Below are 239,731 nucleotides of genomic sequence, written 5' to 3' on the forward strand. Positions count from 1 at the left end.
GGTTGGGGCGGGGGGGGTTTAGGTTTGGTTGATATCAGCACTTCGGTCATCAACAATTGCATCATCAGAGAAATGGACATTGAAACAGTGTAGGTCTGACTTCGTAGGATATGTACAGCGAGCAGTGAAATGACCATAACTCCTCCTCTGTTGAACATATGGATAAAGTAAGAACATGATTTGGCGGCTTTCTGTGACTCTTTTTGCGACGTAACTCAAATATTCCTATTTTCTACCGTTTGTCCCTTTCGGGGTTGCGGGGGGTGCTGGAGCCTATCCCAGCTGCATTCGGGCGGAAGGCGTAGTACACCCTGGACAAGTCGCCACCTCATCGCAGGGCCAACACAGATAAACAGACAACATTCACATTCACATTCACACACGACTAGGGCAAATTTTAGTGTTGCCAATCAACCTATCCCCAGGTGCATGTTTTTGGAGGTAGGAGGAAGCCGGAGTACCCGGAGGGAACCCACGCAGTCACGGGGAGAACATGCAAACTTAAAGTTAAAAGTTAAAGTACCAATGATTGTCACACACACACACACTAGGTGTGGTGAAATTTGTCCTCTGCATTTGATCCATCCCCTTGTTCACCCCCTGGGAGGTGAGGGGAGCAGTGGGTGCCATGCCCGAGAATCATTTTTGGTGATTTAACCCCCAACTCCAACCCTTGATGCTGAGTGCCAAGCAGTGAGGTAATGGGTCCCATTTTTACAGTCTTTGGTATGACTCGGCCGGGGTTTGAACTCACAACCTACCAATCTCAGGGCGGACACTCTAACCACTAGGCCACTGAGTAGGTGTATATGTATGTATATGTATATGTATATATATATATATATATATATATATATATATATATATATATATATATATATATATATATATATATATATATATATATATATATATATGTATATATATATATATATATATATATATATATATATATATATATATATATATATACATATATACACATACATACATATACACCTACTCAGTGGCCTAGTGGTTATATATATTTATATATATATATATATATATATATATATATTTATATATATATATATATATATATATATATATATATATATATATATATATATATATATATATATATATATATATATATATATATATATATATATATATATATACATATATACACATACATACATATACACCTACTCAGTGGCCTAGTGGTTAGAGTGTCCGCCCTGAGATTGGACTGGACGGTAAATAATAAACAGTTTCTCTTTCAAGCATATTTACCGTCCAGACCTGTCATCCCTCAACAAGCGCAGCGAAATTGTAACAACATGCCGCCATAGACGGAAACACCTCCTAGGTAACACATGAGCCAATCACCACGCCCCTAGGCCAGCCTGTACCCACCCACTCTGTGCCCTATATAAACCATGGTATGTGAATGCTCCCATTAAAATCTCCTGATGATTGAGGGTACCCCCCCTCATGAAACAGGCCTGTAGAGATGAAATAGTCTTGTGATTTATTTTCCCACACATACATATATTGCGCTCTACTACGGTATCGAGCACTATTTTTTGGATAACCTTATTAAGACATATATATATATATATATATATATATATATATATATATATATATATATATATATATATATATATATATATATATATATATATATATATATATTAGGGCTGTCAAAATTCACAAATTAACTCATGTGATTAATCACAAAAAAAATATCAAATTAATCATTCAATTTATTTTGACCGTACAATCTCTTTTACCTTCTCACTAATCAAAGTTTATTTGTAAAGCCCTTAATCACAAATGCGTCAAAGGGCTGCACAAACCCCAACGATCAGGGCAAGAAAAAACTCAACCCAATGAGACAACAACAAACCTTGGAAGGCACCGCAGATTGGGGTCGAGAGGAAATGTTTAATACTGCTAGAGTCCAGTCCATCGGGAGGCCAGCCGGGGATCCTCTTGTATATATCATCAATTGATGCACAGAGGAGTGGTCCATCCCAAGTTCCAACTTAGAACAGCTAGTGCCTTCTCTGTGGAAACTGATCCATGGCCACCTTATAACCTCTCCACGCAGGAGAGGGGGGCAGAGCAGAAAAGAGAGACGGCAGATCAACTGGTCTGAAAAGGGATCTAATCAAAGGCTAGGGTGTATAAATGAGTTTAAAGATGGGACTTAAATGCTTTTACTGAGGTAGCATCTCTAACTGTTACCAGGAGGGCATTCCAGAGTACTGGAGCCCGAATAGAAAACGCTCTTTGGCCAGCAGACTTTTTTTGGTCTCTGGGAATCACTAATAAACCGGAGTTCTTAGAACGCAGATTTCTGACCAGGACATATGGTACAATACAATCAGCAAGATAGGATCAGAGCCGGCCCAAGGCATAAGCGTACTAAGCGCTTGCTTAGGGCCCCGCAGCCACCCCAAAAGCAATTAACAAAAAATTCTTATTTTTTATTTTTTGCATGTACTAGTCTGACTGATGATTTCTAAATGATCAAAGATATATTATTGTACAAAAACACAATTTTAGGTCAACAGAGTGCTGCTGCTGATCTAGGCCTAGTGATGCTTCCTGCCTCTCTTTTAATGTAAAGCTGCCTCTGCTGCACCTGTGACGTTTGCCGCCTGCCGTGCAATGCCAGTGCGCACTGGGCATCAAAAGCGCAGATAGAGGCAAAACAATGTCACAAAAAAGGACATATCCTTCAGGTGCAGAAAAAAGGAAGAAGAAGAAAGTGGAAGAGGAGAAAAAATGCCATGATATGTTTGCATGACTTGGCAATAAAAAGTTTATCAAAGAGATTTGTAGCTGTAATTAGCTTTAGCTAGGTGACGTTAGCTAGCTAGCGCGGTGCTAGCAATATGTTTTTAGCATCAGGTTACTGGTGAGATATGTTGTTTGCACAAATTGTTTGCAGCAGAGCACGGTAATTTATGTGAGTAAAATAAACATAATTTTTTACATCAACTCATAAGTTATGTGAAACTTCCCCAGGAGAATGGTTAAAATACTTTGGAGGCACAGAATCAGCCCAGAGCCAGTCCACATCCTCAGGCTCAACTTTTCCTCACCTGAATCAGGTGAGGAAAAGACTGTCACCATACAGTATACATTTAATTTCTTAGTATAAACATTACACCTGAAGGGAAATTAATATAGTCAAAGTATCTCATTAATATGTGTGCCTATATGTATGTATGTATGTATTTCATCTTAGGTCCATCTCCATCCTCTACAGTGCTCTCTCACACACCTCCATCCTCTGTGCCCACTGTCCCCTCCATGTCTGAAACCACAGCTGATTTATCTAGTAAGTTAACTGCAAAACACCCTTTATAATTGCTCATTGTACTGCAGAACATTCTGAGATTAATAATTATGTCCAACAGTGCAATTTAATGACCTTATAGGTCCTTCTTTTTTAGTCATTGTCTTTCTTTGGTCACTTCCTCAGCAACTTCCACCACAACGTCCCCTTCACACCATGGACCATCATCAGCTCCGCCAGTTGACCCAGTTGTGTGGCCTTCTTTCCTCTCAGATTCAGACAGGACTGAGCAGGTGATCAGAGGACCACTGTCTATTAAGGAGACCTTTTCATTCCCCAAACGGCATAATGGCCGAAGTTTTCATTATCATTATACCTACAGACAGCTAGTCAATGGGGAAAAAGTCAAGCGTAGCTGGCTGACTTATTCAAGAAGTAAAGATGCAGTCTATTGCTTTTGCCGCAAATTATTTTCCAAAAAGTCCTTAAAACTGGCAGCCGAGGGACAGCGGGATTGGGTCAACATAGGTACACTGCTGAAACAGCATGAATACAGTGAAGATCATTGTAGCAACATGGTGAAATGGAAGGAATTTGCCTTGCGTCTTTCAAAGGGGAAAACTATTGATGAATTTAACTTCAGTAGACTGCGCTCTCTTTGTACAAAGTAAACATTAAATATGAACAATTAACTAAAAATATAAACTAGTAATTAAAGACTAATATGTACAAGACTGATGAGACAAGATGACACTTTTACTGTAAATACAAAGCTTTATCACTTGGACTGTTCAACCCCAGGCCACTCTTGTAGCTGAATGTTTTCTACATTTTAAAATTAGGAACCATATGTGGCACTCTGGACATCATTCGTTCATTCATTGGTATTATTTATGTTCTTAACTGGGCCACCCTCATATCTTTATAAATGACATGTCATTTGTAAAGACATGCCAGGCTGACAATAGGATAATGTAAACAACACTGCCAGAGCCGCAATGAGTTTATAGTAGGTGTGTGAATGATCAACAATCAATATTATTGGCAGAAATAGAGGGCCCCAAAATCAAATTTTGCTTAGGGCCCCATGGAGGCTTGGGCCGGCACTGGATAGGATGGAGCTAGACCGTGTAGTATTTTATACGAAAGTAGTAAAACCTTAAAGTTGCATCTTAAGTGCACAGGAAGCCAGTGCAGGTGAGCCAGTATAGGCATTGTATGATCAAACTTTCTTGTTCTTGTCAAAAGTCTAGCAGCCGTATTTTGTACCAACTGTAATCTTTTAATGCTAGACATAGGGAGACCCGAAAATAATACGTTACAGTAACCGAGATGAGACGTAACTAACTTATGAATAATGATCTCAGCGTAGGTGGTGGACAAAATGGGACGAATTTTAGCGATATTTCGGAGATGAAAGAAGGCTGCTCTAGTAACACTCTTAATGTGTGACTCAAATGAGAGAGTTGGGTCAAAGATAATACAGAGATTCTTTACCGCGTCACTTTGTGTAATTGTTTTGTTGTCAAATGTTAAGGTGGTATTACTTATCCGCTATATACAGTCAGTGATCAGATCAATGCATACGTCAGTACAAAAATGAGTGAGTAGACTCTGACCGATGGGCTCGCTGGCAAATTTCATTACAAAATACAGCCTGAAATAATTTTAGGTAAAACTGTTACTAAGTTTTGTGCAAATAAATGACAACGTTCCTGTATGACTGAAAATTGTGAAAGTCAAATTGCATTGCTATAAAGATATTGGGGTCTTTTCTTAAGCACATTTTTATTATGAAAGTGAGTAATCACATATATAGTATACATACATACATATAAAGTGTATATACTTTATATGTACATGTATGCATGTATATATACTTTAAATGTATATGTATATATATATATATATACAGTACAGGCCAAAAGTTTGGACACACCTTCTCGTTCAATGCGTTTTCTTTATTTTCATGAGTATTTTCATTGTAGATTGTCACTGAAGGCATCAGAACTATGAATGAACACAAACAAAAAAAGGTGAAATGAACGAAAACAGGTTTTGTATTCTAGTTTCTTCAAAATAGCCACCCTTTGCTCTGATTACTTTTTCGCACACTCTTGGCATTCTCTCGATGAGCTTCAAGAGGTAGTCAACTGAAATGGTTTTCACTTCACAGGTGTGCTTGAAACTCATCGAGAGAATGCCAAGAGTGTGCAAAGCAGTAATCAGAGCAAAGGGTGGCTATTTTGAAGAAACTAGAATATAAAACATGTTTTCAGTTATTTCACTTTTTTTTAAAGTACATAACTCTACATGTGTTCATTCATAGTTTTGATGCCTTCAGTGACAATCTACAATGTAAATAGTCATGAAAATAAAGAAAATGCATTGAATGAGGAGGTGTGTCCAAAATGTTGGCCCGTACTGTATATACTGTACATATACATACATACATACATACATATATATATATATATATATATATATATATATATATATATATATATATATATATATATATATATATATATACACTATATTGCCAAAAGTATTTGGTCACCTGCCTTTACTCACATATGAACTTGAAGTGCCACCCCATGGATTGCCCAAAATGTTTTGGTATCCTGGAGCATTCAAAGTTCCTTTCACTGGAACTAAGGGGCCAAGCCCAACTCTTGAAAAACCAGTACCACACCATAAATCCTCCTCCACCAAATTTCACACTCGGCACAATGCAGTCCGAAATGTAGCGTTCTCCTGGCAACCTCCAAACCCAGACTGGTCCATCAGATTGCCAGATGGAAAAGCGTGACTCATCAGTCCAGAGAAGGCGTCTCCACTGCTCTAGAGTCTAGTGGCGATGTGCTTTACACCACTGCATCCCACACTTTGCATTGATGATGTATGGCTTAGATGCAGCTGCTCGGCCATGGAAACCCATTCCATGAAGCTCTTGGCGTACTGTTCGTGGGCTAATTGAAGGTCACATGACGTTTGGAGCTCTGTAGCAACTGACTGTGCAGAAAGTCTTAGGACTATGCGCTTCAGCATCCGCCGACCCCTCTCTGTCAGTTTACGTGGCCTACCACTTGGTGGCTGACTTGCCACTCTTCACTTTTCTTATAATAAAGTTGACTTTGGAATATTTAGGAGCAAGGAAATTTCACGACTGGATTTGTTGCACAGGTGGCATGCTATGACAGTTCCACGCTGGAAATCACTGAGAGCGGCCCATTCTTTCAGAAATGTTTGTAGAAACAGTCCCCATGCCTGAGTGCTTGATTTTATACACCGGGCCAAGTGATTAGGACACCTGATTCTCCTTATTTGGATGGGTGGCCAAATACTTTTGGCATTATAGTATATATATATATATATATATATATGTAAGTATATATATATATATATATATATATATATATATATATATATATATATATATGTATATATGTGAGTATATATAGATATATGTGTGTGAGTATACAAATATATACATATATATATATATATATATATATATATATATATATATATGCACACTCAAGTATGGAGGAGCATAGCTGATGACGTCAGAGCAACATGATTGAGTGCTTGATCGCGCTGCGTTTAGGGCTGCTGGGAAATCGGAACATTTTGAGCTTACTGACTGTGAAGGCCTCTCCCTTAAGTGTTTCATTCTAAAGCAGGGGTTATTTATTGGGGTTCCATGGAGGTAATGCATGGTTTATGAGACTTTTTTGAAATACATTTTATACATCCCTTGCAATTTTTCCACAAATGTATATGCCTTCAAAATAGACATTAACACGATTAATTCACCTGGCTCTACGACAAGAACGACCCGCCCCTATGATGCTGTGCCAATCAATCACATAATCAAAACTGTATCGTTTTGCAACAGGACAAAAAAAGAAGCTCCCAGGCAGATACCTTCAGGACAAGTTTCATTTAAAGGTGACCTTGGCCTGGAAAACACCTGTTCCAAGGTCCATGTTTAAAAAAAAAACATAGCTGAAAACACCATTTACTTGCATTTGTATTGTTTGTCAATATAAAACACAAAACAAAATCATCAGTCATCACAGTGTCTCAGTGTTATTTTAGAAGTACAGTACACAAAAAACAATCAAAATGGCTGACCAACGATGACGTTTAAGAAGAACGACACTCTGAGCTAGTCATGCCCAACAATCTATGACACAAACGAGTCTTCCATTCCAATTGTTGCTCTCCTTGTATATACATTAACGTTATTCCGCTTCTGCATTTCGTTTACAGAATAAAATAAGTTTACCGTGTGGGTACAAACAACAAAAGCCAGCCAGCCAGGTACAAGTAACGTAAGACTGAAGGTCATTGGTGCAGAAAGTCACATGACGAGGGACTTCTATTTGACTCCGCCCCCTTCAGGCCTTGCTGGGAGTGCGTTGCCAGGGTGGATGTTTATCGATGATCAATTCTACTATGAATACAAATAAAATGCACTAAACAACCCTCTGATAAACGGCCTGCTCAAAAACACATAATTGGATAATTAGATACTCCTGGACATTTCATTGAGATGCAATTCGGGATTGAATAAAAACAACACTGTCACAGAGGTATTAATTAAACAACACGTTTATCATTGGCATTTATTGTTTTCATACTTCCTTTAACTACAACAGAGGGACAGAAAACGAAATACATTTTTTTTTATTGCTAACGAATCTTACGAATCATTTACCTGAGCAAAGAGCAGGACGATATGAAAGCATCATTGACATCTGGCAACCAGGCACCAGGCGGCAGCTAGTGTCAGGTGTCTCCGAGTTTCCTCAATAATCCACGGAAGTTCATACAGGTAAGACAACTCTTGGAGCTACGCCATAAAAAAACATACCAAATTAATACTTTGTAATCAAATTTGTGCTTAAATAGTTATATACTATTGTAAATGTATTAGTGTTTGTGTGCTAGCTTTTGCGGTGGTGCTCACGACAAACCAGCGCGCCTGCTTCGTTGAAGCTGAGCTCAGAAATTAATGATCAAATTTAGTAGTTTGTGGATTAACATGACATTTTAAACTTTTTCAACTGTTTGTCGTCACTTTTTCTATCCAACCACTTTGTCATGCACCTGTAAATTATGTATTAGTTATATATATATATATATATATATATATATATATATATATATATATATATATATATATATATATATATATATACACACACACATACACATATATACATACACATATATACACTTATATATATATATATATACACACACACATACACATATATACATACACATATATACACTTATATATATATATATATATACACACACACATACACATATATACACTTATATATATATATATGTGTGTGTGTGTGTGTGTGTGTGTGTGTGTGTGTGTGTGTGTGTGTGTGTGTGTGTGTGTGTGTGTGTGTGTGCGTGCGTGCGTGCGTGAAAGGTTTGGTTAATCCAAGCAGGCTTCTCCAGTTCTACCCAAATGTCTTCAAGCCAACCTTTCAATATACTTTCCATTGTTTTCTAATCTTGAGCTTCACTGTTACACATTAAAGAGTGCACATTCCTTATGGACTCACTCTGGATCTGCATTTAAAAGTGGTGTGGTTTGTATTAATGTAATGTGATATAAAGTATGTTTTTTCTTAAATAATGCAATGTCATAAGAGTTGAATGTCACCATATTAATTTTGTCATCCAAAAAAGAACTGAGGCTTCCCAGTGGCGAGCACTCCCTTTTTGATGCGTCATAAACTGTGATCATAATGACTTCACACAAGGTCCATTGTGTGGACACGCCCCATCTTCTCATTTCTTTTTATAATTTCAGTTATTCTAACAGGAAACAAAAAACCTAATTTATCCTGCTATCATTTTTGGATTGCTTGTGGCTCAATACAACAACCCAGTGACTTCACCCCTGCAATGTCCTGATGACATGTTACAATTCGAACACAGGTGATCTATATTTACACACTTAATAAAAACAATTAGGTGTGTCAGTGGACAGTGAGTGTAAAATCATAGTATGTTCATTCACATTGGCAAGAGTGCAAGCGAGATAAATGTTTGTTTAAATTCGTAAGTCCAAAGTCCACACAGTAGGTCGACATCTTAATGATTATGTAAGCGAGCCCGAATGAGACAATCAGTGCCTGGCGGTGGATATTGCACACAAGCGATAAAACACTTATACCGCTTTGCTTTGTTTACATAGGATTTAACATGACTGGCGAATTGCCACTCCCTATATCGGAACCTCAATGGCAGAAGAACAGTGTTCAAACTTTGAATTGTTAATAGTAAGACATTTTTTACATTAGGAAATAATGACAACATAAAACCTTTAGTAACTTTACAGTCAAGTCACATTTGTACATTCCTCACTGTCATGTAAGTGTAAGAAGAAGGTAACCACTCAGTAATGAGAACATTCATACCCGCCTGTTGACGATGACACACAAGAAGTGCAAACAAAAGGGAAGTTTCGTTATTCTTTTTTTCATGAGTGTCATGGTAGCTATATATATATATCAGCCTGGGCCGAGATGCAACAACAAAGTCTTCATAAACGTCAATTTTGTGGTCCTGTTCTTTTTCTTTTATTATTGTACTTGCACAGTCAAGAAAGAAAAGAAAAAAAGACAACACACATTCAGAGTTAATGCTCTTGATATTTAAAATTGTACATCCTTCAGGGCCTTCTATTTTTGAGATTCCACTGTTGTTGTGTGGTAGAGATTCGATCACTAAAGCATCCACATGCTGTCTTTTCTTGGTATAAAGTGTGTTACGGAGTGCAGCTAGAAGATCATCCAATTAAAAAAACACAATTTCACAACCCAACATCCATTTGATACAGTTTTAGAGAGACATTTCTTGTAAATGATGATTTGTAGGGCGCCATGTGAACACCAGCAGTGGGATTTCTTGCCAGAACCACTCTACTAAACACAGAAAAGGTAATGGAGGGTTATATTATGGCCTGGTCAGACTAAAGCTAAATAGAAACAGTGTTTTGAGCCCCGCGGTTCTGAGTTATCCACAGAGTACATGCACCAATCTTCCAAAAATAACAGCTTAGATGTTTGTTGTTTTTTTCCAGCATGCAATCAAGTCGGCACCGGAGTGCAAGTTAGAACTCGTACAATTACAGAACGCAATATTCAAAATAACACTCGGTAAGCCTGTTCCGAGTTCTGCAGCACAAAACCACTGCAAAAATGTTGTAGTGACGTGCTCTGACTGTGTTTTTGTTCCGTAGGAATTGAGGAAGCTGCAACCATGGAACCCTCTCCGTTCACTCGACAGACGTGGGAGTCGCAGTCGTTGCGTGTCACTGCGAAGGAGTTGTCACTGGTCAGTCAGCGAGGGAGGAACAACGCCATTGCCGAGCGCTTCTCCAAGTGAGTCAAAAGAATTCTTGCACAAAATAAAATGACTTCTGCAAACTCTAATATGAAGAATCAGGCTTGAGGAACATGTCTAAGTGTGATATGAATGTAAGTACCACAAATGGTTAATTCATAAGCCCATTCATTTCTGTGACTAAATGATAGTTTAAAATAATGTGTATTGAGCTAAGGCTAACAAAAATCTCTTATTATTTAGGTTAGTTATGTGCATTGCAATACCTAGTGGAATATTATTATATTGTTATGTCATTATGTGTTACTGATATAGATAGATGAACAAACATTTTTGTAGTAAATTCATACTTTTCCAACCACTAGTAAAGTAATATTGGATAGTGTCACTTAATGATCTCCCACAACACATTAATGTAACGCGGCACAGGGGTTGGGATTCGTTGTTTTAGATAACGTCCGCTCATGTTTGTGTTGTTTCTGCCTTTTTGTTAAGGTACCAGAGAGCTGCCGATGAGGTAAATTCAGAGAAGAAAAAAAGGGTAAGTACTGCAACACTTCAACAAAATGCTACTCCACCTATTGAACTTTAATTAATCCATTTCACAAGGTCAACCTCTAATTAAAAAAAAAAAATCTAAAATATAACAAGTCAGTTCCAGTAAAAGCTGTATTTGCTGTATGACTATTGTTGTAAGTACAAATACTAGCATAGGAGTGAAAATGTTATGTACGTTATTGGCTTGATCTTTTTTTTATTATTATTATTGTCAACTTGGGTCACCCATTTTTGTACTTAGTAGTCTGGACAGTGAAGCATGGCCAATTTCTAAATGAGAACAGACAAACTCTGTGTTGTGTTCAACTTAGGGACCAGAGGCTACTTCGTTGGTCTGCAACCCAGTCTTTCTAATAACCAGCATTGTTGTACTGAGCAACCTGGGCAGTGGTGTAGGAAATATGTTCTTACACCACGCGTCTAATTCTGGTTCATCAATATATTTTTAAAGTTTGCGGTGGCAGTAAAAAAAGAAAACAGTTGTAACAAAGTATTTTCTATATATTTAATTATTTGTCGTGGCCTGCCACAAATAAATTGGGACCGCCACTAATATATTTACATGTTTTCCCAAGCTCATAGACACATTATACAGGGGTCGTACGGTCTTGAAAAACCTGGAAAAGTTATGCATTTATAAAATGCAATTTCCAGGCCCTGGAAAAGTTATGGAAAATACAATATTTTTTGGAAATTGTGGAAAAGTCTTGGGAATATATATTTAAGATTTATCAATCCAAAAAAAATTGGTGTGTCTTTATGAAATATAAATTGTATGGACTGTCATGATATTTTGGTGGTGTGAAAAATGTATTTAGTCTATACTGTGTGTGTATGCGGCATGCAAGCGCCTATGAACTGCAGACACATCCACTAGCTAGTTACTTCTGCTAGCGAACTGACAATGCTGAAAAAATGCCAGCGAAGTATATCTTATGTTTTCGGACAGCCGGATCGTAGCATTGTGTACCTGTGGTAAGAACAAGTGTGCCTATGTGGTTTTAGGCTCAGAATCTTACTCAGAGGTGGTCCTGGCTAGATATACGCATTGGGCGAAACAACTACCCTATAGAGCATGACATACAACGGTGGCGACTGTTGAAGTATCTGACTTGTCATATTGGCCAGTGGGTGCTCTCGGTCCAAAATACACTATATTGCCAAAAGTATTTGGCTACTCATCCAAATGATCAGAATCAGGTGTCCTAATCACAGGTGTATAAAATCAAGCACTTAGGCATGGAGACTGTTTCTACAAACATTAGTGAAAGAATGGGCCTCTCTCAGGAAGTCAGTGATTTCCAGCGTAGAATTGTCACAGGATACCACCTGTGCAACAAATCCAGTCGTGAAATTTCCTCGCTCCTAAATATTCCAAAGTCAACTGTCTGCTTTTATATAAGAAAATGGAAGAGTTTGGGAACAACAGAAACTCAGCCACAAAGTGGTAGGCCACGTAAACTGACAGAGGGGTCAGCGGTTGCTGAAGCGCATAGTGCAAAGAGGTCGCCGACGTTCTGCACATTCAGTTGCTACAGAGCTCCAAACTCCATGTGACCTTCCAATTAACCCACGTACAGTACACAGAGAGCTTAATGAGAGCTGCATCTAAGCCATGCATCACCAAGTCTAATGCAAAGCGTCGGATCCAGTGGTGTAAAGCACTTCGCCACTGGACTCTAGAGCAGTGGAGACACGTTCTCTGGAGTGATGAATCACGCTTTTCCATCTGGCAATCTGATTGAAGAGTCTGAATTTGGAGGTTGCCAGGAAAACGGTACATTTCGGACTACATTGTGAAATTTGGTGGAGGGGGAGTTATGGTGTGGGGTTGTTTTTCAGGAGTTGGGCTTGGCCCCTTAGTTCCAGTGAAAGGAACGTTGAATGCTCAATGATACCAAAACATTTTGGACAATCCATGAAATGGCACTTCAAGTTCATATGTGAGTAAAGGCAGGTGGCCAAAACATTTTGGACAATTCCATGCTCCCAACCTTGTGGGAACAGTTTGGAGCGGGCCATTTTCTCTTCCAACATGACTGCACCAGTGCACAAAGCAAGGTCCATTGGGACATGACACCTTTGGGATGAATTAGAACGGAGACTGAGAGCCAGGCCTTCTCGACCAACATCATGATATGTGTGACTTCACCAATGCGCTTTTGGAAGAATGGTCGAAAATTTCTATAAACACACTCCGCAACCTTGTGGACAGCTTTCCCAGAAGAGTTGAAGCTGTAATAGCTGCAAAAGGTGGACCAACATGATATTGAACCCTATAGGTTATGAATGGGATGGCACTTCAAGTTCATATGTGAATTAAGGCAGGTGGCCAAATACTTTTGGCAATATAGTGTATTTCAGAAGTGCCCCTGAATGTACAGTTGAGATAAAATACATAAGTTAGATTCCATTTGCATCAATTACTCAATAAAAATGACCATAATGCTAATTTTATTAACATTTAACATCCTATTAATTAAGCTTAACACACTACAAATTATTTAAAAGCTATATCACATGTTGCTTATAAAATGCCATGTCAATGTATATTAGAAGTTATTTAACTTGGCATTTAGCAAAACAAAATTCCACAGTCAGGACGTTTGTGTGAACTTCCACAAATTGCACGTGTTGTGTTGCAAACGCAAACTAGACTCGTTTGCCTATGGGTGACGTTAGTTGCAAGACATGATGCCGTCATTCTTAAAGTTGCTTGCTCACCAAAACTACAAACCAAATACAGTCGTCTTCTGTGGCTAATAGCAACATATTAGCGAGAGGATAATTAATAGCCTATAGCCTACTATCACTCACGCCACTCATGGAAATCTGCATACCTTTATCTTGTGACTGTTTCTCATCTTCTTCTTTTCTCCTTTTTCTAAACTGGACACTTGATGCCATTTTTGGTCTTTTACTTTGATCCATGATGACGATGAAGACTCAACATTAAATTTTTCATTACATTTTGCCAACAACGCCCATTCGCCCGTCAATCAACCGGAGTCATGTGAGTCACGTCGATGACTGCACAGACTTTTTTTTCTCCTTCATTTTTCACATAACCCATTTATTTACATGTAGGTATATGGGTCTATTTTAATTTTAGGAATTTAATATGATTTATTTGGAAGTAGTTTGTGTTGTGTGACCTCACTGGCCTGGGATCAGTCTATCCCTTGTGCGCCTTGCCTCTCCTGACACACACAATTTGTATCACTCTCAGCAGCAAGTTGAGGTGTCAGTAGTCGTTTTTATGCAGAGCACTAAGCTCCCGATTTGCCCGTCCTTTTGGCAGCTTAGTCATCGTTTTTATATAGAAGGTGGAAAATTGGGGGTCTGTTTTTTCCTCTTCGGAGGTTACACTTATTTCCGCCTCGAGTTCTGTATAAAGTCGAGGCGTAAATGTGCCGGCCCGTGGGTTAGATGGGCAGGGGTGGTATTGGCCTCCACCAGAAGCGTAATTTGGAAAAGGAGGAATATTACGCCTCCGTTTTCAGGCCAGCAAATTGCCGCATTTACTCTGGAGAAAATGTGCCCGCTTCTTTCTATAAAAGGGCCACTAATACAAATGAGCGGTGGTAGTCTGGAAAACTGTCAGTTTTTTCTGGGGGTTGCCCACTTTCCTACACATTTTTACAGCATTGGAAAACATTAGTAAAACGGAGGCTTCCCAGAGGGTGACATTACTGGAAATTACTGGCTTACAATGGCCAAAGGTATAGATGTGTGTCCAAGTTAAAGGAAACGGCAGGCTGTCTTCTTGTAGTGGATATATTACAATCTTTGCAAGCTGGGTAACGTTTGCTGTGGTCTATAACAGCACAGAAACAACTATCAGAAATGCAGCCAATATTATATACAGATAATGTGTCATGAGACATGCAAATATAAATTAAATACACAGAGGACATAAATAAAGGAAATTATATAAACTCAAATAAACGAGACATAGTGGTTCAATATTTATACAGCTAGCCTAAATAGCATGTTAGCATCGATTAGCTTGCAGTCATGCAGTGACCAAATATGCCTGATTAGCACTCCAACAAGTCAATAACATCAACAAAGCTCACCTTTTGTGCATTCATGTACAGCATAAAATGTTTGGTGGACAAAATGAGACCAAGAAGGAGTGGCATAAAACATGTCTTTCTTGGGCAGCGTTGGAGAAAGTTATAGTTGAAAACAAACGGTGAGTTCAAGGACCGCCGAAATTAGTAGGACAAAACGGTGCTCGCCAAATACTTAGGAAGGTTTGTGTCATGTTTGTCAACCTACAGAAACCATATTGAAACAAAAAAAAAAAATGTCCCTTATCTTTTTACATTTTCATACATTTTTGAAAAGGCTCCAGGGAGCCACTCGGGTGGCACTAAAGATGTGGCTCTAGACCCCCGGCCTAAACCACCGCTTGGACTATATGTGATATACCTCATACACCCCTGGTCTACTGGAGAATAAGAAGAAGTAACAGGAGGGATCAGTGTTAGAATCTTTGTTGCTAAATTTAGCGAGTATTCGGAACTCGCTGGATCAGGGGTGCCCAAAGTGGGGACCGGGGGGAAATTATGGTCCGCCGAGTCATTTCAAAGGGTGGCTTACCAGAAATGTAATACTCTTTTTAAAAAAAAATATTTTTACATTTTTTTAACCTCACTCAATCATTGATGAAATGTCCATCAAGGCTAACAAGTTGCCTAACGTGATTATCTCCACTACCTTAAATAATGGCAGTATAAGATTAAACTATTTATTTATTGTGCAGCTGTACGCCTAAAACCGCTGTGTTTGGCCCATGGCCCATTGGCATCTTTTCGCTTTGGCCCTTTGAAGCAAAAAGTTTGGGGAATTCCTGCTGTTGATTATCTTTTTCAAAAAGCGACTTGCAACAAATCTAGTAACTATTCTAATCTTATTGGACACTTCTGAACTCTTACATGAAAGCAGCCAGCACAAGCACAAAAAGAAGCTATGAAAGAAAGTTAGTTTGTATTTCTTAACATATTTGTTTTGCTTTACATGTTTTTTGCTCACTTTTTGTCTCTCGCTTAGCAACCATAACAATGACATGCACATGCATCATGGTCAGTCGTGCAAATCAGGCTTTGCCTTTTGATTTGACTTCATTTTTGTGTGACATCTTAAGCATTTTAAGACTCCCTTGAGAGTTGTCTATAGATGTCTGAGCGGAAACAGAAAGGCTATATTTTCAAATTGTGTAGTTTATTGGTACCATATTCCACATCATGGCATCAACTGGTCTTTGAAAATGCTATTGGTCTCGCTGACCACTCATTGGCCACTTGCTGCAATGGGCAGGCTATCAAACCTATAATCCTTCCTCAGTCAGTGTAATCCCCTTGCAATGGTCTTTGGGGTTGTGACTGCACATTAGGCGCTTTGTCTGAATGAAAGAGCGACTAAACAAGCTCGGACTCGTAATTATTGAAGGATAACTGACCAGCCACTATCATGAAAAAAAAAAGCAAGGTAACGTGGCTGTTTGTTTTTTGCTTTCTTGAAGTTTATGTAGAGAAATACAACTTACTGTATCTGTTCAGTTCACTTGTTCTTAGAATTGCTTAATTTTGTTAACCAAGTAAAAAAAAAACTAACATATAAAGATCTTATGGGTGCAACATTGTTACAACGTTGCGTCCTGAGGTAATTGTGGCTAATTTAAATAAGCAGTGTAAAAAGACCATCTGCCGTTGGGTGGGTGGGTCTGTGTGCACTCAAGTCCTCAACAAACTTCAAGGATACACTGTTGCTAGGGTTTGTTTGAATGGACACCAAAGGTGAAGTTTACACGCCCGTGCCACGTTTTTGTCATGTAAAATCCTTTCATGCAAGTCAGAAAAGACCCTGAAATCCCTTCTTGGTCAAATAAAGTAAAGAAAATTTGCTCAGTTGATTGAAGTGTGACCACCCTTTTACTCAATTCAGTCCAGCTCATTATATACATGCTTTCCTGATGTTTTATTCATCACAAAGCAAAAGCTGCTGTCACAAAGACGAATAAAAGTCATAATAGGTACCTTAATAGTTCAAAGGTGTAAGTTTGTTACAACCAGTGGTTGGCAAGTTATTAGTCAGATATGCAGTACCGTGGTCCACAATGAAGACTATCCTTAACAAATTTAGAAAATATGGCACATCAGGGGCATTACCGACACCGGCAGATCTCTTCAAAATTGGTGTAAAGTCAAGAAGAAATGTGATCAGGGAGGCTGCCAAGAAACCTACTGCAACATTAAAGGAGCTATGCGGATTTTTGGCAAGTATTTTGAAGTTCTATTTGTGTACAACATGCGACACAAAGTTCTTGTTTGTCTTTATATGTGAAGGGTAAAACATGTATTGAATCTTCCTTGTTATGTTAAACCGCCCAAGGTGATGATTTGATATTGTTGACTGTGGTTGCCGTGGAGATGTACTGGTGAAACTGTGGCAGTGTGTCAGTTTAGTGGGATCTAATTATACTACTAGAGCAGGTATGTTACAATCCTTGTCTCTGTGTCTGTATGAGAGTGTACTAGGGCAGTGGTGCCCAACCATCGGTCCGGGGACCGGTACCGGTCCATGACACATTTGCTACCCAGCCGCACAGAAACAATAATTTATAAACTATCGCATTTTCTGCGACTTAAACTTTCGCCTGCACCACTAAATACACCACTACGCTTGTTAATAGATGTATATTACAACTCCTTTGTACATGGGACAATGCAAATTAATGGACATATAAAATAAAAGGCACATTTTTCATGTTCATTCTTTTGCTGTTGCCGTTAAAATAATGCATACATTAAACATGTCCCTGTTGGAAAAAAGGTTGGGGAACCCTGTACTAGGGATTTACCTAAAAAGTAACAAGCTGTAGAAAATGGATTAGAAAGGACAGATTAAAAAAAATAAAAAATATACATATATATATATATATTTTTTAAACTTGGGACTTCCCGCGGGCCAGATTTTGGACGCTGGCGGGCCGTAGTTTGGGGACCCCTGGTTTAAACAGTCTTACGTTTTCAAAAGATAAATGATGACAGTTTTGGAGAGGTTGGGGTGCCATTCCATTTGCAATCTGGGAACGCCTCCAGAATTGAACATCTTAGCGGGTTATGAAAGTGACTGGAGCAAAATTTACAATAAAGTATATCCGATACGTACTATCTGGACTACAAGGAAGTATTTTAAATGTAGATTAAAATAGTTACCCTTTAACTTTTTGAGCTACGCTGCTATTAACCAAGTAAACGATCGCAGCTTTTGTCTTGGACAATGGTAAAACAATGGAGACAGCACAGTATCTTGTGATTAAAGTAACTAACGTAATTACTGAAGTTAAGAAAGTGAGTTAAGTATCTTATTAAATCTCATTTAATGCTTTATTTGATTAGGTTACGCAACTCATTTTTGTAACCCTCCTAACTAGCCATTGCTTGCACATTTGTGACTCAGGCCAGAGACATAAGTAGAATGGGTGATAACTGATATTTTAAACCTTCGTCAGTTTGGCAGATTCCTCTTCCGCGACCCCGAAGGGAATAAGTGGTAGAAAATGGATGGATGGATGTTTTCAAATATTTTATACTCTTAACAGCTGTTGCGGTAATTACCTAACGTCTTGACTACAATGACAATAAATCTACTGTACATGTGCAAATCTTCTTGTGGCTAATAATCATCTTATTAATTGTTGTGATAAAAGCCAGTACTGACATATGCTTTATTTTGAAGCTTACTTTGCTGTGAAAAGGAAGTCACCATGTGCATGTTGTAATGCCATGTGTCCAGACAGTCAATCAATCAATGTTTACTTATATAGCCCTAAATCACGAGTGTCTCAAAGGGCTGCACAAGCCACAACATCAGGGCAAGAAAAAACTCAACCCAAAGGGATGACAATGAGAAACCTTGGAGGGGACCGCAGATGTGGGCTGCTTCTCCAGAGTAGATTCATCTTATTGTCAAGCAGGTCAGTTGGTTAGTGGTTAATCAATTATGTATGTATGTCAGACGACCTTTAATTTTAAATATAGTACAGAGCTACCTTAACTTAAGAGTGTTTTGAGACAGGAGTTGTCTCTTGACTAAATGTTAGCTTTACGTTACAATCAAAAATGTGAGTTATAAGCATCCCCGCCATTAGTTGGCTTAGCAAAATGTCAGTGTACTCCGTAAGATCAGACCAAAACATCTGGTTTTACTGGCTAGCATTAACTTTCAGCTAACACTGAAAGTTACATCACTGCTTGTCTTCATCATATGGAAGCAGAATGAGTAAATCACGCCAGCCAAGGTTGTTAAAATAATATATAAATAGCGGACATTTATCCATGAAAATATGCAGAAGCTGCTGATGGTGTTTTTGACGGAGAAGCAGCTTCAAGGAGATTCCGTACTGTTTTCAAAGATAAATGCTGCACATTATTATTACTTTAAAAAAAATAATTAAATACTGTAGTTAGTAGTACATTCTATTATATTGTTTTTATACATTATTTCTAATCTAAAAGTAGTTATTTCTTTTAAAAGGTGGTTTCATGTTAAAATGCTGCTGTTTTGGGGGGAGCAAGCTTCAATTGATTTAAATTAATTTCAATGGGTGACATTGACTAAGTGTTTTGAGTTAATAGCGTTGACACAGAACCAATTTAGCTTGTAATTGAGGTAGTACTGTAGTTTTAAATGTGTGACAATGACTCCACATACCACACTTTTAGCTGTACATTATTATTACTTTTAAAAAATGTTTAAATACTGTAGTTAGTAGTACATTCTATTGTATAGTTTTTTATGCATTATTTCTAATCTAAAAGTAGTTATTTCTTTTAAAAGGTTGTTTCATGTTAAAATGGTGCTGTTTTGGGGGGAGCAAGCTTCAATTGATTTAAATTAATTTCAATGGGTGACATTGACTGAGTGTTTTGAGTTAATAGCGTTGACTCTGAACCAATTTAGCTTGTAATTGAGGTAGTACTGTAGTTTTAAATTTGTGACAATGACTCCACATACCACACTTTTAGCAACACTCATTTCTATCTGGTTCCATTGCGTTTTTGCATGCAACAGACTGCTGTTGTTCCAAGCACAAAACAATGAGTCATGTCAGACTAAGTTATGCAGTCATTCATTTAAAGCAGTTATGTGAAACCAAGACCAGGTTTTAACGCAGCAGTCTGGCGTTTCTGCCGGTTTGGAATAAAGTGGTTTCTGTAAGTTGCACAGTAAACAAAGAGTTAACTTTCCTTTCTGAATGTGCATTCATTTCCTGCGCTTTAGTTTGCTGGGCTTTCTGCCACTCTTGTCTGGTGTCAAAGGGGTTGGACCATAGTCCTCGGGAGCATATTTAGTCTGGTGGCTAACATCTGGCGGACTTCCACCTCTCATTGATGTGCAGAAGGACAAAGCGGAGGACACTCTCATATCTTCCTGCCTGTTTTGGTTTTACTTCTCGCTGGCTCACCATACCCACAGGTTTATTCTCTTTTCCCTTAAAATTGCATTTTTGCGTTTCTTGAATTTTGGTCTTGCCACATGCTGATTTGTCTTATGAGGTACTTTTGGACTGAAAGTCAGAAATATCATGAAATTGTAGTAAGTAATGTGATGATGGTGTTTAAATGCCTACAAAAGTAGTAGACATTGTTGAGCGCTTATTATGAGTGTGATTTATGACTATGCTCAGATCCTCTTTAACATGTCATTCCTCTTTCACAATTCAGGAAGTTTGCGACGGTCACACAAAGCCTCCTGTTGCTGTTGTGTGAGCAAGCCTCGTTTTTTCTTCTTCTTTTTTTTGCATTAATGGTGAACACAGCCTTCCTCAGTCATTTTTAAGTAAAGGTGAAATTGTTGAATGTCGGGAATGGAATGCGCCGCCGGCATGCTCAACCCTGTTAGCTCTGTCTTGAGAAAGCTGTTGCCTCAAGTTGTCTCAGCAAAGAGGTTGTCAGTATTCCCTAGCTTGTTAAAACAGCTGTCCTTCTAATGTGCCAGTAGTTGAAGGAGTTGGTCGGGCATTTCCTTTTACAGAATATCCCTGCCAAGGTCTTAGCACTGTGTCTTGTTACATGTGGCATTTAACCTTCTAAAAACGCTGATAGTAATGGCTAAACAACACTTATATATCAAAAAACACAGTGGAACCTGTTTATGTTGACTCCTCAATGACTGACCAGAAATGGGCCATTGTTTTACACAGTAAAACAGCTAAAATAGATGCCTCATCTATCGATTAATTGGATAAAACACACTTTATTGCCCTGATGCCTATGTTAGGGAAAATAGTTGTAAAATGTTCTGCTTTCATTCTTTATTTATAATAAATGCACGTCATCATTAATTTGAAAAAAATAATAAAACTTTGCTTTAGCCGCCAAACAAATCATAGCACCCACACACCATTACTCTCGTGCGCTTTTTTACAGCGGCCGTGTGGAAACTGTGTCCGCGTATATCAACTGTATTAGTTACTTTATTAGTTTATTGTTAGCCATTGGAGGAACATTTGTGCATGTACTGTATGAATGTTATTCACTGTAGTCAAGATATAGAACAAAGTTGCCTACAGCTGATATGATTAAAGGTGAACATTATCACAATTTCAGAAGGGTTAAAACCATTAAAAATCAGTTCCCAGTGGCTTATTTTATTTTTCGAAGTTTTTTTCAAAATTTTACTCATCACGCAATATCCCTAAAATAAGCTTCAAAGTGCCTGATTTTTTCCTGTGACGTCACATAGTGATGCCGATACAAACAAACATGGCGGATAGAACAGCAAGGAATAGCGACATTAGCTCGGATTCAGACTCGTATTTCAGCGGCTTAGGCGATTTAACAGATTACGCATGTGTTGAAACGGATGGTTGTAGTGTGGAGGCAGGTAGCGAAAACGAAATTGAAGAAGAAACTGAAGCTATTGAGCCATATCGGTTTGAACCGTATGCAAGCGAAACCGACGAAAACGACACGACAGCCAGCGACACGGGAGAAAGCGAGGACGAATTCGGCGATCGCCTTCTAACCAACGATTGGTATGTGTTTGTTTGGCATTAAAGGAAACTAACAACTATGAACTAGGTTTACAGCATATGAAATACATTTGGCAACAACATGCACGTTGAGAGTGCAGACAGCCCAGTTTTCATCAATTAATATATTCTGTAGACATACCCTCATCCGCTCGCAGATTTCTTTGACTTTATCGTTGGAAATGCATCTGCTTTGAGTGTCGCAGGATATCCACACATTCTTGCCATCTCTGTCGTAGCATAGCTTTCGTTGATTCATTTCGATTCATTTAATTAGAAAAAGTTTTGATTTATTTTCTGTTGCTTCGATTAATTGTTTAATGAATGGAAAAAAAAGGAATATGTGCATTTTGTTTGTTGTGGTGATAGAATCTAGGAAAATGCTGTTTTTTTTTTAAGTTGACTTTGTACTGAACAGGAAGTCTCCGTGTGCAAGTTTTATTGTTGTGTAACTAGACAGTGAGTGGACCAGAACTTGGTAAATTGGGCAATATGAGCTATGTTCACATTGCATGTCAATTATGTTTTTTTGCCCATATGTGACATGTATCTGATTGTTTCATGTGAAAAGTAAAATTCAGTTTTTTTTGTGTTTTTTTTCAAATCCGCTCAAGGCCTCTTTCGTATGTGGATATAAATCCGATATGTATCCCATGCAACTGCAGTCTAACTGCAATCATACATCATCGAAAATCAACAAATGGCATCATTCTTTGCTAAACCAGACGATTGCAAAATAAAAAGGTGGACGAATGGGCAGAAAACAGTCAAGAAAAACATGATTCAGAACTCCCGTCAATGTCCAAACACTCCTGACTCCAACTCTACTCACAGGCTTCTCGAAACAGACATCGTAGCAAATGTGCCACAAACCGCAAGAGCCAACATTTTTGCCCTTCTCCTTCCTTATCTTCATACATGTAATAATTCAGTTGGGAAAATGTTGACTCCGGTTGCGCACAAGCACTATACAGTATATACAATTCTTTTTTTGTAATGTGAATGACTACATAAAAAGATCGGATTTAACAGAAAATCCAAATTGGGCATCACAACCTGCAATGTGAATGTAGCCATAGACCGTGCTAAATTAATCGCGTACCAATTTCAAAACCACAAGCACTTAATCAATATTAGTCACAAACAGTGTGAGATCAGCATATGGTCAAAAATAATTTCATATAACAAAAGACTAATGAGGGCAGCACGGTGGAACAGGGGTTAGTGCATGTGCCTCACAATACGAAGGTCCTGAGTCCCGAGCGGTATAGCTCGGTTGGTAGAGTGGCCGTGCCAGCAACTTCGGGGTTGCAGGTTCGATCCCCGCTTCTGCCATCCTAGTCAATGCTGTTGTGTCCTTGGGCAAGACACCAGCTCCCAGTGCCACCCACACTGGTTTAAATGTAACTTAGACATTGGGTTTCACTATGTAAAGCGCTTTGAGTCACTTGAGGAAAAAGCGCTATATAAATATAATTCACTTCTGTGTGGAGTTTGCATGTTCTCCCCGTGACTGCTTGGGTTCCCTTCGGGTACTCCGGCTTCTTCCCACCTCCAAAGACATGCACCTGGGGATAGGTTGATTGGCAACACTAAATGGGCCCTAGTGTGTGAATGTGAGTGTGAATGTGGTCTGTATCTGTGTTGGCCCTGTGATGAGGTGGCGACTTGTCCAAGGTGTACCCCGCCTTCCGCCCGAATGCAGCTGAGATAGGCTCCAGCACCCCCGCGACCCAGAACGGGACAAGTGGTAGAAAATGGATGGATGGATGGAAAAGACTAATGAAAGATACTTTTTAAAGCTAATATTTAGTCATTTCAACGGCACAAGTATCATTCCTTGAGTACTGCACTGCTAACTCACTAAATGAGCATCTTTGTTTATACTCTTATGCAGTAGCAAACCTATTGTATGTGAAATATGTCTCATCAAAGTCAAAATCTCCTCTTTACTTTGGTACAAAGATCATCCATGTAGACCAGGGCTATATACAGTAACTAAATTGTTTTAGGGGCCACCGAGGGGCCGGACTTCTCTTTTCACTGTTATTCTTATTTTGTATATTCTTAAGAACCAGCGTCCAATGCACAGGATATTTTATTTTTGAATATTTATTTTTACAGAGTTACTAAATTTTAATAAAATAGCCCAGTCTATAAGAAGGATTTGCTGTTTTTAGGGATTTTCTGAAAAAAATGCTAGTCAAAGATCATCTATATCAGGGATTCTTAACCTTTTTGACCTTGAGGCCCAACTTTTCTGCTGCAGAGGGGTTCAAGGCCTACTCAAATATTAACACTGAATTGGTAATCTTACTCTTGATTTTAATTGTATTTAAAAGGTATATCTAACCTACTTACAGTTTACAGCCTAAACTTTGTCAAATGATATAAAACTATTTGTTAATCACAAAGATTATTAAGGCTTAGGTCAGTCCGATTACAAAAATATCTAATCAAATATATTGCAAAAGAAGGTACTCATAAAAACAGAGGAACATGATTTTACATGCAATTACACAGTGCAAAAATAAATACATTCTAACTAAATTTAATAAGAATAAAAATAAACTGTCCATAAAAGTGCAAATGAAAATACCGCTTCACCACTTGAGTCATAATTTTTGCGCTTTAGAAACTTCTCTATGACTTAAGCTCCAGACTTTTTCTGTTTGATATTGCCATTACTGTCACCAGTGGTGGATCAATGTATTACAACTGAGTACCACTGCGACCCATACAGACCACAGCTGAGAAACAGATATTTTTTGGCGGTCCTCTGGTAAACACTAATCTATACGACAGTGCTTGAGTGTTTTTTTTTTTAATCTGCTGCAAAAATGTTAGTCTTCCAAGTTTTTTTGGGCCTCGTGTCATTCCAGGCCTGATTTGGCCCACAGGACGCCAGTTGAATAGCGGAAAAAAATAATGTATTTTTCTCGCAAAATGGCTTTTTAAAACATTTCTGCGTTGTCTTGCAGGGCTTTGAAAGTGCCTCCTCCCTTCGCTCAAATAACTTGAGTGCTTTGAAGAAACGCTGGGAACAAGCTGGGAACATTGGTTCCCAAGACAAGGCTCCATTCATCTCCTCACCTATACTATCTCACGGCGCACCGCACATCCCAGTCCGGGCAGGTCCTGGGAGTGAGCAGCCCCCTCATCCTCCTCCACCACCACCTCTTTCTCCTCCTCCTCCTCCAAAAAACCTAGTGTACCACCAGCCTTCTCAGGAAGAGCCACAAAGTCCGACCACTACGACCTTTACACTCTCTGCTGCTCTACAAAGAGCCGAAAAAAAAGAACAAGAAGAAGAAGAGAGGGGGATGGACAAAGATCACCTGACAGACTTCAAGACACCAGAAGAGCTTGAAGAGCAAGTTCCAGCTAGTCCACGTGGTCCCTGTGAAAAACCAAGTTTGCTATTAAACAATCTGAAGATGAGGTTTGAGAGGACAGCGGACGCCCCAGAAAAGGTGACCATCTGGTTTGGTGATGTCTCTGCATACATCTTCAATTAATGACACTTGTGAAATCAGCAAACAAAAGTACAGTTGATCCCTGCATATTCGCAAATTTAGTTTTTCTGCTATAAAGTGTAAAAATTAGTTTTTTGTTTTTTTAATGGTAACCTGTATGAAAATGGTTTGATGGCGCTATCTGGCAGAGGGTGCTATCTCACAAGTAAATGTACTCAACATTTTGCAGCAGTAAGACGCTTTGACAAGACACGTGTAAACACATTTTGTATACAAAGTGGTCCCTCGGGATATATAGTTAATATATATAGCATATTGTTTCCTCAACGTAGCTCTACCTTGAAAAACTTGTATTACGAAACAGCGTTGCCCATTCAAATAAAATAAAATAACTTTTTGATCAGTGCTTGGTCCCCCCAAAACAGTAAAATGTTAAGATATAACATCCCTTTCAAAAGAAAATGTAACTTTTAGTTACATTTTATTATTAGTTAATAAAGGGACGGCGTGGCGCAGTGGAAGAATGGCCGTGCGCGACCCGAGGGTCCCTGGTTCAATCCCCACCTAGTACCAACCTCGTCATGTCCGTTGTGTCCTGAGCAAGACACTTCACCCTTGCTCCTGATGGGTGCTGGTTAGCGCCTTGCATGGCAGCTCCCTCCATCAGTGTGTGAATGTGTGTGTGAATGGGTAAATGTGGAAGTAGTGTCAAAGCGCTTTGAGTACCTTGAAGGTAGAAAAGCGCTATACAAGTACAACCCATAATAGAAATTGTAGGGATGCACGATAATGGAAATTTGAACCGATACCGATAATTTCCAGACCTTTACAACTGATAGATAACTGATATTTGTATCTATTTACACAATATTTGGTGAGAAAAAATTATCGTGCATGCTTTTGCTCAAAATGTAGACACACTACCAAAAAATACACACATCTAGTTAAGGGAATAGGATAAAGTCAACTGGTATTGTTCGACCTCATTAATAATAATGTGAGCACAAATACCCTGCCTACTATAATTCTAACAAATAGAATCATTGCATAGAGCAAGAAGAAGATGGAATTTATTGATATTTCAACTTTTCAATTATGTTATTGATAGACAACAAGAAACTCAAACATTCTGAATATAATTTTTTTAAAGGAAAAATACAGATCTCTCCAACACAACATACATCAGCCAATAAGATTATGCATTAAAGTTAGACCGAAACAATTGATTGGCAAAAATGAAATCAAATACAACTATTTTTCCCTGACAGTAATAAAATAATGCAATAAGTGCTTGCCTCATAGAAAGGCAACATTCAATTGTATAACAAAGAAAGCACAGTTCAAATATAAAGTGCATTTTCTTCCACTAAGAAATCATAGTTAACTAAGTGTTGTCCATCCATCCATTGGCTACCGCTTGTCCCGTTGTCTGTGCCTCCAGATTAACCATGATGTTAAACATAAACAACTCATTTTGTCAAATTAGATTTTTCCCTAAGGTATTTTCTTAAATTGTTGCTTTTTATCAAACGCTTTCTCATCAGTTCTCTGGCTTTACATTTGCTGCGGTCGCCGATGCTAGGTCTTGGCTTAGCGGCAAAGGCGGCTTTTTCTGACACGGTAAAGAAAGCCTACAAAAAAATCTTACACCAGTGACAGTGGTTGCTTTTCTCTACACAACAGGCCACGCGTGCAGTATTATGACATCACAAATGTGCGACTATATTGGAAAGTCCAAAGACAAACACAAAAATAAGCCTTAATTACCGGCTCATTCTATCAGTTAATTTTTTCGGTATCGGAATTATAGATGTGACGTCATAATTGCCATTATCTGTTGATAATTATCGGCCTCTGATATTACCGTGCATCCCTAAGAATTGGATGAAAAACAATACAATAGAATGTAATACAAATAACTACAGTTGTTTCAGGAATAATGGAATAATAATATACAGTATTTACCTTGGAGAATATCCAGAAAGTTTTTGGTATCTCATTTGAGCTGCTTTTCCATATTTTCATGGATAAATGTTCCCCGTTTAGATACTGTTTTAACATCCTTGACAGGCGTTACTTGCTCATTCTGCTTCAGTATGTGGCAGACTAGCAGAGCTATGCTCGGTCATGTTTTTGATCATTTATTTAAGTCAATGCTTATCAAGTTCTTCTCAGCACTGTCCCTCACACTCACTTTTCTAGCGTCCAATGATTGAAAAAAACAGTTATCAATTTCAGCTAACAGCTAATACTAGTAAAACTCTACATTTTTGTTTAAAGCATAAAAATGATCCCAGAGAGAGCTTGTATCCCGAAAAACTCTTTAATGAGGCACTTGTATTCCGAGGTACCCCTGTACAATACTGTACACTGTTTGCTTGTAATTGTTAATGTATAAAACTGATTATAAAATGCATTTTAGTCACAGTTAAGACATTTTTCCCTAAAAAAGTAATTGTTTCTAGCTTTTTATAGTCTTGTCCATTGTTTGTGTTTTTTACCATTCGTTGGTGGTCTTGTAAGACAAGTAGTGGGGATCAACTGTATAACTATGAACAGTCATATATTTGCAGATAACTTGCACAGAAAACTCTGCAAGTGATTGCTTGAAAACTACTAATTAGTCAATCAGCAAACCGGTTTCGCAGTTTGTTCAGTCACAAATTGAAGTGCAGTTAAGCTAAAAAAAAATCCTTGCCCTGCCCCAGTTTTGGGTGAAAATTATTTCTTGTTATTACAATAAAGTGATAAGAGCTCAACAAATTCAACCTCCCTTTGATCGCACATACAGTCACAATGTAGCCAACTCCTCTACTCCTGAACTGTGGCACACTTTTGAAAATGTCAACAATCAGCTCAACTGTGTTGCCTGTGCTATTATTTTTCCAACAAATATACCACATGACGGCGCTGCCAAGTTTGACTTGAAATTTCTCACACGGCTCAATGCATTTTACAAAACACCCGCTAACTTTTGGGTGTTTGGCCGAATCATAGCGTAATTTGTCATTGACAATTTTAGCATGATTGGTTAAAAAACATGGACACTAAAAAAACAACTAATTGTCCTTAAGCATTTTCAGCACAACCCGTAAATTAGTCCTAAACACCGGTTGCTAATTTGAGCTGTTTCATGCACAATATGAGCAGAAGTATTGCATTTTCCTTGATGGCTTTCATTCAGCGTATCCGTTCTTTGACACTTGCTGTCACACTGCTTAAAAAAAATCCTTTTAAGTCCTTACCTTGGCCAGTAACATTCCTGACCTAAGGCTGTTTCATCCTTCAGACTTGCGTTATCTCAGACTAGACTCCACGTTTTTTCCAAAATTGCTTTCACTGGATCATATCTACGTAAAGCATTTTAGCTAAAACTCTAATCAGCGCCTTAACTCCATGGGAACATGACATTTACTGTATGGTCCTGGTGAAAGGCAGGAAGGCAGCATAATTTGGTGGAAGGGGCCTGTTGATAATGATAAGATCATAAACAAATGCACTGATTGAATGATGTTAAGGGAGGAAGCTGTTCTATAAACATCTACCATTATTGCTGTATTTACCCTCATTGTTGTATAACTTTTACCCTAATTGGTGTATAAACATCGACCATCATTGGTGCATTAACATCTACCCTCGTATGAACATTTACCATCAATGTTTCCTCCATCCAGGCTGGCAGACCCTTTCTAAAAAGTGCCTCGTCAGAAGATATGGACCAAACCTCTGGTGAGATTTATTGAACATTAATGTGAGCTGGCGGCTAAAATGAATCCACCTAATTGTGGTCCATCAGTGTGTGACCGCCTGCTGGAGAAGTCATCGCTGAGGGAGAAGCTGGCCAAATACACTGCTGCTGTTTCCAAACAAAGCAACTCTAAAACTGTGAGTTGAAGACGCATGTCTGAATATAGAAACTGTAATTAAAATGATATTTTTGCCTTTCTTTTTTTATAAAGTACTAGTGTACAGTTAAGCTTAAAATTGTTCATAACCCCTGGCAAACTAACCTTTTTTCAAATGTCAATGAAAGCCGAAAAAAAAAATCACAGGATGTTTTAATTTTAGCAATTTTTTTAATTTTATTTGTGACATTAGTGTTAATGTTTTTTTAATATATACAGTACAGGCCAAAAGTTTGGACACACCTTCTCATTCAATGCGATTTCTTTATTTTTATGACTATTTACATTGTAGATTGTCACTGAAGGCATCCAAACTATGAATGGACACATGTGGAGTTAAGTACTTAACAAAAAAAGGTGAAGTAACTGAAAACATGTTTTATATTCTAGTTTCTTCAAAATAGCCACCCTTTGCTCTGATTACTGCTTTGCACACTCTTGGCATTCTCTCGATGAGCTTCAAGAGGTAGTCACCTCAAAGGGTTTTCACTTCACAGGTGTCATAGTTCTGATGCCTTCAGTGACAATGTACAATGTAAATTAAAGTTAAAAAGTTAAAGTACCCATGATTGTCTCACACACACACTAGCTGTGGCGAAATTATTCTCTGTATTTGACCCATCACCTTGGATCACCCCCTGGGAGGTGAGGGGAGCAGTGAGCAGCATTGGTGGCCGCGCCCAGGAATCATTTTTGGTGATTTAATCCCCAATTCCAACCCTTGATGCTGAGTGTCAAGCAGGGAGGTAATGGGTCCCATTTTTATAGTCTTTGGTATGACTCGGCCGGGGTTTGAACTCACGACCTACCGATCTCAGGGCGGACACTCTAACCACTAGGGCACTGAGCAGTAAATAGTCATAAAAAAAAACCGCATTGAAATGAGAAAGTGTGTCCAAACTTTTGGCCTGTACAGTATTTAATCTTTTGGAAAACGCCTAATCATGAAAAAACTTGAATAAAAGCAACCTGAAGTCAAACTATGAACTATTTTGGGCTTTACAGTATATGTTGCAATTGTAAATGATTACTGACCTATATAGAGCACTTTAACTAATCTGTCACAAATCTGTTACCAAGTAATTAAAGTTGAATTTGCAAAATTTACCATTTTGTGGCCAATTCAAGAAGGCTTAGAGAAAATGTTATGTTTAAAGACAATTGTTTGTGTTATTGTTATTATCAACATTTCCAGTTACCCCTGTTACATTATTGCCCTGTTGCTTTTTTAATCTATAGATTCTATATCATTTCTACAATGTGGCATAGAAAGAACTGCGGCCTATAAATTGATAAGTTATGCTTACATTATAATGGAGGCACTATTGTGATTCTTTATCTGCGTATTGACTGATCTCTGCCTCCATTGTCAAATATCAACCACTGGACAACAATGTAACGCCATTCTGTTTTTCTTCCTTGGCTTCTGTGTGTCCTCCAGTCTGTCTCCACAGATGTGCTTCCCTCCAAAATATCCATACCTGCAATCCGGAAAGTCAAAGGTTTACCTGAGTGCAATGGTGAGTCCTTGGCTGGCTGTACGCTACCTAATGTTTTTCTTTGTCATGTAGTTCAGTTCACACACGTCATAAAGTGACACCTTTTGTTTGAAATAGTAATCCCCGAATCGTACAAAAACTTCAATTTTTCCCACATGAAGTAATGTAAATCTAATTCATTATTTCCAGACACCCAACAATATTAACTAGATGAGGCAATTCCTGTGTGAATGCTGCAATGAAGTTGAACTGAAATCCTGGAATTTTTTTAGAATTGTTGAAGTAGAGCACACAATTTAAACAAGCTGAATATTTTGAAGTTGGAACAGTTTGAATCAGATGAAAATTGTGGGAGAACTATGTTGTGAACCATTTGAAAGATTCCAACACCAACCCTTTCAACTCATTCAGACCATTCAAGTTTTTTAGCATTATCAAAAAAATTCCCGCTTTTCTAAAAATTCCCAAATTTTTGGAATTGATTTAAATTCCCATTTAAATCAATTGATTTAAATTCCCATTTAAATCAATTCCAAAGAATTTGGGAATTTTTGGAAAAGCGGGAATTTTTTTGAAAATGGTAAAAAACTTTTTTCCAGAAATTCCCAATTTTTTTGAATTGATTTAGATTCCCATTTAAATCAATTCCAAAAAAATTGGGAATTTCTGGAAAAGCGGGAATTTTTTTGAAAATGGTAAAAAACTTGAATGGTCTGAATGAGTTGAAAGGGTTGGTGTTGGAATCTTTCAAAAGTGTCGAGAAATGTTGAAGTAGTAACATGTTGAATTGAGAAATGGTTTTACGGAATTTCTACCATTAAAAAAACAACTTAGTTTTTTGTCTTAATTAAGAGGAATGTTTTGACGGTTAAACGGTTGAAAAATGTGGGAGGAGTAGTCGCCAGAAAAAAAGACGGAAATAAGGCTTTGGAAATCCAGGAATTCTGGAAAATCCTGGAATTTTTTTTAAACTTAGAGAAAGAGTAGTTTGAATTTCAAAGTTGGTGGAATGTGTTGAAGCTGAATAGGTTGAAAAATGTGGAAATGGTGAAAGTTTGAAAAATGGCCAATTCATTTGGAATGGGAAAAATGTCCCGTAAAACCTGAAAATTCTGGGAAATCTGGTAATTTTTGGAAATTTTCAAGGGAAAGCCCGCGATTCCCGAATAGGCTGAACAGTTTGAAGTTGGAACGGTTTGAATCAGATGAAAATTGTGGGAGAACTTTGTTGTGAACCATTGATTTAAATGGGAATTTAAATCAATTCCAAAAAATTTGGAAATTTCTGGAAAAGCGGGAATTTTTTTGAAAATGGTAAAAAACTTGAATGGTGTGAATGTGTTGAAATGGTTGGTGTTGGAATTTTTCAAATGTGTCGAGAAATGTGGAAGTAGTAACATGCTGAATTGAGAAATGGTATTACAGAATTCCTGGAATTTTGGGAATTTTTCCAGTAAAAAAAACACTTTGTTTTTTGTCCTAATAAGAGGAATGCTGTGACGGTTGAACGGTTGAAATGGGTTGCAAAATGTGGGAGAAGTAGTCGCCAGAAAAAAGGGTGGAAATAAGGCTTTGGAAAACCAGGAATTCTGGAAAATCCTGGAATGTTTTTAATTTTGAAAGAGTAGTTTGAATTTCCAAGATGGTGGATTGTGTTGAAGGTGGAATGGTTTGAATAGGTTGAAAAATGTGGAAATGGTGAAAGTTTGAAAAATGGCCAATTCATTTTGAATGGGGAAAAATGTCCTGGGAAATCTGGGAATTTTGGAATTTGTCAAGGGAAAGCCCGCGATTCCCGAATAGGCTGAACAGTTTGAAGTTGGAACGGTTTGAATCAGATGAAAATTGTGGGAGAACTTTGTTGTGAACCATTGATTTAAATAGGAATTTAAATCAATTCCAAAAAATTTCGAAATTTCTGGAAAAGCGGGAATTTTTTTGAAAATGTTTAAAAACTTGAATGGTCTGAATGAGTTGAAATGGTTGGTGTTTGAATTTTTCAAATGTGTCGAGAAATGTTGAAGTAGTAACATGCTGAATTGAGAAATGGTATTACAGAATACCTGGAATTTCGGGAATTTTTCCAGTAAAAAAAACAACTTAGTTTTTTGTCCTAATTAAGAGGAATGCTGTGACGGTTGAACGGTTGAAATGGGTTGCAAAATGTGGGAGGAGTAGTCACCAGAAAAAAGGGCGGAAATAAGGCTTTGGAAAACCAGGAATTCTGGAAAATCCTGGAATTTTTTTTAAACTTAGAGAAAGAGTAGTTTGAATTTCCAAGATGGTGAAATGTGTTGAAGGTGGAATGGTTGGAATAGGTTGAAAAATGTGGAAATGGTGAAAGTTTGAAAAATGCCCAATTCATTTTGAATGGGGAAAAATGTCCCGGAAAACCTGAAAATTCTGGGAATTTTTGGAATTTGTCAAGGGAAAGCCCGCGATTCCCGAATAGGTTGAACAGTTTGAAGTTGGAACGGTTTGAATCGGGTGAAAAATGTGGAAAATCTGGAGAATAATAATAATAATAATAAGTTGAATAAATAGATGAATTTTGGTGTAGAAAGCCTCATTGTGTGAATGCTGCAAAGCATTCACACAATGAGGCTTTATCATGCAATACCAGCTGTTCTTACCTATTGGTCATCGCACACATTATGTACCACATGGAGCCACAAAGTGTAACACAAGTTGTGTGTTTCAGGGAGCAGCAGCAATGACGCCCCCAGAGTAACCAGGGTGAGTCCGGCAGCACATCCATCACGTCTGAACCCACACTTGCGTTTGCAGCTGTGTTTGTTGACCGAGTGCGTCGCCATCTTGTGTGTTTAGAAGTTCTGCCCTCCGGTCAAGGAGACGTGCGTCGCTTGTCAGAAGACGGTGTACCCTCTGGAGAGGCTGGCGGCCCTTCAGCACGTCTACCACAAAAGCTGCTTCCGCTGTGTTCACTGCAGCACAAAACTCAGGTTGCTCCTTTCGTTCTTACCACACACAGCAGCAAATTACTGCATTCAAAGTCCAAATCCACTTCATTTTCACAGGGAGGTTCCACAATAGTGTATTCAACATGTATCGGACAAAATGTAGCCTTAGCGCTGGAACTTAATAAGATTGTTTAAAAGCACCACACGTTGCTTTGCAGCTTTAATGCTAATGAGCTGTGGTCTACACGTACCTCTGCACGTGTCCGATGCGTACTTGCCAACCCTCCCGATTTTCCCGGGAGACTCCCGAATTTCAGTGCCCCTCCCGAAAATCTCCCGGGACAACCGAATTTCTCCCGATTTCCACCCGGACATCAATATTGGGGGCGTGCCTTAAAGGCCTACTGAAATGTGATTTTCTTATTTAAACGGGGATAGCAGGTCCATTCTATGTGACATACTTGATCATTTCGCGATATTGCCATATTTTTGCTGAAAGGATTTAGTAGAGAACATCGACGATAAAGTTCGCAACTTTTGGTCGCTGATAAAAAAGCCTTGCCTGTACCGGAAGTAGCAGACGAGTAGCGTGACGTCACAGGTTGTGGAGCTCCTCACATCCGCACATTGTTTACAATCATGGCCACCAGCAGCGAGAGCGATTCGGACCGAGAAAGCGACGATTTCCCCATTAATTTGAGCGAGGATGAAAGATTCGTGGATGAGGAAAGTGAGACTGAAGGACTAGAGGGCAGTGGGAGCGATTCAGATAGGGAAGATGCTGTGAGAGGCGGGTGGGACCTGATATTCAGCTGGGAATGACTAAAACAGTAAATAAACACAAGACAGCCACAACACAACCAGGCTTATATTTAATATGCCACAAATTAATCCCGCATAACAAACACCTCCCCCCTCCCGTCCATATAACCCGCCAATACAACTGAAACACCTGCACAACACACTCAGTCCCACAGCCCAAAGTACCGTTCACCTCCCCAAAGTTCATACAGCACATATATTTCCCCAAAGTTACGTACGTGACATGCACATAGCGGCACGCACGTACGGGCAAGCGATCAAATGTTTGGAAGCCGCAGCTGCATGCGTACTCACGGTACCGCGTCTGCGCATCCAACTCAAAGTCCTCCTGGTAAGAGTCTCTGTTGTCCCAGTTCTCCACAGGCCAATGGTAAAGCTTGACTGTCATCTTTCGGGAATGTAAACAATGAAACACCGGCTGTGTTTGTGTTGCTGCAGCCGCCCGCAATACACCGCTTCCCACCTATAGCTTTCTTCTTTGCTGTCTCCATTGTTCATTGAACAAATTGCAAAAGATTGTCCAGAATGCTGTGGAATTTTGCGATGAAAACAGACGACTTAATAGCTGGCCACCATGCTGTCCCAAAATGTCCTCTACAATCTGTGACGTCACGTGCAGGCGTCATCATACCGAGACTTTTTAGCAGGATATTTCGCGCAAAATTTAAAATTGCACTTTAGTAAGCTAACCCGGCCGTATTGGCATGTGTTGCAATGTTAAGATTTCATCATTGATATATAAACTATCAGACTGCGTGGTTGGTAGTAGTGGGTTTCAGTAGGCCTTTAAAGACACTGCCTTTAGCGTCCTCTACAGCATGTCATCACGTCCGCTTTTTCTCCATACAAACAGCGTGCCGGCCCAGACACAAAATATATGCGGCTTTTACACACACACATAAGTGAATGCCATGCATACTTGGTCAACAGCCACAGGTCACACTGAGGGGTGGCCGTATAAACAACTTTAACACTGTTACAAATATGCGCCACACTGTGAACCCACACCAAACAAGAATGACAAACAAATTTCGGGAGAGCATCCGCACCGTAACACAACATAAACACAACAGAACAAATACCCAGAATCCCCTGCAGCACTAACTCTTCCGGGACGTTGCAATATACACCCCCGCTACAACCAAACCTCCCCCACCCCCATCTCCAGAATTCGGAGGTCTCAAGGTTGGCAAGTAGGAACACATGTTTTGTCTGAAAGTCCCTTTTTCAAAGAGGATTTGACTTGAGCAGGGTCTTCTCCTTTTCAGCCTGGGCAACTTTGCCTCCCTTCACGGCAACGTGTACTGCAAGCCCCACTTCAGCCAGCTCTTCAAAGCCAAGGGAAACTACGACGAGGGATTCGGCCATCGGCCTCACAAGGAGCTGTGGAAGCCTCGCAAAGACGGCGACGAAGACGAGGAGGAGGAGGCGGCGGCGAAGCCCAAAGAACAAGCTGCGCCGGCGAGGAGGCCGTCGGTGGAGAGTCTGTCAGACGGACCGCGGACGCCCTCCGTAGAAGCGCCGGCGCAGGTCAAAGTCACCGACATCACCGCCCACATGGAGACAAGGATGCAAACACTCTCCAGCGCTGCGGAAAAGCCGGCCGAGACCCGCCGGTTGAGGATCGCGTGGCCGCCCCCAGCTGGCGAGGCTCACTCTGGCACGGGAATACGCAGCCCGTCCGCCGAGGGGGTCGCTTCCGGGCGAACTTGGAGAGCCAAGTGGCCTCCAGAGGACGATTCGCCATCATCTTCATCAGCGGCGGCATCGTCGCAAAGCGCCGAGCGTGCTGAGCTGAAGAGCCTGAGGAGGAGCTCCTCCCTAAAGGAGCGCATTCGACCCTTCACCATGGTCGCCATGTCCGGCCCAGAAGCCAACCTGAGTCACAGGGAGCCGCGACGCCCTCTCAAAGCCCTGCTGGAGTGGAGAACATCACTGGAGGAAAGATCCAGAGAGAAAGTGCAGCTGCAAAGGAAGGCAGAAGAGGAGGGCAAGGCCGCGGAGGAGGCAGCAAGCGCCTTTCAAAGCAGCCCGGAGGAGGCGGAGCCTCAGCACGAAGAACGCCAACATGCGCAGGAAGAACGCCAACACGCGCAGGAAGAACGCCAACACGCGCAGGAAGAAATTCCGCCCGCAGACGGCTCGCTGAAGAGCATCTCTCCGGACGTCTCTGCTTCCCCCTCGCCGCCCACGCTGCCCAAACAGAACCGCGCCTCGCAGGACGTCGGCTTTTGGGATGAGGACAAGCAGGAGAGCGACGGCGACGAGCTGACTGTGGAGGACTTCATCAAAAGGAACCGTCACTACGACGACGACGACGAGGAGGAGTCTGAATGAGACCAGCATCTTGTGGTGACGTTGCAATATTATTACATTTTTGGTTGAACTGATGACATTCCTACGCTGCAAACATTCTTCAGATTGGGACTTTTTCTCAGGTGTACAAAAATGTTAAGCCTTAAAGGGGAACTCTACTTTTTTGGAACATTGCCTGTAGGGCTGCAACTAACGATTCATTTGATAATCGATTAATCTGTGGATTATTACTTCGATTAATAATCGGATAAAAGAGACAAACTACATTTCTATCCTTTCCAGTATTTTATTGGGGGAAAAAACTGCATACTGGCACCATACTTATTTTGATTATTGTTTCTCAGCTGTTTGTACATGTTGGAGTTTATAAATAAAGGTTTATAAAAAAATAAATTAAAAAAATTGCCTCTGCGCATGCGCATAGTATAGATCCAACGAATCGATGACTAAATTAATCACCAACTATTTTTAAAATCGATTGAATCTATTAGTTGTTGCAGCCCTAATTGCCTGTCATTCACACTCATGTGTTGTTCTGCATTCTCCTAAGTGGACTAACAATGCAGCTAGTAGGAGTATTCTATGGTGCTCATAAAGCCCTCCAGAAAAACGTTCAGAATCATCCAACAAGACCCCCATTCCACGTCATGACCTGCATATGAACCATTAGACATTTTGTTATTGTAAGCGCTAACACGGACAATTAGCCACGCCATGATCACAGTCTTGACATACTGAGCTGGTGAAAGTGAATTGTCGATTATAAATCATGCATCTCACCTGGATAGTTCGTGGTCATAAACCGAGAAGTTGGTCAACTGCGACATTCAATTTAGAGCCGGAGATGGCGAGAAATACACAAAACAACTTTTGTGAGGATTTTGATTTAATTGATGTTAACATCCCATCACTCGGCATCTCAGTGAGAGCAGACATTGTACAGTAAGTGGTTGTTTTATTATGTTGTTTGTATTTCTTGTTTAGCGCTTAGCAACAATGCTACATGATGCTTAGTGTTTCACTGCTTATTACTTGTAGCTCATCCTCCTTATATTCAGGCCCAAAGATAGAAGGTTCTGTATCATTTGTCTAAAAGTGACGGTTGACAATCATGAAGTCCGCACGAGTTGTTGTCGAAGGGAAAAGTGAACGTTGCGATTCGTCTGTGAAATGACGTAAATATTATGAATGTGCCTGTTGTATTACATATATACTTACAGCATGTATATCAAATGTTGATGGAGGTTTACAGCGACTCCCACTAACTCCATTAGCGGACTTTTGCCAACTCAAAAAAAAAAGAAAAAAAAAAGATGTGCTCGTCCTACGTAGGGCTAAAGAATGTTCCAAAAGAAGTGAAGCTCCCCTTTTAACAGTCCCAATGACAAGTGAATGGACACAAATGTTGCCAACTTATTGTTCACATACCAATGTTCTGCCACACTAATCCTGATTAACTCCTCACTTTCTAATGTTCGCTTTTTTGTATAAATTCCCCCCAAATGTTTTTGTATGTAAAAAGTTGCCACTGATGAATATTTTCTTTTATCGTTTTTAAATCACAGTCCAGTAGTACCTTTTTTTTTTTCTTTTTTTTTTTTTAAAGTGGGCAAAGCACAATAAAATGTATAATTGCTAAAAGACAATTACATGCCTTGTTGTTTGTGTTCATTTAAAACTACCAAGCACCACCCTGCAAGCTTTATGGTGCAGAGTGATCTTTTTCAACAGGGAATCACGCATGTTCACATAATTAGTTTTGATATCTGTGTGCCGAGCGAGAGTAGGTCAGGTGACCTGGTGAGCCATCTTTGAACTGGAAGCACACTGGATCTTTTTTTCCAAGTCATCCCGCCTTAAAACATACAAATAAATTACATTTTAGATGAAAAGTTGACATGGAAAGCTCATATATTGCATGTGAAAAATAAGGTATCTTAAAAGCGTATTTATTTTGAACAAGGTTAAATACAGTTTCCCGTATAATACAAAGAGAATGTTATATTGCTCAATTATTCTACCTTATTTTAATTATTGTGCTGAAATATGGGGAAATACATATCACAGCAACATAATGCCTTTATTTCTTTCATAGAAAAGAGCAATTCGTATCATTTTTACAGTAGCATATAGAGACCATACAAATCCATTCTTCATTAGGTCAGGATTATTAAAACTAAAAGACATTGTAGAATTGCATACTCTATTAGTGATGTTCAAAGCTAGAAATAAAGTTTTTCCGAAGGACTTACAAAAGTTATTTGTGTTCATGTCTGAAGGTGAGAACCACAGAAGGCCCTATGACTTTAAACATCCAAGAGTGCGAACAAATTTGAAGCAAATGTGCTTGTCTGTTGCTGGTGTGAAAGCATGGAATTCTCTAGACCAGGGGTTGGCAACCCAAAATGTTGAAAGAGCCATAGTGAACCAAAAATACAACAACAAATCTATCTGGAGCCGCTAAAAAATAAAAGCCATATTACATACAGATAGTGTGTCATGAGATATAAATTGAATTAAGAGGACTTAAAGGAAACTAAATGACTACAAATGAGGCATAATGATGCAATATGTACATATAGCTAGCCTAAATAGCATGTTAGCATCGATTAGCTTGCAGTCATGCAGTGACCAAATATGTCTGATTAGCACTCCACACAAGTCAATAACATCAACAAAACTCACCTTTCATGCACAACCTTAAAAGTTTGGTAAACAAAATGAGACAGAAAAAGAAGTGGCATAAAACACGTCCTAGAAAGTCGGAGAAAGTTATACATGTAAACAAACTGTGAGTTCAAGGACCGCCAAAATTAGTAGGACAAAATGGCGCTCGCCAAATACTCGAATCAGTGAAGCATGTTTAATATAAACAATAACAGTAACAATTAGGGAGGTTTGTGTCATGTTGTCCTCCCACAGGAACCATATTAAAACAAAAAATATCTTCTCCCCCCCGCCCCCCCTCATCTTTTTTCATTTTTCATACATTTTTGAAAAAGCTCCAGAGAGCCACTAGGGCGGCGCTAAAGAGCCGCATGCGGCTCTAGAGCCGCGGGTTGCCGACCCCCGCTCTAGACAAAGACTTAAAAAGTTGCAAGAATATCTTTGAATTTAAAGAGAGTTACAAAAAGAGACAACTGGAATTATATCAAACTGATTTTTGATTTTGATCGGACGTGTCATTTTGAAAATGCTTAAACGAAAATTAAAAAAGTATGTTGGTGGAGGGAACAGATAAAGTCATCTAAAATAATTTGTGTTAAAAAGGGGGCAGATAAAATATAAGAATATTATTCTTCCATCTGCTCCTTTCTGATCATGGAAATGTATAAGAAAGAAAAAAAAACTGAACAATGTCAACTGTATATGGCTTGTATAAATGCATTTTCATGAAAGGAGTAAAAAGAAATGATGATGAGGAACCACTCCAAGAACAGATTGAGGCGACACCCCATAAAAAAAGGTAGGAAAAATGTTGAACTGGGGGAGAAGAGGAGAAAAAAGCAAGTCCAAAACTTAAGCACATATACAGTCAAGAAAATAAGTATTTGAACACCCTGCTATTTTGCAAGTTCTCCCACTTAGAAATCATGGAGGGGTCTGAAATGTTCACGGGAGGTGCATGTCCACTGTATGAAAGATAACCTAAAAAGAAAAATCCAGAAATCACTATGATTTTTTAACAATTTATTTGTGTGATACAGTTGAAAATAAGTATTTGAACACCTGTCTATCAGCTAGAACAGTGGTTCTCAACCTTTTTTCCGTGATGTACCCCCTGTGAACATTGTTTTAATTCAAGTACCCCCTAATCAGAGCAAAGCATTTTTGGTTGAAAAAAAGAGATAAAGAAGTAAAATACAGCACTATGTCATCCGTTTCTGATTTATTAAATTGTATAACAGTGCAAAATATTGCTCATTTGTAGTGGTCTTTCTTGAACTATTTGGAAAAAAAGATATAAAAATAACTAAAAACTTGTTGAAAAATAAACAAGTGATTCAATTATAAATAAAGATTTCTACACATAGAAGTAATCATCGACTTGAAGTGCACTCTTTGGGGATTGTAATAGAGATCCATCTGGATTCATGAACTTAATTCTAAACATTTCTTTACAAAAAAATAAATTTTTAACATCAATATTTATGGAACATGTCCACAAAAAATCTAGCTGTCAACACTGAATATTGCATTTCTTTTCACAGTTCTTTTTGACAGACATTTTAGTGAGGGTCAAACCATCATGGCATGGGGGAAACTCTGGGTTTATGGTAATGAATGGAATAGCCTACCTGATTTGATGTTCAGTTTATGAACTTACATTCATATTTTGTTGAAGTATTATTCAATAAATATATTTATAAAGGATTTTTGATTGTTGCTATTTTTAGAATATTTAAAAAAAATCTCACGTACCCCTTGGCATACCTTCAAGTACCCTCAGGGGTACGCGTACCCCCATTTGAGAACCACTGAGCTAGAATTCTGACCCCCAAAGACCTGTTAGTCCGCATTTAAAAGTCCTCCACTCCACTGTATTATCCCGAATCAGACGCACCTGTGTGAGGTCGTTAGCTGCATAAAGACACCTGTCCACCCCATACAATCAGTAAGACCCAAACATTCAGCATGGCTAAGAGCAAAGAGCTGTCCAAAGACACCAGAGACAAAATTGTACAACTCCACAAGGATGGAAAGGGCTACGGAGAAATTGCCAAGCAGCTTGGTGAAAAAAGGTCCACTGTTGGAGCAATCATTAGAAAATGGAAGAAGCTAAACATGACAGTCAGTCTCAATGGGAGTGGAGCCCCATGCAAGATATCACCTCGTGGAGTCTCAATGATGCTAAGAAAGGTGAGGAATCAGCCCAGGACTACACAGCAGGACTTGGTCAATGACCTGAAAAGAGCTGGGACCACTGTTTCCATGGTCACTGTTGGTAATACACTAAGACGTCATGCTTTGAAATCATGCATGGCACGGAAGGTTCCCCTGCTTACACCAGCACATGTTAAGGCCCGTCTTAAGTTTGCCAATGACCATTTGGATGATCCAGAGGAGTCATGGGAGAAAGTTTTGTGGATAGATGAGACCAAAATTGACCTTTTTGGTCATAATTCCACTATGTGTGTTTGGAGGAAGAAGAATGATACGTACCATCCCAAGAACACCACCCCTACTGTAAAGCATGGGGGTGGTAGCATCATGCTTTGGGGGTGTTTTTCTGCTCGTGGGACAGGATGACTGTACTGTATTAAGGAGAGGATGACTGCAGTCATGTATTGTGAGATTTTGGCCAAAAACCTCCTTCCCTCAGTCAGATCATTGAAGATGAGTCGTGGCTGGATCTTCCAACATGACAATGACTCAAAGCACACAGCCAGGAAAACCAAGAAGTGGCTTCGTAAGAACCATATCAAGGTTCTGGAGTGGCCTTGCCAGTCTCCAGACCTAAATCCAATTGAAAATCTTTGGAGGGAGCTGAGTCTGTTACTCAGCGACAGCCCAGAAACCTGACTGATCTAGAGAAGATCTGTGTGGAGGAGGGGGCGGAAAGCCCTCCTACAGTCTGTGCAAACCTGGTGAAGAACTACAGGAAACGTTTGACCTCTGTAATTGCAAACAAAGACTACTCTACCAAATATTAATGTTGGTGTTCAAATACTTATTTTCAGCTTTATCACACAAATACATTGTTAAAAAATCAGATTGTGATTTCTGGATTTTTCTTTTTAGGTTATCTCTCATACAGTGGAAATGCACCTACCATGAACATTTTAGACCCCTCCATGATTTCTAAGTGGGAGAACTTGCAAAATAGCAGGGTGTTCAAATACTTATTTTATTGACTGTAGATAAGACAGAGAAGCAGGCAGGGGAGACCAGGCAGAGGGGAAGGGGAAGCGTCCGCCTTGGATGAGTGCCTGAGAGAAAATGGATTGTATAGAAACTACTAGTGATGGGTCAAACGATACGGAAGCATTGATGCAAAAAAAAGGTCATAAAACATACAATTGTAAAACCTAAACAGGTAGATCTGAAATTTAATCTGGATTTTTAAGTGTTTAAAGTGAAAACAATTATATATGACACCACTTTCATGAGTGGGGCCTGTTTGTGGGGAAAAAAAAGATGACAGATTCAAATCAATGTTTTTAGCAATTATTGACCTATTTTAATACTCCAATTACTTGACATCAAATATTGAGGGAAGATACTGTATAGTTTCTGGTTTTGCCGTTAATTACAATGGGTTTTCTTGGACAAAAAGGCCATAGAACATTGAATTAAAAAAATTTAATTACATCGATGGATAGACTTTTAAGTTTTTTACACATTTAAGCGTTAAAAAGACCTTGTAACTTTTAACATTCACAATTGGGGGATCCCTAATGGTTTTAAGAAAAAGCTGCTGTGAATGTCAGGCACCGCTTTTGTCCGACTGACATCTGTTACAGGAAAAAGTCGGAATGGTGTGACACCTTTGTGTGCCAGTTTTCGTCGCCATCATCAATCTAAATCAGTGGTTCTTAACCTGGGTTCGATCGAACCCTAGGGGTTCGGTGAGTCGGGCTCAGGGGTTCGGTGGAGGTCAAAACACACCCGACTCATCGTGTGAATAAAAACTTCTCCCTATCGGCGTTTTACGGATACGGCAACAGCAGAAGTCAGACTGATTTGCAGGTGTGTAATTTGTTGTGAGTTTATGCACTGTGTTGGTTTTGTTGTTTGAACAAGGTGATGTTCATGCACGGTTCATTTTGTGCACCAGTTAAAAAAACATGGTAACACTTTAGTATCAAATCAAATCAAATCAACTTTATTTATAGAGCACATTTAAAATTTACCACAGGGGTAGCCAAAGTGCTGTACAATGAGCAGGTTAAAAGATAAAACGAGTACCGAGCAAACACAACACAACACAAACAGAACATGATAAAAAATAAATAATTAAAATAGAATTAATAATAATAATAGTATGGGGAACTTATTCACTATTAATTAGTTTCTTAACATGCAAATTGGTAACATATTGGCTCTTAAATAGTCATTATTAAGTACTTATTAATGCCTTATTTGACATGGCCTTATCATAACTCTAAAGTCTTTATTACTTAGGATATATTCCCCTAGTGTCCAAATAACTCTAAATTAAGTCTTTTTTACTTAGAATATGTTCCTCACACTAAAATGTTACCAAAAACATATAACTTTGTCTTGAATTTAAAAAGAAAAACATTTTATTTTTCACTAAAGAAGGGTTCGGTGAATGCGCATATGAAACTGGTGGGGTTCGGTACCTCCAAAAAGGTTAAGAACCACTGGTCTAAATGGAGCTAAAAAAAAAAGAAACATTCAAAAATGCAAGATCATTTTGATCTTATAGGACCAAATAAGGTAAATGTTCATTGGCTAATTGACCAGAGTTTTGCACCTTTCATATTCCTTTCTGCAGCTATTAAAACAATTTTAGTTGCAGGTCAAATGTAGACTATTTTTTATTTAATCCAGCAGATGGTGCTATAAAGAAACACCAACACAGTATGCAGTGCACACACACACACACACTCGAGGCATCTAGAAACCCCCCCCCACAAAAAACGGTTTACACAAGAAAATATGCATGTACCTTTATTGTGTGTACAAATATGTCCTACTAATCTTGGCATGTAAGCAGCAGACAAAATAGACAAGATGCCTGAGGAGGACTTTAAAGCCGTCACACATCAATTGAAAATGTGCAGAATAGACACTTCTATATACAGCAGTGTGATAAACACATTACAGTAAACATGAAGGCACTTTGGTCATTGGGGTCACCGTACAGCTTAAGCACAACTAAGGTGAGCTGCTGGGGAAAAATGACAAGCTGTTTCCAGACAAAGAAGCTTGCACTCCTATGATGATCCATACATTCAAGCAGTCCACCACACTGGATTACACTTTATACTCATATATTGCATTCATTCTTCATTGCATGTTTTTCTAATTTGCAGAAAGCTAATAAAAACAAAGCTGCGCACCAGCAGTTTGTAGCTGGAGCCTATCCCAGCATAGTGCTAGACAAGCATGTTTTCAAACCGTAGGAGACGACAAAAGTGCGGCGTTTGAACCCACCACCGCCTTTCTGTGAGGAATTGCTGCCGAAACTTCAAATCGGATAAGAACAAAAAACAAATTAATATATTTTAACTATTGATTCCGCACCAAAGCCAAGAAACAAAATGAGCAAAGTGACTTAAATGAAGAAGTCACCTCTAATATATTAAATATACCTGAGAGCAGAAAATGTTTTTATGGCTTTGTTGGTTTTTTTGGTCACTAATTCCTATTAAAATGATTGATTCCCTTTTTTGTTCTAGAACACCCGGTGTATTTTCCCCATAAAGACTCAAATTCAAAATATATGTTTTTATATTCTTGACTATGCCTTCAAAATTCTTATTTTCCAATGATGGATCATTAGTAGATTTAAACGCCACAATGACTGCACTACTGCACTCTGGCCACTAGATGTCAGTATTTCAGCACTCATGTGCACAATGTACACAATTCCAACTAAATGAACAGGCGGACCTCTGCTCAGCTTCAAAAAGGATGGCACGTGATGATGGCACAACATAATTGGCGTCCTTTTAGTGTAAAACATACAAACTTGCAGCAGCTTGTTCATGATGAGGTAAAGTGGAGTCCCGCCTTCATCCACTGAGAGGGTGCAGCTCCACTCGGACTTTCTCCCCAATGCTCATCATGCCGATGGTGGGGTAGAAGCCCCCTGCGGGTAAGGCCACCTTCCTGCGGCCCACCACCTTCCCGTTCCGGGTGAAGAACACCTGCTCGGCCACAAGAGGGCAGCAGAGAGACAGCGTAGTCGTGAGTCGGGGTAGCTCGGGAGGACTTCCTGTCTGTGTGCATTTTGGCGGCGCCTCACCGTGACCGTCTCTCCGTCCAAGTCTTCGCCCTCGCCGCCATCGTCGCCCGCATACAAGTCGTTCTGGACTCGGCTGAGCTGCGGACACACCTCCAGGTCCCAGTCGTCATCTAAAAGACGTCGGGGTGAGGAAGAAGGCGTGACAAGGCAAGAAATCTGCGTTCAAAGAACTCCGGCTTATTAGTGATTCCCAGAGCCCCAAAAAAATCTGCGGGCTATAGAGCGTTTTCTATTCGGGCTCCAGTACTATGGAATGTCCTCCCGGTAACAGTTAGAGATGCTACCTCAGTAGAAGCATTGAAGTCCCATCTTAAAACTCATTTGTATACTCTAGCCTTTAAATAGACCCCCTTGTTAGACCAGTTAATCTGCCGTCTCTTTTCTTTTCTCCTCTGCCCCCCTGTCCCTTGTGGAGGGGGGTTGTGGGGGGGCACAGGTCCGTTGGCCATGGATGAAGTGCTGGCTGTCCAGAGTCGGGACCTGGGGTGGACCGCTCGCCTGTGCATCGGTTGGGGACATCCCTGCGCTGCTGACCCGTCTCCGCTCGAGATGGTTTCCTGCTGGCCCCACTATGCACTGGACTCTTACTATTATGTTAGATCCACTATGGACTGGACTCTCACTATTATGTTAGATCCACTATGGACTGGACTCTCACTATTATGTTAGATCCACTATGGACTAGACTCTCACTATTATGTTAGATCTACTATGGACTGGACTCTCACTATTATGTTAGATCCACTATGGACTGGACTCTCACTATTATGTTAGATCCACTATGGACTGGACTCTCACTATTATGTTAGATCCACTATGGACTAGACTCTCACTATTATGTTAGATCCACTATGGACTGGACTCTCACTATTATGTTAGATCCACTATGGACTGGACTCTCACTATTATGTTAGATCCACTATGGACTGGACTCTCACTATTATGTTAGATCCACTATGGACTGGACTCTCACTATTATGTTAGATCCACTATGGACTGGACTCTCACTATTATGTTGGATCCACTATGGACTGGACTCTCACTATTATGTTAGATCCACTATGGACTGGACTCTCACTATTATGTTAGATCCACTATGGACTAGACTCTCACTATTATGTTAGATCTACTATGGACTGGACTCTCACTATTATGTTCGATCCACTATGGACTGGACTCTCACTATTATGTTAGATCCACTATGGACTGGACTCTCACTATTATGTTAGATCCACTATGGACTAGACTCTCACTATTATGTTAGATCCACTATGGACTGGACTCTCACTATTATGTTAGATCCACTATGGACTGGACTCTCACTATTATGTTAGATCCACTATGGACTGGACTCTCACTATTATATTAGATCCACTATGGACTGGACTCTCACTCTAATGTTAGATCCACTATGGACTGGACTCTCACTCTTATGTTAGATCCACTATGGACTGGACTCTCACTATTATGTTGGATCCACTATGGACTGGGCTCTCACTATTATGTTAGATCCACTATGGACTGGACTCTCACTATTATGTTAGATCCACTATGGACTGGACTCTCACTATTATGTTAGATCCACTATGGACTGGACTCTCACTATTATGTTAGATCCACTATGGACTGGACTCTCACTATTATGTTAGATCCACTATGGACTGGACTCTCACTATTATGTTGGATCCACTATGGACTGGACTCTCACTATTATGTTAGATCCACTATGGACTGGACTCTCACTATTATGTTAGATCCACTATGGACTGGACTCTCACTATTATGTTAGATCCACTATAGACTGGACTCTCACTATTATGTTAGATCCACTATGGACTGGACTCTCACTATTATGTTAGATCCACTATGGACTGGACTCTCACTATTATGTTAGATCCACTATGGACTGGACTCTCACTATTATGTTAGATCCACTATGGACTGGACTCTCACTATTATGTTAGATCCACTATGGACTGGACTCTCACTATTATGTTAGATCCACTATGGACTGGACTCTCACTATTATGTTAGATCCACTATGGACTGGACTCTCACTATTATGTTAGATCCACTATGGACTGGACTCTCACTATTATGTTAGATCCACTATGGACTGGACTCTCACTATTATGTTAGATCCACTATGGACTGGACTATCACTATAATGTTAGATCCACTATGGACTGGACTCTCACTATTATGTTAGATCCACTATGGACTGGACTCTCACTATTATGTTAGATCCACTATGGACTGGACTCTCACTATTATGTTAGATCCACTATGGACTGGACTCTCACTATTATGTTAGATCCACTATGGACTGGACTCTCACTATTATGTTAGATCCACTATGGACTGGACTCTCACTATTATGTTAGATCCACTATGGACTGGACTCTCACTATTATGTTAGATCCACCATGGACTGGACTCTCACTATTATGTTAGATCCACTATGGACTGGACTCTCACTATTATGTTGGATCCACTATGGACTGGACTCTCACTATTATGTTGGATCCACTATGGACTGGACTCTCACTATTATGTTAGATCCACGATGGACTGGACTCTCACTATTATGTTAGATCCGCTATGGACTGGACTCTCACTATAATGTTAGATCCACTATGGACTGGACTCTCACTATTATGTTGGATCCACTATGGACTGGGCTCTCACTATTATGTTAGATCCACTATGGACTGGGCTCTCACTATTATGTTAGATCCACTATGGACTGGACTCTCACTATTATGTTAGATCCACTATGGATTGGACTCTCACTATTATGTTAGATCCACTATGGACTGGACTCTCACTATTATGTTAGATCCACTATGGACTGGACTCTCACTATAATGTTAGATCCACTATGGACTGGACTCTCACTATTATGTTAGATCCACTATGGACTGGACTCTCACTATTATGTTAGATCCACTATGGACTGGACTCTCACTATTATGTTAGATCCACTATGGACTGGACTCTCACTATTATGTTAGATCCACTATGGACTGGACTCTCACTATTATGTTAGATCCACTATGGACTGGACTCTCACTATTGTGTTAGATCCACCATGGACTGGACTGTCACTATTATGTTAGATCCACTATGGACTGGACTCTCACTATTATGTTGGATACACTATGGACTGGGCTCTCACTATTATGTTAGATCCACTATGGACTGGACTCTCACTATTATGTTAGATCCACTATGGACTGGACTCTCACTATTATGTTAGATCCACTATGGATTGGACTCTCACTATTATGTTAGATCCACTATGGACTGGACTCTCACTATTATGTTAGATCCACTATGGACTGGACTCTCACTATAATGTTAGATCCACTATGGACTGGACTCTCACTATTATGTTAGATCCACTATGGACTGGACTCTCACTATTATGTTAGATCCACTATGGACTGGACTCTCACTATTATGTTAGATCCACTATGGACTGGACTCTCACTATTATGTTAGATCCACTATAGACTGGACTCTCACTATTATGTTAGATCCACTATAGACTGGACTCTCACTATTATGTTAGATCCACTATGGACTGGACTCTCACTATTATGTTAGATCCACTATGGACTGGACTCTCACTATTATGTTAGATCCACTATGGATTGGACTCTCACTATTATGTTAGATCCACTATGGACTGGACTCTCACTATTATGTTAGATCCACTATGGACTGGACTCTCACTATAATGTTAGATCCACTATGGACTGGACTCTCACTATTATGTTAGATCCACTATGGACTGGACTCTCACTATTATGTTAGATCCACTATGGACTGGACTCTCACTATTATGTTAGATCCACTATGGACTGGACTCTCACTATTATGTTAGATCCACTATGGACTGGACTCTCACTATTATGTTAGATCCACTATGGACTGGACTCTCACTATTATGTTAGATCCACTATGGACTGGACTCTCACTATTGTGTTAGATCCACCATGGACTGGACTGTCACTATTATGTTAGATCCACTATGGACTGGACTCTCACTATTATGTTGGATCCACTATGGACTGGACTCTCACTATTATGTTGGATCCACTATGGACTGGACTTTCACAATATTATGCTTGACCAGGGGTCGGCAACCCGCGGCTCTAGAGCCGCATGCGGCTCTTTAGCGCCGCCCTAGTGGCTCTCTGGAGTTTTTTAAAAAATTTATGAAAAATGGAAAAAGATGAGGGGAAAAAAATATATTTTTTGTCTTAATATAGTTTCTGTAGGAGGACAAACATGACACAAACCTTCCTAATTGTTATAAAGCACACTGCCAGCTTCACGGATTCGAGTATTTGGCGAGCACCGTTTTGTCCTACTAATTTTGGCGGTCCTTGAACTCACCGTAGTGTGTTTACATGTATAACTTTCTCCGACTTTCTAGGACGTGTTTTATGCCACTTCTTTTTCTGTCTCATTTTGTCCACCAAACTTTTAATGTTGTGCGTGACTGCACAAAGGTGAGTTTTGTTGATGTTATTGACTTGTGTGGAGTGCTAATCGGGCATATTTGGTCACTTTTGGGTTGCCGACCCCTGTGCTAGACCCACTCGATGTCCGTTGCATCCGGTCTCCCCTAGAAGGGCTTGTGAGAAGTGTCTCAAAGGGCTTGTGCAGCCCTTTGAGACACTTGTGATTTAGGACTATATAAATAAACATTGATTGATTGACAATTGCGGGGTTTTGAGTTGATGGCGTGTTAGCAGACTCACCTCCGCCGCCGTGGCTATAGTCACGTGGAAACATGATCCCGCAGCCCATGACGTCTCCTGCAAAGCAGCGTGGTCCGAAGGCCTCCCCGACACCGCTGCCCTGGAACAATTTGCCGTCATCTACAAAACGAACACGGGTTCGCTTTAAGTGCACTACAGTCAAATCTCTTAACGCGTAGCCATTACATTTCAGCTTCGCCAAAAAAAAAAAAAAAAGACCACTAGTCGTGGCTGTAGGCAACATCTTGATGTCATTTTTGTTAACGCCACAAAATGGCAGTAGTTGCATGTGAAATATCAAGCAGCTTTACCCTTGTCTGAATGAGCTTTAAAATGTTGGCTGCTGCTGTTGTGAAAATCACGCAGAAACAAATCTCATTAGAAGCAATAACAGTTCGCGGCTAGGGCTGGGCGATATGGCCTTTTTTTTTTTAAATATCTCCATATTTTTAGGCCATGTCACGATACACGATATATATCTCGATATTTTGCCTTAGCCTTGAATTAACACTTGATGCATATAATCACAGCAGTATGATGATTCTATGTGTCTACATTAAAACATTCTTCTTCATACTGTATTAATATATGCTACTTTCACAACTAAGTCAATTTAGCAAAACTGTATTTATTAAACAGTTGTTAAGCAGTGGCACAAACATTCATGTCATTTCCAAAACAGAAAGTGCAAGATTGTCAGAGACATTTTAAAACAAGCTATTAGTGCTCTTTTGTGCATGATGTCACTAAGATGACTTATCAAAACAACACTAAATTAAAGTGCACTTTTTGTACAGAACGCCACTACAATAGTTTAAAACAAATAAAGTGCACTTTTGTGCATGATGTCACACAAGATATTTCAATAACTGTCAAATAAAAATGAGCTGCATAATAGGAAATCAAATAGTGTATGTCCTTCGCTATGTGGTAGGTTCCTGCGGACGTTATCTCTTTCTGTTGTTGACTATTTTTTTCATACGGTGTTGATGTGGAAATGGTTGCCTCGGCATTTTGTTGGTGTGGCACCGAACGGAGATGTTGACATGCAGAGTTTCAAGCACTCTTCATTCTCTAGCGGATGACTTTTCAAATGATGCAACATATTAGCAGTAATGCTACTTTTTGTAGCAACGCTTTTGCCGCACACTTGACAAATTACGGTTGTCTGTTCGACATATTCCAACTTGAAGCCAAACCACCGCCAGACGATGGACCCCGAGCTGTTTTTCTTGGGAATTAATTCTTCCTTCATTTGTTACAAGATTCGCACCTTCTTTCTCTCGTATTACCACTCGCACCACAGCTAACTTTACCCATGCCGCTACCTCTCTGCTCCGCGAGAGCGTATGATGTATGTAAGAAGGTGCGCTTGTTTATGTCTCTGTGAGAAGGAGAGACAGGAAAGAGTGGGAAGAGCCTGTAGTGTAATGCCTGCAGCTAAAAGCAACTGTGTGAGAACGTATACTCAAATATCACGATATAGTCATTTCCTGTATCGCACAGAGACAAACCCACGATATATGGAGTATATCGATATATCGCCCATCCCTAGTTGCGGCTGTAGGCAACCTCTTGCATGTGCTTTAAAACGCTGCTACTCCGCTGTTAGTGTTAGTTGTAACCAGAGGTGGGTAGAGTAGCCAGAAATTGTACTCAAGTAAGAGTACTGTTACTTTAGAGATTTATTACTCAAGTAAAAGTAAGGAGTAGTCACCCAAATATTTACTTGAGTAAAAGTAAAAAGTATGTTGTGAAAAAACTACTCAAGTACTGAGTAACTGATGAGTAACATACACACACACACATATATATATATATATATATATATATATATATATATATATATACACACACACACACACATATATATATATATATACATTGATATAGACAGTATACAATTTATATTTATTTATTTTGCCGTTTTTGTTTACATGTTAAAGGTGTTTTAATGAATATACATGCATGTTTAACACATATAGATTCCTTTCTTTCATGAAGACAAGAATATAAGTTGGTGTATTACCTGATTCTGATGACTTGCATTGATTGTAATCAGACAGTAGTGATGATAACGTCCTCGTTTTCAAATGGAGGAGAAAAAAAGTTCCTCCTTTCTGTCTAATACCACATGAAATTGGTTGGTTTTTGGCATCTTACTTGTCCAGCTTCCATATTCGTTTTTATACACTTCACAATAAATACATTGGCGGCAAACTCCGTAGCTTGCTAGCTTGTTTGCGCTGGCTTTCGGAAACTCTTATTTTGAAAGCGCAGGCGCGATGGAGCGGCACTTTTATTGTGAAGACAGGAACTGTGCAGTCAGTCTTTAGGCCCTTGACAGGATGTACGGTTGAAATAAAAAAGGGTCTTTTTTCCTTCACACTTTTGATTGATTGTTTGGAACTTGTATTAGTAGATTGCACAGTACAGTACATATTCCGTACAATTGACCACTAAATGGTAACACCCGAATACGTTTTTCAACTTGTTTAAGTCAGGTCATGTGACCACCTGGCTCTGTTTGATTGGTCCAACGTCACCAGTGACTGCATCTGATTGGTGGAATGTAGTGAACGTCACCAGTGACTGTATTTGTTGAAACGCATGCACTATGGAGGTCTGTCTGACAGACCAAAACAAACAAGCGTGCATTAACAGATCGATAAAAATTAGTAGCGAGTAGCGAGCTGAATGTAGATAAAAGTAGCGGAGTAAAAGTAGCGTTTCTTCTCTATAAATATACTCAAGTAAAAGTAAAAGTATGCTGCATTAAAACTACTCTTAGAAGTACAATTTATCACAAAAGTTACTCAAGTAGATGTAACGGAGTAAATGTAGCGCGTTACTACCCACCTCTGGTTGTAACCTCATGTCATATTGTTATAGTATATATTATTTTATATTATATTTTTATACAATATATACAATATATAACAAATCTCAATTAATCTTGGGAATCTTCTAGGTTATCTCCTCTTGATATTCCTGTCACTATTGTCCCCCTTCTATTTTTTCTCTTACTATCTTATTACACAACTTTTGCTATGTCATTGCTTTGTTCATTTGCTCTCTATTTTTGCATTTTATCAATAGACTTTCCGTCCCTTAGCACTTTTGCCGTTTCCACTTCTCCAATGTCTATCTTTAAACCCTCAACTTTTGTCATAAAGCTAACCTCATTCATGTCTGTTTGATTGAAATGCCAATATAATCTTGTGCTTCTCCATCAAGTTTTCCCTTCCTTCATCTTCTTTATATGCTCTTTTACTAGCACTCAATTTTCCACCATTCCTTCCTCGTCCCTTTTTCCCTTTCTCCGTTTGCGTGTCTTCCCCATATATCCCGCCACTATCCCCTCCATATCGATGCTGTCACAAGTCAGAGTATGCCTTACCGCCAAAAGATTCAAACGGATCGTAGCAATGACAGCGTTTCCTCCGCAAGACCCGCTTTACGTTGCTTCTCATTTGTTTGTATTGCGTGTTACCTTCCGCGGTTGGTTGAACGGAGGCACACAGGACTGATGGATTGGTTATCTCAGCAGCTTTGGTCCTTAGTGTGATTTAATGCTGACTGAGCAGTTTGTTCCTCACTGCTTTCACAACATTGGTTGTATTGCTGCTGTGTTGTGTTGTTAAAAATGACCACGTGGTTAAATGGATACCATATCCTTTCCCCTTTCTCATGCACTCCAAATCATTATTGAAGTTTATAAAAATTAAGAGCTTCTATCGCTTGCTTCCAATTAACTGTCCTCTTTGTGCTTTGGGTTAACAAACATACTGGCTGTAATTGAGAGCATTTAAGCTATTGAAAAAACATTGCAAGTAATTTTTACTTAAACTACATTGAGTTTGCAGTTGTAGTTTGTAGTACACGCAGAGGTCACATGGACAATGTGTTGTCAAATGTTGCTAAGTAGATGTAGAAGAGCAAAACGTACCAGCGTGATAAGCGATGGACCCTCTGCTCCAACCTGGATGGCTGTTTTTAGGATAATCCTGTGGGGCACAAGCAGTACATTCAGTGCTTTTAAATGATTGTAACAATCACATGTATTGTTCTCTTCAGCCACCTTTTCTCTAGGCACTCACAAATAATCATAATAGGTCAATAAACAAATCATATATATATATATAGATTTTTTTTTTCCAAAACAAGATCAGACTGCCATGTGCATGTTGTCTGCTCAGAAGACTAACAAGGCAACCACAGCCAAATGTTTTTCCTTTTTCTTCTTAAATGTATGTTTTAAATAGGGATGTCAAAAATAAGTTAGAAATCATACTGATTCGTACTTTTAATCAGGTATAGTTGTAGATTAATCACAAAATATATTTACTGTATATATTGATGTTACCTGAAAGCCTGCATGGGTTGTTATCAGCATTATTATAATAAATGTTCTTGAATGACATTCTGACAACAAAATTGCATTTGTGTCAAGATATGGGTGTCTTTTTTTTTTTTTAGTTTATTTTAAATTATGTAGGCAAAAAATGTACTCTTTAATCCAAATTCAAAAGTGTGATTAATCAGATTTAAATAAAATAATTTGACAGCACTAATGTAAATACTAGGGCTGTCAAAAATAATGAGTTAACTCATGTGATTTATCACATTAATCATGTATACGCGCAGATTAATCACACATTTTTTTTGTGCTCCTTTAACTTAACCGTGGATGTTACCTGACAGGCATACGGTCAGTGATCAGTTCATTGCATATGTCAGAGCAAAGTGAGTGAGGAGACTCTGACTGGTGTACTCGCTGAAAATTTTCACTTTAAAATTTAACCTGATTGGACTTCATATAAAACTGTGTGCAAGTTTTTGAACAAAAAAACGTAGTGCATTCAAGTAAAACACTTATAACAGTGGTTCTCAACCTTTTTTCAGTGATGTACCCCCTGTGAATTTTTTTTAAATTCAAGTACCCCCTAATTAGAGCAAAGCATTTTTGGTTGAAAAAAAGAGATAAAGAAGTAAAATACAGCCCTTTGTCATCAGTTTCTGATTTATTAAATTGTATAACAGTGCAAAATATTGCTCATTTGTTGTGGTCTTTCTTGAACTATTTGGGAAAAAAAGATATAAAAATAACTAAAAACCTGTTGAAAAATAAACAAGTGATTCAATTATAAATAAAGATTTCTACACATAGAAGTAATCATCAACTTAAAGTGCCCTCTTTGGGGATTGTAATAGAGATCCATCTGGATTCATGAACTTAATTCTAAACATTTCTTCATAAAAAAATAAATCTTTAACATCAATATTTATGGAACATGTCCACAAAAAATCTAGCTGTCAACACTGAATATTGCATTGTTGCATTTCTTTTCACAGTTCTTTTTGACAGACATTTAAAAAAAATCTCACGTACCCCTTGGCATACCTTTAAGTACCCCCATTTGAGAACCACTGACTTATAAAATGTTTCGGTATGACATTCCGGCTATAAAATTGCATTTGTGTACAAATATTGTTACGTTAATTCAAATGATGCAAGCGAGAAATAACCTGTGATTAACCATGATTAATCCAAATTTAAAAGTGTGATTAATCTGATTTAAAAACAACAGAACTATTTTAAACATATATACATATACAATATACTGTAATACATCAAATAATTTACATATTTTCATTTCTCTTTACATGTTCATAAAGGGGTAGGAGGAAGCGAGGCTTATTTAATACTGTTTCCAATTCATAGCAATTACAAACAATTGTTTACATCCTGGAACACAATTTACACCAATAAATTCTAAATACAACCGTTCTCATAAATAATTACGTCAGTTATGATTCACTTAATGAGATGAATAATATCTAATTTTCAACAAAGTTCAAGATGTTATTCAAAATTCATCTTCTCTGTACTTTGCAAACACTTGTAGCTTGAAAAGACTCTTAAACTGGACCACATTAGTACATACCATATTTTTCGGAATATAAGTCGCACCGGAGTATAAGTCGCACCTGCCGAAAATGCATAATAAAGTCGCATTTTTTGGGGAAATGTATTTGATAAAACCCAACACCAAGAATAGACATTTGAAAGGCAATTTAAAATAAATAAAGAATAGCGAACAACAGGCTGAATAAGTGTACGTTATATGAGGCATAAATAACCAACTGAGAACGTGCCTGGTATGTTAACGTAACATATTATGGTAAGAGTCATTCAAATAACTATAACATATAGAACATGCTATACGTTTACCAAACAATCTAATCGCTAAATCCCATGAAATCTTATACGTCTAGTCTCTTACGTGAATGAGCTAAATAATATTATTTGATATTTTACGGTAATGTGTTATTAATTTCACACATAAGTCGCTCCTGAGTATAAGTCGCACCCCCGGCCAAACTATGAAAAAAACTGCGACTTATAGTCCGAAAAATACGGTAGTTTATTAATCCATTCCATAATTTTATTCCACATACTGGTGTGCTAAAGGTCTTAAGTGTTGTACGTGCTTACAAATGTTTACATTTTTCTCTAAGGTTATATAGCTCTTCTTTTGTTGGGAAGAATTGTTGTACATTATTGGGTAGCAGGTTATAGTTTGCTTTGTGCATAATCTTAGTTGGTTTCAAATGCACCAAATCAAGGAATTGAAATATTTTGGGGCCTCAGTTTTACTAAAGCTTCGACAAAAACCTTCGTCTGCATGTGGATGGAAGGCCAAAAGGCAGAGAAAAATATGCCCTTTTAAAATATTCAAGGTCATGTGGACATTACCTAACATCATTCCTAGTCAGGAGCCTAGTGGTGGAATGATTGAGCAAATAACTGTGAAACATGTGTCTGCCTGACTTTGTTTTGATTTTTAAGCAAAGAACTTTACTGCTTGACTGCTTGGCAGACTAGAAAAAAAAAAAGCTTAATAAAAAACACAGACCCACAGTGAAAATATCATTCCAGAAAAAACAATCAGGAAAATGACAGCTCTATTCTCCGATGCCATCTGACCTGAGGGCGCAACACGGCCACGCACATCAACGCCAGCAGGAGATTAGAGAGGGCGCGACAAAAAGATCCGCCGCCTCCTAGGCGGCGAGTGCAGTTGCACACAGCTGGCATTAAGGGGAGTGTGCGTCAGTTAGCCGCCGCAAAGAGAAAACAATGAGCGCATAGCAGAACATCTCCAAATCTGAGGCCCGGCTTCTTCTGTTATTTCAATGACACAATGCTCCTATAATGCGTAAACATTCGGCGGCTCTTCTTTCAGACGCGGCCCGTTTCCACAACGTGAATCATTTGCAATCAAACAACACCTACAGCCAGTTTCCTCATCTCTGACTTCGATTTCTTTGCTAATGTGGCAGATTAGCATCTAAGTGGAACAACCTGCGTCGGACGGAAAGGCAGATGTGAAGGTATAAGGAGACATCATTTATTCTGTTCTTCGCTTTTTCCTCCCTCATCCATCATCAGAGCAATGGTCCACTTTGAAGGGACGTGAACGCAGTGTTTCCCCTAACACTGGGAATTCCAAAGTGCGGCCCAATGGCAATTGTTTCTCCCTGCAGCTCATTTTTAATTGGCCTTGAGCATATTTTTACAAGTAAAATGTACTCATTATTTATTATATGTCTTATTAGTATGGCTTTCAAAAATAACTTAACTCATGTGAAAAATCTAGGAATGGAAAAATATTAAAATTTCATATCGCAGTTGTGACCAACATTATCACAAAAGAGTGCTAAATGTACTTATACACACACTGAAATATTTTTACCAAGTTTTATTCCAAATAAATAAGCAACACACACAAATGTACTTTCCATGGCAGAAAAAGATTAATTACATTAACACTAATTAACAGTTAAAGTTACAGTCCCAACGTTAGTCACACACACACTAGGTGTGGTGAAATTATACTCTGCATTTGACCCATCCCCTTGTTCACCCCCTGGGAGGTGAGGGGAGCAGTGAGCAGCAGCGGTGGCTGTGCTCGGGAATAATTTTTATGTATTTATATCAATTACATTAATATTGTTATATTACTATTAGAGCTGTCAAGGTCAACGCATGTGATTAATAAATATATATTGCGTTACCTTCAAGTTTTCAAGTTTCAAGTTTCAAGTTTATTCACAATACCATATAACAATTACAATAGTAGTGAATATCATCATTTAAAGATGTTGGTACGTGAAAGGGTCCCCCAAATAAGCTAGAAGAAGCTTTTGACAGGGGTCCAGAGGACAGTATATACATGGAATGATGAAACATGGTAGCAAGCACAACAAAAAAAAAACACAAAAACAAAAACAACGCTATATGATTAACACAAGATAATAGTACTAAAGCAAGCATACACATACATACATACATTCATTCAACCATGCAAAACCCAACAGTAGTCTACCCCACACGAGGCATTAAAAATAGATGGTTAATAGGTAAGTTTTCAGTTTCTTTTTGAAGTTGGAGAATGGATACAGCATCTTGAGGCTCTCATTAAGCCGGTTCCAAATCTTTGGTCCCCTGCATACAACACTTCGAGCGGTACAAGCCAGTAAACGATGTTTACCTGATATCAGATCTAAGTTACGAGTGTTGTGGGCATGCTGGGGATGGTAGATAGGAACCAAGCTACAGAGCCTAAGATTCAGCCTGTAAATGACTTGATAGGTTAAACAAGCATTTTGATAAATATTGAACTCTGTCAGTCTTAAAAGATGATAATTATGGAATAGATGTTGAGTGGGGGCATTAAACTTGGACCATGACAGGGCCCGTATGATTTTCTTTTGCATGGATTCTAATTTGTGAAGGTAGGTAGGGAAGGTGTTACACCAGATGACATTACAGTAGTTTAGATGTGGTTCAAAGAGAGTTTTATATAGGGTAAGTAGAGCATAAAGAGGAAGATAATGGCGAAGGTGAAAGAACAGGCCAATATATTTGGATAATTTGTTTAACAGATGGCTAATGTGACATTTGAAATTGAGGTATTCGTCAATGATGACCCCCAGGAATTTTGTGGAGTACACTCTCTGTATTTCCTGCCCATTGATGTTGATATGGCAGTGCTCAGTATTTGTCCGGTTTTTATTAGAACGAAATAGAATAACATTTGTTTTAGTTACATTAAGTGAGAGCTTATTGCATTTGAACCAGGAATCCACTTTCACAAGCTCTGAATTGACAATTACTTGTAGATCGTGTAGGCTCCTGTGTGAGGTAAACACATTTGTATAGTCAGCAAAAATTATTTTATGAAAAGTTTCGGTACCTTGACTGCCAGGCCCAGGGCGATGTAACACTTTTTGCCGGCGTCTGTGATCTCCAGCTCGTAGTAGTGGAAGCGTGTGTTGAGCGGGCGAAGGGCCTGAGCCAAGCCCACGTCCACGATGCACTTTCCTTTCCCCACGTACTCCAGCAGCTGAGGGAATCACATATTCACAAGTTGGCACTTCAAATATATACAGGCTGAAATTAAGTATGAATTAAGTTTGGGGCGCCCCATATGAATTGTTGTCAAAATGCTCTAGAAGACTAACTTCTATAATCATTAGACAAATGGCTAATGACTTATAAACAATTAGTTGCATGCCCCTGCATAAATGTTCTGCTTCATAGCGGCCATGTTTTTTAACCAATCTTGCTCAAATGTGCTCGTCGGTCCCTTAAAGTGGTCACTCCTTTTATGTATTTGGGATCCCCAGCCGAAAGTTTCAATCCCAACAACGGAGGCAATGCCGATATATAAGAGGTCAATTTGGCCTACTGATAACTTTATTAACAAGGTTCGTCAATAAAAGCCTGAAAGATACAGTACAATTGTTTGTACCTGACAAGTTTCGGCTACCTTGCCTCTGCAGCCTTGTTGGCTGCAGTGTCCCCCCTTCCGTTTATTTCGAAAATTCTCGAAAAAATTGTTGCACAGCAGCTAAATGAACACTTAATGTCTAACAATCTCTGTGAACCTTTTCAATCCGGTTTCAGGGCAAATCACTCTACAGAGACAGCCCTTGCAAAAATGACTAATGATCTATTGCTAACGATGGATTCTGACGCGTCATCTATGTTGCTGCTCCTTGATCTTAGCGCCGCTTTCGATACCGTCGATCATAATATTTTATTAGAGCGTATCAAAACATGTGTTGGTATGTCGGACTTAGCCTTGTCTTGGTTTAAATCGCAATGCGTCTCCCATAACAATGTGACCTTGGACTATGTTAAGGTAACGTGCGGAGTTCCCCAGGGTTCGGTTCTTGGCCCAGCACTCTTTAGCATGTACATGCTGCCGCTAGGCGACATCATACGCAAATATGGTGTTAGCTTTCACTTTTATGCCGATGACACCCAACTCTACATGCCCCTAAAGCTGACCAACACGTTGGATTGTAGTCAGCTGGAGACGTGTCTTAATGAAATTAAACAATGGATGTCCGCTAACTTTTTGCAACTCAACGCTAAGAAAACGGAAATGCTGATTATCGGTCCTGTTAGACACCGACATTTATTTAATAATACCACCTTAACATTTGACAACCAAACAATTACACAAGACTCGGTAAACAATCTGAGTATTATCTTCGACCCAACTCTCTCGTTTGAGTCACACATTAAGAGTGTTACTAAAACGGCCTTCTTTCATCGCCGTAATATCGCTAAAATTCGTTCCATTTTGTCCACTAGCGACGCTGAGATCATTATTCATGCGTTCGTTACGTCTCGTCTCGATTACTGTAACGTATTATTTTCGGGTCTCCCTATGTCTAGCATTAAAAGATTACAATTGGTACAAAATGCGGCTGCTAGACTTTGGCAAGAACAAGAAAGTTTGATCATATTACGTCTATACTGGCTCACCTGCACTGGCTTCCTGTGCACTTAAGATGTGACTTTAAGGTTTTACTACTTACGTATAAAATACTACACGGTCTAGCTCCATCCTATCTTGTCGATTGTATTGTACCATATGTCCCGGCAAGAAATCTGCGTTCAAAGAACTCCGGCTTATTAGTGATTCCCAGAGCCCAAAAAAAGTCTGCGGGCTATAGAGCGTTTTCTATTCGGGCTCCAGTACTATGGAATGCCCTCCCGGTAACAGTTAGAGATGCTACCTCAGTAGAAGCATTTAAGTCCCATCTTAAAACTCATTTGTATACTCTAGCCTTTAAATAGACCCCCTTTTTAGACCAGTTGATCTGCCGTTTCTTTTCTTTTCTCCTCTGCTCCCCTCTCCCTTGTGGAGGGGGAGTTACACAGGTCCGGTGGTCATGGATGAAGTACTGGCTGTCCAGAGTCGGGACCTGGGGTGGACCGCTAGCCTGTGAATCGGTTGGGGACATCTTTGCGCTGCTGACCCGTCTCCACCCGGGACGGTTTCCTGCTGGCCCCACTATGGACTGGACTCTCACTATTATGTTGGATTCACTATGGGCTGGACTTTCACTGATATGTTGGATCCACTATGGACTGGACTTTCACAATAATATGTCAGACCCACTCGACATCCATTGCTTTCGGTCTCCCCTAGAGGCTTGCGGCCCTCTCCAAGGTTTCTCATAGTCATTCACATCGACGTCCCACTTGGGTGAGTTTTTCCTTGCCCTTATGTGGGCTCTGTACCGAGGATGTCGTTGTGGCTTGTGCAGCCCTTTGAGACACTTGTGATTCAGGGCTATATAAATAAACATTGATTGATTGATTGATTGTTCAGCCGTCGGCTGTGATGAGTTATATGCGTTGTGCCATCCCACCTGAAGAAGGCTGCAGAGGCAAGGTAGCCGAAAATTGTCAGGTACAAACAATTTGACCTTACAGGCTTTTTTAGACGAACCTTGTTTATTATATTTATAAAACAATTACGTCCTGTCCTAATTGAGCCTTTTGAGATTTGCCATTATTTGTGACCTAGGCTAACCTGACTCTCGCCAGATCCTTGTAGTTCGTTTTGTTTTTAAAATGTTAAAAATAGCCTTTTAATGTATTCTGAAACTGTTTAAAATAATCAGAGAACTGACTAACACTGACCCTACACAACTATGTTGCACAATTAAGTCTTTTTTTTTTTTTTTATTAAAGCGAAAGAGGTAATTTCAACAGGTACAGCATCCTATGTCATATCTACATGTAATAAGATTTGTAACAAGGAAAACCGTTAGGAAATTGGTCGAAAATCGAGCAAGTTATGGTAATTTAATTAGTACATGTACCATTGACATCAATGTAATGATTGAGGCTAGCTGTCCGAGGTAAGATGGCTACAACGTTGCTACGCTGGAGAATGATTGGTCATATGAAAAATGCTCAGCGCCAATCAGAAAGAAGGGGCCGTCTAAGTATACCCGCCCCCAAAGTGTCAAAAAGAAACATGACAGCGCGAGGAGAGATGCCAGGAGTAATCAGAGAGCGCACAGACCGAGACGGCGCGCGCGCAGAAAGGCACCGCGCGCGCGCAAAAGGGTGTCGCGCGCGCAATAAGTGGAGAATCAGCGCGCGATAACAGTTTTCATGCGCTCGGATTTTTGGCACTAATGTGACGCCATAAGCTCCACACAAGGATCTGGGCTCGAGGGCAATGCAAACACCTTCAAGATAGCAAAAAATAATGAACCAATCAGGATCGCCGGGTGGGATTTCAATGATGTGACGTCGCGCCAAAGCGACTGTTTGATTCAAATAATAATGGCGAAACGCAGTGAGGAGTCGTGTGCTGACATTGATTCTGCTATTGCTATTTGTAGTTCCAACGAAAATATGTCCACAGAGTTACAAACTGTACTATAATCTCGTTATATGCAAATATAATGACAGTAAAGTTCATTCTATTCTATTCTATTTTGTCGAATATATCGAATATTAATTCTTTAAAAGATGAACAGAGAACGGTTTTGAAGGCATTTATTAACTTTTCGCTCTGTCATTATCCGATATGTCGGCTTTTCTGTTTTGGATTTCCCAGCATCTCTCTCATCAGCGTCACGGGTTGATTTCGATGTGAGTGGTTGAAGTATCACGTCATTCAAGATAACGGACAAGTCCATCCATCCATCCATCTTCAACCGCTTATCCGGAATCGGGTCGCGGGGACAACAGCTCCAGCAGAGACCCCCAGACTTCCCTCTCCAGAGCAACATTAGCAACTTCCTCCTGGGGAATCCCGAAGCGTTCCCAGGCCAGAGAGGAGATGTAATCCCCCCCATCTGGTCCTTGGCCTTCCACGGGGTCTCCTCCCAGTAGGACGTGCAACGAGGACCTCCCTAGGGAGACGCTCGTGAGGCATCCGCACGAGATGCCCAAACCACCTAAGCTGGCTACTTTCCAAGCGAAGGAGCAGCGGCTCTACTCAGAGTCTCTCTCGGGTGACTGAACTTCTCACCCTATCTCTAAGGGAGATGCCAGCCACCCTTCTGAGGAAACTCATTTCGGCCGCTTGTATCAGCGATCTTATTCTTTCGGTCATTATGGTCATGAAGTGTAACGGACAAGTGGTTTATCCAATCACATACAATGATTTTTTTTTATACAAGGCCTCGCCTTCTGAAATACATCTCCTATTGAGAAGTCCCAGTCTGGCGAGAGTCAGGTTAGACATAGTTACTTTGTTACGTCAGCGGGTATCTCCAAAGATAGTTAATATTTGGCAGGCGCCATCCTGGGCGGGGCGGTGCGATGCCATGGGGGGCTCATGCGATCCCGGAGAACAGGCTTTATCAGGGTCATACTTCAAACCCCACTTCAAAAAGCTGAGCCGTTAATCCTAACTTTCTCATTTTGATAGAGAGAAAATAAGCAAAAAAGATTGATTAATTTTTGTTTTGTGTTTTATATATTGTGCTCCTAGGTTAATGTTGCTGATCAATTTGAATTTATTATTTATTGAGGTCCTGAAATTGCAGTTTTCAGTATCAAATGGTCAAAGTCAGTCAAAAATGTTTTCATAGTTTAAATAACAATTTTTTAAATGTTTTATTTCAGCCAAATAGATGCACTTTAAATCCGTTCTGTTACAGCCTAAAAAACAGTGTTAGTTATTCTTTGTTGAAAGTTGATATACATTTATTTTTTGTTTTCTTTAATGTTATTAAGGATACAATGTTATGCAGAGGTCGGTATACTTATAACTATTTTATAGACAAATGATGCTATTTGTAGTCGTGGCGGAGCTTGGGGTGGGATGCGTGAAATGTTTTTTTCTTTCTGCGGGGGTGTAACAGAAAATAATTGAGATGCACTGTGTGAGCATAGCACGGTTTGTAGTTCCAACGAAAATATGTCCACAGAGTTAAAAACTGTACTATAACTGCTTTACCAACCTCCACCAACAATATACAGAAGGAATTTCCCAAGAAGAAAATGTTAATGGCGGGTCCAGTGCCTACTATTTATGGCAACAGTGGAGACAATGAAATTGTACGTCCAATAACAGTATGTTGACAAATTGTAATGATATTAGAGGGTTATTTCAAATAACGATACACAGTGTATTATAATAACATATCTTTATGGTACTGAAAGGCTAATAAACCTCTGAAATGCTTTGATTTCAAGCCTCACTTGAGACGCTTCCTCTTTTTCGCTTTCCTTTTGTTCTTTGTCAGACTCTGGCTCAATCATGTATTACGGTTGGATGCTAAAATCCTCCGCTGTTGCCATTTCTAATAAAAAACAAGTAGTTTATAATTTTAACACATTTTTTGGTACCTAGCTAGAAGCGCACCTCGTAAACGACAAAAAATGGCTGACGGGGCACTAAAGCACTCTTAGTGAGCTAGAAGGGAAGAGGCGAGGTGGGGTTTATTTGCATCTTAAAAGATCGCTCTCAAAAAATTCGATAGCAAAATGTATGCAAAATTTTAACCAAAGCTTGCAATCTAATACGACCTCTTCAAAAGGTGCGTGTCAAATACTGTGGTGATTTAACTAAACTTTTAAATTGCTTTGAAGTGAAGTGAAGGGAAGTGAATTACATTACCGTATATATAGCGCTTTTTCTCAAGTGACTCAAAGCGCTTTACATTGTGAAACCCAATATCTAAGTTACATTTAAACCAGTGTGGGTGGCACTGGGAGCAGGTGGGTAAAGTGTCTTGCCCAAGGACACAACGGCAGTGACTAGGATGGCGGAAGCGGGGATCGAACCCGCAACCCTCAAGTTGCTGGCACGTCCACTCTACCAACCGAGCTATACCGCCCCAATGTAGAGCAGCAATTGAGCGGTGTGAGAAATGTCAAGTCAAGTCGACTTACGGGTTAAAGATGGTGTTCAATGACAGGGCGACCATGTGGTGTATGAAAGGAAAAATCTATTTTTTTACCTGATGGTACCGGTTTTTGTATATTTGGGATCTGCATAAGTCCTGAAAATTTTAAATCAAACTATGGAGGCAGAGCAGATATATTTATAAAACAATCTTGCCTGCCTTCATACTTCCTCCAAACAAGCCGTTTGGAATTTGCCCAACTTTTGACGTTTTTCCAAAGTATGACGTCAGCGAGTATCTCCATGAATGGCAGAAATGTATCTAAAAAACTATTTTTGTAGCTCTTTTCGTAGTCCGACGTTGTAAACAACAATAATCTTCTTTTGCTCTATCCTCTTGTTGTGGGGCAGACTGGCTCGTACATGCACATGTATGCTCTGCTGCTGCCATTTTTAATACAAAGTAACATAGTTCTAACTTATATTTGTCAGTATTTTCGATGTGGAAGCGCTAAAAAATACAACATGGCTGACAAGGAGAAGACAGAGTCGAACTGGAGGCACGTAAATAAAACCGCCCACAAAACGGCACATCCTGAAGAGACGGTCATTAAGTGGCTTGAAGATGGTCTGTAAAACATAATCTATGCATAATTTAGACCATAGAACCACCATTACATGTTATGTAGACCAGAAAAAAGTGTTACAAATGTAGAAAAAAAAATCTTAATAGTGACCCCTTCAATCAAAACAATAATAGCACAGGCAACACTATAGTGATATAAATGTTATATTACAATAATAATACAGCAGTAGCTCAGCCTGTTAGCCGACAGAGACGATTAAGACTAACACAGAGAGGCTGTTACCTTTTATTGTATTTATTTTTTTACTCCTAACAGTCCTCCAAAACATTGAGCAATGGAATTAATCTTGCCCGGGGTGTAAAGCTCCACACAAATTATAGGGACTAATTGTAGAAGTGACGGATGAATAATTGGCGCGGGAGACATGCAGGTTATTTGATGGTGCCCGAGGGTTATTCAGTCAGGGAACGTCAGCGTCTGAGTCAGACCCAAAAACTGCAGTCTGACCGTCTCCAAAATGGGTGGTGATCGTAAAAGTGAGGAGAGGTCGACGACCTCTTTGGAACACATTTTGTTCTATGATTGATCATTAAGTGCTTGTGGACAGTTACTTCTGTATAAGTGAGCTGTGATTCATAACCTTACAGTGTAGTCTTCCCTAACATATTTGGGGGATGGCCCTCAAATCCCAATAAAGGTGAAGTTAATTCAATTCTAATTCCAGTTTTGTACAGCACCAGATCCCAACAGAGTCGATTTAAAGATACCATACCTATAATTGATTTTCTATTTTTTATATAAACGACAGCACGTCATTGCTCCCTTTCTGTATCATGTGCGGAGAATCGATCACATTAATTAAATGACATGTTTTTATATAGATTTTGAAGACAAATTTTGAGTCTTTTTATAATTAACAAATAAATAACACAACATACCTGTATATAGGGATGATGTTTGATAAGAAATTATCGAGTTCGAGCCTATTATCGAATCCTCTTATCTAACCGATTCCTTATCGATTCTCTTATCGAGTCCAGATAAGTTGTTGTATATGGAAAAAACACACAATATTTGGTTTAACAAAAGCTCACTTTTATCATATAAGAAAAAAATAAAATCTAATAAATAAATAAATATTGACTGTTACCCCCCTAAAAAATAAAATAAAATAAATAAATATTGACTGCGGTTACCCAAAGTATATTAAGTGGGATTTTTAAGAAAAACAAATATATACATCCATCCATCCATCCATTTTCTACCGCTTATTCCCTTTGGGGTCGCGAGGGGCGCTGGAGCCTATCTCAGCTACAATCGGGCGGAAGGCGGTGTACACCCTGGACAAGTCGCCACCTCATCACAGGACCAACACATATAGACAGACAACATTCACACTCACATCCACACACTAGGGCCAATTTTAGTGTTGCCAATCAACCTATCCCCAGGTGCATGTCTTTGGAGGTGGGAGGAAGCTGGAGTAGCCGGAGGGAACCCACGCAGTCACGGGGAGGACATGTAAACTCCACACAGAAAGATCCCGAGACCGGGATTGAACCCCCCAGGTGCATGTCTTTGGAGGTGGGAGGAAGCTGGAGTACCCAGAGGGAACCCACGCAGTCACGGGGAGGACATGCAAACTCCACACAGAAAGATCCCAAGCCCGGGATTGAACCCAAGACTACTCAGGACCTTCGTATTGTGAGGCAGATGCACTAACCCCTCTTCCACCGTGCTGCCCCAAATATATACAGTAACACAAAAACAACCTGTCTCTGTGATCACTATAAGTATATAAATAATACTATAGTGTTAAAAAAAATCAGTCCCTTGGGCAAAAAACTGAAAATAATACAGTTCTCCAAAAAGTGCACTTCTGCTGCTATTTGACATAACTGTTTGTTATGATGCTTTGACATTTTTGCACTTTATTTCTTTATGGAAAGAAAATTCTATGAAGAGAAAAGTTGTTTGCAAATGTGGTTACAATGCTAAAAAAAATGAAAAGTTAAAGCTAAAAAAATAAATATACTTTATTGAGTTAACATTATTTCTTTATAGGGGGAAAGATGTGATGTTATGAGCTAGGAATATAACAACTACACTACCCAGCATGCAACGGGAGTGACGAGCATGCGCGGTAGCCCCAAAAAGTGTTGTTGCATGTCACCACCCGGCAGCTAAGAATGAGGTTATGAGCACGCTGTGAAAGTAAACGTCAAGAACTCAGCCAACACGCCTCGTCTGCATTATTTATACCGTATTTTTCGGACTATAAGTCGCTCCGGAGTATACGTTGCACCGGCCGAAAATGCACAATAAAGAAGAAAAAAAACATATATACGTCGCACTGGAGTATAAGTCGCATTTTTGGGGGAAATTTATTTGATAAAATCCAACACCAAGAATAGACATTAGAAAGGCAATTTAAAATAAATAAAGAATAGTGAACAACAGGCTGAATAAGTGTACGTTATATGAGGCATAAATAACCAACTGAGAACGTGCCTGGTATGTTAACGCAACACATCATGGCAAGAGTCATTCAAATAACTATAACATATAGAACATGCTAAACGTTTACCAAACAATCTGTCACTCTTGATCGCTAAATCCGATGAAATCTTCCTCCACGGTGTCGCTCCTGGTATGCGCCGCTAGCGTCCATTCTTTCTGCTGCTCGATCGCCGTTTTCTGGTGCATATTTCACTACGTCCAGCTTGTAATCTGCAGTATATGATTTCCTTTTCGGTGCCATTTTAGTTCAGTCCTTCTCAGCTTTTATAAGTTACCGCCAATGTTGCTGTGATATATTTTAATAGCTCCGGCAATAGCGTATAGCATATAGCAGTTAGCATTCCAAAACCCACAATGCACTTCTGCCATGACCCGCCCCCACCGAATTCTTATTGGTTGGCGTGTGAATGACGATTGCTGACGTGTGTGTGTGACGATTGCGGACATTTTCTTCGTCGCTCACGCGAATGAGATAAATAATATTATTTGATATTTTACGGTAATATGTTAATAACTAACTTCACACATAAGTCGCTCCGGAGTATACGTCGCACCCATGGCCAAACTATGAAAAAAACCTCGACTTATAGTCCGAAAAAAACGGTAATTAGACAGACAACACATATACAGTGTGATTTTGTTTTGTTTACAAGGAAAGAAAAACAAAAGTTAAAAAAAGGGAGATGTCATATATGTATGTGCTGCGGTTGCTTTAAGAACGTTGCGACAGCTGCCGTAAAGGAGGTGCGTTGCTAGCCTTGTTGCTATGTTTCCGTTTGGTTGTAAAAGTGTTCAACATGTGTTTGTACCCTGCTCAAATCTCTCAGTAAAGTTATTAATTGGATTATACCTTTTGTTTTGAACTTTATTACACCTTGGAGCGCTTTTTCCGTCTCACGGGGCATTTCTGGTCGGGACGGGATTGGTCCCAGGGATTCGAATAAAGAACCAACTCTTTTTCTTTACTATAGTGGTCTCGATAACGGGTACTGGTTCTCAAAAAGGGATTCCAGTCCGAGCACTTGGTTCTTTTCTTATCGCACAACCGGGAAAACCGGTTTTGAGTATCATCCCTACCTGTATACCCTATTATGAAAGTTAGTGAAAAACTACAGAGGAGGAGCAATTTCACACAAACACCAAATGTAACTGTGGAGAAGTGTGCGCATGCGCGTTCGTTGCTCCCCGCCCCTGTTAACCTAATTGAAATAGTGCCTCGTATAAAATTCTGGAACTTTCTAGTAATAACTTCTTACTGTGTCAGACACTCTAATGTCATGGAGGCGGCCCCAGTCGTCTTCATGGCTGTCTACTATCATCAGTCCATCCTCCTCCTCCATTGCCCATTGAGCATTAAGGTCCAGTAGCACTTCCTCCCCCAGAGAGTGCATTCCCACCGCAGGGTAGAGAGCTTCAGATGCTTCCATGTCTACTCTGCCGACCTGGGCACATTCATATGATCAAGAAGCAAAAAAACAAAGCAAAAAATATGTTGACAAAACAAGGATGAATCAATTACGTGATTAAGAAGTTAACAGTGCAAAATTGAGGCTGAAATACAGTGGAACCTTGATTTACGAACCATTCTTTTTGTGAACTTTTCCATTTACAAACCTTTGGATCGAGCCTAATGTGCCTCTGTGTGCAAACCATGTACAAACGTTTCATTCATTTCTTTAGTGTGCCGCTGGAAGCCTTAGAGGACGGCCATTTCAGAGATGTCACTTCCTGTGTAATGTAGTATACACAAGGCACTGACATTTTGGAAAGACGGAGCCTCCTACATCACATCCTGTTTACGCAGTCCATTACTCAATCGCCACTTCTCCGTGCTTCAGCATGTGCTTCTTTTCTCAACATTCAACAAGTTCTTTCTATTTTTCTTACTCAACATGTGTTCAAGAAAGCCAACAAAGCAGCCTGGAAACAAGGAGGAAATTGCTGTGGACTTAGACTTAGAGAAGAGAGGGAACCCACACATACTGCTTGTCCTCCCTGGCCCCTCCTCTCTCTGACTTTCCTCCCTTCTTTGCCTAAGGGATTTGCCGTCATCTGTTGTTCGCTGACATAAAGGTAAAAATTATTTCATTTTTTAAACTTTTTTTAATTATTATTGTAGCAACATGGTTGTTAACGTTTTCGAGAGCACCAAAGGGACTTTTGGCGCACATTGACAGTTTAGATTGCCGTTGTTGCTATTTTAATAAAAAGATAGTTGATCCATTACCTCTTCTTTGATTATATGTACATATATATATACAAATATATACTGCGCACACGCACACACACACGTCTGCAAAGTGTGCATTATTTTATTAAAATAGCAACTTTTCAATTCACGAACCATGTTCAAGAATCAATCGAGGTTCCACTGTAGACTGCACAACAATGGCACCATTGATTCAGTCTCAACTATTTTAATTTGCTGTCCCAACGGGTCTTTAACATTTTCCAGGCCATGGACCCCCAAACTGACTGGAGAGATGATGCGGGGGCACCCAACATATACATTCTGTATGAAATTGTGTTTGACCTGCAGTTTATCAGGTGTAGGGCACAGTAGGCTTATCTCTCTTATGTTTGTCTTTTTTGGTTGTGTTATCATCCAAACACTTAAACCAAATGTAGCTGCTAGTTGAGAATGGCCTTCCATCTCTAACATTTAAAAAAATAACAGTTCATATTATAGTCAAAACTTGGTTTTCGTACACCCCACTATTTGGATGATTTGGTTGTTGAAAAAAAATTCGCCAAAATGTATCTCGGTTTCATATATCATCTAGGTTATTTTAGAACCAAACGTTGCACTTGACAAACTTGTGTTTGCCCATGTATCGTTCCGCAGAATCTATTGCAGAATCTAGTGCCAATGGCATCCCATGTGTTGGTGACTCAGTGCGACTGCTAAATAAGCCAATGTGTCCAAAGAAAGTTGCAAGTACAAGCACTTTGACAAAGAAAGTTAGAACCTCTATTGAACTTGTAGCAAAGTAGGAAAGTGCGTCAGTGTGGAACACAACCCAAATATTGTCTGCATTTTGATATGGTTAATTCGGAATCAAGAAATATTAAACATTTCTCAGAGAGATCAAAGAAGCTAAACATTGCCAGTTAGGATATTCAGGAATCCCTCCTTTATCACTGTTAATTGGTTGTGGACATGGCTGTGATAAATGATTTTCCACAAAGTAGGAACTATTAACAATAAATGGAAAATGTTCATAGCCAGAGTATAAAAACTGTTTACTACCTTTTAAATAAATGCCTTCTAGACATGAAAAAACACCCTTTAGTCCCCTTTAAACTCTTTTAATCCTATATACTAATGCTGCCTGAGGCTGAGCTATCTCGTGGCCACTCTGATTGGTTTGGTCTTTTTTAGTGGCCAATACTACTGTATTCTTGATATTTTAGTTGAACTGCTTAATTTAGGGCAAAAATGTTATAAAGTTTGGATGAGAATCAGCACCTCCAAGTCCGAGTCCATGGTTCTCGCCCGGAAAAGGGTGGAGTGCCATCTCCGGGTTGGGGAGGGGACCCTGCCCCAAGTGGAGGAGTTCAAGTACCTCGGAGTCTTGTTCACGAGTGAGGGAAGAGTGGATCGTGAGATCGACAGGCGGATCGGTGCGGCGTCTTCAGTAATGCGGACGCTGTATCGATCCGTTGTGGTGAAGAAGGAGCTGAGCCGGAAGGCAAAGCTCTCAATTTACCGGTCGATCTACGTTCCCATCCTCACCCATGGTGATGAGCTTTGGGTTATGACCGAAAGGACAAGATCACGGGTACAGGCGGCCGAAATGAGTTTCCTCCGCCGGGTGGCGGGGCTCTCCCTTAGAGATAGGGTGAGAAGCTCTGCTATCCGGGGGGAGCTCAAAGTAAAGCCACTGCTCCTCCACATCGAGAAGAGCCAGATGAGGTGGTTCGGGCATCTGGTCAGGATGCCACCCGAACGCCTCCCTAGGGAGGTGTTTAGGGCACGTCCGACCGGTAGGAGGCCGCGGGGAAGACCCAGGACACGTTGGGAAGACTATGTCTCCCGGCTGGCCTGGGAACGCCTCGGGATCCCCCGGGAGAAGCTGGACGAAGTGGCTGGGGAGAGGAAAGTCTGGGCTTCCCTGCTTAGGCTGCTGCCCCCGCGACCCAACCTCGGATACGCGGAAGAAGATGGATGGATGGATGGTATAAAATAAAAGCCATGTGGTGAAGCCGTAATAATTGAACCGCTATGTGGCGGTAGATGGCTGTACAGCACATGGTAAATGTTAGTTTATCCATTTAATTCGTCATTTAAATGCATTTTGCATCGTTTTCAGCATTTAAAACAATAATCATTCTCTACAAAACGTGTTTTGTGTTAATATTTTGGGTGTCTGGAATGGACTAATTGAATTTACATTATCTCTAATGGCAAAAATTGCGTCTGTACGATTAGGTTTTTGTCTGGCTTTTTGGAAGAGATTACTGACGAAAACCGAGGTTTGACTATATAGTCGTTCAGGAAAGTTAATCAAATAATCCTCCCGGTAGAAAAGCATGTAAGTACTTACTTCTTTACCATTCTTGGTAAAAAACACCGTCAACTGTCCATCATCGGCATCCAATGATATTCCACAGCCAATTCGGTCACCTCTGCTGCATTTTGGACCAAATTGTTGTCCTTGAGTGTTGCCGTTGTAGAGCCTGCAGAAATATAAATACATTTACAGAATTCAACTAACAGAGCTTAAGGTGCAACACATATTTATCAGACAAAACAGAAGTACAGATAATAAGGATTTAAAGTTAAAGTTAAAAGTTAAAGTACCAATGATTGTCACACACACACACTAGGTGTGGCGAAATTATTCTCTGCATTTGACCCATCACCCTTGATCACCCCCTGGGAGGTGAGGGGAGCAGTGGGCAGCAGCGGTGGCCGCGCTCGGGAATCATTTTTTGGTGATTTAACCCCCAATTCCAACACTTGATGCTGAGTGCCAAGCAGGGAGGTAATGGGTCCCATTTTTATAGTCTTTGGTATGACTCGGCCGGGGTTTTGAACTCACAACCTACCGATCTCAGGGCGGACACTCTAACCACTAGGCCACTGAGTAGGTATTATAGGATTTATACTACGGCTAAACGTTTCAACAATCTAAAATGAACTTTGTTTAATGTTGGTGCTTATTCTAAAAAAAGACTTTAAGTTGCTGTATGTTGATACAACTTATATGGATGCTTGTCAGACATTGTGCCTGCTGATTCTCAGTCCTCACCACTATGAGACTTTTTAAGAGGAAGTGTGACCGTCAAGCATAGAACTTGCATTATTTTACAACTCATGCAAAAAAAAAACATACTAAGATGTGGTAAAATAGATTATACAGTATGTGCAGATTTATCAATACTGTTCTTTAAATGTCAGTTGAACAAAGCTAAATTGCAGCAATTTCGTCTCAACTGCAAGTCCGATGTTGTTAGTCCTTTAACATGACCACAACATATTCACTCATACCATTGGGAAAAAAATATTGTCACACATACTTGCCATCATCTGCATGCAAAGCCACAGAATCCGGGAGCCAGCCCGGCTGGTGGTCCAACTTGTAGAGCTGAGGGACTAAACCGACAGCGATCATTCCCCGCACCCCTGTATCAATGATGGTCACCTATGTGAAGCAACAGTAACACATACACATTAATTGAAGTAATACTTGTATTGAAATGTACAAAGTAGCATGACACATGAGCAAACCGGAAGAACACAAGTAGCTGGGGATGTCTAATATTGACCAATAGTGACAGAAAAATGGTATTGGATTATATCGGTATTATTTTTTTTCTGCTGATAATGATTATCACTTATGTTGTATATTCCAGAGAACCAGCGTTCTCTACAATAGACATGTGATTTTGGCCTATTTATTTTGTCAGAGTTACAGGAGTGTTCTGTTGTTTTTAAGAATCTGCTGTGAAAATGTGAGTCATTTTTTTTAACTGAACTCTCGGCCCACTAGTTGAATAGCCCGAATGGTGAAAAAGAGAGGAGCTAAAATGCAACCATGAGGAACACTACCACTGTAGTATGACTAAATAAGTTGAACAAATGACTACTGACTGCAGCTAAAGTGACAAACTGCAGCAACACCTTAGTTACATAAATCATATTCCGAAAAAAATGTGCAACCAGTGTTTATGATTGAGGGTGAACAGGTAGCGCCAAATTTGTATTGTATTTGTGTCAGACCGCTACATATAAACAATGCATGGCAAACACTAACTGATACAGGCATAAGCCAGAAGGTCCAAATTGTGTTTTTGATGACTATACCTTGATTTGGAATTGGAAAAAAAAAAGTTGCATGTCTCAAACGTTTTCAGAATATTTGTCATATTCTGGTTAAAACAGGAATATTAAGCGCACATAAAAATACAGACAGTTTAATCATTAATATTAACGCTGGCTGAGCAGTTTGCTCCTTACCGCTAACATTGGTTCTGTCTCTGCTGCGTTGTGAAATACACTTAGTAATACATGACCATGTGATATCATGTTTAACTGTTACTTTTTTAATGCACTTCAAATCATTATTAAAGGGGAACATTATCACCAGACCTATGTAAGCGTCAATATATACCTTGATGTTGCAGAAAAAAGACCATATATTTTTTTAACCGATTTCCGAACTCTAAATGGGTGAATTTTGGCGAATTAAACGCCTTTCTAATATTCGCTCTCGGAGCGATGACGTCAAGCAATCCGCCATTTTCTCAAACACCGAGTCAAATCAGCTCTGTTATTTTCCGTTTTTTCGACTGTTTTCCGTACCTTGGAGACATCATGCCTCGTCGGTGTGTTGTCGGAGGGTGTAACAACACGAACAGGGACGGATTCAAGTTGCACCAGTGGCCCAAAGATGCGAAAGTGGCAAGAAATTGGACGTTTGTTCCGCACACTTTACCGACGAAAGCTATGCTACGACAGAGATGGCAAGAATGTGTGGATATCCTGCGACACTCAAAGCAGATGCATTTCCAACGATAAAGTCAAAGAAATCTGCCGCCAGACCCCCATTGAATCTGCCGGAGTGTGTGAGCAATTCAGGGACAAAGGATCTCGGTAGCACGGCAAGCAATGGCGGCAGTTCGTTCCCGCAGACGAGCGAGCTAAACCCCCTGGATGTCTTGGCTCACATCGACCCTAGCTACCCTGGCCTGCTGACATCAACTCCAAAACTGGACAGATCAGCTTTCAGGAAAAGAGCGCGGATAAGGGTATGTCTACAGAATATATTAATTGATGAAAATTGGGCTGTCTGCACTCTCAAAGTGCATGTTGTTGCCAAATGTATTTCATATGCTGTAAACCTAGTTCATAGTTGTTAGTTTCCTTTAATGCCAAACAAACACATACCAATCGTTGGTTAGAAGGCGATCGCCGAATTCGTCCTCGCTTTCTCCCGTGTCGCTGGCTGTCGTGTCGTTTTCGTCGGTTTCGCTTGCATACCGTTCAAACCAATATGGCTCAATAGCTTCAGTTTCTTCTTCAATTTCGTTTTCGCTACCTGCCTCCACACTACAACCATCCGTTTCAATACATTCGTAATCTGTTGAATCGCTTAAGCCGCTGAAATCCGAGTTTGAATCCGAGCTAATGTCGCTATAGCTTGCTGTTCTTTCCGCCATGTTTGTTTGTGTTGGCTTCACTATGTGACGTCACAGGAAAATGGACGGGTGTTTATAACGATGGTTAAAATCAGGCACTTTGAAGCTTTTTTTAGGGATATTGCGTGCTGAGTAAAATTTTGAAAAAAACTTCGAAAAATATAATAAGCCACTGGGAACTGATTTTTAATGGTTTTAACCATTCTGAAATTGTGATAATGTTCCCCTTTAAAGTTTAAAAACTTAAGTTAGTGAGTTTTCAAATTAAGGGAATAGTCTATATCCAATAGCTGCCGGCTCGTCTGCTTTGCGGATGAGGTAAATAACCGTTTCTACTATATTTATTATTGAAGATGATGGGTTGCTTAATTGAGGAAAGTCAAACCAGCCTGACTAGCAGTAACATCTATTTGGCGTTTTTTCCAGCTTGTAGGATGTCCAACTGAAACTACTGAGTCAGAGTCAAGCATGTACAAGAAACTGGCCTGTGCCGTTGTTATCACAACTAAATACCGAGCATGTAATACAATTCCTGGGAAGCCCTAAATGGAAGCACACAAGTCAGAGCACTGCTGGCAGTAGCAGCGCAAGCAAAAGAGGAAACTTCAAGTTCTTTCCCATGACCTCAACAGATCCCTCCTAAATCCCTTGAAGGGGATAAATCCTTTTTTTCCAAAACTGTCAGACGGCCTATAATACCTGACATCAGTGCTACAAGGAGGCAGCGTTGCTGATTAGCCCCCATCTCCATTGACGCAGATGACTAGCTCCCTCCCTCCTCCTCTGTGCCTCCCACAGAGTGAGTCATAAGAAAGAAGCACACGCAAGTCGAAAGGTTGAAAGGTTTGGTTACAGTATCACAACACGGCAAGTCAGGCCAGGGTGGGTGGGCTCAGCAAGTTTGAACACAGTTCCCTGTCACTGTCCCATGCAGGAGCGCACTTACATTATAATGAAATGTCAGGGAACCTCCAAAGTCGAAAAAGCCCCAAAAGTTGTATAATTTGGAGTGTAACGAAATTGAATTCCCGCAAAAACATGCTTTAAAAGTCAAACAAAACTTTACAGCACACGTGTCAAACTCAAGGCCCACATCATTTTATGTGGCCCGTGAAAGCCTGCAAATAATATGTGTCAATAAAGTACTTTTTCTATCTACAGTACATCCGGAAAATATTTACAGCGCTTCACTTTTTCCACATTTTGCTATGTTACAGATTTATTCAAAAATGTAATGAAATCATTGTTGTCCTCAAAATTCGACAGACAATACCCGATAAAGACAATGTGAAAAAAGTGATTTTTTTTTGCAAATTTGCTAAAAAAGAACATAAGTACATAAGTGTTCAAAGCCTTTGCTCAATACTTTGATGATGCACCTTTTGCAGCAATTACCGTCTTTTTTAATACAATGTAATGCTGTAACTTAACAAAATGTAGAAAAAGTGAAGCACCATGCATATTTTCCGGATGCACTGTATCCCCATTTTGAAAAAAAAAAAAAACATATACTGCAATTTCATATCTTTTAAACTTTAATATCTAACAATGCAACAAATATACTATGATACATTCATAACATTTTATTTTTGTTCAAACAAAAATAAATACTTAAATATCTGATAGACTTGAGTTTAAAGCAAGTTATCCATCAAATTGTACACTGTAAAAATTATAGCAAAATTTTTAAAAAGAAAACTGGAGAATTTTACTGTAAAAACAGTGGTCAAGTTTTTCCATTACAGTAATATGCTGTAAAAACTACCGCACATTTTACGGTAAAATTCCAGCAACTAAGCTTAGTTTTCTTTTTTTTACAATGTACGTAAAAAATATATATAATAATCATCAAATGCATAACAATATCATGAGGTGAATCATTACTCCTTCTGAGGGCAGACATAACTGGGATGTGGCCTACAATGAAAGTGAGTTTGACAGGTATAGTAAATATTATTTTGTGAAGTCATCCTAGAAGGTACCACTGATGCCAAAGAACAATTAAAATGACAAAGGGATGATCACCATAGAATTGGAAAAGGAACATATTGTCACATTTAGTGGGGGAAATGAGTGTTTGATCCTCTGCCAACTAGCAATAATTCTCACCCTCTGACGTTTCCATGAAGCATACAAATTAGTCCTGTCCCTTTAAAAAAAAAAAAAAAATGAATCGCAACTTGTAATGTGGATAAAAGACACCTGTCACAAACGGCCTATTTTATTCAAATCTCTCCACCACCATGGTAAAGACCAAACAGCTGTCAAAGAGACCTCAGGGACTGAACTGGACTCCAACATCATCGACAAGAATCTTGGTGAGAAAGAGACCAGTAATGGTATAATATTTCAGAAATGTAAGAAATAAAAGGGAGGGAAAAAAACTTGGAGAACTGTTTGATGACAGGTCAACAAACACATTAAGAAGTACATGCGCACACCCCAAATGGTAAATAATCGTAGCCAACAACTACACATCTGACATTGCACATATTGATAGTCAGACACAATGTGTTTTGCTTTATGAAGAAATATTGTTATTTTCTCATGAAAATGCTGCTATGACAACAATTATCGCACACTGAAAAAGCAGACATATCTCTCCTGACACATACCTGTAAGCATACACAGGCTCTCACTCATTTTTCCGTGCCTTCCTCACCCTCATCCATTTACCAGTCAGGATACATTCACTGTCTCACATAGTCGGAAATTATAGAATTATTGAGATCAAAAAATTCCTTCTGGTGTTAAGAAAATGTTCTTTATTAAGAACCGCTAAAATAGACCATAAATTCATGAATTTCTTGAGTTTCCCCATTTCAGTACTAAAAAAAAGTTAGTTATATTCTATATCAGTGTAGAGGAGGCTGCTTATTAGCTGCAGGCTTACATCTGTTATATGCCTCGTCAATTATTACGAAAGCTAAGGTAGTTTTTTGTTTACATCTTACCAGTAGCTAACTTTTTTTTAAACTCATTAATAAAGTTTTAATAATGAGATACGTTACCCACTAATGCATTAAATCCTTGTCAAGAGTGATAAACTATTAACTTTAATATTAAGGTTGTTAGGGTTGCAATGATTGATTAAATTGATGAGAAAAAAGCTTAGATTTATATGCTGTTTTTTCGATCAATCGTTTAATGATTGATCGAAAAAATTTGATATAATCCGGACTGCATAATAGAAAGATAAAAGAAAGTAGAACAAGTCATATCGAAGGTAGAAAATGGTAAAAAGAAAGTAGAAGTTAAAAAGAAGGTAAAAAAACGTAAGAAAATGTAAAACAAGGTAAAATAAGTTAAATTGTAAAAGTAGGTAAAGTAATAGAAGGTCAAACAAGGTAAATAGATAAGAAAAGAAAGGTAAATAGAAGGTAATGATGGTTATCACAAGCAGAAAAATCGTTGTTTCTTTCAATTGTTTTCCTTAAAATACGAATTGAAGTTGTAAAGTGAGTTTTAGCTGATTACTCCGTTATTCGAACAAACTAACTAGATTACTCGATTACTAACATAATGGATAGCTGCAGGCCTTAAAGTACCAGTAGTGGAAAAACAAGTTGACATTTTAGTCTTAATTGTGTCATTGTATCCATTAAACTATATCCAACTGTACATACAATCCACAAAGTATGTGAAAATACCGTCTAAACATCACAAAATGCCACAAATTCAGTCAGTCATTTTGTATATTCCGCTCCAAATACCTTCGGCTATTTCCGGAGATTGACGTCACCGGAAGAACGCTTCTGTACTCTGACCATGTTATCAGATCAGTCATACTGGAGATACGCAAAAATTAGAAAGACATGTACTGTCGTGGTCAAAAGTTTACATACACTTTAAAGAACATAATGTGGATAGTTTATTATTCTTCGTTTAATGGTCAACAAAATAAACAAACAGTTGTACATTCATAGATTGAAAATGAAAATGTTGCAGACCGAAAGGGTTTAGGCTGAAGTTGAACACTTATTGCGCCTAACCCTATAAACAATGTCATGGCTCTCTTGAGTTTCCAATAATTTCTGCAATTCTTATTTTTTTGTGATAGAGTGATTGGAGCACATACTTGTTTGTCACAAAAAACATTCATGAATTTTGGTTATTTTATGAATTTATTATGGGTCTACTGAAAATGTGACCAAATCTGCTGGGTCAAAAGTATACATACAGCAATGTTAATATTTGGTTACATGTCCCTTGGCAAGTTTCACTGCAATAAGGCGCTTTTGGTAGCCATCCACAAGCTTCTGGCAAGCTTCTGGTTGAATTTTTGACCACTCCTCTTGACAAAATTGGTGCAGTTCACCTAAATGTATTGGTTTTCTGACATGGACTTGTTTCTTCAGCATTGTCCACACGTTTAAATCAGGACTTTGGGAAAGCCATTCTAAAACCTTAATTCTAGCCTGATTTAGCCATTCCTTTACCACTTTTGACGTGTGTTTGGTGTCATTGTCCTGTTGGAACATCCAACTGCGCCCAAGACCCAACCTCCGAGCTGATGATTTTAGGTTGTCCTGAAGAATTTGGAGGTAATCCTCCTTTTTCATTGTCCCATTTACTCTCTGTAAAGCACCAGTTCCATTGGCAGCACAACAGGCCCAGAGCATAATACTACCACCACCATGCTTGACGGTGGGCAAGGTGTTCCTGGGATTAAAGGCCTCACCTTTTCTCCTCCAAACATATTGCTGGGTATTGTGGCCAAACAGCTCAATTTTTGTTTCATCTGACATCACATGGAAAAAGATAAGACCTTCTGGAGGAAAGTTCTGTGGTCAGATGAAACAAAACTATGAAATAAAACTGTTGCATGTATGCAAAGGTCGTGTCCCCAAGATGCAGAATGAACAGCAAGTAGCAGCTTGAAGGTGAGAATTATGTTTGTTCCAGTCATGAAGAAACAATCTAAAGATAGTGTGCCACAGGCGAAGAGTAGAAACAGACGCTAAATTAGCGTAGCATAGAATGAAAACGCAAACAAACAGTCGTCAATGGCGAACAAGAAACCCAGACTGAGTGGATTGCAAAGCATGTATAAATAAGGGGCGTGATTACTTCCACAGAAATGAAAGCACTAATCACAAAGTAAATGCTGGTGTGTGCTCTTAGCAACCCTGGCAACGAAACATAAACAAAAGAAACTAAGTGGCGTTGGGAACAGAACTAGATTTAACATAAACATGAACCAAGACATGACCCGTTGACCAAACACAAAGACACAAAATAATCCAAAAAGTCAAACCCACGCTCACTTACCCGTGACTACATTTTGTGTGCATAATAAAGACGGGTCATTTAATTAACATAGTAGAAACAGTAGAGATATGTCTGTAAATAATCCATATTATCAGAGAAGCCAGAAGGAGGAGGGAGAATCGTACCAAAGTCCAGCACGGTACAAATGACCTAGTGTGTGTACGGCACTGTACGCTCTAAGTGTGGTTAACTTATTTGTATACTTTTATACGTGATGGGCAGTAACAAGTTACATGTAGCTAAGCTACGTAGCTTAACTACATTTCCAAGTAGCTTGGCGGTAGCTTAGCTACTTTTTGAACGAGTAGCTTTTCCTGTAGCGTAGCTATTTTTAGACCTATGTAACTAGGTAGCTTTACATCAAAGCTACAAGCTACAAAGAGAGAAAATGGACTGCGAATCCAGGCCAAAAAAAAATACGAAGAAAATATAATGACCTGGATGAATGAGAACATCCATATATACAGAGAAAATCCATGATGCATGGCAGGTGTTCGTAGTATGATGAATCATAATTGGCTAAGGTTAGGGCAAAACATTACGGACTGGCCAATCAGAGGCAAGATAAGGTGGGTCATCGAAACCAGGAAGCAAAATCATAACACACTTATGTTACATGACGACAAGGCAGTCATAGACAGAGGGACGACTCAAAGAAAATAAAAAATAAAAAACATACCGTATTTTCCGCACTATAAGGCGCACCAGATTATAAGGCGCACCTTCAATGAATGTCCTATTTTAAAACTGTGTTCATATATAAGGCGCACCGCATTATAAGGCGCATAGAATAGACGCTACAGTAGAGTCTGGGGTTACGTTATGCATCCCGTAGTTGCGAGACCTGTTGTGGCTCAATATTGGTTCATATATAAGGCGCACCGGATCATAAGGCGCACAGAAAATTGGAGGTTTTTAAGTGCGCCTTATAGTGCGGAAAATACGGTAATTGAAAATGGCAGAGGGATTCTCTACCAGATATAAGAATGTTCCTTTAGTGATGAAGACGACATCCAGGAAACCCACAATAATGCAAGTCCTTGGCCATATTTAGACAAATATATGCGTTTAGCGAAAACAATGCCCTTAACAATTAAAACCTTAATTTTTAATTAAAAACCTTAATTTTTTATTGTTTAAACCAAACCATAACATACAACTAAACTGCTCTCTCAATCTAAGACGTCCAACCCAAATTTAGGAACACACATTAAGGTGAGTTGAGTTCATGAAAGGTTTTACTGCACATAACCCATAACCATTACCAACTGTTCCCAAACACACATGTCAGATGCAGTTTTTTTTTACTGTAGGCAAAGAAAATGAATAACATTATATGGGTGGGCCAAAGAAAAGGCAAACTAAAATAAAGAAATACATCGGGGTGCAGGGACCCCTACAGGTAGTTGTAGGGTATCCCCCAGCTAAATCACAGACAGTTAATAGTAATGGACCCTTATTGGGTCCATTTGTACACTCTCAGTTACATTAACATTGATGTTATACTTGTGGGCCCATACATATGAATGCCGTTAAATATAGCTTTAATGTCATGTCGCTTGCTACAATTCTCTGGGGATAGCTTACCCTGTAGCTTAGCTACACTTAATCGAGAGTGAGTTGTAGCTTAGCTTACTACATTTTCCAAGTAGCTTGCCCATCACTGCTTTTATAGTTAAAACTAGGGATGTGCGGATCGATTGGCCACCGATTAGTATCGGACGATTTACATGAATAAGGAAGTGATAACAATTTCCATGTAATGCCGGTCACAAAGCCCGAGCCCCTCTGGCTGACACTCTATATATGTCTAGTCCCCCAGCTGACAAGCGAGCAGCTAATTTTTCATATCCATACACAGTGTGGAGCAGCTCCCCTAAAATAATAATTATCACATCCATTGCAGAAAATAAACTACATTTCTTATTATCTTGAGTATTATTATCACTGGATGACAAGGCTAAAATGTTACACACCGAGAGCAAGCCAGGAGGCATTAGCAGACATGCTAATAGTTAAGCTAACTGCTAAGCTTGCTTGAAACAACACCCAAGAAAGAAATGCACAGTTAAGTTTAAGAAGTGTAGATGGAACTGCGTTAAAGCAGAAAGTAAGCAGCTAAGAGTCTAGAGCAGGGGTGTTAAACGTACAGCCCGCGGGACTGAACAGGTTTAGTCCGGCTTGAGGTCCGCAAGATCAGTTTGCTAATATGCTGCATGTTTTTAATGAGATAAACTGCTGTTCTAAATATGTCCACTGAATGTCGAAATAGCAAATCAAATGTAACCTACGTCACACATGACAGTGTTTAAAGACGACGTGTCGGCTGACTTTAAGTGCCCTCTGGATTGGCTGTCATACCAAAGACTATAAAAATGGGACCCATTACCTCCCTGCTTGGCACTCAGCATCAAGGGTTGGAATTGGGGGTTAAATCACCAAAAATGATTCCCGGGCGCGGCCACCGCTGCTGCCCACTGCTCCCCTCACCTCCCAGGGGGTGATCAAGGGTGATGGGTCAAATGCAGAGAATAATCTCGCCACACCTAGTGTGTGTGTGACAATCATTGGTACTTTAACTTTTTTACTTTACTCCAATCAGCGCAGGTGCAAGCAATCAGCTGCTCCTGTTGCGGCTGGCAGCAGATGGCAGCCTTACCTTCTTTCATTGTAAATGATCCACTCAACAGATAAAATAACCAAACGGTAAGATGCAAAGACTTGCATTAAATTGACCATCATCTTTTTAGTTTGAGTTCAATGCAGCGCTCGCAATTGGTTAAATGCGCTACACGCACTCTGAACTCAATTGTAAAAATGAGTGTTCCTACATTTGTTGTGTTTTCCATTTTATTTTATGCTTAAATCTAGCATTGTTTAAGTTTGTAGTTATGTTACCTTGATTTCGGCCATGGTGTCATTTTGACAATTGTTGTCTTTATATTATAATTGTAATATATGAATGATGATAAATTAATGTGTTGTGGCAGTTGCAGATGTCAGCAATGCAGTGGTTTGAGGATACACTCGATTGCTTCTCCAAACGCCTTAAATGGTGAACTGCCAACATGAGAATCCTAAATAGGAAATGCTTAAAGTTTAATGGCTTTGACACCAAGTCAAAGTCTAAGTTCATCGTGTTCTTCATTGTGTTTTTGAAACTACACCAAATTTTTCCTCAGAATTTTTAACTGACTTGAAGTGTTTTGTCAAAATAATTTTTTTCTAAAATGTACATTTTCAGCATGTGCTTGTCTTATTTTTGGTCAAAGTAAGACAAAGAAAAAAATCTGAAGTTGTCTTAATTTTTAAGTTTAAATGCCATGATTTTACCTGTCCTGCTCACGTGGGAATAGATTTTCCTCCATACGGCCACTGAGCTAAAATGAGTTTGACACCCATTGTCTAGAGCAGGCCTGGGCAATTATTTTGCCTCGGGGGCCAAATTTAGAGACAAAAATGTGTCTGGGGGCCGATATATCTATTTTTAGGAATACTAATACAAAACCTTTCAATAATGTCTGAATGCTAAAAATGTAATGACAGACCGCCCAAAAAAACGGAATGGAACTGAATGAAACACCCAGAATGTACATGAAAATAAAGAATGTGGCATTTACAATATTAACTATGAAGGATAAAACACTGAATATTGACAACATATGAACGTCACCCCCCGCTCCATCCACATATTTTACAATCAAGCAAAACGCAACAAAAAGGCAACAAACACAGCAAAAAATTAACGCGTAGGGTAAAAAAACCCACCCACAATTTTATACATCTGATATATCACTAAGCTTTAGAACTTTGTTGTAAAAATCTCCTTCCGCGTCTGTCCCTGACACCCACATTTCAGGTTCTGGAAACACTCTGTGGAAACGCTTCCCACCCACACTGCTTGGTGCTTCGTCTGGGCTGCTGTGACTTAGATTACCATAGTAACTAATTAGATTACCATAGTAACTAGTATATCATGCAGATTCCAACCATTGAAATAGTTGAAGACTTACGGTCATTTGAAAACATCACTGCACATCATAATGGCAGCTACACTTTCCATCTTAAAGATCTAAAAACATTATTTGGGAATGTCCGGCGGGCCAGATTGAAAAGCTGAAAGGGGCGCATGTGGCCCCCGGGCCTTAATTTGCCCAGGTCTGGTCTAGAGAGAGGATAATATAACAACAACTGCTGGGGTGTCAGAATTGTCTCAGTCAGTACACAGCATGTAAGAGGGTGTTTTGATCCATAATTTGGTGGTGTCGATATTAGGGCTGCAACTAACAACTAATTTGATAATCGATTAATCTGTCGATTATTACTTCGATTAATAATTGGATAAAAAAGACAAACTACATTTCTATCCTTTCCAGTATTTTATTGAAAAAAAAAAACAGCATACTGTCACCATACTTATTTTGATTATTGTTTCTCAGCTGTTTGTAAATGTTGCAGTTTATAAATAAAGGTTTATAAAAATAAAAAAATAAAAAAGTAGCCTCTGCGCATGCGCATAGCATAGATCCAACGAATAGATGACTAAATTAATCGCCAACTATTTTTATAATCGATTTAATCGATTTTAATCAATTAGTTGTTGAAGCCCTAGTCGATATCAAGGGTAGAATCAGTATTTGACCGATACTAGGGTGATTAGATCAATAGTTCTGTTTTCCTAAAATATTGTTTTTTGTTCATCTTTACAAATTCCAAGGGAGTAAGTAGATGGTAGTTTTCAATTTGGTTTAGTTATTGTGTTCTGGTGACTTTGTTATGATCTATCAATTGTATGAACTGTTAATAGCACTCATAAGTACATTTACAGTTAATACGTGGCAACTTGTCCAGGGTGTACCCTGCCTTCCGCCCGAATGCAGCTGAGATAGGCTCCAGCACCCCCCGCGATCCCAAAAAGGGACAAGCAGTAACAGATGAATGGATGGATGGACATGTGATCGGTATTGGCAGATCTCAATGATGGATGATAGTATCGGATTCGGCAGCGTAAAACCCTGATCTGAACATCCCTGCTTAAAACCCTTATCCATATAGTTGATGAGGTATTCCTAAGGGTGAAATGTTGATTTTGGTAGTAATTATTTCTCATTTAATTGTTTACTATAGGATAATTTGTTTCTAAACACAAACCAAATGGAATTGAATCAGCTCTGGTTCAACCCTCGGTGTTCTACTGCAGTGTTTCTTCACCATAGGGCCGGATCCCATTGTCGGGCCTCCAAAAATATCTCTTTCTCAGCTGTGGTTTGTATGGGCCGCAGCGGTACTCAGTTGTAATACGCTTTTCCACCACTTGTGGCAGTAATTACAATAATCAAAAGTCAGAGATTTCCATCCATCCATTTATTTTCTACCGCTTGTCCCTTTTGGGATCGTGGGGGGTGCTGGAGTCTATCCCAGCTGCATTCGGGCGGAAGGCGAGGTACACCCTAAGCGCAAAAATTATGACTGAAGTGGTGAAGCTTTTTTTTCATTTGCACTTAAATTTCACTTACAGCTTATTTAGGAAACATATATTATTAGTTATTATTTAGTTAGAATTTATTTATTTTAGCACTGCTTAACTGTATGTAAATGTATTTATTATTTTTTTATGAGTGCCTTCTTTTGCAGTATATTGGTTTAGTATTTATTTTTGTAATTAGCCTGACATAAGCCTTGTGAATAACCCATTGTTTCATACCATTAGACAAGGTTTATCTTGTAAGTAGTTAGATATAATTATTGAAAATGATTAATATCAAGAGCAAAATTACTAATTCAGTGTTAGGGTTAATAACCCTTGTTATACTGGATTGTTGTGAATCCAGAAGTTTGTAAGATTAGTTGGAGTTAGAGATGTCCGATAATATTGGACTGCCGATATTATCGGCCGATAAATGCTTTAAAATGTAATATCAGAAATGATCGGTATCGGTTTCAAAAAGTAAAATGTATGACTTTTTAAAACACCGCTGTACCGAGTGGTACACGGACGTAGGGAGAAGTACAGAGCAGTTGCGTCTCCCAGTCATACTTGCCAACCCTCCCGATTTTCCCGGGAGACTCCCGAATTCCACCCACACAAAAATATTGGGGGCGTGCCTTAAAGGCACTGCCTTTGCGTGCCGGCTCAATCACATATTATCTACGGCTTTTCACACAATCGAATGCAAGGCATACTTGGTCAACAGCCATACAGGTCACACTGAGGGTGGCCGTATAAACAACTTTAACACTGTTACAAATATGCGCCACATTGTGAACCCACACCAAAAAAGAATGACAAACACATTTCGGGAGAACATCCACACCGTAACACAACATAAACACAACAGAACAAATACCCAGAACCCCTTGCAGCACTAACTCTTCCGGGACGCTACAATATACACCCCCCGCTACCCTCTACCCCACCTCAACCCTGCCCCCCCCCAACCCCCCAAACCTGTCCACCTCAACCTCCTCATGCTCTCTCAGGGAGAGCATGTCCCAAATTCCAAGCTGCTGTTTTGAGGCATGTTAAAAAAAATAATGCACTTTGTGACTTCAATCATAAATATGGCAGTGCCATGTTGGCATTTTTTTCCATAACTTGAGTTGATTTATTTTGGAAAACCTTGTTACATTGTTTAATGCATCCAGCGGGGCATCACAACAAAATTAGGCATAATAATGTGTTAATTCCACGACTGTATATATCGGCATCGGTTGATATTGGAATCGGTAATTAAAAGTTGGACAATATCGGAATATCGGATATAGGCAAAAAAGCCATTATCGGACATCTCTAGTTCTAGTAAGGTGTATTGTTTATTTTATTATTGTTATGACTCATGACAATAGAGACAACCTATATCTGAAGCCTGTTATGTTTCATTCAACATACATTACGACCATGTTTTGAATCTACACAATTTGCAGATGACAGCCATTTAATATTTCCTATTGATGTACTCTACTGCATGTAGACTATGAAGGGGAAAAACGTCTTGACGGTAAAGAACACCCACCCATTCATGTAATTCATGGAAAAAATAAAGACTTAATTTAAGACAATTCCAGACAGGTCATTGTTTAACAAAAGTGCATCATTTGATGACTTATCTAATGTGTGTAGGTGTAGACGGGGAAAATGGGAAAGGTTTGCACTTGGGAAACACAATACAGGGAGTCCATGTGGCAATTCCAGTTATATCTCAACGGCCCAGACTGATTCACTGACAGCACTTCCTTGATCGAGACTGGAAATCACGGGACTTCCAGTGCTGATGGATTAGCCTTAAGGCCAGCAACCTTACAAAACAGTAAGCGGTTTCTACTGAAACACACCCCAGAGACAGTAATTATGGGCCTAACACACCACTGCAAATGCAGGCAATTGTTTTGTCAGAAGTGCACTGTAAACACACCCCATTACATACCTACACAGGGTAGTGGTGTCATGAGCCCATCATTATGACTTCATATTATTACTGTACAAAAGCAACTTGGAAAACATATACAAACCCCGTTTCCATATGAGTTGAGAAATTGTGTTAGATGAATACAATGATTTGCAAATCATTTTTAACCCATATTCAGTTGAATATGCTACAAAGACCACATATTTGATGGTCAAACTGATAAACATTTTTTTTTGCAAATAATTATTAACTTTAGAATTTGATGCCAGCAACACGTGACAAACAAGTTGGGAAAGGTGGCAATAAATACTGATGAAGCTGAGGAATGCTCATCAAACACTTAGTTGGAACATCCCACAGGTGTGCAGGCTAATTGGGAACAGGTGGGTGCCATGATTGGGTATAAAAACAGCTTCCCAAAAAATACTCAGTCTTTCACAAGAAAGGATGGGGCGAGATACACCACTTTGTCCACAACTGCATGAGCAAATAGTCAAACAGTTTAAGAACAATGTTTCTCAAAGTGCAATTGCAAGACATTTAGGGATTTCAACATCTACGGTCCATAATATCATCAAAAGGTTCAGAGAATCTGGAGAAATCACTCCACGTAAGCGGCATGGCCGGAAACCAACATTGAATGACCGGGACCTTCGATCCCTCAGACAGCACTGTATCAAAAAGCGACATCAATCTCTAAAGGATATCACCACATGGGCTCAGGAACACTTCAGAAAACCACTTACCGGGTATATGGAAACGAGGTTTGTAGAAGCATCCGGAAAGTTGAACAAATACAATTTGACATTTGTAGTACATAATATTCTTAGCGGAAGTTTTGCCAAGTAAATGATTTGAGATTAGGTGTCACAATTCATGTCACTTTTGTATTGTATTTATTCTATTTATAATAAAAAATATATTATCTATTTTACACTGTATGCTGTGTTGTCATGTAAAGCAGTGGTCTCCATAATTGCTCGCTATTCAATAAGCTAGCAAAATGAGTTGCCATGAAACAATGACAGGTATCCCACTGATTTTGTATTAAGGTGAGTTTATTTTGGTATAATAATACTGTAGGAATTAGGGTGTTACGTGTAAACTGTAATAGTTTTTCCCCCTTTATTTATATTATACCATTAATATAATCAGTAGTTATTTTAGTTATACCACAGGCACTATGGCTCCCCCTCTGCTAGTAAACAACTACTTGTCAATTTACTGTTACACTTGTATGACAAAATAATGTTTAAAATCAGAGGCTGGGTGGTTTTACATTATTGTACTTTTATTGTTATAGTTTAGTTGTTATAGTTTTTTTTACACTTGAATTACAACTAATGGCTTATTTAATGATGGCAACAGTTTGATGCACAGTAATTCAATAGATTTCATTATTTTCTATGGGAATAAAAGTTAACACCTAATTAGTGTTAAATCTAGCAGCGGGTGGACACATACAGCATCCACATTATTTTCCCCAAAAAGTGTTTTTAGGTTGTTTAACTGACCTTAGTCGTTTTATTCCTATACCAATATTATATGTTTAACATTAGTTTAATATTATATGTTTAACAACTTTTTTTTTAATTTTTTTTTTACTTATGATACAATACCGATATTGGAGCTTTGAGCATTGGCAAATATCAATATTGATCCGATACGATATCATCATGAATCATACATCAAGTGAAATTACTAAAAAAAAGAGAACATTGATAGGTACGGCTGCACGATTAATCAAAATTAAATCCACATTGAAGTTTTAATTAATGCGGTAAATAACCGCAAGAGGCTGAGGTGTTATTTTTTCCTTCGCCGTCATCGACATTTCAATGACAGCCATGTTCGCCTATCAGAATTTGTCTCTCACTTCAAACAGGAATAAAGACATCTGACTGTGAATCGCTTTCAGCACCTAAGCGGGTTTGTTTAACTGTGGAATTAACTGAACAGGGTGATCGCTCTTTTCAGTCATTCACAATCTTTGTCTCAGCGAAGACGAGAGCGGGGCGCCCCTGCCAACACACTTACAGTACAGAGAGCCTCGCTACTCGCCAGTGAAAAGTGCTACAAAGCAACACAAATTAGGAGGAAAAACATAAGATTACAGAGCCCGACGGCCCGTTGTGGTAATATTTCAGCTTCAAATTGGATGGGCGAAATGACGAAAATGCCGTCCCAATCACGTTGTAGCAATAAACAAAAAGACTTCTCCCTCATTTTTTCAACTGGAAAAAAATGCACTCAAAGATGTTAATATTTTTTTTATTTAGGTTAAAGTTTTGCTTATAGAAATTAGTGCATTTTATTTTTGTTTTTTTAATTCATTAATTATTATAACAATATTATTTACCCTTCAATTACAGTACAATGGTAAACAATTCTACTGAGAAATAAAGGTATATATCCTTTTAAATTGTTGCTTGCATTATTATCGTATATGGTTACATTACATTATAAACACTGTATAGTTTTTTTTATGTTTTTTTCTTTAGTTTAAGAGCATGATGTAGACAAAAGCTCTGAGTCTGCAGAAAGCCAAATATATTTTTAAATAAATTATTGCATATTCTTTAAATGTGTGGCACCTTGGGACAAGAATATGCTGACAGTCTAAAAGTAACATGTCTTCCTACAAGTTATTTTCACAGTTGTATGCAGTTGTATGTGTAAAATATCAAAAATCGCAATTTGAGAGAAGAATCACAATTAAGTTTTTACTCAAAATCACGCAGCCCTAATGGTAGGTATGTAAAACAATAATATATTTCATGTTAACCATCAGGAATGCTTTGTTTAAGTTCAAGTGGAGTGGTAATTGTCTGTTTGACGACAACTAGTCGACAAAATAACTTATTAAGTTAAGCTCATGATGCAGTATATTAAATGATGGGGATACGTTTGTATTTAGAAACTTTCTGATACTCTTCTGCCTTGGACACTTGTATCTGTAGGTAATATGCAACTGATTATTTAATATTTGTTTATATTGACAAATGTAGCGTTTTAAACTGCAACACTGTTCAATGAAGGACACCTATCAGTACAATGGTAAACAATTCTACTGAGAAATAAAGGTATATATCCTTTTAAATTGTTGCTTGCATTATTATCGTATATGGTTACATTACATTATAAACACTGTATAGTTTTTTTAATGTTTTTTTCTTTAGTTTAAGAGCATGATGTAGACAAAAGCTCTGAGTCTGCAGAAAGCCAAATATATTTTTAAATAAATTATTGCATATTCTTCTAATGTGTGGCACCTTGGGACAAGAATATGCTGACAGTCTAAAAGTAACATGTCTTCCTACACATGTTATTTTCACAGTTGTATGCAGTTGTATGTGTAAAATATCAAAAATCGCAATTTGAGAGAAGAATCGCAATCAAGTTTTTACTCAAAATCACGCAGCCCTAATGGTAGGTATGTAAAACAATAATATATTTTATGTTAACCATCAGGAATGCTTTGTTTAAGTTCAAGTGGAGTGGTAATTGTCTGTTTGACGACAACTAGTCGACAAAATAACTTATTAAGTTAAGCTCATGATGCAGTATATTAAATGATGGGGATAGGTTTGTCTTTACCCACCTGCTCCCAGTGCCACCCACACTGGTTAAAATGTAACTTAGATATTGGGTTTCACTATGTAAAGTGCTTTGAGTCACTTGAGAAAAAGCGCTATATAAATATAATTCACTTCACTTTATTTAGAAACTTTCTGATACTCTTCTGCCTTGGACACTTGTATCTGTAGGTAATAAGCAACTGGTTATTTAATATTTCTTTATATTGACAAATGGAGCGTTTTAAACTGCAACACTGTTCAATGAAGGACACTTATCACATACTGTATGTCTATCTCGGGTGCTATTATGTGCTTATCTGTTGTATAGCTGGTAGCTCCTAGTAGCCATTAGTCAACCATGCTTACCTTTTGTAAATTACTTGACTAAAATAGACGAAGATACTAACCATGTGTGCTTATTGGGGGACATTTAGGCGTTAACTGGCTGTCCAGCTTTGCACAAGTGAATGCGGTGCAGGACTGCTTCAATCGAAGTTTTTAGAGATTTTCGATGCAAGCCAATACAATCCCATAATTGTTTTTTGATGAAATTGGACCGATATCAATATCTGATTTGAACACCCCTTTTAGAACAACCGTGATATTTTACAACTTTTCTTTTCTACTATGTGTCTTAAATTCTTACTTCAAAATAGCGATTTCTCTTCGACAAAGGCCTGGCCGCGACAAAACAGCCAACTTCATCCGAGTTCCCTTGGTACCTGCAATGAGATTATAGAAATAAAACACAAAGAGCATTTGACAACTTGAACGTGCAGGAAATTAGAGCAACTAAAGCCATGTCTACACAAACACGGATTCTTTAAAAACTCATACTTTTCAATGCATTTTGGCTTCTTCTCCAAATGCAAACGCACACTTTTGAAAACGCTGGCCAGGGTGAAGCATTCCAAAACTGTGTCCTCTGCGTGTGTGTGTAGACTGTTTAAACGGAGAGTTATGGCTTGCACGGATCAGATGACGTCACATTTGTGCGCCATCATTTCCATAGCACAAAGGTAAACAACACCGGCTTGCGGGCTTTAAACACACTAAAAGTATGTTTGTAGTTTTAAACGTAAACATTGTGCTACTTTCACACTACATTGCTTGAAAGACACTGCTACTACACTACTCTCCCACTATGCTGCGACACTCGCGTCGGCGCCAATGACAGTCAGCTGTTTTGGATATAATCCCAATCAGACCTCCAGTTGATGGGACAACTTTGACATGCAAGACTTTTTGCTTTGTGTCATAAAAAAGATGTGACATTATCTCATGTTTTTAACCCTTATTTAACAACAGACCATGAAATTATGTACTTATGTGTGTTGTTTTCATTTGTGCAGCACTTCAACTATTGCCTTGCATGTGCTTCATAACCTGCTTGGACGACTAATAAAACAAACATGATGTATCCTGGGCTCCTTGTTAGTGTGTGCTTATGTTAAAGATAATGTACACTTCATTGTACATGTAATATATCACTATATTAATGACTAAGTGTATTATAATTCCACATGTGTTGGGTTTCACAGAAGCACATACGTGTATGCGTGCTTTAGGCACTTAGAAAAACATTCATAACGTTTCCTGGGCTTTGTGTAAGTGTGGGGTGATTTTAAAGATAATGCACATGTCACTGTACGCCTATTATATCACAAGACCCATACTAACAGCGGTGTAATGCCACCAAGTTAGCTGTGACTGCTTTTCCAGGTATCTGATTGGACAAAATGTGCATGACAGGGGGTGTAGGCGTGTAGACAGAGACAAACCCTGGATATATATATATTTTTTGAAGTATCTGTGTTCGTATGTACTTGGCCTAACAAAGTGAAAGTGACGTCAGTGCAGAGGTGTAATAGCGCTACCTGAGCACGTCTCCATCCCTCAGCATCCCTTTCAGGCGCTCCCGGTATCGCACTGCTCGCCCGTCACGAATTTCTCGCATTCGCCTTCTCCGTTCCAAATAGCCATAATATGGGTCGAGGTCTTCCATTTGTGAGAATCATCACAATCTAGAAACAAAACAAGCAAAAGAGTACAATTGGAGAACAGCATTCAAAGTGGAGCTTATCTTTACATTCAAATCTACAGCTGAAATCATGTATACATTTGCAAAACTATGTATTTCGATTTATTGATAAGAGCAAAACTAGCTTTATTAATTCTTGAAAAACTAAACCTCATTAACGTAGGAAATGCGTGAGAATTTTTTAATGGCTTATGATGAAATATTATTAGCTCAGTCAGTCAACACAATTAGAGTACACACAATAAACTGTTCAAACAAGTGTGAGAGATAGACCAAAAACATTAAGAGCACAATACCAAACTAGCTTGTTACAATAATACATAATTGCTTCAATTGCAACCATTGGACTTGATTTTAAGAAAAGTACTCGCAGAAAAATTGATTGTGAAATAAACTGACTGAGATAAATTACCCCTACTTGTGTAAGTTGTGTTGTCGCATTTTAATTCGGAAACGAGGATGTCCAAAGTTTTCCAATTGAGCGCCACATATTAAAAAATACCAAGGAATTGTTTTCATTTCATTCTCTACTGCTCGCTAGTGTTACCATATCTGAGTTATTGTGTAGAAATATGGGGAAACAACTACAAATGTGCGCTTCATCCACTAACTGTGTTACAAAAAAGATCAATTAGAATAATACATAATGTTGGATATAGAGAACATACAAACCCCGTTTCCATATGAGTTGAGAAATTGTGTTAGATGTAAATATAAATGGAATACAATGATTTGCAAATCATTTTCAACCCATATTCAGTTGAATATGCTACAAAGACAATATATTTAATGTTCAAACTGATAAACATTTTTTTTTTGTGCAAATAATCATTAACTTTAGAATTTGATGCCAGCAACACGTGACAAAGAAGTTGGGAAAGGTGGAAATAAATACTGATAAAGTTGAGGAATGCTCATCAAACACTTATTTGGAACATCCCACAGGTGTGCAGGCTAATTGGGAACAGGTGGGTGCCATGATTGGGTATAAAAACAGCTTCCCAAAAAATGCTCAGTCTTTCACAAGAAAGGATAGGGCGAGGTACACCCCTTTGTCCACAACTGCGTGAGCAAATAGCAAACAGTTTAAGAACAACGTTTCTCAAAGTGCAATTGCAAGAAATTTAGGGATTTCAACATCTACGGTCCATAATATCATCAAAAAGTTCAGAGAATCTGGAGAAATCACTCCACGAAAGCGGCATGGCCGGAAACCAACATTGAATGACCGTGACCTTCGATCCCTCAGACGGCACTGTATCAAAAAGCCACATCAATCTCTAAAGGATATCACCACATGGGCTCAGGAACACTTCAGAAAACCACTGTCACTAAATACAGTTCGTCGCTACATCTGTAAGTGCAAGTTAAAGCTCTACTATGCAAAGCGAAAGCCATTTATCAACAACATCCAGAAACGCCGCCGGCTTCTCTGGGCCCGAGATCATCTAAGATGGACTCATGCAAAGTGGAAAAGTGTTCTGTGGTCTGACGAGTCCACGTTTCAAATTGTTTTTGGAAATATTCGTCATCGTGTCATCCGGACCAAAGGGGAAGCGAACCATCCAGACTGTTATCGACGCAAAGTTCAAAAGCCAGCATCTGTGATGGTATGAGGGTGCATTAGTGCCCAAGGCATGGGTAACTTACACATCTGTGAAGGCACCATTAATGCTGAAAGGTACATACAGGTTTTGGAACAACATATGCTGCCATCTAAGCGCCGTCTTTTTCATGGACGCCCCTGCTTATTTCAGCAAGACAATGCCAAGCCACATTCAGCACGTGTTACAACAGCATGGCTTCGTAAAAAAAGAGTGCGGGTACTTTCCTGGCCCGCCTGCAGTCCAGACCTGTCTCCCATCGAAAATGTGTGGTGCATTATGAAGCGTAAAATACGACAGCGGAGAACCCGGACTGTTGAACGACTGAAGCTCTACATAAAACAAGAATGGGAAAGAATTCCACTTTCAAAGCTTCAACAATTAGTTTCCTCAGTTCCGAATTGTTTATTGAGTGTTGTTAAAAGAAAAGGTGATGTAACACAGTGGTGAACATGGCCTTTCCCAACTACTTTGGCATGTGTTGCAGCCATGAAATTCTATGTTAATTATTATTTGCAAAAAAAAAGTTTATGAGTTTGAACATCAAATATCTTGTCTTTGTAGTGCATTCAATTGAATATGGGTTGAAAAGGATTTGCAAATCATCGTATTCCGTTTATATTTACATCTAACACAATTTCCCAACTCATATGGAAACGGGGTTTGTACAAACACTTTATTTATTGAATCACAAATATTGAAATTCAACAATTTGGTGCATTTGCAAACAGCTAAAAGTATGTACAAAGCAAACTATAACCTGCTACCCAAGAATGTACAACAATTCTTCTCAACAAAAGAGGAGAAATATAACCTTAGAGGAAAATCTAGTTCAAAACATGTGTATGCGAGTTCAACACTTAAAACCTTTAGTATATCAGTATGTGGAATTCAATTATGGAACGGATTAACCAAAGAATTTAAACAGAGCACCAATATGATTCAGTTTAAGAGACTGTTCAAACTACAAAGGTTCACAAAGTACACAGAACAAGAATTATGATGAACATCTTCAACCCTTTTTTTTTTATTGAGACAAATATTATTTATCTATTTAATATTTGCATGCTTACTATGGTATAGTATTTATTTATTATTTTTTTGTTCACTGTTCTGTTACAGAGAACAAGGAAATTGAATAAAATTGCTATCGTATGAAAAGGGGTAGGATTAAATAAGCTCTGCTTCTTCCTATTCCTTTTCGGACGTGCTGTAATGAAACAACTGGAATTGTGTGACGCATTACATTGTATCGTATGCATGTTCGAAATCAACTGGAACTGAACTGAATTTTGTAAAACGGCTATGTACAATTATAGACGCTAATGTTTTTGATTTTCTACGACGTCCCAGGTTTGAACAACAACACTTTATGGTCTGAATTTACGATCGGACATGGAAGATTTACGATGTCGGTAGAACGCAATAGAATGCAGAACTCCTGTACTTGATACACCCACAGCGGGACGTTACAGTCTGACGACAAAACCTCAATGACTAGTCTCAAACACATGTAGTAACGTCGAATAATACGCATTAACCCACGGAATATTGCCGTGGAGTAAAACAGAACTAGCTTCAACACTTGAGTTTATATATTTACGACGACACCAAACGCTTCACGCGACTCCCAACTCGTCGGCTGGCCGGCTATTTGCTTCTCATTCGAGCTGACAACACCTCGCTCAAACATAAACAACTAATGTTATCGTTTTCGTGTTTCGTTTCCTTACTATTTTATAAGACGTAACTCGACGTTCTTCTGGCTTTCTTTCGATTTTAGGGAGCTGAGGTCTTCCACTCCGTGTACAAATTGTGCTGCCGGATGTTCCGCCTCCACAGCCAATGAAATGATCGGATTCATGCAACGTAATATGTGGAATAAACTCTAATTAAATTATTTTTTCTATATAGTACATTTTATTTTTTAAACATATTGATAGATTTTTTTAAGCAACATCAACTAAAGAGGCGAATATTTTTTTTAAAAACAACCAAGACTAACTTTTAACTTGAGTGATAAAATAGATTAGTTCAAGCCATTTCCTGTGGTGATAAGCATAATGTAAACAACCAAACTTGACAGATTGAATGCATTTCGTGGCATTCCAAAACATTTGGATGTACCGTATCTCATTCAAAATTACATAAACATGTTTTATAGGAACTTTACATCACCAATGTAGTTTAAATTGATTATATAAGTTGCGTCACTGTATTCTCTAGTACAGTGTTTGTCAACCTTTTTTGAGCCCAGGCCCATTTTTTTCATTGAAAATATACGGAGGCACACCACCAGCAGAAATCGTTAAAAAATGAAACTCAGTTGACATTAAAAAGTCGTTGTCGCAATTGTTGGATATGACTTTAAACCATAACCAACCATGCATCACTATAGCTCTTGTCTCAAAGTAGGTGTACTGTCATGACCTGTCACATCACGCCGTAACTTATTTGGAGTTTTTTGCTGTTTTCCTGAGTGTAGTGTTTTAGTTCTTGTCTTGCGCTACGTTTTTCTTGTTTGTTTGGTATTTTCCTGTAGCAGTTTCATGTCTTCCTTTGTTTTAGCAATCAAGAATATTTCTGTTGTTGCTATCCTGTTGTCATGTCATGTTCGGATGTACATTGTGGACGCCGTCTTTGCTCCACAGTAAGTCTTTGCTGTCGTCCAGCATTCTGTTTTTCTTTACTTTGTAGTCAGTTCAGTTTTAGTTTCGTTCTGCATAGCCATCCCTAAGCTTCAATGCCTTTTCTTAGGTGCACTCACCTTTTGTTTATTTTTGGTTTAAGCATTAGATACTTTTTCACCTGCATGCTGCCTCCTGCTGTCGTCCGCATATTGGGATCACGACAAACCATCGTCGTCTCACACACGTGTTACCGACATCAACAAAGCAATTAGCTACCGGCTGCCACCAACTGATATGGAAGAGTATTACACGGTTACTCTGCCGAGCTCTAGACAGCACCAACACTCAACAACGGCACATTATTCGCAGACTATAATAACTGGTTTGCAAAAAATATTCTTAACCCAAATAGGTGAAATTACATAATCTCCCACGGCACACCAAACTGTATCTCACGGCACACTGTGCCGCGGCAAAGTGGTTGAAAAACACTGCTCTAGTAATATAGTACCTCAAATGCACCTCAAATCAGAGTCGTGTGCAAAGACTATAAAAATGGGACCCATTACCTCCCTGCTTGGCACTCAGCATCAAGAGTTGGAATTGGGGGTTAAATCACCAAAAATGATTCCCGGGCGCAGCCACCGCTGCTGCCCACTGCTCTCCTCACCTCCCAGGGGGTGATCAAGGGTGATGGGTCAAATGCAGAGAATAATTTCGCCACACCTAGTGTGTGCGTGACAATCATTGGTACTTTAACTTTAACTTTAAAGAGAGTTTGGCCAACTAAAGAACAGACGCCATGATTGCTACCAATAACATGAGTAGCTGTGCCCGGAAGCATACATTGAGGACGTTAGTTTTCCTGACAAAATAAACCATAATAATACGTCAAAATATAGATTTAAACATACTCCAGCTCATAAACTTATGATAAAACATGCTTTTATTTTGTCAAAATATAATTTTGCGGCTGTATTTGATGCAATCCGCAGTGTTTAGTGTCAAGCAGGTTGTCCCGACGGCGCAAAAAAACTTTAAAAAAAAAATACACAGAACAATCAAATAAAGGTACTATCCTACTTTTGCCAAAATCCTCATTACCTTTGGACCAACACTCACTGAGAAATTGTGACTTGTGTGAAATATGTCAATTGTGGTGGCTGCATCCTATGTATTTGTAATCACTGTATCCATCACTTGTTACGTAATATTCTAACTGATCTTTAATAAGTGTACATTTGTAGATAGTTCCCCAAATGTCTGCACGTTAACTTATTTGTATTAGCTTTTGTGTGTTTATCTCGCACAAGACACCATAGTTGGTGGCTCTCCAGTGTTGATGGTGAACCTTCATTTCCCATACATGTCTTCTTTCCACGTTGTTAGGAAAGCGATGTAAAAGCTTTGCACAATTATTGTTGGTGGAGCAGCCCCATGCTGCGCAACCAGGGCATTCTTACACAGGTCGAAAAAGTAACAAGGATGCGCCGCAAACACATAGCATGAGCTCAAAGTTAATAGCAGTCATGGCGCCCTGTAGTCACGTGACTGCCTTTTGACCGATCATTGAGGAGATCACCTGAAATCAGGTTGGCCATAATTCTCTCTGCCTCAAATCAGTCGTGTAACTGTTTAGTTTTGAGCAAATGAATTATGTGTATTCAAGTAACAAATTAGTGTGTGAATGATGATAACAACCAAACCTAACCCCCCCCCCCCCTCCACACCCCGAATTGTAAATAATGTAAATAATTCAATGTATACACCCTGATGATTATCTTGTGTGATGACTGTATTATGATGATAGTATATATGATAGTATATATCTGTATCATGAATCAATTTAAGTGGACCCCGACTTAAACAAGTTGAAAAACGTATTCGGGTGTTACCATTTAGTGGTCAATTGTACGGAATATGTACTTCACTGTGCAACCTACTAATAAAAGTCTCAATCAATCAATCAATCAATCAATGTGAGTGTGGAATGTTGTCTGTCTATCTGTGTTGGCCCTGCAATGAGGTGGCGACTTGTCCAGGGTGTACCCCGCCTTCCGCCTGATTGTAGCTGAGATAGGCTCCAGCGCCCCCCCCCCCCCCCGCGACCCTGAAGGGAATAAGCGGTAGAAAATGGATGGATGGATGGATGGATGGATGGATGGATGGATGGAAGTAACAAATTAAAACATTTTCCTCTTGACAAAAATGTTGAAAATATTGGCTTTTTTTTAAATTAGCAAAATGATGCAAGCATGTAATTTATTGCAATTAACTGTGATTAATCAAAATTTAGAAGTGTGATTAAAGAAAACAGGTAACACTTTAGTATAGAGAACACATATTTACCATTAATTAGTTACTTATTAACATGCAAATTAGTAACATATTGGCTCTTAATAAATTAAAGTTAAAGTTAAAGTACCAATGATTGTCACACACACACTAAGTGTGGCGAAATTATTCTCTGCATTTGACCCATCACCCTTGATCACCCCCTGGGAGGTGAGGGGAGCAGTGGGCAGCAGCGGTGGCCGCGCCCGGGAATCATTTTTGGTGATTTAACCCCCAATTCCAACCCTTGATGCTGAGTGTCAAGCAGGGAGGAAATGGGTCCCATTTTTATAGTCTTTGGTATGACTCGGCCGGGGTTTGAACTCACAACCTACCGATCTCAGGGCGGACACTCTAACCACAACACTGAGTCGGTATTGATTGATTAATGAGTCATTATTAAGTACTTATTAATGCCTTATTCTGCATGGCCTTATTATACAACCAGTAAGCCATTAACTAAGAGTCTTCCCTCAATAACCTCAGAATTATTGTTTATTAGTAACCCTAACCCTAACCCTAACCCTTATATGTTCCCCTAGTGTCCAAATAACTCTAAATTAAGTCTTTGTTACTCTGATAAGCAACTAATTAATGGTGAATATGTTCCCCATACTAAAGTGTTACCAGAAAACATTAATTATCTACAATGTAAAGCAGTTTATAACGATGCTTGCCTGTATATTTTCATTAATGTTGGACATGAACAAAACATTGAAAACTTTAACTTTTCTTGTCCCTTACACAGGACAAACATGTCTCACTGGGTTTTAGTTCTACATGAGCAAATGCTATAGCACTGTAGGTGTTGAGCAGCATTAATTCTAGCACACAAACTGTCCATATCTTACTATGCTGGCCTCTAAGTGGTATATTCAGATAGATTACACCTTAACTAGCAAAAAAAACACAGCAATGGATTAGCAAACGTCACTGTTGATTTATGCTGGGGGAGAAAACATGACTATCCTTCAAGATGACAGACAGCAAATGGTATGAGTATGTGTGTGTGTGTGTGTGTGTGTGTGTGTGGGGTGTGTGCTCTGCTTTGTGGAAATGAGAAGGAAAACTAGCATTCTTCATCACGCACCCTCCCATACCTCTCCTCGCTTGTTTGGCTCTTTAAAAGCTGCTGCCAGTGGTATCTGTCAGCCTCATTATCACCATTTCTTGGCTTGAGCAAATTGCTAGCCACTTTTCAAAGCTGAGTGGGAAATAAACCAAAGGAGGCTTCATTCAGAGGTCCTCGGAGGCATCAACAAATCAAGCTCTTGGACAACTTTCAAGGATGCGTTTATGTCTGAATGTGCTGGGGCTGCTTTTCCTGCAGGCAGGCCTCTCAAGCCCCAGGCCGCCAACTACGCCGTCCAGAGGATGTCCTGGGTGCAAAGGGAAGCCTTCCCAAACGCTGGGAGATTTAAACGTCACCACTCTGGCCCTGGGAGAGCCGTGTGGGGTCTACACTCTGAGCTGTGCCAGCGGCCTGCGTTGTGCACCTGCGCCAAGCGACCCCAGACCCCTCCGCGCCCTGCTGGAGGGCAGAGGGGTCTGCAGCAATGTCAGCGTCATCAGCTGGACGGAAAATAGCCAGACTGCAGGTAAGGTGGATAATGCTGGATAAATGCAGCAGTTCTAGTAAATGCTGTATGATTTTTAAGACGAGAGTTTAATGATCAGTGATGATATTTTGTCTTTAGATCCAGCACCAACTGAGGATCCAGAGGAGGTGAGTACAGTGTTATCCTCTGTGATTATGATATCGTTAATGATTAGTCTTACTAAAGTGCTTTTCTCTCACACAGGCCCCATGTCGAAAGCTACTGACAACACTTATTAGAAGCCTGGATAGCTATTTATTCAAATCACATCATGATATCTACATGCCCAATTGTGACAAACGTGGCTTTTTCAGAAAGAAGCAGGTGAGTGTTTGAGTATTATAGTTGATCTCAAGGCTAAATTAATAGAACCAATAAGATTGATTGATAAAATCATACTGTATCATGTTTAATCATGAAACACAATTATTTTATTTAGAAAGTAGCAGTCTATTGGGGGTGGTGCATCTCAATAAACGTGTTCAATTTTATTCCAGACATTTTTTGGCTCTCATTTGCTAATTATAGTGCCAACTACTGAATAACACAATATTGAACTTTTTGACATTTTCCTTACATTTTGTGAAATACTGAATGTGAAGTTGATATAACTACCTCTAACTTATATCAAGTGAGAAAGTAAAAAATACTTTATTACAATATTTTACTCGGTGTATATATTTTAGTAATTTTTTAAATAACTTTTCAAATAAATGTACTTTTCCCAAGATTTTCAATCGAGATGCCCTGTATTTCCCAACTCGTTGTACATTATTATTCAATAAAAATAATTACTTCTTTCCCCTACAAATAAATAATTATGTTTGGTTATATACTCTTTAACCCTTGTGCAACGTTCATATTGTTGTTACTCAGCCAGCGTTTGTGGGTCTGATGGACCCGTTGCATTTTGTGGCTTTTAATGCCTCACATTCAAACATTTTTATGTTAAAATACTGAACAGATGTTTATTTGTTGCCACAAAATGCAACGGGTCCACCAGACCCACAAACGCTGGCTGAGTAACAACAATATGAACGTTGCACGGAAAATTTCTCTGCCAGTTTCTGCATCCCACAGGGATTCTTCTTTTGTGTTTCTGCACCTGCGGTTCCCACACAAGGTTGCAACATTGTTTGTCAACACTGTCTGCTCTCATTTTCTCACACATTTGACCCTCTGATGTTCCGTGTACCTACACTCTGTCCTCCTCCAGTCTAGGCCTGCTGTGTGTGTGTGTGTGTGTGTGTGTGTGTGTGTGTGTGTGTGTGTGTGTGTGTGTGTGTGTGTGTGTGTGTGTGTGTGCGTGTTCTTGTATTTCTACCCTTCTTGAGACATCAACAAGAAAAAGTACCTTCCATATGAGGACCAGTGAACAAGTTAGGACCGAAATCATGGTACCTATACGGAAACCCATTGTCTCTAATAGAGAGCCAAATACTAGAGTCCGTGAACATTGCTCCAAAGTCAGGATTTTTTGTTGATTTAAATGTGCATACACAAGTAAACATTGACAGGTGCAAAGGCAGCAATATATGATAAAGCAAGATGGCAGCTAAAGAAGGACTTCCCTATTCATCCCCGAAAAAACCCGCCAGGTGAACAACTGCTTTTACGACTTCCGGTGCTGACGTAAGACAACCCGCGTCCCATATGTGACCATGGGATGAACAAATACACTACGTTACTAAGACTATAGTTGCCATCAACAGTTAGCTTCTACAGCTGGGTTTCCCAAAGTGCGGCACAGGGGCCATCTGTGGTCTGTGACTCATTTGTCATCGGCCTTAAGCACATTACAAAAAACAAAAACTAGAAATCTCATTTTCACCCCTGGTGGTGAAATCTATCAAAATTAGGGTGGTCCCAAAAAGTAGGGATTTTTCAAATTGATTGTGTGTCAGTTCTAAAAGTGCTCCCCCTCAGGTCAACATATGAAATAACAAGTGTGTGTAAACATTTTAAGTGCTCCCCCTTTGGCCAACATTTGTAATAACATGGGTGTGTAAGAAATTGAAATGCGCCTTCTTTGGCCAAAATTAATTTAAAAAAATTAATAAATATGTATATAGAGACATACTGTAATAACTTGAAGTAAATAATGAAGATTAAAAACCAATTACAAACAAAAAACAAAACAAAAATTACTAAAAGCTTACCTTTTTTATATTTGCATAGTATGTAAATATTATTAATGTTGTAAATACAAATCTTTATATATCTAGAAACAGTGGTTCTAAAGAGGTAGGCATTTTTCAGAGGTCTCAAGGAAGTAACAAATACAAGACTGTGTGTGCGTGCGTGTGTGTGTGTGTGTGTGTGTGTGTGTGTGTGTGTGTGTGTGTGTGTGTGTGTGTGTGTTACACAGAACATCAATTTCCACACTTCTATTAGCCCCGGACATCTTATATGTAATAGAAATGTGTAGGGGGGGGGCGGTATGGTGTGTGGTCATTAAATATGTATTCTGATATATGTTCTTCACAGAAAATGAGCCAAAGTCAGTGAGTCTCAGTTTGAAAAATTAATAAATTGTATAATTTTTCTTTTAATAAAAAACAAGTCAGTGAGTCTCAGTTTGAAAAATTAATTAATTGTATCATTTTCTTTTAATAAAAAATAAAAACGGGTCCCACGGACCCGAACACCACACAAGGGTTAAAAAACAGTTTAAAAACTAAATAAAACGTAAGTCCACATAAACCGATAAACTAGGCGGAAAACTTATGATGGCGCGTTGCTGCCCGGAACATAAGGTATGACGGACACAACAAACACAGAATTAACCGGAACTATTTCGGTAGTAGCCACTAACACTAAGCTCTTATTTTTTGTGATTTTTTTTTTAATGTATAATTTCTCCGTATATATTCGAGTATACGTTTCTACTGTATATCCACGTCATGTTATTTGTGCACAGTGTTGGTCCTCCCGAGGTAAAAAACACCGCGGTCGCTGCTGGTGTGTGGACGAGAGTGGCATGCCAGTGACGTCATATAAACACAAGGACAGCCTGGCTTGTTGATTAATCTTGGATTAATGAGGGAAACAAAGACTGCAGCGTCGTTACCTTTGAGGGTTGAAGAAAGAGGACCTGAAGGAACTCTCCTCGTCTACTCCATTAACCGGATGCCGTTTCAGGAAGAATTTGGATTATTTGCGCCCTCTAGTGATTATCCAGCGAACTGTTCTGATCCAGAGTGATAGGCACCTGTAATAATGTTAGGTACACCTGTACAAACCCAGTATAAGTGGTGGCACCAACATACATGACCCACAAAATATGTCTAAATAATTGGAAACTGACAAATCAATATGTTTTGTATTGGTTGCCGTGGTAACTGTTTGAAATTGGAAGGTTTTTCTTAGAACTTCATTGATCAATATAAGCAACACATTTGCATTATACAAGACAGTAACAGCAAGTTAGTATTGGATCTCATTGCTGGTGTAATTGCTATCTGTTGTGTATTTTTTTTTCTGAATATTGAATCATTTAATACAAAAAGTTGTTAAATGTCTTTGGTTTGTGGATTGTTTGCATATATAATTTTCTATAGCATTTTTACACAAAACTATATTTTTACACCTCTGTAATTGTGTAAGTGTACTATGACTTTTTATTTATGTTCCCATTCATCCATATTTATGTCAGTGTTGATAAGTAATTCAGGGATTAACCAATGCTATTTCGCATGCTAATAAAGAGTAGAAGCAGATTGTTTTGTTTTTTTATAGCCTTTTCGGCTTTGGAAAAGGTACACATAGTTACATTGGTGTTCTTTATTCAGCTATATTAGGTGCATTTTAATTAATTAATTAAAACAATTTCTGAGGGAACTCTCCTGAAGGAATCAATAAAGTACTATCTATCTATCTATCTATCTATTAAAGTAAATTGTACAAAACATACAATTCAAACACTACACATAACAGTTTTAGTATTGTACAGTTCCCTTCAGTGGTTGCTACTGTATATTTAATTATGAACGATGATTGGTCTTAATAGCTTAAAGGTTAATTCTTACTGAATATATTTATGTCAGAAGACAATCTGAATTTGTTAATATAAAAACTCCCGTCTATTATTAGTTTAAAACCTGTCTGAATACAGGAAACTGAACATGTAGTTATTTGTCTAACTTCCAATATTTTAATTTCTTAAATGACAATCAAGGTTTGACTAAAGTAAGACAAATATTGTGGGACTGACCACTATAATATAATACATTTATTAGTATAAAAGCATGTTTGTTTTAGTTTCTTAATTTGTGCCTCCGTTTCCAATTTCCATCCATCCATACATTTTCTACCACTTGTCCCTCTCGGGATCACAGGGGTGCTGAAGCCTACCCCAGCTGCACTCGGGCAGAGGGTAGGGTCGCTTCCCATTTGTTATCTACGTATATATAAAGATAAAAAAAGTCACATTTATATGTCAAGTCAAAGTATTGTGTTATCCATTCATCCATTTTCTACCTCTTGTCCCTCTCGGGGTTGCGGGGGTACTGGAGCCTATCCCAGCTGCACTTGGGCGGAAAGTAGGGTCGTTTCCCATTTCTTATCTATGCGTGTATATATATATATATATATATATATATATATATATATATATATATATATATATATATATATATATATATATATATATATATATATATATATATGGGATAGGTTGATTGGCAACACTAAATTGGCCCTAGTGTGTGAATGTGAGTGTGAATGTTGTCTGTCTATCTGTGTTGGCCCTGCGATGAAGTAGCGACTTGTCCAGGATGTACCCCGCCTTCCGCCCGATTGTAGCTGAGATAGGCTCCAGCGCCCCCGCAACCCCAAAGGGAACAAGCGGTAGAAAATGGATGGATGGATGGTTTTATACATATATATATATATATATATATATAGATAGGCTCCAGCGCCCCCCGCGACCCCGAAGGGATTAAGTGGTAGAAAATGGATGGATGGATGGATATATATATATATATATATATATATATATATATATATATATATCCATCCATCCATTTTCTACCGCTTGTCCCTTTTGGGGTCGCGGGGGGGCGCTGGAGCGCTGCATTCGTGTGGAAGGCGGAGTACACCCCGGACAATATACTGTATATATGTTTATATATAAAAGTCACATTTGTGTGTCAAGTCAAAGCTTTGTGTTATCCATCCATTTTCTACCCCTTGTCCCTCTCGGGGTCACGGGGAGGGCTGGAGCTTATCCAAGCTGCATTCGGGCAAAAGGTAGGGTACACCCTGGACAAGTCGCCACCTCATCGCAGGACCAGTATTGCCAATCAACCTAAATGTGTGTGTATGTGTGTGTGTGTGTGTGTGTGTGTGTTCTGGCATTTCTACCCTTTTTGAGACATCCACAAGAAAAAGTACCTTCCATATGAGGGCTGGTGAACAAGTTAGGACCAAAATCATGGTCCCAATACAGAAAACCATTGCATCTAATAGAGAGCCAATTTACTAAAGTCTGTGAACATTGCTCCAAAGTCAGGATTTTTTGTTGATTTAATGTGCATACAAAAGTAAACATTGACAAGTGCAAAGGCAGCAATATATGATAAAACAAGACGGCAGCTAAAGAAGGACTTCCCTATACATCCCCGAAAAAAAACGGCCAGGTGAACAGCTGATTTTATGACTTCCGGTGCTGACGTAAGACAAACCCGTGTCCCATATGTGACCGTAGCATGAACAAATACACTACGGTACTAAGACTATAGTGGCCATTAACAGTTAGCTTCTACAGCTGGGTTGCCCAAAGTGCGGCACATGGGCCATCTGTGGTCCGTGGCTCGTTTGTCATCGGCCTTAAGCACATTACAAAAAACAAAAACATAGAGATCTCATTTGCACCCCTTGTGGTGAAATCTATCAAAATTAGGGTGGTCCAAAAAAGGATGGATTTTTCAAATTGATTGTGTGTCGGTTTTAAAAATGCTCCCCCTCTGGTCAACATATGAAATATCAAGTGCATGTAAGAATTTGAAGTGCTCTCCCTCTGGTCAACATATGTAATAACAAGTGTGCGTAAGAAATTGAAACGCGCCCCCTTTGGCTAAAATTAATTTAAAAAAAAAAAAGTATGTATACAGAGACATACTGTAATAACGCAGTAAATGAAGAATAAAAAACAATTACAAACCCAAAAAATAAAAAAATAAATACTTAACTAAAAGCTTACCTTTTTTATATTTGCATAGTTTGTATATATTATTAATGTTGTAAATACAAATGTCTATATATCTAGAAAGGGCGGTCTTAAGGAGGTAGGCATTTTTTGGAGGAGAATATGTGTGTGTGTGTGTGTGTGTGTGTGTCAAAGCTTTGTGTTAAAGTTAAAGTAACAATGATTGTCACACACACACTAGGTGTGGTGAAATTTGTCCTCTGCATTTGACCCATCCCCTTGTTCACCCCCTGGGAGGTGAGGGGAGCAGTGGGCAGCAGTGGTGCCGCGCCCGGGAATCATTTTTGGTGATTTAACCCCCAATTCCAACGCTTGATGCTGAGTGCCAAGCAGGGAGGTAATGGGTCCCATTTTTATAGTCTTTGGTATGACTCAGCCGGAGTTTGAACTCACAACCTACTGATCTCAGGGCGGACACTCTAACCACTAGGCCACTGAGTAGGTCCTGTTTGGACATTTCATATTTTTCTCTGTACAATACAATATGCCTTTTTGCTCTATTTCTCCCATTTCTTTCTAAGTTTTTTATCCACTTATTTTAATTTTACATATTTTTTTTAATTAAAACAAATCAAAGGATGCACAGAGCCACTTTGACATATTTTTAAAAGTTAAAAATAGCTAGATTTATTTGTCAAGCCAAAGATATGAACTCTTTGTAACACTTTAAACCTTTTTGCTCTGTTTTTCTCATTTTTGCTGATCTTATTTATTTTTTATATCACCAAACTCATCTTCCAGAGAAGAAAATCATCAATACATTTTCCTAATTCAATTAAGAAAAAAACACGTTCAGTGTATTGCCCAGCAGGTGTTGCGTCACAGCGCCACCAACCTGCAGCAGAAACTTCTTCCATGATCTTTCTCATCCAGCCGACTTGGCACAAGCAGGACGTCACCGGAGTGGAATGGTCATTTTTGGTGGGGGTAGCTATAAAGAAAAGCTTTTTTCTTCTTCTGAGCGCTTTCCATGTCCTCTCCGAGCAACACGCACGTCCCTCTGAGCGCCATGGCGCACAAGAGCAAGACCAAGATGAAGCACTTTGTTCAGCAGAAAGTGGAGGTTTTCCGTGCCAGAGATTCTGTGTCGAGCGTCCTGGTGTGGGGAGTCAGTCACTCGGTGGGTATGTCAGCTGTTGTCTGCGTCCACCTCGCAACATGAAATATTGTTGTGAATGATATGTTGATAAGATGATATATAAAATGTCTTGTGTGCAGACAAACAACCTGAGCCAGGTGCCCGCACCTGTCATGCTGCTACCTGATGACTTCAGAGCCAGCACCAAGGCGAAAGTCAGCAACCACCTCTTCAACAAGTATGCTCATCTCATTCATGTTCTGCACACAGCATGTCATATATATATATATATATATATATATATATATATATATATGTATATATATACTGTACATATACACACATATATATACATATATACATCTACACACATATATATACACATACATATATATACACACATATTTATATATATATACATAAATGTACATATACATGTGTATAATCATATATACTGTATATATACATATATATATATATACACACATATATACTGTATATATATATATACATATACGTATACATATACACATACACATATATACACATATATACATATATGTATGTATATACACATGTATACATTTACATTTATTTACATGTATATTAATAAAAATATAGGATATAAAAACAATAACATATATATATATATATATATATATATATATATATACACATACATATACACACATATATATACATATACACACACATATATATACATATACATATATACATATATATACACATACATATATACATATATATACATATACATGTGTATAATCATGTACTCTGTATATATACATATACATACATATACAGGTAAAAGCCAGTAAATTAGAATATTTTGAAAAACTTGATTTATTTCAGTAATTGCATTCAAAAGGTGTAACTTGTACATTATATTTATTCATTGCACACAGACTGATGCATTCAAATGTTTATTTCATTTAATTTTGATGATTTGAAGTGGCAACAAATGAAAATCCAAAATTCCGTGTGTCACAAAATTAGAATATTACTTAAGGCTAATACAAAAAAGGGATTTTTAGAAATGTTGGCCAACTGAAAAGTATGAAAATGAAAAATATGAGCATGTACAATACTCAATACTTGGTTGGAGCTCCTTTTGCCTCAATTACTGCATTAATGCGGCGTGGCATGGAGTCGATGAGTTTCTGGCACTGCTCAGGTGTTATGAGAGCCCAGGTTGCTCTGATAGTGGCCTTCAACTCTTCTGCGTTTTTGGGTCTGGCATTCTGCATCTTCCTTTTCACAATACCCCACCGATTTTCTATGGGGCTAAGGTCAGGGGAGTTGGCCGGCCAATTTAGAACAGAAACACCATGGTCCATAAACCAGGCACGGGTAGATTTTGCGCTGTGTGCAGGCGCCAAGTCCTGTTGGAACTTGAAATCTCCATCTCCATAGAGCAGGTCAGCAGCAGGAAGCATGAAGTGCTCTAAAACTTGCTGGTAGACGGCTGCGTTGACCCTGGATCTCAGGAAACAGAGTGGACCGACACCAGCAGATGACATGGCACCCCAAACCATCACCCAACCATGCAAATTTTGCATTTCCTTTGGAAATCGAGGTCCCAGAGTCTGGAGGAAGACAGGAGAGGCACAGGATCCACGTTACCTGAAGTCTAGTGTAAAGTTTCCACCATCAGTGATGGTTTGGGGTGCCATGTCATCTGCTGGTGTCGGTCCACTCTGTTTCCTGAGATCCAGGGTCAACGCAGCCGTCTACCAGCAAGTTTTAGAGCACTTCATGCTTCCTGCTGCTGACCTGCTCTATGGAGATGGAGATTTCAAGTTCCAACAGGACTTGGCGCCTGCACACAGCGCAAAATCTACCCGTGCCTGGTTTACGGACCATGGTATTTCTGTTTTAAATTGGCCCGCCAACTCTCCTGACCTTAGCCCCATAGAAAATCAGTGGGGTATTGTGAAAAGGAAGATGCAGAATGCCAGACCCAAAAACGCAGAAGAGTTGAAGGCCACTATCAGAGCAACCTGGGCTCTCATAACACCTGAGCAGTGCCAGAAACTCATCGACTCCATGCCACGCCGCATTAATGCAGTAATTGAGGCAAAAGGAGCTCCAACCAAGTATTGAGTATTGTACATGCTCATATTTTTCATTTTCATACTTTTCAGTTGGCCAACATTTCTAAAAATCCCTTTTTTGTATTAGCCTTAAGTAATATTCTAATTTTGTGACACACGGAATTTTGGATTTTCATTTGTTGCCACTTCAAATCATCAAAATTAAATGAAATAAACATTTGAATGCATCAGTCTGTGTGCAATGAATAAATATAATGTACAAGTTACACCCTTTGAATGCAATTACTGAAATAAATCAAGTTTTTCAAAATATTCTAATTTACTGGCTTTTACCTGTATATACATATATGTATATATGTACACATGTATACATATACATGTATTTACATGTATATTAATTAAAATATAGGATATAAAAACAATAGCATTTATATATAAAAAAAATAAAATAATAATAAAAAAAAATAAAATAAATAAATAAATAAATATATATATATATATATATATATATATATATATATATATATATATATATATATATATATATATATATATATATATATTAGAGATGCGCGGATAGGCAATTTATTTCATCCGCAACCGCGTCAGAAAGTCGTCAACCATCCGCCATCCACCCGATGTAACGTTTGATCAGAACTGCACCCGCCCGCACCCGCCCGAAGTTTTATTTACGGAGGCAATAATTGAGCATGGATTTCCAATCGCACTGGCTGATCACATGGGGCAGTTAAATGTTTGTAATGCAACCTTTAAAAATCATTACGCGGTGATCGCGGTCCCAAAAATAAACTTTTCTTGCATGATAATGTCCAGAAAAATTCGCTTTATATTACTATAGAGTCCTTTTAACGAATGAGTTTGATGGTTTATCACAAACCTTAAATGAAAGAAGTCCGTTGTTCTCCTGCACCATGCAGCGCTTTGGCCTTGCTTCGTGTTTGGTGCGCAATCCTGTCGGCTGTATTTCACAGCACGACATACTGTTAAAAGTGTTTATACTATTTATGCTTTCAAGTCCAAGTTGAAGAAATCTTGTTAAATGTTGACAGCATAACTACCAAAATACAGAAGTATGTCCTTAATATTTTTGCAGTGCTATTTCTGTTGAAAAGTTCAAATGATTACATTAGAGATGTGATGTGCCACTTTTCAAGTGTCTGATGGCTTAAATTAATTTTCATTAATTTTTCATATTTTGAATTCTTTTGAAAGGCTTACAAAAAACTACATTTGAATTGTAATTCCATGCTATTGACAGGACTATTAATTTTAATGAAGTTAGCTTACCATGTTTACAGTATGATAATTGTGATGGAAATGTGAATTTTAGGCACAGAATATTTTTTACAATTGAACAAGGCAGTAGACTATACAAGCTTGGACAGAAAGTTAATAATGACACCAATTTTTTTTTTAATGGAATTGTTTAGTACTGTTTTACCATTTGTTTACTGTAAAAAGTGTTTATACTGTTTATACTTTCAATTAACAAATTGAAGTCTTGTGAAAGGTTGACAGGATAACTGGCATTAACTGTCAAAATAATTTCAAACTATTGAAGTTAGCTTACAGAATAAACATGTCAATCAACCCATATGATTTTTGCTGTAATATTTTTGTTTTGAAAAGTCACTGTGACTGATAGAAAAGTGATGGTTTTAGCAACATTTTAACCTGTCTGAATGCTAATAATCATTTTGCGTCGGGGGGCGAAGCCCTGAACCCTCCACCAGGACTTTGTCCTGGACCTACCGGGGCCTGCGGCCCTTGGACCCTGGCTACTAGGTTTTTCTGATTTCAAAAGTTGGCAGGTATGGTGAGGTTATAAAGCTTTTGCCTGTTAAAGAAAGGAGACTGATCCAATGCAGCACAGACTTTCGCGTGCCACGCTGTCACGACCCAGACGCACACCAGTGCGCAATCATATGGGAGCCGCGCTGAGCGCACCTCCAAGCGCGTCTCGCTGCCGGCGACGGCCAGGTATGGGCCCACGCTCCAGCGCCAAGACTGTGCAAAACAGTAATCAGAGCAAAGGGTGGCTATTTTGAAGAAATGTAAAACATGTTTTCAGTTATTTCACCTTTTTTTTGTTAAGTACATAACAAACAAAAAAAAGATATATATATATATATATATATATATATATATATATATATATATATATATATATATATATATATATATATATATATATACATATATGTGTGTATACCTTTTTTTGTTAAGTTCATAACTCCACATGTGTTCATTCATAGTTTTGATGCCTTCAGTGACAATCTACAATGTAAATAGTCATGAAAATAAATAAAACACATTAAAATGAGAAGGTGTCTCCAAACTTTTGGCCTGTACTGTGTGTGTGTGTATATACAGTATATATATATATATATATATTCCTAAATCAGACTTCAAAATGAAATATAATCATTGAAATTAATTTTATATAAAATATACATTATACATCCTTGTGTTACTCCTTATCCAAAATATACTTTAAGTTTATTGTGTTTCTCGGTTTTCTCTCAGCCCTGTTACCCTAACACATATTCCACAAGTCACATGACCCACAGGAACATCAATCAGATCCTCATAATAGGCAAAGGTGTTTTTCTGTCTATTCGATGATATTTTAACTCTTGGGGACGTGGTGAAAATCTCAGTCAATGCTGTTACCTATTTTGGTGTGTGTGTGTGTGCGTGTGTTACAGTAAACCCTCATTTTATTGGTGTTAATTGGCTCCAGGTCTGACATTGGTAAATTATTTTACACAAATAAATCCAATGTTGTTTTTATAACTATAGCATATCAAAAACTGTTTACAACCATCTAAGAATGATTTTGGACCTCTAGACATGAAATAAAAACACTTTAGTCACCTTTACAGTCTCTTACTTCATTATAGTAATGCTGCCTGAAGTTGAGCCAATCAGTGGCCATGATACTGAACAGCACACTCTGATTGGTTTGGTCCCACATAAATACTATTGTACAGTCACCCCCGCGACCCCAAGCAGGAGAAAATTGATGGAGATTGATACTTTCAGTTCTGCCATTTTCACTATTGAACATTTTTAATCCAGCCCAAAATGTATGCAAAGCACAATAACCATAGTACCGCACATTTCAAAGCGTCTTGTGGCGAGGTACAAATGTATTTGATTATTTTTTAAATAATTTAAAACAAAATCACTGTAATGTGCTTTAAATTCAACATGCTATTAGTAATAATGTCATACTATGTTTCATCCATCCATCCATTTTCTACCGCTTGTCCCTTTCATGTTACTTTAAGTCCTGTTATTCAAATGAGTCATCCTCACCTTAGGAACTTTGTACACAAAAGTTATACAGGCCAATACACATTTGACTGGTTCGATATGTGTATTATCTAAAATTGTAGTGTATTTTGGTTTGAGTTTTCACATGCAAATGTTTCCTCATGAACGGTCAAATTTTGCACCAATAGGTAGCCACTTCCTGTTTATGTCTCAATATCGTCATTAGCATCCATGCATTCTATTTACTAAAAAAGTAATCACAATTTTGTAGTATGTCGCATGCTTTATTCGTTTGAGTAGACACCTGACTCCCTTACTTTAGGGCCTGATCTAAGAACCAAATAAGTGCTTAATAGCATGTCCAAACTATTAGTGGCCGATTTGCATAAGTTGTGCAGACCGCCCTATTTAAATAAGGCTTTTGCATGTATACCAACATGGAGACTGTCATGTCTGTGTGATCATGTTTTGTTTTAGTCATGTTCGGTTTTGTTTTTGGACTCTTTGTGCACTTTTGCTTGTTTTGTAACCTTAGCAACCCATTAGTTTTCACCTGTCATGTCACGCACCTGTTTCACGTTTTGAGTCACGCACCTGTTTTCACTGATCATGTCACTTCTATTTAAGCCTGTCTGTGTCTGTAGATCATCCTGGTGACATTATCTATCCTTTCATACCATGCTACTTCTGACACCCCTGCTACTTCTGTTTGTCTTCATGTTACCATAGTTCCATGCCAAGTACGTTTTTGTTTATTGTTCATAGTTTCTGCCTTTGTGCAAGTTTTGTTTCATTAGTCAAGTTTGTTCTCCGCCATTGTACGTGCCTTTTGTTTGTTTCCTTTTTTTTGTAGTCTGTTAGTGTTTAAAATAAAAGATGTACTTACATTCACGCCTTGCCTGCGCCAACTTTCCTTTGCATTCCGGGAAAACACAACACCCCAAGGACCACGTATTGACAGAGACACTCATTTCCCTCCACATTTATGGCATCATATGGTCCAACCTGTGGAGCTTTGTTATGTTGTTGACATGCAGCACACAAATATAATTTTAAAAAAAACACATTTTTTTTGGGCGATACAGAAGTATGGGCCAGACAACATAACTTACTTTTGGCACACCGTGGTGTTGTAATGGGGCGTCTGGATTGATGCATCTGCAAGAAAAAGCGTATTGCAAAAAGTAGTTTTTTTCTATAGGAGAATATATTAATTATGTATATATATATATATATATATATATAAATATATATATAATCATATAACCATGCACATCATTAAAGGTTAATGGTGATGGTTTGATTTAATTTACTGTACAACTTGCATAGCAATGTTACATTAAAGTATACATCACATGATTCAACATAGTAGGAAGAAGTAGAGTTCAAGGTAAATAGATATTGTACATCAGAGGGTTTTTTTAGGCTCACTAAACACACAAAGCAATCATTTCTCCATGTGTGAGTTTTTGAGCAGTGCGACTGGAAAACTGAGTCGCTTTCAGTAATCCTTTAATCCGGTCAGGAATCCAGGTCATTTAACAATCTTGGGAAGAACAATAAAATATGTTTAGTCATGTGATGTCATTTAATATGAGCCAGTTTAAGAAATAGTACAAACATATGGTGTTTACAAAGTATAATGGTAAAATGTACCCTTAATTTATAATTCATACCATTATTGCGTAAGATATTGGTGCAATATCAGCAAAAAAACAAAAAAAACCAGTATGAGATTTAATGGTTTTGCTTTGATATAATCTCAGTTAGAGATGTCCGATAATATCGGCCTGCCGATATTATCGACCGATAAATGCGTTAAAATATAATATCGGACATTACCGGTATCGTTTTTTTTTTATTATCGGTATCGTTTTTTTTTTTTTTTTAAATTAAATCAACATAAAAAACACAAGATACACTTAAAATTAGTGCACAACCCAAAAAAAATTCCTCCCCCATTTACACTCATTCACACAAAAGGGTTGTTTCTTTCTGTTATTAATATTGTGGTTCCTACATTATATATCAATATATATCAATACAGTCTGCAAGGGATAGAGTCCTTAAGCACACATGATTATGCATGCTGCTGGTCCACTAATAGTACTAACCAACAGTTAATTTGACTAATTTTCATTAATTACTAGTTTTAAGGTAACTGTTTTTATATTGTTTTAATTTCTTTTGTATTCAAAAAATATTTTTAATTTATTTATCTTATCTTATTTTATTATTTTTTTTAAAGTACCTTATCTTCACCATACTGGTTGTCCAAATTAGGCAAAATAATGTGTTAATTCTACGACTGTATATATCGGTTGATATCGGTATCGGTAATTAAAGAGTTGGACAATATCGGAATATCGGCAAAAAGCCATTATCGGACATCCCTAATCTCAGTGTTTTAATGTGCAAAGCTGGACAGCCAGTTAACATCTAAATGTCCTCCAATAAGCACACAATGCTGGTATTTTCTTCCATTTTAGTCAAGTAATTTACCAAAAGGTAAACATAGTAGGCTATATGCTTATTAGAGCTAGCAGATACACAACAGCTAAGCACACAATAGCAGACAAGCTGTCACGCTCAGCAAAGTTTGGATCCCAGACAGACAGGGAGACGTAACAGTTCAAAAAAATGTCTTTAATCATCCAAATAAGGGAAGGAACAAAGACCAATTGCACTGGGTGGAGGAACCAGTGCCATGAAAAAACTACCGGAACAAAGTACAAAATAAACTGGACGTAGGAAGGCGGGTAAAAGCACAAAAACAAAGTAACAAAAGAAACAACAATGAAAAAATACTTGCACATAATTTAACAGGAGGAAGGTTGGCATGGGCTGGACTCATGGAGGGAATGAAGGAAAGCACCAGCAAAGGACAGGTGTGTGGAATCATCATCGGTAGTGTAGGGTGTGGTGATTGGTGCCATGTGTGCTCAAGAGAGAGAACAGAGCAGGGTGAACAGGAAAAGCACAAAGGAGAAAAAACAGGAATGTATTAAGTATCCTTAATTGAATGATACTGCAGTCTAACACACAATATGTGTCAATGTAGACAATATAGTTGCATATCACTTACACATACAAAGTTTCCAAGACAGAAGAGTATTAGAAAGTATCCAGCAACAAACGTGTCCGCATCATTCAACTCACTGCGTCTTAATTATTGTGGCCACCAGGTGTCAATTACCACTCCACTTCAACTTAAAGACAGCATAAGTCCATTCCAGACTCTTACTAGTAAATAGATTAGTGTTTTTCATACCAACCTTGTTCTCTGTTTGAATAACATTACTTGATCAAGCCTTTTCTAACATTCCACACTACAAAATAATAAAAGTATGTATGATTCCTGTTGATATCGTCTGGGATCAATGTCGGTATAAGCCAGGGGTCGGCAACCCAAAATGTTGAAAGAGCCATATTAGACCACAAATACAAAAAAAATATCTGTCTGGAGCCGCAAAAAATTAAAAGCCTTATACAAGTGTTATAATGAAGACAACGCATGACGTAAGTGTCTATATTAGCTATATTAGCCTACTATCAAAAATGACTTTAAAAGTCTTGTATAAGTGTTATAATGAAGACAACACATGATGTAAGTGTCTATATTAGCTATATTAGCCTACTATCAAAATAACTGTGTCGCAGCCTGAAGCAAATTTTCGTTGACAGAAATGTTAAAATTTAATATTTATTCTACACATTCTTACAACATTAGAAACCATTCGTAAATCAGAAGCTACTCAGAGGGTGGAAATTCCTGGCTTTTAATGGCCAAAGGTATAGATGTGTGTGTCCAAGTTAAAGGAAACTGCAGGCTGTCTTCTTCTAATGGATTTATTACAATCTTTGGCAAGCTAGGTAATGTTTGCTGTGGTCTGGAACAACATGGCACACAAACAACTATCTGAAATGCAACCAATATTACATACAAATAATGTGTCATGAGACATGCAAAACTAAATTATATACAAAGAGGATATAAGTAAAGGATATTAAATGAGCTCAAATATACCTACAAACGAGGCATAATGATGCAACATGTACATACAGCTAGCCTAAATAGCATGTTAGCATTGATTAGCTTGCAGTCATGCACTGACCAAATATGCCTGATTAGCACTCCAACAAGTCAATAACATCAACAAAGCTCACCTTTGTGCGTTCGCGCACAGTATAAAACATTTGGTGGACAAAATGAGACAAAGAAGGAGTGGAAGATTTTACATGTAAACGAACTGTTGCGTCACAGTCCACACTATGGTGAGTTCAAAAACTGCCGAAATGAGTAGGAAAAAAACCCGATGTTCACCAAATACTCTCATCAGTGAAGCATACACACAGACATATTAAACAGTGGGCTTTCTAACAGTTGGGAAGGTTGGTGTCATGTTTGTCCTAAAAAAAAACCATACTAAAACAAACAAATAATTTCCCCCCATCTTTTTCCATTTTCAATCCTTTCTTTAAAAATGCTCCAGGGAGCCTCGGGCCACGCTAAAGAGTCTAGAGCAGGGGTAGGGAACCTATGGCTCTAGAGCCAGATGTGGCTCTTTTGATGACTGCATCTGGCTCTCAGATAAATCTTAGCTGACATTGCTTAACACGATAAGTAATGAATAATTCCGCTGGTAATCACAGTGTTAAGAATAACGACTACAAAGCCATCAGCAAAACCATGCAGCACCAGAAGTCGCATTAATGGTAAGAAGTATTTTATTTATTGTTGGTTACCTTCAGAATAACAATGTTATTAAAAAGGATAAGAGACTTATTATACTCTAAAATTATTTATATATATTATTTATTATTATTATTTTTTTCATAAAGAAATACAATCATGTGTGCTTGCGGACTGTATCCCTGCAGACTGTATTGATCTATATTGATATATAATGTAGATATTGTGTTTTTTATGTTGATTTAATTAAAAAAATAAAATAAATATATATATATATATATATATATTTTAATTGTTTTAATTTCTTGTGCGGCCCGGTAGCAATCAGCGGTTGGGGAGCACTGCTTTAAACTACACATTCTAATCTCCGATCCTGTTCATGTGTTGTTGAAGAAATTGAATGCATTCTTCCCATGTGGTTTATTGTCTCTTAGAGAGAACCTGCCCGGACTGTTTAAATTCAAAGAGTACTGTCCACAAGTCTTCAGAAACCTCCGTGAACGCTTTGGCATTGAGGACCAAGACTACCAGGTGCAATTGAACAAGAAAGTGAATGTTTTTTAGTATGATTGTGTTGGTTAGGACGGTGAGAAAGCACATCTTTTTTCTTTTTATAATAATTTTGAAATAATTTAGTTGAATATCCTTGCCCTGTGTTTTCCACTTGCTCTGTGCTATACACATACTTGCCAACCCTCCCGGATTTTCCGGGAGACTCCCGAAATTCAGTGCCTCTCCCGAAAACCTCCCGGGACAAATTTTCTCCCGAAATTCAGGCGGACCTGAGTGACGTGTCGACAGCCTGTTTTCACGTCCGCTTTCCCACAATATAAACAGCGTGCCTGCCCAATCACATTATAACTGTAGAATGATCGAGGGCGAGTTCTTGGTTTCTTATGTGGGTTTATTGTTAGGCAGTTTCATTAACAACACACAACAACAGCAGTCACGTTTTCGTCTACCGTAAAACAGTTCGTCTGCCGTAAACAGCAATGTTGTGACACTCTTAAACAGGACAATACTGCCATCTACTGTACATGCATATGTGACAATAACATCTACGGCTTTTAGAGAGTGCAGTGCACAACTGCGCACACAACAAGGAGACGAAGCAGAATGCATCATCAGAGAGGGTGTTCAGCATGGTTAGAAAAATAGTGACAGAAAATAGAACAAGGATGGACAATTCAACCCTTAACTCAACAATGAGTAGATGAGTGTTATGTGTGTGTATATGTGTAAATAAATGAACACTGAAATTCAAGTATTTCTCTTAAATATATATATATATATATATATATATATATATATATATATATATATATATATATATATATATATATATATATATATATATATATATATATATATATATATATACCTCCCGAAATCGGAGGTCTCAAGGTTGGCAAGTATGGCTATACATCCATCATTTTCCTTTAAGTACAAATGTCTCTGGGTTCTTATACTGTAATTAAAGAGCAGAAACATTCGCACTAAATAACATAGTGCAGAAAATATACTGTGCAATATATCTCTCCCAAGTTTGCTGTGTGCTTCCATTTGCATTTGAGTGAAAATGATTTGCATTTTAAAAGAGCGTGCACAACGCGGCATTTCAAAAGACAGGCGTGTTTTCAACCACAGGTGTCTCTGGCTCGCAGTCGCCCGCTCAAAGACCCGGAAGGGCACCGTGAGGGCCTGCTGCTCACGTCCTATGACCGCACTTTGGTGGTCAAGGAAATCTCCAGCGAGGAAGTGGCAGAGATGCACAACATCCTGTCCGAGTACCACCAGGTAATGCAGACGCAAAGCGTTGTCCTACTACAAGTAAGATAGTACAAGACAGCATTACCAGAATTGCGAAAGATGCTTCACTATAAAGGAGCTGAAGAATTACTCAAAGCTTTATATCAATAATAAAAATATATTGATGTACAAAACCCAAAGCCAGTGAAGTAAATAAAAACAAAACACAATGATTTGCAAATCCTTCTCAACCTATATACAATTGAATAGACTGCAAAGACAAGATACTTAGCGTTCGAACTGGAAAACGTTATTTTTTGCAAGTATTAGCTCATTTTGGAATTTGATGCCTGCAATATGTTTCAAAAAAGGTGGCACGAGTGGCAAAAAAGACTGAGAACGTTGAGGAATGCTCATCAAACACTTATTTGGAACATCCCACAGGTGAACAGGCTAGTTGGGAACAGGTGGGTGCCATGATTGGGTACACAAGCAGCTTCCATGAAATGCTCAGTCATTCACAAACAAGGATGGGGCGAGGGTCACCACTTTGTGAACAAATGCGTGAGCAAATTGTCAAACAGTTTAAGAACAACATTTCTCAATGAGCTACTTCATGGAATTTAGGGATTTCACCATCTACGGTCCGTAATATCATCAAAAGGTTCAGAGAATCTGGAGAAATCACTGCACGTAAGCGATGATATTATGGACCTTGGATCCCTCAGGCGGTACTGCATCAAAAAGCGACATCAGTGTGTAAAGGATATCACCACATGGGCTCAGGAACACTTCAGAAAACCACTGTCAGTAACTACAGTTGGTCGCTACATCTGTAAGTGCAGGTTAAAACTCTACTATGCAAAGCGAAAGCCATTTATCAACAACACCCAGAAACGCCGCCGGCTTCACTGGGCCCGAGCTCATCTAAGATGGACTGATGCAAAGTGGAAAAGTGGTTCTGTGGTCTGACGAGTTCACATTTCAAATTGTTTTTGGAAACTGTGGACGTTGTGTCCTCTGGAAGAAAGAGGAAAAGAACCATCCGGATTGTTATAGGCGCAAAGTTCAAAAGCCAGCATCTGTGATGGTATGGGGGTGTATTAGTGCCCAAGGCATGGGTAACTTACACATATGTGAAGGCATCATTAATGCTGAAAGGTACATACAGGTTTTGGAGCCATCCAAGCCACGTTTTCATGGATGCCCCTGCTTATTTCAGCAAGACAATGCTTCATAGTAAAAGAGTGCGGGTACTAGACTGGCCTGCCTGTAGTCCAGACCTGTCTCCCATTGAAAATGTGTGGCGCATTATGAAGCCTAAAATACCACAACGGAGACCGCGGACTGTTGAACAACTTAAGCTGTACATCAAGCAAGAATGGGAAAGAATTCCACCTGAAAAGCTTCAAAAATTGGTCTCCTCAGTTGCAAATCGTTGTATTCTGTTTTTATTCACGAATTACACAACGTGCCAACTTCACTGGTTTTGGGTTTTGTATTATTTTAAATACTGTACTGACACGAATATAAGACCAATATTTTTCTTCTGGATACAAGTCGAGGTCTAAAGATGTATTCATTGTAACCAACAGGTGGCTCTCTTGTCCTCAGAGCTTTTCTTCTTGTCACTCACACATGCATCAGCGAGATGCTATGTATTGGCTTTGTACATGAAAAAATACAATTTGAAACTGTAAAATTAAGTTTTGATTATTGAATTTAGAAAAATACATCAATACATTTAAAATTTAAATAACTGTGCATTTTTTCAGGTTAAATATAATTCATTTTTCATTTTCATATATTTTATTTGAGATTCTGTTTTTCTCTTTAGATTAAAATAGTATTATTTTTACAGTTTTATTATGTTTTTTAGTTTCAGATATATATTTTTTCCCATTGTGATTTTTTTTTCAATTTAGAGCAGTGGTCCCCAAACTACGGCCCGCGGGCCGGATCCGGCCCCCCAGCATCCAAAATCCGGCCCACGGGAAGTCCCTGCAGGACGAGGAATAGCTAAACATGCTTCACTACACACTGGCGTCACAATGTAAACAAACGTCATTGGTGGATCTACACCTAACATCCACTGTCATGATACCAAGTACAGGAGCGTATCTAGTCGATACTACTATGATTACGTTGATATTTTTTGGCATCACAACATCTTCTTTCGTCTTTTTTTAATGTATATTATGTTTATAAACTCAGGAAATATGTCTCTGGGCACATGAAGACTTTGAATATGACCAATTTTTGATCCTGTAACTACTTGGTATCGGATTGATACCCAAATTTGTGGTTTCATCTAAAACTAATGTAACATTTCTAAACAACAGAAGAATAAGTGATTATTACATTTTAACAGAAGTGTAGATTGAACATGTTAAAAGAGAAAGTAGATTAATAATGCATTTTCTACCACTTGTCCTTAATCATTTTGACAAAATAATAGAATGGAAAATATATGTTACTGCATATGTCAGCAGCTAAATTAGGAGCCTTTGTTTGCTTACTTACTAATAAAAGACAAGTTGTCTTGTATGTTCACTATTTTATTTAAGGACAAACTTGCAATAAGAAACATATGTTTAATGTACCGTGAGATTTTTTGTTAAAACAAAATCAATAATGCAATTTTTTGTGGTCCCCTTTATTTAGAAAAGCATCGAAAAATACCGAAAAGTATTAAAATACATTTTGGTACCGGTACCTGTACCAAAATATTGGCATCGGACAACACTAGTTAAGAGTATAAGGGTCCATTTGTACACTCTCAGTTACATTAACATTGATTTTATACATGTGGGCCCGTAGATATAAATGCCATTAAATGCAGCTTTGATGTAGCAAGCTACTTTTGCCGTGTAACTTGCTACAATTCTCCAGTGTTAGCTTCCCCTGTAGCTTGGCTACATTTATTCAAGAGTAACTTGTAGCTTATAATAATAATAATAATAATAGATTTTATTTGTAAAAAGCACTGACATTGAGCAAACAACCTCAAAGTGCTACAGTGTATTCATTTTTTTTTTAAATAAATAAATAAAAATAAAAAGATAATACAAATAAATACAAATAAAAACTAGAACAGCCTAATAGCTAGAACTAGTATGCATACATCTAAAAAAAGGCTTTAAAAAAAAGAAGGGTTTTAAAACCTTTTTTAAAAGCATCCACAGTCTGTGGTGTCCTCAGGTGGTCAGGGAGAGCGTTCTACAGACTGGGAGCGGTGGAGCAGAAAGCCCAGTCTCCCATTGTTCGTAGCTTTGTCCTCGGAGGTTGGAGGAGGTTAGCCTGTCCGGAGCGGAGGTGTCGTGTGGAGGATTTGGGGGTGAGTAGTTCTTTGAGGTAGAGGGGGGCATTTCCATGGAGGCACTGGTGGGTTAGTAGGGAGACTTTGTATTCAATCCTGTGTGGAACAGGAAGCCAGTGAAGGGATTTGAGAATTGGTGTGATATGGTCGTATTTCCGCACTCTCATCAGGATCCTAGCAGCACTATTCTGTATGTATTGCAGCTTCTGGATGTTCTTGCTGGAGATCCCGACAAGAAGTGCGTTGCAGTAGTCGGAGCTTAGTTTGCTCCATTTTCCAAGTAGCTTGCCCATCACTGGCCAATTGTCATAAGCGGTACATGACATAAAAATAAAACAAGAGCATGACTATGGCGTGTGGCCCCCTTATTTTTACACAGTGTGCTTGAATGTCTCATCTTGTGAACAGGACAGAGTGCAGACACAAAGAAATAATTTAAAATATGTAAATGTAAAAAAAAAAATCTAAATAATTACCATCGTGAATCAATTATTTTTTTTAACTAAGGTGTTTTTTTGATTGTGTGCTCATCCAGCATGTGGTCACCTGTCACGGCAGCACGCTGCTACCTCAGTTCCTGGCGATGTACAGAGTGACAGTGGAGAGTGACGACACCTACCTGCTGGTCATGAGGAACATGTTTAGCCACAGACTGCATGTACACAGGAAGTACGACCTCAAGGTAACGTCCATCTCATGTTGCCAGCGCCATTGGTAGTGTGGTGGTTCACGTAGGTGACCTTCATGCCACTTCGTTCATGCAACTGTGCTTTTTCCAGTGCTTACTAGTCAAGTAGAATAAAGCATAGATTATGCAATATCCTTCAGAATGTTGAGGATTTTGTCGCGATGACAGTATATAGTGTGCCAGACATTGGCAAATCTTTATTTTTCAGCACTACTTTTAAGGTTTGGCAGTTGTTTTGCAGTTTTTGCGATCATTCGAGCTGGCTTAATCATTTCATGCTCAAAGTCTAGATAGGACAGCTCTAGATTGAGTCTAATCTACTCTGAGTCTCGTGTACTGGAGCTGTCCAATCCACTTAGACTTGGATTTAGACTTAGACTTAGACAAACTTTATTGATCCACCAGGGTAATTGTTCCACACAGTAGCTCAGTTACAAAAGATGGAAAGGGTAAGGATGGAAAGGATAATGTAGGTATAAAGTAGACTAAAAATGTACCATAGTAGCAATATAAAATATAACCTATATGTAATATTATATATTATATATACTGTATATCAGGGGTTCCCCTAACTACGAGCCATGGGAAGTCCCAAGTTAAAAAAAGAAAACCTTTTTTCTTTTTTTAATTATAATTTTTTAAAATCTGTTCTTTCTAATCCATTTTCTACCGCTTGTTACTCTCAATGTCTCCTCAGGCAAATTATATTGTCTAAAAATGCAATTTCCCATCGATAACGTGACATCATCGCGCTCGGAACATATATATATATGTCTTAATAAGATTATCCAAAAAATAGTGCTCGATACCGTGGTAGAGCGCAATATATGTATGTGTGGGAAAAAATCACATACATCACAAGGCTTCTTTCAGAAACCAAAACCTGCGGAATACTACAGAACTCAGCAAACACATTTGGGACCTCAAAGACAATAATGTTGAATATTCAATAACATGGCAAATTCTTGCATCCAGCACACCTTACAATAGTGGTAATAAAAGATGTAACCTATGCTTGAAAGAGAAACTGTTTATTATATACCGTCCAGACCTGTCATCCCTCAACAAGCGCAGCGAAATTGTATCAGCATGCCGTCACAGACGGAAACACCTCCTAGGTAACACATGAGCCAATCACCACGCCCCTACGCCAGCCTGTACCTACGCACTCTGTGCCCTATATAAACCATGGTATGTGAATGCTTCTATTAAAATCTCCTGATGATTGAGGGAACCCCTCATGAAACAGGCCTGTAGAGATGAAGTAGTCTTGTGATTTTTTCCCACACATATATATATATATATATATATATATATATATATATATATATATATATATATATATATATATACAACTATGAGAAGCATAAATATATGAAAAGTGATGCAACGTGACAAGATCCAGTCCAATTAAATTATAGGGCGGATCGTTAAACATCGATATTTTGCCATCAGCTCTGTGAGGTCATGTGTGAGCCTAGGTCTAATTTAGCTTCACTAAGTAGAAGAGTCATGCTTTGTGGTCTTCCCTTTCCGCAGGGCTCTCTGGTGTCTCGCGAAGCAAGTTTTAAAGAGAAGGTGAGACCAGATGAGAGGACATGTCAGTCCTGCAAGAACGTATTAAAATTCATGCATGCATGATGATCCTGTCTCATCCTGGTGCATTAATAACGACAGCCGGAGTCAGCTTGATTTGCCTGCAACACACTGCCTTATTTTATTGATTATTGTTTGACAGGAGATACCCATGCAAGTGAAGGAAGACATCATTAGGTGGAAAAAGCAACAGAAATCTGAGATAGCAAGAACCATAGATGTGGTTTGATCTTAAAGCTCCCTAGTTATGCAAAATTGATCATATTTCTAACAGAAATGAACTCTATTTATGAGCGCAAAATATGAGGAAAATCTAAAATGTCCCTCACTTGTTTGATATACTTTACTTGCTGTGGCTTTTCATAACCTCGTAAAGGATAAAACCCAGCCCCCTAGTTAGCTTGTCTTGTTTAGGTCCACCACTTTTGTTTCGAACAGTGTTTTTCAACCACTGTGCCGCGGCACACTAGTATTTTTTGCAAACCAGTAATTATAGTTTGCAAATTATGTGTTGTTGTTGAGTGTCGGTGCTGTCTAGAGCTCAGCAGAGTAACCGTGTAATACTCCTGTAGCAGTTTGAACAATCAGTGTCGGACGTATTGCACTCAAAGGGTAGTATTGCACAGTAGGGTATTAGGGTAGGATATTGTATAGGGGTGAATTATTATTATAAGTTAGAGTTCAAGATGGTGACAGCTCTGGGAAAGAAGCTGTCTCTGAGCCTGTTTGTTCTGGTTCTGATGCACCTGTAGCGCCTGCCCGATGGTAGCAGGTCGAACAGGTGGAAGCCAGGGTGTGTGCTGTCGTTGGTGATGCTTTTTGCTCTGTTGAGGCAGCGGGAGTTGTGTAAATCCTTCAGGGAGGGGAGGGGGCAGCTGATGATTTTTTGTGCAGACTTTATGACCCTCTGAATCGCCCGTTTGTCTGCTTCAGTGCAGCTGGCGTACCACACTGTTATGCAGTAAGTCAGCAGGCACTCAACAGCTGAGCAATAGAAGATCATCTACATCCCTTGCGTACTCGGATCCTTTTCCGCACAGTAGCCATGTTGGTTTGGTGGACCACCCCTTCGTTTACTCTCGTTCAAAAGTTTCGTGACTGAATACAAACTATTGACTTCAATGTTTTAAGGTGTTTATTTCAGAAGATTCCGTCTGAATTCTAAATTGTACAAAACGCTAGAACAATTTAGCATCTTCAGAGCATGCTAAACCAAAGACTTGTGACGTACGTTGATGTTTCATTACGGTGGTTCAAACTCGGCAGTTTTGTGTGACTTTAGAGCGGACCTGGGCAAATTAAGGCCCATTCAGCTATTCAATCTGGCCCGCCGGACATTCCCAAATAATTTTTTTAGATCTTTAAGATGGAAACTGTAGCTGGCATTATGATGTGTAGTGATGTTTTCAAATGACCGTAAGTCTTGAACTATACAAAGTATTTCAATGGTTGGAATCTGCGCTTTTGCATGATATACTAGTTACTATGGTCATCTAAGTCACAGCAGGCACCAAGCAGTGTGGGTGGGGAGCGTTTCCACAGAGTGTTTCCAGAGCGGCCAGCCTGAAATGCGGGTGTCAGGGACAGACGCAGAAGGAGATTTTTACAACAAAGTTCTAAAGGTTAATGATATCTCAGATATATCAGATTGTAGGTGTTTTTTTTTTTACCCTTCGCGTCCATATTTCGCTGTGTTTGTTGCATTTCTGTTGCGTTTCGCTTGATTGTAAAATATATCGATCGAGATGGTGTGTGACGGTCATATGTTGTCAATATTCAGTGTTTTATCATTCATAGTTAATATTGTAAATCCCACATTCTTTATTTTCATGTACATTCTGGGTGTCTCATTCAGTAAAAAAATGTAAAATTCCATTTCGTTTTTAAAGGCGGTCTGTCATAATGTTTTTAGCATTCAATCAGACATTATTGTGAGGTTTAGTATTAGTGTTCCTGAAAATAGGTATACCGGCCCCCAGACACATTTTTTTCTCTAAATTTGGCCCCCCGAGTCAAAGTAATTGCCCATGACTGCTTTAGAGGCTTATATAGCAATAGCACATACAAAGACAATCAAGCTTTGCTACACATCTTAAACGTGTGCGCTGTAATTTTTATAATTTTGTTTTTCTTCAAGGAATACGCTTACCTAGCAGGATGTTGCTGTTAAAATGTGTAATGCGTAACTATGCTCGTGTTAGCATTAAAGTTACAGACACACAAAATGGGTTTTCCCCAGTCGGGCTTACGAAAAGCACTTTTTAACTGTTTAAATTCCAGAATCAGGACTAGATTTTGGAAATCACACGTCTAATACCCTACAAAATTTGTACAACACAATTTCAAAATTGTCTGAAAATGAAGGGCAAGCCAAATAAAACAGTCAGTGTCCTGTGTTTTGCAGGTCAAGGAGCTTCCCACCTTCAAGGATGTTGACTTCATGAACAACATGCAGAAGATTTATGTGTCTGATGAGCAGAAGGAGATCATCATGGACAAGCTGAGTAGAGATATTGAGGTAGGAAAGATACTGATATTTAGATTTTGTTTACTGCAAAAATTCTAAGCGAGATTAAATATTGGAAATCAGTTACATGCACTGACCTTCACAGCAGGTGAGGCATTAATGCCTTTGGAGGTTGTTTTTTTTTAAACTTTAAATTGATATGCTCTAAGCACTTACAGGTTGCTCATTAAGATGATAATAATTTAAAGAAAACATTGTTTTAATCAAATACTTCATCTCCATTTTGTCTGAAAGTCCAGTTCAGAGAAGTATTTGATCACGGCTGTATAATTTTCCATATTGGCAGCTGCATTCATTTATTCATTCATTCATTCCTCGAGCACCCATGTCAACCTCAAAGCCCGGGGGCCAGATCCAGCCCGACACTTAGATGTAGACTTAGACTTAGACTTAGACTTCCCTTTTATTGTCATTCAAATATGAACTTTACAGCACAGATAAGAACGAAACTTCGCTACATAAGCTCATGGTAGTGTAGGATAAAAAAGCAATAAGGTGCTTGTATAAATAAATAAATAAATATATATAAATAATATATAAATATATATAAATAATATATAAATATATATATAAAATAAATAAATATATATAAATATATATAAATAACACGTCATTTAATGTGGCCGGAAAGCCTGGGAATAACGTGGATACTTCATCTTTTTTACTAAATGTTTTCATTATTTCCATTTTGACAGAAAAAAATGTATGTAATACATGAAATTTCATGTTTTAAACTTTGATATATATATATAAAAATATTAAATTGTTATTGGTGTGAATCTTTGGGCACATCGCCATTCGATTCCAATTCTCGGGGTGAGGATTTGATTCATAATCGATACTCGATTCAGCGCAATTCTCGATTCAAACTGATTTTTGCAATGTATTATTTGGTATAAAAATAACAACACCTTAACAAAACAGCTTACAGGTTACAACACCTCCTTTTGGTTGCTGACATATGATATCATACTTGCCAACCCTCCCGAATTTTCCGGGAGACTCACGAATTTCAGTGCCTCTCCCGAAAATCTCCCGGGACAACAATTGTCCCGAAAATCTCCCGATTTCCAGCCGGACGTCTATATTGGGGGCGTGCCTTAAAGGCACTGCCTTTAGCGTCGTCTCTCACCTGAAAAGGAGACTATTATATATATGTGTCCATTATCCATAGGTTTATCCATAACCCATAAAGTAGGCAGGCATGGAGCTATTTCTCAGCGTGTGTTTATTCCAGCCGGCACGTTAATACTGTAGCGGCTGGCTACGGGGTGTTAGCCAATGACTGTGGCCGGGGGGCGGGACTTCCGGGAGAGCTAGGGAAGTGACGTTGTTAATAGGAAGTGGGTGTTCGAGTTTTGCCGGGAAAAGGGAAAGACACACATTGGAGCTGCCTTTAGTGTCCTCTCACCTGAAAAGGAGACTATTATATATGTCTCCGATATCCATAGGTTTATCTATAACCCATAACACTGTGGCCGAATGGATATAGTCTCTCATGAACGGTCAGAGAAGCACAAGGCGGCGACAACACAGTACTATGGGCCACCTTGCAAGCAACATTCTGTTCTCATTTGCGGATATTTTCAACAAATCCGTGAAGGATATGTTCCCGGATTCAGAGATCGCTCGCCACTACTCAAATGGCAGAACAAAAGCTACTCAAATAGTGAAAGGTAAGTGTTTTTTTTTTTTTTAAAGGGGAACATTATCACCAGACCTATGTAAGCGTCAATACCTTGATGTTGCAAAAAAAAGACCATATATTTTTTCAAGAAATAGGACGTTTGTTCCGCACACTTTACCGACGAAAGCTATGCTACGACAGAGATGGCAAGAATGTGTGGATATCCTGCGACACTCAAAGCAGATGCATTTCCAATGATAAAGTCAAAGAAATCTGCCGCCAGACCCCCAGGAAAAGAGAGCGGATGAGGGTATGTCTACAGAATATATTAATTGATGAAAACTGGGCTGTCTGCACTCTCAAAGTGCATGTTGTTGCCAAATGTATTTCATATGCTGTAAACCTAGTTCATAGTTGCTAGTTTCCTTTAATGCCAAACAAACACATACCAATTGTTGGTTAGAAGGTGATCGCCGAATTTGTCCTCGCTTTCTCCCGTGTCGCTGGCTGTCGTGTCGTTTTCGTCGGTTTTGCTTGCATACGGTTCAAACCGATATGGCTCAATAGCTTCAGTTTCTTCTTCAATTTCTGCCTCCACACTACAATCATCCGTTTCAATACATGCGTAATCTGTTGAATCGCTTAAGCCGCTGAAATCCGAGTCTGAATCCGAGCTAATGTCGCTATACATTGCTGTTCTAGCCGCCATGTTTGTTTGTATCGGCATCACTATGTGACGTCACAGGAAAATGGACGGGTGTATATAACGATGGTTAAAATCAGGCACTTTGAAGCTTTTTTTAGGGATATTGCGTGATGGGTAAAATTTTGAAAAAAACTTCGAAAAATAAAATAAGCCACTGGGAACTGATTTTTAATGGTTTTAACCCTTCTGAAATTGTGATAATGTTCCCCTTTAAAGTAAGCAGCAAGTACAGTACAGTTAGTAGAACAACTGTGTTTTCATTACTGTACTATATATATATATATATATATATATATATATATATATATATATGTATATATATAAGAAATACTTTAATTTCAGTGAATTCTAGCTATAAATATACTCCTCCCCCTTAACCCCGCCCCCCTCCCCCCGACCACGCCCACCCCCACCCCCCCAATCTCCCGAATTCGGAGGTCTCAAAGTTGGCAAGTATGCATGACACATACGTACATGCACCAAGTAAGCATAAAAATGGAATGCATTTTTTAAAATTATTATTAATTTGCCCCCCCCAAAAAATCAGGATTCGAATAGGATAAAAATAAATTTTTTAGCACCCTAATTATTATATACTAGGGGTGTAACGGTACGTGTATTTGTATTGAACCATTTCAGTACGGGGGTTTCGGTTCGGTTCGGAGGTGTACCGAACGAGTTTCCACACGAACATATTAAGTAGCCAAAAGCTAATGTCTTAACAAGCTGCTCAGCGTTCTGCCTATGTCTCTGTCAGTACTCTACTTTTTGCGGTGTGTGTTTGTGCGTGTGTGTGTGTGTGTGTGTGTGTGCGTGCGTGCGTGTGTGTATTACGGACAGCAAAGCCCTGTCTGTCTGTTATTTCACTTTACCTTTTTCTGTGTTGATTGAGCTGTGTTGAAGCAGCAAAAAAGGACATTATGTTAAATGAAGAGTTTCTGTCTCTGATAGTTGATATAATAATGTAAGTGCATCATTAAGCCTACATGAACTCCATAGTGTTCTATTGCTATTGTACTATTTTTTCAGCTATAGTTACATTAATCATTAGTAATGGAGCAGCCTAGTTTTGAATGGTAGGGTCCCTGCTATCACATGTTGACAAAAATATAACATTTACATAATAAAAATCAACGACAGGCTTCCCAAATGCTGTAATAAATTAAGCATGATGAGTTGACTTGAAACTGTTTAATGTTGCACTTTTTATATGTAGAAGAACAGTTGACAGTTTAATGTTGATTAACATGGGCAGAATTATTATAGTGTTCCCAATGTTGAAACGATAAAGCCATTGTTTACAAATTTGGTAAATAAATAACCAAAAAATTTATATTTTGTTGTTTTCTTACTGTACCGAAAATGAACCGAACCGTGACCTCTAAACCGAGGTACGTACCGAACCGAAATTTTTGTGTACCGTTACACCCCTATTATATACCGTATGATAGTTTGTAAAAATAACAATAAATACTTAAATATCTGCTTGTCACCTGGACTTACAGTCGTGGTCAAAAGTTTACATACACTTGTAAAGAACATAATGTCATGGCTGTCTTGAGTTTCCAATAATTTCTACAACTCTTATTTTTTTGTGATAGAGTGATGATTGGAGCACATACTTGTTGGTCACAAACAACATTCATGAAGTTTGGTTCGTTTATGAATTTATTATGGGTCTACTGAAAATGTGACCAAATCTGCTTCCAGATTATTGGAAACTCACCACAGCCATGACATTATGTTATTTGTGTATGTAAACTTTTGACCACGACTGTAATTTCAAAGCAAGTTATCCATCAATTTTATCCATCAAATAACCAAATGCATAGGCGATAAAATAATGAGGCGATTATACTTTTGTATTCTTATATTCACTGTTACAAGCGGCCCTCTGATGGCAGCCATGACTGCGATGTGGCCCTCGGTGAAAACAAGTTTGACACCCCTGCCTTAGAGCATTAAAACAACATTATTGCATCTGACAAAAAAATAACCTACAAACGCTGGCCTACTCGCTGATAAAGCACAGTAGCAACATGTGTCTGCTAGCTCGCGATCGCCCCCACTTCTCAGTGTGGCGAGTTAGAGTACTACAAGAGGCTCTGGACTACAGAGCCAACAGCGTCTCTTTCCTTTATAGTTCGATTATCACGACTACGTAGACAAAACACTTACATATAAAACTGTCAGGTTCAAACACTGATGACATCTATTAAACAGACAAGAAGCAAGGAATCATGCAGAGACAGAGTTACATTTTGCTCAATGAGGAGAGACGTTATTGGGCTGTACTCTAGTTACAGATCCAAACTACGCTCTAAAATCCTGCCCACGTGCTTCCTCTATTTGGTAGGTCCCTGGTTACATCACTGAGGCTGTCGCTGAGGGAAGGGGATCTCAACACCCCCAGTTAGACACAATATATGACTATTGATGAAATGCAAATGTGTTGACACTCGTGATATCGCCCTGTCTCTGCTCTGTCTGCGTCACGGCACTCGGTGTTCCTTTGGCAGTCAGCAGGCCGATTCAGGGTCTGAAAACACTGATACGAGACGACTCGCTTTGCAAAGATAGAAAAGTACAACTTCAGCACAATTGATAATAACTATAGCAACGGCCTTTAAGCATAAGAGTTGTGTGATAACTTACACATAATTATTCTAACAAAAACATTCAACAGGCTGTAGATTGTACAGTGCACAAACTTGAAATTCATGGTGTAAAAATGTCTCATCAACCATTATTTAGGCAACATTGTGACAAGCAGACCAGCCAGTAAGTAAACCACGCCCTCAGCCTCTTCTGTTTTCCACACACACGCATGAACGAGAAGCGAAACAATACCTAAAAACCTCATGTCCACATAATGTATCTGTAGAAGTTGCTTCCTAGCAGTTCCACTGTACACACGTCACCGAAGCCAGGCGTGCAGTTTTTAACAAAGTTTTAATGCTCAACAATGAATCAAAAAGTATTTTCAGAAGTCCGTGACTTTTCAGTCTCTCCCAGTCCTTCTCTCCTCCCCTGCTCTCGGCCGCTTACAGTTAAAGACAACAGATGATTAGATTAACACGTACCACCTGTGAAATCTAATCACCTGTCAGCTGTGTCTCGCCGTCAGCACATGCCCCGCCCCCATCCGATGGTGCTCGTCCTCAGCACCGTAGACCGAGGCGGTGACCTTTGCTCCTGCCGGCGGGCCGGCCACACCTCCCCCCACAGTATCAAATATAACCAGGGTATTCGCGGGGTCTTAAAAAGTCTAAAAAAGTCTTAAATCCAATCATTTGAATTCAAGGCCTTAAAATGTCTAAAATTCTCCTAAAATCTCATAAAAGGTCTTATATACGATTTTGAAAGGTCTTAAAAATCGATTGACCTTACTTTTATTTAAAACATGCATAAACTTCAGTCTTGCTTTAAAATGTTATATATTATATAAATGTTATATATATATATATATATATATATTAAATATAACTACACAGCGGAACTAACTGTGCTGCCCGGTCAAAATTTATCGAACACCACCAGCATTGCTGTGCGCGCGCAGCTGTGTGTTGGCAATTTAGTTAGTATAGCAGCGGAGAACATTTTTTAACGACAGCCCACAGCAAAGCCAAATTACTTGCTTACGATGGGTAAGTAAAAGTTCAACGATTTGAGTCTCCTGAACGATCAATTTGAAGCCGGTGGATTGAAACGTAGAAAGTGTTTAGTACCCAGATGTGCAGCCATCGAGGAGGGAAGACAACTTCAGATTGTTTTCTCTGTTTAAAAATAGAACAAGCACATTCTGAAAATGTACAAATCAAAATGTTGTTGGGGTTTGTTTTACACTTACATGTTGCGGTTAATAGTATTCTATCTTTATTTGTTGTTATTTATACTTTCTGAATAAATTATGTGATAATGTTCATTTTCAATCTATTAAGGTAAAAAAAGTATATCAAAATCAAATTACAGGATGTTATTTATGTAGTTTGCTCATTTTCCTCGACTGGTGCACTAACATCTTGTGGTTTATTTTTTTTTTTTACATATGTAGCATCATCTACAAAGATACAAAGAATTGCTATTGCGACATCTAGTGGACACATTTAGAACAGCAGTTTTTTTAATTAAAACATTTCGGCTCATTTTTATACTTAGCAAACTCATTCCGTGGGCCGGATAAAACCTGTTCGCGGGCCTGATCCGGCCCTCGGGCCGTTCGTTTGACACCCCTGGGTTAAGCAAAGAAATCAAACAATGTACTAATATGATCCAATTCAAGAAACTCTTCAAACTCAAAGTGTTTACAAAGTACAAAGAAGAAGCACCATGATAAATTGAATTTATTACATCCATCCATTCATTTTCTAGATAATCTTATTTATCTCACCATATGAAATGTAACCTAATTATTATTTATAGGGATGTTCGATAGTGGCTTTTTGCCGATATCCGATATTCCGATATTGTCCAACTCTTTAATTACCGATACAGATATCAATCGATACCGATATATACAGTCGTGGAATTAACACATTATTATGCCTAATTTGGACAACCATGTATGGTGAAGATAAGGTCCTTTTTAAAAAAAAAAATTAATAATATTAAATAAGATAAATAAATTAAATCAATTAAAAACATTTTCTTGAATAAAAAAGAAAGTAAAACAATATACAACTGTTACATAGAAACTAGTAATTAATGAAAATGAGTAAAATTAACTGCTAAAGGTTAATACTATTAGTGGACCAGCAGCACGCACAATAATGTGTGCTTACGGACTGTATCCCTTGCAGACTGATGGTTTGACAAAAACAGACTATCTTTGAATCTCGGTAAAACTAAAATAATGCTATTTGGTAACAGTAGAAAAGAGCATCATACACGAATACAAATAGACGGAGTAGACATCGAAAGGGTAAAAGAAACCAGATTTTTGGGAGTATTAATAGATGATCAAATTAACTGGAAATCCCATATACAAAACATACAACATAAGGTGGCAAAAATCATTTCAATAATGAATAAAGCAAAATACGTCCTGGGCCAAAAATCACTTCATATTCTCTACTGCTCGCTAGTATTACCATATCTGAGTTATTGTGCAGAAATATGGGGAAATAACTACAAATGTGCGCTACATTCGCTAACCGTGTTACAAAAAAGATCAGTTAGAATAATACATAATGTTGGATATAGAGAACATACAAACACTTTATTTATTGAGTCAAAAATATTAAAGTTCGGTGATTTGGTAAAATTGCAAACAGCTAAAATGATGTACAAAGCAAACTATAACCTGCTACCAAAGAATGTACAACAATTCTTCTCAACTAAAGAGGAGAAATATAACCTTAGAGGAAAAAATAATTTAAAACATTTATATGCACGTACAACACTTAGAACTTTTAGCATATCAGTACGGTATGTGGAATTAAATTATGGAATGGATTTAGTAAAGAAGTTAAAAATTGTACTCATATGATCCAGTTCAAGAGGTTGTTCAAAATAATAGTGCTTACAAAGTACAAAGAAGAAGAATTATGAGAAATATTTCCAACCTTATTGGAAATAAGATATTCTTCATCTCAGTATGCTAATAATGACTGAATTAATTAATTAAATATCACAAAACTGTTGTGTATACTAATTCATAGATGTTATTTTTTATATAAAAAGGTCAGTAAATGATTCTATATATTTGTAAACGCTCTGAAGTGGGAAAGGAGTAGGATTAAATAAGCTTTGCTTCTTCCTACTCCTTTTCGGGCATGATGTAAAATGAAATGATATGAAATTGTGTGATGTATTATGCTGTAAGTGTGTTCATGTTCAAAATAAACTAAAGAAAGAAAAAAGAAAGACTGTATTGATATATATTGATATATAATGTAGGAACCAGAATATTAATAACAGAAAGAAACAACCCTTTTGTGTGAATGAGTGTAAATGGGGGAGGGAGGTTTTTTGGGTTGGTGCACTAATTGTAGGTGTATCTTGTGTTTTTTATGTTGATTTAATAAAAATAAAAAACAAACAAAAAAAAAACAAACGATACCGATAATACAAAAAAACGATACCGATATTTTCCGATATTACATTTTAAAGCATTTATCGACATCTCTAATTATTTATATATTTATTTTTAATGTTCTTACTAATGGAGTATATTGTGAATACATTGAGAACAGGAAGTGCACAAAAGTGATAGCATCTGCTATGTAAAAGAAAAGGGGTAGGATTAAATAAGCTATGCTTCTTCCTACTCCTTTTCGAACATGTTGAATAGAGAAACTGGAAATTGTGATGCATCATGTTGTATGCAAGCATGTTCCAAATAAACTCAAACTCAACTACTGTATGTCCCTCATCATTGACTTTGCCATATACGACAATCCAAATGTGGTCTCGTTCCGCAGTTCCTGGCGCGTATGAGAATCATGGACTACAGCCTTCTGCTGGGCATCCATGATGTGCAGCGAGCCGAGAAGGAGGAGGAGGACATGGGGACGGAGTCGTCCGGCGCTGAAGAAGAGCCGGACGAAGTCGTCTCAGCTGTTGCTCCCATGAGCTCCACCTCCCCTGAAGGCATCGCTGGATACATGAGCTCCTTCAAAGCCATGGGCCCCGGGGAGTTTGACCCTTATGTGGACGTCTACGCCGTAGAGAGCGCTGTAGGTGAGTTCTATAAGGGAGATGTTTAACGATAAAAACCCTGACGCGGCCTCTCATGTAGGTGCGCCACAGAGGGAAGTGTACTTCATGGGTCTGATTGACGTTCTCACGCAGTACGACACCAAGAAGAAAGCTGCTCATGCTGCCAAGGCTGTCAAACATGGGGTGAGAGTCAGTGTAGTGTTGTCCCGATACCAATATTTTGGTACCGGTGCCAAAATTATTTCGATACTTTTCGGTACTTTTCTAAATAAAGGTGACCACAAAAAATTGCATTATTGGCTTTATTTTGACAAAAAAATCTTACGGTACATTAAACATATGTTTCTTATTGCAAGTTTGTCCTTAAATAAAATAGTGAACGTAACTTTTAGTAGTAAGCATACTTGCCAACCTTGAGACCTCCGATTTCGGGAGGTGGGGGGTGGGGGCGTGGTTGGGGGCGGGTCTAAGAGGGGAGGAGTATATTTACAGCTAGAATTCACCAAGTCAAGTATTTCATATATATGTGTATATATATATATATATATATATATATATATATATATATATATATATATATATATAAGAAATACTTGACTTTCAGTGAATTCTAGCTATATATATATATATTTATGTTATTATATATATATATATATATATATATATATATATATATAAATAAAAGAAATACTTGAATTTCAGTGTTCATTTATTTACACATATACACACACATAACTCATCTACTCATTGTTGAGTTAAGGGTTGAATTGTCCATCCTTGTTCTATTCTCTGTCACTATTTTTCTAACCATGCTGAACACCCTTTCGCAGGTACCCAGAAAGGTTTTGAGTACCACCAAAAAAACTGAATCTCTGAAGACAGTATACAAATTTGTGTTAAAGGTGTACAAATACTGTTTGTATAATAAGCATGTTATTTTTTTTTACAAATGAAGGTTAAGAGTTCAGTACTAAAAAAAAAAAAAGAAAGTTTTTTAATTGAGCTGCTGCATTTTTTGGTTGGGTTGTTTATTTATTTTGAGTAACTTCTATACATTTCTAAAAGGGGAGTAATGTCATAGAGTGATCTATGTTTGTCTGTTGCCATCTCCTGGTGAATGTTGGCTATAGCGTACTGGGGTTACTTTTTGGTTGGCCAACGATTTACGTGGTGTTGCGCACCTGACGTCACTCAGGTCCGCATGGAGCTGGAGGGGGCGTGGCTTCCAGCTCTGCCTGAATTTCGGGAGAAAATTTGTCCCGGGAGGTTTTCGGGAGAGGCGCTGAATTTCGGGAGTCTCCCGGAAAATCCGGCAGGGTTGGCAAGTATGGTAGTAAGTAAGCAAACAAAGACTCCTAATTTAGCTGCTGACATATGCAGTAACATATTGTGTCATTTTCCATTCTATTATTTTGTCAAAATTATTAAGGACAAGTGGTAGAAAATGAATTATTAATCTACTTGTTCATTTACTGTTAATATCTGCTTACTTTTTCTTCTAACATGTTCTATCTACACTTCTGTTAAAATGTAATAATCACTTATTCTTCTGTTGTTTGGATACTTTACAATAGTTTTGGATGATACCACAAATTTGGGTAACAATCCGATACCAAGTAGTTACAGGATCATACATTGGTCATATTCAAAGTCCTCATGTGTCCAGGAACGTATTTCCTGAGTTTATTAAACATAATATACATTTCAAAAAAGATGTGACGCCAAAAAATATCGACTTGATACGCTACTGTACTTGGTATCATTACAGTGGATGTTAGGTGTAGGTCCACCAATGGCGTTTGTTTACATTTTGAGCTACGGTGTGTAGTGAAGCATGTTTAGCTATTCCTCGTCCTGCAGGGATGATACTTGTAAGAAACTTACTTTATTTGTCGCCATGAAGGCGAGGATTAGTGATTTAGAAGTAGCTAAAACACTGCCGACTGCGGCTGGACTTTAGCCGCAAGCTAGCTAGCCATGTCTTAAAGTAGTTGTCCCCAACTACCGGGCCGTGGATCGATTGGTACCAGGCTGCACAAGAAATAAAAAAATTAAAAATATAATAAAATAAATAAAAAATTTAATTAAATCATTCTGTTATTAATATTCTGGTTCCTACATTATATATCAATATATATCAATACAGTCTGCAGGGATACAGTCCGTAAGCACACATGATTGTATTTTTTTATGACAAAAACAAATACAAATGTATTTTCGAGCGTTGACCGGTCCGCAGTTACAAAAAGGTTGGGGACCACTGTCTTAAAGCATCTCTTCTTGAGGGCGTTTCAGTGTTACAACTTCACCTTTATCGTTATTTTTTAAACCAAAACGCCTCCGTTCTCCCTTTTCTGTCTACACACTGTGTCTGCTTGTAAGTACTCTGCCGAACATGCTCGTAAACCAGAAATGACGCGACGTGACGACGCCGGGGACCGGTATTTTTCAAAGGCGGTATAGTACCGAATATGATTCATTAGTATCGTGGTACTATACTAATACCGATATACCGTACAACCTTAGAAAAGATGTGTTAAATCTGTGTTCTGGCAATGCTTACTTAATGGGGACATCGCTCTGTTTACACAGTCACCTTTAGGGGACCTCTGACGGTATGGGGACAAAAAAACAGGTCCTTTTTAAATGATAGTCAGATCCATTCTGAAGATGCCTAAGTGATTTTTAAGATTTGGCCCATAAAACATGTTTACTGGTTAGTTTGAGTGTGAGACATTTGCACAGCAGCCCGGGTTAGTACAAATGTGTGTGAATTATGCAAAATTATTTAAATTTGGTCCCCATGAACCATATTAACTCTTTTTCCCCCAGGGTCCCCAGTAAGAATGATCAGCACATTACTTCATCAATCCAGAGATTTAAAGACGTGTATGAGCTAACTGGGCCGTGGCCATTTTACCAAAAAATGTTTATACCTCCACAACCTGTAGAAAGGGTGGTCCCCACAAGTGATGATCAAAAACTTGGTCCCCATTCCAAATGATAACCAGTATGTGTGTGGGTGTGTGTGTGTGTGTGTTTGCAGGCGGGAGCAGAAATCTCCACAATTCACCCCGAGCAGTACGCCAAACGCTTGAGGGAGTTCATCACCAAGATCTTTGCCTGATAGTGCAAACTTGCACACGCGCGGTGTCACCGTGCGCCATATCTTGCTTCTTCACGTACTGTACCTTGCCTTTAAAGTCATGGTTCGCTTCACTTCGGGTACACTAAGGGAATACAAGTAAAAACATGCTTAGATTTTGTGTGTAAACAGCTTTAAGGATTTAAAAAGACTAAACATTGCAATAATTTATGGTAAATTCTCCCTTAAAGGGGAACTGCAGTTTTTTGTGGGGAATTTGGCCTATCATTCGCAATCTTTATGTAAGCATATGTTTTTCTTCTATTATGCATTCTAAGTCGTTAAATACGACACGTACGAGCTGGCTAACAATGAAGCTAATTGGAGTACACTATTCCGCCCGTAAAAACCCTCTCAAAACATCCAAAAACTACCAACAATGCTCAATATACGTTTCATCCATCCATCCATTCATTTTCTACCGCTTGTCCTTCTAGGGCAGGGGTGTCAAACTCAAATACAGAGTGGGCCAAAATTTAAAACTGAACAAAGCCGCGGGCCAAGGTTGAACAAATTAACATTTTGATAGGGACCCAAACAAGTTTTGCATTGAATATTGAACAAGCAAGGCTTGTATAACTTTATAGTGACATGCAAAATCGAGTTTCAAATATTAATAATAATAATTAAAAAATATCAATGGCATATCAAATACAATTTAAATAAAAATTGAATGCCTCTTTTCTATTTGCAGCCTTCTGAGGTAAATATCAACATGAACTTTTTCCACAAGCTAATAAATTTGAAAATAAAATAACAATGAATAAACCAACCATTCAGCACTTTAAACTGCTCAGTTTGCAACACACTGATCTAATCTGATGTGCCCAAGCCAGATACCTGCCATCTTTTCTTAGATGCTAGTTCATTAATGTCGGGGCTCAGGCTTTGAGCTGAGGCAACCTTCATTATCGAACGAAGTTGTTCATCAGTCATTATATCTCGTAGTCTTCAAGGTACTGCCTTTAACGTATTCTACGAGCTGTCGTCACGTCCGCTTTTCATCCATTCTAACAACGTGCCGGCCCAGTCACAAGATATGTGCGGCTTCTGTACGCACACACACGTGAATGCAACGCATACTTGATCAACAGCGATACAGGTTACACTGAGGGTGGGCGTATAAACAATTTTAACACTGTTCGAAATATACGCCACACTGTGAATCCACACCAAACAAGAATGACAAACACATTTCGGGAGAACATTCGTACCGTAACACAACAGAACAAATACCCAGAACCCTTTGCTGCACTAACTCTTCTGGGACGCTACAAAATACACCCCCCCCCCTCCCCCCCACTCACACACACCTTGTAGCATCCCGGAAGATTTAGTGCTGCAAAGTGTTCTGGGTGTTTGTTCTGTTGTGTTTATGTTGTGTTACGGTGCGGATGTTCTCCCGAAATGTGTTTGTCATTCTTGTTTGGTGTGGGTTCACAGTGTGGCGTATATTTCTAACAGTGTTAAAGTTGTTTATACGGCCACCCTCAGTGTAACCTGTATCGCTGTTGATCAAGTATGAATTGCATTCACCTGTGTGTGCGTGTAGAAGCCACACATATTATGTGACTGGGCCAGCACTCGTTGGACTGAATGAAAAGCGGACGTGACGATTTTCGGGAGGAGCACTGAAATTTGGGAGTCTCCCGGGAGGGTTGGCAAGTATGAGAATTAGCGGTGAATGCGGTGTACCGCGGCACCGCCGCTGTATATAATCGGCGGGCTAGCTCTAGTGTTAATTTGATATTGCCTCAAAGGCCAAATGAAATTACACGGCCAAATTTGGCCCGCGGGCCAGAGTTTGACACCCATGCTCTAGGGGTTGCAGGGGTGCTAGAGCCTATGTGGAGCCTATGCCAGCTGCACTTGGGCGCAACTTACATCTCGTGATCTGCTTATTAACCAAGTATTAGCGATATTATATATGTAGCTGAGATAGGCTCCAGCACCCCCCGTGACCCTGAAAATGGATGGATGGATATATATATATATATATATTTTATATATATATATATATATATATATATATTTTATATATATATATATATATATATATATATATATATATATATATATATATATATTAGTACAGGCCAAAAGTTTGGACACACCTTCTCATTACAATGCATTTTCTTTATTTTCATGACTATTTACATTGTAGATTGTCACTGAAGGCATCAAAACTATGACACCTGTGAAGTGAAAACCATTTCAGGTGACTCCCTCTTGAAGCTCATTGAGAGAATGCCAAGAGTGTGCGAAAAAGTAATCAGAGCAAACGGTGGCTATTTTGAAGAAACTAGAATATAAAACGTGTTCAGTTATTTCACCTTTTTTTGTTAAGTACATAACTCCACATGTGTTCATTCATAGTTTTGATGCCTTCAGTGACAATCTACAATGTAAATAGTCATGAAAATAAAGAAAACGCATTGAATAAGGAGAAGGTGTGTCCAAACTTTTGATCTGTACTGTATATTGCAATGTGGTGACATAAATGATGGTATTTTGAGAGGTAATCATTGAAGTCAGACATCACTGAAGGCCTAGGTGGGAAATGCACGGCCCGCCACTGGTCATTGGGGTATTGTTTTTAACTTTGTAAAACACTTTGCACTTGCATTTCTTTTATGTATAAAAAGCGCTTTATAAATAAAGTTTGATTGATTGATTTGTTCCACAATATTTGTTCAGATCCTGTGCTATTTGAGGCTAAGGTTACAAGGAACACTTAAAATATTATAACTAGAGATATCCGATATTCCGATATTGTCCAACTCTTAATTACCGATTCCTATATCAACCGATACCGATACATACAGTCGTGGAATTAACACATTATTATGCCTAATTTTGTTGTGATGCCCCGCTGGATGCACTAAACAATGTAACAAGGTTTTCCAAAATAAATCAACTCAAGTTATGGAAAAAAGTGCCAACATGGCACTGCCATATTTATTATTGAAGTCACAAAGTGCATTATTTTTTTTAACATGCCTCAAAACAGCAGCTTGGAATTTGGGACATGCTCTCCCTGAGAGAGCATGAGGAGGTTGAGGTGGGCGGGGTTGAGGTGGGGGTAGGGCGGGGGGTGTATATTGTAGCGTCCCGGAAGAGTTAGTGCTGCAAGGGGTTCTGGGTATTTGTTCTGTTGTGTTTATGTTGTGTTACGGTGCGAATGTTCTCCCGAAATGTGTTTGTCATTCTTGTTTGGTGTGGGTTCACAGTGTGGCGCATATTTGTAACAGTGTTAAACTTGTTTATACGGCCACCCTCTGTGACCTGTATGGCTGTTGACCAATGCATTCACTTGTGTGTGTGAAAAGCCGTATATATTATGTGATTGGGCCGGCACGCAAAGGCAGTGCCTTTAAGGTTTATTGGCGCTCTGTACTTCTCCCTACATCCGTGTACCACTCCGTACAGCGGCGTTTTAAAAATTCATACATTTTACTTTTGGAAACCGATACAGATAATTTCCGATATTGCATTTTAAAGCATTTATCGGCCGATAATACTAGCAGTCCGATATTATCGGACATCTCTAATTATAACAAATTCATAAGTCAAATTCCTTGTGTGTTACATACTTGGCCAATGAATATGATTCTGATTCTGATAAAATCACAAGTTGATTCAATCTTATTGAATAACAAATCCTCAAATGATCGCAATTGTTGCCAAAGTATTGTCAATTCAGGCATTTTAGTCCGCGACAATCACAAAAAAAAAAGTCATGAAAATCCTGGAGGGACTCATCTCAATCAATCAATCATCCATCCATCCATTTTCTACCGCTTGTCCCTTTTGGGGTGGCGGGGGGTGCTGGAGCCTATCTCAACTGCATTGGGGCAGAAGGCGTAGTACACCCTGGACAAGTCGCCACCTCATCGCAGGGCCAACACAGATAGACAGACTACATTCACACTCACATTCACACACTAGGGCAGTGGTTCTTAACCTTTTTGGAGGTACCGAACCCCCATACTTGCCAACCTTGAGACCTCCGATTTCGGGAGGTGGAGGGCGGGGGGCGTGGTCAAGGGTGGGGCGGGGCGTGGTTGGGGGCGTGGTTAAGAGGGGAGGAGTATATTGGCAGCTAGAATTCACCAAGTCAAGTATTTCATATATATATATATATATATATATCTACATCCTGAAAATATGCAAACAAAACTGTGTTTAGATAATTGATAAGTCAAACTTGCATAAATAAATATTAAGGAATATAACATAACTTAGCTTCTGAGAGCTTCAAAATGTAATGAATAAAATGCTAAAGTTGTTGATAAACAAGCAATTATTTTAATAATTAAATTTGGTCATTTTAAATGAATTATTATGATAATTTAAAATTAATTATTTCAAATATGTTTATTTTAATGTATAATTCTATGGCTGGATGTAATAAGGAGTCAGAAAAAATACAAATAAAAATACAATTAATTTTGATGTTTTTAGCAAAATATAGTAAAAATGCATTTCGTTTTTGTTTTTGTTTTAATTAATAAATATATTTATTTTTAGGTAAGATAAACATAATAATACAATGTATCTCTAGTCTGGATGATTTAGTTCTTGTCATCCTGTTGTCCTCCCGTCTGAAAAAAGGCTGTCCTCACTCGGTCCGCATGGAGCTGGAGGGGGCGTGGCCTCCAGCTCCGGCTGAAAATCGGGAGATTTTCGGGAGAATATGTGTCCCGGGAGGTTTTCGAGAGAGGCGATGAATTTCGGGAGTCTCCCGGAAAATTCGGGAGGGTTGGCAATTATGCGAACCCCACTAATTTCATATGCACATTCACCGAACCCTTCTTTAGTGAAAAAGAAAAGGTTTTTTTTTTCAAATTCAAGAAAAAGTCATATGTTTTTTTACTGGTGCACAAAATGAACCGTGCATGAGCATCACCTTGTTCAAAGAACACAACCAACACAGTGCATGAACTCACAACAAATTACACACCTGCAAATCAGATGGAAATTAGAGGGAACATTGTTTGCGGGTATCCATAATATGCCGATTGTCATGTCTGTGTTGATCATGTTTTTGTTTGGCCATGTGCTGTCTGGTTTTAGTTCCTGCTTTTCACTCCCTTGTTTTGTTACCATAGCAACCATTAATTTTCACCTGTCACATCACGCACCTGTTTCACATTTTGAGTCACGCACCTGTTTTCGCTAATCATGTCTGTAGTATTTAAGTTCATTGTTGTCAGTTTGTCTTTCTGGCGACATCATACCGCATTTATGCTCTGCACACTCTGTTTACCTCTGCGCACTTCATGCCGTGTCCAAGTAAGTTTTTTCGATTCATGCCACAGTTAGCGACTTTTGTTCATGTCCTTAGTTTTTTGCCCACGTGCAAGTATTTGTTTCATTTGTCAAGTTTGTACTTCCGCCTTGTGCGCGTCTTTAGTTTGTTCCTTTTGTTATAGTAAAATTAAATATGTATTCACCTGCAAGTCATATCTGGTCCAAATCTTTTGCACCTCGGGAGAACAAACCACGCCACAGTCCAAGTCATGACACCGATAGGGAGAAGTTTTTATTCTCACGATGAGTTGGGTGTGTCTTGACCTCCGCCGAACCCGACTCATTGAACCCAGGTTAAGAACCACTGCACTATGGCCAATTTAGTGTTGCCAATCATCAAAGTGTATTTATATAGCCCTTAATCACAAGTGTCTCAAAGGGCTGCACGAGCCACAACGACATCCTCGACTCAGATCCCACATCAGGGCAAGAAAAAACTCAACCCAATGGGATGACAATGAGAAACCTTGGAGGGGACCGCAATGTGGGGACCCCCTCACCCCCCCGGCGATCTTGTCGTTTGCCTTTTGGACTCAATGAAAGAAGCATAAAGCAGCCTCAGCGTGTATCAATAATGACTGTTTTATGAATCATCGCATGGGTAAAAAAATACAAATGAATCAACTTTTACAGCACGGACATGTTACACTTCATCACCGGTCATTATAGATGAACACAAAATTACACCACATACAAATGGATGACCGCCTTTTATGCTACTCTTTAAATCGCAACACGGGCGACGTTCCTTTTTTCCCAATTGGGAAACATTCATTGCAGTGCTCACTCTGATGGTTAAGTACATTTGAAAACAAACTATTATTGAATCATAAACAATACCTTTAATCTCTAGGAGTCACAGCAGTTTAGACGTCCATTAAAGCTGCACCTCGTCGTTATATATTTGTCAGTACATTCAGTTGAGACGAAGGCATTTCCTTTGCTTTCAAGGTATTTTACGCACAAATCTTGTACAGCAGGGGGTCTCCAAAGGGTGGGCCGGGGCTCGCAGCTCGTTTTTGTAAATTGGGATATTGTAAAAATAAAAGGAATTCGTTATTAGATATTGCACTAATTGGCTTTGTGTTCCACAAAGCTAAGGTGTGGATGTTTAGCATCAATCATGTACAAAACGTATCAAAGTGGCCCCCCGCTTCCTTCAAAGTTTGGACGGCCCTGCTGTACAGTGGTTTATGCCGCGCACAGTGATACAAACATTCAATAGAAATCTGAAGTCTTGAGCTTTTCAAGAGTTCATTATCAAAGGAACACCAAAGCAATAATCTCTTTGTGAGCCACTTTTGTACACAGAACCACCTACTGTACAAAATGTACCATAACAATCTTGTTTTTGTTTTTTTGTTAGATTCATAGAATTTCATCATCGTATTTCTAGATTTACTTTAAAACGATCGGGGCAACAGACAATATTTACACTCTCTTTGAGTGTGACACACCTCTGAAGTGGCTGATACAGTGAGGATGGAAGGAATTGATCCCCTGCTGATTTTGCAAGTTGACCCAGTATTATTGAACCATATGAAAAGTACATAACTTTTATTGCGGAGTTTTTAACAAAGATAATTAAAAAAATGAATGAAAAGTTATAAAAATTGTTTGTTTTTCGATTTAGAAAATATTGGTTAAAGTGAAAGGCCTACTGAAACCCACTACTACCGACCACGCAGTCTGATAGTTTATATATCAATGATGAAATCTTAACATTGCAACACATGCCAATACGGCCGGGTTAGCTTACTAAAGTGCAATTTGAAATTTTGCGCGGAATATCCTGCTGAAAACGTCTCGGTATGATGACGTCGGCGCGTGACGTCACGGATTGTAGAGGACATTAATAGCTGGCATGGTGGCCAGCTATTAAGTCGTCTGTTTTCATCGCAAAATTCCACAGTATTCTGGACATCTGTGTTGGTTAATCTTTTGCAATTTGTTCAATGAACAATGGAGACAGCAAAGAAGAAAGCTGTAGGTGGGAAGCGGTGTATTGCGGGCGGCTGCGGCAACACAAACACAGCCGGTGTTTCATTGTTTACACTCCCGGAAGATGACAGTCAAGCTTTACCATTGGCCTGTGGAGAACTGGGACAACAGAGACTCTTACCAGGAGGACTTTGAGTTGGATACGCAGACACGGTACCGTGAGTACACATGCAGCTGCGGCTTCCAAACATTTGATCGCTTGCCCGTATGTGCGCGCCGCTATGTGCATGTCACGTACGTAACTTTGGGGACTTTGGGGAAATATATGTGCTGTATGAACTTTGGGGAGGTGAACGGTACTTTGGGCTGTGGGATTGAGTGTGTTGTGCAGGTGTTTGAGTTGTATTGGCGGGTTATATGGACGGGAGGGGGGAGGTGTTTGTTATGCGGGATTGATTTGTGGCATATTAAATATAAGCCTGGTTGTGTTGTGGCTAATAGAGTATATATATGTCTTGTGTTTATTTACTGTTTTAGTCATTCCCAGCTAAATATCAGGTCCCACCCGCCTCTCACAACATCTTACCAATCTTAATCGCTCCCACTGCCCTCTAGTCCTTCACTCTCACTTTCCTCATCCACAAATCTTTCATCCTCGCTCAAATTAATGGGGAAATCGTCGCTTTCTCGGTCCGAATCGCACTCGCTGCTGGGTGGCCATGATTGTAAACAATGTGCAGATGTGAGGAGCTCCACAACCTGTGACGTCACGCTACTCGTCTGCTACTTCCGGTACAGGCAAGGCTTTTTTTATCAGCGACCAAAAGTTGCGAACTTTATCGTCGATGTTCTCTACTAAATCCTTTCAGCAAAAATATGGCAATATCGTGAAATGATCAAGTATGACACATAGAATGGACCTGCTATCCCCGTTTAAATAAGAAAATCGCATTTCAGAAGGCCTTTAAAGTACCACTGATAGTCACACACACACACTAGGTGTGGTGAAATTACCCTCTACATTTGACCCATCCCCTTGTTCCACCCCCCCTGGGAGGTGAGGGGAGCAGTGAGCAGCAGCGGTGGCCGCACTCGGGAATCATTTTGGTGATTTAACCAATGAAGCAAAGCAATTAATTTCAGAAATTAATCCTAATTTCAACTAGTTATTTGGATAGAAGACAAGGTCTCTTCCATTCAAACCCCTCCAAGACCATGGGCAAGTTGTCAAGACCATTACCAAGAAGCTTGTGTGAGAAAGAAACCACAATTATTAAATATTAAATAAGCCCTGCTTCTTCCTACTCCTTTTCGGACATGCTGTAATGAAACAACTGGAAATATGTGAGGCATTACATTGTAATTGTAATTGTATTGTATTGTATGCATGATCAAAATAAACTGAACTGAACTGAACAATTGGAGCGTCTTGAAATCGCTCTGTAAAATCTAGTAGGTATGGTAGAGAGTGATGTGGTCACATGAGACCAAACTTGACCTCTTTGGCATCACCTTGAGATGTTTGGTCTGAATAAACCTACAATAATAATTCTGGACAGTTCATATATTTGTAAGAGGGTAACTTAGTAAATCAGCATGGGATCAAATACTTATTTTCCCACTGTACACAATGTACATAGCAGTTAATACCATCTTATTGCAGTTGTTTACATTTATATGTTTAGGTGGATCGCCATACTTGATTGAAGAATAAATTGGTGTTGTACTTTAAATTAGCTGCAAACAAAGAGCAGTCGGTAAAATGTTTGTGGCATTAGCCAGCGTGTGTGTTGCTTCCTCACAGCAGTTCTCCAACGTCTGGCGGCACCCTTATTCCGTCCTTGATCCGATCTCTCCATTACGACACGGTTCTTCTGGAAGTGCTGTAGTTGAAGCTGGTGCCGCCGCTCTTGTGCGAGATCTTTAGAGTGGTGGCCACCGTCAGGCTCTGCGTCATGGCGACGGGAAAGCCGGGGGCGGCGGCCGATACAAATCCGCCGGTCGTGGCCACGGAAGGGGCGGGTTCGTTGGGACAGCCATACTGCAGCAGGATGTCGGCGCACTCTTGGCTGGCCGCCATGCGAGCCAGGGTCAGCGCCGTTTGACCCTGAGCGTCCCGACAACGAACATCACAGCCATACTGAGCATGAAGAAGGAGATATAACAATATTACACATATGTTTAGAGTTGAGCAATATGTCCTATAATCTATATTGCAATGTACGTATATTGCAGCCACCTGCGATATATATACATATATACACATACATATATACATTCATATACATACATATATACTGTATATATGTATACATACTGACGGAGGCAGATAATTACATATATCCATATTTGTGTGTTACTTCTTTATTTTCATAGTCATATTACAAAACAGCTAGTGTTCTTTATTTGTTATCTTTTGGTTGTCTGCAAGTACTGTGTGCCAACTTTTAAGAATGTGAAGGGGGAGATCTTCTCTGCTTCTCGTCTAAAGCCGACTTTAGATAATAAACAAAAGGGACATGGGGTGAGGTGAGAGAGAGGGGGAGTAGCAATAAATCCTTTCTCTTATCTTCTCCTGTGCCCAGCTGTGGAGGAAGGGACAAGGAGGGTGGGGGCAAGAGAGACATTATAGAAGAGAAGTTTTCCGTATGTTGGATTAGACCATTTTAGCTGCGCGAGTGAGCGCTTCTGTACGGGATTTGGTCTCACGTTTATTTCCAAAGGCTTTGGAAATAAATGACAAAATACCTATTATGTCTCTGGTGGTTCTTCTTACTCAGCTTTATGTGTCATCAAAAGAGATTGGGAGTGACCAGCAACCTGAATTCCCTGGGAGGAACAACTGGTCAAAACGCAACAATACACTTATATACTAAGTATATTATTATCAGTGTTGGGACTAACGCGTTACAAAGTAACACGTTACTGTAACGCGTTACTGTAATGCCGTTAGTTTCGGCGGTAACTAGTAATCTAACGCGTTATTTTTTATATTCAGTAACTCAGTTACCGTTACTACATGATGCGTTACTGTGTTATTTTACGTTACTTTTGATGTAGTATCGGCTAGAAACAGAAGCGCTGCGGTGTCGTTCTTCTGAATCTTCCTCTGTCACAAGCCGGAGAGAAGAAAAGAGGCGCGCTCTGGGTGTGTGTGTGTGGGGAGGGGAGGGGAGGCACACACGTGATACGCGGTTTGATATAGGAAACAAAAACAAAAGAAGTTGTTGTCACGTTCAGTCCACACACAGCGTGGTCATGGCGAGCGCAGTAACGGAGGAGCTTGAACGCCCCGCGCCATTGAATCGGTGTGTTTATAGGTGCAGACTCGGTTGTGCAAAACGAGGGTTTTAAACACATGCTGAACGTGCTTGAGCCACGTTACGACATCCCGTCGCGCACCCACTTCAGCGATAAGATTGTGCCAGATCTTTATGAGCAGGAGAAGAAAAAAGTTGTGAATGAACTATCCCGAGCATCATCTGTTGCGCTCATGACAGACGGCTGGACGTCCAGGGGAACTATAAGCGCTCACTTCATCACAGCAGACTGGGAGATGAGAAGACACGCCCCCTCTACGAGAGTCACCTTGCGCAGGTACTGACACAAGCAGTGGAGGAATGGAAGATAAAGATATCCCAGTCACACGTGATAATGCCAAAAATCAAATAATTACAGTGAATGAGGCAGGACTGGGACCACAGATAGGTGCTTTGCACATGTAGTGAATTTGGCATCACAGAAGGGAATCTCAGTCAATAGGATGGAGCGCCTCCTTGGGAGGATCAGGAAGTCCTACTTCCACCCAAGCACAACAGCTGCTCATGTGGTTAAGACAAAGCAAGAAATGCTAAAGCTGCCTAATCATAAGCTGATACATGATGTCCCAACGAGGTGGAACTCCACTTATGATATGTTGGAGCAGCAGGCAGCTATATACTCTGCATTGACCCACAACACCCTGAAGACAAATGTCACCCTGTCTGATGATGATGTGAGAGTGGCAGATGAGGTCCTCCAGGTGCTTAAACCCCTCAAAAGTGTTACATCTCTACTGAGCACTAAAACTTCACCATCTGTGTCAATGATCCTGCCACTGAAAACAAGGATTCTACAATCCATGGCTCCAAGTGTGGAAGACAGCAGCATCACTCCAGATGTCAGGCTTAATGTGCCTTCTTATGTTGCACTTTAACTTGTTTTTTATTAATGGTCATTGGTCCAAGTTTAAAGAAAGGAGGAATGCCTTTTTATGTTGCACTGTTTTTCATTAATTATGTTAAAAGGGAAATAAAAATGCATGTCAAGTTGATCAACAGATTGTATTATTCTCCAGTGCAATAACAGTACTGAAATGAAGGCTAAAAGGGCATTAATGGGAGCTTTAAAAAAAAAAGAAGAAAAAAAGAAGTAACTAAATAGTTACTTTTCACAGTAAAGCATTACTTTTTGGTGTAAGTAACTGAGTTAGTAACTGAGTTACTTTTGAAATAAAGTAACTAGTAACTGTAACTAGTTACTGGTTTTCAGTAACTAACCCAACACTGATTATTATTAATTATTAGCCATTTTTAGCTTTTTGTCATTACATTCCAATTTTTTACTCTTTTTTTTCTTAAATTTTTTACTGTTGTTTTTATATGCTATTATTTGAAAACACACAACTTAAAATTAAAAAAAAAAAATGCAGACACATTAGGTATATTTACACAACGTTTCAGTATCGGATCGGTGTTGCTGATACCAGCCTGAATTTTACTCGGTATCGGATCGGAAAGAAAATCAGTGATTGTGCACATTACTATCGCTAACGACTAAATTATGGAATGGATTAGACAAAGAAATCAAAAAATGTACTAAAATGATGTACTTTAAGAAACGGGTTAAACTCAAAGTGTTTACAAAGCACAAGGAAGAAGAATCCTGATAAACACTTTGAACCGTATTAAAAGAGGAGATTGTTATCTGATAAAGGATGAATAAAGACATCAATGACTTTTTTGTTTTGTTTGATCAGCCGTTTTACTGCCGTGTTACAGGCACCTGTTTGAAACAATTAAGGTATGTAAATAAACATTTAACAAAATCTTTCTGTGCAAATATCTCATTACACAACATCCCGGTGCGAAACTGCCGCTAATATAAGAAACTTTTTAAAACTTTAATTAAAGATAAAACTAATTTTTTGTATACTTTCCCTAAATATCTAAACATATTTATATTCTCTTCATGTCATATTATGCTCCTTCCAATGCTGTTGTTTTTAGTTTAGAGTTTGTATCCAATCAGAATTCAGATAGCTTATGTTGCCAGGCTGTACGAAATCTGCCCGTCGCCTTCAGAATCAACAATGCGGGCGTCTGTGCGCTGTAAGTGAACGGACACATAGAGGTGATGGACAATTGCGATAGCCAATCAGATCACGAGTTGTTGTCAGTAAGGCCTTCTCGCTGGCCTAATGCTGTGATTGGATACTCACTTTGGGAGTACAAAGTGAGTATCCAATCGCTAGTTGCCAAAACAGGAAGTGGCACTGGAACCATACGAGTCATAGAAAGCCACGGAAAGCTCACCGGTAACCACGAAGATAAAGTATTTGTCTTACACCTAGTAAGCCGCTGTGGACAGACGAAGCCAAGCAATGCAGGTTTAGCGACCGGTGCGCGCTCCCGCGAAGGTAATAATTTGTTGGCAGGCAAACACATTTTGGCACAACAGCGAATCAACTGACTACGACGGTATCACTGGCTTATACAGCATCGAATGGTTCCTACAAATTGTGAGTTAAAATATTTTATTTCTTTATATTTTCATGTTTCATTTGTTTTATACATATCTTTTAATTATGACAGTACCACGTAAGATATGTTTTAATTGCTGAAGTGGGTTTATTGAATGTTAAATGCGCCGAAAAATAGACCCTTTTGTACACTATTGAGGGGTTTCAATGAACAGTAGTGTGCAAGTGGGTTTTTGTATAGCAGGGGTCACCAACGCGGTGCCCGTAAGGACCAGATGAGTAGCCCGCTGGCCTGTCCTAAAAATAGCTCAAATAGCAGCACTTACCAGTGAGCTGCCTCTATTTTTTAAATTTTATTTATTTACTAGCAAGCTGGTCTCGCTTTGCTCGACATTTTTAATTCTAAGAGAGACAAAACTCAAATAGAATTTGAAAATCCAAGAAAATATTTTAAAAACTTGGTCTTCACTAAATGACGAAGAAACAGATAACAGATTTGGTGTCCCAGTGACGAGCAGTCATGGAAAGAAAAAAAAATGTAAAAAAAAAATTAAATTGTTATATGTATCCAGTGATTATACTATAAAGTTATTTTCCGTTTAACTTCACCAGTTTTAGATTATTTTTATTCAAAATCGCTGAATTTTCACATTTGCCGTTCAAATACTGAGAAGAGACGGTGCGGTGAGTCAGCAGCCAGTTGAGGCACGTCACTCAATTGTGCCTCACCATGGATTGCGGACTCGGCTAACTGCTGGCCTGCTGTGCAGTGAGACCGTATTGCTATATGAACAATATTATACATTTCCATAGTTTAGTTAGCTGAGGTATATAATGTACAGTGTATTTTGTCAACAACTGTATGTGTGTAACGTATTTCTTGTGCTGAGCAATCATAAAACTGCTGCGAAGACGCACTGTGTGAGGCTCGCGTAATCCCGCCTCCTGGTGCCGGTTATTGCATCTCCGCCGCAGAATGCACCCCCCGACGGGAGCGCCACACCAACCAAAGCCCACACCCAAACCCTCCACGTGCAAGACCGAATCCACCCAAAAAAAGTCACTTAACAAGAAGCCAAAAAGTGCAAAAACAACATTGCTCGCGCCGTAGGAGCCGTGAACGACTACAGGGACACAACATTAGGTACACCTGCAGACTACAGCACGGATTTCATATTGCATTCATTCACAACTCCTCCAACACGAACACCACTGTTCCCGCACTTATAAGTAAAGGTAAGACCATAATAACGTTTTTTTTTATTAAATGTGCTTTTTTGTGTGCTACAGTTTGTATGTGTAAAGTTAAAGTTAAGTTAAATTACCAATGATTGTCACACACACACTAGGTGTGGTGAAATTTGTCCTCTGCATTTGACCCATCCCCTTACTCACCCCCTGGGATGTGAGGGGATCAGTGGGCAGCAGCGGCGCCGCGCCCGGGAATAATTGTTGGTGATTTAACCCCCAATTCCAACCCTTGATGCTGAGTGCCAAGCAGGGAAGAATGCTGGTATGAGCTTTTAAACATAACCCGTTAACTGCTGCCAATCAAATGGTGAATAAGATACTCTTTAGGGTTCATATGTTTGTAAATCTGACTGTGATGAAGTCAGTGCCTCACCAGCCATGAACCTCACCGCACGTCACTGTGGTGTCCAGTTCAAAGTGTGACATGATTTATTTAAAAATTTGAGAGTTGACTTTTGTATTTTACATGAGTTATTATTTGTACAAACATGGTGCAAAGTAATTCATGATTTGTTAAAAAATGTTAGTGGCGAGCTAGTTAAAATGGGATATTGTGATTTCACAAGACTGTCTTAGAAGTGATCATTTGAAAATGTTCAATTTGAAAAATGTGCAAATATAAAAATAAAGTGTTGCATATTGATATTTATGTTTCTATATATATTTATTGTGAGAAATTATTAAGATGATCAGTGTTTCCACAAAGATAAATATCATTAATTATTAATAATAACATAGAGTTAAAGGTAAATTGAGCAAATTGGCTATTTCTGGCAATTTATTTAAGTGTGTATCAAACTGGTAGCCCTTCGCATTAATCAGTACCCAAGAAGTAGCTCTTGGTTTCAAAAAGGTTGGTATAGTACCGGGGTCGGCAACCCGCGGCTCTAGAGCCGCTTTTAGCGCCGCACTAGTGGCTTTCTGGAGCTTTTTAAAAAATATATGAAAAATGGAAAAAGATGAGGGGAAAATTTTTTATTTTTTGTTTTAATATGGTTTATGTAGGAGGACAAACATGACACAAACCTCCCTAATTGTTACAAAGCACACTGTTTATATTAAACATGCTTCACTGATTCGAGTATTTGGCGAGCGCCGTTTTGTCCTACTAATTTTGGCGGTCCTTGAACTCACCGTTTGTTTACATGTATAACTTTCTCTGACTTTCTAGGACGTGTTTTATGCCACTTCTTTTTCTGTCTCATTTTGTCCACCAAACTTTTAACGTTGTGCATGAAAGGTGAGTTTTGTTGATGTTATTGACTTGTGTGGAGTGCTAATCAGACATATTTGGTCACTGCATGACTGCAAGCTAATCGATGCTAACATGCTATTTAGGCTAGCTATATGTACATATTGCATCATTATGCCTCATTTGTAGCTATATTTGAGGTCATTTAGTTTCATTTAAGTCCTCTTAATTCAATTTATATCTCATGACACACTATCTGTATGTAATATGGCTTTTATTTTTTTGCGGCTCCAGACAGATTTGTTTTTGTATTTTTGGTCCAATTAGGCTCTTTCAACATTTTGGGTTGCCGACCCCTGGACTAGGATCTCCAGCCAAGTCCATGTGGTAAGATAAATTACGGTATTATGAGAGGTGAAGTCGGACTAATTAGGAAATCGCACGGCCCGCCACTGCCAATATATGATACAGCAAAAAAGGGCAGTAAGGATATTTCTAGTACAACAGAACACACAAACTATCTGGTACATTTTCGATGCCACATACTGTAAATGTGTGTTATGGTGTTTGTGCTTTTGAGACTCTGTGAGTGTGTGTACATCCCAGTCAGCTGGGGGACAAAAAAATCAAAAAGAAACTGACCCACACAAGAAGCTGTGTCATCACCACATCGGCCTGCTGACAGGCGGCGTGAAGAGCTGAACCGGGCAGCCGCAATGCCGGGAGCGACCTGGAGGAGAGCGTCATGCTGGGGGCGCCATTGACGTCTTCCTTGGTGCAGTGGGCCAAAAGTAGCAGCAATTTAGGGAGGTTGTGCTCCATCACAGCCAACAGGAGACGACCCGACAGCGTGATGTCTGGACCCTCGTTAGGAGAAGGAGGAGGCAAGGGCGCCACAAATAGTTTCTGCTCATATTTGGCTCGAATCCATGACTCACGTTCCTCCCTGTCAAAACAAAAACAAGAAATGAGGGATGGAAATATGTCATAAGTAGAAATCTTTGTCGTAGACAGTGTTTTTTACCGGGTGGCATCAGGCGTGGGTTTACGGTGGCCCATTGTGCGCGCCTCCCATATGTAGTTAACCATGTGGTTGCCAATGGCGCTGAGGACCAACGTGAGCTCTTGGGGCAGATCGTCGAGATCCAGAGAGCGAACGCGGGACACGTGAGTTCCCAAGTTTCTGTGGATGCCCGAGCACTCGATGCAAATCAGGGCGCCGAGGTTCAAACTGGCCCACGTCGGATCTTGAGAGAGGAACAACGCAAGTGTGAACGCTTTGTTTTACTGTAAAAAGCATACTTGCCAACCCTCCCGATTTTCCCGGGAGACTCCCAAATTTCAGTGCCCCTCCCGAAAATCTCCCGGGGCAACCATTCTCCCGAATTTCTCCCGATTTCCACCTGGACAACAATATTGAGGGCGTGCCTTAAAGACACTGCCTTTAACGACCTCTCTCACCTGAAACCTTCACCCCTTAACAACCGCATGCTGTCCAGGCGCCCGCTTTTCCTCCATATAAACAGCGTACCGGCCCAATCACATAATAATGTAGCGTTGGACGGGTTTAACAATTGTCTTTACTCAAAGATGTCAAGAAATGCTGACACGTTGTATGATCTATAAACTGGATTAATGATAACGCAAGGCATACTTGGTCAACAGCCATACATGTCACACTGACGGTGGCCGTATAAACAACTTTAACACTGTTACAAATATGCGCCACACTGTGAACTAGGGCTGCGAATCTTTGGGTGTCACACGATTCGATTCAGTATCGATTCTTGGGGTCACAATTCGATTATAAATTTAAAAAAAATTCGATTCAACGCGATTCTCGATTGAAAAACAATATTTTTCAGATTCAAAACAATTCTCTATTCATTCAATACATAGGATTTCAGCAGGATCTACCCCAGTCTGCTGACATGGAAGCAGAGTAGAAGATTTTTGTAAAAAGCTTTTATAATTGTAAAGGACAATGTTTTATCAACTGATTGCAATAATGTAGATTTGTTTTAACTATTAAATGAACCAAAAATATGACTTATTTTATCTTTGTGAAAATATTGGACACAGTGTGTTGTCAAGCTTATGAGATGCGATGCAAGTGTAAGCCACTGTGATACTATTGTTCTTTTTTTAATTTTTTTTTATAAATGTCTAATGATAATGTCAATGAGGGATTTTTAATCACTGCTATGTTGAAATTGTAACTAATATTGATACTGTTGATAATATTAATTTTTGTTTCACTACTTTTGGATTGTTCTGTGTCGTGTTTGTGTCTCCTCTCAATTGCTCTGTTTATTGCAGTTCTGAGTGTTGCTAGGTCGGGTTTAGTTTTGGAATTGGATTGCATTGTAATGGTATTGCTGTGTATTGTTTTGTTGGATAGATTAATAATAAAAAAAAAAAAAGAAAATCAATTTTTGAAAAATGAGAATCGATACTGAATCGTGAGAATGCCGATTTGAATTCAAATCGATTTTTCCCCACACCCCTACTGTGAACCCACACCAAACAAGAATGACACACACATTTGGGGAGAACATCCGCAACGCAACACAACATAAACACAACAGAACAAATACCCAGAATCCCTTGCAGCACTAACTCTTCCGGGACGCTACAATAACATCTACGGCTTTTGGAGCTCAGTGCACAACTGCACACACAACAAGAAGGAGACGAAGCAGAAGAACGAAGAAGAGACATGGTGACGACGAGTAAGAAGAAGAAATACGCTTGCAAGTTCCAAAATGATTGGAAAAAAGAATTTCATTTCATCCAGAAAAGCTCGAAGGGAAAGGGGTATGATACCTGCAACTCAAATACGCCCCCCAAACCCCCCCCCCCCCATCTCCCGAATTCGGAGGTCTCAAGGTTGGCAAGTATGGTAACAAGATGTTTGTTACCCTATTGACAATTATTGAAGACATGTTTTCACTTTGAAAAAAAAAAAAGTCAGAAAAAAATCTGCCTTTTATTCGGCGTTAAAAGATTTGAGGTGTACTCGAACTTGTGCTGGATTTGGGAGCATTTGTTTAGTTGTCCCATCACTTCTAGGCAATTTTCCTGACTTTGTGGATTACTTAGTCTCATTTTGAGTCCTTTTAATTAATTTGTGAATTAATGGGTGGCGAGAGGAACCTTAATTAATTTTTTGCATTAAATAAATGCTAAAACCAATTGTAGGTGCCAGCTAATGTTATTTGTATTATCTGTGGTGTATTTTAGTTTATTAAGGACCCCCATTAGTCTACACCGCAGTGGAGACTATTCTTCCTGGGGTCCAGGCAAAAAAACATCACATAATCACAAAACAAAAGATTACAATGCAGTACTACGCAATCAATAATAAAATGTTGTAATACAAAAATAGTAACAACAAAAAACAAAACAAAAACAATAATTCGGGAGTCTAGATAATAATGTTTATACCAAAAATAAGAAAGAGCAATATAAAAATATATATATATATTTTTTGCAAAAAAAAAGTACTTTCTTTGCACAATTGATTGGCTCGTCATTTGGTGATTGGCGGGGATATAAGTCAGGTGGGGGGTGTGGTATGTCAGCAGTAGTGATATCAGCTCTTCACCTGGTGTTCTCATTGACCACATGAGAGGGTGACAGGGGATGTCATACTTTGCTGACCGCTATTAGTTTGAAAGAACACATTGATATAATGCATTTGGATGGCATGTATTTTTAATCGCATTTAGTTTGAAAAGTTTGTTCACCATTGTTTTCAAGAAAATAAATATTTAAAATGCAACAACATTGAAGCGATCATTTTTGGACAAGCCAGCGCGTCTGGCAGGTACAAGTTTTCCCCCATTCAGCCTTTTGGCGACTGTATTTGCTTTTTTAGTCATAGTCGTCTAACACCAATCCAACGTAGGTTAATATATGCTAAGCCTGGGGTGTCCAAAGTGTAGCCTTCACAACCCCCGGAATTACGAGCATCAACATTACAAAACAAGAAAGTATTTTACGTTAATCTTACATTAATTTACAAGTTAGAATTTTTTTTTTTTAAATCCATCCGTCGTCATGTCTTTCATAATGATTGTGAACGATAGGCAAAATTAAAAAAAACAAAAAGTGCAGTTCCCCTTTAAGCCTCAGTTTTACTAATGTTTTCCAATGTTGCAAAAAGGTGTAGAATAAATATTACATTTCAACATCATTATAAGAATTATATAAGGCTTTTATTTTTTTGCGGCTCCAGACAGATTTTTTTAATTTTTGGTCCAATACGGCTCTTTAAACATTTTGGATTGCCGACCCCTGCCTTAACCGCCGTATGGTCAGTGATCAGATCAATGCATACATCAGTACAAAAATGAGTGAGTAGACTCTGACTGATGTGCTCACTGGCAAATTTCAGTCTAAAATACCGCCTGAAAGAACTTTAGGTAAAAACTGTTACCAAGTTTTGTGCAAATAAATGGCATGTATTCAAGTAAAACGTTTAAAACGTTCCTGGATGACATTCTCACAATAAAATTGCATTTGTGTACCACTATTGAAGTCCTTTCTTCAGCAAATTACGCAAGTGATTAATAACCTGTGATTAAACATGATTAATCAAAATTTCTAAATGTGATCAATCTAATTTTAAAGAAAAATAATTTAACAGCCCTAATTTAAATGACTTGTCTGTTCAACTTGAAAGTCACAAAATTATGTAATTGGTGACTTTGTATCAGAACCAACCAACGTAACGTGTGGAGTCCCCCAAGGTTCAATCTTGGGGCCGACTTTATTTAACATCTATATGCTCCCACTAGGACAAATCATGCAAAATAATAACATTGACCATCATTGCTATGCCGATGACACCCAAATCTATGTAGCGCTATCACCAAATTCAAAAAAGAAGTCAACAAAGACTGTCAGCCATCCAAAAACTTAAAGGACTATACATTGCACCTCATCTCCTGTTATTATTTTACCAAAGCATTGTTCAACCCATCCTTCTGTACTGTTCCACATGTTTTTTCACCATGCTTTCTGTAACCAACCGGACTAAACTCACACGCATTACAAACATAGCAGCTAAAATCATTGGCCTACCCACACCCAACATTTCAGACTTAAACCACAGGTCCATCACCCGACTGGCAAAAACAATAGTCCAGGATATCACTCACCCACTACACCAATACATCATCCCACTACCATCAGGGCGCAGGTACAGAACTATCAAATTCCGGAGGGCCCGCCTCAGAAAAAGCCTTATCCCTGCAGCTATTGCCGCCCTAAACAGCAGGCCCGGCCGACCTGTCTGACAAGCCTGTAAATGTGTGTTGGTCATGTATGATGTCTTTTTGTTATTTTTTTTGTGATGTGTAATGTCTATTGTTTAAATGTACGGCAGTGACAATGAATTTCCCCAAGGGGACCAATAAATCTAAATCTAAATCTAAAATCTAAAATGACGATCGCCCCATAGATCTTCTGTGCCAGTGCATTGAGCAAGTCAAACACTGGATGTGCCAAAATTTCCTACAACTAAATGAAGATAAAACTGAGATAAATGTTTTTGGTGCTAAAAAAGAAAGGTTTAAAGTCATCCAACACCTTCAATCACTGTCCCTGAAAACCTCAAATAAAGCCAGAAATCTTGGGGTTATTTTACATTCTGATTTACATTTCGACAGTCACATCAAATCAGTAACAAAATCGGCCTACTATCACCTCAAAAATGTAACAAGACTTAGAGGGCTCATGTCAGCTCAAGACTTAGAAAAACTTGTACATGCCTTTATTACCAGTAGGCTAGACTATTGTAATGGTCTCCTTGCAGGTCTTCCCAAAAAAACTGTCAGGCAGCTACAGCTTGTTCAGAATGCTGCTGCTAGAGTTCTAACAAAGACCAAAAAATGTGAGCACATTACACCAATTCTTAAATCCTTACATTGGCTCCCTGTACATCAGAGAATTGATTTCAAAATCCTCCTGCTCACATATAAATCACTACATGGTCTAGGGCCGAAGTATATCACCGATATGCTCCCACTATATAAGCCCTCTAGATCACTAAGATCTTCTGAGACCAATCTGTTAGCGGTTCCCAGAGTAAACTCAAATCAAGGGAGAGCATCATTCAGTCACTATGCAACAAATAGCTGGAATAAACTTCCTGAAGATGTCAGACTTTCCCCAACTCCAACTACTTTTAAAACTACCGTAGACTGAAAACTTTTATGCTCACCTTAGCTTTCAGCTAAATCTTTTAACGTCCGCACTGTTTTTATTTTTATTGTCTGCATTTTAATTTTGCTTTTATTTTCTTTCATTTCACTTTGTTGTCTGTGAAGCACTTTGAGTCTGCCTTGTGTATGAAAAGTGCTATACAAATAAAGTTGCCTTGCCTTGCCTAAAAATGATTTTTTTTAATGAATAACAAAAATGTGTAATTTCCATTATTTAAAAAAAATACTGATTTGGTTCTTGTATCAGTTGAAATGTAAGCCATACCTATCCTTAGTGACACATCTAGAGAAAATACTTTTGGACTCTCGGACATGACTGAAATGTAAAAGTGCTCGCAAGCATCTACTATGTCTCGTTTGGGACATTATAAAAAATGACAGAGGAACGTAGCGTATTTGTTTTGCCTTTCATGTTTTTTGACATTATTCCCACCTCCTGTCTGTTACAACAACATGCAAATGTGTCAAGGCCAATTAAAATTGAATATATATATATAGGCCAGTGGTTCTTAACGTGGGTTCGATCGAACCCTAGGGGTTCGGTGAGTCGGGCTCAGGGGTTCGGCGTAGGTCGAGACACACCCGACTCATCGTGTAAATAAAAACTTCTCCCTATCGGCGTATTAAGGATACGGCAACAGCAGAAGTCAGACTGATTTGCAGGTGTGTAATTTGTTGTGAGTTTATGCACTGTGTTGGTTTTGTTGTTTGAACAAGGTGATGTTCATGCACGGTTCATTTTGTGCACCAGTAAAAAAACATGGTAACACTTTAGTATGGGGAACATATTCACCATTAATTAGTTGCAAATTAGTAACATATTGGTTCTTAACTAGTCATTATTAAGAACTTATTAATGCCTTATTTGGCATGGCCTTATTATAACCCTAACCCTCTAACCCTGGCCCTAACCCTAACCCTAACCAAATAACTCTAAATTAAGTCTTTGTTACTTAGAATATGTTCCCCTAGTGTCCAAAAAACTCTAAATTAAGTCTTTGTTACTTAGAATATGTTCCCCATACTAAAGTGTTACCAAAAACATATAACTTTGTCTTGAATTTGAAAAAAAACATTTTATTTTTCACTAAAGAAGGGTTCGGTGAATGCGCATATGAAACTGGTGGGGTTCGGGACCTCCAACAAGGTTAAGAACCACTGATATAGGCTATGCTATTCTTCTTTTTTTTTTTTTTTAAATTACCATTAGAAGGCAGATGTTTTGGTCTTTATTAAAGAAAATCAGCATTCCTCTCACATCACAGTGACCCAATTTTAACTCGGTGGGAAAATGAGATGAAAGCAGTGCTTGTAACTCACGACATGCAATTTGGTAAATGTGCCGTCTCTCTGATAAAACTGTATTTTTTGTCCGCCTGCACTCGAGTGTGAGAATGATGATGACCCATGAATCAATGGATGGCATGTTTCTATTGCACACTCGGTGTTTATATGAAAAAAAGAGAAAACAAGTAAACATGTGGGTGGTCACTAACTTGGAGCGTCGCAGTCGACACAAAAACTGTTGCCCTTAGCGTTGCGAATAGCCTGCAGAGCCACTGCCTCACTCTGACTGTTTTTGCGAACCTGTAAAAAAAAAAAAATACTTCAATGTTAGCTTTTTGTCCGGGCACACCCGACTTCTTCCCAAAATAACTACTACATACAGTATTTCCTTAAAAAAAGATGCAATAATTTTTAATGCAACTGCAGTTGAGTTGACCTTTCAGTGCTGCTGAGGGAAATTTAAATGTTTAACACCTCCTTCAAGGATGTGTCCTTGCTGCAGTGCAGATATTAGCGCCACACAATCATCATCTTTCACTCGTATCCATTTTCTGCGTTTTTTTAACCTTGTTTTTGCTGCTCTCGCACAGCTGCAGGCTGGCCAGGATCTGGCTCTCGATGGCCTGGACCCAGGAGTCCCTCTCCTCCACACTCTGGGCTTCAAAGTGCCACGTCTGGCCCGAACTCGACACAACCAGGAAGTCATTGTTCTCTTCCTCTGGTATGCACACAAATAAAGTGTCAGTCGCAGCATCATACCTGTCATTGGCATTGCAGGATATTGGACAATTCCCAGGAAAAATGGGTAGAAATTAGGGATTTTAATTTTCATCAATCAATCAATCAATCAATTCCTTTATTGTCATTGTTATAATAACACTTAAGTCATGAACAACGAGATTTTGTTTGAGCTTTGTCCAGCGGCATAGAAACTGCATTGATGTGCAGGTCACAATAGTTTACATTTTAGCATTGTCAGGAAGATCGCGATAAGAGGGACTAAATCAATTAAAAAATTAAAGCTGCAAGCAGCGTTGAATGGGCCCTCGCACCCTCGTGCAGCTCGGGGTTCATGCAAGTTGGCTGCAATGCATGACGCATGCATGTCATTCCCAATCAAAAAAATTTAGGAAGATTGGAGCATGTGGAAGGAAGTTACCACGGTTGTAGTTTTCCACCAAAAGGGGGCAATCACATTGTCGATATCAACGTCTAGTTATGATCAGTTCCCGATCTTAAAATCTTACATCAGTCTGGAAGGAGAGCTGATCATTTAGAGCAGGCCTGGGCAATTATTTTGACTCGGGGCCCACATTTTAGAGAAAAAAATATGTCTGGGGGCCGGTATATCTGTTTTTAGGAACACTAATACAAAACCTCACAATAATGTCTGATTGAATGCTAAAAACGGTTTGACAGACCAACCTTAAAAAACGTAATGGAATTTCACATTTTTCTATGAACGATAAAACACTGAATATTGACAAAATATGAATGTCACACCACCTTCGAATCGACATTTTTGACAATCAAGTCAAACGCAACAAAAATGCAACAAACAGTTTAATATGAACGCAAAGGGTACAAAAAAACCCCACTTACAATCTGATATTTGCTGAATTTCCCCCAGGGATCAATAAAGTACTTTCTATTCTATTCTATATATCACTAAGCTTTAGAACTTTGTTGTGAAAATTAGGGATGTCCCAATACAAATTTTTCACTTCCGATACGATACCGATATTGTAGCCTTGAGTATTGGCCGATACCGATATCAATACGATACGATATATAGGCACGAATCCTACATATATTTATTCCTTATTTTATTGTGTGGAATGTTAGAAAAGGCTTGATAAAGTGATGTTACTGTTACTGGTGTTGTAGTGTTAAAACAGGAAACAATAGTCAGCAAGAGTAGATATAGGAAAAACTGACCCATTATTAACCAATTGGTTACATACATTTTAACCTTCAACATAAGAGTATTACCTCAACAAATCCAATAAAAACAAAATGTTATATTTAAAGTGCAAAATAACCACTAATACCAACATAATTATACAATTGAATAGAATAAATTAAAAATAAATTAGAAGACCCTGAAAAATCCATCCATCCATCCATCCATCTTCTTCCGCTTATCCGAGGTCGGGTCGCGGGGGCAGCAGCTTAAGCAGGGAAGCCCAGACTTCCCTCTCCCCAGCCACTTCGTCCAGCTCCTCCCGGGGGATCCCGAGGCGTTCCCAGGCCAGCCGGGAGAGATAGTCTTCCCAGCGTGTCCTGGGTCTTCCCCGTGGCCTCCTACCGGTCGGACGTGCCCGAAACACCTTCCTAGGGAGGTGTTCGGGTGGCATCCTGACCAGATGCCCGAACCACCTCATCTGGCTCCTCTCAATGTGGAGGAGCAGCGGCTTTACTTTGAGCTCCCCCCGAATGACAGAGCTTCTCACCCTATCTCTAAGGGAGAGCCCCGCCACTCGGCGGAGGAAACTCATTTCGGCCGCTTGTACCCGTGATCTTGTCCTTTCGGTCATGACCCAAAGCTCATGACCATAGGTGAGGATGGGAACGTAGATCGACCGGTAAATCGAGAGCTTTGCCTTCCGGCTCAGCTCCTTCTTCACCACAACGGATCGATACAGCGTCCGCATTACTGAAGACGCCGCACCGATCCGCCTGTCGATCTCACGATCCACTCTTCCCCCACTTGTGAACAAGACTCCGAGGTACTTGAACTCCTCCACTTGGGGCAAGATCTCCTCCCCAACCCGGAGATGGCACTCCACCCTTTTCCGGGAGAGAACCATGGACTCGGACTTGGAGGTGCTGATTCCCATCCCAGTCGCTTCACACTCGGCTGCGAACCGATCCAGTGAGAGCTGAAGATCTTGGCCGGAGGAAGCCATCAGGACCACATCATCTGCAAATAGCAGTGACCTAATCCTGCAGCCACCAAACCAGATACCCTCAACGCCCTGACTGCGCCTAGAAATTCTGTCCATAAAGGTTATGAACAGAATCGGTGACAAAGGGCAGCCTTGGCGGAGTCCAACCCTCACTGGAAACGTGTCCGACTTACTGCCGGCATTGCGGACCAAGCTCTGACACTGATTATACAGGGAGCGAACTGCCACAATAAGACAGTCCGTTACCCCATACTCTCTGAGCACTCCCCACAGGACTTCCCGGGGTACACGGTCGAATGCCTTCTCCAAGTCCACAAAGCACATGTAGACTGGTTGGGCAAACTCCCATGCACCCTCAAGGACCCTGCCGAGAGTATAAAGCTGGTCCACAGTTCCACGACCAGGACGAAAACCACACTGTTCCTCCTGAATCCGAGGTTCGACTATCCGGCGTAGCCTCCTCTCCAGTACACCTGAATAGACCTTACCGGGAAGGCTGAGGAGTGTGATCCCACAATAGTTGGAACACACCCTCCGGTTCCCCTTCTTAAAGAGAGGAACCACCACCCCGGTCTGCCAATCCAGAGGTACCGCCCCCGATGTCCACGCGATGTTGCAGAGTCTTGTCAACCAAGACAGCCCACATCCAGAGCCTTAAGGAACTCCGGGCGGATCTCATCCACCCCCGGGGCCTTGCCACCGAGGAGCTTTTTAACTACCTCGGCAACCTCAGCCCCAGAAATAGGAAAGCCCACCACATATTCCCCAGGCCCTGTTTCCTCATAGGAAGACGTGCTGGTAGGATTGAGGAGGTCTTCGAAGTATTCTCTCCACTGATCCACAACATCCGCAGTCGAGGTCAGCAGAGCACCATCCCCACCATACACGGTGTTGACACTGCACTGCTTCCCCTTCCTGAGGCGGCGGATGGTGGTCCAGAATTGCTTCGAAGCCGTCCGGAAGTCTTTTTCAATGGCCTCCCCGAACTCCTCCCATGTCCGAGTTTTTGCCTCCGCGACCGCTGAAGCCGCACACCGCTTGGCCTGTCGGTACCTGTCTGCTGCCTCAGGAGTCCCATGAGCCAAAAGAACCCGATAGGACTCCTTCTTCAGCCTGACGGCATCCCTCACCGCCGGCGTCCACCAACGGGTTCTAGGATTACCGCCACGACAGGCACCAACCACCTTGCGGCCACAGCTCCAATCGGCCACCTCGACAACAGAGGCACGGAACATCGTCCACTCGGACTCAATGTCCAGCGCCTCCCTCGTGACATTTTCAAAGTTCTTCCGGAGGTGGGAATTGAAACTCTCTCTGACAGGAGACTCTGCCAGGCGTTCCCAGCAAACCCTCACAATGCGTTTGGGCCTGCCAGGTCTGTCCGGCATCCCCCCCCCACCATCGCAGCCAACTCACCACCAGGTGGTGATCGGTAGAAAGCTCCGCCCCTCTCTTCACCCGAGTGTCCAAAACATGAGACCGCAAATCCGATGACACAACTACAAAGTCGATCATGGAACTGCGGCCTAGGGTGTCCTGGTGCCAAGTGCAAATATGGACACCCATATGTTTGAACATGGTGTTTGTTATCGACAATCTGTGACGAGCACAAAAGTCCAATAACAGAACACCACTCGGGTTCAGATCCGGGCGGCCATTCTTCCCAATCACACCTCTCCAGGTTTCACTGTCGCTGCCAACATGAGCGTTGAAGTCCCCCAGTAGAACGAGGGAATCACCCGGGGGAGCACTCTCCAGTACTCCCTCGAGTGAATCCAAAAAGGGTGGGTACTCTGAGCTGCCGTTTGGCGCGTAAACGCAAACAACAGTCAGGACCCGTCCCCCCACCCGAAGGCGGAGGGAAGCTACCCTCTCGTCCACCCTGAAAAATAACCTAAATAAATCCAATTAAAAAAAAAAAAACGTTTTAAAGTGCAAACAATTCAAGTTCACTTCAGTTATTTTTTTTACTGTCAGCATATGTTGGAAACAACTGTGGGCAGGGACAAAAACAACAAAAACAACACAATATTGTCCACTGTCCAACTGCTCTAAGTTAAGAGTTTTGTCTACAATGTAGTGGCGGCTAGGAATAATGTAACGAGGTTCGAGGTGCTCCATTAAGCGTTTAAACCCGACATTACTCACCACCGACAGGGGCTGGTCATCAAGCACAATAAACTGGGCTATCTTTTCTGTTATGGCCATTGCCTTTTTGCTGTCCCGTGGTAGTTTGTCACGTCTTGCAAAGCTTTCGGCCAGCGTGGGTTGCTGAAGCGAGCCAGAGGTTTGTTGCTTCGCCTTGCTGCTCTCGCGAAAATCCTCATGTTCTTTTTTGTGGTGTTTTTTCAAATGTGCGATATTGTATTAAACCTTCCTGGTTCTGTCCCTCCACGGGACACTTGCGCCTGACAAATGTTGCATTTAGCGGCAACGTCTTTGTCCGAGTTTAGGTTAAAATACTTCCACACAGCCGACATCACTACACTTTGCTGCAAGCACACGCGTTGTTGTGATCACGTGGGCTGTGCATGCTGGATCAGAGACGCTCTTCTTCCGCGGCCGGCACCAACGTTAATTAAGGGGCATTGCCGCTACCTACTGTGTTGGAGTGTGATCAAACCAGAGTCACCTATTATAGACGTGCTGCAGCGGTATATGGACAGCTTATATCGGAGTTTTTAGATTCAGTCCGATAAAATCCGATATTCACTTTTTTGGCTAATATCGGACGGATTTCCGATATCAATATCGGATCGGGACATCCCTAGTGAAAATCTCCTTCCGCGTCTGTGGAAACGCTTCCCGCCAACACTGCTTGGTGCCTCGTCTGAGCTGCTGTGACGTAGATTACCATTGTAATTAATTAGATGACCATAGTAACTAATTAGATTAACATAGTACCTGGTATATCATCCATAAGCGCAGATTCCAACCATTGAAATACTTTGTATAGTTGAAAACTAACAGTCATTAGAAAACATGACTGCACACCTTGATGGTAGCTACAGTTTCCATCTTAAAGATCTAAAAAAAATTTTGGGGGAATGTCCGGCGGGCCAGATTGAAAAGCTCAACGGGCCGCATGTGGCCCCCGGGCCTTAATTTACCCAGGTCTGATTTAGAGTGAAATAATGACAGTTCGATGGTTGATGGCGAGGAACAGTTTTTTCCACCCACTACGAATGGTTACAAATAGGTACTGACCCATGAGGAACTTCAAATTATCATCTTAATTATTTGAACCGATTATGATGATCTCAATTTGTGGAGCCGAGTTACAAAAGTTCAACGTTTTTTAAGGTGAACCATCAGATCAAAGATTGGTGCCATGTCACGCCCACATTTTATGGCGCAGGCAAAATTCCTTCGCCAATTTATCATTGCCCATCTTTGTAGTATCTGTCATTTTAACTGAGGTTCATTTGGTGAAAGCCCCCAGGAGTAGTTCGTCAAAGTACAACTACAGTTTTGGGCCTAAAAATGGCGGATGGATATGCCCCGATAACATGTACCCGGTACCACTAAAACACGCTGTTGCTTTTACTACCTTGCTGGCCAGGCGATTGATCTTGTTTAATTGGAAGCTGGCTCGCCCCCCATCACACGGCCGTTGGATTAGAGAGGTTCTTTACAATCTAAAACTGGAAAAACTAAGGTTTTTGCTAAGGGGCTCGGCTCAAGCGTTTGAAAGCTCATGGAGTCCTTTCTTGCTGTATGTCAACTCTCTTGACTTATGCCCAGACGCAGATGAGGAAAAATCTCCCTTTTATTTATTATTATTATTTTTTTCTCTCTCTCCTTTCAGCCTGTTTGTCTGTCTCTGGCCTCGTATGTGTGTATGTATGTGTGTGTGTGTGAGAATGTGTCTGTCTTTGTCGTCTTACTTGTTATATGATTGTGCCATATGCTCCTTGTTTTTGTGACCTGAGTGGGGTGGGAGGGTGGGTGGGTGGTTTGGGTTTTAAGGGAAAGGGTGCGAATAATTTACTGACTTTAAAATTGTACTGTTTCGACTTGCACTTTTTTCTGTCTATTTGAAAATGCCAATAAAAAGAGTTGGATTAAAAATGGCGGATGGAAATCAAGATGGCCGACTTCCTGTTTGTTTTTAAATACGGGTTCTTGAGATTTGTTCGTGTGTCTTGTCATGATAGACGTCTCCAGTGATTTTTGTGAAGACACAGTACAGGCCAAAAGTTTGGACACACCTTCTCATTCAATGTGTTTTCTTTATTTTCAAGACTATTTACATTGTAGATTGTCACTGAAGGCATCGAAACTATGAATGAACACATGTGGAGTTATGTACTTAAGAAAGAACGCCACCCTTTGCTCTCTTTACTTTTTCACACACTGTTGGCATTCTCTCGATGAGCTTCAAGAGGTAGTCACCTCAAAGGGTTTTCACTTCACAGGTGTACTTGAAGCTCATCGACAGAATGCCAAGAGTGTGCAGAACAGTAATGAGAGCAAAGGGTGGCTATTTTGAAGAAACTAGAATATAAAACATGTTTTCAGTTATTTCACCTTTTTTTGTACATAACTCCACATGTGTTCATTCATAGTTTTGATGCCTTCAGTGACAATCTACAATGTAAATAGTCATGAAAATAAAGAAAACGCATTGAATAAGGAGAAGGTGTGTCCAAACTTTTGGCCTGTACTGTACGTGAAACTGGTGGCAGGGTCTAATTTCTTAAATACTTTTCAAGGGGGCGCTAAAGGGTAATTTTTGACATTTTGTGTTTGGTACCCCAAAAATATCCTTTTTTTTTTGCTGGACCAGACACGCGTGCAAAAATTAGTGAGTTTTTGTGCATGTTAATTCCCTTTAAAATTAGATAGAAGTGGGAGAATAATGATAAATGAAGCAATTCCGAAAGGGCCTTCGCAGCTTTTAAATAAATAATATGGGTTCTTTGGAACTGGAACCCAAAACCCATAAATCACATCATAGTGACACATAATAGTTTGTCACCGTGCCCGATGATAATATGCTATGAGGCTTTTTAGTGAGAAAACCTGTTGTCAGGGCTGGCCCCTGGCATAAACACTATGCGGTCGTTTTTTTCAACGACTACAGGGGCCACAGGACGGGCATGGTTGCTGCTAAACTTTTATTCAGAGGTGAGTCAACATGTCCTTTGTAAGTTTTAGTTTGTTTTAGTTTTAATCCCATAGAGATAATTACTCATTTGGTATCGTTGCGACATATGTACAGCCGTATATGTAAAGCCGTACTATTTTATATCTCGAAAGAACATTAGTTTTTTCATAGTTTTTCCTATTTATTGTGTTTTGTTTACTTTTTCAATTAATGCAGAAGCGGTATTGCAGTTTTAGTATAAAAAAGTGTGAGCACCTAAAGCAGGGGTCCCCAAACTACGGCCCGTAGGATGGATACGGTCCGCCAGCGTCCAAAATCCGGCAAAATATATACGTATGTATATGTATATATATATATATATATATATATATATATACATATATATATATATATATATATAATATAATATATGTATGATGTGTATATACACACATATATATACATATTTTTTTTTGTATTATTATTTTTTCAAATCTGTCCTTTCTCATCCATTTTCTACCGCTTGTTACCTTTGGTGTCTCCTAGCCGCTCAGGCAAATCATATTGCCTAAAAATGCATTTTTCCATCGATAACGTGACATAATCACGCTCGCGCCGCAGTGTCCGACGAGCGCGCTGCAAGTGCGCGCTCTTTCAGTCAATTAGTGCGCGAGGAATATACAAACCCCGTTTCCATATGAGTTGGGAAATTGTGTTAGATGTAAATATAAACTGAATACAATGATTTGCAAATCCTTTTCAACCCATATTCAATTGAATGCACTACAAAGACAAGATATTTGATGTTCAAACTCATAAACTTTATTTATTTTTTGCAAATAATACTTAACTTAGATTTTCATGGCTGCAACATGTGCCAAAGTAGTTGGGAAAGGGAATGTTCACCACTGTGTTACATGGCCTTTCCTTTTAACAACACTCAGTAAACGTTTGGGAACTAAGGAGACACATTTCTAAGCTTCTCAGGTGGAATTCTTTCCCATTCTTGCTTGATGTACAGCTTAAGTTGTTCAACAGTCCGGGGGTCTCCGTTGTGGTATTTTAGGCTTCATAATGCGCCACACATTTTCAATGGGAGACAGGTCTGGACTACAGGCAGGCCAGTCTAGTACCCGCACTCTTTTACTATGAAGTCACGTTGATGTAACACGTGGCTTGGCATTGTCTTGCTGAAATAAGCAGGGGCGTCCATGGTAACGTTGCTTGGATGGCAACATATGTTGCTCCAAAACCTGTATGTACCTTTCAGCATTAATGGCGCCTTCACAGATGTGTAAGTTACCCATGTCTCGGGCACTAATACACCCCCATACCATCACAGATGCTGGCTTTTTAACTTTGCGCCTAGAACACCCCGGATGGTTCTTTTCCTCTTTGGTCCGCAGGACACGACGTCCACAGTTTCCAAAAAGAATTTGAAATGTGGACTCGTCAGACCACAGAACACTTTTCCACTTTGTATCAGTCCATCTTAGATGAGCTCAGGCCCAGCGAAGCCGACGGCGTTTCTGGGTGTTGTTGATAAACGGTTTTTGCCTTGCATAGGAGAGTTTTAACTTGTACTTACAGATGTAGCGACCAACTGTAGTTACTGACAGTGGTTTTCTGAAGTGTTCCTGAGCCCATGTGGTGATATCCTTTACACACTGATGTCGTTTGTTGATGCAGTACAGCCTGAGGGATCGAAGGTCACGGGCTTAGCTGCTTACGTGCAGTGATTTCTCCAGATTCTCTGAACCCTTTGATGATATTACGGACCGTAGATGGTGAAATCCCTAAATTCCTGGCAATAGCTGGTTGAGAAAGGTTTTTCTTAAACTGTTCAACAATTTGCTCACGCATTTGTTGACAAAGTGGTGACCTTCGCCCCATCCTTGTTTGTGAATGACTGAGCATTTCATGGAATCTACTTTTATACCCAATCATGGCACCCACCTGTTCCCAATTTGCCTGTTCACCTGTGGGATGTTCCAAATAAGTGTTTAATGAGCATTCCTCAACTTTATCAGTATTTATTGCCACCTTTCCCAACTTCTTTGTCACGTGTTGCTGGCATCAAATTCTAAAGTTAATGATTATTTGCAAAAAAAATGTTTATCAGTTTGAACATCAAATATGTTGTCTTTGTAGCATATTCAACTGAATATGGGTTGAAAATGATTTGCAAATCATTGTATTCCGTTTATATTTACATCTAACATAATTTCCCAACTCATATGGAAACGGGGTTTGTATATATATATATATATATATATATATATATATATATATATATATATATATATATATATACACACAGGTGTATATATATATATATATATATATATATATATATATATATATATATATACACACACACACACAGGTGTATATATATATATATATATATATATATATATATATATATATATACACACAGCCCGGCCCCCGGCCAAATTGTTTTAACCCAATGCGGCCCCTGAATCAAAAAGTTTGGGGACCCCTGACCTAAAGTCTCCTATTTGTCAAGATATTCACACAAAGTTTGGAGTTTTGGCAGAAATGCCTTCACAGTCAGCTGCACATGTAATATCCAGCAATAAAGTATCCAGTAATGCATGATATGATTTAATACAGTACTTACAGCATACAATTTACCTGAGAACACAATAGGGCAACATTACCTGTTTTGCTCACGTTTCTTAAGCTACCAAAGCTTTTCAGCTTCCACATTTTGCGCTTGGCTGCACAAGAGAAAAACATACATGAATTAACCAGAATATTTCATGTGTCATTTTAAAAACTGTAGTTTATTTGGGAGTTTTCCAAAAAGGAGACTGTCATCACCATCTGCTTGGCCAATGGTGGCGTCCCCTTTCTGGTTCGTGCTCTTCTTCCTGCGATGCTTTTTTCTGTCCTCCACTGGGGACGTGGAGCCCACGTCTTTGGTGGATGAAGAGCTGGATACGCCCTCAAATGCAGAGTCTGCTGACACGATCGTAGACATAAAAAAACACATATTTCAAATAGAACACTCAGTAGGTAGTAGGTACTAGTGTTGTCCCGATACTAGGGATGTCCCGATCAAGGTTTTTGCACTTCCGATCCGATACCGATATTGTTTTTGCATTGCCGATCCGATACCGATACTGACCGATACTGACCGATACTGGCCTATCCGAGCATGTATTAAAGTTTAAAGTTATTTAGCCTACTTAGTTGTCAGAATCATGTTGAATAGGGTTTTAGTACTCTTGATAACAACTAGCCAGCTGAATTAGGGGAGTTTGAATAATACACAATGGTTGGTAACAAGAAACTGACCTGTTTATTCAAGGATAAACACAAAATAGACAAAATGATACATGACAAACAGAAATGGCATCATTGAACTAGGGCTGGCCTTTTTTTAATATTGCGATATTTTAAGGCCATATTGCGATACACAATATATATCTCGATATTTTGCCTTAGCCTTGAATGAACACTTGATGCATATAATCACAGCAGTATGATGATTCTATGTGTTTTGATTGATTGATTGAGACTTTTATTAGTAGGTTGCACAGTGAAGTACATATTCCGTACAATTGACCACTAAATGGTAACACCCCAATAAGTTTTTCAACTTGTTTAAGTCGGGGTCCACTTAAATTGATTCATGATACAGATATATACTATCAGATACATACTATCATCATAATACAGTCATCACACAAGATAATCACATTGAATTATTTACATTATTTATAATCCAGGGTGTGGAGGGGGGCGCCGGATGTAAGTGTCAAAAAGACAGCCAAAAGAGTTTGATATGAGAAGAAATCTAAAGTTAAAATATAGGGTAGAAATGCACCCATTTGCAGGAAATGTAGTCTTGATTTTCAAAATTTTCTTTCAAGGCTTGCATGTCTACATTAAAACATTCTTCTTCATACTGCATTAATATATGCTACTTTTAAACTTTCATGCAGAGAAGGAAATCACAACTAAAAAAATCACTAATTTTTTCATACGGTGTTGATGTGGAAATTTTTGCCTCAGCATTTTGATGGTGTGGGCGTGTGGCACCGAATGGAGATAAGCGTCTCGACAGACGTTACAATATTTGAACAATGATGACGAAAACTGTTTTCTCTGTCGTGTCGGTGTGTTGAAAATTGTTATGCGCTTATTTTTTTATTAGATTTTGTGCGTGGCATAGATTTGCTATGCGCAGAGGACGCTTAAACAGTGCGCAATTGCACAGGTGAGCACCTTAGAGGGAGCGTTGCTCGCACGGCTGCACTAGCATCACAGCTAACGTTAGCCATGCTGCTAACTCTCTGCTCGGGGAGGACGTATACGTATGTGACGTATGACGTGACAGTATGTGACGTGTGTAAGAAGGTGCGCTGCTGTCTGTGAGAGGGAGACACAGGAAAGAGTGAGAAGAGCCTGTCGTGTAATGCCAGCAGCTAAAAGCAACTGCGTGAGAATTCACAGACATGTGGATGTGTTGAAGGTGTGCTGGAAAATGCGGAACAGAAATTACGGAGCAGCAGAAAAGTGAAATGTATTATTTAAATCGGTGCGTTGGAAAACACGGACCGGAGTTTTTTTTTTAAACTGGATCTGGATCGGCATTTTCCCATGCCTTGCCGATACGCAATTTTTGGCAAATATCGGCAGACGATCCGATCCAAATATCGGATCGGGACATCCCTACCCGATACCAATATTTTAGTACCGGTACCGGTAACAAAATGTATTCCGATACTTTTCGGTACTTTTCTAAATAAAGGGGACCACAAAAAATTGCATCTTTGGCTTTATTTTAACCAAAAATCTTACGGTACATTAAACATATGTTTCTTATTGCAAGTTTGTCCTTAAATAAAATAGTGAACATACAAGACAACTTGTCTTTTATTATTAAGTAAACAAACAAAGGCTCCTAATTTGTCTGCTGACATATGCAGTAACATATTGTGTCATTTTCCATTGTATTATTTTGTCAAAATTATTGAGGACAAGTGGTAGAAAATGAATGATTAATCTACTTGTTCATTTACTGTTAATATCTGCTTATTTTCTCTTCTAACATGTTCTATCTACACTTCTGTTAAAATGTAATAATCACTTATTCTTCTGTTGTTTGGATACTTTACATTAGTTTTGGATGATACCACAAATTTGGGTATCAATCCGATACCAAGTCGTTACAGGATCATACATTGGTCATATTCAAAGTCCTCATGTGTCCAGGGACATATTTCCTTACTTTATAAACATAATATACATTTTAAAAAAACGAAAAAAGATTTTGTGATGCTAAAAAATATCGATGTAATCATAGTAGTATCGACTAGATACGCCCTTATTATTACAGTGGATGTTCGGTGTAGATCCACCAATGGCATTTGTTTACATTGTGACACCGGTGAGCTACGGTGTGTAGTGATGTTTAGCTATTCCTGGTCCTGCAGGGATGATACTTGTAAGAAACATACTTTATTTGTCGCCATGGAGGCGAGGATTAATGATTTAGAAGTAGCTAAAACACTGCCGACTGCGGCTTGACTTTAGCCACTAGCTAGCTAGCCATGTCTTAAAGCACTTCTTCCATTTTCAGGACGCACATAAATATGCTGAAACAATATGCATTCCCTTCAGACTTCATGTCTGATTAATGAAATGAGTCCAAATTCACAAATTTTGTTGTAGATATTGTTACATATGAACAGAATAAACCAAATGATGTCCGTACATCAGTTGAGGAAAAGGAGTAAATTACATTAATAACATCCTGTAATTTGATATTTGTATTCATTTCATCTTTTGATGGATTAAAAATTAACACCTAAAACTCTGTCAGACTCAATTAGACTGATGAACATTATCACATCATTCATTCAGAAAGTATAAAGGACGACAAATGCAGATAGAATACTATTAACCCCAATATGCAAGTGTAAAAAAAACATTATGATTTGTACATTTTCAGAATGTGCTTTCTCTATTTTTAAACAAAGAAAACAATCTGAAGTTGTCTCTATTTTTAAGTTATCATGCCATGATTTTACCAGAATAGATTTTTCCTCCATGTGGCCCCTGAGCTAAAATGAGTTTGACACCCCTGAGTGAGCCTCTCCCTCTTCACTATGTAGTGTAACATCCGAGTACTGACAGTGGAGTCTTATGTCTTTAGTTCAGTGGTTCTTAACCTTGTTGGAGGTACCGAACCCCACCAGTTTCATATGCGCATTCACCGAACCCTTCTTTAGTGAAAAATAAAATGGTTTTTTTTTTCAAATTCAAGAAAAAGTTATATGTTTTTTTTACTGGTGCACAAAATGAACCGTGCATGAACATCACCTTGTTCAAAGAACAAAACCAACACAGTGCATAAACTCACAACAAATTACACACCTGCAAATCAGTCTGACTTCTGCTGTTGCCTTTGAGAGACCAGTTCAGATATACGTGGCTTCACCTTGGCAAGTGCCACTCTTATGTCATTTTAAATCATAAATGATAAAATAAAATATTTTTTTTATTTTCACAGCAAAATCTGTTCCTTTTCTTCGTTTTCCACCCAGACATACAATACTAGTACACAGCTCATGAAAAACAATATTTTTTGTTATTGTCATTGTAAGTGGGCCAAAACACTTTTATGAGAAAATAATCTCATGGAAATGACAGCTGTCATTTGATTATAATAATAAAACATTTAATTTGTTATTTAGTCAGGTTTGGGACAGATATGCTCACATGTGCTCCACTAAATGCTCAAGGAGTTTTTGCGTTTGCTCACGCATATGGAAAATTAGAGGGAACATTGTTTGAGGGTATCCATAATATGCCGATAGGGAGAAGTTTTTATTTACACAATTAGTCGGGTGTGTCTCGACCTCCGTGGCGGAGGCTCCGTCGAACCCCTGAAGCCGACTCACCGAACCCCTAGGGTTCGATCGAACCCAGGTTAAGAACCACTGCTTTAGTTTGAACCATACTTGCCAACCTTGAGACCTCCGATTTCGGGAGGTGGCGGGTGGGGGGTGTGGGTGCTGGCAGGGGGCGTGGTTGGGGACGGGGCGTGATTTTGGGGCGTGGTTAAGAGGGGAGGAGTATATTTACAGCTAGAATTCACCAAGTCAAGTATTTCATATATACACACATATCTATATATATATATATATATATATATATATATATATCTATATATCTTTTATATAGATATATATATATATATATATATATATATATATATATATATACATACACGTATATATAAAATAAATATATATTTATAGCTAGAATATATATATATATATATATATATATATATATATATATATATATATATATATATATATATATATATATAAGAAATACTTGACTTTCAGTGAATTCTAGCTATAAAAATATATTTCTTTTATTATATATATATATATATATACACATATATATATATATATATATATATAAGAAATACTTGACTTTCAGTGAATTCTAGCTATAAAAATATATTTCTTTTATTATATATATATATATATATATATATATATATATATATATATATATATATATATATATATATATATATATATATAAATAAAATAAATACTTGAATTTCAGTGTTCATTTATTTACACATATACACACACATAACACTCATCTACTCATTGTTGAGTTAAGGGTTGAATTGTCCATCCTTGTTCTATTCTGTCACTATTTTTCTAACCAAGCTGAACACCCTCTCTGATGATACATTGCTGTGTGGCACGCACAAAAGTGCTTTCATCAAATGCACTAGATGGCAGTATTGTCCTGTTTAAGAGTGTCACAACATTGCTGTTTACGGCAGACGAAGTGCTTTACGGTAGACGAAAACGTGACTACTGTTGTTGTGTGTTGTTACTGGGAGGACGTTAATGAAACTGCCTAACAATAAACCCACATAAGAAACCAAGAACTCGCCCTCGAACATTCTACAGTTATAATGATTGGGCAGGCACGTTGTTTATATTGTGGGAAAGCGGACTCAGGTCCGCATGGAGCTGGAAGGGGCGTGGCCTCCAGCTCCGCCTGAATTTCGGGAGAAAATTTGTCCGGGAGGTTTTCGGGAGAGGCGCTGAATTTCGGGAGTCTCCCGAAAAATCCGGGAGGGTTGGCAAGTATGGTTTGAACACACTCATGCCCTCAAAAGACGAAGTGTGAGTACGGAAGAGCAGTAATTGACATACAGCATCTTACAGTACATACTACTAAGGAAAGATTTTTTTTCTCACCGACACTTTGAGCGTGGTTGGAGACATTCGAGGCGCAACGTTGCACTCCTCTGTTACTCCTCAGGAAGAGTGCGCTTCCCAGGCCGTCCATGTCATCCACTTGCAGGAAGCTGCTGGCGCTGACAGGAACTGAAGAAACGATGACCAACTTTGGTTACATGCAAAATCAGCTAAAATCTCTTATGATGCATCCTCCTCCTACGCACATTTGTACTGTTCATTTCTACTGCACAATTAATCATGCGCATATTTAGCTATTCAAATGTAATTATTTCTATTCAGATATATATTTCATTTCTTTATTGAAACTGCAGGATTAATCAAAAGGGACTAACTGATTGAATTTCTCATATTTTATGTCTTGTCTGCAGCTATTATATTATATACTTTGCCCTAATAATTACCGTACCAAATTTAAAACATTTTTTATTATTGTTAAATGTGATAAATGACCAATTTCTCACCTTAAGAGCTGAAGCATGTACAGTAAATATGGAAAGTATTCAAACCATTTTCATTTTGCACTCTTGGTAACATTGCTAAAAGCATTTAAGTTCATTTTTTTCCTCATTAATAAACACAAAGCAACCAATTTTGTCAGAATGTGATATTTCGGTTTTCACTTTTGAAAAAATTGGAAAAACATTCTACAACTCTGTGTTTTTACGATAAAACCGAGCACCGTGTGTACATTAACCCTTGTGTAATGTTCATAATGTTGTTACTCAACGAGCGTTTGTGGGTCTGATGGACCCGTTGTATTTTGTGGCTTTTAATGCCTCACAATCAAACACTTTTATGTTAAAATACTGAACATATGTTTACCTTATCCCAATAAACATCTGTTCATCCTATTTGGGTCCCACATAAACCTTAAGAAAGTCAATGACTTCACTATAAAAGTGGGTGACATTGTTATCACCAGGAAAGATGAGGTCACCTACCTAGGTTCCATTCTAGAGGCTAATCTTTCCTGTGATGAAATGGCAACCAAGGTAATCAAAAAGGTCAACCAATGAACAAGATTTCTCTATAGAATCTCCTCTCTGGTCAACAAAAGCACCATGAGGATTCTGGCGGGAACTCTCGTTCAACCCTTTTTCGATTAAGCATGCACCTCCTAGTACCCTAGCACCTTCAAAACCCTCAAATCTAAACTCCAAACATCCCAGAACAAGCTAGTCAGATTACTTCTAGACCTCCACCCCAGATCCCACCTCACTCCTACCCACTTCTCCAAAGTGGGCTGGCTCAGGGTGGAGGACAGAGTAAAACAATGTGCACTGAGCCTAGTCTATAAAATCCGCTACACCTCTCTGATACCGAAGTACATGTCAAACTACTTCCTTAACGTAAATGACCGCCATAACCACAACACCAGGGGGCGCTCCACTAACCACGTTAAACCCAGATTCCGAACTAACAAAGGTCTTAACTCATTCTCATTTTATGCCACATCAATGTGGAATGAGCTCCCAACAGGTATAAAAGAAAGTGCATCTCTATTCTCCTTCAAAACCGCAATCAAAGTTCACCTCCAGGTTTAGGCTACAACACTAAACTAACACCCTCCCCGGATTGTTGTTAATAATCAAATGTAAACAATCAAATGCAGATACTTTTTCTTATGCCTTCTGATTTCTCTCTCTCTCTCTCCACTACTTGCTGTCCATATCCTACCAAGTGAGACCTACACTGTTCCAATATCCATTTCTCAATTGTTGATGACTGATGATAACAACCAAACCTAACCCCCCCCCCTCGCCCACCTCCACACCCCGGATTGTAAATAATGTAAATAATTCAATGTGATTATCTTGTGTGATGACTGTATTATGATGATAGTATATAAGATAGTATATATCTGTATCAAGAATCAATTTAAGTAGACCCCGACTTAAACAAGTTGAAAAACGTATTCGGGTGTTACCATTCAGTGGTCAATTGCACGGAATATGTACTTCACTGTGCAACCTACTAATAAAAGTCTCAATCAATCAATCAATTCAGTATTTTAACATAAAAGTGTTTGATTGTGAGGCATTAAAAGCCACAAAATGCAACGGGTCCATCAGACCCACAAACGCTGGCTGAGTAACAACAAAATGAACGTTGCACGGAAAATGTCTCTGCCAGTTTCTGCATCCCACAGGGATTCTTCTTTTGTGTTTCTGCACCTACGGTTCCCACACAAGGTTGCAACATTGTTTGTCAACACTGTCTGCTCTCATTTTCTCGCACATTTGACCCTCTGATGTTCTGTGTACCTACACTCTGTCCTCCTCCTGTCTAGGCCTGCTGTGTGTGTGTGTGTGTGTGTGTGTGTGTGTGTGTGTGTGTGTGGTACACAGAACATCAATTTCCACACTTCTATTAGACCCGGACATCTTATATGTAATAGAAATGTGTAGGGGGGGTGTATGGTGTGTGGTCATTAAATATGTATTCTGATATATGTTCTTCACAGAAAATGAGCCAAAGTCAGTGAGTCTCAGTTTGAAAAATTAATTAATTGTATCATTTTTCTTTTAATAAAAAATGAAAACGGGTCCCACAGACCCGAACACCACACAAGGGAACAAAATGAACTTAAATGATTTTGGCAGATGGCTCCAATGTTGCAAAGAGCAAAAAATGTAAAGGGGTCTGACTACTTTCCATACCCAATGTACGCCAATTTAAGACAATATACAGTGGTGACCCAGAATACGAGTTTCATTGGTTCTGTGACGCAAATCGTACTTTAAAAAGCAGGTATTGCGATGCAGCGTCGCCCATTTAAAGGGGAACATTATCACCAGACCTATGTAAGCGTCAATATATACCTTGATGTTGCAGAAAAAAGACCATATATTTTTTTAACCGATTTCCGAACTCTAAATGGGTGAATTTTGGCGAATTAAACGCCTTTCTATTATTCGCTCTTGGAGCGATGACGTCACAACGGGAAGCAATCCGCCATTTTCTCAAACACATTACACAAGCCTAGTCAAATCAGCTCTGTTATTTTCCGTTTTTTCGACTGTTTTCCGTACCTTGGAGACATCATGCCTCGTCGGTGTGTTGTCGGAGGGTGTAACAACACGAACAGGGACGGATTCAAGTTGCACCAGTGGCCCAAAGATGCGAAAGTGGCAAGAAATTGGACGTTTGTTCCGCACACTTTACCGACGAAAGCTATGCTACGACAGAGATGGCAAGAATGTGTGGATATCCTGCGACACTCAAAGCAGATGCATTTCCAACGATAAAGTCAAAGAAATCTGCCGCCAGACCCCCATTGAATCTGCCGGAGTGTGTGAGCAATTCAAGGACAAAGGACCTCGGTAGCACGGCAAGCAATGGCGGCAGTTTGTTCCCGCAGATGAGCGAGCTAAACCCTCTGGATGTCTTGGCTCACACCGTCCCTTATGCCACCAAAGATGATCAAGAGAAGAATATCGACCCTAGCTTCCCTGGCCTGCTGACATGAGGGTATGTCTACAGAATATATTAATTGATGAAAACTGGGCTGTCTGCACTCTCAAAGTGCATGTTGTTGCCAAATGTATTTCATATGCTGTAAACCTAGTTCATAGTTGTTAGTTTCCTTTAATGCCAAACAAACACATACCAATCGTTGGTTAGAAGGCGATCGCCGAATTCGCCCTCGCTTTCTCCCGTGTCGCTGGCTGTCGTGTCGTTTTCGTCGGTTTCGCTTGCATACGGTTCAAACCGATATGGCTCAATAGCTTCATCTTCTTCTTCAATTTCGTTTTCGCTACCTGCCTCCACACTACAACCATCCGTTTCAATACATGCGTAATCTGTTGAATCGCTTAAGCCGCTGAAATCCGAGTCTGAATCCGAGCTAATGTCGCTATAGCTTGCTGTTCTATACGCCATGTTTGTTTGTGTTAGCATCACTATGTGACGTCACAGGAAAATGGACGGGTGTATATAACTATGGTTAAAATCAGGCACTTCGAAGCTTTTTTTAGGGATATTGCGTGATGGATAAAATTTTGAAAAAAACTTCGAAAAATAAAATAAGCCACTGGGAACTGATTTTTAATGGTTTTAACCCTTCTGAAATTGTGATAATGTTCCCCTTTAAATGACTTGAAATCAATTTAATCGAAACATGGCCACACAAAACAGCAACATTTTCACATGCCTTTTAAAAAAAGAAAAACTAACTTTTAGATGATAAATATTGTATGAAAAAATAGCACAATTAATACAATCTACTACAAACAACTACAGCAGTTTGATAAAGTAATGTAGACATAATGTGCAGTATTTACCTCGGCGAGCGGACTTCTACGGTATTTCCTTTGTTCGCTCACAATAGGCAATATGTGCAATTGTGTAAATGTGACCATGTGATGTTCCTTGTTAATAACAAACAAACCAACCAAAAATAAAATGGCGGCATATTTTCTCTCACCCAGGCTGACACCTTCAGGACCATCTTTCACCCTCCCATTGAGCCCGACTGGAGGCCCGCCAGGGGGTGTGGCGCGAGGGGGGCGCTTGCCCGGCACCTTCACCGTCACTCGCAGCAGGTCCATTTCTTTCCCGGGGGTATTCAGCATGTAGTCCTGCCAAGGCAAACAGAGGCCGTGACCGCCACGCCACCGGCTAACCGGCATCGTGATGACAACCAGGGGGCGTGACTCACATTGACGCTGGAGTGGTACGACAGTATGCCGTCGCTGGAGAGGGTCACGTACTTCTTTTTCCACTCTTTGTTGAGCGAGTTTCCGCTGCGCTTGAGCAAAAAGCCCTGGTGGAGGCGACAGAAGGATCTTGCGTGTTGTTAGGCGGCCAAAAACAAAACAGCCAATATGGAGGTGGGTTGTATCGCTTCAGTACAACTCTGCCTTCACACATTTAATTACAAGGGACTGCTGGTGCGATGTCCGCGAAGGAAAGTCATGAGATCATTTGTTTATGCATCAAGTCTTACCTGCTTGATAGGAATAAAGCGTCCGCTGCCCACATCTTTGCAGTCTGCACTTCGCCTGGCTGAGTCACTGCCTCTGCGACCCTAAACAAATGACAAGGACACAAAGGACTGACTTTGTGTAAAGTGAAGATGCTCAAACTGCAATTTCTTGGAATTTTTACACACATTTTCCCACGGAAATTTCTCTCTGGCACTCATTGAAGGCGGACACTTTCCGACCCCTCTCACTTAACTCTACAGCTTGCTTCTTACTTTTGTCTTGCCTTACAGGCCTACTGAAACCCACTACTACCGACCACGCAGTCTGATAGTTTATACATCAATGATGAAATCTTAACATTGCAACACATGCCAATACGGCCGGGTTAGCTTACTAAAGTGCAATTTTAAATTTCGCGCAAAATATCCTGCTAAAAACGTCTCGGTATGATGACGTCAGCGCGTGACGTCACGGATTGTAGTGGACATTTTGGGACAGCATGGTGGCCAGCTACTAAGTCGTCTGTTTTCATCGCAAAATTCCACAGTATTCTGGACATCTGTGTTGGTGAATCTTTTGCAATTTGTTCAATGAACAATGGAGACAGCAAAGAAGAAAGCTGTAGGTGGGAAGCGGTGTATTGCGGCAGGTGTTGTGCTGGATAACGCACCCCCGCCGTAGAATGCACCCCTTGACTGGTGTGCCGGATAACACAGCCGGTGTTTCATTGTTTACATTCCCGAAAGATGACAGTCAAGCTTTACCATTGGCCTGTGGAGAACTGGGACAACAGAGACTCTTACCAGGAGGACTTTGAGTTGGATGCGCAGACGCGGTACCGTGAGTACGCATGCAGCTGCGGCTTCCAAACATTTGATCGCTTGCCCGTACGTGCGTGCCGCTATGTGCATGTCACGTACGTAACTTTGGGGACTTTGGGGAAATATATGTGCTGTATGAACTTTGGGGAGGTGAACGGTACTTTGGGCTGTGGGATTGAGTGTGTTGTGCAGGTGTTTGAGTTGTATTGGCGGGTTTTATGGACGGGAGGGGGGAGGTGTTTGTTATGCGGGATTAATTTGTGGCATATTAAATATAAGCCTGGTTGTGTTGTGGCTAATAGAGTATATATATGTCTTGTGTTTATTTACTGTTTTAGTCATTCCCAGCTGAATATCAGGTCCCACCCGCCTCTCACAGCATCTTCCCTATCTGAATCGCTCCCACTGCCCTCTAGTCCTTCACTCTCACTTTCCTCATCCACGAATCTTTCATCCTCGCTCAAATTAATGGGGAAATCGTCGCTTTCTCGGTCCGAATCTGTCTCGCTGCTGGTGGCCATGATTGTAAACAATGTGCAGATGTGAGGAGCTCCACAAGCTGTGACGTCACGTTTCTCGTCTGCTACTTCCGGTACAGGCAAGGCTTTTTTATCAGCGACCAAAAGTTGCGAACTTTATCGTCGATGTTCTCTACTAAATCCTTTCAGCAAAAATATGGCAATATCGCGAAATGATCAAGTATGACACATAGAATGGACCTGCTATCCCCGTTTAAATAAGAAAATCGCATTTCAGTAGGCCTTAAACTTTCTTGCAGCCAAAAAGGACAGTGGAGCAAGGACACTACAAATCTCTTCCCTGTCTCTCCTTGCAAGTTTCGAGTTGTATGTACGTAGATGTGCTTTGCTCTAGGCCGGGAGTCAGCAACCCGTGGCTCTTTAGCGCCGCCCTAGTGGCTCCCTGGATCTCTTCCAGAGATGTGTGAAAATGGAAAAAGATGAAGAAAAAAAAAATGTTTTTGTTTAATATATTTTCTGTAGAAGAACAAACATGACACAAACCTTCCTAATTGTTAGAAATCCCACTGTTTGTTATACATGCTTCACTGATGAGAGTATTTGGCAAGCACCGTTTTGTCCTACTAATTTCAGCGATTCTTGAACTCATCGTAGTTTGTTTACATGTACAACTTTCTCCAATGCTGCCACAGAAAGACGTGTTTTATGCCACTCCTTCTTTGTCTCATTTTGTCCACCAAACGTTTTATGCTGTGCGTGAATGCACAAAGGTGAGCTTTGTTGAATTTATGGATTAGCTGGAGTGCTTATCAGGCATAAAACCTGTCAATCCATGACTGCAAGCTAATCAATGCTAACATGCTATTTAGGCTAGCTGTATGTACATATTGCATCATTATGCCTCGTCTGTAGGTATATTTCAGCTCATTTAAGTACCTTTACTTATGTCCTCTGTGTATTTAATTTATATTTGCATTTTTCATGACACATTATCTGTATGTAATATTGGCTGCATTTCTCAAAGTTGTTTGTATACCATGTTGTTCCAGACCACAGCAAACGTTACCCAGCTTGCAAAGATTGTAATAAATCCATTAGAAGAAGACAGCCTGCCGTTTCATTTAACTTGGACACACACATCTATACCTTTGGCTATTCTGAGACAGTAATTTCCAGAAGTTATTGCACCCTCTGACAAGCCTCCATTTTACTAATGTTTTCCAATGTTGTAAAAATGTGCAGAATAAAAATTTAAATACAACATTTCTGTCAACGAAGATTTGCGTCAGCCTTTGGTAGTAGGCTAATACAGCTAATATAGACACAGTACATCATGTGGTGCCTTTATCATAACACTTATATAAGGCTTTTAATTTTTTGCGGCTCCAGACAGATTTTTCATTAATTTTTTTGGTCCAATATGGCTCTTTCAACATTTTGGGTTGCCGACTCCTGCTCTAGGGGCTTTTTTCCTGGTCTCAAACTAATCCACCGCAACCAGGAGTTTAGTTAGGGACTTGTTTTTTTTTCTCCTCCTCTTCCTTTCTCCCCCATGGTTTCCATTTCCCTACCTTTTTCTTTGGGGCGCTGCCCATGTGGCGTCCCGATCAGTGTTCCCGTTCTGTCCACCCTGTAACTACATGTCTGTTCTTAGATGGGATTAGTACTGAAAATGTCATTTTGTCGTACTTTTTAAGTGCAATGACAATATAGTTCCATGCGTCCATCCAAAATCACAAAAGTTGCAGAGTCAAAATGTTGTAGTGGCCAGTCTAAGGCAACCTGTGAAATAATCATGACTTCTAATCCAGGGTTCTTAACTTTTCCACTACAGATGGCTCTCTCAAATATCAATATTGAATTAGTATTCTTACTCTTGATTTTAATTTTATTCAATAATTATACCAAACCTACTTACAGTTCACAACGTTGTCAAATGATTTGAAAGCATCTGTTAATCAGAAAGTGTATTATCTATTTACACATAAACCTTAGACTTTTGGTCAGGCTGATTAGAAAAATAAATACTAACCAAATATACTCATAAATAACACAAATAACTGACGAAAAATAAATTTACATACACTAATGTTGTGCTAAAATAAATAAACCAAATTAATAATACATTTATTTTTTAACTAAACTGTTAATACAATTAAAGTGGGCATGAAAATACCGCTTCATCACTTTAGTCATTATTTTTGCACTTAGGAAACTTCTCTATGACTTTAACTCCAGACTTCTTCTGTTTGTTTGAGATTGTCATTACTGCCACAAGTGGTGGAATAAGTGTATTACAACTGAATACCACTGCGGCTCATACGAACCACAACTGAGAAACAGATATTTTTTGGGCGGCCCTCTAGGGGGCGCTCGCAGCCCAACAATAGGCCCCGGCCCAATTAATAAAAAAACAAGGGTCTAATCCAGTGTTTTTCAACCACTGTGCCGCGGCACACTAGTGTGCTGTGAGATACAGTCTGGTGTGCCGTGGGAGATTATCTAATTTTACCAGTGACGTGCGGTGAGGTTCATGACTGGTGAGGCACTGACTTCATCACAGTCAGATTTACAAACATATGAACCCTAAAGAGTATCTTATTCACCATTTGATTGGCAGCAGTTAACGGGTTATGTTTAAAAGCTCATACCAGCATTCTTCCCTGCTTGGAACTCAGCATCAAGGGTTGGAATTGGGGGTTAAATCACCAACAATTATTCCCGGGCGCGGCGCCGCTGCTGCCCACTGCTCCCCTCACATCCCAGGGGGTGATCAAGGGATGGGTCAAATGCAGAGAACAAATTTCACCACACCTAGTGTGTGTGACAATCATTGCTACTTTAACTTAACTTTAACTTTACACATACAAACTGTAGCACACAAAAAAAGCACATTTAATAAAAAAACCGTTATTATGGTCTTACCTTTACTTATAAGTGCGGGAACAGTGGTGTTCGTGTTGGAGGAGTTGTGAATGAATGAAATATGAAATCCGTGCTGCAGTCTGCAGGTGTACCTAATGTTGTGTCCCTGCAGTCGTTCACGGCTCCTCCGGCGCGAGCAATGTTGTTTTTGCACTTTTTGGCTTCTTGTTAAGTGACTTTTTTTGGGTGGATTCGGTCTTGCACGTGGAGGGTTTGGGTGTGGGCTTTGGTTGGTGTGGCGCTCCCGTCGGGGGGTGCAGTCTGCGGCGAACTTCGAAGGTGCCTTAACCGGCACCAGGAGGCGGGATTACGCGAGCCTCAGCCAGTGCGTCTTCGCAGCAGTTTTATGATTGCTCAGCACAAGAAATACTTTACACACATACAGTTGTTGACAAAAGACACTGTACATTATATACCTCAGCTAACTAAACTATGAAAATGTATAATATAATTCATATAGCAATACGGTCTCACTGCACAGCAGGCCAGCAGTTAGCCGAGTCCGCAATCCATGTTGAGGCACAATTGAGTGACGTGTGTCAACTGGCTGCTGATCACCGCACCGTCTCTTCTCAGTATTTGAACGGCAAATGTGAAAATTCAGCGATTTTGAATAAAAATAATCTAAAACTGGTGAAGTTAAATGGAAAATAACTTCATAGTATAATCACTGGATACATATAACAATTTAATTAATTTGTTTTCTTTTTACATTTTTTTTCTTTCCATGATGGCAGGTGAGGCCCCGCCTCACCTGCCTCTAATGACCGCACGTCACTGAATTTCACCTATTTGGGTTAAAAAATATTTTTTGCCAACCAGTAATTATAGTCTGCAAATTATGTGTTGTTGTTGAGTGTCCGTGCTGTCGAGAGCTCGGCAGAGTAACCGTGTAATACTCTTCCATATCAGTAGGTGGCAGCCGGTAGCTAATTATTTTGTAGATGTCGGAAACTGCGGGAGGCATTGAAGCTTAGGGAAGGCTATGCAGAACGAAACTAAAACTGAACTGGCTACAAAGTCAACCAGAACAGAATGCTGGACGACAGCAAAGACTTACTGTGGAGCAAAGACTTACTGTGGAGCAAAGACGGCGTCCACAATGTACATCCGAACATGGCATGACAATCAACAATGTCCCCACAAAGAAGGATGAAAACAACTGAAATATTCTTGATTGCTAAAACAAAGTATTTCATATTTCATATTTCATTCAAAGGAAGACATGAAACTGCTACAGGAAAATATCAAAAAAAGAGGAAAAGCCACCAAAATAGGAGCGCAAGACAAGAACTAAAACACTACACACTGGAAAACAGCAAAAAAAGTCAAAATAAGTCAGGGTGTGATGTGACAGGTGGTGACAGTACACCTACTTTGAGACAAGACCTATAGTGATGCATGCTTGGTTATGGTTTAAAGTCATATCCAACAATTGCGACGACGACTTTTTACTGTCAAGTGAGTTTTGTTTTTTAGTGATTTCTGCTGGTGGTGTGCCTCCGGATTTTTTCCAACGCAAAAAATGTGCCTTGGCTCAAAAATGGTTGAAAAACACTGGTCTAATCAACATCTTGATATGCCCCTCCTGTGAAGTGGATAGCTTATCTCGGCACAAGAGAAGTGCTCACCAACACAGATTTAGACAGACTTGTCAACAATATTTGAGAAAAATAAGCTGGAAATCGTTTTATAGCTTTGCGTTGAGCCAAAGTACTGAAAGATGGAAACAAAAGGCAACATTTTTGCATTTATATTTTTGTTGAATGGTAATCGTTAGTAGAAAATGTTATGATGCAAGTTTTTAGTGTTAAAGAATGTTACCTTATCTCATTCATTAGTACAAAACTACAGTAAAACCTGTTTAAGTCGACGGCCCTTGGACTGGCTGACTCATTTTATGCCGAAACTAGCCATTGCTTGCACATTTACAGTATTTACAGAGACTCTGTTTTCATTCATTTGTGCATATTTTCATTTTCATTGTTCTGTTTTCATGTAATATTTTATACTCTTACATACAGCATGCTGTGGTAATTTTGTTGACTGCTTTTTATACAAAGCTTATTTTTTATAGATAATCTACAAAAAAAAATCATTGTTTGTTATAGTTTATTTGTTAAAACTTTTATTTTGAAGTTAAAAGGAAGTGTGTATGTTTTAATGCTGTGTAACTAGACAGACGTTAAGTTGATGTTAGTATTTCAGCCATGAGAGAAAGTTAAATAGACTACAACATTTAAACATAAACATAATGTTATTTTTTTTAATAGAAATGACCTTTTTGGTCTCAAACTTTATGTTGTAAAAATAGCAATGTCGACGTCCACTTGAGCAGGCACTTTTTTGTAATAATAAAATATAACAATTATTTTTTTAAATTATTTTATATAAAAATGGGACTTGATGAGTGGGCGACATAAACAGGTATCAACAGGGCCAGTCTAAATGGATTGAATTGTAATTTTAGTGCATTTTCTTGTACGTCATACTACTAAAATCAAAGAAACTGCATTCATCGAAAGATTTGGCACTAAGCTGTCGTCGTAAGTCATTCCCACAGCTGACACATTACAGAAATGACACCTACGGTACATTATCTTCACACCAGCAGGCATTTATACCACATTACGTTAGCTAAGGTGATAAATGCTGCTAACTGAATGGAGCCCCCCAGAGGGAAACTCATGCAAGCAGGTAAGGGTGTAACTGTACATGTAATCAAAATCTGTTTTTTGTACCAACTTTAGGTTTGGCACAGAGGCGTCCAGTTTCTTATATTTTCAATTATCATTTTTATTTTGCATTTGAGAATGTTTAATTTAATGGATAATTACCTGCCGTCAGTTGGCATTTTTTATGTCATTTTTTATGTCATTTTTTTAAAGGGGAACTGCACTTTATGAGAGACAAGAACACACATGTCATTTTGTGGGGGGCGTTAAAGTTGACAAAAACGCTTGAAAGATGCGGCTAATGGGAGCCGCTGTTGTAGCCTTCAAAGCCCTCTAAAACAATTTCAAAAGCCTCCATCAACAATTTATATACAGGCTGTAAATCTATATATAATTAGAGATGTCCGATAATATCGGTATTATCGGCCGATAAATGCGTTAAAATGTAATATCGGAAATTATCGGTATCGTTTTTATTATTATCGGTATCGTTTTTTTATTTATTTTTTTTTTTTTTATTAAATCAACATAAAAAAACACAAGATACACTTACAATTAGTGCACCAACCCAAAAAACCTCCCTCCCCCATTGACACTCATTCACACAAAAGGGTTGTTTCTTTCTGTTATTAATATTCTGGTTCCTACATTATATATCAATATATATCAATACAGTCTGCAAGGGATACAGTCCGTAAGCACACATGATTGTGCGTGCTGCTGGTCCACTAATAGTACTAACCTTTAACGGTTCATTTTACTCATTTTCATTAATTACTCAGTTTCTATGTAACTGTTTTTATATTGTTTTACTTTCTTTTTTATTCAAGAAAATGTTTTTAATTTATTTATCTTATTTTTTTTATTTTATTTTTTAAAGTACCTTATCTTCACCATACCTGGTTGTCCAAATTAGGCATAATAATGTGTTAATTCCACAACTGCATATATCGGTTGATATCGGTATCAGTTGATATCGGTATCGGTAATTAAAGAGTTGGACAACATCGGGATATCTGCAAAAAGCCATTATCGGACATCCCAATATATAATATCAATCAATCAATGAAAAATTATTTATATGGCCCTAAATCACGAGTGTCTCAAAGGGCTGCACAAGCCACAACGAAAATAAAATATCACAATCAGAATCAGAAGTACTTTATTAATCCCCGAGGGGAAATTAAGTAACAGACATGTTCATAACAATATGTTGTATGTACAATATTTACCGTATTTTGGTCATTTTAGTAAATAGCGGGACTTCCTTCTCTAGCACATTTATTTCAAACAAACAAACACGCGAGTGTGTTATAATCATGGCAGACTAGGTAACAGACCACGAAGACGACTATTTTTGGACAAACTATTCACATTGTTATCATTTTGAAGCTGGATATACAAATGGAGGATGAACTGCTGCTTATAGAAGCGAGCATGAAGAAGAGGGTGAGGCGCTGTAGCAGACGAAAGCCCAGAAAGTGAGGTCGGTGTGATTTGGTCACACTGCCAATCTGTAACTTGTTACTTTGCCAAAAAAAAGTGATTGAATTATTAACGGAAATACAAACATTTAATTTCTGTTAATAATTCCATCACTTTACTCGGAGAAGTAATTAATGTGTTACTTGGAAGAAAAACAATTAAAAATGTAATATGAGATGTTTCATGAGAGCAGTGTGTGTCTATGTCCCTTTAAAAGGCGCTACGTGTTGCTAAGTGACATATGACGCCAACGCCCAGAGAGAGCAGCATTAGCTCAGCTGTGTTTGTTAGCTCAGACTTGCAGTTTGCGAGCAGTGACGGCAGTTCTGTTGAATTTTTTTCACTAGATTGTATTAATTCTAGTTAGTAAAGAGATTGAATGTGCTTCGATGGCTGTAGTGTCCTTGTCCACAAACAGGGTATTGTAGCTTGTCACTTCAATCATTGATTTGTTGTTCATTATTCCCTCAAAAGAGTAGTGTGTATGTGTGCTGTTTTCTGTTTGCCTCCGTCGATGTGATATCAAGTTCATTTTAGCGTGGGGCTGGTCGTTGCTTTCATTAGTAAAAAGATATTTCCTGCATCGAACTTGCTGTGCTTCTGATGCTGACTTGTTGACATACAACCACATCAAAAGTAGACTGCCACATCAAACGTCTCGCTTACGGCGTTGTGACGTGCATAAAAGTAATTAAATAAATGACTCGTTATTGGTAAAAGTATTGCCGTTATTTGATAATGGCCTAATTCTGGAAACTGTTAAAACCCAGCGGTACATGAATTAATACAGTGAACTGTTTACGCATCCCAACGGTTTAAAGTGGCCATATTGTGGACTTTTTATCAGTTTCTTTATACATATGTGAGGCCCTAGAGTAGGGGTGTCCAAACTCTTTGACTTGGGGGTCGCATTGGGCTAAAAAAATTTGGTCGACGGCCGAAAGCAGACTGCATGTAAAGTAACTATATATATATATATATATATATATATATATATATACACATATATATACACACACATATATATACACACACATATATATATACACATATATAGACACACACATATATATATATATATATATATATATATATATATATATATATATATATACGGTGTATATATAGCCTATATATACCAGACAGGCCAAAAGTTTGGACACACCTTTTCACCTATTTTCATGACTATTTACATAGTAGATTGTCACTGAAGGCATCAAAACTATGAATGAACAAATGTGGAGTTATGTACTTACCAAAAAAGGTGAAATAACTGAAAACATGTTTTATATTCTAGTTCCTTCAAAATAGCCACCATTTGCTCTGATTACTGTCTTGCACACTCTTGGCATTCTCTCGATGAGCTTCAAGCACACCTGTGAGGTCAAACCATTTCAGGTGACTACCTCTTGAAGCTCATCGAGAGAATGCCAAGAATGTGCGAAAAACTAATCAGAGCAAAGGGTGGCTATTTTGAAGAAACTAGAATATAAAACATGTTTTCAGTTATTTCACCTTTTTTTGTAAAGTACATAACTCCACATATGTTCATTCATAATTTTGATCCCTTCAGTGATAGTCATGAAAATAAAGAACACGCATTAAATGAGAAGGTGTGTCCAAACTTGTGGCCTGTACTGTATATGTGTACATATTATATTAATATAATGGATATAAAATGACTAATTAATAAAATTGGATATTAAGAGTATTAAAGGTCAACTTCTACATTGTTTACTTCTGTGACAACCTCCTTAAAGTTTTGTAATCAATCAGAAATATCAAGCCGTTAAACGCGGCAAACATGAATAAGTGTGGAGAGTATTTTGCATTTTTCTCATCATGCTTTGTAATGGATTTAAATGGGTGTAATTTTGAATTTTCATGGTACGTGGACTTTTTTTTAATAATGTCCACAAAGTTCAGCGAGCAGGTTGTGTTACGTGTGACCATGTCTGTTGACATTTTGTCTTTGTTGGATTTTTCTTTATTGCACCATGACTAGGGAAGGGTGTTTGCATTGGGTCATATAAGTAACTTTTAATTGGAGCATATTAAAAAGGTAATTGACCTGCACTACTCACATTGTCCACTAAACGTAATAACAGCATCAAAATTGTAAGACTCAAAAAATTATTCCAATTTCCCTATGAGTAAGATTCCTAATTAAACTCATGTCGACTTGCGGCTTAAATTGAAGACCTCGGTGGGCCGCAATTGGCCCGCAGGCTGTAATTTGGACACCACGGCTCTCGACTGCCTGCCCATCCACACATCCATTTTCCACGGCTTGTCCCTATCATGTGTAAAATGACAAAGTCAATCTTTTCCCTGCTTTTGACAAGACATCAACAAGAATTTGTTGACATTGTGACATAACCTTTTACATAATAGCGTTTATCTGCCACAATGCGTCATTGTCTCTCTACGCCAAACGCTAAGCAGAACCACAGTGTTGTCGGATGCAGTGTTTGTCACATGTCTTTACATCAACTGCCAGCCACACAGGACATCCCAGCAAAGCGGACAGCTGTCAGTCATATTTACTTACCGCAAAACGTGCCGTGCGTCGCCGGGTGGCGCTGCGGATCGAACCGGGAGTGCCACTGTCCTGTTTCTCCCCTCGTGCAGACCGGCTAATCTCTTTATGGCTAATCACGGGGGTGGAAGGAAGTGATGAGGAGTAATCGCTACTCTGACCACCATTGCTGGCCTGTAGATGATGGAAGGAGAGAGAGACGTAACAGGGCAATGTTGTTGAGCCAAGGTAGTTTTAACAGCAGCATTACTTACATTATTTATCCAAGAGTCGCTTTTTTAAATTAATTCTGACGATTATAGGTTAATAGGTTAAAATAAAATATATACACTGGTATATAGTTCATGTTATCAGTGCAGTAACAACGGGATCACCATTTTATGGCCTTTATAATCCTCTCTAGGGTTGTACGGTATACCGGTATCAGTATAGTACCGCGGTACTAATGAACCATAATTGGTACTATACCGCCTCTGAAAAGTACCGGCAAATAAAGTAAGTTTTCTTACAAGTATCATCCCTGCAGGACGAGGAATAGCTAAACATGTTTCACTATACACCGGAGCTCACCGACGTCAAAATGTAAACAAACGCCATTGGTGGATCTACACCTAACATCCGCTGTAATGATACCAAGTACAGTAGTGTATCTAGTCGAGGCTACTATGATTACGTCGATATTTTTTGGCATCACATCATTTTTTTTTTAATATTACCGGTATGTTTATAAACTCAGGAAATATGTCCCTGGACGCATGAGGACTTTGAATATGACCAATGTATGATCCTGTAACGACTTGGTATCGGATTGATACCCAAATATGTGGTATTATCCAAAACTAATGTAAAGTATCAAACAACAGAAGAATAAGTGATTATTACATTTTAACAGAAGTGTAGATAGAACATGATAAAAGAGAACGTAAGCAGATATTAACAGTATATGAACAAGTAAATTAATAACTCATTTTCTACCACTTGTCCTTAATAATTGACAAAATAATTGAATGGAAAATGACACAATATGTTACTGCATATGTAAGCAGCTAAATTAGGAGCCTTTGTTTGCTTACTTACTAATAAAAGACAAGTTGTCTTGTATGTTCACTATTGTATTTACAAACAAACTTGCAATAAGAAACATATGTTTAATGTACCATAAGATTTTTTGTTAAAATAAAGCCATTAATGCAATTTTTTGTAGTCGCCTTTATTTAGAAAAGTACCGAAAAGTACCAAAAAGTATCAAAATAATTTTGGTACTGGTACCAAACTATTGGTATCAGGACAACACTAATCCCCTCTCAGCATTTTTTACTGCTAACATGATATAAAAAATGACAAAGTTTGAATATCATGTAAAATGTCTATGCAGATGTTTTAAAATAGTTATACGAGCCTTGAATAATGTATCATATATTTGTTAAGTGAATCTGATCTAAAACTGTGGACTGTCAGAGAAAACAAAATGTCAGGAACTGTCAGAATAATTGTATCTAAGTTATCACAAAACTGTGTGTTACATTGAGTTCAGCTCGCCCTGTGAGAGGACAAAAGCGGTTTGATCCTACCAAACAAAAGGCTTATAAAACTCCACTGTGTAGGATGGGGAACGACATGAGGGTGTCGGTTTCTTTGATGTACTGTAATCCACAGGAAGATTTTGTCTTGACCTGAGATCTACAAAGCGGAGAGGAGGCAGGGCCTGACCCCCCTCCAGGCACCTTTTCTTTGAACTGTTTTGTGACGGAGGGCAACGGCTGTTTACGACCTTTTCTCTGAACCAACCTTTTCTTTGAACTGTTTTGTAACCAAAGGCGATGGCTGTTTACGACTCCCGTCCCTTTAGAAACAGCTGTTGCCATGTAATCAGGGAAAGTCCAAATAAAAGATGAGGCGTACAATCTTTCATCAGAGCGTGGGACAACACTGTACAAGGGTACAGTGTCTACGCGTTTCTCCTCAATTGAGCAAAATTGAATTCTGTCTCTGTTTACTTTCTTGCTTCTTGTCTTGTTTAATAGATTTCATCAGTGTTTGAACCTGACAGCAACCTTGGCAGGCTTTCAGGAAAACTGCATTTTTAAAAAAAAATGTTGCCACATCATCCACAATCCTTATGTTAGACAAGAGCACACATTTCTTTCCAGTTTTTGAGCGTTCTAAATAGTAAAAAAAAAAAAAAGATCGACGAGGTGGTCTAAATAAAAATCCCAAAAACTGCCAACAACACTCCATTTACATGCTGTGACCTGCATATTAACCAAGCTTTGGCGACATTGTTATTGAAAGAGCTAAAACAGAGGAACTACTTTTCCGGCGTTGTGACACATCACCTTGCTAACACTGGGGACGGCATGGCGCGGTTGGGAGAGTGGCCGTGCCAGCAACCTGAGGGTTCCTGGTTCGATCCCCAGCTTCTACCAACCTAGTCACGTCCGTTGTGTCCTTGAGCAAGACACTTCACCCTTGCTCCTGATGGGTCGTGGTTAGGGCCTTGCATGGCAGCTCCCGCCATCAGTGTGTGAATGTGTGTGTGAACCTTGAAGGTAGAAAAACGCTATACAAGTATAACCTATTTACCATAACACTGCTCCTTCAATAAAAAGCGAGCAGCCAGCTACTAGCCAGCTTGAGCTGCTAATAATGTTGGTTGCGACCCATCCATCCATCCATCCATTTTCTACCGTTTATTCCCTTCGGGGTCGCTGGAGCCTATCTCAGCTACAATCGGGCGGAAGGCGGGGTACACCCTGGACAAGTCGCCTCCTCATCGCAGGGCCAACACAGATAGACAGACAACATTCACAGTCACACACTAGGGCCAATTTAGTGTTGCCAATCAACCTATCCCCAGGTGCATGTCTTTGGAGGTGGGAGGAAGCCGGAGTACCCGGAGGGAACCCACGCAGTCACGGGGAGGACATGCAAACTCCACACAGAAAGATCCCGAGCCCGGGATTGAACCCAGGACTACTCAGGACCTTCGTATTGTGAGGCAGATGCACTAACCCGCCATACAATAAAGAAGAAGGAGGAGAAGCATGAGCGGCCTTTGAGTTAAGAAAAGTTAATGTTCGATTAAAATCATGGTTCTCACCTGTATGGTAGAAGTTCGTGGCATCAAACCGAGAAGTTGGTCAACTTTTAAAATCTTCATGTTACCAACTTGATACAATATTGCTCTCAAAATATGTAACTCAGACCAACCTGACAACATAACTCTAGGAATCATTTTTACCTGAGGGGGGAGTATTATTCAGAATTTACCAGCTCAAGGATAGCACAAATTCTGAAAGATACAAATATCCTATCAGTCGGCATCCCAGTGAGCGGTTTTGTGTTCTAATTTGAAAGGTTTAGCAATAGTGCTACATAACGCTCCAAGGCTCTAACGGAGTCGGCCATTAGAGGTTGTTGACGGAAGAAACGTTCGTTGCTCTGCGTTCTGTAAAATCAATGCGCTTCGAAAAGAAGTTATAGTAATGCTTTGAATAACACTGTAAATATCAAATGGTATCATGAATGTCACTGTTCATAACATACTTACAACATGCATATAAAACGGTGTTGGAAGTTTTGGATGTTTTTTAAAGGGCTTTATAGGTGGAATAGACAATCTCCTTTACACGCATTGTTAGCCGCCTCTTACTAGCAGTTTTTTTTACACAAAAAAAAGTGATAAACGTATGTTCTTTTCTCATATAGGTATCGTGGATGATGGGCAAATTTGAAAACAGAACATTTTTTATTCAACAGATGTGGAACTACCGTATTTTTCGGAGTATAAGTCGCTCCAGAGTATAAGTCGCACCGGCTGAAAATGCATAATAAAGAAGGAAAAAAACATATATAAGTCGCACTGGAAAATAAGTCGAATTTTTTGGGGACATTTTTTTGATAAAACCCAACACCAAGAATAGACATTTAAAATAAATAAAGAATAGTGAACAACAGGCTGAATAAGTGTACGTTATATGACGCATAAATAACCAACTGAGAACGTGCCTGGTATGTTAACGTAACATATTATGGTAAGAGTCATTCAAATACCTATAACATATAGAACATGCTATACGTTTACCAAAAAATCTGTCACTCCTAATCGCTAAATCCCATGAAATCTTATACGTCTAGTATCTTACGTGAATGAGCTAAATAATATTATTCGATATTTTACGGTAATGTGTTAATAATTTCACACATAAGTCACCCCTGAGTATAAGTCGCACCCGCGGCCAAACTATGAAAAAAACTGCGACTTATAGTCCGAAAAATACGGTAATCTGTAAACGCACGTCTTGACTCTTGAGCAGAGAAACTTAAATACACAAGACCCATACTTGAGTTCATCTGGGAGTTTGCTGCTGTTTAGAATAGCAATCATTCAAATCTGTACGTTAGCAATTCCATCCATACTATTTGCACAAACACAGTAACGGGGGCCAACAGGAGTATATGAGCGATAATTGTTATTCTCTCTGTAGCTCCAGTTTTCTAAGGATTAATAATTGAATAAAAGCAACAATTTTCCCAAAGTTATGGAATAGTGTAAATAACAGACGTTTTAAATTATTTAATGCAAAAAAAAAAAAAACATTGGTGTTTGTTGCTCAGTAATCTTCATTTTCTCAGGAGTGTCCTGAGAAAAGGCAGTAAATATTTGATTGTGAATGGAAAAGGACGCACAAAGAACTGAATATGCATTAAACTCAGTCAGGACAGAACGGTTCAAGGAATGTGGCTTTTTTATGCAGCGTTGTACCTGTCCTGGAAAGACACCCGACACTGGAGTGGAGCCTCCAGAGTGACTCGGAGAGTTGGGAAGGGATTTGCAGGAAGCCAGTAAGGCAGCTTGCTTCTTGGCAGCCATGATCTTCTGAGCAGCTGGAACAAAATAAATAAGCCCTAAACATCTGCATCAAAACACACAGTGATAGAATTATAGGAGCTGTGCCGTACCATCATTGAAGACTCTGTTGACGTTGAGGCCGTACGTGGCGCAGGTTTCATAATAGGTGCATCGCCGCACGTCCGAGCACAGCTGTCTGGCCCTGGCGTCGTCTATAACTCTAGGGTTGCTGCTGCTGATCTTGTCTGGTAAAGGAACAAAAGCCCCAGCTTGCTTCTTTGCCTCTCTTTGTCATACAGCACACGCTCCTTTGTAAACAAACGCCCACTCTGCCTTGCATGAAAGCCTCGTCGTCCCTATGACTACCGTAAAGACCTGCGTATCACTAGAAAGCGCAGAGACGGTTCAATAGTTTAATAGTAGCGTTGAAAGTCCCATCACTGGCAACAGTCTTGGCGTTCATGGGTTTCAGTAAATTCTTTGGAAAACTGTGCGAGTGTCTCACCCTGCGTGCCGACCACTACGAAAGGTATCTCAGCGACTGGCCGGTGGAGAGCGAGCTGGTGGTAGATCTTGTACACTTCCTGGAAGCTGGCCTCGTTTTCCAAACTGAAGACCAGGATGACAGCGTCGAGCCAACTGGCAAACTGAAGAGAACGTCAGACAAGGAACATAAGAATACAAAGGAGTCTGTACAAAATTGAATGAGTTGTCGCTGTAATTTCCTTGATGGAAACACTCTCCTCCACTCCCCCAGGGTTCAATAAAGCTATCTAATTTGATCTAAGATCCCCAATCACCTGGGCTCCCGGGAGTTCTGTCTCTTCTCTGATGATCAACAGGTGGCTCTGTCCGTCAACAAGGACATCTTTAATGTACTGGTGCCCTGGGGGAATAAGAATGATGAGAAGACTTCTAGAAAAAGTAGTGCTGTGTCTCAATTGGAAACTTCCGTCCGATAAGTGAGCAGCGTACCATGAACATTTTGAGAGTAGTAAGACTGCGCAATTCTTCAAGTTTTATTCACAATCACGAGTTTGGGTGAGGGTGAGGGTGATCTTTAAGCCAAAGACCATTGTGAATGTGCACAGAACTCCATGACCACATTGACCACCTCGCCGGCCGGCTTCATTAAACTTGTCCCGGGATTGTTGTAGCCTGTTGTTTCGTTTTACTTCCGTGCAGTCCTCAGCATGCCTTAAAGACAGCACTGCTGTTGTTAAACAGCAACAGCTGATTCCTGCAATGCATGCTGTTTTGCTTGCCCCTTTGGAGTACTACTAGCAGGACCAATGGCAAGCCATCGGGCTACATAGAGTTTGACACCTTTGTCGAGTGCCAACAGCGCATACTTGCCAACCCTCCCGAATTTTCCGGGAGACTCCCGAAATTCAGCGCCTCTCCCGAAAACCTCCCGGGACAAATATTCTCCCAAAAATCTCCCGATTTTCAGCCGGAGCTGGAAGCCACGCCCCCTCCAGCTCCATGCAGACCTGAGTGAGGACAGCCTTTTTTCATGACGGGAGGACAACAGGGTGACAAGAACTAAATCATCCAGACTAGAGATAAATTGTATTATTATGTTTATTTTACCTAAAAATAAATATATTTATTAATAAAAATAAAAAAAACAACTAAATACATTTTTACTATATTTTGCTAAAAACATCAAAATTGTATTTTTATTTGTATTTTATGTGACTCCTTATTACATCCAGCCATAGAATTATACATTAAAACAAACATATTTGAAATAATTGATTTTAAATTATCATAATAATTCATTTAAAATGACCATATTTAATTATTAAAATAATTGCTTGTTTATCAATAACTTTAGCATTTTATTCATTACATTTTGAAACTCTCAGAAGCCAAGTTATGTTATATTCCTTAATATTTATTTATGCAAGTTTGAAGTATCAATTATCTAAACACAGTTTTGTTTGCATATTTTCAGGATGTAGAGATAGATATATATATATATATATATATATATATATATATGTATGAAATACTTGACTTGGTGAATTCTAGCTGTCAATATACTCCTCCTCTCTTAACCACGCCCCCAACCACGCCCAGCCCCACCCCCGACCACGCCCCCACCTCCCGAAATCGGAGGTCTCAAGGTTGGCAAGTATGCAACAGCGGCGAGACATGCTCTACATTGGAATTCATGCAGCCCCTACCTCTGCAATCCAAAGAATGCGGAAATGCAATTGCGCATCGAAGTACACTTTCGGTTGAGTACATTCGTCACACTAAATAACACTACATTTTTCTTATTTCATCATATAATACAGTGTTTCATAACCATAGTGTTAAAGTTAAAGTACCAATGATTGTCACACACACACTAGGTGTGGCGAAATTATTCTCTGCACTTGACCCATCACCCTTGATATTCCCTCAGGGGTGAGGGGAGCAGTGAGCAGCAGCTGCATCCGTGTCCGGGAATCATTTTGGTGATTTAACCCCCAATTTCAACACGTGATGCTGAATGCCAAGCAGGGAGGTAATGGGTCCCATTTTTATAGTCTTCGGTTTGACTCGGCCGGGGTTTGAACTCACAACCTACCGATCTCAGGGCGGACACTCTAACAGTTGGGCCACAAGCACCTCCCAGAGGGACGCCAAAGAAAGATCTGTTTCTCATCTATGGTCTGTATGGGCCGCAGCTGTACTTAGTTGTATTAACAAACGTTCTACCCGAGAGCAATAGTGTTGCTGAACACAATCAAGGCATAAAAAATAATGACTGTGCAAGTGAGCTGTGTACTTGGTATTTATGTTTTTTATTTTTTTATCTTAGTACCAATGTTCTGATATTTGTATATTTCATCTATAAATTTGCACTAATGGGGTTGCTTTCAATTTCGTTGTACAATGTGCAATGACAATAAAGATCTATTCTATTCTGTTCAAATACACTTTTCCACCACTTGTAGCAGTAATGACACTCTCAAACAAACAGAAGAAGTCTGGAGCTAAAGTCATAGAGAAATTTTTTAGGCACAAAAATGATGACTAAATTGGTGAAGCTGTATTTTCATTTGCACTTTTTGACGGTCTAGTTAAGAAACGTATTTATTATTAATTTAGTTTGCATATTTTAGCATAACATAATTATATGTAAATGTATTTTTCCTCAGTTATTTACAAGTCACTTCTTATGCAGTATATTTCGTTGGTACTTACTTTTCCAGTCAGTCTGACCTAAGCCTAAGGTTTATGTGTTAAATAAATAATATGTTTGTGTTTAACACATGGTTTCATATCATTTGACAAAGTTTCAAACTGTAACTAAGTTAGATATCACTATTAAATATGGTTAAAATCAAGCGTAAGATTACTTAGTCTGTGTTAATATTTGGGCACCTGTGTCGTGGAAAAGTTGGGCCCCAAAGTCAAAAAGGTTAAGAACCCCTGATTTTATGTACATGTTTCACACTACAATAAATCAAATGTATGATATGGTCAAGCGAGGATGTCCAGTGGATGACATCCGGGCGAAAAAAACCCCATTAAAAATGGACCAATAGAGCTAAAGACATCATGTAATGAGAAAAAAGATTGAATGTTAATATTAATAATGAACAAAAACACAAAAATGTGTCTTTAAATACTATATATTAACGAGTAGCCCTTTTATTAGACTATTTAATTATGTTCAAGCGTGCTCCTACCGCCGGGACCCCAGTACTGCAAGTAGATTCCCAACCAGTTGGTAACACTATGTTTTACCTAACATAATGAATAATAGGTAATAAAGGTAAAGGTAGTAAAACTAAGATGGATACTATATACCGGGGGTCAGCAACCCGTGGCTCTTGAGCCGCATGCAGCTCTTTAGTGCCGTCCTAGTGGCTCCCTGAAGCATTTTTTAAAAAGGATTGAAAATAGAAACAGATGGGGGAAAAATATTTTTGTTGTTTTAGTATTTAGTAGTAAACATGACACAAACCTTCCCAATTGTTAGAAAGCCCACTGTTTAATATTTTTGTGTGTATGCTTCACTGATTATTTGGTGAACATCGTTTTGTCCTAGTAATTTCGGCGGTTCTTGAACTCACCATAGTGTGGACTGTGACGCAACAGTTTGTTTACATGTAAAATCTTTCACTCCTTCTTTGTCTCATTTTGTCCACCAAAAGTTTCATGCTGTGCGTGAATGCACAAAGATGAGCTTTATTGATGTTATTGACTTTTTGGAGTGCTAATCAGGCATATTTGGCCAGTGCATGACTGCAAGCTAATCAATGCTAACATGCTATTTAGGCTAGCCTAAATAGCCTCATTTGTAGGTATATTTGAGCTCATTTAATATCCTTTACTTTTATCCTCTGTATATAATTTTGTTTTGCATGTCCCATGACCAGTGTTACTGAAAAACAGTAACTAGTTATAGTTACTAGTTACTTCATTTCAAAAGTAACTCAGTTACTAACTCAGTTACTTACACCAAAAAGTAATGCGTTACTGTGAAAAGTAACTATTTAGTTACTTCTTTTTTTCTTCTTTTTTTTAAAGCTCCAATTAATGCCCTTTTAGCCTTTATTTCAGTACTGTTATTGCACTGGAGAATAATACAATGTGTTGATCAACTTGACATACATTTGTATCACTGAACTCTGCTAAGCAATGTGGTCGACATACAACACACAAAGACAAAGATATGTTACAAAGGCCAATTTGTTTCTGGCCAGAACAAATTGACAAAACTATTTTAAATAGCTGCAACATAACGTACATAAGTAACAAACAGCATAATAACAGCATAGATGAACCAAGAAAGGCACACACTACATACACAAAGCCTAACCAGGCATTTTTTCCTCAAGAAATTCTGACACAAAATCATGTCTGAAGCCCAGAACACTCGACACATTTCCCCAGTTTTAGTTTAGAGATAAGGAAAGATTGGCCTGGCCCACTAGCATCCCTCTTTATGTTTGTGAACTTTATAGTCTATACATTTAGAGTGATGTGATAATCAAACACTCTAGAAGTCTAAAATGAAAGCGTATATAAGAGAATTGACAGCAACGTTCCCTCTAAGGAGCGCGCCTGTGCAATTGCGCACTGCTCAAGCGTCCTCTGCGCACGACAAATCTATGCCACGCACAAAATCAAATAAAAAAATAAGCGCATAACAATTTTTGACACGACACGGACACGACAGAGAAAACCATTTTCGTCATTATTGTTCAAATATAATAATACGTCTGTCGAGACGCTTTGAGGACATGAATTACATCCATCACTTTACTGAGCAAAACTCTTTATTGTCGGCCATAAACACATCACTGTTATATCAGCAGCAGCCGCTCGCTCTTTCTCACTTGCGCCAACACATGCACATATGGCACTTAACCAGTGATGCGTTTACAGCCACACAAAAAGTCGGACAACTCCAACACCACACATAAAGTGTCATTCCAGGTCGTTACTCTATGATTTACCAATCAAATGTGTGCCTATTCTAGTGTCATTTATTAGGAATCTTAATTTATAAATATTAATCATTAAATGCTGTTAATATATTAAATACATACTAATAAAAATATATTTTTTACAAACAGGAAGTTGCAGGAATGTACACATGATCCCCTGCTTACATCTCATTGTGCAACATGTGAATGTTTTAATGGGAACTAAATGCAATGTCTGAAAGGGGTACAAACTATTTCCAAAGCAGGACCTCCACCCAGACAAATAATACAAGTACACAGTTCATGAAAAACAATATTTGTTGTTATTGTCATTGTAAGTGGGCCTAAACACTTATATTAGAAATGGAAATGACTGCTGTCATTTGATTATAATAATAAGAGAATGTTGTCTGTCTATCTGTGTTGGCCCTGCGATGGGTGGGGACTTGTCCAGGGTGTACCCAGCCTTCCGCCCGAATGCAGCTGAGATAGGCTCCAGCGACCCCGAAAGGGACAAGCGGTAGAAAATGGATGGATGGATGGAGATTTAACTTGTTATTTAGTCATGTTTGGGACAGGTGTGCTGCTGGTGTTGCCACAGTGTGCACATGTGATGTTGCTCACATGGGCTCCACTCAATGCTCAGGGAGTTTTTGCGTTTGCTCACACACATGAAAAATTAGAGGGAACATTGATTGACAGAGTGTGTGTACCTTCAGCGGTGAATGATGAGCAGAGGCAGAGTTAATCCTGAAAGGGTGGTGCTGCAGGTAAAGTGGCATCAGAGTCTCTGTCTCTCTTTACTAGCTTCGTCGAAGCATGTTGCTATGTAGCTTGTTTCAGCAGATTTGAATTGCTGTTTTGGGCAGTAGATGGCATCTTTGATCCAAAGCACAATTTACATTTAACTAAAATGTTATTTTCTTTGTGCTTTTTTTTTTTTTTTTTTTTTTTTTTTTTTTTTCCCCCCAAGATGGCGGCGCGCACAGACGCAGCGGCTTACGACTCTTCATTTCAGTGCTCTTTCTTCCTTCTTTTCTTCATGTTTTTTTTCCCTTTTGTGCACCACCTGTACTGCAAACACCCGGTACACCCACCAGTCACTCTTGGATATCGGTAACTCGCACCAGATATCTGTTTCGAGCGACTTTCACCACGAGCACAACATCCCAGATGACATAGCGAGAGTACAGGGCTCTCCGTGGTTTGTTATCGGGTCTGGGAGACGGCGCAGACGGAGGAGGGAGAGGAAGCAGAAGCGTGGCCGCAGGTCCGGCGTCTTGCTCAGGCTTAGGAAACAACCCCACAAGCCACCTCTACCGAGCCTGTTCCTCTCTAATGCCAGATCCCTTGTACAGAAGATGGACGACCTGGAGTTACAACTTGCTGGAAACCGCTATGTTCGGGACTGTTGTACTATGATTATCACCGAAACCTGGCTTCACCCGGAAATACCCGATGCTAGCATGCAGCTAGCCGTACGCACTCTGCTCCGCCGGGACAGAACTAAGGACTCCGGTAAGAGCAGAGGAGGGGGGCTCTGTATCTACGTGCATGAGAACTGGTGCAACAACGGGACAATCACTGAACAGCACTGTTGCCCGGACGTGGAGTACATGTCTGTTAGATGTCGGCCTTTTTTTCTCCCGAGAGAGCTGTCTGTTGTTATCATCACGGCTGTGTATATTCCACCGGACGCCAAAGTAAACACAGCGCTCTCTCTTCTGCTGAACATCGTCAACGAACAGCAGCGGGCCCACCCCGACGGTGTTCATATCATAGCAGGGGATTTTAATAAGGCCAATCTGAAGACTGTACTCCCTAAGTTCTACCAGCACGTGAAGTGTTCTACAAGGGGCAAGAACACCCTGGACCACGTGTATACCAACATAAAGCACGCGTACAGAGCTACACCCCTCCCCCAGCTTGGACAGTCAGACCATCTTTCCCTCCTGCTCTCTCCTACCTACACCCCCATCAGACGCCAGGCCAGGCCTATCACAAAGACTGTTATGACCTGGCCTGACGATGCACTCCCCAAACTTCAGGACTGCTTCCAACACACAGACTGGGACCTCTTCCAACAACAGGAGCTGGAGACAGCCACAGGAACGGTGCTGGACTACATAAAGTTCTGCATCGGGAATGTGACTGTGGAAAAAACCATCCGGGTTTACCCCAACAAGAAACCCTGGATGACCAGCCAGGTCCGCACACTCCTCAGGGCCCGCGACGCAGCCTTCAGGTCAGGGGACAGGGCACTGTACAGTGTTGCTAGAGCCGACCTGAAGAGAGGGATTAAAAAAGCAAAGGCGGACCACAGGAGGTGCATAGAGTCCCATCTGTCCAGCAAAAACTCACGGGAGGTGTGTCGGGGCATACATGACATCACGAACTTCAGAGGCTGCAATATGACAACTGCGGATCAGAGTGCGACACTGGCAGAGGAGCTTAACTGTTTCTTTGCCCGTTTCGAAACCCCCCAGCGACACTCATCTGCTCCAGCCCTGCCCCCGCCCCCACCGGGCTCCGGCGCCACTCCACTCACTGTACAGGAGCACAGTGTCAGACGAGTGCTCCTGGCTGTGAACCCCAGGAAGGCTACCGGACCAGACGGAGTACCTGGAAAGGTGCTCAGGACGTGCGCCCACCAGCTCGCTCCCCCCCCTCACCAGGATCTTCAACCTCTCCCTGGCTCAAGCAGTCATCCCATCCTGCCTGAAGTCATCTACAATAATCCCGGTGCCGAAGAAGTCTCCCATCACCAGCCTGAATGATTACCGACCAGTGGCCCTCACTCCGGTAATCATGAAGTGCTTCGAGCGACTTGTTCTCCAGCACATCAAGGACCATATCCCTCCAGACTTCGACCCCCACCAGTTCGCATACCGGGCGAACAGGTCCACAGAGGACGCCATCGCTGTTGCTCTCCACTCTGCTCTGAACCACCTGGAGCAGCAGCAGAGCTACGTCCGGATGCTCTCTGTGGACTATAGCTCTGCCTTCAATACAATAATCCCGGACAGACTCTGCAATAAACTGGACACTCTTGGCCTCCCCCCTCTCACAAACGCCTGGATAAGGGACTTCCTAACGGACCGACCCCAGAATGTGAGACTTGGCCCGCACCTCTCATCCTCCCGCACGCTGAGCATCGGCTCCCCACAGGGCTGTGTGCTGAGCCCCCTCCTCTACTGCCTTTACACCCATGACTGCAGTCCGGCCCACAGTGACAACCTTACCGTCAAGTTCGCTGACGATACCACAGTGGTCGGGCTCATCTCCAGGGGTGACGAGGCTGCCTACAGAGAGGAGGTCCTGAAGCTGACGGCCTGGTCTTCGGAGAACAACCTCGCTCTCAACACCAGCAAGACCAGAGAGATCATCGTCGACTTCAGGAGGAGCAGCACCGACCCTGCCCCCCTCTACATCAACGGCGAGCGTGTAGAGAGGGTCCACACCTTCAGGTACCTTGGAGTCCACATCTCTAATGACTTCTCCTGGACAGTCAACACCACATCAATCATCAAGAAGGCTCAGCAGCGGCTACACTTCCTTAGAGTCCTCAGCAAGTACAACCTGAGGCCTGACCTGCTGCTGACCTTCTACCGCTCGTCCATCGAGAGCCTGCTGACCTACTGTATTACGGTATGGTATGGCAGCTGCACTGCAGCAGACAGGGAGAGGCTGCAAAGAGTGGTCAAGACGGCTCAGAAGATCATCGGCCGCCCTCTCCCCTCTCTGACAGACATCTACACCTCCCGCTGCCTCAACAGAGCCAGTGCCATCATCAAGGACAGCACCCACCCTGGCTCTGACCTGTTCCACCTGCTGCCCTCTGGGAAGCGCTACAGGTGCATTAAAACCAAAACAAACAGGCTAAAGAACAGCTTCTTCCCCAGGGCCATAACCATCCTGAACGGACTGCCCCATTGTCCCTCGTAACTGCCTTCTCTTCGGTGCAATAACCCATTCCACCAACCACCCTGTTTTTGTTTTGTTTTTTCATGTATATATTCATTTCACACCATATTCATTGCACTTCTACATTTTTTATATTTTTATATATTTGCACATTGTTTTTCTAGCATGCACACATCGCACTGTATGGAATGGCCTCAATCTCGTTACCTTGCGTAATGACAATAAAGCTGATTCTGATTCTGATTCTGATTCTGAAAAGAAAAGTAGTGAAAATATCTCCATGTTAGCAAACTCGACTTCTGGCTCCGCCATGATCAGACACGCCCCTCCCTCCCTCCTCACACTAACACCCACACCCACACTCACACACAGAGCGCGTGTCTCTCTCTCTTCTCCGGCTTGTGACACAAGAAGAATCAGAACGATGACACAGCTCCGATAAAACACACTTTATACTACATAAAAAGTAACGTAAAATAATGCAGTAACGCATCATGTAGTAACGGTAACTGAGTTACTGAATAAAAAAAAATAACGCGTTAGATTACTAGTTACCGCCGAAACTAACGGCGTTACAGTAACGCGTTACTTTGTAACGCGTTAGTCCCAACACTGCCCATGACACATTATTGGTATGTAATATTGGCTGCATTTCAGATTGTTTGTGTGCCATGTTGTTCCAGATCACAGCAAACATTACCATTACCAGAGTAAAACAACTTGCACTGAGCCTAGTCTATAAAATCCGCTACACCTCCCTGATACCAAAGTACATGTCAAACTACTTCCTTAACGTAAATGACCGCCATAACCACAACACCAAGGGGAGCTCTACTAACCACGTTAAACCCAGATTCCGAACTAACAAAGGTCTTAACTCATTCTCTTTCTATGCCACATCAATGTGGAATGCGCTCCCAACAGGTATAAAAGAAAGTGCATCTCTATCCTCCTTCAAAACCGCAATAAAAGTACACCTCCAGGCAGCTACAACCCTAAACTAACACCCTCCCCGAATTGTTAATAATCAAATGTAAACAATCAAATGCAGATACTTTTTCTTATGCCTTCTGATCTCTCTCTCTCTCTCTCTCTCTCTCATATCCTACCTAGTCAGACCTACACTGTTCCAATATCCATTTCTCTGTTCTCAATTGTTGATGACTGATGATAACAACCAAACCTACCCCCCCCCCCCCCCCCCGCCCCCCTCCACACCCCGAATTGTAAATAATGTAAATAATTCAATGTGATTATCTTGTGTGATGACTGTATTATGATGATAGTATATATCTGATAGTATATATCTGTATCATGAATCAATTTAAGTGGACCCCGACTTAAACAAGTTGAAAAACTTATTCGGGTGTTACCATTTAGTGGTCAATTGTACGGAATATGTACTTCACTGTGCAACCTACTAATAAAAGTCTCAATCAATCAATCAAACCTAGCCTGCCAAAGACTGTAATAAATCCATTAGAAGAAGACAGCCTGCCATTTCTTTTAACTTGGACACATACATCTATACCTTTGGCCATTAAAAGCTATTAATTTCCAGTAGTTATCTCACCTTCTGAATACCCTCTGATTTACTAATGTTTATCAATTAAAAAAAAAAAAAAGTGTAGAATGAATATTACATTTCAACATTTCTGTCAAGGAAGATTTGCTTCAGCCTGCGACACATAGTAATTTTGATAGTAGGCTACTATAGCTAATATAGACACTTACGTCATTTGTTGCCTTCATTATAACACTTATATATTTTTAATTTTTTGCGGCTCCAGACAGATTAATTTTTTGTATTTTTGGTCCAATATGGCTCTTTCAACATTTTAGGTTGCCGACACCTACTATATATCAATACTCTGTTGCACTAGCAGGATAGCACTAAATGGAATTTTATTGGAGGAAAAGTGACACTACTTTAAGTACACTTCCACAATGTCAACAATATCTTTGTCAAAAGCAATTTTTTAATTTTTTTTTTACATTGGATCTAATTAGATTTGGCAGGTGTATCTAATGTTATGGACAATTGCAAAAACATGTGTTAAATAGGAGATCTGAAACCCACCCTCAGCATTCTCCAGTGCCAGATAACTTCCTGTCAAGTGTCTGTGGACCAGAGCAGACTTCCCACTGCATAGACCTCCCAACACAGCCTGACACACAAACACACACACACACATACAATTTAGGATGGTGGCAAAACATCATCCGTTGGTGCATTTATTAATTGTGAGGAGATCATCTTACCAGGTGAAGTTCTTGTACAGTTTGAGTGATGGTCCATTCCTGGCTGCTGGTGCATGCAGCTAAAACCAAACAAAGCAAATCATCAACAAACACAGTACAGATGGCGTACCTAGTGATTCAGTAATGTAATGTAGCGGTTAGCTGGACTACATGATGACAAAAAAAAAAAAGCGTTTTCTTAAAAGATGCTTGTTGAAAAAAACGCTTGTGAAAGAGGAATAATTCATTATAAGGTGTATAAGGTGTTCTGGCACTTCCAATTTTGAAAGTTAGGCATAGCCAATTATAAAGGACAACTTACACTTGGCAAACTACATATAAGCACAACGACTCAAAAATAATCTACATTCACCGTAACGTTTTGTACAAACCCCGTTTCCATATGAGTTGGGAAATCGTGTTAGATGTAAATATAAACAGAATACAATGATTTGTAAATCTTTTTCAACCCATATTCAATTGAATGCACTACAAAGACAAGATACAGTATTTGATGTTCAAACTCATAAACTTTATTTTTTTTTGCAAATAATAATAATAATTAATAATTAATTAACTTAGAATTTCATGGCTGCAACATGTGCCAAAGTAGTTGGGAAAGGGCATGTTCACCACTGTGTTACATCACCTTTCCTTTTAACAACACTCAGTAAACGTTTGGGAACTGAGGAGACACATTTTTTAAGCTTCTCAGGTGGAATTCTTTCCCATTCTTGCTTGATGTACAGCTTAAGTTGTTCAACAGTCCGAGGGTCTCCGTTGTGGTATTTTAGGCTTCATAATGAGCCACACATTTTCAATGTGAGACAGGTCTGGACTACAGGCAGGCCAGTCTAGTACCCGCACTGTTTTACTATGAAGCCACGTTGATGTAACACGTGGCTTGGCATTGTCCTGCTGAAATAAGCAGGGGCGTCCATGGTAACGTTGCTTGGATGGCAACATATGTTGCTCCAAAACCTGTATGTACCTTTCAGCATTAATGGTGCCTTCACAGATGTGTAAGTTACCCATGTCTTGGGCACTAATACACCCCCATACCATCACAGATGCTGGCTTTTCAACTTTGCGCCTATAACAATCCGGGTGGTTCTTTTTCTCTTTGGTCTGGAGGACACGATGTCCAGTTTCGAAAAACAATTTGAAATGTGGACTCGTCAGACCACAGAACACTTTTCCACTTTGTATCAGTCCATCTTAGATGAGCTCAGGCCCAGCAAAGCCGACGGCGTTTCTGGGTGTTGTTGATAAACGGTTTTCGCCTTGCATAGGAGAGTTTTAACCTGCACTTACAGATGTAGTGACCAACTGTAGTTACTGACAGTGGGTTTCTGAAGTGTTCCTGAGCCCATGTGGTGATATCCTTTACACACTGATGTCGCTTGTTGATGCAGTACAGCCTGAGGGATCGAAGGTCACGGGCTTAGCTGCTTACGTGCAGTGATTTCTCCAGATTCTCTGAACCCTTTGATGATATTACGGACCATAGATGGTGAAATCCCTAAATTCCTTGCAATAGCTGTTTGAGAAAGGTTTTTCTTAAACTGTTCAACAATTTGCTCACGCATTTGTTGACAAAGTGGTGACCCTCGCCCCATCCTTGTTTGTGAATGACTGAGCATTTCATGGAATCTACTTTTATACCCAATCATGGCACCCACCTGTTCTCAATTTGCCTGTTCACCTGTGGGATGTTCCAAATAAGTGTTTGATGAGAATTCCTCAACTTTATCAGTATTTATTGCCACCTTTCCCAACTTCTTTGTCACGTGTTGCTGGCATCAAATTTTAAAGTTAATGATTATTTGCAAAAAAAAAAAAGTTTATCAATTTGAACATCAAATATGTTGTCTTACTAGCTTTGCGTGCTCACAGTCAGAAAGTGCAGGACTTCTTTGAGAACCCTACAAACACTAGACGAATGTGGCAGGGCATACAGGTCATCACGGACTATAAAGCTGCCCCCTGTCACTGTGACAACAGTATCAGCCTCCTAGATGACCTTAACAACTATTTTGCAAGGTTTGAGGCACTTAACACCACTCCGGCGAGAAAATCCATCCCTGCTGGACTCTAGAAAGAGGTTCCGCAGCCTCCGAAGCAGAACCTCCAGGTTCTGTAACAGCTTCTTCCCTCAGGCCGTAAGACTCTTGAACACATCATAATTAAATCATCCCCTCAACTCCCCCCAAAATGGATTAACTCGCTGGAATAAAAAAGACAATATAACATACATCCATAAAAGTGGAATGCATGTGATGCAATATATTTATCTGTACAGTAATCTATTTATTTATTTATTTATATATATTTATTTATTTTATGTATATATTATATATATTATTTATATTTATTTATTTATTTATTCATTTATATATGCACCTTATTGCTTTTTTATCCTGCACTACCATGAGCTTATGTAACGAAATTTTGTTCTTATCTGTGCTGTAAAGTTCAAATTTGAATGACAATAAAAAGGAAGTCTAGTCTACTCTAGTATATGTGTGATATTGCTACTTTACATGCAGTCGGTTTTCGGCCACCAGCCAAATATTTTTAGCCCAATGCGTCCCCCAAGTCAAAAAGTTTGTGGACACCCCTGCCTTAACCTATGCTGTCAAACAGTATTTAATGCAGTATTAAACAATGATTTAGCTCTAGTTTAACCCATTAACAACTGGTAAAGCATCTGTCATTTTAGATTTTACTTGGCTAGAACAATGCTTTTGACCACAATGGCGATAACATGTTGGGGCTTGACTCCTTCATTCACCTTAAGTGAATGTAGCCTTTGCCAGGGGGAGTTGATGTCATCAGGTGGTACCCATCGTTCACTGGGTGTTTCGACCCTTACCGCGACACCCAATGGCGGGCCGGCAGTTGTGGCCAAGTCACTGTCTATTTCCTCCTCCTTAACTCCCTATTCCATAACAAGTAGGATGCTCTCTCTGCTGTTTTACCTGTGACTCCAAAGGTTATTAACGTCTTCCACACCGACTGGGCAGGGAATCCTCTACAGCCGACCTCGACCGGAAACAGCCACGCCTGCCATTTTTCTCCCTACATTCGTGCAAGAGGTCTTGATATTTGGCACTCTTTCTTTCAAAGGCCTGTTCACACTCCTCTTCCCATGGAACTGTAAGTTCTATTAGAATTACTATTTTTTTTCCTTCATCCGACCACAGCACCACATCCGGTCTTAGGGCTGTCAGGACAGTCTGGGGAACTGCAGCTTTTCCCCGAGATCGACCTTAATTTCCCATCACTGAGCCTTTTGGTGTTGGTAGTGGCTTTTCTCCCTCCCTTACAAACTGGATTCCTGTTGTCCGAAGGGGTTGGCGTTTCTGCCTTCTTTCCTGCTCTAAGGTGTTAGCTAGTGTCATAAGCACCTTGTCATGGCGCCATCTGTACCTTCCTTGAATGACAGTTGTTTTACATCCGGACAAGATGTGTACCATGGTGCCCCTCTCGCCCCAAGGCTTGCACAATGGGTCCTCTCTCATACCCCACTTGTGCAAGTTTGTTGGAGTTGGTAGTGTGTCATACACTGCAGGAAAGAAATGCGGAACGGCTCCCGTCTCCAGAGGCCGATCGGACCAGGTGATCTTCCTCTGTGGGAGGTCCCACTTGGTCCAGGATCCTTGTGAATTTAACTCCACTGCCCTTGACCGCCGTCTTACCTCCTACAGATCCCATACCTCCTCCTGGATCATGGCTCTTCTGTCACTAGTCCCTGCTTTCCTCCATTGTTGAACATGAGAAGTTCCAAGACCCTGTCTTCCAACGCATGGGGCTCCAACGATGCCGCGTAGCTTCGGGATGTTTTAGACTTGAACAACAGATGTATGAGCTGCCCACTTACATCCTGATCTTGTGGTCACGCCTGCGCGTCTGACTAGCTCATCCTGGGAGTCTCTGTATGTCATTACGACTGCACTTGGCTACCTTGAATTCCTCTACCACAGATGAAACAGGAAGTTGAAACAGTTGCCCTGATCTTATACAGCGACCTACTGCAGTGAAGCTTGGATGTATTGCCGACCACTTTCGGAGATACTTATTGATTTTCCTCTCCAGTCCTTGTCATTATAACCGTATACATGGTCAGCATCCGCATGAATCTTGGCAACAGTCCGTGTTGATAAGCCATGCCTTAAACTTTATACTATTTAGTGCACGCATGGACAGGAGTGGTTTCTTTAAGTGGTTTTTGTTCATGTTAAACTACCGTGGTCGAGTGGTTTGGAAAAAACCTGCACACATTGTCGCATTGCTAAATATGAACAATGTTATATGTTGAGGGTTTATTGTATTCTTATGCTTTAACAAATGTATCAACCTTGTTACCTTAGCTTAGCTCATCCGACTTTTTCCTTTCGTGCGCTGAGCTTTGAGGAGTACGAGAAGTTCGCACATCCTGATTACAATCAATCAAAGTTAATTTATATAGCCCTTAATCACAAGTGTCTCAAAGGGCTGCACAAGCCACAACAACATCCTCGGCTGAGATCCCACATCAAGATTACAGGCTACTGCATGCGTTAGATTTAAAGTTGAAATAAAGTTAAAGTACCACTGATAGTCACACACACACTAGGTGTGGTGAAATTACCCTCTGCATTTGACCCACACCCTTGCTCCACCCCCCGGGAGGAACAAGGGGGTAGAACCCCCAATTCCAATCCTTGATGCTGAGAGGTAATTTTTTTGTCTTTGGTATGACTCGGCTTGACCACACGACCTACCGATCTAGGTCACTCTAACCACAAGGCCCCTGAGCAGTTAACTCTTGTTTGGCCCGGTGATGTTTTGTGTTGTAAAGCAGTGGTCCCCAACCTTTTTGTAGCTGCGGACAGGTCAACGCTTGAAAATTGGTCCATATTTATTGATATATAATGTATATATTGTGTTTTTTATATTGATTTAATAATAAATTAAAAAAAACAAAAAACATTTAAAACATTTTTTTTTCTTGTGCGGCCCGGTACCAATCGGTGGTCCGCGGCCCGGTGGTTGGGGACCACTGTTGTAAAGCACTGTGCTGTGCTTGTAACATCACAAATATTTGACGTTTGGGGACGGCGTGGCGCGGTTGGGAGAGTGGCCGTGCCAGCAACCTGAGGGTTCCTCGTTCAATCCCCACCTTCTACCAACCTAGTCCCGTCCGTTGTGTCCTTGAGCAAGACACTTCACCCTTGCTCCTGATGGGTCGTGGTTAGCACCTTGCTTGGCAGCTCCCGCCATCAGTGTGTGAATGTGTGTGTGAATGGGTGAATGTGAATAGTGTCAAAGCGCTTTGAGTACCTTGAAGTAGGGCTGGGCGATATATCGATATGCGTGATATATCGCGGGTTTGTCTCTGTGCGATATAGAAAATGACTATATCGTGATATTCGAGTATACGTTCTCACGCAGTTGCTTTTAGCTGCGGGCATTAAACTACAGGCTCTACTCGCTCTTTCCTGTCTCTCCTTCTCACAGACAACAAGCGCACCTTCTTACACACGTCACATACTGTCACGTCATACGTCACATACGTATACGCCCTCGCGGAGCAGAGAGGTAGCAGCATGGCTAAAGTTAGCTGTGATGCTAGCGGTAATACGAGCGAAAGAAGGTGCGAATCTGGTAACAAATGAAGGAATAATTAATTCCCCCAAAAAACAGCAGGGGGTCCATCGTCTGGCGGTGGTTTGGCTTCAAATGGGAATATGTCGAACAGACAACCGTAATTTGTCAAGTGTGGGGCGAAAGCGTTGCTATAAAAAGTAGCATTACTGCTAATATGTAGCATCATTTGAAAAGTCACCTGTTAAAGTTAAAGTACCAATGATTGTCACACACACACTAGCTGAAGAGTGCTTACGCCGCATGTCAACATCTCGGTTCGGTGCCACACGCCCACACCATCAAAATGCCGAGGCAAACATTTCCAGATCAACACCGTATGAAAAAAATAGTGATTTTTTTAGTTGTGATTTCCTTCTTTGCATGAAAGTTTAAAAGTAGCATATGTTAATGCAGTATGAAGAAGAATGTTTTAATGTAGACAGATAGAATCATCATACTGCTGTGATTATATGCATCAAGTGTTCATTCAAGGCTAAGATATATATCGTGTATCGCAATATGGTCTTAAAATATCGCGATATTAAAAAAAGGCCATATCGCCCAGCCCTACCTTGAAGGTAAAAAAACGCTATACAAGTATAACCCATTTACCATATTTACATGATATAGTAGTATTTAAAAGAATAAATGTGCTCTACTTGGACTGTGCTCTATACCCCATCATTTTGCTTGGTCTTGTTTCTTATAGGTGAAAGAAATATATTCCAGTTTTTTTTTTTTCTCAAGCCGCGGCGCCTCACTCCAGGCGCCCTGCAGGGATGCCGGTGCCTCACTACTTTGAAAAGCGCTGATCCATCATCATTCAGCCTTGAAAGATTCTATATGAAATAGAAGAGCTGCATGGTGATGATGGAATAATGTTGAAGATTTAAGTGCTTTAAAACATTGAGCCAAACTGACTTGTCAGGCACGTTAATATGTTTTGTCATTGTCGCCGTATAAAAGTTTTAGGGGGACCTTGGACAATTCTGCTTAAGAGGTGAACAATTATGTGACCATGGAAACCATCGTTGTCCTAGATGACTCACAGTCTGTTCACACACACACACACACACACACACACACACACACACACACACACACACACACACACACACACACACACACACACACACACACACTGAAGGTCTTTTTTCTGTCACGTTGTGCTAAACACCCACACTGTCGAGGACACGATCTACCTCCAAATCCCCCCACCCTCTATGGACGATGGTCCTCCCACTGGTAATCGTCCATCTTTGGGCAATCCCCGCACACTCCCCTCCGACAGCGTCACACCACCGACCACATAACAATTCTCACAGCTGGCTGTTGCCATGGCAACCCCTTTTTGCAGAAGCCTCAAGCCGAGGCCTCTATACAATGAACAGTCTCACTCGGATGCAGCCGCGTGTGCGAGAGGCATGGAAAGGCTCACCTGTTCACACACAGCACACGAGTGTGTGTTAATGTGTTTATGCAAGTGCGCGCATTTTTGATTTCACACGTGGTTTGTTTATGACATAACATGTGAAAATGATAAGTGTACACAGCGTTTTGACGTGGCTCCATGTGAATGCTGATGAACAGGAAGTAGTAGGTTCTTCTCTGCATGAACACAGCTCTGTGTCTCCCCAACCTTAATTATTCATGTCCCACTTACTCCTGACAAATTATTCAGCGCTTCCTTACATCCTACCTTGTCCGTCACACAACTTGATTTTGATCGATATAACCTATTAAGAAATAAGTGACTTATTGTTGTATGTTAAATGGGAACTGCACTTTTTTTTAAATGTTGCCTATCGTTCACAGTCATTATGAGAGACATGACGACGGATGGATTAAAAAAACAAAAACATTCTAAATATTAAATAAACGTAAAAATGGGAGCTCCACTATTCCGCACATAAAACCCAATAAATAACCATTGAAAAAGCGCCAAAAATACTCCATTTACATTTCGTGACTTGACTATTAAAGGGGAACATTATCACAATTTCAGAAGGGTTAAAACCATTAAAAATCAGTTCCCAGTGGGTTATTTTATTTTTCGAAGTTTTTTTTCAACATTTTACCCATCACGCAATATCCCTAAAAAAAGCTTCAAAGTGCCTGATTTTAATCATCGTTATATACACCCGTCCATTTTCCTGTGACGTCACACAGTGATGCCAATACAAACAAACATGGCGGATAGAACAGCAAGGGAAAGCGACATTAGCTCGGATTCAGACTCGGATTTCAGCGGCTTAAGCGATTCAACAGATTACGCATGTATTGAAACGGATGGTTGTAGTGTGGAGGCAGGTAGCGAAAACAAAATTGAAGAAGAAACTGAAGCTATTGAGCCATATCGGTTTGAACCGTATGCAAGCGAAACCGACAAAAACGACACGACAGCCAGCGACACGGGAGAAAGCGAGGACGAATTCAGCGATCGCCTTCTAACCAACGATTGGTATGTGTTTGTTTGGCATTAAAGGAAACTAACAACTATGAACTACGGTAGGTTTACAGCATATGAAATACATTTGGCAACAACATGCACTTTGAGAGTGCAGACAGCCCAGTTTTCATCAATTAATATATTATGTAGACATACTCTCATCCGCTCTCTTTCCCTGAAAGCTGATCTGTCCAGTCCAGTTGGAAATGCATCTGCTTTGAGTGTCGCAGGATATCCACACATTCTTGCCATCTCTGTCGGTAAAGTGTGCGGAACAAACGTCCATCTTCTTGCCACTTTCGCATCTTTGGGCCACTGGTGCAACTTGAATCCGTCCCTGTTCGTGTTGTTACACCCTCCGACAACACACCGACGAGGCATGATGTCTCCAAGGTACGGAAAACAGTCGAAAAAACGGAAAATAACAGAGCTGATTTGACTCGGTGTTTGTAATGTGTTTGAGAAAATGGCGGATTGCTTCCCGATGTGACGTCACAACGTGACGTCATCGCTCCGAGAGCGAATAATAGAAATGCGTTTAATTCGCCAAAATTCACCCATTTAGAGTTCGGAAATCGGTTAAAAAAATATATGGTCTTTTTTCTGCAACATCAAGGTATATATTGACGCATACATAGGTCTGGTGATAATGTTCCCCTTTAACCAAGTATTAGTGTAATTGTTATTATAAGTGCTAACGCAGACAAACTATTTATAGCGGCGCCGTGATCACTACCATGTGTCCCTATGTTTACATCATCGAGTGGTCTGCTGTTTCCTCGCTTCCCTGCTCCTTGGAAGTTTATTGTAGATCATAAATCATGCTTCTAAGCTGCAAAGTAGATGGCTGAGGATATAATCCTACAAGTTGAGACACTTTGACAGCCATTTAGGACCTGGAACTGGCGACAAAGCCACAAAAAAATGTGTGGTCCCGCCATCCCCTTTCTTCACGAGGGAGAAACTCTTCATCTAAATGGGAATTTATGAACATCCCAGCAGTCGGCATTCTAATGACAGCAGACTTTGTACAGTAAGTGGGTACATTATGTTTGTTGGCTCTCATAGTCTGCGATGAGGTGGCGACTTGTCCAGGGTGTACCCCGCCTTCTGCCTGAATGCAGCTGAGATAGGCTCCAGCACCCCCCGCGATCCCGAAAGGGACAAGCGGTAGAAAATGGATGGATGGATGGATGGCTCTCATAGTCTGCTTTGAGTAATATTCAGTGATGAAGAAAAACTAGAGATGTCCGATAATGGCTTTTTTGCCGTTATCCGATATTCCTATATTGTCCAACTCTTAATTACCGATTCCGATATCAACCGATACCGATACATACAGTCGTGGAATTGACACATTATTATGCCTAATTTTGTTGTGATTCCCCGCTGGATGCATTAAACAATGTAACAAGGTTTACCAAAATAAATCAACTCAAGTTATGGGAAAAAAATGCCAACATGGCACTGCCATATTTATTATTAAAGTCACAAAGTGCATTCTTTTTTTTAAACATGCCTCAAAACAGCAGCTTGGAATTTGGGACATGCTCTCCCTGAGAGAGCATGAGGAGGTTGAGGTGGGCGGGGGTAGGGGGTAGCGGGGGGTGTATATTGTAGCGTCCCGGAAGAGTTAGTGCTGCAAGGGGTTCTGGGTATTTGTTCTGTTGTGTTTATGTTGTGTTACGGTGTGGATGTTCTCCCGAAATGTGTTTGTCATTCTTGTTTGGTGTGGGTTCACAGTGTGGCGCATATTTGTAACAGTGTTAAAGTTGTTTATACGGCCACCCTCAGTGTGACCTGTATGGCTGTTGAACAAGTATGCAATGCATTCAGTTGTGTGTGTGAAAAGCCGTAGATATTATGTGATTGGGCCGGCACGCAAAGGCAGTGCCTTTAAGGTTTATTGGCGCTCTGTACTTCTCCCTACGTCCGTGTACCATTCCGTACAGCGGCGTTTTAAAAAGCCATACATTTTACTTTTTGAAACCGATACCGATCATTTCCAATATTACATTTTAAAGCATTTATCGGACATCTCTAAGAAAAACAAAAACAAAACGTTGTGATGTGTTTTTTAAATTAATGCGCTGCGCATGATTAAAATGATCCGAATACGTAAATATAAAATGTTATTATAAATGTGCCTGTTACTACATAGCATATATACTTACATCATGTATATAAAACCCTAATGGAGGTGTTTGGACGTTTTTTTTAGGGCTTTATAAGCAGAATTGAGCGTTTCTCATCACCTCCATTGTCAGCAGACTTTTGATCGCATATTTTTAATATTTAGAATCCATAAAAAAATCACATCCATTGTCACGTCTCTCATAATGATTGTGAACAACAGGCAAAATTCCAAAAAAAGGGCAGTTCCCTTTTAAGGTTTTCAACCCATGAGAAGCCATGTCCTAAATGTCCTAAAATGGGTCCCGCTTAGCTTTGTGATAAATTGACTTGAACTCATTAAGTCCCCAAGTGACTGCTCGAAACATTTTGGAGTGGTTGTCATGTGACAAGTCACATGACTACTAGCTCAGGGGATGGCTGGCCTCCAAAATGGTAGTGTGTCAGGTAAGCTAGCTCATTTCTAAAATCTTATTTTATGCCATTAAAGGTCACTTTTAAAGCTATTTAACAATTGTAATACTTTAATAGGGTATTAAATATTACAATTAAACTGTTCCTAATACAGTATATATTTTTTACTTTATTCATACAAAACCACCTGGGGAAATGTTGCTAATGCTATCGTTATTGCTAGCAAACTTTAGCCTTGAAATTGCTACAGAAAGCAGTTCCACCGGGATTTCACACCAATTTACGCACATTCAACCAAGCCCCGCAAATTACGCACCATTTGTCTCATGGCCGCAAATTTCCCACACATTTTGGCCAATTCGCATCATTTTTCCAACTTAATTTGTATCTGAGCGATCCACTGTCTAATCAAAACGTATGTTTGTTTTTTGTGTAGATGAAGCAGGAACAGAAACATGTAACATTATAATAACTCTTTATTGATCAATCGGCACAATTGTCCTTGTTGTCCTCCCGCGTATCTTAGACCTACTTCGAGTTTTGTTTTTATTCAGTCATTGGTGGAGCATAATATTGTTTTTAATATTGTTTTCAACATGGCTGTGCAGCACTTTGGAAACATTCTTGTTGTTTAAATGTGCTATATAAATAAAGTGGATGAGATTGGATTGGATTGAGTTTTACCATGTATTGATTTACATGGACCCCGACTTAAGAAAGTTTAAAATATTATTCGGGTGTTACCATTTAGTGGTCAATTGTACGGAATATGTACTGTACTGTACAATCTACTAATAATAGTGTCGATCAATCAATCAATTCCTGTCTACAGCGCTAAACCGTCTGGCTAATAGGGGGTATAAACATTTAGCAACACACCGGCGTCCTCACATCCTAGTTTACATGTATTTATATATTTAATCTTTGTGTATCCAGGGTAAGTCCAATTAAGAATATTTTTCCATTTGCAATGCTGACCTAACAAAGAGGCAGCATTTACATGACAGACATGAAGAAGCATGATGGTAATCCAGGAGTGTCAAACGTATGGCAAGCGGGCCGGATCAGGGCCGCGAACAGGTTTCATCCGGCCCGCGGGATGAGTTTGCTAAGTATAAAAAATGTGCTGAAATTTTGGAATGAAAGAAACTGCTGTTCTAAATGTGTCCACTAGATGTCGCAATAGCAATTATTTGTATCTTTGTAGATTATGTTACATATGTTAAACAAATAAACTACATGTTAGTGCACCAGTCGGGGAAAATGAGCAAACCACATAAATAACATCCTGTAATTTGATTTTGATATTATTGTTTTATCTTGATAGATTGAAAATTAACACCAATGAGTTGACTGATGAACATTATCATATAATTTATTCAGAAAGTATAAATAACAACAAATAAAGATAGACTACTATTAACCGCAACATGTAAGTGTAAAAAACAACAACAACAACATTATGTGTACATTTTCAGAATGTGCTTGTTCTATTTTTAAGTTATCGTGCCGTGATTTTACCAGTCCGGCCCACTTGTGAGTAGATTTTTCTCCATGTGGCTCCCGATCTAAAATGAGTTTGACACCCTTCTGATAATCTCTCATCGTCTCTCATTTACCAACAAAAATTAGCGCTTTAGATTGCTCTCAACAGTTCACAAATGCTCTTAACCAGCGGGGATTAATGTGTTGGAACATAAATGAATGTTTTAAACTGTAAAACATACAAAGAGCATGTCTGCATCTTGTGGACGACAGAGCAGTTAGCGGACAATAAATAAGCCTTTAGCCTTTCTATATTTATAATTAATTACTAATTTATAATTAATTATGACTATTTATCTGTACAGTAATCTATTTATTTATTTATATACAGTATATTAATATATATTTATTTTATGTATATATTTATATATTATTTATATATATTTATTTATTTATATATGCACCTTATTGCTTTTTTATCCTGCACTACCATGAGCTTATGTAACGAAATTTCGTTCTTATCTGTGCTGTAAAGTTCAAATTTGAATGACAATAAAAAGGAAGTCTAAGTCTAAGTCTATTAGTTATAATTAAAACAGTACAGTGATTTGACAAAGAGCTCTGAGTATGTGCCTTTACTGCCATCTCGTGTCTACTTTTAAGTATGTGGTATAAAACGAGTAAAACATCAATACAGTGTTTGTTTTTCCATTTTTGTTGCAATCATGTGCTTTTTGAGGTTACCCCAAAAAAATCACAAATTCACAAGTGTTATTGATAAAAATCCACAAATATAGATAGTTAATGTTAATAGATCATATTTATAGTTTATAACAATTACAAAAAAGCTTGCAAAACCCTAAAAGGACTGAGAAAGCCTGACGTGACATATTCGCACAATAGCAACACTACTAATAATAACCCACTCAATACATTTCTGTTACTTTGAATGAATATATGTTCTTTGGTTCATGTCAAAGTACTTTTGTGGTACTAAAAAGGGTCAAGTTAAGGAATACATTTAGCATGAATGCCATAATTACACATGTTTGACTTGAATATGTATCTTAGAAATAACATAAAACATGTCTTATATGTGTGAAATTTGCTCTGTGCGTACATTCCCCAATATTTTTAAACACAAATAGGTGTTGGTTTCTATGGATTAAACAGAAAGTGTTAATCATTACCCGGCTGCAATTAACTAAGAATGCCCAACATTTGGAAAAAAAAAAAATTGGCTTCATCAGGAAAGATAGACCCATTTGTGTTGGAAGAGCAGTTTGTTCAACAAATCACCCTGTGTGTGAAAAGTTTGTTATATGATGTGTTTTTCTCTTTCCTATGCTGCATCCCTCCATTTCATTCCAGATATGAGTGACTGCCTATTCATAAAGTGCATATTATGTGGATTTTTTTTTTTCTCAAAATGTTGTGTATTTTAAGTTGCCGTACTCGAGTCATTTTGAGTTATCCCAAATACTTTAACGATCATACTATTTTAATAAAGGTAGTACTTTTGTATCATGTCCAGGTGAAAATACAATTTCAACAGCTACAAATGGACTTCAACTCTAAAAGTATGACTCGATTTGGGTTTTACTGGGTGTAAGCGCGGGAGCTTGGCTAGTAATGAAAGTGGGAGTTGGCAATGTTCATGAATATTTGATCTCATGCAATCACTGTAAAGTATAAACTAAATGATTCCTCATTTAAATTCAGGCACTGTCAACACAATCAAATAGCAGATGTGTTTCCTACTATCGTATTCACGTGGTGGATCAGTGGTTAGCACAGCAGATGTGCTAACCACTGATCAGTTGGAATCTCTTTTGGAACAGCTCTGTGTGAAGTGTCCATGTTCTCGTTGTACGCATGTGGGTTCTCTCTGGCGTAATCCCACATCCCAAAAACATGTTACGTCAATTGGAGAGTCTCAATTGTCCATTGGTGTGATTATTGAAAACAAGATTCGGACCCGTGCATACTGTACCTGTATCAACCCCAATATTAGGTCATATAAACATGTAACGTATTTTCCGGACCACACGGCGCACTGGATTATAAATCGCACTGCCGATGAATGATCTATTTTGATCTTTTTTCATATTTAAAGAACACCAGATTATAGGGCGAATTAAAGGAGTCATATAATCTTTTTTTTGTTCTAAATTGAAAACACTTCCTTGTGTACCGTGAATTGATTTACGTGGACCCCGACTTAAACAAGTTGAAAAACAAATTTTATTTGGTACATGGTGTAACGATAAGTGTGACCAGTAAATAGCAGTCACACATAAGAGATACGTGTGGAATGCATGTTGACGCCTGTTCAATAAATAACGCTAGCGAGTACCTGCAAGCAAGCAATAGCAAATCGTTGATGTTTCACTGAGAATAGAGAACATTAGACACGGCGCTTGAAAATCTGTCAAAATGTTTTAGTACGACTTTGGTAAGCTACAAAGCTGCACCGATTGATTGAACGCTGAGCATTACGACTCCTTAGTTAGACGTATTGTGCTTCAAAACCAAACTCACACGCATTACAAACATAGCAGCTAAAATCATCGGCCTACCCACACCCAACATTTCAGATTTAAACCACAGGTCCATCATTCGACTGGCAAACACGATAGTCCAGGATATCACTCACCCACTACACCAATACAGCACCCCACTACCATCAGGGCGCAGGTACAGAAACATCAAATTCCGGAGGGCCCGCCTCGGGAAAAGCCTTATCCCTGCAGCTATAGCCGCCCTAAACAGTCTGACAAGCCTGTAAATGTCTTGGTCATGTATGATGTCTTTTTGTTATTTTTGTTCGTGATGTGTAATGTCCATTGTTTAAATGTACGGCAGTGAAAATGAATTTCTCCAACGGGGACCAATAAATCTAAATCTAAAATCTAACATACGGGTATTATTATGGTGTGTGTACAAGGACCCCAAAATAGCACCTATTAAGAGACATTATCTGGCATTTTGTTTCCCAATATTATGCAAAACTAACTTTCCTTACATATTAGTCCCTGCTGATGTTTATTTGAGATCTGCATAAGTCCTGAAAATTTGCACTGGACACCGTAGTCAATAAGTTCCTTCTTTTTCTCTATCCTCTTGTTGTGGTGCATTCATCCTCCGCTGTTGCCATTTCTAATATAATGTAGCGTACAGTTTTAACTTATATCTGTCAGTAGTTCCGCTATGGAAGCGCTAAACTCTATGGGTACAACAAAAATGACAGGGACAAGACACTGTCAAAGTGGAGCCACGTAAATAAGACCGCCCAAAAAACCGTGCATCCTGAAAAAACGGTCAGAAAGCAGCTTGAAGATGGATTGTATGAGAATAGACTTGAATAGCCCTACTCATCGGCAGTGCGCCTTATAATCCAGTGCGCCCTATGGTCTGAAAAATATGGTAATTTAACAACACATTTCTGGATTGTACTTTAACCCAATGATCATGGCCAAGTCTATCCTAGCCTATACAAATGACTGTACTGTATATAATAAATCCACACATAAATTGGTGGACAATGTTACTATGTGTTCTATGTTTACAATGTGTTTATCTTAAATTTGCCGAGGGACTGGAAATGGAAATTAGCCATTAGCTATAATCTCACACATTTGCACGTCAATAGTTCATTAATATGTATTGTCCCATTTTCAAATAAACTAAATCTAACAATTGTTAGGTTAGTACCTCAGTTTTAAGATCACAGTTTGGTTCATTTTGGGTACGGTAAAGTAACAAAATGCAAAACATAAAACTGCTAAACTTGTGTAAACAACTTCAGTGATTTTAAAAATGAACGCTTCTTATTGGCTGAAGCGTAACATTAATAGTTGCATCTTGCAGCTCCATTCTACATCTATACACAACAATGACGACACACTATTTCTTAAGATTTTAAGAATTTGATTACGGGTCGTGTGGTGACTATTGGAAATAGGATCGATTTTTAATTCAAATCAATTTTCTGAAAAAATATTGATACATCAATTATAATAAAACAAAAAAAGTATTGTTAAGTATCGATTATTGAACATTTTCAATCAATTCAGAATCGTAATAATTAGGAATTGCGATTTAGTTCGGCACCCATACGACTTTTCACTTATCTTTGTACGTCTATGTAATCCACCGGTAGGGCCAAGTGTTTCCAACTTTAACGACAAGAGGGTTCTCTAGCTCTTGCTTCTCCTTGGCACATCCTGCTAGTTAAAGGCTAAGTGGGCTGTACTGTATTTGTTACGAAGAAGATGCCTGGCAGTAACACTTACTGCCCCTCACTTTTCGTGTACAGTTTAGGAATTCTGTAGACCTCTGTACAAAACTGATAGTATGTATACATGTACTGTTACCCCTCGTAAGATTTAAGGTAATATTTTTCAACGAGTATCTGAAAGGTGCCGGTTTTGTCTTTACAATTAAAAATGTATACAAATACTGTAATGGCTTTAAGTGGCATATGACGCAAAACAGCAAAAGCAACAAAATGTAACATAAAGGCAAGCATTTTGTCTTTGGTATCCAGCTTTCAACGTTGTTAACAAAAACATTGGGGATGAACTAATTAACATGTAAGCAAGAATATTCTTATTGTTTGTGGATGCAAACTTCTTGTTTAGAGACAATTTTACCCTTAAAGGGCCCCTCTCATACAGACAACATTGGCACTTATTTCATACAAAGCCCGTTTCCATATGAGTTGGGAAATTGGGTTGGATGTAAATATAAACGGAATACAATGATTTGCAAATCATTTTCAAACCATATTCAGTTGAATATGCTACAAAGACAACATATTTGATGTTCAAACTGATAAACATTTTTTTTTTGCAAATAATCATTAACTTTAGAATTTGATGCCAGCAACACGTGACAAAGAAGTTGGGAAAGGTGGCAATAAATACTGATAAAGTTGAGGAATGGGACGGCATGGCGCAGTGGGAGAGTGGCCGTGCACAACCCGAGGGTCCCTGGTTCAATCCCCACCTAGTACCAACCTCGTCATGTCCGTTGTGTCCTGAGCAAGACACTTCACCCTTGCTCCTGATCGGTGCTGGTTAGCGCCTTGCATGGCAGCTCCCTCCATCAGTGTGTGAATGTGTGTGTGAATGGGTAAATGTGGAAGTAGTGTCAAAGCGCTTTGAGTACCTTGAAGGTAGAAAAGCGCTATATAAGTACAACCCATTTATTTATTTATTTATTTATTTATAAACACTTATTTGGAACATCCCACAGGTGAACAGGCAAATTGGGAACAGGTGGGTGCCATGTTTGGGTATAAAAGTAGATTCCATGAAATGCTCAGTCATTCACAAACAAGGATGGGGCGAGGGTCACCACTTTGTCAACAAATGCGTGAGAAAATTGTTGAACAGTTTAAGAAAAACCTTTCTCAACCAGCTAATGCAAGGAATTTAGGGATTTCACCATCTACGGTCCGTAATATCATCAAAGGGTTCAGAGAATCTAGAGAAATCACTGCACGTAAATAGCTAAGCCCATGACCTTCGATCCCTCAGGCTGTACTGCATCAACAAGCGACATCAGTGTGTAAAGGATATCACCACATGGGCTCAGGAACACTTCAGAAACCCACTGTCAGTAACTACAGTTGGTCGCTACATCTGTAAGTGCAAGTAAAACTCTCCTATACAAGGCGAAAACCGTTTATCAACAACACCCAGAAACGCCGTCGGCTTCGCTGGGCCTGAGCTCATCTAAGATGGACTGATACAAAGTGGAAAAGTGTTCTGTGGTCTGACGAGTCCACATTTCAAATTGTTTTCGGAAACTGTGGACGTTGTGTCTTCCAGACCAAAGAGGAAAAGAACCATCCGGATTGTTATAGGCGCAAAGTTGAAAAGCCAGCATCTGTGATGGTATAGGGGTGTATTAGTGCCCAAGACATGGGTAACTTACACATCTGTGAAGGCGCCATTAATGCTGAAAGGTACATACAGGTTTTGGAGCAACATATGTTGCCATCCAAGCAACGTTACCATGGACGCCCCTGCTTATTTCAGCAAGACAATGCCAAGCCACGTGTTACATCAACGTGGCTTCATAGTAAAAGAGTGCGGGTACTAGACTGGCCTGCCTGTAGTCCAGACCTGTCTCCCATTGAAAATGTGTGGCGCATTATGAAGCCTAAAATACCACAACGGAGACCCCCGGACTGTTAAACAACTTAAGCTGTACATCAGGCAAGAATGGGAAAGAATTCCACCTGAGAAGCTTAAAAAATGTGTCTCCTCAGTTCCCAAACGTGTACTGAGTGTTGTTAAAAGGAAAGGCCATGTAACACAGTGGTGAACATGCCCTTTCCCAACTACTTTGGCACGTGTTGCAGCAATGAAATTCTAAGTTAATTATTATTTGCAAAAAAAAATAAAGTTTATGAGTTTGAACATCAAATAACTTGTCTTTGTAGTGCATTCAATTAAATATGGGTTGAAAAGGATTTGCAAATCATTGTATTCCGTTTATATTTACATCTAACACAATTTCCCAACTCATATGGAAACGAGGTTTGTAGTTCTGGACCTAAATATGATGTCTACAGGTAAAATTACCCACAAAATAGACACAGTGGTGATTTTAAGCTTGTTTTCTAAGAAGTTTCATCACATTTTGGAACACCCACAATTTGGAGCTAAAAGTGGGCATTCCTAACCCCTGTACCAGCCCGGTGACAACACCTGGAGAAGACTGGAGGTAATTTCATATTACATTGTATGTGTTTTGGTAGCATCTTCATTCCAAATCACGCGCAAAATTTAAAGGAATGATAAAATATGTCTGCCAGATGTATTGTTGCAGATTGTAGCAATAAAACTAAAGGAGGGGTCAGCCTGCAATATTGATGGCAATATGAAGAAAAGTCAAATTGACTTGTGCAAAATGGGACGGACTAAACGAGAGGAGCGTCATTTGTAGCAATCATTTTAATAATTCTCACATCGGTAAAGAAGGGTTTTGATCGGAGTTTGGATGGAAAAGGATGTAAAAACTCAAGCCAAATGTGATCCTGAAAATTTGGAGAACCCTCAATGGGAGAAAGACGAGTCAGAACCAAACGGAGAAAGAAGGGCAGACCCGGTGCTGAAAAACGAGAGAAAAAGAAGGCAAGCCGCTAGTATTCTTTTTTTGTGTCCTCTTTTCCTGATTTTTTTTTTCAAGATGCTTGAGGAAATGCTGAAAGAGCATGAGGAAACACAAGCTATGGTGTCTATGGAAGAGGAGATACAAGAGAAGGGAGTCCAGAAAATGCCAATGATTTTATATTTAAATGTTACTCAAAATTTTAAAGCAGTACTATGTAACTTTTCAACCTTCATAAAATATTTTCGTAGCTTTTGAGATAATAAATCAACTTACAACTAGTTGAATGGCACGTCTGTCATGGCCTGAGGGAGTCTGTATCGCTTAGCGACTTTGAGGAGGGTGCCACCCAAAAAAACAAACGTTTTTTTTTACGGCATTCTTTAAAAAGATGGATGTCTATGCGAACGCCTACGTGCACCTACTGCTATCATGGCAGAAGCTCCAAAACAGCCAAAGACACGAAAAGTTTTGTCTGACGAGACTTACAAAGAAAAACGGAGCTTACCCGGATAAAACGACAGTCAGGATCAACATTGCCTTGGCTTTCATTCGCTGGCGTGAGCGCAAAGACGAGGGATTTCAAACCAATGCTGTAGAGACATAACATTTGTGCCAATATTACGGCAGCCATCATGTCAGTTTGACGTGATACGCGCGAGTCCTGATGGAAAATGTGGTCTTCTTCTTGCAAAACACTACCACTTCGGTCCACTGGCGCCGCCAAAATCCACCAAAAATGTGGGGCTTTAACCATATCAGTTTTGAAGTAATCACGGACAAGGGCGACCAAAACACGCAATTAAGTGATCAAAATAATAGTTTTACATGCCTTTATCTGCAATGCCTATTCGGGAAAATGGACTCTAGTTCTGTGGATGACGTCACACCAAGAGGTGGGCGACAAATCGAGTCTGGTGATGGAAAGGAAGACGTTACAAGTACAGTTAGTTATCTACGGATTATTCAAAAACTAATTGATATAATGGGAAATGAGTACTATAGTAATTTTTTAGGAGCAAAAAATACATGAAGAGAACTTGCTATTGAAATTTCAGTCATTTGGACTGTCTGGGTCCTTTAACCGGAATATGTGGTCATGTAGACGTAGTGATGGTCATTTGTGTCCTGTGATTGACTGGTGACAAATCCCCGCCTCTCGCTTTTATAACGGTCATTGCCTGCTTGAATAGTGAGCCAATTAGAAGGCACAAGTGTGTGTTAACAGTGAGCCCGACATGTTTCTCAAAACTTACCCTCCTCCTCGCTGGAGCCCCTCTCCACAGCTGGATAGAGGGCAGATGCAGTGCTGACATTCGGTGGCCCAGCTGCACTTTTGGTGAAAATCCCACTAATGAACTTGAGCATCTTGCGGTCACGTGGAGGAGCTCTCTGGATCGTTCCTCCTTGGCCCTCCTTCCCCCTCCTGGCGTCCTCAGAGAGGCAGTGCAAGTCGCTGTTGTCCAGGGTGCGACTTGTTCCTTTTCGCTGAGGTCGGTTCCCATCGGAGGTGGCAGGTGCAGCCAGGGAAACCTTAAACCTTTCTTCGTGAGAGTTATCCCTGTTCATTATCCCGGAATAGCCTCCACTGAGGGGAGCCGCAGGACGGATGAGCGTTCCCCTCCCGTCGCTGTCGGCCCAGGACGCCCTGTAAGGCCCCAGAGTCGTCGCCGCCACCAAGGGGGGCTGCTCCCTGCGCTCTAGAGTCTTGGCAGAGTGATACAAACTGCTGTTGGCGTCTCTGGCGTCCCTCCAGCATGCTGAGCTGGCCCCCACGTGCGACCTCATCAGCACTTCGGGGCGCTGGCTCACCTGAGGCGGGATGGAAAACGGGAGGCTGCAGCGCGAGCGGTTGCTCAGCTCCGCTCCGTTCTCACCTTTGAGGTAGAGCCTGGGAGGCTCGCGGTAGAGCTCCGTCTTGGGGCGCGAGGCGTCGGAGCGAAGGCCCTCTCTGCGGACGGTAGCCTCGAAGCTGCTCCCGCTGTACACCTTCACCATTTGCCTCGCCGCTGGGTGGACCACGGAAGGGTCCTTGCTTTTAGCAGGCGGAACAACGTCTTTAAAGTCTCTGCGCTCGGCTTTCCCCCAATTCTCATTAGGGCTGCCATACTTGACCTGCACCTGCTCCACTTCTTCTTCCACTTGTGCGCTCTCTTTATCCACCACTTGTGGACCAACACATCCATCCTCCTCTTTGGGGCCTCTTTTCACCTCCTCCTCTTCCTTCTTCCCTTCCCCCTCTGGAAGGGGCTCCTTCACCTCTGCATCCTCCTGCTCCGGCAGAGCCTCAACCTTCACCAGAGTGAGGGAGATGAGGTAGGTGGTGCGTTTCTGTGGGTTGTCGGCGTTGCTCATCGAGACAGCAGAGCTCAGCACAGCAGCACCTGCTCTCTGACCAGGAGAACCTCAGTCATGGCTGAAGCACAGGAGAAAGAGACTCTTTAGGATGGAGGATAGGACATGAATAACATGTTGGAATATATTTGAATGCATTACCCAGTGGCTAAACAAGTCTAGACTGCCTTTTTTTTTGTTGCCCCTATCCATGCTGCTACTACACATATTCATTCATGAGCCTTGTCTTCTGTGCAAATCTGACGGCATAAAAGGCAGGAGCTTTTAAGCATTAGCTGCAGTACAAACGATACAATATATCTATAGAGCATTTCTCTTGAATCGTGTACGCGCCGTACCGTCATATTTGTCGACCGGTGCACAAACGAAAGATTCGGCTGACAATCAAGGGACGATCGATCCAATCATGTAAAAAAAAAAAAAAAAAAAAAAGGAATATGGAGCCAGCCAGGAGGGAGGAAAAAAATGGAAGTCATTCACTTGTCACGATGCGTCTTGCAGCTGGAGCCTCCATTTGACAATGTCATGCATAAGAAAGCGCTGCCGGGTGATGCTGGCAGAGAGAAGGGAAAAAAAACATCTGTTGTTATGCATGCGCACCCCCTCCCCAAAAAGGAGGAGAAATAACTGGCGATGCTTCCTCGTGTGCGCCTGTGTCCTGCTCTTCTATCACCGCATCCTCTTCCTCCGAGCGCCTCATCCAATTAGCAAGTCAATAAAATGTGTCTGTAAGGGAGCGAGGAAGCCCACCAGCTCTCCACAGCACCTCCTCCTTTTTTCTTTTTTTTTTAACCTCCTCTCGCCTTGCAGTCCCCCCACCCCAGTTACTCTACCGTTATCCTGCAGCACAAGCTGTGTGTGTGTGTGTGACAGTAAGGTGGTCTTTGCTCACGTTCATCAGATTTTAATCTGTGCCAACACTACAAAAAAGACAAGAGGAAGGAAGGGGAGGGGGGCACAAACCTCCTGCCAATGCATCTGCGCCGGTTGACGTCTCTCTCTCTCTCCCGCTCTCCTCTCGGAAGCAATTTATGGCTGCTCTTTTTGCAAAAAAGAGAAGATGCTCAAGGTAGAGGGGGAAATTAGGCTACGGATGTCCGTGCTGGAAAGACAACAATGTACAGACTGTTGGGATGATGGATGAACCAGGAGGAAAAAAATTGGCGTCTTGAAATGCGAAAAGACAGTCGTCCCTCCTTTATCGCTGTTAATTGGCTGTGTACATGGCCGCGAGAAATGAATTTCCGCAAAGTAGGAATCATTAATTATAAAACAAATATTGTCAAAGCTACAGCATTAAAAATATGTTCATAACGTTCTAAATACGTTTTTCAACATTATATGAGCCCTCTAGACATGAAATAACACCCTTTAATCACCTTTACACTCTTAATCCAACAGTCGAGGTCAAACGTTTACATACACTTTAAAGAACATAATGTCATGGCTGTCTTGAGTTTCCAATCATTTCTACAACTTTTATTTTTTTGTGATAGAGTGATTGGAGCACATATTTGTTGGTCACAAATTTTTTTTATGAAGTTTGGTTCTTTTATGAATTTATTATGAGTCTACTGAAAATGTGACCAAATCTGCTGGGTCAAAAGTATACATACAGCAATGTTAATATTTGGTTACATGTCCCTTGGCAAGTTTCACTGCAATAAGGTGCTTTTGGTAGCCATCCACAAGCTTCTGGTTGAATTTTTGACCACTCCTCTTGACAAAATTGGTGCAGTTCAGCTAAAGTTGTTGGTTTTCTGACATGGACTTGTTTCTTCAGCATTGTCCACACGTTTAAGTCAGGACTTTGGGAAGGCCATTCTAAAACCTTTAATTCCAGCCTGATTTAGCCATTCCTTTACAACTGTGCCCAAGACCCAACCTCCGGGCTGATGATTTTAGGGTGTCCTGAAGAATTTGGAGGTGATCCTTATTTTTCACTGTCCCTTTTACTCTCTGTAAAGCACCAGTTCCATTGGCAGCACAACAGGCCCAGAGCATAATACTACCACCACCATGCTTGACGGTAGGCATGGTGTTCCTGGGATTAAAGGCCTCACCTTTTCTCCTCCAAACATATTGCTGGGTATTGTGGCCAAACAGCTCAATTTTTGTTTCATCTGACATCACACAGACAAAGATAAGACCTTCTGGAGGAAATTTCTGTGGTCAGATGAAACAAAAAATTAGCTGTTTGGCCACAATACCCAGCAATATGTTTGGAGGAGAAAATGTTTGGTCTCCTCTTGTGGCCAATACTTCTGTAGTATGATATTTTTAGTTCATTTAGCCCAGACCTGGGCAAATTAAGGCCCGTTAAACTTTTCAATCTGGCCCGCCGGACATTCCCAAATAATTTTTTTAGATCTTTAATATGGAAACTGTAGCTGGCATTATGATGTGCAGTGATGTTTTCAAATGGCCGTAAGTCTTGAACTATACAAAGTATTTCAATGGTTGGAATCTGTGCTTTTGCATGATATACTATAGTTACTATGGTAATCTAAGTCACAGCAGCTCAGACAAGGCACCAAGCAGTGTGGGAGCGTTTCCACAGAGTGTTTCCAGAGCGGCCAGCCTGAAATGCGGGTGTCAGGGACAGACGCAGAAGGAGATTTTTACAACAAAGTTCTAAAGCTTAGTGATATCTCAGATTGTAGGTGGGTTTTTTTTACCCATCGCGTTCATATTTTGCTGTGTTTGTTGCATTTTTGTTGCGTTTCGCTTGATTGTAAAATATGTCGATCGAGAGGGGGTGTGAAGTTCATATGTTGTCAATATTCAGTGTTTTATCGTTCATAGTTAATATTGTAAATCCCACATTCTTTATTTTCATGTACATTCTAGGTGTCTCATTTAGTAAAAATTTTTTTAATTCCATTCCATTTTTTCAGGCAATCTGTTGTAACGTTTTAGCATTCAATCAGACATTATTGTGAGGTTTTGTATTAGTGATCCTAAAAATAGATATACCATCCCCCAGACACATTTGTTTCTCTAAATTTGGCCCTCGAGTCAAAATAATTGCCCAGGCCTGATTTAGCCATTTTTTTTTAATGCTTAATTTAGGACCAAAATCTCGTCGAATACTTTAAAAAAATATCTGCAACGTGCTGAAGCCGCGATGTTTGAAGCACAATGTGACGACAACTAAAAGATCAAAAACAGGTGAACGTTGTTACTATTTTGGCAATTATTTACTGTTCAGAGTTGTGTTGTACAAAACTCATTGTAGATTCTTCATGTAGTAAAGCGGTTGAGGAAAGAAAGGTTGAGAGTGTTGTAGGAATGTAACAATTACCGGTATTAATGATAAATCGTGGTAAAACTCCCAATGGTTAGCGTTGTCAGTCCGAATTAAACTTATCGTAAAACTGTGATTGATAGCCACACTTTAATTATACTCACAGACTGATGATATTGCTAATTTCCTGGAGAAGCAAGCTAGCGTGCTGGTCGCTAGCTAGCAGCTAACTAATAGCTAGCAGCTAACTAGTAGCTAGCACCGTTAATCAAACAAATTATGCCTACATACTCTAAAACCTTCATATATTAAAACGGAAGATAAGGAACATATTTAAGCATATACTGTATGTTCAATTAACAATAATGTAGCTCTTAGGAACAATAATTAATGTTTCTTCTGCCAAGGAAAGTATATTGTGGGTCTATTGTACAATTATTATTTTTTTTTATAAATAAAACTTGCCTAAAATATTTGTGTGTACGGATAATTACGTTTTGGGCACAACAATACTGTTATAATGATATAATTTTGGTCACAATAACTGTAATATCTGTTTCCAGAGTTTGTTGACTATTTGCCTGGAAGTCAAAATGCATTTGCTGTTTAATGTCATTTTCGTTTTGTTGAAATCTTTTAATATGTTTGTA

At 39.5% G+C, this 239,731-nt stretch overlaps 5 protein-coding genes across 14 annotated transcripts; 3 read left to right on the plus strand and 2 right to left on the minus strand.

Moving 5' to 3' along the window:
* Positions 1 to 8,012: 8,012 nt before the first annotated feature.
* On the plus strand, positions 8,013 to 38,868 carry LOC133570898 (LIM domain and actin-binding protein 1-like). Of its 6 annotated transcripts, none has more exons than XM_061923709.1 (11): positions 8,080 to 8,141; positions 10,422 to 10,497; positions 10,581 to 10,722; positions 11,180 to 11,225; positions 25,271 to 25,762; positions 29,440 to 29,494; positions 29,562 to 29,650; positions 31,112 to 31,190; positions 33,871 to 33,905; positions 33,999 to 34,132; positions 36,181 to 38,868. In XM_061923709.1, exons 3-11 carry the CDS (start codon positions 10,601 to 10,603, stop codon positions 37,247 to 37,249), a joined length of 2,121 nt encoding a protein of 706 aa, XP_061779693.1. In that variant the 5' UTR covers positions 8,080 to 8,141; positions 10,422 to 10,497; positions 10,581 to 10,600; the 3' UTR covers positions 37,250 to 38,868. The 6 variants fall into 6 exon arrangements, with proteins under 6 accessions (XP_061779692.1, XP_061779693.1, XP_061779691.1 ...); XM_061923710.1 differs by lacking the exon at positions 8,080 to 8,141 and adding an exon at positions 9,257 to 9,274; XM_061923708.1 differs by lacking the exon at positions 10,422 to 10,497 and having other exon boundaries at positions 8,013 to 8,141.
* Positions 38,869 to 44,850: 5,982 nt separating this feature from the next.
* On the minus strand, positions 44,851 to 106,542 carry LOC133570899 (SPRY domain-containing protein 3-like). 2 transcript variants are annotated; one of them, XM_061923714.1, is made up of 11 exons: positions 106,407 to 106,542; positions 95,007 to 95,153; positions 93,776 to 93,851; positions 74,754 to 74,878; positions 73,778 to 73,910; positions 70,487 to 70,672; positions 60,202 to 60,351; positions 54,888 to 54,945; positions 50,939 to 51,058; positions 46,167 to 46,276; positions 44,851 to 46,068 (listed from the first exon to the last, which is right to left on the minus strand). In XM_061923714.1, the coding sequence occupies exons 2-11, from the start codon at positions 95,132 to 95,134 to the stop codon at positions 45,934 to 45,936; spliced, it is 1,221 nt and encodes a 406-aa protein (XP_061779698.1). In that variant the 5' UTR covers positions 95,135 to 95,153; positions 106,407 to 106,542; the 3' UTR covers positions 44,851 to 45,933. The 2 variants fall into 2 exon arrangements, with proteins under 2 accessions (XP_061779698.1, XP_061779697.1); XM_061923713.1 differs by lacking the exon at positions 106,407 to 106,542 and adding an exon at positions 98,508 to 98,641.
* On the plus strand, positions 102,853 to 106,995 carry LOC133570900 (insulin-like growth factor-binding protein 6). The gene is made up of 4 exons (XM_061923716.1): positions 102,853 to 103,336; positions 103,436 to 103,464; positions 103,541 to 103,660; positions 106,257 to 106,995. The coding sequence occupies exons 1-4, from the start codon at positions 103,027 to 103,029 to the stop codon at positions 106,359 to 106,361; spliced, it is 564 nt and encodes a 187-aa protein (XP_061779700.1). The 5' UTR covers positions 102,853 to 103,026; the 3' UTR covers positions 106,362 to 106,995.
* Positions 106,996 to 110,430: 3,435 nt separating this feature from the next.
* LOC133570743 (phosphatidylinositol 5-phosphate 4-kinase type-2 gamma-like) lies at positions 110,431 to 143,726 on the plus strand. Of its 3 annotated transcripts, XM_061923439.2 has the most exons (10): positions 110,431 to 110,664; positions 110,763 to 110,860; positions 121,125 to 121,221; positions 122,338 to 122,487; positions 126,294 to 126,440; positions 127,986 to 128,024; positions 130,447 to 130,560; positions 139,325 to 139,583; positions 139,642 to 139,745; positions 142,609 to 143,726. In XM_061923439.2, the coding sequence occupies exons 1-10, from the start codon at positions 110,515 to 110,517 to the stop codon at positions 142,687 to 142,689; spliced, it is 1,239 nt and encodes a 412-aa protein (XP_061779423.1). In that variant the 5' UTR covers positions 110,431 to 110,514; the 3' UTR covers positions 142,690 to 143,726. The 3 variants fall into 3 exon arrangements, with proteins under 3 accessions (XP_061779423.1, XP_061779421.1, XP_061779422.1); XM_061923437.2 differs by lacking the exon at positions 139,642 to 139,745 and having other exon boundaries at positions 130,426 to 130,560; XM_061923438.2 differs by lacking the exon at positions 139,642 to 139,745.
* A 4,626-nt stretch (positions 143,727 to 148,352) lies between these two features.
* On the minus strand, positions 148,353 to 236,837 carry LOC133570901 (arf-GAP with GTPase, ANK repeat and PH domain-containing protein 1-like). 2 transcript variants are annotated; one of them, XM_061923718.1, is made up of 20 exons: positions 236,798 to 236,837; positions 234,736 to 235,895; positions 214,264 to 214,322; positions 214,082 to 214,169; positions 203,443 to 203,528; positions 203,148 to 203,289; positions 202,753 to 202,887; positions 202,556 to 202,677; positions 197,803 to 197,964; positions 186,887 to 186,967; positions 186,599 to 186,703; positions 186,365 to 186,518; positions 181,936 to 182,064; positions 176,507 to 176,644; positions 176,344 to 176,403; positions 166,228 to 166,379; positions 165,871 to 165,961; positions 159,169 to 159,391; positions 158,787 to 159,090; positions 148,353 to 152,101 (listed from the first exon to the last, which is right to left on the minus strand). In XM_061923718.1, exons 2-20 carry the CDS (start codon positions 235,832 to 235,834, stop codon positions 151,820 to 151,822), a joined length of 3,612 nt encoding a protein of 1,203 aa, XP_061779702.1. In that variant the 5' UTR covers positions 235,835 to 235,895; positions 236,798 to 236,837; the 3' UTR covers positions 148,353 to 151,819. The 2 variants fall into 2 exon arrangements, with proteins under 2 accessions (XP_061779702.1, XP_061779701.1); XM_061923717.1 differs by lacking the exon at positions 236,798 to 236,837 and adding an exon at positions 236,173 to 236,303.
* Between the last annotated feature and the right edge of the window lie 2,894 nt (positions 236,838 to 239,731).

This window comes from Nerophis lumbriciformis, linkage group LG28 (genome assembly GCF_033978685.3).
Source record: "Nerophis lumbriciformis linkage group LG28, RoL_Nlum_v2.1, whole genome shotgun sequence".
NCBI lineage: Eukaryota > Metazoa > Chordata > Actinopteri > Syngnathiformes > Syngnathidae > Nerophis > Nerophis lumbriciformis.

Bases quoted from the DNA above. Each gene is read 5' to 3' on its own strand.
- LOC133570900 (XM_061923716.1), top strand. From the start codon at position 103,027: ATGCGTTTATGTCTGAATGTGCTGGGGCTGCTTTTCCTGCAGGCAGGC. The intron at 103,337-103,435 runs GTAAGGTGGATA...TTTTGTCTTTAG, and splicing joins GGAAAATAGCCAGACTGCAG to ATCCAGCACCAACTGAGGAT. The intron at 103,661-106,256 runs GTGAGTGTTTGA...ATTTGTGCACAG, and splicing joins GCTTTTTCAGAAAGAAGCAG to TGTTGGTCCTCCCGAGGTAA.
- LOC133570901 (XM_061923718.1), bottom strand. From the start codon at position 235,834: ATGAGCAACGCCGACAACCCACAGAAACGCACCACCTACCTCATCTCC. The intron at 186,704-186,886 runs GTAAGACTTGAT...CGCCTCCACCAG, and splicing joins GCTTTATTCCTATCAAGCAG to GGCTTTTTGCTCAAGCGCAG. The intron at 165,962-166,227 runs GTTAAAAAAACG...TTTTTTTTACAG, and splicing joins GCGAGAGCAGCAAAAACAAG to GTTCGCAAAAACAGTCAGAG.
- LOC133570898 (XM_061923708.1), top strand. From the start codon at position 10,601: ATGGAACCCTCTCCGTTCACTCGACAGACGTGGGAGTCGCAGTCGTTG. The intron at 10,723-11,179 runs GTGAGTCAAAAG...CTTTTTGTTAAG, and splicing joins ATTGCCGAGCGCTTCTCCAA to GTACCAGAGAGCTGCCGATG. The intron at 33,906-33,998 runs GTGAGTCCGGCA...TTGTGTGTTTAG, and splicing joins ACGCCCCCAGAGTAACCAGG to AAGTTCTGCCCTCCGGTCAA.
- LOC133570743 (XM_061923437.2), top strand. From the start codon at position 110,515: ATGTCCTCTCCGAGCAACACGCACGTCCCTCTGAGCGCCATGGCGCAC. The intron at 110,665-110,762 runs GTGGGTATGTCA...TCTTGTGTGCAG, and splicing joins TGTGGGGAGTCAGTCACTCG to ACAAACAACCTGAGCCAGGT. The intron at 128,025-130,425 runs GTGAGACCAGAT...CAAATAAAACAG, and splicing joins AAGCAAGTTTTAAAGAGAAG to TCAGTGTCCTGTGTTTTGCA.
- LOC133570899 (XM_061923714.1), bottom strand. From the start codon at position 95,134: ATGGAAGACCTCGACCCATATTATGGCTATTTGGAACGGAGAAGGCGA. The intron at 70,673-73,777 runs GTAAGTACTTAC...GAATGTGCCCAG, and splicing joins TTACCAAGAATGGTAAAGAA to GTCGGCAGAGTAGACATGGA. The intron at 46,069-46,166 runs GTGAGGCGCCGC...GTGGCCGAGCAG, and splicing joins TGGACGGAGAGACGGTCACG to GTGTTCTTCACCCGGAACGG.